The sequence below is a fragment of the Gymnogyps californianus genome, chromosome 3, assembly GCF_018139145.2.
Source record: "Gymnogyps californianus isolate 813 chromosome 3, ASM1813914v2, whole genome shotgun sequence".
NCBI classification, from domain to species: domain Eukaryota; kingdom Metazoa; phylum Chordata; class Aves; order Accipitriformes; family Cathartidae; genus Gymnogyps; species Gymnogyps californianus.
This window is the reverse complement of record NC_059473.1, coordinates 108,009,240-108,297,597: the sequence shown is the minus strand read 5'-3', so window position 1 is coordinate 108,297,597 and position 288,358 is coordinate 108,009,240. Positions and strand designations below refer to the sequence as shown.

Below are 288,358 nucleotides of genomic sequence, written 5' to 3'. Positions count from 1 at the left end.
TCCTGTTTACCTGTTTTAAATCACCTTGTTTCTGCCTTATTTCTCTGGACAAAGTAGATATCCTAGGACTTGCTTGTCACACAAGGTATTCTGAGCAGAAATATGTTAAAGATGAGGGCCATTTCACTACTTCAATATTATATAGTTTTTAGTTACACAGTTACATTATTATTTCTGAAGTTAGTATTTTTATATAAACTTTCTCACGTATAAAAAACCCCAAACTATAGGAGTCATACTTCATGTCACAATTTATGTTGACATATACGTGCATAGAACAAATCAAACTAGGTAAAAGAACAGTATTATTCAGGATTCATTTTTAAATGTATATAATGGCCAATTCTTCAGTGACAGTTATTTTTTTAAAAATCTCCACGTAACAGACAATTCACAATACACCTTCAGTGGTGACAGTCTTCATAGCCTAGTGCTATTTAAAATGCAAGTTTGGAAAACACAATGTTGTATGTTATGTTGCATTTCACAGCAAAGTAAATAAGCACCATTTTTAAGAGATGCTGGTTCAAAATAGTGTAAACACAATAAAGAACTTGCATGCATAGTTATTACAAGACTAAGAAGTGACACTGCATCACATCTGAATGGTCAAAACAGAAAATTACATAGTAACATTTCATATGAAGGTCTGTCTGAGGTATTACCTCTTTTGGGAAAAAAAAAAATATTTATCTTAGCTAATTCTTTTAAAGCAGTTTAGTTCTTTGTTTTTATCTTTGCTGACAAATCCAGTTCCCTTCTCCAGGCACAAAAGACTCCTTGGCAGTGAAGCCAGAGTAGATCTGCCAGGTAAGAGGAAGATCTCAGAGGGAGATGTGGAAAAAAGTGTTGAAGGAAAACCACAGTGACACATGACACCTACATGGCAAGGACTTTGTTCAAGCTGTTAGCATCTCAGCTATCAGAAAAGGGGTGGAGGCAGATATAAGCAGATTTGCCCTACACTAATTCCCCAGTCTTCTTCTGAGGGTGATACTTCATTTGTTCTTATGGAAGCAGCTCAGGAATCCTGTAAGGAAAATGGTTCTCTGGATGGTTGCTGGTTGCTGGCCTTGTATCCTATATGAAGGATTTTTCTTCATGTAGCCAAAAGATATGACCCTCTTTAAAACACTTATTCATGTCAAACCCTGCATAAAAGATTCATATATGTGGTAAAAAGCAATGAAATCAACAGCTGTTTCTTCCCTCACTCATTCCCACTGCCATCTTGTCCTTGATACAATGTAGCTTTTGCAACAATACTGTTTTCCAAACGTCATGTTTTAAGGAATTCCTTATGCCAATTATGAACTCTGAAATCCACTTCCTCCTAAAATAACATACCTGTAGCCTTAACTACACAATGTAATGATCCAATAGCTCTTTCTCTATGAGATCTAGGAACTTTTCAGAAATTAGTCTTTTACCTTGTTTCAAAATCAGTCTTTTGTGTTGCTTCAAACCTACTGCTTGAATTGATATATGAGGAACACAGTTTCCAGCAAAGAAAGGTTTACCTCACATCAACAGATAATGCCAGGTGCTCACAGCTGCGTAATGAACCGATCATGCCTGTTGAATAAAAAGACATATGGAGAACATAACTTTTCTTTTGTTTGTAACAAAGATAAAGAGATATGCACAATCTGTAAACTTCAAAAGCAAATACTATTTTTAGCACATGAAAATGTGGCAATGTTGAGAGCTATGTACAAATGCAGGTTCTGAAATAAAAATCAATCTATGACTGCAAAGCAATCAAAAAACACGTAATACATCCCAATTCATTTTCAAAGAATTCACATGCAATCAAAACTTGGTGAAAGTATTTATATTAGATTTACTTGGTGTTTAGGGGTAGCATTCACTTACCAATTTCACTTCCAGAAAACCACTAGACTAGGGAAGGGGGGAGAGGAAGAATTTTCCCCACCTCTAGATGTGAAAGGAAAAGTTTAATTGAAAAAGTCTTGAGAAAAAGTGTATGACTAGCTTAAAACGTAGGTATGTATGGCTTAAAACATAGCTAAGTATTCACAGTAAGCATAAAAAAATGAGAAATGTGTTCATTGGGATCCTGAGCTGTGAAGGAAAGACTTTAAAGATTTGGTTGGTTTTATCTGGACTTTTGGCCCAGTCCATTTTATTAAAAGGACCATTTTGACCATTCATATCAAAATCTAAATTTGGCTAATAAAATCATTCAGTTGCAGAACTTCAGTCTGGATGCATCTGTATTTTGAGACAACCTCTGTCAAGTTCAGGAACATTTTCAGAATTAATATATTTCCATGCAAAGCAGGAAAAAATGAATATTTCCTGGCTACAAGGGCCATTGTAGAATAGACTTGTGGCACCACAAAAAGTACTCAGATATGCATGAAGCTCTTCACAGCCCAGCACAGATTAATTTTACCTACTGGTTAAACAGGAGAGCTGTATGAAAGCTGAAGCTCTGCATTCTCAGTGGATGAAAAAGAATCATTAGTTTCAGGGGTGCTTCATACTATAAAGTAGTTATTTCACGCATAAGGCAAATTATTACAATCATCACCTAAGAACTGGAAAGTACCACAATAAAATTACCCAATTTCATTGCTTCTTTCCATCTCTTTTGAGCATCATTTAAAGACTGCTGTTATTTATAATCTGAATGGCATTCAGTGTATTACCTGAAATCCTTTTCCTTGTCTCCTATCTGTTTTCCATAGTGAGCAAACCGATCTGGTTTAAATTCTGGACTGTGCTTCTCTGTTCTGCTCTCAGTTAAATGCACGCAGCTATTTATACTGTAATAAACAGAACAATTTTTTTCCCCAACATTTAATGTCATAGCTAAATTTTAAGTTGCATCAAGCAAAGGATTTGTGTTGGTCTACATTAAAAGAAGCTGAAGATGTTAGTTTCAATATATTAAACTTTGCTTTCAATTCCATGTTATACATTCACCATAACCATGCGGACTTCAGTGAGAATTTTATATATCTAGATGTTATAGGGATAGTTTACTTAAATAATGAAGCCTATCAGAGGTAAGGTGAAATTTTCAATTGCTTCTTAAAGAGAGGCCATCAGAAGGAGGTGTCCAAAGGAGGTTTTGCACCATTATTCACCCTGCGATGAAAGAAAATGGTAATTGAGGGACAAAATGTCTTTTGATTCACAGAAATAATTTTCAACCATATTGTTATGCCTGAGTTCTGATTACAGATTAATACCTTTCAGAAGTTGTTATTATGGCAGTAATGAGCCAGCAATTGAATTAAATCTGTAATCAAAAATCAGAAAGTTGTGTAATCATAATCAAGCTTGTACAAATTCTTTCTCCACTGGAAGAACAGTCACAGGCCAGAGGAAATGTGTCTTAGAAGGTATCTGAGCATTTTCACTAATGTGTTCACTGTAAAACCTACTTTACAGTCACTTTCACAAGTGTAAATGAGAGAAAAGACATAGCAAAATAACATCCTTTGTTTTCAAACCTATATTACATGCTACTGCACTTGGTGTAATGTGAAGCCTACATATCTCATTTCTTCATCACGTAAAAAACAAAAACACAAATGCAAAGATTTTTACTTGTTTTTTAGATTTGGAGCTTATCAGAAATTTCCCCAGCAGCAGTCAGAAAATAATGGATTTGATAGGATCAAAGCATTCTACAGGGATATGCCAATTATGTTGCAACCTTTGAGGAAAATCTGCTCATTTTTGGCCACTCTTCCCCTCTCCCCCACCTCCTGGGTGCTTGGCTGCTAAAGCCCTTTATCTAGCCAACTCCTGCGTTGCTTAATCTCTTGAGCTCTTTGGGGTTTTTATAAGCAGTCTGGTTGGCAGAGTTCGCAGCCACCATCCAAGCTCGTAAAGGAACTGGTAAGGCTTACCAGTTCCCTGGGCAGCTGGAAATCAAGATAGCACAACAACAAAGATGAACTCTCTAGAGCTACTGCCTCCTTCTGCAGCCAGCTGGCTCCAGCATGCCACAGACACCACCAAACATGCTGCCTCAACAGTCTCCCAAGCTGTCTGAGCTACCTCGGTAACCCGTTCCTTAACAACTCAGCCCTCTGCGCATTCCCAGTAGCTTCCTTTCTCAGCTCTTCATCTTCCTGGCAACACTGCTTCCCAGAAGCTGTTTTAACAGGGCGCTGGTAAAGCCAGGGGGTCATGAGATGGACAAAAATTCAAAAAATGCATTTTAATTTTACCTTTTTTCCCTCCCAGAAATTCTGCCTCATACTAATTGTTGTGCTTCTGAAATTTTGCCCCAGTGTTGGATTTGCTTTTTAAATGCAAAAAAGTTCATTGCAAGGTCTTTCCACTCCTCTGGCCAACTGGATGTTGGCTTTGATCTTGATAATTGTCAAATTTCATTGTTTCTCTCATTTTCACCTCACAATTCTCAAAGGATGTGCCTTTACTCCAAAATATATTCAGATGTTTTCCTTGTCCAAAGAATAAGAATCTTGCTGAAACATTGTCATTATTAAAAACAAAGGGGGATGTAGGAACAAGAGTACAAATATGGCTTAAATAATTAGCCCATCCTCTACTGAAGTTTGCTCCCCCGTGTCTGCTTAGCTTGACAGTTGAAGTGAGCAGTGAAGGAATAGAGGTCAAATGCTCAGAAACTTTCACACCATCTACCATTTCAAAGAGTTGACTGTCACATTGGTCATTTCTTTATCTTACTGGTCCACCCTCTAGAGCCATGCATTCTTCCTTCATGTACTTAATGGTTGGATTTTTCTTGGGGAACTTTTGTTTCTTGCCATATTGGATGACAACTAGACGTTCCAAGCTGGCAGTGGAGCTCCAGGATTACACATCATCTTTGGGAGAGGGAGACAGCTTATTATACCTCTGTTTATAGAGAATATGCAAAGTTCAACGCATCTCATCTGGAGAGTTGAGATCCAAGAATAACAATCATGAGAGGTAAAGGAACATGAGTAAAAAATCCTAAAATTTATTGTAGAGTTGTGGCAGGTGCACCCGCCCCGATAAAGGCTGAAACTTCTTGACCGCTGGAAGGAAAGAGTCAAACCAGCAGCCGCGGTTTGGTGGTCGAGCCGGCCAGCCGCGCGTGACTGGAGTCCCGTACACGGAGCGCCCCACAGCACGCACCCCAGCCGCCTGAGCCCGCCAAAACCACCTCAGCCAGTCAAACCCCTCGGTTCAGAGAAGTTTCCAGACCGCTGACCATATATGACCACGAGCCCCGATCCGACCTAGGGTATAAATGGAGCCCCGCCGGAGGGCACATTGAGCCAGTCCTCCTCGGAGCTGCGGGTCTGCGGTCGGGGACCCTCTCTGTGGGTCGGGACGCCGCCCATGGAAACTGCTGCAGGGTGGTGCCTCGCCTTATCGGTGAGTGATGGTGCGTTGTGAGTCACCATTCTTAGATTTGGTTACAGTTCCTGTAGTGATAGTTCCCAACCGACATCCTGAACCTGTAAATAAGTTGTGTTTCTCGCAGTGTTTATGATGTAATATTCCTGTATGATCCGGCTGTTGTTATCTCAGTATAACATAACATTCCTGTTCAATTTGACCGTTACATTCTGATACCATTAAAGAAGACTGACTATTCAAATACATCGCTATCTGTCTAGTGCTTCTGTGACAGTAATTGGCGTAGTTGGTGGGATGTCGATCGAGCAGCTATGACGGCGGCACGGCTGTGCGCCTTCTCCCCCGGGACTCGCCTGGGCGAAGGGGAAGCGGTCCGACCCAGCAGCGGTCGTGGAGAGAACAGAACAATGCCGCCGTAAGCGTCGGGATGGCAAGGGGAGAGGAACTGTGTGTGCTGTCCTCGGCGCCTGCCTAACGCGGGCGCAAGACCATTACCAATATTTCGAAAAATTACAAGGAAAAAATCTACAACAACAGCTAGCGGTAGGCTGTCTAAACCGAAAACAACAGCTAGAGGTAGACTGTCTAAAAAATAGAGAAGAGGAGCGTGCGCAACCCCCGCACCACCGTTCCCGCGACCCCCTGGACGGGACCCGAGCTTCGTGAAGTCCAAGCCAGGTTTTCGCGCAAGCCGGACGAAACCGAAACGGAGTGCGTGTGGAGAGTGTCTTTGACGGGGGGAGATGGGGTACTGGTAAGGGATGACGAGGCGAGTGGGTATTGGGGACCGGGAGTGTTTCTGAGTGACGGGCCGGCGGGTGACCGGGCGATAACGTCTCGAGTAGCGTACTGGGCTGGGGTTGTGGACCCCAAGGAGCGAGGAGAGCCTGTCGTTCATTCGGGTAAAAGGATTGTCGGAGTTAGCAAAGGCAGGTGTGCAAAAAGCCGCGTGTGTTCAGGCGATGTGTGAAAAGGGGCAGCGAGGGATACCGGTGGCTGCACCGGTAGACCCTAACTACCTTAAACCCCTCATTAGAGGATTGCCGGGTGCCTTAAAAATACACGTCCAGTCCCTCAGAGGAAGGGTTCGGAGGGCCATCGGGCGCAGTCGGCAACACCCGCAGAACCCGCCCGCGCACGTGTTGACTTGGGCGGCGACGCCACACAATATAGCTGCTGACGGGCGCGAGATAGGATGGGCGGAGCCGAGCGGTGGCGTGGATGGTAACAGGAAGGTCCGGCGAGCCCCCCGACGGCCCCAACCCCGAGCGGCCTCCCCTCCGGGAGCCTGAATCCCCTCGGGGTAAATGGGGTCGACCTCACCATCCAGGAGGGAATGATCTGTGGCGAAAGGCGGTAGCGTTGGGAGCACCGCGGGCGATGCTGCGTGGGCAGTTCACCGACCGTACCCGAAACGGGTGGGATTGCTAAAGGGGAAAACGAGGAGCCGGGGGAAACGCAGGCGACCGCCCTCCCCCACAGTAGCACAGACACAATTAACTCTTTTGCGCCTCTGCAAGGGGAACTACAAAACATAAAAAACTAGAGGTTGCGGTTTGGGATTTGGGCCGCCCAATCCGCATGGTAAATTCCTGCCAATGGTCTGCTGACAAGGAACCTTACATACATATCCCCGTGGCCCCAAGGCGAATAAGTTCAGAATTCTTAATTGATACAGGAGCCCAAATTAGCGTTCTAAACAGGCAACAAGCTGATGAGTTAGGAATCAAACCGTCAAGAGAGACTATAAACATAATAGGTGTGACGGGTGCAACAGAAGAATGTCCCATAGCTCAAACTCAACTCCAGCTACCTGGGGAAAAGAGAACGACAGCTGTGGAAGTGGCTTTTGAGTCCTTATAAGGGAAATATATTGGGATTCGGTATGCTGGCGGGCAGACGATAGCACATACCTCATTTTTGTCCTACGGGACCATTAACAGGCAACACTCCCAAACCGGACAATCGAAAGAGCCAGCTCCCATTGAGAACATACATGGGCCAACCCGTCATGGTAAAACAGCCCTCTGTCGGCATTGTACCCATGACCCTGGCAAAAAACAGAGGCTTATATGTGTTGTAGAAGGTGGCAAAGCTGAGCTACATCAGCAGTGGCTTCTCCCTTAACATATGCCTGGGACGCCCTAGACAGGAGCAGAAAAAAACCACCATATTAGTGTCCAGTGAATAATTCTCAACTTTTAACCCCAAGACCCGGTTTCAAAGGACCAAGGCCCAGCTTTGTGTTCTCTTGCAGGACCATGGAGCACCAAACTATTTGGATACTCCTGCTGATAGCAGTGACAGCAGCAGGCATGGACAACAAGAATCTGGACAGCAACGTGGTAGCTCAACTGATAGTGGGATTTGCACGTATGGTAAAAGTGACTTCGATAACAGCCTGTCTGCCCATGCCTAAGTCAGTTGAGGACCCCCTACCAATCTTTGTGCAAAATATTAATATATCACTAACCCTTGAACTTGCATGGCAACAGCACAATAATCCCAGCTGGGCCTGGGGAACAGATGGAAAGGATGGAGGTCACACATACCGTCTATAGTTGGTCACCTCGTGCAATAAATGCCAATTCAATATGGAAGGCAAAATGTAATTACCTCTTCCTACCTCCTGATAAAGCCATGGGGTGGAGTTTTAACAGTACAATGCCATGCTTTAATGTTCCCTGGGGAATTACTGAATCTAACGACCAATGGAAAACAGACGACCATTCCCTGCAATATACTGAACCATTAAACGCCACCTGGTATATTAAACACCCCAAGAATAATGGTAGTGATTGCCCCAACACTTGCCAAGAACCAGGGTTCAAGGGAGCCTGGGAAAAATGTCCCCTCAATTGCACATGGGGACCTGACTGGATTGGGCAAAGAAATGGGGCACCACCAGTAAAAAAATCCCCACTTTGGGATTGCCAAACAGAAATTCAGTGCAAGAACATAGATAAAATGCCATTATTGTGGTTATACCCCCCCGTTCGGGAAGCTTTGGTACCGGGCTGTCTGTGTAGCAATACGAGCTGTGCACGGCCCACTGCCTTAGGATGTAACACTTACGGGGACTGTCCTCCTCATATACCCACACAGGGCATATGCCAAACATCTTATGTGCCTGCCCCTCCCAATCTAGTGTGGGCGTGTTCTGATGGCCATCTGTATTCTTGGCTACGCCCAACTGTTCCCGGGATGGCTTGCACATTAGCTGTGCCTTCCCTTTGTCCCATTTACCGAGAATGGCCTATACCCAATAAATGGTGGGATTCCAGCCCCTGGGAGACAAAACCGCTACAGCAGGGAACATGGCAGAGAGCAAAAACACAACTGGGATGGTGGCTGGAGGCCATGTTCGGAATGGGGACTGCCTCCATCAAAAACCGACAAGCCATTCGTGACCTAACCATGCAAGTGTCTATTTTAGCCAATTCTACCTCTGACAGCTTAGAACTCTTGAATGAGCAATTACCACACACCAGCAAAATGACTGCCCAACACTGAGCGGTATTAGACCTGATGCTGCTAAAGGAACAAGGCGTGTGTGGAATGCTGAATTTATCAGTAGACGACTGCTGCGTTTATATCCCAAATGTATCCATACCCCTCCGAACCCAAATTGGCAAAATGAGGAAAATAGCAAAGGACTCAAAGGCAATTGCTGCCGCATCAAACATCAGCTGGTTGGGAAAGATTTTCAGCGCATTTGGGTTTTCCCTGTCGGGATGGTTAACCAGTCTTTTACAATCCCTGATAATGGTTGTAGTCATAATTATTGCCATTTGTACTGTAATAAGTTGTGTTAAGCGTATGTTAACACGGTCCATCTCCATTGTTAAATATGCTCCTTTAGAACTAACCCAAATAGTAGATGTTCCAATAGACATTCCGTTACAGTTGTAAAATAGCCAACGCAATGATGATTCATAATGAGCATCAATCCTCACCAAAACTGCGCTCCCTTTTAATTTTGGAGGTAAGAGGTGACTGCACCACCACTCAAAGAAACCAGTCACATCGTGACTGTGGTCACGGGGTGGAGTGTGGCAGGTGCACCTGCCCCGATAAAGGCTGAAACTTCTTGACTGCTGGAAGGAAAGAGTTAAACTAGAAGCCGCAGTTCGGGGGGGTCGAGCCGGCCAGCCACACGATGACATACACAGACTGCCCCGCAGCACGCACCCCAGCTACCCGAGCCCGCCAAAACCACCTCAACCAGTGAAATCCCTCAGTTCAGAGAAGTTTCCAGACTGCTGACCATATATAACCATGAGCCCCGATCCGACCTAGGGTATAAATGGAGCCCCGCCGGAGGGCACATTGAGCCAGTCCTCCTCGGAGCTGTGGGTCTGCGGTTGGGGACCCTCTCTGTGGGTCGGGACGCCGCCCACGGAAATTCCTGCAGGGTGGTGCCTTGCCTTATCGGTGAGTGATTGCACATTTTGAGTCACCATTCTAAGCTCAGATTTGGTTAGAGTTCGTGTAGTGATAGTTCCCAACTGACATCCTGAACCTGTAAATAAGTTGTGTTTGTCGCAGTGTTTATGACGTAATATTCTTGTATAATCTGGCTGTTGTATCTCAGTACAACATAACATTCCTGTTCGATTTGACCGTTATGTTTTCACATTGTTAAAGAAAATTCACTTTTCAAATACATTGCTATCTGTCTAGTGTTTCTGCGACAATTGCGAACTTCTGTGTAATACCAACATGAAACTAGACACATGAACTACCTATTTGTTTATGCATGTCATGATTACTTTTCCTCTCCCCCACCCCACTGGATTTACTTGGTTTTTATAACATGAAAATTGCAGTCTTGGGCAAGCTGAGCATCAGCCTACTGTACCTTTAATAGATTTTCTGATGGAGCAAAAAGCTCACCTGCTGTAAACAATGTCTATTAAAAAGAAGAAACCAGAAATTTAATACTTTGTGAAAACTTGTATGTCAAAAAAAAAATGCACCTACACATGAGCTTCCATTTACAGTGAAGCACTTTTTCCTTTAAAAAAAAGCACCTTTTTGTGCCCTGTGTTCTTGAACTATAAAAGTGAACTACTCCTGAAGAGCATGTGAAAAAGAAAAGCTCCATGAAATCAGTTTACAGAGGAAATGTTAATGTCTGCCAGTGCACGTGCGTAGCCATGTGTGAAGTTAGCCTTGCTTTGAGCAGGGGCTCGGACTGGGTGACCTCCAAAGGTCAGTCCAACCTCCTCTGCAAGTCTCCATCTTGCTGCCAAGGGCACGCAGCGCATAGCGTAGCGTGTCTGCCATTGCAAAAACAGCCTGCCTGATAGCTTGTGTAATGGGGCCATTGCAGGAACAGGGTGAAACAGCCTCTGATCTCCAGACTGATTGATGGGCTGGTAAGAACATTACCAGTCAGGCTCTTCCCCTCATTTCTCTGACAGAAACTGCTGTCATTATCCCAGCAGCGAGAGCCGCATGCATGTCCACACTTCAGTCACCCCATTTCAGTATATTAACCCCATCCACTGTGAAGGGAGAACTGTGTTAATATGCAAGGTGTGACCAGGAGTGGGTGAAGTGCAGCAACCTGTCTCATTTTGCCTCTTCTGCTAAGTGGTGGCAACCTCTGTCAGAAAAGTAGGGCAGGCAGGAGAAGTAACATTTGAAATTGCTACAGCTAAATCTGTCAGAGCCTTTTCACAGTTTTTTGAATATAGAGAGGAAGGGTAATTTCTAGCCTGCGGTCCCAAAGCTGCATGCATGTTTTCTCATGGTCATCAACTTCTGTATGTGTAGTTCCTACTTCTAATATTTTCAGTTATTTCACATGACATTTGCAAGCAGTTCAGTTCCAAGATGCACATCTGCCTGTAACAGCGGCCACCTGCCCTTTCTCTGGCAGATACTGGCTAGTTTGAGTTGTCCCCCTTTTGATTTATAGCTGATTCAGTAATGCACCATAAACCCAATCTTTTAATTACAACTGATTTTAAAGAATATAGTCTCTCTTCTTTCGTGCAAATGGATGTAAGCGTGAGGTTTCATAACACAGAGCAATTCAGCAGGATATTTTTTCATCTTCATTAATAATCTCTCACTTATAGTACATAACTCCATTTACTCCAAAGGCACCCAAAAAACAGATTATGCTACTGGCCTATAGTTAATGGTGAAGCATAGGGAGGAAAGGAGAGGGTTTTGCCAAACAAAAAGTAACTTCCTTTTTATGAGCTCTGCTGTAGACTGTCCGTGCCCACCCTCAGAAGACAAGAACCTAATTTCCAGGCTTTCAAAAGATGCAATATATATTTCAATGAGTCAGTAGAATTTCAACCTGTACTTATACTAAAACTGAGAACCTCTACTTTTAGGAGAGAACTTTAATTAAAGCAGAAGACTGTGCTGAAGAGTTTCAGGTTTTATTCTGATCTTTATCACAGGCTTGCAATGATATGGTTCATAAATCTGATAATTTTTTTGTGCCTTAGTTTCTCCCACATGTAAAATTAGATCATTACCTAATGCGCAGGGGTGTTGAGAACCTTAATTTTTACAGTCTGTAAAACACTTTTTGATCTTCACCTAGAAACAGAAGTTTACTTTTTTTCCCTGTATCTTCACATGCTAAGCCATTCAGATACAGAAAGTCAGATAGATACTGTGTTTTTTCTGCTTTGAGACAGGCAGCATTTGTTTAGCATGTCCACGATTTTTTCTCTGCCCTTTTCAGCAGCCAAGAAAACTAATATGCCTGGAATTAGTTTCAAAAAGAAAGAACACATCTACTCAGGATACTCTCTTACTATCTACGTGTTTTACAACAGGCACATACTGAAAAATGTAAAAGGCATATATTAGGTGACACAGAATTGTAGAATTTAAGTTCTAAAAGTGATATTTCCCTAAAAGATGTAAGGCTGATGACACATACTTACTTTTTTATTGCTGAATCATATTATCAAAAGATAGACTTACCACAATCATAATTTTTACTAGTAAGGCTGGTTCCCAGAGGCCTTGACCAGATAGGAAGCACTGTTCTAGGGCTGCAGGGCTTGATCCATGTCCTGCATAGCTTAGACTTTAAGATGGTACAGGTTTACTCTAGAAAATGTTTTTGTGCTGGTGTAGGACATTGTCTACATCAGAGATACAAGCAATAGATACAGGGAATTGCTGTGATCTTTCTTCTGTCAGAGATGTAGTAATTTACTTCCAGGGTTTTGAGCATCAGTTGTCGCAACACTATTTTGGAGGACAAAATTAAAGCGATGAGCATGGGGAGGTCCATGTGGAGGTTGTGGAGCCCACCGAAGCCTTCTAAGAAAAAAGCATCCTGTCTTACCTCTGCCTTTTCTCTTGGTTGAGTCCAACAGTTGATGCCATCCATCACTTACTTTCTAAGCAGGAGGACATACGGTAGTGTGGGAAAAGGAGTAGGGCAGCGGCAGAGGAAGACAAAATGATAGGGTCATACTCGCAGTCCTGAAACAGGGGAGCAACATCTGAATAGACTATGAAGATGGATGAGTAACAGTAGAGGTCTGTGGATTTGTGAGGAGCATGCACAGTGTAGAAAAGAATGACAATTCATGGTCTCTTCCCATAAAAGTACCAACAGCTATCAGATAAAGCTAGTTGGAGTCATGCTCAATACAAGCAAATGTTGTGAAACACTACTTGAAACATTTACAAGATTTCATTGAAATCATTTTAGAAAACAAATATTTAAGTTGGAACAATTAATTCTAGTGGAAATACCCTTGTATTTTTGTGAAATGTAATTTAGCCTCTCAAAAACATTACTTAGAAACCTTAAAAAAAAAAAAAATTATAGAATCATGGAATCATAGAATGGTTTGGGTTGGAAGGGACCTTAAAGATCATTTAGTTCCAACCCCCCTGCCATGGGCAGGGACGCCTTCCACTAGAGCAGGCTGCTCAAAGCTCCATCCAGCCTGGCCTTGAACGCTGCCAGGGATGGGGCATCTACAACCTCTCTGGGCAACCTGTTCCAGTGCCTCACCACCCTCACAGTAAAGAATTTCTTCCTTATATCTAATCTATATCTACCCTCTTTCAGTTTAAAGCCATTACCCCTTGTCCTGTCACTACATGCCCTTGTAAAAAGTCCCTCTCCAGCTTTCTTGTAGGCCCCCTTTAGGTACTGGAAGGCTGCTGTAAGGTCTCCCTGGAGCTTTCTCTTCTCCAGGCTGTTCTTATGCCTGTTTCTATTCCAGTATCCGCTAGAGACAGTCTGTTAAGAGATCAAAGTCGAGAAGATACTATGGAGATCCCAAAGCAAAGTTATACATCAGAGCAGCAAGCAATCACTGGACTTAATATTGATTCTAAGAGGCCAAACATTAACAGTTTATGTTGCCTTATTTTGGGGTGATATTGTATGTGTATGGGTGTAATTCTTTTTGCAGTGTAAACACATATGGCTATTTATATCTTAATATTGCAGAAGTTAGCCTAACATGCTCACAGCAAGATTTCATTCGGGGCACATTTTCCTGGCTGCCTTTGGCCTGTTAAACATGGTGCTGTGTTGCACCGTGCCAGGAGCACAGCACAGCACTAGCGCTTGCATGACTAGCCATGGGAGACTCACTGTGGTGTTACTCGATTTGCCCTTGGTGCTGAGCCAGCCCAAAGGTGCCTGAGCTACAAACAAGAGCTGCAAGGGATTTGGATAGGAAAATCATCAAATTCCTCGCAGCTACTGGAAGTCAGCGTAATTGTGCATCCTTGATGCTGGGCCCACATAGGTAGGTGGCCAGATCAGCATACAGGTGACTGAGAAGACTCAAAGTCCTGTTTGCACAGTTCTGCCTTGCCGTCATTATCAAGCACTGTCTATGTCACGCTGCACCCTGCCAGGAAGAGAAGTCATAGCATCATGGCAGCACAGAAATAAAGGCCTGGAAGGGACCAGAAGAAACTATATAGCCCAGTGGCTTCCAAGGGGCGAGGTATGCCCGTCACGACAATCTCTTACGGGCCTTTTGTGTTCCCAGCCACCGCTGCTGGAAGTGTGAATTAAGAGGCAAGCAGAAGACAGCAGCAGTGTAGGCTGGTGTGGGGAGGGCAGGACGGCAACAAAAAGGAAAGAGCAGGGGCTGGGAGGCCGGCAGGGGAGTAGCAGGAGTCAGAAGCGGTAGGGCACAGAAGAGGCAAAGGCAGCAGCAGGGAGGTTTAGCTACAGCAGTATTAGGAATCACTAGTTTAGTTCATCCCTCTGCACAGGGGCCGAATCCAGTTTATCTTGCTTTTAAAACAAGCCCAAAAGAATTTTTTGCATTTAATGTGGAAATATTTCCAGTGAAGAACATGGAAATACTTCAATAATAATAATAATAATAATAAAGATACCACTGCTTCACTAGAAAACCTGTTTTAGAGCTTAACTGTCCCTTTTGTTAGATTTTTCCTGGTATCCAAACCAAACCTTGTTGGCTTCACGTTTAGCCTATTTTTTAATGCCATGTCATCAGTGGGCATTGGAAATGATCAGTTATCATCTCCTTTATAAGGGGCCTTTACATCTTGCATCATACACTTCCTTACTTAACTCTTTTCTGGATTAAATGGAACTCTTAGTCTTACTTCACAGGTCACATTTTCCAACTGTTGATCAGTTTTGTTGCTTCACCTTTGGATTCCCAACATTTTGTCCATATCCACTGCTCAGAAGTGAGCCCAGTATTCCAGCTGAGAGCCCACCTACAGAAGGGAAAAGAAAATAACTCCCTTCCATGTCTATATATATGAGTACATCCCAGAATGAAATGACTTGATAAACCATCAAATCTTGAAATCTTTTGCAGTTTAGGACTGACATTAACCCTGAAACCTCCCAGTCTTTTCCGCCTTTCACATATTTTGGGGCATTTGGTCATTTTTTCTTATGTACAATACTTTCCCTTTCTGTTACTGTATTTCATTGGTTGATATCAGGCATTTTTCCACTGAGTAAAAATCAATTTTAAACATGATTCTGTCTCCCACAGTTCTTGAAATTCTCCTTAATCTTTCATTACATCTTTCAAAACATCAGTATAAATACTGAGTAGAATTGTGTTCAGGATACACCTCACAGAACTCTGACTTGAAATGCCCTCTCATTTTTACCCCAACACACTGATAATGTTTCTTTGACAGCAGTTTTTTAAGCAGTTTCTGGGAACTAAAAGCTGTTCCCCATTTGGCATGTGAGCGTCAAGAAATACCACATCTTACTGGTTTTCTACATCTACCAGATCAGCAAAGAAGTCAAAAATAAAAAGGTGGATTTGACATGATTTGTTGTTGACAAATCCATAGTGACTGTCTCCATCACTTTGTTATCTACTTGGTGCCTTTACTTAATTGTTTAACCATTTGCTCTGGTATCCCAGTTAAGCTGCCCGATGTGTTACTTTTCTTTTTCTTTAAATACAGGTACTATGTGAAAGCTTCTCTAGGGCTCTGAGGCCTCTTGATCCTCCATAAGCATCTGAAGACAATCACTAATAGTTCAGCAATTGCTTTGGCAACTTTCTTAAGTATTCTGTACCAAATTTCACCTGACCCTGCTGACTAGAACATTTCTAACTCATCTAAATATTCTTTAACCTGCCCTTTCTCTCTTCTGGCCTGTGATTCTCTTCCCCTGTTAAAATTAATTGCACCAAAGATCTGATTGCAATTAACCTTGAGGCAGTAAATCTTTCAGCCTTTCCTATTTCATCACAGCGGACAAAAGCTTTTCCCATCAAATCAAAAAGAAATATGTTGTCTATATAGTACCAGCACCTCAGTAAAGCATTTTCATGATGCACCACCAGGCATTTGTCCTCTGGGTAGTCCAAATGCATCCTTTCCAATGATGCTGCTGGATTTGCAGGCCTGACCCCTCTCTCTGCTCATTAGCACTGACTGTCGTGCCAGGACCACGCGATGCCTCCACACCCCTCCTCAGTGGCATTTTTCCCCACCAGACACTTAAAAGGGCAGAGGTACCACACACAGCATGTTGTAGGAGATTCTTTGCAGCATATGCCTCCCCTGGCAGCCTAAACCCTTTCAGAAAGGCCACCAAACCCAGATTTTGTATAACAAAAAAAAGACAGGATTTTTTATCTCCTTTGTATTAAAAAGTTGTTTGTTATAAACACATTTATGCCCTGAACATACCTTTCACTAAGGAAAGGCTCCTTGGGGTCTTCCTGTCCGAAAGAGAAACAGCACTATGCTTGCAAGACCTTGTGCCATGAGCACACCATAACTCTTCCAGAGACCTTTTGGGCAGTGTTCTCATTTTCTTTTCACCCCCATCAGCCATCTTGTCCTGAGAGCTTCAGGCTTGCCCTCAGATCTTCCCATCTCCCCATCTGAGTTCTTGTACTCTCCATGCAAAAGGAACCTTTTTCCTTTTCCTCTGTCTCCTAGCTCACAGATTTAGATGAAGGGTTGAGGACCAGCTTATAAAAACCCCGTACAGTCCTAGCTAGAGCTGGATTACTGGAAGAAGTTTGATTTTACATTTACAAGCAGGAAGTCTGTAACCTTTTTAACACATTCAATATGGTATGTTCCCATTTGGGTTACGGAGCACACCCACAGTGCTTCTCTGTCGAGCTTTTTCTGCTGAAACTAGTCAAGCAGGACACTCTGTGCATGGAAGTCACTGAAATGGTCTCTGCCATGGCTGTGCTTGTGGTTTCTTCTTTCTGCTGCCCATTGTCTCTCCTGTACTTGCTATTTATCGCTTTGCAGCACAGACTAGGAAAGGCACACATCACAGGTGGCAGGGAAGGAAGAAACAATGCCAGGCGACCATTATTCTCTCTCTCTCATGCAAGAAAGAGAGGTAAGAAGAAATTCAGCTTGCCCCTGACATAGTGATCATAACTGCCAGTTTGGGAAGGGGAGAAAGGAGAGTTATTTTCTGCAGGCAGAGCACTGATATTTTTCCTGAGTGTGGCTCATGAGTCAGTACCACACTGGGCTGTGTGATAGAAGGGACATCTGGATCCACCACGTGACAAAAAGTCACCCGTGGCAGGTCATGCTATTCTAGTGGAGGTCACACCTCCCTCACAACCTCTTATAGCCTCTCTTCATAACCTTACATGACAAGCACAGCTGGTCAGCAAGGGAAACATCTGAGTGGCAGCTCTATATAACGGGGATTTTGGGGTGGAAGCTCCTGAGATTTGATGGGTGGGATTCATCTGATCAGACAGAAATGTCTGCATTTTAGCTTGTCACCTTGGTCTCACCTTAGGACAATGGAAAGAAATGAGGAGTCAGAACAAGGAACATTCCCATCCCAATTTAGACATCTAAAATAAGACAGATGAATCATACCCTGAATGCACTTATTTCTCCCCACAGACTATAAAGAGAGACGGTGTGACTAGCTCAGATGCAGATATCTACAGTGTTGTTGTTTAAAACCAGAGGAGACAACTCCCATCCAGCAAACCTGAGCCAAGGGTTCTGGCAAACCAGGAGCAGTCAGGGGAGCAAGGAGATCTGGACACCTCCATTTGAAAGTCTCCATTTAGGTGTTGGCCTATGTGCATGGAGCGTAAGCTCTCACAGCCAGCAGAAATCTCCTGTCAAAGCTGTCAGTGGTAACTAGCAGGAGGCTAAACTGATCATCATGGTGGGCTCAATTCAGCTGCCTCACACAGAGGCACCTAGTGCCCCTTGAGGCACCCCAAGACATCCAAGACATTCAGCAAATTTATCCACTGTCCTCTGTTCAAGGGATGCAAAAATTTGACCTTAGCTAGGCAAAACATCTACCAGGCTAGGCTGTCTCCTGTAGTGGTGCTCCTAGTACAGTAAACCCTACACACTGTCACTTACAGCAGGTGAACCATCCTCTATTAGGAGATTGGCAATGAAGTCAGGGATTGAGAACATGCAAAGCAACTTGTGAGAATAAGCTAAAAAACAGTACCTAATTTGAAGAAACCTTTTTAAAAAATCAGTAATTAAGGGTAAAATAGGCTCACCAAAAGCCACAAAAGTCAGGAACTGCCCAGTTAATTATGCCCCATGATTGCTTTCTTTCAATCCTTTTTACATGAAATATTACTTTCTTCTTTTCTAGACTAATTTCATACATAATACCTTAGTTAATATTGATTTCCACTGTGTGTTTGTCTTTTATTTCTTTCCATTTTCATTACATACCTAGCAATAAACCTAGTCTGCAGAATCATTATCATATTCCTTAAGTTCTTTAAAAATTTCATAATAGGTTTAAATATTCCTCTCTGTAATCTTATGACAAATGATTTTTCCCTGTCTGCTCACTATTAAAATGGATTTCTGTTAAGGCACTTACCTGTAACCTCCAATCACACATATACATTACTTGTTTGAACAGCAGAGAAGGCCATTTTTTTTGCTTATATCCCATCTCAGCATAAACAAGGTAAAGAGTAAGGGAAGCAAAATACGGCCAGTGGGAAAAAGCATAAAACATTGTATAAAAGCAAACATAAAGCATGCAGCATGCATCCAGCAGAAACGGTGGGATGCACAGGACTCTATTGCTTGGCTCTGTCGATGCCCATTCTTGCTCCCAGGAGAGCCAGGACAATGCTGAGCGGTTTTGAAAGCTCTGTCTTCATCCCTTGTTAGTGATCTCAACAAGGGGGGAAAAAGGCGTGGGATTAGTGTGGGATTAAGTAAAAAAAAGATGAAATGTCATTTACACTCAAATCACAGTGAAGCTGATTCAAAGAGACATGTATGGAAAATGTTCTCTTCTGGCATAAGAGGTGATCTAATAGTCCCTTTTCACTGCAGCCAGCATACCGTCAACTGGACATCATAGAACAGATGAGTTATTCTGTGGGCAATCGGACTGAGAAAGGCTGGTTTCCTATAGTATCCACCAGTATTATCTCAAGTCTTCAGTGCCTAAAAAGGTCAATTTCTAATCAAATCTTTTCCTGTGGTTAGGATTTTGTATAGTCTGTCTCCAAGATGACTCTTTGGTGTTTAACAACAGATGAGTTCACACTGCAGCCATTTCCTGAGGAGGGACTGAGGGAAATCTTTGTTCATTACCCACTTACGTCTTTACAAAAAATGTTTAAAAACTTCAGATCCCTGAGACCTTCTGTCACACCTGGCTGAAAATGGCTAAAAGGTTCAAAAGTTATTAGAAGGAAATACGGCATGCAATCGCATTAGCCTTGTTCTTCAAAAACCGGGCTAACACTGATGATAGAAGGAGCAGCCAACACCTGAGGCAGGCACTGCTAGATAATGATCTGCAAGTGGCACCAGAAACAGAGATTTGGGCCCGTGTAAAACTGGCCAAATGTAAGGCCCACAAAGCACCAGAGCAGGTATCCCTGGTGTCAGCTAATGGTGGACATGCCACAGTACAGCCTGGTGTCAGCAGACTCGGGCCCTGCTTTATCTGAACTATAAGGTCAATGGACACTGACTTCTCATCTGTTAGCAACCAGCCCATTTTGGTTTAATTTAAAATCATGAAGCGGATTTGTCTCATGGGTTAGATTTGTTGATCTTCTATTTACTGTAAAGAAAAACTGTCTAGACTTAAAGGAGATTTGTCTTAGTTAATAGTATAAGCCATATTTTCAAAGAATCCATTTTAAATTGCTTATGATTCAAAACAACTGCACAGGCAAATCAATTTCCAAGATAATACAGTATGGAATATGCAATAAAAGTATGTAATTAACTCCCCGTGTGGGTCTGACAAGATGCAAAAGGAAAAGAAACTTTAAGAAGAAAACTGAGGACACTGTGGAGACCAGGACAGTAGTCTCAAAGAGTATTTTTTAAAAAAAGATGTTATCAGTAAGTGTTAGGCATGGTGCCAACACATCAGCTGTAATGCATTTATGCTTTTGCAGTGCAAGGATCCAGAATTTGTCTTCCACTTTCAGAAGCTTCTGAATGGTAAGACGTAGCCAAAAATCAGCACAAAAAAGCAATTGCCTACATCAAGGTCAACTATAAAGTTTTCTGCTAATCCAGCTGGGGATATTTAGAAGAGATATTGAACTTCACCTAAATAAGTCACAAGTTATTATATTAGATTTTTTTATCTGGAGGAGAAGGGAAGTGATGCTGGGGAGGAAGTAGGGAATAGAATTAAATAAAACAAGCTGATATGTATATGTACAGGGCACTTTGTAATAAGGAACTTAGTATTTTGCATTTTTATACCTTCTTTTATTTCAGTGTGTGCTACAAACACAGTGAACTGAACATATTGCTCAATTTCCCTCTTGCAGAATGTTTGTCTGTCCTTATCATTCCAATCGTACTAAAGAATGAAGCAGGAACAAAGTTGGATTTGTGGCTCTTTAGATATGCAACAAATCTTTTCTTCACTAGATGGCACCCGTCTACTCCTATGAATCAATGTTGAGTATGGCAAAAAGCAAAGGTTTAATTTTCATAGAAGAATATAAAATGATAGAGGACTTATTCTTTATGTTGAATGCTTTTACTGCTTCGTTGTGTTCTGCATCATACCCCTTGTGTACTTTCACGGGTAAAGTTTCACAGCACACATCTACTTCAACTATTTTATGTTCAATATTTGTGTCACAACTGATTATAGCCCAGAAATTTGCATGAGAGGTGTATCCGTTACAATGGCTCAGACTTTGAATAACAGTGGTTAGAATAAATTATAAAAATCAAAATACCTCTCTCTTTCTGAAATAAGCATAAATCTAGAATTTATGAAGACACTGTGCCAAATCCTCAGCAGGTATAAATCAATTTGGCTTCACTGAAGTTGATTGATGCCAGGTGAAGATCTGCACCTGCAATTTAGATGCTGGCCTGCAGAGCACAGCTTGACTTGTTTTCTTTTTCTTAACTCCAAGGCATGATAATTGAACTCATTTGGGCACACTTCTGACTTCTTAGTCAATACTCCCACCTGGGCATTGGACTTAAAATCAGTGCACGTCTCTTTGTTATAAATCAAAATAATCTTTTCACAAAGAAGAGAAGAAAGCTGACTAAAGACTTCAGAGCTGGGAAATCAGTTGTTCAATACCACATCAGTGGTTGCACTCAATAACATGGTAACTCTGATGCAAGCAGAAGCAAACTACTGCTCAGCTCCTTCATTTTGCCTCGTACTGCCACTAGATGATAGTATGGTAACGCACGTATCGTTCAGCTGCACACCAGACCTTCCATTGCTGAATTCTTGGCAGTATTCACACTTTTGTATGTAAAGAATGTACAGAAACTCATCAATACTACATAGCTAGCCTTTGAATAGCACTGCTTAATTATATCCCCAGTGATTTCATACATTAATATACCCAAAGAGTAGTGGATGCTATTATTTGGCCATAGACCCAAACTGGGCTTTATTTAGATACAGACATTATGCTAAATTGGTCTCCTCCCTCTATTTTTGTAGCTACCCACCCAGAGCTATAGTGAGATGTTTTGACGGAAAGGGCAAGATAATTACATCTCCCTAGCAGGAAGCAGGAGAATGGCTGGAGGTAACATTTACATTCCACCTCATGGGCATCCCACTCACTGCTGGTTCTGCACATCCACTTGCCGCTTCTCCCACCTTTTCCGTTTCATGCTCTGCCTCTTGAGAGGACTCCCCTCCTCATCCAATTGAAAAGCTCCCGGCTAGGAGGAGACACGCATCCAGAAAAACACCTTGAGCACACAGCTATCATCCTCTCCACAAATCCTTTCTCTCCCAATTCACATAGTTTGTACTCTCCTAACACAGCAAAATTAAAAACAAACGCTTCTTTCTCTCAGCTACTCTGTAAAGTAAATAGTCAAAACCCTCCACGGCACGTTTTTTTCCCTAAGTAAATCTTAAGACTCTGGTTTCTTTTTACCCACAATAACAAAGTCAGTTCTCCTCTCAGTAGGCTAGACTGCCTCTCCCCAACCAGGAATATGCAGCCCAGGGAATGGGTGAGTGGCCATCTCCAGGCCTGCACAACACCTCTCACATCACAGGCGGTTTCACGGACACACTTTCATTTCACGGAGCATTTCCAGCTCCCCCCGGTGGACAAAAACCCCATCTCTTGCTGCGTGATCTGTGGCAGACAGGTTGAGTGACACGGACCTGTTGGCACCACAGGGCAAGCCAAAAATGGAAAACCAGAATCTCCAGTGAAAAGAGATTGACCCTTGGGACAAACGCATGCACACATTTATATACAGAGCTAAGCGAGCAGGATGCTTAAAAATAAAGGCTAAGGGGAAGCAGTCCAGAAAATGCAAGGAGTGGAGTCGTATATAATCAGTGTTTGCATTGTAGGCTAATTTTCTACTCTAGGATTTGATTCAGCCACCAGCATCACAAGTCACTGAGTTTCCCATAAAAACTAGATCTGGATATAGACCTAGGGGAAACCTTGAATTTCCACTGTACTGAAAATTTGGTTACTTTGACAGCTTTTTCTTTTAATTCAGGATGAAAGTAGATTTGTAATATTTTCATATTTAAAAATGCTTGTATTTGATCTTTTTTAATGATTGGACATTTGTAATAGTGCATAAACTGCTAGTTGTATGGTGTAATACTTAAATGAATCATTTTCATAATCAGTAAGAATATCTTCTACTTAATGTTCGTTGAACTATCTATTGCTTTGTATTCATAGGGTTTACAGTGTCATAGCAGTTCCAGAAAGAGAAACCGATTCAAGTGTCAAACTCTTTCAGTATAGCAAACAACAGAACTCTCAAAAAGATAACTTGTTCCCATAGGAAATTTAAGACATAAAGAATAAAGTCAAATATTTCAAGCACTATACTGAACACTGTTACTGACATGGCGTAAAACATATTAACAATATAAAAATCAAATCCCTTTATGGGTCAAAATGAAGCTTCGGAACTCAGAAATGAAATTCTGAAAAATTCCAAAAGGAAACATCTTGAAAAACGTCTGCTTCAAAACTTCTTTGTCCATTCTGAACCTTCATCATATTTTACAATAAAAATTGTTTTAATTTCATCTTATTTCACTTTTCATCAAAAATTGTAACAAAAAAAGTCCAACCAGCTGCTATTTTGTAATGCATATTTGAACTGGCATTTCCTGAGCTTATGAAAAACGAAGCACTCCATTTTACTTATATGAATAAGGATGCTCTATATCTCATGTATAAATATTAATTTTTTACAGTTCTTCTCTGTGACATAAGACAGTTTAAAACTCACAGCCAGGGAGAAGTTCTGCTGCTAACCTGCAACCTGTCACAAAACCATATTTTCAGGGATAATCATGTCAGCTGTCAGGGCACAGCGAGGACCAGCTGGTCCACGAGGGATGGCAAACCAGGAGCCGAGCAGGATAACAAGGCAGGTGGGAACAGCACCTTCCACCAAGGAGCCAGGATGCGGAGTGGCAAATCTGGGTGGCAGTCAGGGTCAGACATCGTCCAGTGCTCTCCCGGGACGTCCACAGCGACGCAGGGCTCTCACCGGCAACGGAGCTCCTCTTGGACTTGGCCAGCTAAATGCTTTACCTTTGCCAAGTCATACCCTAGAAGGGGGATGCACGTCTGGCCGTGACATCAGTAGTACAACAACACAGCCTTAGCAACTAAAGGTGCAGAATAGAGTTGAATGAAATACGCATTTTATGTGAAGAAGTCATTCAAGAGCATGAATGGGTGACTATATAAAAAAAAAACCCTGTTATTGTTGCCTTGTAAAATGCACCAACATGCCCCTTAATTAAGAATAAAATAAATAAGGGCTATGGGGAAATATTCATGAGAGAAAAGTCATCCGTCAAAAGTAAAGCATATAAGAACAGTCTGGGAAACCTCAGTGCATGCTTGCCAGACAGACGTGTTCCAAAGGCTTCCACAGAGCCACACAAAATGAGTAATGATACTACAGCAGGTTTTAATGCACATGGAAAATACCCCAAATAAAACTAGCTTATCATTTGATTTTTTCCTAAAACAATAACTCCGAATTCCACTGAGAGTAATGGAAATGGAAATCTTACCATGCACGTCAGCAGGCTTCGTGCAGGCTGAGCGCTACATGCAACATTGATTTCTGTCTCCAGCAAGGGTCCACCTATCGGGGTCAGCAACTGGAGGGTGAAAGAAATGATGAAGGGCTCATTCATTTCCAATCCCTCCATCATTTCTTGCCCAGTTCCTCGCAGGGGTAAATACCAGATGTGCAGTCTTTGTTGGACAAAGCAGGACAGCTAGAGACCTTACACACTAGCCTTGTTCCCCTTGCCCAAATGGTGAAATAAAGACAGTTGCAGCCAACGTGCAGGGCTCTGACAATACAACTAATTTCCTTGCTATCTCAAATATCAAGAGATGCTAAAATACATCCTGAAGAACATGAAAACTGGGGGAAATAAATGTTTTTTTCATTGCCTTTATTTTTCTTAAATTTTAATAGAAATTAAGACTGCTTAAATGCTCTACACATGAAGGCAATCTTTATAAACGTGGTGTGACTTCCAGCTAAAATAGGAGCATTTGGCATCTGAAAAAGCTTGCCACCTCCTGAAAAGGCCTCTTTTCATGTTTCTGAGGAAATCAAACATTACAACAGAGACTTTCAAAACCTGGCTGAAAAATAAACAGCAGCTTCAGCACATAGATAATGAGGGAGCTCCAGATATCTGTAACTCAGGTTTGGACTGTTTTAATATAGCTACAATGATTCAACAAAAGTATGTTGGAGATTTAAACGGTTTCTGAGGATTTCTATAGCAGGCAGGAAACAATCATGATATTCAAAAGGCACTATTTAAACAAACGAATTGCTCCACTGGAATTGTTAGGTCCCTGCAAATTCTGTAAAGAGTCTTTGAATATTAGTGTAGAAGCATATTCACATTATTTAATAGATTGCAATACACAGTTGGAAGAATGCCTAACATATAGGAATCGTACCTACCTTTATTAGAAAGAAAGTAAAGCAATCAAAGGACCGTTCATTTCTTAGAGTGATCGCTCTGGAGCTGGGCTGATATTCAAATACTATAGGAATTTGCTACTGATCTTCAAAATTAATAGCAAACATATATATATATAAAAAATAGATTCAAATTCACAGAGTAAATATAGCAAGCAAAATGGTTTGTTTTCTTAGGTATATAATAATAGCATCGCATCAAATAATGTCAGACTCTGTGGATATGAACAGAATTGTATGGTCATTGATTGTTTATATACCATGGCACTGTAGAGTTGATATGAGTTGGTCTTGCCTTGCTGTAGGGAAATCTCTGGGACCACATGCCACATCCACTGTGGATATCCTGTAGACCAATCTCCCACAATGATCAGATACATATTTTGATTACTATGTTATACAAAGGATCATTTGTCCTTAAAAATAATTTTAAAACACTGTGCAAGGTATTCCTGAAAAAAACACAGAAATTTTGCAGTCATCTTTCTGTGCCTAACAGCAAGATAACATGTCATGCAGCTGGCTCCTAGGAAGATCCAAAGTAATTCATAATTTTCTTTGTGAAATTATGTTGTTGTTTTTTTTAAATATACATCACATTTTCCAACACATGCAATTGTAAATTGGGTACATAAATTTTTTGTGCAAAATTACTTATTACTGCTATATACATAATCAGGAAAATTTTGGAAACTTTTGCTGCTTTTCAGGGGGTCATCCTTACAACCTGAGTACACAGGTAAGCTGTTTTCCTACCAAAAGGAACTACTAGCAAAACCATTTTTATGAGATTCATTGTCTATTTATGAAGTCTGCCTTAAATTGTGGAGGGCTGGTATTTTGTTTTGTAGAAGATGCACCAAGATCATCTTACACAAATGTGAAACACGTTTACTTTAAGAAATTCTCTGGGGCCTGAAATAGTTCATGCACTGAATCATTCTCAACTAAAGAATGCAGAAAACCAAAATCTTACTTTTACCTTTAGCCAACCCTAAAGCACCCATCTGGCTAGGATCCCTCTTTCAGTAGTAAATTATAAGAACTTTGTCCTCCCTCAGCACTAAAATTCAGCTTACTTAAGTGCCTCCTTGTCATACATCTGTGAACAGTTTAACAAAGAAACATTACAAAATTGGTAGGACTCCTGATTTGTTGGTTTGCTTTGGCTGTTTTTCAAAAAAAAGTTGTAACATCTTCACATCCAAAAAACTTACAGTAATATCTGTACTTGTTAACTGGAGTATACAAAATATTTGCCTTGTTGCTGAAATAACCCTGTAGCACTACAAGCAATTAACATTTATAACTACAAATTTTGCTAAGATAAAAGAATATCAGGAATCTACTTCTTCAGAAATAATCATTCTAACAGCTAGAGGCCAAACTCTGCCTTCCCTTACAGTCAAGCAGTTGCATTTGTTAACTGTTGTGAGGGCAGAAGTTAGCCCCAAACCACATCTTTATCTAAATACATATATTTTCCTACAGAAAAAACAAGCTATGTCTTATCACTGCTCTTCCCTTCTGAAGGGTAAATACTGATATTTGAAATACCTAAATTGTATTTACAGCTGTACAACACTGATGCCACATACTTGCAAAATACCACTTGTACTCTATAAACATGGGGTAACTTGTACAATCGGCTTAAAAACTTTTCTTAAAATCAAGAGTGAGCAGACAAGCTTAGACATTTTCTTTGTCAAATTCACACACAAAATACATGGTAATATGACACGCAACATCATTCCACCCTCCAGATGCCACCATCTCCACACAGTCCTCCTCGTCATAAGCGTTGTTGGGCTCCCCACTGCGCCATTTGTTGAAGGTCTGCATGGGCGATCGGTCAGAATAGACAAAATTTCCCTCTTTCTCTAGGTCGTTAATCCCTATGAAAACTCTGGTGAGCCCGGCTTGGTTGATGTACGAGGCGATCAGATTGTTGGCAGTCTCATCCTTGGGCATGCTCAGCGTCCCTCCTCTTCCGTGGCAGTAGAGCTGGGCTTCCTTGTATCTCTTCTCTTCCTTCACCAGCAGATATATCTTATTATCTGTCTCACGCACACCAGCAACAGCTGCGGGGGAGGGCAGTGCTGAAAAGTGAGCACTCGCATTTCTATAAACCAAGTTACTGTACACCCCAAAATAGCTTCACAAATCAGATGTGGAACGGTGACGCTCTCTACGAGCAATTAGACCAGTAAAATGAGGCAACAAGAAAGGAAAATATTTATATAAAATTAACCTACCATTTTTTATGAATTTTAGTTCCGTTGTCAGCTGGGCCACTTGGATATCCATTTCACCAATAGCCTTCCTTAACTGGCTGCACTCACAGGGGATGCCTGTGAAATGATACAGATACATCAAAATCAAAAAGCTGTCTAATTTCAATAATTATCTAAACAATTTTATGAAAAGGCCCAGCCTGGCAGCCCTGCAGAGGGCTGTCTTGCAAATAACAGACAGAAACCTAGAGCCTTCACTACCCTGTAACATCATATGGTTCTCACGGGTGTCTGGGCCTATCCAGAACAGCTCAATTGACTTCACATGAAGCTTCAGCCCTGCATGATTAGTGCTAACCTAAACACAAATATTCCCTGCAAAAAAAATACAGATTTTTTTTTTTAACTAAAAACATTTATCAAAATTTCCCATTTTGAGTAGAATTGTTCTCTTCAGTCTTCTCCAAAGAGCGCTTTTTCCACAGCAAAAATCTGCACAGCGCATTGTTCGCCTGTTCCTCACGAGGAACATAACACAGCAGATCCAACAGGCTGATGTTCCAACCATGTAATGCACATAATTACCTGCAAAATGTAGTTCTATACTTTCGAAAGTACAGAATTTACAGTACTTCCAATAAAATAAGATGATAGAAAACCATCTATTAACCCAAACTGATATTGGTTTGACAAAGATAACCTGAATGAGAATACTAAAAGGATAATTGCTGCATCTATGAGCTCAAATCTCAAAACGAGGATCAATTACAGTTTCCAGTTCTGTGTGTAATTATTCAAATCTGCATTTGACTACCCAATTACTCAGCTTAGGTGTCTAAGTCAGTCTAAGCACAGGGTACTTACACTGCAAAACCGTGCTTGATGAGTAGGTATATGGTACTCTGGCTCAAGAATTAGAGTGACAAATTATGTTCTCATGAGAAAACTAATTGGTGCCCCTGTAGTGCACCCTGCCAGGAAGGGACAAATTGGGTAAAATCTGAATCTGCCACTTTTGTAAGGCTTACACTTCTTATGCCAGGCTTTCACGTTTTTCTCTGGATGATCTGTATTCCTGGCAATCTCCTGCTCCTGTAACAACAATCCATCGAGGAGCAGGCGCTTCCAACCTGCTCCTTTGTGTTGGCTGGAAGCCAGAGTGGGATATGCAGAGATGTCCCTTTGCACTGGCGATGAATGATACGGACAGTTGCACTTCAGTTCCCACTAGTCTTCTGGAGTGATCACACCTCTGAAGAGCTCTGAGACATTGTTTCGACAAATACACTACAAGTCCAGCAACCACTGCAGCCTCAATAATTTTAAGTAACTTGAAAATATTACAGTGAAATATTACAGTGCCTACGCAAATATTTAATTTTTCATTATTTCCCCTAGTATGTAAACAGACATGTTTTTTTGGTGATGATGCATGCATCTTGTAAAATCCTTCACATACACAAGGTGTGTCATGGATTACCTGGGTCACCATTAGGACCTGGTAGTCCTATGTCACCATTATCTCCTTTTTCACCTAAAGACATCAAAAAGAATATAAATTTAAGGCAGCTTTTTTGGTCAACAGTTCATTTAGCACTTGTTTATTTTTTCTCTAGTAACATTCAAATGTGGAAAGTAGAAATATGCCCAAGCAAAAATAAAGATTTTTCTGTCCTAGTTGTTCCACAACAAAGGCCAGCCAAAGCTATGAAACTTGAACACAAAGAATATGTACCAATATCCATTTTTTGACATTCATGAACTTCACAGAACCAGTAAGTTCAGAAGCTGTAGAGGGAAAAGGACTGGAAATGCTACGCTGGTGCCTAAATCTAGATTCATAACCTAGATGCTTAAGTAAACATTGGTCCAAATGACTTAACCAAATAACTTCCACATAGGAAGCCTATGGGGTAGGCAAGATTAGAATTCAAGTCTTCTGGCTCTTAAAAGTCTGCCAAAATACAGTGCATCTTCCCATCTGCTTCTCTTAACTGTCCACACTTGTGTGATGGTGCACTAAGTTCTTTATTTAGCCTTAAACCAGGATTCTCACCCTGCTTTAAGGCTAAATATACTTCTGTCAGAGCAAAAGGTAACTGGCTGAGAGATCTCAGTCATCTGGCTGACGACAGTGTGAGAAATTCCCTATTATGGTAAACTCTGAGACTTGTTAATCATTTTTCAAGCCACTGAACTTTTCTCAAACATAAATGATCACAGATTTTTAATCTGAAACACGAATGGAGAAACAATTGAGCTAAGCATACCTTTTGAACCAATAGGACCAATTTTTCCATGCCGTCCCATGCTGCCTTTCTGTCCTTTGTCCCCCATTTCTCCTATACGTAACAGAAAGAGGAAAGACACAAGGTAGCCATGTAGTCTGATTCATTCAGATTCTAGCATGCTTGCAATATCAGTTTTTACAATGAGCAAAAACACGCTATATCCCGAGTATTCATTCAACTCCAGAGGTTCAGCTCACTCCTTGTGACGAATTTACGTATAACAACCTAGACAGTGATTTAATCTTTGCAAAGCAATTGACATTAACGAGGCGTACAGGTGTACGTGAAAACAGATCTTGTCTGAGAGCCCCTGGAAAAGCTTTCGCAAACTTCTCTCAGATGATCATGCCAGAATTATGTTGAAAATGAGGGGGGATTGCATTCAAACATGGATCAGTGGATTAAAACTATCATGGAGTTGAGAAGACCTGAAGGATCCAAGCACAACTGTCGGTTTCATCTAATACAGTAGCTCCACTGTAACTGAGGGCTGAATTTGGGCTTAATGGCGTATTTATACAATATAAAAATGTGGAAGCAGTCACATCTTCATTGTTTGCTCTTGCATTTGAAGATTACATTAATGAAAAATGAAAATTAATGGAAATCTTACATAGACATATATATATACAGACACGTGCACGTGTTCATACAAAGTCTGACTCAAACCAGCAATGTTGAATGTTACTAATTTTAAAGACAGTTCTACAGAATACTTCAAAGTGCAGTTGTAGCAAAGGAGCTGCTAAAAATCATTTTTGTCAGCTGTGTTTTTACAAATAAAAGGCAACTATCCACCTCTTAAAGTCAATTGAAATTGTCAACAAATCTGCATGAACCAGCCACTGTCACCTATCTGTGTCCATGAGGCATACCCAGAAATCTAATGTAAGACAGCTTGATTCACTTACTTTGTCTGACTTTGACCTCTTTTCTATTAGTTGTACTTTCCTGTGTGATATAAAGTGAATATTAGAATGGCTTCAGGGGAAACAGAATTTGCACTGGAACAGGCAGTTTCTTTGCCATCACTGTCTTCACAAACCAAGCTGAAACACTGTTACTAATAAAACGTGTGCCACAGTCCAAGTATTGATGTCATTGATCTGAGCTCCTCCAGAGCTCAAATAATAAAACAGATAAAACATGTCTGTGACGTCATATGATTCTTCTGGATGGCATTTCTCAAACATTATGAAAAATAATTATCTTAATGGTGTGAATCTGAGAGAAGAACTTCAGCCTGTAATAGCAAAGCCTTATTCAACCCCATGTCTACAGAGCTCATTTACAAGTTTAGGGGATCAGCAGTTGAAATTAATAAGCACTAGTCACCTAATAGAGTAAATACAGCAGGCTTACACAACTGAAGGTTTTGGCTTAAACCAAGCCATTTATAGTCAATAAACTACATATTCTAAGCTTGTCAGGTTATTATTTCGAAATGATACTTTGGTTCTGGCATAGGTTTAGAGAGGATTCCCTGATTTGTTTTAGGTAGACTTTCCGAGACCTATGAAATGAGACCTGTCATTTTGTTACACTCACTATGCAGTGAATGGGGCAGAGTTTGCCTGATACTGCAGTTCCTATGGCCCGAGGAGCCTCAGGAAATACTACTGCATCTCAGTGTACGTTGGTGATACCCTTTCCTGGGTGCAACACTTGAGCGAATCAATGCTCTGCCATCAGATTTAGGCCTCTCTCTATCATGATTTCAAGGAGAAACGTGGTCTGGAGGCAGCACAGCTATGTCATCTGAGATAGGTTTCCCACTGTACCACACAGTATTAATGGAGACTTCTGAGACTCCCATTCTGCAGAAACCCAAGACCGAGACTGCTTTAGGAAATACTGATGCGTTTTTTTCAATGATTGTTGAAAAGACTGTTTCTTTGCTCAAAGCAACATCTGTTGTGTACTGTTTGGCTACACAGAAGCCAGCAATCAATGAGACAAGTTAGGAGGAAAATCTACCATAGGGATCCAGCAACTGAACTTGTGTAAATTGTCACAGCTCAGCCTCAGTTGTGGATCTATGACAACTGAAGATCTGTTGCCGTCTGTTGCTACTGCAACTGGACAGACAGTCACATATTTCCTCTATATATTTTTAAAAGCTGGATAATTTTATGACCCGTTTCATCATTACCTTTAACTTAAAAGTGTAATCAGTACCAAGTTTCAGAATATAAACTGAGAGATGTCCTCTGTATTGCTCCATGAAGTCTCAAGCAACTGTCACTTGATGGCATGAGTCAGGAAGAAATAATTTCCTCTGAACTGAGAGAAGCTGAATGTGGATGGCTTGCTGGTCTAACTAATTACTGGCAAGTCCTACAATCAAAGATTTTCCTTTGTTTCCAACAAGGATCAAATTCAATCACGACTGGACATGGACTCAATTAGGAAATTCTACCAGAAACCAAAAATATTTTTCCTCTTATGCTATATATTCCTACTGGAAGAATGGAAGTAATCCACTCAGCCAGCTGAAGGTCTACTTTCTGGAATGTAGCTTCATTTTCAGAACAGATTCATGGCTTGCCTTAAAGATGCAATCCATTGGCTGCGCAGGTTATAAAGGTACTGATGCTACCATTGGATATTTATCCAATATAGATAGTATATTGAGAGAGTATTTCCTTGAAAATCTATAAAGTATCAGCATGTAATGAGTTTATCAAGTTGCTCTGAAAGTGACCTTTCTTGCTTTGGATATTTAAGAGTTGGGATTACTGTAACAGATTGTCAGATGTTTGAATGCTTTCTCTTTTCAGGCTGCTACACCTGAAATTAAATAAACACATAGATCTAATGCATAAATAAAATATAATACATAAAATGACTTCACTTTCTTTCTCATAAATACTGCCCAGAAAATGAACCACTTCTCAGTAGTAGCCAGTAGAAGCTACGTGATCTGCTCAGAAGTTTAAGTGTGTTATCTCAAACAATGAAGACATACATTAAGTCTCCTGTGCTCATTAAAAGAACTGTTTGGATTTGGTTTTCTCGTACAGTGACTAACCCCTGCTTCTACTCCAGGGGCTTGCTTATTCTGCTTCTTCTGCAGAATAAATCACAAGGTTTCAAGAGAGACCCATATGCCTTGAGGGTTTCAAAAGTTTTAATACCTTTTGTAAAGTCCTTTTTAGTGGCCCTATGATTGCCAAAAATGCAGTCTAAAGAGTCTTAATGAAATCAGGAAGTGAGAGCTGGAAAGAAATGAGGACAATGAAAGAAATTAAGTCTCCATAGACCAAAAGTAGGAAATCTAACAGAAAGTTTGAATGGAGAATATGAAGCAAGTCATCTGTCATCTCTCAGATGAAGGTGGTATACACTGGAACCAATTATAGAAGACTTAAAGGATTTTGGAAGGAACTGAAGAGAAGGAAACTAAATCATCTTCTTGGTGGCCTTTTCAGGCCCACAAACAAGGGAAGAAATAAAATACCAGAGATGAATGGTGGGCTGCACAACCAGTGAAAAAATGAGAGCTTTGGCTCTGTGCAACACTATAAATGGGGGTCTTCATACAGTATGGCCAATCTCTTCAGACAGGATTAATTGGAACAGACAAGAAGGTATAAAACTACTTAAAAAAAGAAAAAGGTGTCAAAAAGACAAATCCAGCAGAAACACAAATTCACCATGTCACAGACAAATTGGTAGTTTACTTCCCAAACTTAAGGATTTGAAGACAAATCAGATAGATAGAAATTCTTCATGATTTGACATAGCGGACATCACGGACACCTACCTAACAATGAAAGTAGAAGTATACCAAAACAGACCAAAGGCCTCTTGACTCTAGTGCCATCTTTGACAGCAATCTGCAGAGGATACTTAGAAAAAGAATGTAAGATATAGACCAAGATTACAATGTCTTTCGCCCAGTGTTCCTCCTTAGTCTTGCAGCAGTCAGTATCCCAGTGCAAATATTTAGCCTGACTTGGATGAGAACAGTATTTTTAAAGGATATAATGATGTTGTGGTATGGTAGTAACCTACATTCAGGACACTTAACTTTTTAAAACTATTGGCAACTGGAAATCAGAAAATTCTGAATACACCAATGGACTACGGTACTGCTTTACGCTAAATAATCTGAATTATCCACACCACTGAAGGTTGGTGACTGGCTAGCGAACAGTGGTTACAACACAGTTACATCTCATATGAACAAACAGTGGATAATCCCAGGTGGCATTTTATGTAGCTGGGGCAAATTAATTTCACCCAGCATTAGCCACCTGAAAGTTAGGGTTTTAGTCTAAACTGTTTATCTAAGCTCCCTTGGTAGGCAATGGAGAAATAAACACTTCTCAGTAGTGATCCATCCCGCTCATGTTAGACAGGTATCTTAATGACAAAGTGAAACTTTAAAAGCTTTGCATAACAAACAGGAAAAGAAAAAGAGGAAACTATTATCAATCCATACTGACTAGAAATCAGAAAGGCTAGAAAATTTGCAAAGGAAACTAAAGAGAGTAAGAAAAAATCCAACCTAGGAAGGCAGCAGAAAAGTTTAAAGGATTTTAAAGTACATTCAAAACAAAAGAAATGGAAATGGTATGGTCCATTTCTGAATGGGGGAGTTTATATTCAGATGCACACAAAACACAAATAACTGCCCTTATGAAACACATATCTTGCCAGAATTATGTTAACAACATAATACCAAGCTTGTTCAGATCAGTGGTCCTTCTAGCCCAAGACTTTGACTCCCACAGTGGCAGCAGAAGGTGCAATACAGGGAGATCACGCAAGCCCAGCCACTATCTGCAGTCCATTGCAGATGGAGTTGCTGAATCAGTCCCCCAGCAGTTTCAGCGAGTGCCTCCTCGTTCAGGTATGATGGGATCTGGTGATTCTGTAACCTCGATCATACCCTCCTCAGACTACTCTGTACAGATGCAAGAGTCTCAACCTGTCCAGTTTCTCCTTACGAGGCAGCTGCTCCAGCTTCTTCACATTTCTGGTGCCCCTCTCTAACCTCTCATGTCCTTCTTGAGAGACAGAGGCCAGAACCACACTCATTACTTGAGACAGTGCATGTCAGGCTTTTATACAGAGCAAAATCAGCCGCAAAAATGAGCCTCCTGTTTTGTCCTTGGTATCTTTTCTGATGATGGGCAGCGTTTTGTTGGCTTTGGGGGTGCTGCTAATGACTTCAGAGCAGTTCTTGAGTTTTAAGTGATAGTTCTGGTTTTTGGCATCGTGTAAGTATGGATTAAATTATGCATCCCTAATGTCCCTAGGCAATATATTTATTTACACTGAAGCCCATCTGCCATTTTTTTGTCCACTCAGTTTAGCACGGATTTTCTCAAAATCCTGTTGAGTTCAGGTGGAACTGAAAGACAGTTTTGAACCAGATACCCACTTTGTGAATCCACAACTGTCAATGTCAGGACTTTTATATGGAATCCTGCCTGCAGCACTCCTTAGCGAGCAATAAATTCATGTAAAAGTTGACTCAGAAATGTAAAGGATTGATTGATTACATATTAATGAGCAATCAGTAATACTAAAATATAAATTAAGATATTATTACCTCTATTTAGAATTTGATTATACAAATGACTGAGCACTCTGGCTCCAATCCAATTAAATTAATGAGTCTTCTCTCCTACTTAAGAGGCTATGCCTGTACTCGTAAACTAAATGCCTGGGACTGTTCCCTGGCAGTGGGAACCAGGTGGCCGAGAATGGTACGCTCCACGATATTAAATTGTCTTACTCTTCAAGACAGGATAATCACTTTCAAGCTGCTCATTGTGTTAGCTCCCAAAATGTGCCCAAGAATTGCCTGGGAAAGTGTTAGCTGGCAAAAGCCAAAATCATTGTGCTAACACTGCAAAGGTAGAGACAGTTGAGTTCCAAGCCTAAGAATAGTATGTGAGTCTACTTCACATACCATTATAATTAAGTATAAATGAAGTACGATGTATAAAGGCTGAAATTAAAATACTAAAATAATATATTTTCAAATGGTTATGGGTCTAAGAAAATTAAAATGTCTTGAAAAACACATTTTTAATGTGCTGTTCCTTTGATTATGCATTCCAACAGTAAATTCACCCTCTCCTCCTTATTTTGATTGCCATAAGCAGAATCCATGCTGCTCTGGGAATATTCACAGTATTGTATTGTTATTGAAATATCTGTGTGGAATTTGTATACATGGAAGTTATGGCCTCACAGATTGGATCATGACTCAGTTAAATAATTGAGTTCACTCCCAACATGGGAGTGTGCAGTACAACAATCAGTGCAAGTGGGGAAAGTTCTATTAACTTCACACCCCAAAACTTGCACTGCAGTGCGCGCTACTTTCATCTGAATCAGCCACTGTACTTGATCCAGTGCTTTATGCTTTACATAAGGCCAACACAGTTTTATGTTCTACTGACACGCTATGCATCATAATTGACCTATACAATTAATTAAAAGCAATGAGGAAAGTAAGTGGAATTTAACCTTAATCAGTGCCCAAAGACATCAGGATGTCTGATGTCACCCTGAAAGATGAGGACACTCAGAACCAGATTTATTTCAGGTAAGCACCAGAAAGTTTTAATGTTTATCAGTTTCTGAACTACCAAAATCTGAAAATATCATGAGGAAAGGATATGATAAAAACATTTGCAGCTCTTTCTAATCTTGAAGTGTTCATTTCAGGTCAAATATACCATAAGAAAACCATTTCTTTTGTAAGTAAGTTATTTATTCACTGATTATTATATACCTAAGGAGTTCAAAGAAACTAAGCACATTTTCTTTGGATGAACTTGCTTGAGAAATGAGACAAAGAAAGGGAAAAGAAAAAAAAAGATTACTGTGATTCTGATAATGTAAATTAATACCAAGAGTAGAAAACTCTACAAATGTTGCAGAAGAATTACAGTTTCTCCCTCACGTAAACCATCACTTACTCGAATAGCAGAAAAATACAATGAAATTAAGCAGTTTCCATCAACAGAAGGAGCCAAATATTAGCCCAACAAGACAACAATCAGGCTTCAATAGAAATACAGGGGGTCAAACACATGTTAACACAGTGACTGCAGTTTAATCAGCTACTGCACAGAAAGAGGGCTGCTGTGATCATCCATGTGTGCTCTTAGAAAGGGGCAAATGCAAAGTGAGGCAACAATTTTATCCATCTTTCATTATTCACTAAGCTATGTGTTAAGTACCTGCATCATGGCCAAACAGCCAAGAACTCCCCCACCAGCACACACAGAAGGGAGGGGGGCCAATAGTGCAGAAGAATGGAAGCTTGTAACAGCAAGGACCTGCAGGAGGAAGAGACTTCCCCCGGAGCCTGAGGTGCCCTTGCAGAACCGCTTCACAGCTCTGCAGACTGAAGAGGAAAGACCCATCACATCAGGAGAGACGCTGGAGCTGAGTAAGGCACAGCCTGATCTGCTCCCTGTATAACAACCAGCACAACTAAGAAAAGGCGACGGGTGATAGTAGCAGGCGACTCTCTTCTGAGAAGTATGGAGGCACCCACTGCTGACCTGACGCACTCTCTAGAGAGCTGTGCTGCTTACCGGGGGCTCGCATCAGGGATGTCACCGAGAGACTGCCAAGCCTCATGCAGTCCACTGACTATTATCTGCTGCTGTTGTTTCACTTGGACCCCAGTGATGCAGCCAGGAGCAGTCTGAGGAGTATCAAGAAGGACTACAGAGCCCTGGGAGCGGCAGTAAGGGACTCTGGAGCGCAGGTAGTTTTTTCATCAATCCTCCTGGTCAAAAGGAAGGGGTCTGAAAGGGCCAGTCAAATCTGGCGAATCAACAAATGGTTACGGGACTGGTGCCACAGCCAGGGGCTGGGCTACTTAGACCATGGGACTCGCTTTGAGAAACCTGGTCTGCTGGGGGCTGATGGGGTCCATCTGTCAGAGAAGGGGAAGAGCATCTTCAGGCATAGGCTTGCCAAGCTGGTGAAGAGGGCTTTAAACTAAAGTTGCCGGAGGAGGGGAACCTCAATCTATCCCACTCCTACCAGTTTGATGCCAGTGCCAGCAACAGATGCCCGGAGCCTGGAGAGGGATCACAGGTCAGCAGGAGAGCACCTGAACAGCAGCACAAAGGAACTCGAGCCCCTGCAGCCGGTAAGTCAGCTTCATCGGGGGCCCAACTTAAATGCCTCTATGCAAACACATGTATCATGGGGAATAAACAAGAGGAGGTAGAGGTGTGCACACGCCTGCAGGGCTATGATCTTATTGGCATCGTGGAGATACAGTGGGATGGCTCCTGTGACTAGAGTGTTGGAATGGAAGGACACAGGCTCTTTAGGAAGGACAGGCAGAGGAGACGAGGAGGGGGTGTAGCCCTCTATATGTCAATAGCCAGCTGGAGTGCATGGAGCTCTGCCTGGGGATGGAAGAGGAGCTGACTGTGAGCCTATGGGTCAGGATTAAAGGGAGGGCAGGGACAGGTGACACATTATAGTGGGGGTCTGCTACTAGCCACCCGACCAGGAAGACCGAGTGGATGAGGCCCCCTCTAGACAGATAGGAACAGCCTCTCCTTCACAAGCCCTTGTCCTCATGGGGGGACTTACCACCCCAGTATCTGTTGGAGGGACAGCACAGCAGGGCATAAGCAATCCAGGAGGTTCCTGGAATGCATTGATGACAACTTCCTTCTCCAAGTGATAGAGGAGACAACGAGGAGAGGTGCTATGCTGGACCTTGTTCTCACCAACAAGGAGGGGCTGGTGGGGAATGTGAAGCTCAAGGGCAGCCTTGGCTGCAGTGACCATGAAATGGTGGAGTTCAAGATCCTTAGGGCAGCGAGGAGGGCGCACAGCAAGCTCACTACCCTGGACTTCAGGAGAGCAGACTTTGGCCTCTTCAGGGATCTGCTTGGTGGAGCACCGTGGGATCAAGCCCTGGAGGGAAGAGGAGCCCAAGAAAGCTGGCTAATATTCAGGGATCACCTCCTCCAAGCTCAGGAGTGATGCATCCCAACAAAGAGGAAGTCAGGCAAAAATGCCAGGAGGCCTGCGTGGATGAACAAGGAGCTCCTGGACAAACTCAAATGAAAAGGAAGCCTACAGAGGGTGGAAGCAAGGACAGGTAGCCTGGGAGGAATACAGAGAAACTGTCCGAGCAGCCAGGGATCAGGTTAGGAAAGCTAAAGCCCTGATAGAATTAAATCTGGTCAGGGATGTCAAGGGCAACAAGAAAAGCTTCTATAGGTAAGTCAGTGATAAAAGGAAGACTAGGGAAAATGTGGGCCCTCTCTGGAAGGAAATGGGAGACCTGGTTACCTGGGAGATGGAGAAGGCTGAGGTACTCAATGACTTTTTTGCCTCAGTCTTCACCAGCAAGTGCTCCAGCCACACCGCCCAAGTCACAGAAGGCAAAGGCAGGGACTGGGAGAATGAAGAACCGCCCACAGTAGGAGAAGATCATGTTTGAGACCATCTAAGGAACCTGAAGGTGCACAGGTCTGGCAATGTGTGCTTGCAGCCCAGAAAGCCAACCATATCCTGGGCTGCATCAAAAGAAGCATGACCAGTAGGTCGAGGGAGGTGATTCTCCCCCTCTACTCCACTCTCGTGAGACCCCACCTGGAGTACTGCATTCAGCTCTGGGGCCCCCAACATAAGAAAGACATGGACCTGTTGGAGTGAGTACAGAGGAGGGCCACGAAGATGATCACAGGGCTGGAGCCCCTCTCCTATGAAGACAGGCTGAGAGAGCTGGGGTTGTTCAGCCTGGAGAAGAGAAAGCTCCAGGGAGACCTTATAGCAGCCTTCCAGTACCTAAAGGGGGCCTACAAGAAAGCCAGAGAGGGACTTTTTACAAGGGCATGCAGTGACAGGACAAGGGGTAACGGTTTTAAACTGAAAGAGGGTAGATTTAGTTTAGATGTAAGGAAGAAATTCTTCACTGCGAGGCTGGTGAGGCACTGGAACAGGTTGCCCAGAGAGGTTGTAGATGCCCCATCCCTGGCAGTGTTCAAGGCCAGGTTGGATGGAGCTTTGAGCAAGCTGGTCTAGTGGAAGGTGTCCCTGCTCATAGCTGGGGGGTTGGAACTAGATGATCTTTAAGGTCCCTTCCAACCCAAACCATTCTATGATTCTATGATTCTATGATCACAGGTCTAGGCTTTACACCAACTGAGATTTTAAAATCTTCGCCAGCACTACAAAGGACATCAGTGATGTGTGCCCATCAATAGATCAAAAACAGAGCAAAAAAGCGAAGCCAATAGCAGGTCATGATTGGATATTAGGTAATGTGTCCAGGAAAAAGGTGATGAACTGGTTATTTCTGAGAAGAACATCGTGAACAAATTATCAACCTCCAAATGATGCTCACTTCTTACTCCTCCATAAATAAGATGAACAACCAAATATGAAAAAGATGTCAGTGTGTTGGGATATTTCAGTGTTAGCGGCTCACATGATTTTTCCGAAAAATATTGTTATATTTTATTTTTGCCTCAAAGTTCCAGCTTCTATATAACAAACGGGAAAACCCTTGGACTGCTGGAAGAGAATATACAGTTGAGTCACTCTCATTCAGCTTGAGAGTCTAGAAAAGTATTTATGCATGAGCTTAACTTCAGGTCTGGGCACTACACACTGTTTGTGGAGGTTAACCAGAGACTGAAAGGTCAGGAGACTGAAAGGTTTTTCTAGGTCAAGGCTGGATATCCTTCTGTGTCCTTTCCATATGGTAGAAGTTACATCTGTGAAGTCTGTTTGCTTATCCAGTCAACACTGTGACACTCAGATAATACATTGGATATAGTACCATGATGAAATCTGGCACCATATAGTTCAAATTGTTTGTAAAGTAACAATTTATTTTTCTTTAAAGAAGCATTTGTGGAAAGAAGTTGATGAAGACAAATATCTACAAAATGTACAGCATTAACGAAAAGATTAGCTAATTAGAATCCGTTTTAAACAGGAGCTTGTTTGTAGAAATTTCTTACTATGCTAAATATACCAAATATTCCAAGAACATACATGTGTCAAGTCAAATCTGGATGCACAAAGGAAAGCGGAAAAAATATGTTGCTACAGAAGCAGTACGAAATTTTGCCTGTGTTTAACGTGAAAGCACTGCCTGGAAAAATACTGATATAGTATGCATTAATATTCAATTTTCTTTCATCTCTTTTCTGTTTCAAGTATGTTTTGTTGCAGTGAATTTTCACTTCAGTGTTTATTCTTTCAGTTTCATCAGAATTTTGGATTTTTGGAGGTACGGAAAACTGGAAAATTATCATTATTATTAGAGTTAATCAAGCATTCCTTGTGAGAATGATTTTCCAAATAAATGCAATTTTGCAGTATAAAATATGTAAATGAAATGTTACATCATGGATTGGCATGACTGAAAAAGAGTACTTCCACTTCTCAGATGGTCCAAAACATTTTGAATTGATTTGACAAAATGCCAAGCTAGAGAAATATGCAAGACAGCATGATGGGAGAGGCTCTCAAGCTCCCCATGAGAAAGCAGTATGACCAGGTGCCCGTCTCAAACACTTGTACAAAAATGATCACAGCCTGAGAAACAAACAGGAGGAACTGAGAGTCCATTTAGTGACATCAGTCACCCAGCTATGATGGGACAGCCAGAACAACAGGAGTGCTGCAGTGGATGGATATTGGCTCTTTAGCAAGGACAGGCAGGGAAGACAAGGCAAGGGTTATGCTCTGCACAGTGGGCACCTTGAATGCATGGAGCGACTGGTCTGTTGAAAGCATGTAAGTCAGATTTAGAGGGGAGGCCAGCAAGGGGAACGTCATGGTGGGCATTCATTACAGACTGTCTTGTCAAGAAGTGGGACTGGATGTGAAGAGTTCTTTTAACAACTGTAAGAAGCTCCATAATTGGAGACTAGCTACTTCAGCATCTTCTGGAGCAGCACCATAAGGACCTAGGTCTCCTAGACCTGTTATTCACATACCCTCTGGTTGTGGATATGATAGTCAACAGCAGCCTTGGCTGCAGTGACCATGACTGCATGAGATGACAGCTTTCAAGATTCTGAGGCAAGTGAGGAAGGCAAGCAGCAGGATAAAAGCCCTGAACTTCTGGACTTTGGCTTGTTCTGTGAACTTGTAGGCAGGATCCTACTGGAGGCTGCTATGAAGTGCAAAGGGGCCCAGAAAGAGCTTCTCAGTCTTAAGGAATAATTTCCTTAAAGCATAAGAACTATCCATTGCAATGTGCAGGAAAATGAGCAGATATGGCAGAAGGCCAGCTTGGCTGAACAGGGAACTGCTGACTGAGACCAAATGCAGAAAGGAAGCATGCAGGAGGTGGGACACCAGGACAGGCTACCGAAGGGTAATATAGAAGTACTCTCTGGGCATGCAGAGATGAAGTGAGGAAGGCCAAAGTTCAGCTGGAGTTGAACTCAGCTGGGTGTATGAAGCACAACATGAAAGCCAGTACAGGCAAGGCAGCAGTAAAAAAGAGACCAAGGATAACATGGGTGCTCTGCTCAGGAGGAAGGCAACCTAGTGACAAAGGACACAGGAAAGGCTAAGGTACTTAGTGCTTTCTTTGCCTTGGTCTGTACTGGCAAGGTCTGCTCTCTGGCCTCCCAGTTCTTCATGTCTGGTAGCAAAGATTTGGGGAGGACATGCAACTCATGGTAGAGGACAACTGAGTTAGCAACTACTTCACCTGGATGTACACAGGTCCATGGCACTGGCCAGAAGGCATTCAAGGGTGCTGAGAGGGCTAGCTGATGCTGTTGCAAGGCTGCCAAAGTCTAATCAGCAGCTGATAATGAGTGCCATTCCTCAAGAACCAGTCCTTCATCAGTGACAGGGAGGAAGAAGTGGAAGGATCCTCTGTGAGTCTGCAAGAAACCCCATATTGGCAGGAGTGCTTGGTGTGCTGGAGGGCAGCGCTGCCAGTCAGGAGGAGCTCAACAAGCTGACAAAGAATATCATGAGTTCAGCCAGATGCTAAGTTCTTCACCTGTGATGCATTGATGAAGGCTGGCCAATGGCTGGCTAAAAAACTCCTTTGCATAAAGGGACCCAGAGTTTTTTGGGCCCTCATGCAAGAGAAGCAAACTGGAGTCCAGCAGAGGAAGACAGTTTTATTTAGCTTGGAGTACAGAAAGGTAAGGGGGGACCTAATTGCAGTCTTCCACTACCTACAAGTGGTTTGTAGAGAAGGTGCAGCCTTCTCTTCTCAAAGACACACAGCGAAAGGACAAGGAGCAATGATCACAAGTTACAACAAGAAAAATTTCAGTTGACCCTAAGGAAAAGGTCTTTCACAATGACACCAGTGAACAGACAGATCAAAAAGGATGTGGAATCTCCATCCTTGGAGTTTTTCAGAAGTCTACTGGACAAGACCCTGAGCAACCTGATCTAAAATTGAAGTCTGCCCTGTTTTAAGCAGGAGATTGGACTAGATGAGCTCTTTATGACCTTTTAACCTAAATTATTCTGTGGTACTTTAACTTACCTTGCAAGAGTTGAAATTTTAGTTTCCAATATTTTTTATAAGAGTTGTCCTTGAAGGGTACATCTCCATAAGGGAAATACACTGACTGAACACACACACCCCTCATGGGAGTTATAAATTTTTCAGTGCATTGTAGGGGGAAGAGCTCTAGCTATGGATTTTGGTCCCAGGGAAAACCGCAGGTATCAGACTCCCGTAATTGCCCAAAAGAACTACATAATGGATCATGCATCATCATAAGGAAGTATAAATTACCACCACGATTGCTTTGAAAGGAAGCTTGTAAATTCAGTTCAGTAAAAACTAACTAACTCCATCATTCTGATGACAGGAATGTCAAATGTTTAATTTCAATATTGAAATAAAAGGTTTTGACTACTCCTAGTGTGAATTTTTCAGAATGTGCATCTCCTGGAAAACTTATGAAGGTCAAATTTCCTCCTTGCTTGAGGAGAAAAACAAATGTGAAAAGACAGAATTTCCTGCAAGACAGAAATGCCATGTTTCTTTCAGCTGTATAACTGAATACTATTGAGCACCATTCCTCTCAAGGGCTCCAGATATTTTTGAACTACAATGCAAACAGCGTTACCACCATCTTTCCATAAATATTACTGAACTGTGATCCAAAAAATGTGAAATCACTCATGCCCATCTCTGCCTGTTATGACTTACTGCCTTCCCTCAATGGTTTTAATTAAGGTATTGTGAGTGTTCACATTTACAAACAAAAGGAAACAAGAAAATTGAGCCTCATGATTTTTTCCCTCTGATCTAATATGAGGTTTTCATTTGCAGAAGGCAAATTATGAAGAAGACATTATGATGCCTTTCTTCACAGAGACCTTTCTAAAAAATCAAGATTTTTTTTTTTCCAAAATGAATCTTTTTGACCAGAAAGCAATAGTTAGTCTACAAATGAGTGAATACAGTTGTACTGGTTTTGGCTACGATAGAGTTAATTTTCTTCATAGTAGCTGGCAGGGTGCTATATTTTGGATTTGTGACCAAAACAATGTTGATAACACGGAGATGTTTTAGTTACTGCTGAGCAGCGCTTACACACAGTCAAGGCCTTTTCTGCTTCTCACACCACCCCACCAGTGAGTAGGCTGGGGGTGCACAAGGAGCTGGGAGGGGACACAGCCAGGACAGCTGACCCCAACTGACCAAAGGGGTATTCCATACCATATGATGTCATGCTCAGCAATAAAAGCTTGAGAAAGGAGGAGGAAGGGAGGATGTTCAGAGTGATGGCGTTTGTCTTCCCAAGTAACCGTTACGCATGATGGAGCCCTGCTTTCCTGGAGATGGCTGAACACCTGCCTGCCGATGGGAAGCAGTGAATGAATTCCTTGTTTTGCTTTGCTTGCGTGCGCAGCTTTTGCTTTACCCATTAAACTGTCTTTGTCTCAACCCACAAGTTTTCTCACTTCTACCTTTCCGATTCTCTCCCCTATCCCACCGGGGGAGTGAGCGAGTGGCTGGGTGGGGTTGAGCTGCCTACCAGGGTTAAAACACAACAACAGTACACAAAAATGCCCAAGGATAATTTAGTCATTCAGCAAAGGGAGAGAGGATCCCCATCATCATCACCTCACAAGAAAAGGCAGCATTTGGTCACGAATGACTTTCAAAACATCTTCTTTAACAAAGTTACCTTTTTCTCCTGGAGGCCCAACTCTGCCTGGACGACCTGGGGCACCTTTCTCCCCCTTTTCTCCAGCCTCCCCTGTTGATACAAAAGGAAACAGAAAGAAGAATCATATTAAACCAGGACTATTTTCTGTTGGTGGCAGTGACAAGAATGCCATTCTCCCCAGTGAAAATAAAAACCTACTATAACAAGAGGGGAAAAAAATAAAAGCAGATGCGATCTGACTTAACAGCTTTACTGGAAGCATGGAGAACAGAGTTTCCTGCAATTGGTGTAGATAGTGACAAAACCGAAGTCAATACATTAATGAAGTCTCATACAATGGGTCTAGTTTTGTGGATGTTACTCATATCATCAACCTCCAAAAAGCCCAACATCACAATTCACTGAAGTAGAAGCGTCAGAATTAGGCCCCAATTTCGCACATAAACTTCTGGATCTGTGTTCACCAAACACTTCCTGAGTATCTGCTAAGGACATGCTTAAGTTTCAAGTGAAAATGGCTTAACTATAACCTCAAATTAAAAAAAAAAAGAAAAAAGTTTATGCCATTTATGGAGGCCTATAGGAAGGCATTGCTACATCCGTCATTTAAAGGATCATTTTTAAGCATGAAAGAGTAACTCCTAATCCATATTCTCAGTTTTGTACTGTGCCTTTTAATCTCTGTGGTACGAACCACTGCGCATTGTACTTACATGCACATGGCTCATGGCGCATTATTATATTCAGCATATTTAAACATCAGTTTCTGTAAATGTTTGCCTCCCTGGAGCCTTTCACTGGAAATTTAGGGATGCTTAGCTTGTTTTGCCCCCTACTATTGTACTACTATTGTAGCTTGCCATTGACATAAAATTAAAATCTCTTAAACAAATAGAAGTTTAAAGAATGATTTACATAGCCACCTTTACAAAAAAGATTTATATGAAGGAGAAGAAAGTTCTATGGCTTCGACAGAAAAGAAAATGCCAGGATCTAAAAGGTAGAGCTAGCACAGCACACCTGATGCCCCAACGCTGTATTTCTACAGAGGAGAGCAAGCATTAGCTGCTCTCCAGGAAGCTGAAGGGAGCACCACAGCAGGGAAGTCAATGGTTATCACGCACCCCTCAAGCTCTGCTCTCTGGCATAGCTGGCAGCTATGGTTCAGAGAGGGACCACAGAGATGACATGTAAAAGCAAGCCACAACACGGCACGTTTCAATTATGCAGCCTCCAGCTCTCTCTCTCTCTCCCCTTATTGTAGAGATAGGTGGCTGTGAGCTGAACGCTGCCCTCCATCTGTTATATTCTCCTTCTTCAGGCTGCCAGCAGGCTCCAGACCATCTTCTCTGCCTTCAGACATGCAAAAATAGGCCATTCTCTGACCTTAATGAGGACAAACTTCACATAATCCCCAGTGAATAATATTGTTAGTATGAAACAGGCTATTATTTGGCACATTTGGGAACGTCACTTTTTTTATTATCAGGTAACCAATAGGCTTTGTATGATTGCCTTTCCCCCCTCAGGGCTGGTTATGAGTTCTTTGCTTCCCAAAGATAAATCCTGACAATGACTTTTCCCTGCTCTCTGGAGGCTGAGAGCAGGCTATTACAGCCTATTGCTTTACACGTTCTTCAGAGTGAAAGCTGTGCATTAGGGATCAATAAAATAGATCACTCTTGCTTCAGGCCATTACACTTGCCTGCATTTATTTCTATAATAAGATGACACTGCATTACTTAGTGTGGGTGTTTAAGAAACTTTCCCTGGGAGGAGATTACCCCATTACAGGCCCAGCTACAGACCACTCCGCATTTTTTGTTATCAGCTGTTTTAAGCAGCAAGACCTTGGCCAAGAGGGACTGATCAGTGGTCCAGTTCAGCTTTGATGTGTTTAAGTCCCCATTTTTGCTGTATGTACCCTGAGCACTGTGCAAGCTGAGGAAACAAAGCCTGTGCAAGCGCCGTGGGCAACAAAACAGTTTTCTGTCAAGGAATTTCAATTAATTTAATTTATCACCAATTAACACTAACTTTTGTCTTTTGATTCCTGAATTAGGAAAAAACCAAACAAATGAACTTAGAGCAAGACACCTCTGCACCCCCCTTCTGGTCTCCAGCCCCTGTGCTGCACATTACACCCAGTCACTTCGGAGTGGGAGGTTGGGATCAGTGCATTGTGGTCCCTACCCAGTTGCTCCGGCGTGGCCTCCTCTGCCGGCCACAGTCCCTTTGCAGTCGTACCTCCTGCTCAGTTTCCTCTCCATCTCTTCCCGATGGCTCTTCGTCCAGCTCTACTGCTTGAAAGAGTACCTTCTTCCTCAGTACAATGCAGCTCTTGCCCACGCAGCTGAGACAGGGCAAGATGTGCCCAGCAGTGCTCCACAGTGTTGTGATGCCCCACACCCCCAAAAGAAATTTAGCCCTCAGACCAAACTGAGCTGCAGCAGGATCGCAGGTATCAGGCACAATCCTGACACTACTACAAGCTTCTTCCCCCATCATCTCTGAGAGAGATCCTTCATAATTCAGATGATATATCTTACCATTGCTGTCGATTTGCCTCCTTTTGTGAATTCTTTGGGACAGGATTTGTCTCTCATTATGTTTGCATCCTGCCTACCTTGAGCTGTACCATCTACTGTAATGAAAATAGCATGCCAAATATTAACTATGATGTGAGCTATTAAGCATTCCTTGGCTGGTGATAACTTTCTTCCATTACTCATATTCCCTGTGTGAGTAGATGCATCAAGTGTGGGCGTAAAAAAATTAGTTTTATTTTATTTATGTAGCATCAACTTTTGTATGTATTGTATGCTATTGACACTATTAAGACAATTCCTGCTTTAGATTCTAGAAGGGAGACAAAACAAGGTGGCAAACTGAGAATTTAAGCTTTGAAGGATTGTTCCATGTTATTTTTTTCTCTACAATAGTAGTAACTTCAATCTCATGGGCCTATCAAAAGGAACCAGACTTTAGGAAGAATAGGAGTGAGCAACGTAGTAAGGCTTCATCATCCATCCCTTCTTCACACAACACACTTTTCCCATTATTAATATTGTCGTCTTTCTAAAACACGGATCAGTCTGCTGTCTGGATTCTCAGAGCCACGGTATTTTTCCCTCCCACATTTCATCTTACTCCTTTATACTATTGAGGTTACAAAAAAAAAAAAAAAAAAAAAAATCAGTCCCTAAGACCTAAGCTGTTGACCTTAAACTCATTTGTGCCTTTTTCTATTCTTGGTGTCTTTACTGGCTTTCTTCATCTTCCATTTCCACCTTCATTCTCATCTCATCCCCCTTCCGATTCCCCCTTTTATTCTGTGGGGTCCTAATTGGCTTTGTGTCTTTTTTTTTTTTTTTTTTTTTTTTTTAGTTTCCAGTCTCTCCACTCAGTCTCATTCTTTGTGCCCTTCTTTTCTCTTTTTCCTTTATCCCTTCCTGTTCTTCTAAAATTTCTCCATTACGCTCCCCCACTTTTGGGTAACTTTTCCCTGGTGTCTTTCTCCTTCACCACCCCATTTGGGCTCCACTTTCTGCACCACCTCTTAGGCTTAACCCTCTCCTCCTATTTTGTCCCTTTCAGACATCCCATGGTCTCCCTCATTTCTTCCACTTCTTCCCTGCATCTATTTTTCCCAAATCCCGACAGGCTTGTACCCAGCAGCGGTGTGAGGCTCTGTTCCTCCATCGTTGGAGATGTTGCTGGCAGCCCAGCAGAGGAGATGGGGCAGATCTAAAAGCCGCAGTGAGCAAATCCCACTGCGTGGGAGCCGAAATTTAGGCACGCAGCCACATATATGCTCAGTTTGAAGGAAGCCTTGGCCACCGAAATGGGTTGGAATTGTGCCAGTGGGGGACAGCAGTATCTCATTACCAATTCTCTGAGCCAGTCCCCCTGACAGCGTAGCTGGAGCATTGATAGCTTTTTAGGGATTTCACATTAACTAGGGCTGTATCAGGCCATTTTGTGCTTCACTGAATTTGTACATCAATCTTTCTCACTTTTGCAAGGCTTACATCTCATGAAGCGGAATGAAATCATTAACACATGATGGTTTTCAGGCCTCTCTGTTGTTTCCTGGCTCAGGATTGCCTTCTGACAAAGGGCCAGGGTCCTGCACTGTTTATAACTTTTAAAAAACTCTGCTGCATATAATAATAATAATAACAACGGTCCTTACAAAAACGGTAATCACAGATGTTAATTTTGACTGATTACACAAATCAGGAAACTAAGGCAAAGAAGTTAGAAAACTTGTCAAAGCCTGTCAACTTCTTTGAAATGAAAAATCATTTCAAAGCTTCAGTCCCCAGTGCTGTGGAGTCTGACCCTTTGACTGATCTTCCATGTAACTTTAGACAACATATATTTAACTTGATTGTGTTCTTCTCTGTGAGTCACATCAACAGCACTATCTTATGCCTATTTCACAGCAAATATATCAAACAAATGAAACAACTTTACTCAAGGCTTAGTCAAACCTCAGAAGACCTGGATATAGTGTTGTTCTTTCTAACTGGAACATCTGCAGAAGGTGTAAATATTATTAAGACTTCAAAGGCCACTTCCTGAAGTAAAATAAAAATATATATAGATTTTGGTTCAATTCAGGCATCCAAAGCTGCATCTATAATAATAATAAACAAAACAGGAGAGCTTATTTGGTCCTGAAGCCAATTGGCCAAGCACAACCCACATCCCTACAGCCCAATTCTCTTGCTTCCAGCACAGGGCAGCCACATCCAAACTGGGCAATGTCTGGAGAGGGCAGTTTACACCACAGCCAAACCTCTGGCCAGGCTGTGCTCACAATGGAACTGTATGAACAATTGCAGGACAGAACTGAGCCTTGCCCTCACCAATCAATTAACCAGCACAGACAGCGCCTGCAGTCCATACTGTGGTCCTCAGGCAACGGGGTAAAGCCCAGGTTTGTACTAGATAACATTAGCGGCATCAATAGTGTTAGGTGAGTTTTGTGATACTACAATGCATAACTACCAGAAAACCTGGAAGGTTAGTTGTGCAGTTCTTAAACAATGCATTTCTTTTTTTTTATTGTTAATGGTAAACTGGTGGTTTTCATGGGGTTTTTTTGTCCTTAGTTAACAGGTATTTCCCCATGCTCACAGGTGTTACACTCCAGTAGAAATACCATAGCCTCCATAATGGGAATTACTGTTATTGACTAAACAGGGCTGGGATTTCACACCATAATGCATGCTGTTGCTTTAAAATACTAATTCTTCCCAGTTGTTGATTTCCTATCTAAGGTACACTGTTTGCTATAAAAAGAGCAATAATTTATTATGCCTTCTTTTTTGGGCAATAGTTTGGGGGCATACTTTGTAAAAGTGTTGCTTTTGTCCACAGAAACTATAGAAATGCCAAAAACCTAACTAATTTTTTATTTCTTCTAAAAGGCACTAGAACATTTAAAAATCAAGGGAAGACAAACATAAGACTAGAACATACAAAATACTTCCCATTACATTGCAAAATAGCAATGAAAACCTCTCCAGGTATAAAGTAGGGCCTGATTTTACAGTCTTCGGGTATGCGTACCACTCTCAAGCATAAACACAGAGAAAGCAACCAGGCAGTGTATCAGAGTAACAAGCACTACTGATCAGGAGCAAGTCTGGGAAACTTTGGCATGCATTCTCTGAACCGGGTTTATTTTAACAGACTTACTTAAGTTAATCTTACGGACCTTAAAACTCCATTTTTAAGGAGGCTACAAATGGGACAAATAAGAGGACAACTGAAAGGCACCTTCTTTGTCTCTATTAGAAACTGTCAGTGGTGCAAATGAGCCTGTTAGAAAGAAAGGATTAGTATTTGAATGATGGAGTAGGCTTCCACATTACCTTTGAGGCCTGGAACAAGAATTTGAACAGAGCAGGACTCCTCTGCAATATGTTGAGGATAACCAGACCTTAGCAGTGACAGGAAGGCAAGGCTAATTAGAGTCACCAAGAAAACCAGATCTCTCTTCATAATGAGCACTTACAGGTCACTGACTCCTAAACAAAAGAATGAATAAACAGTTATAAGAATTCCAAAGACTTTCAACAGTTTCTGAACATATGCAGCATCCTACTACAAATACAATGTACTTTTGCATGCCATAACCCACACAGCATGAGAAGAACGTGTGCAGGTCTTCCGAGCAGGTTGTATGTTCCACAGACGTACATGAAACATGCAGCAGCACATTCAGCAGCTTGTTTTGGTGTTAGACTGGGTAAGATAAAGCTCAGAAGAAATTCAGTTAAGAAGTAGGAGATTAAGCAATGCTAATAATAGGCAATTCTGTGTTCAAGATTCGTCATTGGAGGCAGGGAGCTGGAAAGGTCAAAGGAGAAAATATAGTACACGGGCTTGCACTGAAAGATGTTAGTACTAAGTTGCCACTTAGAAAGAGTGCATACTGCTCTAAAGAGGCAATTCAGTAGACGATGAGACCAACCTAAAGGCCTGAAATTTCACTTCCCATCTACCCGAGCACTGAAATTGTGCCCAGCAAATTGTCTGATACAATAGTCCTCACGTAACTCATTGAGGGTGGAAGGCACGTAATATTTCACTATATCATGCAATGAAGTTACATCACAGTCTTCAATAAATCCTAAAAAAATTCACCTCTGAAACATACCCTTGTTTAAGCCTACGAGTGAAATGGCTTGCCTGATATTAGGCTGTGAAGAGATCTCTCAGAAAACAGCAGTACAGAAATGGAGTTCGTGTGAAAGGACCATCAAAAGCCGATATTTAGGGGGTCTGTAGAAATACCCTTTGACAAAGGCGTTATTTATGTTCTTCTGATATGTTTTTCCAGTCCTTCTTTCACCAAGGCTCTGTACTACACAAACAAGCTGAAAGTCATATCTGGGTTTCAAGAGAAAGTACCTGTATATCATCTTTTATAGCCACAATACAGACGTGTGCATTTTATATCTAGAGCAAGAAGATTGGGCTATATTACTCTCCACTCCCTGATTCCCTTCAAAAATAAGCCAGGTAGGATTAGGCACAGGTGTGGGGCCAGTACGTGGGTCTGTGTGTCTCAACATGCTGGGGGTCTACAAGGGTGGATCTGTTATTTTGGGGATGGCCTGAAGGCATATCTGCCCTTCAGCAGGGACAGGATAATAAGGAGTTTCAGGGTGAGAATGAGCTGGTTAAACAGATACCAAAACTTAAGGGATGGAGCAAAAGGAAGGCAGACTGCCCTCCACATGCAGCAAAGTTCAGTTTTACCTATACTATTAAAAAGCCTTGCTCTAATTTTAAATTCCACCATCAACTCTGATATCTTTAATAAATATCTTAGCAGCAAGACTAAGTAGATGACTTTGGAGTTGGGGGAATAAATTATCACTCTGAATTGCTGTCCAGTTTGTGCTTCCATCATTCTCTAGGAGATAAAATGAGTAGACTGCAGCAGGGGGGTCAGATGGGAGCAGATTTTGTCTCCCTCCTCATGTGGGGAGGGCACGGCATGAGTTACAGGAGAGGTTGCTCTGCCTCACAACGCCCTTGCTACACCATCTGATGCTACGTCCACACTGCAGGGCAGGAGTGCTCCACAATACACCCCCCAGTTCTCACTGATCATCCAGATTTGGGGCACAGACTGGTGTATGCTGTGAGCCCCTTTTGACCCAAATCTCTTCCCCAGCTTTCCTTCCAAAGGAGAGCAAGGTACAGCAGGAGGACCATCCCTGAAAAAGGTGGGGTCTATGTTTGGACCTGGGAAGAGCTCCTGGGTCAAGGGATCTCAATACAGTCATAGTCTAATGGGCTACACTGGGGCAGGAAACCGTAGGTAAAAAGTCACTGGTGCTGGGTAATCCTCCCATGGAACAAGGGAGGAACAGGGACTATCTGGAGATTTTCACAGCCCCAACACGCCATGCTCTTGTAACAGGACAGGCATGAACTACTTCATAGACAACCTTTGCCAACCAGAAAGAAGACCCAGGAGAGTGTGGACCAAAAAAAAAGGAAGTATCCACTAAGCTGTAATGTACCAATTTTATTTTCAAGGCCTCTGTTTCAATTTCCTATTATCTTTTAGTCCAGCAGATGACAATATAGACAATCTTACTAGAGATGCATTTTGTACCCTCACCAACACTCCTGTCAGACTACTAAGTACTAATGTCATTTACAAAGTCTCCTCTCATAGCTTCGGGTGCAGGTTCTGGAGGAACAACACTCACTCATATACAGATGCTTACAGTATTTTTTTTTCCCCTTTCAAGAGTGCTCAGTTCCCAAAATTTTGCTTATGCTACCAGAACTAAGATGACTGCGGCTCATATACATGTCTGAATCAGCTTTAAAATATCTAGCTCAGGTATTGCTAGGAGCACAGAAACCCACATAAGTACAAACCTTGGCTGCTCAAAATTTAGGCCACATTAAGTTTTGTCACAATTGCAGCAACATCATTCAAGGGTTCTCAAGAGTGCAGGCAAAATTGAATTTTGCCACCCAAGGATGAGGAACCAGAGCTTGAGGAGAAGGCACATCATAAAGGTGGACACAGAGAACAGCAATAGTTGCGGGGGGAAAGGGAAGAGTAATGGAAATTTGGATGTAAAGCTTCTACTGCCATGGAGAAGCAGCAACCAGCCCAGCTCCCCAGGGCTCTAACAGACAAAACCAGCAGGAAAACATTTGCTGTGTTGCTGTCCTCTCCTGTCTTGGGCTACTGCCTCTTTTGCCTATGCACAGAGCCAGCCCAAACCACTAGAAACCAGGTCAGGCCACTCGCCACTTTACAACTATTTTCTAAGGTTATAAAAACTATTTGACCACAGTCTTGATATAGTTTTGAACTATCAGATCTCTGTGATAGCACTCTTCTCCCAAATATCCTCATGTGTGTACCAAACAAATTACTTTGCATACATTAAGCTTGAATCTGGCCACACCTCCCCAAAAGGAGATTCCTAACGCCACGGTACAAGGCACTGCGTCTTGGTGTACTTTGTGGCCTAGAGGAGCTCACAGTATCCACAGTGGACGGTCCTGCCTCTTTTTGCCAAGTCCGTGATTCACAACAGTCAGCAAGCAAAAGAGGGAGCAACAAAAACTAGCCAAGAGAAAAGGCTGAGGAGAAGGGTGTTTCTCCAGATCTTCCCTCCAAAGGCTTCTAGGGCCAGTCTTGGCACTTGAATAGTCAGTGCTGGTAGACTGGAAAGTGAGGGGGTCCATGGCAAGACAGGCTTTGCAATGCCAAGTTAGGGACCAACGCTCCCTACGTGGGAAAGCAGTGAGTTGTCGTTGCCTCAGCCAGCCAGGAGGATGTGGCAGAGACTCGTGCCTGGAAGTCTCTTCCTGACACCTGAATGTAGGTGTTTAATCCTCAGCATCGACAACCTTTGAGGGACAGGGAGTGGGACCATCCTGGACAACAGCCACATTGATGCTCTGTGGGCTGAGCAAAGAGAGGACATGGGTCCTGCCTGCCTTAGCCTGCAGCTCCCACCCCATAGCCCAGGAGAGCACCTGGCCACCAGCCTACAGGACATCCTAGGCAGGGCCTCCCACCTTTTCTTTGTAGGAGGGGCACTTCAGGGTCCAGAAGAAGATCAAACAAAGAGGCTTTCGAGCAAGTGGTTCAGATACACAGCTGAAAGCCTGGAAATTGGGCAGTTTCAGCATGAGCACCCAGCAGGTGCTAAGGATTGGTGATAAGGATTCTCGACAGACAAGTCGGAGAAGGGAATGAAACGGCCTGAGACAGAAGAAGGAATTGAAATCAGGAGGGTGCTCCAGTCTCTGCATTAGTGAATAAAAAGGCAGCACCACCTCCTCTGGTTGCATTTTATGAGGTTTTAGATGTATCCAGACCACAACTGAAAGATCAAAGCCTCCAGGTACATTAAATATTAATCTGCCTTTGCAAACTCCTACACAGCTCAGAGATAAGACAGGCATCGAGCAGCAGAGAACTGTCAAGGCTGCTTGGTGGCTCTGCTCAGCAGCCAGATACAAAGGATTTTCTGGGGAAAACAAAACCTCCAATGAAGCTTCATTACAGTCCCCACTGCCTCCTGCTGCTGCTGCAGGGCTTACAAGCCTCAGAGACACAGGGGATACACCTCACCCTACCTCGTGACAGCTCGACTCGCACAGAAAATGGACTCATTCTAGAAAACAGAGCTTCTTAGATTCAGTCAGGTCACAACACCCGGACCCGTATGAATACTCAGGAAATTACTTTGGTCTGAGAAGAGCCACTAACAGAGGAAACCTCTGAAGAGGTTGCAGATTAAATACTTTATAGAGTCTGCAGCTGCAGTAAAGGGACACATTAGTAGTAGAAATCAAACCAAAAGCACTTTGGATATCACTTTCTCCACCTTTTCCTGCTTTAAAAAGAAACCTTCTCTTCTGCAGCTAAAATTGCCTTATATGATTGAGATAAGAGTTTGATCTCTGGGTATGTGCTATAGCAGTACCTTTCATTTTAAAAGCCTGGAAAATTCCTTGCCTTTCTGACCTACCTTCAAGTCTTTTCAGACCCAGATTCATAAAGGCATTTAGAAAACTAAATCCCACTGAAATTGGTCTTCAGAAAAAGGTGCCAGCCTGTTTTTTCAAACACTATCTTAGTCCTGGTATTTGGAATATCTTCAGCGCTGGTAAAACCAATGCCAGAGAGAAACCTAGAGATGTTCAGCACTTGTAAGAGTATGAATGTTTTCTCACTGTCTACGCAGGGGTCAGGAGTCCAATTTGCAGCACTTATAATGGTGGCCATTAAATCAGTGTAAGCTGAAAGCTTTGAAAAAAATGAGAGGAGGAAAAGGCAGCATTTACACGGCCTTTCCTTTAAAAAAAAAAATTTAGCAAATGCCTCTATTCCCATTAGGAATGGAAACATACCAATGCAACCAGCACAATAATTTGAAAACGACTTTTGAGACCTGTCAGCTTTAGAGAATCTGCCTCAGTTGCCAAGAGAGAAGAGGTTTATTAAGCCAGGCTTCAAGTGACAAGTCCTTGAGAGGTCATCGGAGAATCCCTGAGGCACCACAGGCTCACTCAAAACCGCTGCGGGACTGGCCAGGCCAGCTCACACCCAGCACTCCTTGAGCTCCCCCGCTTCCCCCTCAGCTGTGGATGGAAAGCTTGGAGATCACTTCAGCCAGCAAATGCCTCCTGCATGAAGACCCTGTATCTGCCAGCGGCTACTCCACAAGTGAGTAGGGCCGGTGGCTTATTGCATGCCGTTATTTTGGCCCTAGAAGCAACAACATAGATGATCTGCCTAGTTGAATCCAAATGGCTGAGAAATGCAGAAGCAAAGTGATGCTCGCTGGCATTAACGCTCAGCCAGCCAACAGCGACGGAGTGGCTGTAATCCTCTGTATAATCCTATGGGACTCCTCTTTGAGCTGTTCTTATTTCACTATTACTGAGTTGTTCTCACTCTTATTATGATTTTTTTATTATTATTTTTAAAACTATACTTCATTCTCAGGGATCTGAGCTGAATTATCAGTATTCTGAATTGAGTATGTTCCTGGTACAGACAGGCACGCAAATCTGCAGAGCCACAGCCACATTTGGTGAGTGATTTTTCCAAGTAGGTTTGAGTCAGCACTACAGACACATCAACAGCTTTCAACAGTTTTCACTCCCCTGACTTTTCAAGTCCTCGTCATCGACATCCCAACACCTCCCAGAACTATCTGGCAGCCTGTGTATCCTCAGATGCCCCAGCAGGCCCTGAGCCGCATCCTAACGGATGCAACACATGCCCACAAAATCATGCCAGTGAAATGCCAGGCTGTCAGGCTGTGACACAGACCTCACTATTTCAAACATTTTGAACAGATAAAAGCCAAAACAAAAAAAAAAAAGTAATTAAGTCCCAGGGCTACAAGGGTAACACCAGGGCCCAGCACAGATCAGGGATACATTTCTGGGGGAAGCGGGGAGAGGCAGAAGGGACAAGCCTCCAGCGCTGTGCATGCAAGCTGCTTTTCACCCCTTGGCCCAAGGGCTGCGGATCATTCCCTGGAGAAGATGTCTTTCACACTGGAGATGAAACCTGTGTCACTGACCTCTTCTTTCTCCATTACAGCCTTGCTGATCATCCTAACCTACGGATGTTTTGTGTAGCTATGCTTTTACTTTATCTAAGCGTTTTCTCATTTGTCCTCCCAGCTCCCTCGTGCATTACCTTAGGTAATCAAGAGTTCACCATTTAGCTGGAATATAAAAATCAGAATCAATGATAAAGCTGCTTAAACAATGGGTGATCATTTTCATAACATTGCAACACTCTGAAGCTAAACTCTATGTGTTGATTTAAAGGTTAAAGCAACCGGCTTGAAAGACTAAAAAAAATCCCTAAATGTTAATACCGTAGAATTGCAAAAATAAGGACCATAACTGCCATGACTATGAAGTCTCTGTGAAATCTATGGAGCATGGAGTAGCATAAAGCAGAGACATAACACATTCCAGGTTCTGATGATGCTGGAGAACAGCGAGGTTTGCTGCAGAGGACAAAAGAGTGAGTCTAAGCTGATGGGAAGCTAACATTACCTAAAAGCCTAACTGATAGGAAGTCATTGGTTACTCCCCAAAGTACACTTAATTCTGGCTCAGTAGAGCTATTTCCTCAGCCGATGTTTGTGAGGTGTAAGGGACTATTAGTTCTGATTGTACAATGTAGGTGCCCTTGTCATACGTAGGAACAGTAGCCTCACTTCTCATTGAGAAGAATGTTTCTAAAAATTGAGACAAATTTCTTCCTGATGTAGTTCTGCTGAAGTCAATGAGTTTATGTCGGAATTATCCTACTGTCATCTGTGCTGAAAATACAAAATCAGAGCTTCAGCAAGGGTGAGATGACAATAGTGCCAGAAGGGGGTAGGTATGTTTTCAAAACCTGTAACTAGAGGGAGATGGGACCCACATGATTTCTTGCCCTGAGTGCCAAATCTCTCACAATAGCTCTGTATGGTTTTTTAGATGGTAGAGAGTAACACTCAAGTAGAATTTTATCTTCGTCTGTGTATCTGTCGGAGATAACTAGAAATGCTAAACAAAATTTCTCCTGCAATGTTTTAATCAAAGTCCCTTAGGTGACAAGATCTCTGCTCTAGCCTCATTTGGAGCTATAATTTACAGAAATAGTTTGTGATTTTGGGTACCATCCTTGATATATGTCAGACCAAATTTTCAGTATTCTTAACCACCCCAAAATAAAAAAAAAATACAGGTTTCAAATATAGGGGTCAATTCTTCTAAAACCTGTGTCTGAGTTGTCAGCCCCATTGTCTCAGTTCAGCCCCATTCCTATAAAGCATCCACATGAGAACCTGATGCTATCCCCACACACCTATCTGTCGGAACTAAAACACCAAAGATTCACCAAGAATCAGTGAATGATGTGGAGAATGCTGCAGGGTACATTTATTTACATATATAAATACATATTATTTACATATGCATTTGTCATCTTATTTCTGAAGCTTTAAGGCATTGCTTTTCAGCCCTCCACATCCACAGAGGCTTAGGACTGGCTGCAGAAGTTGGGATATTTGTGCAATATTTCAGTGCTTAATGCCCATTCAACCAACTTATGCTTTCCAACATGTTCTCACCCTTCAGGTACTTAGAAGTTTTCCAGGTGGGCCTGACAGTTGTCTTCTTGAGGGCACTGGACAGGCTCAAAAGGCAAACTTAACCTGAGGGAGGGTGGTCCCAGTGCCGCAGCTACATTCTTGGAGATGCTGAGAAGAGGCAGAAAGGTCTATCAAGGCCCCATCCAACCACCCCAGATATGTCAGCAGTGGTGCATGCCTTTTGCACAACAGAAATGCCACTCAAGTATTGATCCGAAAGGTGAGAAGTAGCAGCTATGGAACATCGTGAACTTAAAAGGATTTCAACCCACAGCTCCAGTTCCCCAGGAGAGTAATTGCTCCCATTGGATGGACGCAGTAGGTGATATTATACTACACTTGGGCATGCCACATTAAAGGATGGAAAGCAAGCAGGGAAGAAGCCTGGTAAAGAAGCCAGCTCAAGCCTAGTGGTGGGACACTAGACTAAAAAGGGGCAAAACAAATGTTCTTCCCTTCCCTGCTTTCTGTTTTTATGTCCCACAATTGACTCACATATAAACACATGGACAGGTCAGGAATGCCCAGACAGAAGACAAAAATCAAAGCAAAGCAGTTTATGAAGCTAGAGGAAGAGTAAAGACAAGAGAAGAGACATAGGAGGTAGACTACTAGTGGGAGAAAACAAAGCAAACGTGAAAAACCAGAGAGGCCTGACCAGGGGAGAGTGGCAGAGAAAGGACAGAGGGAGAGAAGGCACCATCCCAGAGTGCAAGTGGATGGGAGGAAGGTTTGCTTTTGATTGCCCCAGCATCCTACTCCTCACTGAGGAGAACAAACACAACAGAGCAGAAACAGCTTTTGCCCCCATTTTCTCACACATTAGATATGCGACAGCTACATTTAAAGGAGGTTCTAAGAATAAAGGGAAGCCACTTGGCTACTGTCCAGTCCTTCCCAATGCTGCAAGTATGACACCTCAAAAAGTGAGCCACAAGACAGAGCACAGCTGGCATTAGGAGATGCCTATTTATCAGGACAACTTTGCTTAGGTCCAGATCTCGAGCTAGCAGAAGTTATAAGCAGACCTTTGGGTGGGATTTAACCATTCTGGCTTAGGTGCTCAGTCTGAGAAAATTGCCCTGAGCTCCCTGTATAATCAAGTCAGAGAAAGGCACCTTGGCGTGGGAATTCATTTCATCCTAAAACAAGACAGATAATTGACTCTGGAGGTACCTATTCATTGCCCAGTATGACTAGCTCGGCCTTGTAGGTATGTAAAGTTAGGTGCGGGGAGTCCCACCATCGCTAATTAGCTAAGTCAATCTCTGGGCGGGCTCGCAGCAGCCTGGCTCCCCTGCTGCAGTCACACGTTACCCTCCCCTTCTCTGTACTGTCACCAACCACCAGCTGATCCCATCATGAGCTCGCACAGGCTGCTACGCCAGCAGAAAGCTATTCTTCTTTTTGTAATGTTATTTTTCAGTTGATTTAGTTCCTTGGTTCCTGGTGAGGGTAAAATGGCCATCATTCCTGTGAAAAATGTTGCCAGCCAGGGAAATAAATGCCCTTGGCAGCAGCTGAGATGGCCTTCAGTGCGTTACAAAACTGTGCCCTCACATGCCAGCAGCATACAGAAAACAGAAAGATGCATAAGTGAAAGAATTAAAGGGACTAAATTCACCAAAAAAAAAACCAACCCCAAAACCAGCACATAATTAGAGTGGGAACATTTTAAAAGGAGGAAAGATATAGTAAAATACCATGCTGCAGTGGAAAATAACATCCAGCAAAAGATACAGAGCGTAAGAGATACAACAACATGAGGCATTTTGCAAGAGCATGCAAGCCACCAAGAGTCATGGAAATGATCCAAGAGTGTTATCCTCAAATGACAAGGACATTCTTCTCGAAATGATATCCTCAACATAACAAAACACCCTGGTACATAAGCATGTATGATCAAAATCTTGCATTTGAACAGGGGCAGTGTCAATGCAATTTCAACAAAAAGTTATTTTTATTCTCAGGCTGGGGATCTGCAGAGACCAAATAACACTCTACCTGTGATCCTATGCTGAACCTTTCATATCAGCTCCCATGAGCCTGGGAAAAGGAGGGAAATAAGTTATACTGGTGATACAAAGACCAACAATACCTTCAGTAAAATGGCCAAGCCTCAAAGCAAGAGAAAAATTAAGAGCATCAGAGCAAAAAGCAAGCGTCACAGGAAATACAGCCACATATCTTCACTGGACAAGTGAAGGGTGAACTTGATAGCAAGAGTACTATTCAATGTCCTTTCACTCTTAGAGCCCTGAAACACCTTTCCAAGTGCAGATAAGGGAAAGAAGACGAAAGGAAGGGGAACCTACCAAAGCAGCTCCCCAGATTAAGAAAAAATATATGGTTGGTACATAGAAATGGTTGTAGAAGCAAAACACAGTGGAAAAAAAACCCAGGTTTCTATGGGTCTGATGTGACTTAGTAAAAGCACACACAAAGATACGCGATTCCTGCAGATGACTAGACATGAACGAAGTTCTTAGAAGTCAAAGTATTCTTACACTACACTACTATGCTACAGCAGACTTTCATTAATCAGTCTATATCGTTGGTCATAGTCATGATCCTACTTATAAGGTATGCCAAATGGAAGCCAGCTGAAAGAATACCTTTCAGTGGCAAAACATTTCCCAGAGCAGCTCTTATATATACCACAACACGTGCATTTGAGATCTTTTGCCACATACAACGTACTGGTCTACAAATATTTTAAAAAATTGAGAGAGTACAAGTGATTGCATGCAGGTTTGAGATGCTTTTGACAATCTCATATCATTTGGAAAAAGCAATGTGACTTCAGAAAGAAACAGATAGAATGTGTAGAACACAGTTTGCAAACAAGGGTGTTTATCTGAATTCATATAAACTGAAGGTGTTGCTTCCCTTATCTGTATACCACGATGCTTCTTCTACCAAAAGATTCCTGAGGATGACAACTCCCTTAAGGAATTTTTCATTAAAGTCCTTCCATCTCGCCAACTGCCCTGAGAGATTTCATTATTTTAATAATGTACATTTCTAGGGAATAATATAACAAGCTATGTTAAGTAAGTGATAAGTACTGGCATCTCCACCTGCTTTGGTACTCAGCAAATTCTCTAACAATGGCAGCAGATCCATCTTTCACACAGCTAGAACATGACTGGAGGCCAGTCGTACACAAATTAAGAAGCTGCACATCAGCTAAGCAGTGATCACTTGAACCTCGGCGTGTATCTGTTCCGCATTTATAGGGCACTTACAGGAACAAAACCTAATGCTACTGCTCTGATTATGCAGCTACCAGTAAAAGAAAAGGCTTCAGAGATGTTAAAGACTACACTGATCTTGCCCTGGCTGAAATCCCAGCATCTGCCAGTTGACTTAAGCAAAGGAAGAACGAACGACAACAAAAATGAGACTTGCCACAGTTACTCAGTGCTGCCAAAAAGGTACGAAGGAATCAACTCTAAACATATCAGAAACTCCATGTATCCAACACTGTAGTTGCAACATTTAACATCATCTTCCCTAAAATCAAGGAACAATGTAAATGCAATCACATGCAAACTAAGTCTAAATGGGTAAATGCATGTTTAAATACAGAGTTGCTTAGAAGACAGAGTAAAAACTATTATGACCAAGACCATTAACAAAGCACCTGACAGACCCTGGCATCAAGTGCCAACAGATTTGTTTTACATGAAAGGACGCACACACGTTGTTGTAGCTGATACAACAACTTCCCTGGGTGTATCAAGTTGGCGTTGCTTACACAAGCTTGACACACACCATCCAGCAACTGAACTCAGGATTTGCAAGACATCGGATGCCCAACTGGTCTCTTTTCAGATGGGAGGGTTTCAAGTTGACAGTAAAACTGCCCCAGCATCTAGAGAGAGCACTCTTTTTCAACAGTGTACTAAGTTCCCATCATACCCATAGCACTGCAGAAGCACATGTAGCAGCGGGCACCATCTGCGTAAAAATCAGTGGTCATTTAAAGCACTTCTGGTATATAACCTATTTACCTATCTCCACAAAACTTGCGAAGGTAATACAGTTGCCTCCACATATGACAGTTTAAACTTAAGTAGTCCAACCTGAATGATTCTGGAGACATGATACTCAAGACATGAAGATACTTGGAAACTGGTAGAAATTCTCACATTCTACCGAAGAATGTCACAAGGACTTCTTTAGACAAATTAGGTTCCTCTTCGCTATTTCCTCAACACAACAAGCAAAGATTATCTGTGAATGCTCTGTGAAGAAATATGCCTTGTCCTTTCAAGGACTGCCCTTGAAAATTCAAAAGAAAGATGGTACTGAAAAATCTGTAATTCTCCCTTGAAGATTTAAGATTTAGGATTATGTTCAGAATTATTTAAATGGAGCAGACATAAGGAAATAGCTGTGTATGTTGCCGAGTGATTGTAAACTAATTTTGAACTATTTAATTATAAATTATAAGTTGTATGTTCATGCATTCATGAAAGTTTTATATAACATTCATAAAAACGAAAGGAAATTAGAGAGTGACTATAGAGTTTTTGGCACTCCATAATTACATGAAAGGCAATTCTGACAAAGGTAGAAAACCTCCAATAAAGAGGTTTTTCAGCTGCAGCTCATAACATAGCTCTCGTTATGTCATCTCACCTCATCTCTGCATTGGCCTTAAACTGCAAGTTCATTGCACAACTAGAAACATTGCAAATGCATCTGTGGATGCTGCTTACAGATCCACCACCCTGGAGTCTCCGCAGCACGCACGAGCGGCACGTCTCTTGCTCTGCCACTTTCTCAGTATCCGTTTCCTTAACATTTCTCATACGTAACTCCACTAACCAGTCAGCCATCAGAGACCTGTTTTCTCATTAACACCATTCTGAGGAGAGAGCTCACAGAGACATTTTTTGCTGCTTCCTGTGCTAGGCCTTCATTACGTTCTTGTCTGATGTTTTTATTTTGACTGGCCATAATTACCATGCCATCTAACATTGCCAGATCCTTCACATTTTAATTTTTTTTTAAAGCTCTTTGTTTTAATTCCCCAAAATTAGATGATCTCTTATAAATCCTTCTCTGATGATAATAATAAAATCCTACTTATATTAAATAATGTCCTTACAAAAACTTCCATGCTTTCTCGTCTCCCCTTAATTCAGATATAATCAACAGCCTTTGGTGTACAAGGTTCATTTAAAGAAAGACGTGCTTGTGAAGCCTTTTAAAATGGATGCGAGTTATTTTGGTGCCTTCTTTAGCGAAGGTGAATGATTTATGAACCCTTCAGTCTCTGCACAGTGCATTCTTTAGCCAGCCAAGCACTACTTCATGTAAGCTTCGTTGTCCAGCCTTCGCAGCACAGAAACCAGCAACTGCTGCCAGCATTCAGACCAGATGGAGATCAAATAAACCCCTCATCCGTAGTCTCTTGGAGGCCCACAGACTATTTCTAAGGAGTCCACTAAAGATGAATAAATGCATGCTTATTAACAGCAAGGTTCAATATGTGCTAAAATCATCAGCACCATCACAGGAGAATTTGGAGCGATCCACAACTAAGCCTGAAAATCACTCAAATTAAACTGAAAAATCTTAGAGTGCTATCTGTAGGATTTCTTGTTTTTATTATTTATGCTTATTCCACAGTTAGTGAATCATACTAACAGGACCAAAAAAAAAAAAAAAAAAAAAAAAAAAAATCACAGAGTGAGCCATGCTTAAGACCAGACAAAGACAGGCACCAGGAACCTGAGCACAGCTACGGACACAGCTTCATTCTTCAAGGTCCCCACTCAAAAACCAGCCAGAGTTGAAGCAGTTTCTCTTTCCACTCTCCATCCTTTGCCCCCATTCTTCACCCTTAAACCTCCAGATAGGAGCTGCTTAAGTCAACACTGGCAACACTACCACTGAATCTGTAGCCTCTTCTCAAGTCCAAACAAAGCATCCAAAACCACCTCCTAACAATTCAGCCACCTTAAGAGGCCGGAGGTGCCTGTGGTTTTGTCGGAAAACTTACTTGGGTGCCTAAGCTTTTCTTACTGCACAGACCAGAGATGGCCAACATCTTGCCTGAAGAGAGTAACAAGACACTATTCTCCCACCTAGCCCATTTATGCCAATCAAGGAAACGCATCCAAACTCCTTCCGTCTCCTCTAAGCACACTGTAAGCAGGAAGGTTAACAGAAAACACTGCCATTCCCTTCCAAAACATGGTGGGGAGATGCCTCTCTCTTGCAGACTAGCTTCTTACGGGAGTGCTTATGCCAAAGGAATAGACTTCCCTGGACTGTTTAGGCTTTCTTTTTTTTCTTTTCTAAAATCAAAGCAATATCAACATCAGAAACTGTCTTGGGAGCGGTGGACACAATCTTGGATGTTCAGTGGTCCCACTTCCAAATTACTGTGTCAGTTAGTGACAAGGGCACCTTTCCAGCAGATGGGAGGTGGGGCTTTGAAGCAGTGCAATGACCTGCATGCAGATCTCCTGCTTCCCAGGTAAGTGCTCCTGGCCAGTAGATTATTAGATGACAGCTGGGTAGCAGCAGTCCATTTTTCAAAGAGAACTGTAGAAACCTGCTTTTTTCAGAGCCAGTTTTCAAAGTTTCCATGCCTGAAGGACAACTGGGCACGCACATTCAAGGCGAGGTTCCAGCTTCTGGAACTGAAGATCCTGCATGCACTTGGCACTAAAGGTGGTGAATTTATCCACTCCCACATCCAGCAGAGGGAATCCCGGAGCATCTCGTTCACAAGCATTTTCCAGACAGCTGCTGTGGCCATCACACACTTTGCTGGCTGTGGTGAGTCACTTTCTTCAGCACTCAGCTCTCCTCCACTCGCTCCATATAGCACGTAAACATTGTGGATTCTTGGTCTGGATCCAGGTATCTAACTTGCAGCACTGTGAAACTGTTTATTCACGTCTATGTTTCATTCACGTGCTTTATTGTTGGACTAGATGATCTTTAAAGGTCCCTTCCAACCCAAACCATTCTATGATTCAGTGTAGAAGGAAACCAGTGTAAACCCTAAAACTCTTCATCATCTGTCTTATTGCTCTGTTCTGGCCTCCAGGACACGCTATGGACCTCCTAATCAATCTTCTGATACAGTTTTGAGGAAGCAGCATCCAAACAGTCACAGCAGCTAAGGATCCTTGGATCCTAATAAACAAGTAAGAGACTGGTCCAGTGATGAAGAACTCAAGCAGACCAACTTGCATTCTCTTCTTGCCTACAGACATCTTATACAACTATAGACAAATCATCCAGGATTAGATTTTTCTGAAGAGGCACTTAGATGGGTGAGATGAGACCTTGTTGGATTTTCAAAACCACCTCTTTCTAAAGCATCAGGCTCCTAGTAGGTTGCTTTCCTCTTGACTTAAGAGTTTACCTAGCTCTTAAAATCCAGCCGTACTCCCTTGCCGCTTTCAGTTCCAAATATATAAAATGGAGCACTTTCAGGGCAAAAGTTGGCAGAAGCACTAACAAAGCCTTAGAAACATTTTTAGATGTTCTTTCCCTTGTACAGGTGTTTGCGGGGCTAAAAACATCAAAAGGCTTTAAGCCTTCTACTGACATATCAAACCCTCTTGAAGGGTCCTACTCTCGTGGCCCACAAACAGGATGGTCTGTGGCTCATATGCAAACCAGAAGGAAGTGCTCAAATTTTAAGAAGCTGCCAGCTAGTTATCAACCAGTAATCCGAGGGGCTTTGCCTACAGTTGATGCCTTACAAGCCCAGTCTGTGCCTCTTTCACTAGACTACCTTTCCCAAAATATATCCTAATGTTCCTCTCATCAAGGGAAACGAAAATAGCGAGACCCTGACCACACGGCCTTACGGGAAACGTGGTTCAGCTGTGAAGTCCAGCCAGTAGTGAAATGCAACGCAAAGCACAAACTACACTTCCCAGGAGACACCATGAGAATATTTTTGGCTAAACTCTTCTGGTTTTCAGCCAAAATACTTTGACAAAAGAACTAAACTACCCCGGAAAACTGACACTTTTCTTTAAAAAGCTACTTTGCCAAAAGCCTTCCTACTTCAAAAGGATTCTGGCTCAAGAGTTTTTGGACAGCCCTAAAGATGACTAAATAAGAACTTTAGAAACAGTGTAAAATCACTCAAAAGTAATCAGAAGAAATAGCCTTCAACATAATGTACAATTTATGAATTACACAGATTTCTGCTGCTTTCACAGTGCAATTCTCTGCTGGCTTTAGGACTACGCCATGTTTAAAATGCCATTTTGACTATGAATTTAAGTTACATATTCTCTTTCATGATTTAATTAAAACAATAATTTCATTTTAACAGACACATCTAAGAATTTTCTGAAAGACAGTCCAAACATTTTTAAAAGGAATACTCAACTTGGAAGTATTACTTCTTGTCTACAACATCTGCATACCTTATTTATGCTGCATCAGTAGCATAATAAAATTTTAGGGATATGTGTAATGAGTTGTCACAGATTAAAAGATCCTAATATCATTGTTACAAGTGAGACCTTTAAATCAGTGTTTGTTTTATATTCTCTGATCACTATAATGCCTTAAACGTTCATGATCATGTAAACATTTGCTACATTTTTAAAATCTTTCAATACCCAAGGATCAAAGTTGTAGTACTTCCAGTCCAGAGGCTCTTTGTGTTTCACTGTACAGCAAGTGGAGTATTTTAGTTCTCCACAGTGATTTGATTTTGCTAGAAGACAATACCCCTCCTAAATTTCACTGCCTATATTGAGCACATATGTATGTATGCACAGAGGTCAGCATGGAAACTCACAAGTCCCTTTATGAATCCTGTTTTTCATACCTGATGACTGAAAAGCAGGCATGTGGCCTTCTGGTTACTGAAGTGGGGCTTACTCTCATATGCCAGCTCATTTAGACCAAGATTTTATATCTTCACACATGCTTAAATTTCATTAAGCATTCCTGTATACTACTACTTCCAACTTGATTTGGTTTTCACCGAGTTTCCTCTTAACAATCCAGTGGTGTAATTCCAGCCCTTACTGGATCTTCTGTCATCTGCTTCACTTCTGCAATGTCAGTCTTCATTCCCTGTTTTGCAGCTGTATTAAAAGCTCACTTTTTAAAGTAGAAAACAGCCAGCCACTTAGGAATAAAAGTAGAAGGATTGATAAAAGCTCTTAGCATTTCCAGAATTAAACTGATATTATCTGTTACCAGGAATTACAACCCGTTAATGAACTGCAGTAAGTTTCAATTGTAGGAAAAGTTAAAATTCATATACTGTTTTGTCCTTCCCTGCTCAAAGGAAAGCGAGCTCTTCCAATGGCATTTGTACATTTTAAATACAAACCCCCCACTAAACAGGAATTCAGTGATCTAACCCACATGGGTGCTTCTCAACAGAAAGGTCCAACGTTATCTGATCGAATCGAGCGAGCTCTTATTTCCCTTACCTTCCCCTACTATTTGGGGATCATCAGTCATATTCTGCCACTTACAAGGCAGCCCCCTAACAAACATCCAGGCTTTTTTCTCTACGTGCTTCTAAAGAGTGAAAGTATAGAAGTCTCTTACCTTATGGTTGCTGAGAAAATGGGAACTGCAGAACGCTCTGTGCCTGCAGGGACACTGCACAGATGAACCTCATTGCTGCTGTTTACAGAAGTCTGACAGTTTTTAATTTGAAAAGAGGTTGTCTTTTGCTTTTCGACAGTTCAACAAATCAGACAAAACAGTTGCAAGTGTTATCTGTAAACAGCTTCCTGTTTGAAATAGATCAGCTGTCCTGCAGGACAATAATTAGGAAAGAAGTGTGGGAAAGCTGAAGAGGTCCATGATGTAAGCTTCTTATTTTGGGAATGTACTTTTTTGGGAATGCACTCTTACTCTCCCCTCCTCCTCTCCAGCAGAGAACCCCTTTTTAACCATTTACATCTATTCAGCTCTAAGCCATGCATGCACACTGCCCCAGCATAGCACTTTCTTGCTTTGCTTCAGCGGACATGAAAACACATGAAATGCAGCACCAAATGTGAGCATCTTAGCTGGATAATTAACACACTCTCCCCTTACAGAAATTCTCTCCATTCTTGCAATTGGCTGTAGCATTCTTGAGTAAAACATGCAACTATGTCAGAGCTGAGTCTTAACACTCCACAATAATGTAAATGCTAAATTATCCACATGGCAGGCTTCTTCACAAAACTTTGGGGTTTGGTTTATTCAATTTTGGTCTGTTTTTTTAAAAACACCTTTTGATATCACTTTCTGTGTCAATGGGAAGGGAAAAAAGGAGACAGAAATCCTTCACTATAGCTTCCAAATAGTTGTACAATTCTGGTTTTCATCTTAAACAGCTGGACTAGTTTGAGCCCTGGGTAAACCGCAGTACTGCACATACATTTGGGCAGGAAAAAAATGGGGCCAGCTGATTGTGGGAAGTGGGATTTTGAGAACACCTCCCTCTGTTACAGCAGTTTATACTTCAACAGATATTACTGGCTTCACTCTCAACTTCCAAGGCAAATAGAGAGTACCGCTTATGACTATACCAATTAATACCTCTAATGAATAGCTGCTATATTTGTAAGGCTGTAGCTCTTGATAAGCTTCTTCAACTAAAAAGGCTTGCGAACCATCTGCCCCCACCCCTGCTCATGCCACTGTTCCCCCCTCCCAGCTTCTCCAGCTAGGGTTTGAGGGGTCATGCTGTAAGCAAGCACCCAGCAGGACAGGCACCGTGGTAACTCCCAGTATGCAACCTCTTACTGGAAGACCAGGATGGCAGCTAGGGCAGTAGCAGGAGGTTCCTTTCCATCTTCCACAGTCCCAAGACCAGAAAAGCCTCAGAACACCAAAAAGGTTTTAGACTGAGGGACTAGAGAAAGCTGTAATAGGATCACGTATGTGTGTGTTCACTTCTTTACCACCCTTCTGATCCACTCTCGCAGGAGGTGTAAGTCCACTCCGCTGAGGATTTCATGCTGTGGTGGGGACTGCAATACAAGTTGATGACACACGGTACTGATGCACTCTTTTCCTGCTTTGCTCACGACATATCATTTCCTATCTCCCAGCAAACCCCTCCCCAGCCCTGGGGCGTGCAACCTCCTTCCCCACTACAGCTCCCGCTTCGCCAGCCCACATGCTGAGCAGCTTTGGTGGCGAAGACGACAAAAACAGGTACTGCAGGTATCACAGCACTGCAGATACACTGGTGCCTCCTACTCAGGACTCACTGTGGGCTACCTTCATAAAGGCAGACCTCTCCTACACCACTCTGTTTCCATGTTGGGCTGGAACCTAGCTACCCTCTTGCATTACTATAAACTCCTGTATTTTAACACACACCAAATGGTCATGAAAAGTTAAGAACTGGCGATCATTTCCAGATTACATCAGTAAAAAAAGGGCAAAATGGTAGAACATGAACATAACTGTGTAAGGACCACACAACTCTAATTTGAAAGTTCAGTTTTATGCATACAAGCCCCGTTAGTTCAGTGGGAGCAGAAAGCAATTAGCAGGATTGGGCCCTTGCAGCACCCTGTTGGCAGCGAATTGCCAAGAGAAATGTTTGATGTAAAGAATGCAGCAAAGTGACTGCAGTCCAAGCCTTTGAAGATCATATTACAATGGCAAAGGCAACCATTTACATACATATCTACTCTCCCTGTAAACACAGGCAAGTAACTTTGAGGCCAGAAAGAGAATTCAAGTGAGAAATAGAGTCATTTCAGGGAAAGTTAGTAGAAAAGGTAGGATTAAACACTGGGGAAACAGAAGTGTTATATAAATAAACATAAATGACTAGAGTTCAAAAGGAAAGGGCAAACACTATAAATGCAGTGAAAGTTTTTTCTCTAGGAAAGGGGAAAATGAGCAAGTACATGGTTTTCTTCCACCTAAGAGAGAGAAAAGGGTGCAGTCCCCTTACAGAAAGGCATAAGCATCCTTCGCCCACCCAGAAAGCCAACTAGAAGCTGTGTAGCCACATTGGTGCATCATCTACATCGGGCTACTACGTGCAAACTGGGGTACTGATGCATGGACTACACGGGAGCAGCTTAAGCCATCACCAGGTCACAATAGCTGTTGGCTATTAAGCTAAAGATTGTCATTATGTTAATATGCCTGACAAACTGTAGCACTTCAAGAGCCGATTCACAAGTCTTTTAGCCACCCTTACCAGATGGAGAGGGACAGCCTTCAGAGGCTAGGGTATACAGCAAGGCACACCAGCTAGACCAGGTACCTTGGCCTGACCCACAACCCAACATTCACCCAGCCTTTAAGCTGAGGTTAAACACCATGTCTACACAACTATAGGTAGAAGTCTTGGATTGAAACCAACCAAAACCACGTAGACAAAAGCAAATTGGTTGTAAAATGGCAAGAACAAGTCTTCTGTTAGAAAACAGGAAAGAATATGTTTATAAATTTTAGGAGCCTTCAGGCAAATTTTTCTACTCTGGTAAAAACCGGTCTGTAGAGCTGCCCCCTTGAAGACACCCATCTGAACCTCATTCCCTTGGCGCAGCCCCAGAGGGCAGACAGCACCACTGCACCTCTGCGGGCAAGGAGACACCAGAAGCTATCCTTACCACCTCTTCTGTGCAATACACAAGCTGTACGGTGGGAAAGGTCAGTGCAGAAACAGCAACACGGGTTTTGTTTGCAGCTGTGTAAAATCTGGCCTTCAACTTCATTAGTGGTGGTGCACTAACGTTTTTTGCAGAAAATTTCTGAGCAGCATTCACTGCAGCAGTAGTGCTTTTTCTGTTACTCCTCATCTCTAAAATTGGAATAATCTCTTCAGTGTCTGGCTTTAATTCTATCTTTGCTGCTCCAGGGGCAATCAAAACTGAGCCAGGCATGTCAGCACAATATCCAATAATGAAAAACATTAGCTATTAATCATTTAGCAACACCTAGCAGCAACTGCTTGTCGCTAAGCTTAAGAATGATTTTCCTGAAAAAAGAGTAACTGCAGGGTAGAGGAGGGGATACCTGAACTTGCAGACTGTAACAAATCCAACAAACTTTCTCTTCTTGATCACAAGACATAAATAAGATCCTTTACATGTAGCTCTCTGTAGGGAACAGAGCAGTAGTACAAAGAGATGTTCATGTCACTTTCTCTTGCTCTCAGCAGAACGCAGGTTTTTCACACGAGCACTCTTAAGGCAGGCAGTAAGATGCACAGGAAAGCCACTTCGTTACAAAGGGGTCAACCATTCGCACTGATCAATACCGCAGTCAGGCCTGTATGGAGGACAGGAAAACTCACACTCCCTCAGCCTAACCTCAAGACTTTTTATGAGACTTCATGACTTTCTGTAATCAATATCTTTTTTTCTGTCATTCTGATACACTTCTAGAGACCTAGAAAGCACATCCCACAAGGAGGAAAAGGTCTAGCTTTTTGGCATTGCTCTGGCTTTTAGACAGAGAATCAAACTCGGGCCTCCCACTTAGAAAATTCAGGAAAAATTAGGAAAAACAAAGGCATAGGAAAGATTATTTCAGTCCACTATGCAGAAGTGATAGGATTTCCTTTTAACACTGCTTGGTGTGAGGATCACATTAAACCTGCCAGATGCTCCCACTTACACTCAAGAGGGGCTAATGAGGCATGGTGTTATCATGCATCAAATTATCATATTAATAAAAGACAGGTCAAGCACCACCCAAAACTTCAAGCAAGTTCTGCCACACTAGAGTTGTGACACATCTGCACACCTTTTCAAAGGGAAATCAACAGGGAGCAGCCTTCCTCACAAACAAAAATATTTGAAGACATTTGGAATAAACAATGAAAGCTCTAATATCAGGTGCAAGTCTCAAGAGCACCTAACAGATGTAAAGCCCTTGCTTCTCATTTTGGGCTACTACAGGAAAGAATCGGTCTTTTTATACTCTTCAGTACGTGACTGTCTCTTCACATTGACACTACCCATGTACTGCTGCTGCACAGGGTCTTGGTACAGAATGCCCCATCGCTTTTTCACACAGACCAGCTGATAAACTCCTGAGGAATCGCGCGTTCAGAGTTCAACTGCGCCAGCACATGAAAGGTATAGGAAAAGTCTAGCATCATCTCATATGGAATCTGTTTAGGTTAAGGTAACATTTGACACCAGTATTCCAGCAGCCTCATTAGCACTTGACCAGATGGCATCAACTGACTTTCCAGATTGCAGGCATTCACTTGATATGCTTGTCAAGGGACAGAGGGAGTTGTCTGACTGTATCACTGACACTTACACACAAGGGAGTCCGTGAATAAAGGTAAACTAGGACTAAAGTCTTTTGCAAAGCACACAGCCTGGTATTTTTATGCCACAAAAATCCACCTTTACTTGCAGCTTAGTTGATGTAAGAATCATAAAAGGGTTTGACAGCGTTATCCTTTCACTCAAAGAATTTGCTTATGGGGCCATCACGGGCCTTTGCATTTCATATAGTTCAAAGGGCTTGCAACAAGAGCCAAGAAAAATCTATAGCCAGCTGGCAATGCCTGGGAACATTTGCAATCTTTACATTCAGTTTACTAGAGTCCTCCTCCCCCGCTTACCCCCTCCCAGTGCTTCAAAACTAGAAATGCTACTGACATTTTTATTACTATGAAGAGATCAAACCTGAGTTACATTTCACCGTGAAACAGGAAACGCTGTCTCCTGAAGCCTGCTGTCTGAGCATCACCTCTTGCAGATGTTACACAGCCCCAGCAGACTCACCAACCTCTAACTAAAGGTAGTTAACATCTGGTAAGTCTCCAAATACTCCCCAGACTGCTTCTTCCAACCCACACCAGCAAATAGCTGTTTGCACAGGCTACCATCTGTGATTGTTGTAGCAGGAAGCTTAGTAACATGTCTGACTCGAGACTAGAATTATTTTGGGGGTACTGGGGGGGTGGTGTTTCCAACCTGAGCAGTACCCATTTTAACAATGAAAACTTGAATTCTAAAGTTCTGGCACTCCTGCTATAAGATCTTTTGTGACTACTCTCCACGCAAGCAGCCAGGATTCAGGGTTATTATATACCTACAGCTCCCCTCATCTAATTCTAAGGGAAGTTGATGGATGATTCAGCAGAAGTGAATTCAAGATGAACAATAAATAGTCAAGGAATAAATAAGGAATGAAGTTATACTCCAGAGACAGAAGTTGGAAAAGGAGAGAGAAACAGGCCTTAAGGTAAGCCAGCTTCTTCAAAGATACAGCCTGCTTTTTTGTGCAAACATTCAAGCCTTGTCAGTAAGTAGCAGGAAATTAACTACTAATTGCAACAGGGCACATGTTTTCCTTGTTCTCTTTGCACTGTCTGCATCAAAAGTTACAGCCTATGGCTATCTGTCCTGCCCTACTAAACAGAAGTTATGGCATGACTTGAAAACCTTCACTTTTTCAATGCAAAAACAACACAGAACTTGTTTTTAGTTCTTCACAATTGAAGAGAGGTATCAAATGGGAAGCAACCAAAACCACAGTAAATGGGAAAAGGAAGTAAAGGTACAAAGACCCTCAGTAAGTGGCACTTGTCCTCCATCTACTCTCAGGTAGGAAGATGCAAGTTATTAAGAGCTCCTGCTACACAGGCTGTTACCTACTTAACTCTCCACCTAATAGGTTGTCTCCATAATGAGGTGTGTTTTACTGTATTAAGCACTTACTCCTAACAGGATAGCCTGTTCAGTACAGCGAAGTACTAAATTCATATAAATTGCTCAGAACATTTACATGCCCAACTCCACGCTCCCCCCTGAGCTGGAAAAAATGTTACTTGCTGAAAGTGTTTCTAAACATAGATACCCAAGTCAAAAATGTAGTGTTTTCAGGACACTATCATGCAGCCTTTGGCTGCTGTGACACAGCTAGTCCTTCCCCACCTCTCCCCGCATTGCCAAGCATGTACTGAACTATGTTAAAACACCATCCAAAAAACCCCCAAACATTCCAGCAGTCATTGCTTCACCCTGGCATATCTATCCCTGCCTTCAAGTTATTAGCCATGAGAAAGGTTACCTCAACACTGATACACAGCCATACATACTGCTAATATATGGAGATACAAAAATCCATGATTTCTGAAAGCAAGATCAACACCTAAAAAGCTGTAGGTTTTGTCCAGCAAGGTAGTCACACACTCAGAAGTGAATATGTCTCCCCATTTCATTCTGATAAAGGTGAGAGGCTGCAGGACCTGCTTTTAGGTAGGAACTGGTATGTAATTTTGCCACTTAAAGAGCAAGAAAGTTACCTCAAATTCAAACTGTACCCCCGCAACATATTTCCCAAAAATTCAAATCCCTTTTTCAGATGTCATTGCTCCATGTTTCAGAGGTCACACCACCTGCTATGCAGACTTATTCCAGTGTCAGGAACATGTAGGTCTTCAGCTGGTATTCTTGTGTGCAAAACTCGGGAGTTCCACTGCTCTACAGTAATTCTCCCCAAAAGGTAAGTCTCAACATACTCAGCTTATTTTTCAATGCCAATTCTTTTTGCAGACCCTGGACTCTTTTGTCCAGAGCTGTGTTGTGACAGTGCCAAGAACAACCTAAGAGGGCTACTGTTAAAACGCTGGTGACTTAACACTTTGATACACAAGTGTCACTCATCCGGACAGTAGAGAAGTCCCATGAACCAGTTAATCCCCATCTATGTTTATGGAATTCAAATTTTAAATGAGATTACTCTGTTATATGAACAGTTGTTTATTCAGCCATTTTTTGCACTTTACAGCTGGAATTCTGGAAATTCAAACACCACATCTTTGCCTGTGAGCTTCTTGTAGACACCAGAAAATGTTTCCACCTGTGAAGACAAACAATCTTGTTTATACATGCTGTGTAAGGAAGTAAAATCTATGTTAACACACTTTAGGTACTACACTATTTCCCACTGCATCTTCACTCTGAGTCCGATTTTCTTCTTCTAGATTAAGGTAGCCGAGCATTTACACAAAAGACATGTTTTCTGGAGAATGTCTGGAACCTCTTTCATTTGCAACCATAGGAGACCCAGAGAGCTGAGTGGGCCTAAACATGTCCCCACAGAAAAAAACAAAGCAAAGTGATGGGGGACTTCAAGCTGTACCAAGTACATCTGTTTAAGGTCAAAACTAAGTGTTTCACTTCAAACAAAAACAAAAAAAACACACTAAGACAAACAAAAACCCAATCCCCAAAACAAACAAAAAACCCCAACAAAACACTGCCTGTTCCCATGAGGGAACCCATATAGCTACTTTACAATCCAGGGGTTTTGGCAAGTTGAACTAGTGCTTTAGTTCAAAACTGTCTTGCCTCATCTTCAGTATCTTACTCCAAATACAAACAGAAGCATCTCCTTTGCCACAAGCCAAAAGGCAGTCTTTTGCTATATCACATAAGCAGCCTCCTAGGTATGTCAGAATGCCACCCCATCCTGCACAAGAAAGTAAAGTTTTTTCATTTACCTTGTGTTCAACATTGTTCTGTTGTGCTTTATCCAAATGGACTTTTATGAGCCTGCTGCCGTCCAGTTTTACGCGGATTCTCTTGCCCACGATTTCACTTGGGAAGACCAGGTCTTCAAGAATGGCATCGTGCACTGCAGTAAGTGTACGGCTGAAATGCCACATTTGTATCATTAAAACACGTCCTCTTGTCAAATTTTCCAGTTTGCCAAGCATGCTTTAGCTCAAAACTCAGTGGTGTTTCGGTTTGGTTTTTTTTTTAACACTGCAGTGTGACAATACCACACTTTTTCACAGGTCATGCAAAAATAAAAGCTAAATTCTACACTAAGTGCAGAAACTTAATGACTGCATGAGGGGAAAAAGCCAGTAACCAGATTTCTGACCTTTTAGATCACATGTTGCTTTGCAGCAACACCCCTGAAACGTTCTTTTATTTCTACACATTTAAGGAAGATTTTATTTAAATCAGAACCAAGTTGTCCCATCTGCAATTTTGCCAGAGACTGTCTGGAAGTGAGCCAAAATGAGAAAAATTAATCCAGGTTGTGTATGAGTCTAGACGACTAGTAAGATTTCCAGCTTCCCTATCTGCAGTTTCAAGGCAGTATCACTAGTAACTAAGACCTGTGTCTACAGCAGCATTTCAAACTTGCAAAGATTTGGATAGCTAAGGGAGACAATCAATCGCATTTCTGTGCTTCGCAATATACATATCAGTTTTACACCACCACTAGCCTGATCTAGTCTCAGGCTGAGAAAGGGACAGTCCTGAGCACTCCCCTTCCCTCATGCTAAAAGTGGCAGCATGCTAATCACAGACACAGATGCCAACTTCTCTAGCCACTGTGCAATACCAGTTTTAATACAACACAGACAGAGTCCTCCAAAGGCAGGACTGCAGCTAGATGAGTACTACAAAACTGCACTTTTAAAATCCATGCCTGAAGATTTCAAAACACAGTAATAGATATGACACTGGTATAATACTGGGGCTGGGAGAAGTTACAGGAACATGCCACATGTCATAAAGAGGACAAACTTTGAAGACATGGACTACATAATGATAGTAAGATAGAGAACAGTATAGAAGTATAGAAGAGGCACTGACATCCACCTAGACATAGCAGTGTTCCATGTCTTGCAATAAAGAGACTAGATGAGAGCAGGGAGGCCGTGCAACACAAATGACTATACTACTGCTGTTAAATTCATATCCAGAGGGACTACTCATACCTACACCCCTCCTCAGCCACTCTCTCCCTCATTGCACCCCTTCAGCGTGCCACCCCTGCCTTCTGTACAGTCTGACATGTGATGTGGATATGGCTCTTCCTACAGCTTAAAAAAAAATAATTCTTGTCAGCATGCTGTGGTAACAGAGACAGCAGATTGGGGTTTCTTAAGCCAGTATTGCTGGCTAAAAATTGGCTACAGCTGTAGCTGGAAATACAGATGGAGTTCTAAGAAATGCAACACAGTGCCCAAAGACAAGCTTTTTACTGCACCCTTTAGAAGTCAAATGGCAGATACTATTTCAAGCAGTAACAGAAAGGACAAGACCACCCAATCACTTGAATGACTTCTCAAAAACTCAACGAAACATTACTCGACTAAACTACCAAGTTACAAAAGAAGGCTGTCATATTGAATCAATATTATTTACTTACCTCCTGGGACGCTTTTGCTTGTTTTTTGTGCGGCTTTTTCTTGTTGGCTTGGGCAGAATCCTTCTCTGTTAAGGCCAAAAAAAAAAAAAAAAAAAAAAAAAAAAAAAGGCATTTCTCAGTATCTAGTGTTTACAATCAACTCAAAAAAAAAAAAACCAACCCCAAAACAACACATGCTTTTTTTTTTCCCCCACTAGAAACAAATGCATGAAACGCCGAACAGGGAAACTTAAGTATGCCCAAAGCTACACCAGCATTAGAACCTGTGTGCTGGTTTTGGCTGGGATAGAGTTAATTTTCTTCATAGTAGCTAGTATGGGGCCGTGTTTTGGATTTGTGCTGGAAACAGTGTTGATAACACAGGGATGTTTTAGTTACTGCTGAGCAGTGCTTACACACAGTCAAGGCCTTTTCTGATTCTCACACCACCCCACCAGCGAGTAGGCACAAGAAGCTGGGAGGGGACACAGCCGGGACAGCTGACCCCAACTGACCAAAGGGATATTCCATACCATATGATGTCATGCTCAGCATATAAAGCTGGGGGAAGAAGGAGGAAGGGGGGGACATTTGGAGTGATGGTGTTTGTCTTCCCAAGTAACCATTACACGTGATGGAGCCCTGTCTTCCTGGAGATTGCTGAACATCTGCCTGCCAATGGGAAGTAGTGAATGAATTCCTTGTTTTGCTTTGCTTGCGTGCACGGCTTTTGCTTTGTCTATTAAACTGTCTTTATCTCAACCCACGAGTTTTCTCACTTCTACCTTTCTGATTCTCTCCCCTACCCCACCAGAGGGGGAGTGAGCGAGCAGCTGTGTGGGGCTCAGTTGCTGGCTGGGGTTAAATCACAACAACCTGATATTACTTGCAGAAGCTGAAGTACTGGTATTGCTTTATTTCTTATCTACTGATCCTGTATTCAGTGCACTGAAATAAAAGGTTTGTATTTCATGCCATGCCATGCCATGAATACAACCAAGGCAGTTTACCATGTCATATTAGCAATATGAACACACTTCTTTGTGAACAGAAATCTCAAAGAATTTTACAATTTGTGATAGACTGAGCCTCTGGTGCAAAGCAAAGTAGTAAGCCATCTCAGTCCCACAGACAGCTAAGGTGACATCTGAGATTGAAACGCTAGTTTGAATAATGAGATGTATTACACAATCCAGATCAAACCCTGGCTTAAATGTAATCTGTTCCAAAAGCAGCATTTAAAGGTATATATACCAGCTTGGATCAGTAAATTTATTTTCTACTTCCCTATCTGCAAGGATAGATGTTTTAAAACATGGAGTTTTAGATGTAGTTGTAGCCACCTGCAGTATTTTCTACCAACACATCACAGCTTCTCCATGACTGTACTCATGATGGAGTTACTGTAATCCAAACTGGGTCATGTCATATTCAAAAGCAACAACATTTCACCTACAGCAGAAGAACTGCACACATTTCCTTCTAAAATACGGATTACTAAACTGACAGGGAACTCTCAAGCACTTAAGTGAGCCAGAATCACTTCATTAAAAGAAGTCTTCTTGGCCACATAAAGATTCAGGGTAAGGTGCTCTGGCTCTTAAAATTATGTTAAAAAGAATTTTCTCTAAGAGCTTCGGTCTAACAACTAACTGTCTACTCTGCAGACAGATCTCCAGAGTTTGTCCATCCCTTAGTACTGCCCAGAGAGCCCTCTATCACCTTTTCATGGCTTAGCCCCTTCCATAAATTCCGAACTTGAGTCAGGTTTTTTCTTCCTCTCCTACTAACTTTAATTTTAAGTGCTTAGATTATGTAAGTGTAGTGTAGTAAAGCTCCTATTAATATTTGCTCCTTTTGACTTTCAAGCTTTGCTTCTCAAACTTCTGAAGGAGTAAGAGAGGCCAGAACAAGAAAGTTATATCCTCCTCCAAAAAGCTTCACATCTCACCAAGTTTGCATAGCCTTGGCTGCTAGCTGAAATCCTTTTAGCTTACATCCACAGAAGGACATTCATTACATTTCCTGCTGGTACAAACATATGCATTATATCACTGTTACCTTGAATGGACAAGACAAGAAGGGTAGTGCAGCACTGGAACAGGTTATCCAGAGAGGCTGTGGAATCTCCATCCTTGGATGTTTTCAAGACTCAGCTAGACAAAACCATGGCTGACCTGATCTAATGTTGGCAATAGTCCCGCTTCATGTGTGAGGCTGGACTAGATGACCTCCAGGGATCCCTTCAAATCAACATTTTTATGATTCTCAGTGTTTTACCTGAGCAATGAACACCACATGCTTTCCACTGAATTTCTTCTCCAGCTCACGAACTAGCCGCACCTGAATCTTCTGGAAGGATTTCAGCTGAGGAACTGGTACGAAGATAATGATGGCTTTTCTGCCACCACCCACTTCAATTTCCTGAAACAGAAGTAGAAAGTAAACATTACCTAGAGATCGAGACGCAATGTTTGATTTGATTGTGAATCCTCTGAACACAGATATTCCATAGTCTTGCTTACAACTTTGGGGGCGGGGGGGGAGAGCATCAGACACCAGTACCTGTTTTAATGCATTTAAGAGCAAGCATTAAACAGAAACACCTCTTTCAGAGCACTTGTTTTGCTGTAAAGGAGCGATTGACCAATAAATCCCACCACTCCTTTCAGAGTCACATCCTCTGAATCGCAAAGCTCATTCTTTCTGCAAGATGGGACTCAGATGCTAGAATCCCAACTATACTGAATGCTTATCATCACACCTGCAGTGGTACTTCCATGCTGATACAAAGTTTCAAAAATTATTTGCCTCTAATGCAGACTCTAGACAAAGTGTACAGTAATAAATCTCTTATTTTTGTGCCACTACATGGAAATCATCTTCCGTCCACCACTTGCCCAAGGCCTGCGTCACTACTCAAACAGAACTCTTCCTTCCCCTCCAAATGCCAGCAGGTTTACATCACATCAACATGGATTACTTTTCCCCTGGTTTGTTTCTCCAACAGTTCATCAAAACCGAAGAAGTTTGTATGGGCTTACAAGGCGCTTCTCCCAAGAACCTAACTGCAGAGACATCCTTGTTCTCCAATGAAGTGGAAAGCTGAATTGTTTTTCACCAGCTACGCTCCCACATGAGCTAACTCAGATGCCCACAGGAGATTTCTCACAAATAAAACCAAGTAGCTAAGTAAACAACAAAGACATTTTTAAAAACTCCTCATTGAAGACAGTACACACTGCTGTACTTCAGCAGCGAAGCAGTTCTTCTGAAGGCCCCTGAACTCATATACCAAGCTGACTTCTGCATTTCCAGATTCTTTAACTTAACTCTAAGCAGCCATGCATCCATGTCTGCATTGGTGGGCCTGGACAAGAACCAAAAAGCAAGCCACTTAAGTTTTTGGTTGCAGCAACCAGCTTCAGAAGTTCCATCCAGTCTCCAAGGCTGACAAATTCTAACACTAATTCTCTCGCTCCTTTTCTCCCTTAAGGTTTCAGTTGCCTTTATAAACTAAAACTAAAATTTACAAACAGGCTAACCTACATGATCAAGCCAGTTTATTACCTCGATCCACCTCCTACCTATTACTTGGTACATAAAAGAGGATTTACAACAATCTGATTTTACAAACAGTATTACAGTTTACGTTCCTGACAAAGATTCTGCAATGCCTACGTTGCCAGAACAATATCCACACACAAAAAGTCAGTTTCAGACCTCAAGCCCAGTTTGCAGACACAGAAAGTAGAACTACCATTTTTAAACACGTTTATTTAAACCACTAAACTGCTATTTGAGTTTTTACAATGACTTTTAAGACCAGTTCTTAAAAAAATAACTATTACAAAATCCTATGTGTTAACAGCAACCACCAGAAGATAAACCACAACAGCATATAGTAAAACAATCACAGGCCACAAGAAACAGCTAAAGACACCACTCACCCAGTACTTTAACACTCACAAAAATTAAACACACACAGAGGAAGTCACCAAGCAATTCTTTGTGGAGAAGGTCTAGCCTACCTTAGCTGCTGTGATGTTCAACTCCCGCAGCTGAGCCTTTAAGTCAGAGTTCATTTCCAACTCCAGCAGAGCCTAGAAAAGTGAAGTTGCAGAATAATCCATTACATACAGTTCAATTCCTAAGAACCCTTGAGACCAAAGTCTGTCCGCAGTGCCAGAGAGCAGCTATATACTGTTTACCACAATCTATATCAAAGATTTAACTTCCTGTAAGTCACACTGACATGCAACAAGTTCAGCTGGAGGGAACACAGGCTGACTGCCCCAGTTCCTAACTAAAACTAAAAGTACACATTTAGACAGCATCACCCTCGACGTTTAAGCTCTACGCAACTGTCACAACACTGTCTCCGTAACTTGCAGTCAGTTACCAAACAGCAGAATGAAGAGACACGTACCTGGGATATACCAGACTCGAACTCATCTGGCTTCTCGCCATTAGGCTTCACAATCTTTGCACTAGAGCTGAACATGGCCTTTCTGCAACGCAAAAGAACATCTCAGTTGTCACCAGGAACGCGTCTTCTGCTACAAACACAGCAAGACTCTGCTATCCAGCTACTCAGCCACATGCTTCAAAGCGAAGCCAGAGCAAGGCCCAGCACGTCGCTCCCGGGGACGCCGACCACAGCACGGGAAAACCCTCCTGGGGAACGAGGGGCCGGCCCACCTCGACGCCCCGCGTGTGCGCTAAGGCGCCGGCAGCTGCGAGGCCCCAGGAGCACCGGGGAGGCCGCCCGGCCGCTCACGGAGCCCCACGTGCCGCCGGGCGGGCGGGCAGCCCTTCCCAGCTCCGCGCCGGGCGCCGACCCCCTCCTCCCGCCCGGCCGCCTGCTGCCCCGCCGCGGCGGCCTCCCTCGGGGCGCCGCCGGGGGAGGGCGGAGGAAAACCCCGCCGGCTCCCCTCCCCCAGCACCGGGCGCCCCGGCGACCATCGGGCCTCGGGCAGGCGGTAATCGGGGGCATCTCCACCCCGGGGCTGCCGCGGGGAGGGCCGCTCGGCGCCCGGCTGCGTATTGCGGCGGCGGCGGGGGAAAAGACGGCGCCGCCACCGAGGCCCACGCAGGGCCCGGGCACCCACCTCTCTCAGCGCCGGCCTAGGAAAAGGGAGAGCTCTCGCGAGCGCGGCTCAGATCGCGGCCCGGGAAGGCGCTCGCCCCGCCCACGCAGGGGTGAAGCCGGACCAGGAAGAAGGGCAGAACGGATACCCGCCTGCGCCGCCAGCCGACGGCAGCTTCCGCCAGAGCGAAGCCCGAGCGGACGCCGGAAGTCCTGGCGCGGCGCCCGTGGATGAAGTCATCACCAGCTGCTGGGCGCCGCGCCGCGGTGTAGCACATGCGCAGTACCGGTGGCAGCGGGTGAGGGCAGCTCTCGCCCGCCCCGCTGCCTGCGGGACGTGGGATTCCTTCCCGCCTCTCTCCCTCTCCCAAGGGCGCTCGCCCTGCGACAGTGAGGGAAGAAGGAGAAAGAAAAGCCTGCTCCGCTCTGTCCCTCGCTGTTATGCCAAGCTTTCGCCGCCACTTGCTTCTCCGTGGGGCTCTTCATCAAATTGTCTAAGTCTTTTGGTAACAGGCCCGGGTGGCGTGAGGCGGCCCCCGCCACCCGACTCGCCTCAGGAGCTCCCGACTGCTCCCCTCACAGACTGAAGTTCTTTGGCTCTGGTGTCGAAATGCTTCTTCCGTAAATAGTCACCAGGATCTCAGGCTTGGCAGTGTGGTGCGGCTCCGTTTGCTCCAGCAATGGCACGGCCCTTAGACAAAGCATGTGTCCACCTCTTTTTCTGGCGGAGCTCCCTCACCCACGTCAAGTGCTGTGCAAAACAGCAGCAGCCACCAGCTTTAAAAGCAATAGGACAGTGGATGGTCTTTTTCCTCCCCTCTCTGTTTCATCTCTCCATGTCAATTTAGTGGGCCAAGCGTTGACCCATGCTATTCAGCCCTTTCAAGGAAGAAGAGACCTGCTGGAGCAGTCTTGGCACACAGTCACCCCTGACCTGCGGCAAGGCATCGTGCCAGAGAGACAAGGCCAAACCACGCCAGGGACCGTGCTGACAACCAGAGAAGACGGGCAATCGCGCACCAACTCAGATCCGTGCCTGGGCTTTGTTTTGTGTACCTCTATAAACATGACCTCTCAGTTGCTTCTGCTGAGACAATGTCACAGCGATCAGAGTTACTAAACGGTCATTAGACTAGAAATAACACACGAGTCTTCAGCTGTGTTCAGGTACTAACTCAAGATATGAGAGTCCTGGGCTCCACGTATTCTCTCATCACTGGAAGCACTTTTTATTATATATTGTGTTATTATCTAACAAAGAAGGCACTATTAACACTTCAGTTGCACGCTGATAAAAGAACAAGCTGTACGCTAGTTTTGAAAGAAGTGACTTGCATGTTGATTCAGGTGAAAGTGCCTGGCTGTGCGTCTAAAGTGGAGCTAAAACCTTGCCTTGACAAAAAATCCCCGCCTTGACATTTCCCTGTTGGCTAATTTAGACGGGTCCCCTGCTCAAGGGAAAGTCCCACTCAGAGGCAGGTGTGCAGCTCTTGGCACACACTGTCCAGAGAGGTTAGACACAGGAATGCGGTTCAGAGCACTGGTTCTGTGCTTAGATTCCCTGAAAAACCCTAAGAGCAGCCAACTTTAGCTTGTAATACCACATTCACTATTACTATGTAATAGTGTGTGTAAAGTCTGTTGCTTAAAAAAAATCCAATAGTGGAGTAATAAGCTCCTGTTGTCAACAAAAAACTGACAAGGACACCACCACCCCCAACCTAAACAACCTTAGCATCTGCAGAAGGCAGCCCATCATGTTTTCTAACATTTGTGGGCTTTTTGCTAAATTTATGATAGTCAGAAAAGCAGATGGTTCAGTTCCCATTTTTCTCCCAAGTCACTCTTCTTTCCTTGCATGAATTCAACGAATGGGAAAAACTGCCCAGCTCATACTGATGGCCAGGATTAGTATTTATAGATATTTCAAATTATCTAAACAACAGTGATGAGGATCTGATTGAAGGGTAAAAAAAAAGAAATATAACAAGCAGTCATCTCAGCAGTCCAGTAGTCCGCATTCAGTTTATACTGTGAAGTCCTTTACGAGAGGGAGAAAGAATAGGTGGTGTGCAGATGCATCAAAATGCGACTGTTCAGTGCGCTAATGAAGAAATAAAGATGCGATGTGACTATCTACAGCTTCCCATCTCCATGCTATTAGTGCTACTGAATAGACCAGGATGCTACGTAAGAGCAAGGAGAGAAGAAGGTGTCGAGAGATGTTTCCTTTCTGACACCAACTGTGCATTAGGGGAAGGATGCAGAGTGTCGAGATCTATGTGCGCTTTACCCAGTCGATAACGCCTGGTATCCAAAGCAGCTGACAGGTTTTCAAGAATCACTGTGGACGTGTGACCTTTAAACGAAGTTATGTCATTACAAAGTAATATAATTAATAACGTTCTTATGCCATGCAGACTCAGAATGGGCAGGTTGAAGAAGTGGAAGGAATAAATTAGTCAGGTGTGTTACAAAAGTATCTGAACAGCAATAGGACAAGGTCTCATGATGCTATGAATAACATGATTTAATGTAAGTGGAAGAAACAGACAGAGGGCAAGACTTGTCAGGGTCATAGCTAACTCTCAAATTGGAAGCAAAACTGAGTCTATTACTAGTTCACTTCTCTGAAAGAGGCTTGTATAACCACACCAAAGTTTCAAAGCTCATGGGTAGGCTGTTCCTCTAAGGGTTGACTGGAGATTGTGATGATGCTAGGGGATTACGACTTTGCAGCTTCACTGACACATAGTTTTACACTGAAGTACGGGCAAGTTTTTTGTTCTGCAAGATCTCACTTCTGAGAAGGAAGATAAAACACCTTCTTTTCCTGTCTTATATTTTTAATCAAGGTAATGAGATGGCAATATAACTTACACTTGCAGGGTGTGCTAGATAAAGTGACTACCTAGACACCTACCTACCTAAAAGCTCAGTTTTAAATAGGAAACACTTGATTCAAGTCACATCAAATTTTGCTTTAAAAGCTTATGTGGGGAACCACATGTGGGGGGTTGACCCTGGCTGAACACCAGGTGCCCACCAAAACCGCTCTATCACTCCTCTTCTCAACTGGACAGGGGAGAAAAAATATAATGAAAGGCTCATGGGTCGAGATAAGGACAGGGAGATCATTCACCAATTACCGTCACGGGCAAAACAGACTCGACTTGGGGAAATTAGTTTAATTTATTACCAATCAAATCAGAGTAGGATAATGAGAAATAAAACAAATCTTAAAAACACCTTCCCCCCACCCCTCCCTTCTTCCCAGGCTTAACTTCACTCTCAATTTTCTCTACCTCCTCCCCTGAGCGGCACAGGGGGACAGGGAATGGGCGTTGCGGTCATTTCATCACATGTTGTCTCTGCCGCTCCTTCCTCCTCAGGGGGAGGACTTCTCACACTCTTCCCCTGCTCCAGCGTGGGGTCCCTCCCACAGGAGACAGTCCTCCATGAACTTCTCCAACATGAGTCCTTCCCATGGGCTGCAGGTCTTCACGAACTGCTCCAGCATGGGTCCTTTCCACAGGGTGCAGTCCTTCAGGAACAGACTGCTCCAGCGTGGGTCCCCCATGGGGTCACAAGTCCTGCCAGCAAACCTGCTCCAGCATGGGCTCCTCTCTCTCCACGGGGCCACAGGTCCTGCCAGGAGCCTGCTCCAGCACGGGCTTCCCACGGGGTCACAGCCTCCTTCGGGCATCCACCTGCTCCGGCGTGGGGTCCTCCACGGGCTGCAGGTGGATATCTGCTCCGCCATTCACCTCCATGGGCTGCAGGGGGACAGCCTGCCTCCCATGGTCTTCCCCACGGGCTGCAGGGGAATCTCTGCTCCGGCACCTGGAGCACCTCCTCCCCCTCCTTCTTCCCTGACCTTGGTGTCTGCAGAGTTGTTCCTCTCACATCTTCTCACTCCTCTCTCTGTGGCTGCTGCTGGTGTTGCGCAGGTTTTTCCCCTTTCTTAAATATGTTATCCCAGAGGCACTACCACCATCGCTGATGGGCTCGGCCTTTGCCAGCGGCGGGTCCATCTTGGAGCCGGCTGGCACTGGCTCTGTCAGACATAGGGGAAGCTTCTAGCAGCTTCTCACAGAAACCACCTCTGTAGCCCTGCCCCCCGCTACCAAAACCTTGCTATGCAAACCCAATGCAGCGCATTATGGTTAAACATGTTTCAAGCTAAAATATTTATCAAGAAGATTAAAATGCTTAGCTAATGTGTACATTACATGCATTAATGTGGGACAAAGTAATCAGCTAACATTTACAGTGAGTTTAAGTAAAAATGTCCTACAGACACATGCCCTTACTTAAGTGATAAGTGTATTTTTTGTGTACATATATTAAGTCCTGTGTTTTTCTGCAGACTGTCTGTTATAAATACAGAAATGGCTGCCAAGGAAATATGTTAATAAATTCATAAACAAGTTTTGGTTCTAGTGGGAGGGGGAAACACAGGATCCCTTATAAGCTGAGTAAGGGGGGCAGTAAAACACAGCCGAATTTATAGTGCAATGTGTTGAGAGGAGCGCTCACTATCAGGCCATGGCTCAGTGACCACTCTCATTCAACACAGTGCCACCGTGTTTCCACCAAAACAGGGAGACTTACTCTTTTCCCTTGGCCACTCATTGCCAGTACCTCAGCTGCAGTAGCACAAGTGCTCGTGCAAGCTTTGATTTGGCAAAAATTGGCTAGATTTGTATACCGGATCAGCTTATTCTACGGTGGCTACACAGGGTTACCGTGTGTAACGGTGGCATCGATTACAAGTGCTAAATCATTTATGAAACCCACTTAAAGGCCTATCCACGTATATATTTACATTCTTCTGTATTCAGATGAGGAGAGCTTTTGTGACTGGACCCTTCAGCTTTGCAGGTGGGGACTAAATGGTTCACTTCTTGGTGAGTCTTTGCACTCACTTCACAAAACTGTGAGTTACAGAGCCTGAAACATCCTCTCTGCCCTGGGCTGACTGAAAAACCCCACAAATCCACTAGTGCTACAGCAACCAGAGAGCAAGTACCATGACGCAAGCACAGGTATCGCTTAGCCTAGTGGTGCTAAATGCCACAGTAGTAAAAATGCCAGCTGTCACATGAGGAAAGGGATCCATCTCTCCTGCCACTGCAGCACAACAGCAAGGAAAAATCAGCAACAGAGATGCAGCGGTAAAGGTAGGGCTGGCTGATCATATGCAGCCTCAGTTTTACCAACCGGGAGAAAAAGCAATGAAAGTAATGTGTATGGTACTCAGTGGACTTCAAAAATCTTTTTTTTTTTTTTTTTTTTTTGTTTGAATCTGAGCTCTGCATGTTGGTCATGACAGCAGGAGAGTTACTGTTCAGTCTTTGCATGTAAATTGGATGTATGAATCTGTTCAACCAGAGAATTAATGAGTGTAACAGAAGGTCTTTTCTTTCCCCATCACTTACTGCTCGTTGCTCCTTTAGTATGTGTTGCCCAAAGAAGACTACAAGTAATATAAATGTGTAAACCTGTAAGGAATAAGAAATCCATCTGCTATAGAAAACCATAATTAAAAGAAAAGCTAACCAAGAGCAATAAAATAAAAATATCACAGGCAGGAAGTAGTGAAAAGCCCAAGAGTCTCAGTGGAAACCTTTACAGAGATAATTAATGTAAATAATCTTGATCTGAGAAAATCAGACTTAAGGATTTTGTAAGTAAGAGTAATATGAAGTCTCATTAATATCTTGGAAGAAGCAAGAAAAATGCAGTAATTATATTCTGATACAACCCTGACCAAATTGTTTCTGTATTCCACCAAGGCCTGTCAAATGCATAAGCTCCGTGTCTTTTTTTTTTTTAAGAGAGGTGTCATCCAGCTGATATTCACAGTAATGTTGAACCCATTTGCTGCAAAATTAGCATCGGTGTTTCACATTCTTGGCATTTTACTAGGCCACCCTTGTAAATCTGAATACAACGCTCTACGGCTCCGGCATCTTGAGGTTGGCTTTGTCGCAATACATCCATATTAGAGCTACAAGGGAAATCCAGCAGCTGAAAACGCCGCAGCATATATACGTTGGGCTGTTTCTGGAGTCAGTCATACCTGTCCCCCCATCTTCTGTAATTTGATCTGATGAGAAGCTCAGCTGAGGCACTGAATTCGGCGCATCCCCAGGCCTCCTGGCTTTGGTCTCCAAGTACATGACGCTCCAGATACAAGGATATGTGACAGCAGGTTGCAGCTGGCAGCAGTGTGAACTTCAGCCTGCCTGGACAAGGTGGTTTTCATTACTTCAGAGGCCATCACGGTACGGGGCTCAGCTGGAACATGCTAACCAGGAGCTCTTGACTTAAATAGCAGGATGAGAACCAGTCTAATGACCTTCTTCAGCTCTAGACTTTTGGACGTAGTAAATGTGTTGACGCTTGTACCATCTCTCAGTGACAATCCTTCCTCGGGTGCTTGTCAAGCCGAGAAGGGCAAGTGGGGACTATGCAGCAGGTTGTGGGGTACGTTCACCCCCGGCTGGTGCGCCATCCATTTTAATGACTCGTTAGGGACCAAGAGGCCGCCGGAGCTGATCGCAGGACCGGGCCGTTATTTGGGCTGGCAGGGGAGAACTTCAGCTGAGGGCACCTGTGAGATGTCATTCGTCTTTTAATAACTGGGGCTTTCAGAACAAGGAGTTTGTGTAAACTGCTGTGATCTCATACATCTCGTGCCCCCCCAAAACAAAAGCTGATTTAGATGGCTTTTAAAATATAATTATTATGGGGCGGGGGGGACCTAAACAAACAAAAACCCCCTGAAACCCCAAACCCTGGGCTTTTCCAGTAATTGTGGCCTCTCTCGCGGCTCGTAGGGAAGCCCTCAGCGCGCCCTCTCTTCCGTTACCTCGCTGGCCGCCACGCATGCGCAGGAAGGGGCCGCGGCGGGGGGGGGGCGGGGCGCATGAGCGGCGGCGAGCGGCTGCGGCGGCGGCGGCGGGGTGTGGTGGCCGGGGGTGGGCCGCGGGGCGGGGGCGCGGATGGCGGCGGGGCTGCGCCATGTTGCGGTGGCTCGTCGCGGTGCTCAGTCACTCCTGTTTTGTCTCCAAGGGCGACAGCATGTTCTACGCGGTGCGCAAGGGCCGGCGGACGGGCGTCTACCGCACCTGGTAAGGGCCGCGGCCGGGGCAGCGCGGGGAGCCGCCGCCGGGCCGCTCCGGGCCCGCCTCACCCCCGCCCCCTGTGTTGCAGGGCGGAGTGTCAGGAGCAGGTCAACAAGTTCCCCTCCGCCAGCTTCAAGAAGTTCGCCACCGAGAAAGACGCCTGGGCCTTCGTGCGCGCCGGCCTTCCGGGGCAGCAGCAGCCCGAGCCGGCAGGTAGCTCATCCTCCCCTCGCCTCCCGCCTCACCTCCGCCCGCCCGGGCGGGAGAGGAGGGCGGCCCGCCGGGAAGGGAGGGGAGGGAGGCGAGGCAGCGCTGCGCTGCACTGCACTGCGCACTGGCACAGCCCGCCTGGCTGCTGCGTGGCGTCTGTGTGAACTGTGCGGCTTCTGGCTAAACGTGGGTAGCAGCTTCTGTTTGTGCTCCGGTGGACGCCTTGTAACTGGCGGAATGCCGTGGTGGTAAGTGCAGCGGTGGCCCTGCCCTCCGGACACAGCGATGGATGTGTCTGTGCAATGAAAGTACTTCTGTAGGTGCTTGGAGAGCGTTGCTTGTACTGTGTCTGTTTTAAGGGCTGTTATGTGTGTGTTTCCTCTTCAGTTTGATCTAGGATCAAGAACGACTGGTGTATACTATGGTATTTTCTGCATAATAGCTTGGGGTGGTGTCAGTTAACAGACTAGCATTGCTAATAGGTGATAACAACTGTTGTCTTTAGAAGCAGTCATTTCAAATAAAATTTGATCTTGTATAGAGTTGAACTTTTTCGGGTTTTTTTTTCTGTTGTTTTTTTTTTTTTGAAGGGACACACAGTCCTCCAGCTGTAACACAGGAAAATGGTAGCCGAAGAGAGGAACCAGAAATAAATGTCTTGTGTTGCAATACATGCAAAAGGCCGTATGAACAGTCTACAAATGAAGAACACATTGCAAAGCGTGTAAAACATGATGAAGTATACTCAGCGCCAACAGTCAGTGAAGATAAATTTTCATATATGGGTGAGGTCTTTCATTATTCCTGTAATTCTTTTCAGTTCTCTGCACTCTTTCATAAGTAACAAGTGTAATTATTAGAAAGCACTTAGGGAGGTTTGTGTATGGCAGCATCAAGCCCAGCGTAACAGTGTTTCTTTTTAAAATGGAAATGTGAACCATGATATATTTGTTCACATTGTCTTTCAGTGTAATTTTGATTGACTTTAACTGGTATCAACATATAGCTTAATCTGATCGTTATAGGTGTGATTTTATGTGTGTCTGGATTATATTTAAATATACAGATGTAGCTGGCAAGTTTTAAAGTTGACTGAAGAAGACAGGAACTGTAGTGAGAATACGGAACTTGGGGCAGAGGTGCTTCTTGAGGCTGACTAATTTGACACCAGTGGGGGTGTAAAGCTGCAGTGTGACTTCTGGTGTTCTGCATTACTAATTTTCACAGCTTCTGTAGTTAACTTTTTGAAGGGCTCTCTGGGGAGGGAAGTTTTGGGGATTAATCTGCTGGCAGACACTTCTTTTTGCTTAGAGTCTACATCCTTGGAGGAGCGCTTGAACTTCTGTGTTTGGTAATTCTTTTGTAGGTGACTTTGCAGTTGTTTATACAGATGGTTGTTGCTCGGGTAATGGACGTAATAGGGCACGTGCTGGAATAGGTGTCTACTGGGGACCAGGCCACCCTTTGTAAGTAGCTGGATGAATTTTTTTTTTTTTTTAATATGGTACTGTTTGTTTTGTGTGTGATAATACCATTCTCCTTTTGAATATAAAACCCTGCTGTTGAGACTCATAATGGCAGTGCTATGAGACTAGTGAGTTACTGAGGGGAAAAAAGAAATCAGCTTGTCTGGGAGGTAAGAATGTGGAGAAAATCAACTGGAAATAATATTTTTAGGGGCTGAAGCAGTTCTGCATCATTCAAGTGATGCAGAAAGTTTTAAAATAGGTGTAGGTGTGCACAGAAGATAACAAATGTAATTACATATTGATGGCAGGTCCAAATATGCAGGTTGCACTATGCAGGTGGAAGTTAGAGCTAGAATATATATTCATCCTCCTTTATAAAAAGAAAAGAAGCTCTCTTGTATTTATTTTTCTAATGTGTAGCCGTTATGCACTATTCTGAATATTTGGGGTAACTAATCTACTATTCATTCCTTGGACACAGAAATACCAGCGAAAGACTTCCTGGACGGCAGACCAATCAAAGAGCAGAAATACATGTAAGTAGTAAATGTCCTAAAATGCTTCTGCATGTTAGACTGCAGTAGCACACTCATGACTATTTCAGCTCTGGCCTTCAGAAACCGGTTGTGGAGCTGTGAGGGAAGTACACAAAATATTAGGAGTTATGACTTGGATCATATCATTCTCTTTAAGTTTTATTGATCTTTATTGGTTTTGAACAAGGTAATTCACCTTGAGAATTCCCAAATATCATCAGGCCAAGCACAGCTATTTAAAACAGCCTTGCATTAGGAAAGCCTGCTTCTCAAATCTGTATAGTATCCTTTGCATTTTTAATGTGTATCTCTCAGACCTTGGAGTGCGGGCTGCTGAGTAGCAGTTAAGAGGAGAATCGGCTTCTTATTTTGATAGGATCAGAGTATCATATTCATTAGATAAATAAACAATTCTAGGCTCTCAGGAGTAACTTCTGTTACTTCTGAAGTAAACTTCTGTTGGCAACAGTAAGTTTAATCTTCACTTCTCACCTCATCTTAATTCTTGAACTGCTGCTGTCCTGCAGTGTGTGTTGGAGATGAACTGAAATGAGGAACTGATCTGCTTAAAAACTACAGGAAGTTCATTTTAGTGAGGGACAAGCAGAGGTGATGGTGGTGTGCCAGGGGTCAAACTTGTCACTAAAGAGCTTTTCAGCTCTACATCCAGACCCAGCCACTTCTCCCTCATTATATTTCATAGCACCAAAGAAATGCAACAAAAAAAACCCTTTTAGGGGTTCCAGACTGTTGGAACTGGTATGAATCCTTCCTCCTCAAAGTTATGAAGAAAATGCTTAAAACTTGGTGTGCAGTTGATTGAGGCTTTGATAGTTAGAAAATTGGGCAGAGAGCTACTCCTTCGGTACAGAGCTGAACGTCAGAATGTTTTTGGTGGTTTTTGCCAGTGAAACTTAAGTGGCTCCCTGTTTGCCTGATTCATTAAGTGGTCGTCTGCATGCATAATTTTGGAAACCTCTGCTCTAAAGCATGTTGATACTCACTGATGGGGAGATTACAGTAATATTCTTTGTAGTTCAGTGTTAGCATCAGGTACTTCGCTGGTATTTTAATTGCATGTGTTCAAAATCCTGTTCTGAACTGTGATTGTATTGAAATGTTCTTAAGGCAGCCTGCAAAGCAATAGAGCAAGCAAAGAGTCAAAACATCAAGAAACTTATTATCTACACTGATAGCAAGTTCACTATTAATGGTAAGTTAACTATTTTAGTTTTCCTGATTCTTAAAGCCACACTGCATGCTATTTCATTACATAAGGCCGACAGAACATACTGAGTCCTGGGGAGAGGGATATAAGGAAGAGAATACATAACTTACTTCAGTGCTCATGACTGCTTGGGGAAAAACTTCACAATGTTACAGGGATCACCTGCTAACTGCATGAAATACAAGTAGAGACAAAGTGCCTGTAACAGTAAAGGTTGACAGACGTAACTACAGGATTTTTGTCTTAAGGCATTCAGTGTGACACACAGTCTAGAAAAAATGTTGTTCGCGTATACTCTGTTAAGGATGTACTCAGGAAAGTACTCTGACTTTGGTGTAGTAAACCTGTAGGTGTTTTGTTTTGCTTGGATTGGAGAGGCTGTCTTAACACACATGTGAAGTACATTCAAGTTTCCTTGCTGTTTACATGTAGACTACACTTCCAAGCTTTCAGGCTACACTAGAAGACTAGCCAGAGATGATATGTGCTCAGAGTACGTATTCAAAGTTTCACCTTCATCCAAAGATTTGGAAAATTTAATTTTATTCCCTATAAATACCATATGAAGCAGCCAGTAAGATTTAATTTCTGAATAAAACTTTTTCCTCTTTCCCTGAGATCTTCAGATTTTACTCTCATGATATTTTGGACCTGTATAAGTATTTTTTCTTTGTATTTCACATTTTTACAAAGAGGGTACATGTGTTTGCTGTTTCCAGATCACTTTGGAGGTTGGTTTGTTTTTGTTTTTTTTTTTTTTTAAATAACATTAATCAAAAACTTACTGCAACTTTTGATTGAAAATTAAATGTTGGGCTTTCACACTTTAGTTTTTTGGGAAGGGAGGGGATGGGGGCAATGTGAGTATCTTGTTCTTACCATAACTTCCTATATTTGAGCACTAACACTGCAAGTAATTATCTGTTTCATTGCTTGTTATTAACAAAGCAAATAAATGGTTTGTATGTTAAAAATCTGTATATCTTTTCCTCCAAGTAAGTCATTCTGCTTTCCAGAAGCCCCCCCTGATTTCTGGAAGTGGAGGAGTATGAAAGAAGAGCATCATTTTTTTCCTTTTTCAGGTGGCTCATGTTTAGAAGTAAAGCAAAATTTACCTTGAAAAACTCTGTCACCTTGAGTAGCGATACCCTAGAAAGGACAGAAGGCTACTGAGTAGGAACAAGTGACTGCTAGTAAAGGAAGGAGTTGCTGGAGCTGTCACTTGCTGCTTGTTTCAAATTCTGTTAGCTTGCATGTACGTGAAAGAGGTTCTGTCCAGAAGTGAAAAGTGTCAAGGACTTGTGCTCTGTCCTCCTGATTCTAGTTCATAAGTTGAGGAAGGGACAGTAAATGCTAAGAAACAACTTAAAGGAATTTTCCATTGCTTCTCCCTAAGGATCATCTCTTAAATCTGTCATTTGAGTAGCTTATTTTCCCTAAAAGATTTAGGTGTAGCATTTCCTATAGGAGCAGAATGTGTGTGGTGGGTTTGGGGGGTTTTTGTTTGTTTTTTTTTTTCTTGTTGGTGAGGTTTTTTTTAGTCTCTGCTAGAAACATTCTGAAAAAGGGAAGAGTAAAAGGAAGAGTCTCTACCCTTCAGGACTGGGTGTTACATGCTTATCAATAGAATCCAAGTGCATAATTTGTTGCAAGAAGCAAGTTATTCAAAGCATTAAGCAGTAAGAAACATCTTTGCAATTTTTTGTTTTGTGGGAGAAAAGTCTACGCTATCTTCTCTGTGAAACTGGTGTTATGAAGGAGGAAAAGTTGCTGTGTCAGATAAAATTCCTGTTAAATTTAGGTCTGAGACTTAAGTATGAGGGAGGAAAAGAAGAATTTTTAGGTGTGATGTCTTAGTCTCTGGTTTTGCTTGCAGTTTGCTCTTGCATTTTGGGTCACTGAGGTGCAGGTTCCGCTCTTGTTTAATCAAAGTTATTTTGTAAATGTGTCTAGGAGTTATTTTTTAAAATACCAGAGAACGAAGCTTGCGGTTAAGTACAAATGGATGTGGTGTGGTTTGGTTTTTAGGAAGTTTTGTGTGCAAGATTGGTGATTCTCTGTCTGGTTCAGGTCTGTTTGTCATGAAGGCAGTAAGGATGTCTCACATTGTCGAGACCAGCAAAGATATTTAAAAAAAAAAAAAAAAAAAGATTCTTATTTAAGGAGTAATACAGTAAATTTTCTGGCCAGCAAGGGATGGCCAGAATGTTAAATTTTATTCTGTAGAAATCTGCTTATGTGGTCCTTCTCTGGAGGATTCTGTGTAGTGTGCAGAAGCCGTAAGACAGGTGGCTGTCTGTTTTTCCTCTATGCATGTGTGTCTCCTCAATTTTCCAAAACAAATAAAGATGTAGATTTGTTCTAGCTTACTGTACCATCAAGCAAATCCTTAGCTTCAGTTTATTGAAGTTCATGTCATAATTTTGTGTGTAGTGCGTATATAAGATTGTAGTCTTTAAATTAAATACCTGTTTGGGGAAAAAATGGCTGGGTAATTCAACTAATAATGGAAAAATACAATCCTGAAAGACAGTAGTAGAGAACCAAACAATATCTTCTATCTCCAGTGTCTTTGCCTGAGACTTTGTATGGAGTTAATGTCTTGTTAAAAGGCTGTTTGCTCCATCTTATCCTTGCTGGCTTCTTTAATACCATTTTTATGGTAATGCTCCCTTTGCATAGGTATTACGAGCTGGGTTGACAACTGGAAAACAAATGGCTGGAGAACAAGTTCAGGAGGAAGTGTAATAAATAAAGAGGATTTTGAAAGACTTGATAATCTATCAAAAGGCATAGAAATTCAGTGGGTAAGCACCTCATTTTTTAATGACATCTTAAACATGCTTCTTGTAAAAACTTACAAGTATGACCATAACTAAGAATTTCATAGAGCATAATATTGTACATCCATAAGTAAAACCATAAATACAGAGAAGCTGCTTGTTTTATTTAAAGCAAATAAGCAACATAACCTAGGCTCTTGGAACCAGTGTTTCATTTATTAGAATGCATGTTTATATTTGTTTTCTGTCTCTTGTTACTACTTAGAAAATGCCTGCAATAATTATTTTTAGTTTGTTAGTACTGTTAGTAGATGAAATTTTTGTTCCTGGAAATCTAAGCTTAAAACACAACTGTGTCTTTTTGAGTCATAGCTGAATTTCTGGATTTGCTTTTCAGATGCTGGTTCATTGGTGTAACTCAATCACATGACTGTCTTTAAACTGGGAAAACTAAGAGAGTATAACCCCAAATAAACTAACTCTAGTTTTCTGTACCTTAACTGTGTTTTTTTCCAAGAAAACTGGGCACAGAAAGGTGTTTAAAATACCCATTTTTAAGTTTTAAATTGTTTTGCTCTCCAGTAAAGAAGTAAGACAACTTCTATGCAGGTATTCCTGGTAAAAGGTATTTTTTGTGTAACCTCTAACATCAGTGCTAAACATTGTAGGGGATATCTTCCCTCCCCTCCTTCTAAATTTTACTCTAATTGTGGTATAAGACTACTGATTCTAGAAATAAATCTCTGTACCATTGACTTCGTGGCTGCTAATGGCATATTTATTGGGCTTCTGTCTTTACTCTGTAGAAAACGGGATGACGTAGATCTTTAATGTGCGCTTTTCCTATGGGAAATCTATTATTGCAGATATTCTTCCATGCATGTTGTTCTGTGTTCCAGAGTTGGTGACTCCAATTTAAAGGCTGACTAGATTTTATATAACTACTCCTATTGTCTGTTGAGGAGAAGAAAGTGTAAAAATTTAAAACTAAGACCAAAGTTCAGCTGTCCTTAGAGTATTTTACATAATTAAAAAAAAATACTGTTGCTTTATGCACACTTCTTACACCTGAATCTCTTAAACTTGGCAAGATTTTTATTTCAGGAGGAGCACTGTATGTATACACTTTATTACGGTAATCCGCCTGCTCCGGCGTGGGGTCCTCCATGGTCTGCAGGTGGATATCTGCTCCACTGTGGACCTCCATGGGCTGCAGGGGGACAGCCTGCCTCACCATGGTCTTCACCACGGGCTGCAGGGGAATCTCTGCTCCGGCGCCTGGAGCACCTCCTCCCCCTCCTTCTTCCCTGACCTTGGTGTCTGCGGAGTTGTTCCTCTCACATGTTCTCACTCCTCTCTCTGGCTGCTGCGCAGCATTTTTATCCTGTCTTAAATATGTTATCACAGAGGAGCCACCAGCTTTGCTGATGGGCTCAGCTGTGTTCTGCAGTCGGTCCATTTTGGAGCTGGCTGGAACTAGCTCTCTCCGATGTGGGGGCAGCCCCTGGTGTCTTCTCACAGAGGCCACCCCTGCAGCCCCCCACCTGGTAGCAAAATCTTACCATGTAAACTTAATACCATCTCGCACACACATCTTGCTTGTCCCCTCTCAGATCTTGTCAAATAGCAAGCTTGATTTTCTTCCTCTCCTTCCTCCCCCACACTCCTCCACCCTTACTTCTGACAAGGATGGGCTTAGGGTTAAAAGTGTTTTCAGTTCCTAATTGAAGGATGGACAGTTAAGACATCTGAAAATGAGAGATTCTTTTCATACCCTGTTTCTGTATCCTAAGTGAGTACTATGACCACCAAGGCTGTTAGTGGCATAGAGGTCTGTGGCTTTCTGGGAAAAGGTTAACTTGGTTTAAGCACTGAATGCAGATAGGTTTTCCTCTCTTTGAAAGTGGGAATTTTGAGTTGGAGGTGTTGTCTGCATTTCTTAAAGGCTAGGTTAGGTGGTCCTTATCCAGTTCACTACTTCCCATAAAGATGTTTTTCACAATTTGGCAAGACTTTCCTAGAGGAAGGGAGACTGACTATTCCTGGGAAGAACACTTAATAAATGTGAGGAGGGGGCCTCCAAAGAGGTGCTGGTGTACTATGAATGAAAGGGTGTTGTGCGATCAAATTTCATGTATGTACTTTTCTCTTGATTTCTTGCATATCTAATGCTCCTATACTTTTGTCCTAACAGATGCATGTTCCCGGTCATGCTGGCTTCCAAGGAAATGAAGAAGCTGATAGACTAGCAAGAGAAGGAGCTAGTAAACAAAAGTCCTGACGTACTGGGACTAGAGACTATTGCAGTGAGAGGAAAAGGACTGATACCATGGTGACAACTTGAACTGCTATAAATGTTTCAGAGTTGAACTTTGAAATGTACTTCTTTCTGGCCTGAAGTGTTAAACATATACCAACTTCTGGGGAGAAAAAACTTACGTTTTCTTCTATAGCATTTGTTTTACAAGCAAGTCTATTTAGTTGATGATATAGAGTGTTTGCTTTTTCTCCATCTTACTGAGGGGCCGCGGTCAGTGTTTTTTAGCTGTCTTGTAGACTTCTGAATTCACCGTAAAGACAGACTTCTGAAGAAGTAATATTAAATCTTTATTCTAAGTGTTCTGTATTTTCCTCTTAGTGAAATAAATTAATTTTTTGTATAGAGGTATATATTAACAGCCCAAAATAGTTAGAGGCAGAGGGACTTTGGGGTTGGTTGGTTGGTTTGGTAAGAGGTCAGTGACCTAACACGGAGATGTCCATTAATATACTTTGCCTTCTGGTACTAGCAATAACTGCTCTCCACATAGGCACAGGTGAGTGTTACAAGCCCCACAGTATCATTAGTTCCAGCATCTGTAGATTTCTTATAATGTTGCTCACTTTGCAAGGTAGCATGAACAAACTGAAGAGCCAAGTCACAAGAAAACTTGAACGATGAATTTTTACTGTTCTCTTGTCTCTGGCTGCAAATGTCCAAGCTCTTTGTTTCTGGCTTCTTGTTTCCATTAAGTAATTTTTTATTATAATTTTTTTATGCATACTGGTTCTCATTAGCATTGTTAGTTCCTCTTCAGTGTTGTTCCAAAGGTAATAATTGGCCATTTTATCTGAAATGGAACTAGAAGATGATCAGCTTCTCCAGATCTTCCGGATGTCAAGTGTTTGACTTCATTTTTTCCAGTCAATGATGAGATTAACGGAATGGCTAATGTGCACTTGAATTAGGGAGTAATTACCAGTAATCAACATAGTTTTATTTTCTATGCATGTATACGGGAAGAGCAAACAGGTTTGGTATGTTACCTTTGTCAACTTCTTTGTAAGGAACCTTCTTACCATTGAATAGTAGGCTTAAGCTAGAAGTCACTGAATTTTTTTTTTATTTAATTGCTATACAGAATGGTAGAGCTGCTGAAGCTTGACTTCTTAATAGTTCTCATGCATTATAATATCTTTACTGAGGCAAAGTATGAGCTCTTAACGTATTTAGTGTCATGTGAATTGTGATAGAATGAGGAAACTGGCTAGCTAGTAGTTAATAGATGAGTGAGGTTTTTTTGGTTTCTCTCATCCAAAACTGCATGAGTAAAGCTCATCTAGGGGTAAGGTAGGGCACTGATTAGATTTGCCCCTCTGCTTCTTTTCTATATATGCACACAATTATCCATCTGTTTATTTTAGATGTTTGGCTTGATGGAAAACACCCCATCATCCCACATCACATCTCTAGTTGAGGCAGAACAGTGTGACAAACAACGTACTGAAGAGGTAGCATCTAATAATCTGCTTACTGTACATCTCCAGTTAAACACGTAGATCCTATTTACCGTATGGAAATCTGTATTTTTGAAGCAACAGCTTTGGAAAAAAGTGTAGATAATGGTGTGTAAATCATAAATTCAGCATTACACTGATGTTAAGCAGCTTCACTGCCTGCATCTAATAGGTAGATTATAAGACGAAATCCAATAGGAAAGAGTTTCATGTTAATTGGGTACCAATGTTTATCATTCTTACTCTGCAAATTCAGGACAAAAGAAAGCTGAGAGGAAAGTTACAAGATTAAGGCTGATTAAAGGATGGAAAGCAAATAGTACTTCTTAACAGGGGCTCGAGGACCCACAGATGTTGACTGTTCGAGTCATTCTTTTCAGGGAACTGAAACTTCAGGAGGGTATTGGCATTTAGCAGCCATGACGTTCAGTGGATAGGCATTGAACTTCTGGCAGGATTTGTATGTGGTTCTAAAAACGTGGACAATACCAGCATTAGACCAGCTTACCTGTGATGTTATGGGATTTGCAATTAAATTTTATCCAGAATCGATAACCAGTAGTGCTTATACATTGAATACTATACATTAAAGGAACTGGTAACATTTCTAAGAATCTGAGAAATGGTGATTAAGACAAGACACTTTGGTAAGTATAAAACTCTCTTTTTAGGAAGAAAAATGTTTAAGGAGGGATTGTTTTTTTTCAGTTTTCTCCATCCTGACATTGTGTTTAGCTGGCTGTTGGTTTATCTACTGTATAGAATCATAGAACCGTATAGAATTGCAGAACCATGGAGGCTGGAGGGGACCACGGAGTGCGAATTGCCCACCCCAGCTGAAGCAGTTCACCTGGAGCAGGTCGCTCAGGATGCGAGTATCTCCATGGATGGGGACAAGACAAGCTTTCTGGGCAGCAGGTCTTACCACTCTGCTTTCCTTTTGTTTTCCTAACTTATTTTTTATTTCTCCATATTGTGGGGTTGCAATGCAGGTCTTTTGAGGCTGAGACTTATCGGTAAATTCAGTCGGAGCATTGCTGCCAGGGCAGACTAGATGTAAACACAATTTCTGTTGAAGTTAGGCATGCTGTAACCAGCACGTTACCCAAGAGGGCTTGTGCAGGTGAGAAGCCCCTTACCCTAGCAGATCTCTTTGAGGGCGACTGCTCTTCCCTGTGCCGTTGAGCCTAAAGCTATGCACTGAAATGAAAGCTGTCTCTGCTACACAATACACCCCGTTCAGCATATTTTGAGTTGCAAATCGTGCCCTTTTAAGGCTCTCCCCATAGGCTGGCAGTGCGGAGCCGAGCCCGGTCCCTGCCGCGGCCCTTTCAGCCCCGCCGGGGCGGGCCGCTCCCGCCCAGCCCGGCCCAGCGGAGCGCCCGGCGGCGGGATGGTGGAGGCCTGGTACATGGACGAGTCCGAGGAGGACCAGCGGGCGCCCCACCGCCTGCGGCCCAACCGCGCCGTCAGCCTGGAGCAGCTCCGCCGCCTCGGCGTCGCCTACCGCAAAGTAAGTGCGGGGGGGGGAGAGCCGCCACGGGCGGCCCGGCGCTGCGGCAGGCCTCGCCGCTCGGCAGGGCCCGGCGCTGACGGGGGCCGTGCGGGGCCTGGAGGCGGTGGCGGCGCCTCAGGCCTGCCCCGACACCCGCCGGGACGGCGAGAGGCCTGCGGGGGCGGTGGGCAGACCCGGAGCGGTGCTCGGCCACGGAGCGTGGCAGCCGGTAGCGGCCATGTCCGGGCCTGCCGGCGCTGCCGAGCCCAGGAAAGGCGGAGGCAGCAGGAGGGGTCCCAGGCGGTGCCTGTGCGGGGGTGGGGTGGGTGCAGGTAAATATACCGAAGCTGGCACACCTTGTGTACCTGTGGCAGCTAACTTGGCTACCCCTGGAGCGACCTGCCCCTCCACTACTGATGCTCTTGACAACTCAAGTTTTTCCACGTTAGCGCCCTGAATTGCGTCTTAAGCAATTGTGTCTGAATGCTTTTTTTTCCCCCTGCCTATTTTTTAGCTGGATGCTGATAACTATGAGACCGATCCGTGTCTGAAAGAGATTCGGAGAGCAGAAAATTATTCTTGGATGGATATAATAACCATACATAAAGACAAGCTTCCAAATTATGAGGAAAAGGTATGCGAGTTTGCTTTCAGTGAAGATGAGTGCGCTGAAGTCTACCGCTAGAGTGTGCAGCCGGCTTCTTAACACCTGGACACCCTGAGCCCGGGTGCAGAGATGAGATTTCCAGGTGTAAAATACATCCTGTACTGAAGTCCTTAACATTAAAAAGAGCAGTTTTGATATTACTTTAAAAATAGCAGAGGCCTCTTGCTTCTGTAGATTTCCTTCAAAGGTTTTAAGGATAGTTTCCATCACCGTGTCATTTCTAAACTAAGATTCCTACCAGCGGAGCCCTGCCAATGCTGACCTGTCCTCAGAGAGCCTCCCTGGGATGAAGGGAGGTTGTTGCCAGCTGGGCATGGGCTTTGAAGGCTGAAACATCCTAATGGCTGCTTGCAAAATATGTCTTTTCAAAGTGAATGTTAACCTCATGGAATTGGAGGGATACATTCCCTGTACAAGATGATTTCCCCCTCCCTGCCCTCCCCCCCCCCCCCCCCCCCCCCCCCCCCCCCCCCCCCCGAGAATCTGGTACCTTGGCTATTTCGTTAACAGCTGAATGTGAATGGTGCCAGGCTCTCAGATGAGCCTCCTAGAAGGAGCTTTCTCCTCCCGGCTTCCAGGTGCTGGCGTGCTGCTCTGACGTGAGGACAGCAACGCAGTGGCACTTCCATATTTTCAGTAAACTTCCATTTACCAGTTGTGGTGGGTTGACCCTGGCTGGACACCAGGTGCCCACCAGAACTGCTCTGTCACTCCCCTCCTCAGCTGGACAGGGGAGAGAAAATATAACGAAAGGCTCGTGGGTTGAGATAAGGACAGGGAGATCACTCAGCAGTTACCGTCACGGGCAAAACAGACTCGACTTGGGGAAATTAGTTTAATTTATTATCAATCAAATCAGAGTAGGATAATGAGAAAATAAAAACTAAATCTTAAAACACCTTCCCCCCACCCCTCCCTTCTTCCTGGGCTCAACTTTACTCCTGAATTCTCTACCTCCTCCCCCTGCAGCAGCACAGGGGGCTGGGGAATGGGGGTTGCGGTCAGTTCATCACACGTTGTCTCTGCTGCTCCTTCCTGCTCAGGGGGAGGACTCCTCACACTCTTCCCCTGCTCCAGCGTGGGGTGCCTCCCACGGGAGACAGTCCTCCATGAACTTCTCCAACGTGAGTCCTTCCCGTGGGCTGCAGTGTGGGTCCTTTCCACAGGGTGCAGTCCTTCAGGAACAGACTGCTCCAGCGTGGGTCCCCCACGGGGTCACAAGTCCTGCCAGCAAACCTGCTCCAGCGCGGGCTTTGCATGGGGTCATAGCCTCTTGGGCCTCCACCTGCTCCAGCGTGGGGTCCTCCACGGGCTGCAGGTGGATATCTGCTCCACCATTCACCTCCATGGGCTGCAGGGGGACAGCCTGCCTCACCATGGTCTTCACCACAGGCTGCAGGGGAATCTCTGCTCTGGCGCCTGGAGTACCTCCTCCCCCTCCTTCTTCCCTGACCTTGGTGTCTGCAGAGTTGTTCCTCTCACATCTTCTCACTCCTCTCTCTGGCTGCAATTGCTGCTGTGCAGTAACTTTTCCCCCTTAAATATTTTATCGCAGAGGTACTACCACCGTCGCTGATGGGCTCGGCCTTGGCCAGCGGCGGGTCCGTCTTGGAGCTGGCTGGCATTGGCTATATCGGACAAAGGGGAATCTTCTAGCAGCTTCTCACAGAAGCCACCCCTGTAGCCCCCCTGCTACCAAAACCTTGCTGCGCAGACCCAATACACCAGTTTGTTTTAAGCCTATTGTGTTATACTGGTTTTAAATTGATGAGAAGGTGAATTAGGTAGTAACTCAGGTTGCCTGGGTGGCCTCTACCTGACACAATGATGGGCCGTTAATGACAGGGCATATGGACTTCTGCTTGTCTTGCCATGCTGGATCAGTACTGGCTCAGGGACACCTGCAGTAGTGTGGCTAAAAGCATCCAGACCTGAGCCGGTGATGGTACCTGGCATTGCACTGCTCTCTGTGCACTAACCTGCTCAGATCTCTGTTAATTGAACCTTTAAAGCCTGTTTTGTTCTGTGCTGTGAAATGTACAAAGAATTCACCATTCTGGAAAAAATGAGAATGTTGCTGCTGGTGCCTGGGAGGAGAGGGCCTGGAGCTGGGGCTCACTGTGTGGGGGCAGGCATGACATGCTGTTTACATCAGATTGCCGTAGATGGGCCATGTTTGGCAATAACTGCATTTTCACATACAGTTGTAGTAGTCTGTGTGGCTAATTCAGCCCTACACCAGTGTAAAAGAGTAGGGATAAACTGTAGCTCCTTTATTTTTGCATGCCAGGGAAAAAAAGGCACAACATGATCAAACTGAACAACTGCGAGGACTAAATCCTGCGGTTTTAAATCCTGCCTCTCTTTCAAACGGGTGTAAGCATTACTGTTATTCAGAGACTGATTATGTGCAGCTATAACTGCTGTTTCGTGCCACAGAAATTCCTGTTTTCCAAAGGAAATGTAGCAGCCTGCTTAGAAGTGTCCTGAGACAGGGTCTGCCTGGCTGGATTGGCCATTTTAACCATGTTGGTCTCATCTGTTAGTTAAACCACTGCGCAATTACCGTTTGAAAGCCTTTTTCTGCTTTGCCACATGTTTCTACCAGATTTCTTTGCAGTTTTTCTGTGTTCAGTAGTTTTAAGAGATACTTGCTATTCCTAGATAAAAACATTTTATGAAGAACATTTGCACCTAGATGATGAGATTCGCTACATCTTAGATGGATCTGGCTATTTTGATGTTCGAGACAAGGATGACAAATGGATCCGGATTTCCATGGAAAAAGGAGACATGATAACCCTCCCTGCCGGCATATATCACCGATTTACACTGGATGAGAATGTAAGTTGTTATAGATTACTGTAAATTTTGATGACAAATCCATGTGAGTATATATCCCATTAGTAACTACATGCCCTGAGACTTGCAGTTCATTAGCAAAACATATTAAATATGAAGTAGGAATATGAAAAATACTAAATAATTCACAGCATCTGAACCTTTCATCTCCAGGTCACAAATCCAGCTTCCTCTCGTCAGCTGTAACTGCAAGTCATTGCCACATGATATCCGTAGCATATCTTATGTGAAGCGGTGTGAGAGCCAAGCCCTGCGGCTGTCCCTCCCGCAATTGCCCGTGCTGTCGGTTGAGGTGGAGATCATGTAGACGGATCCTTTGTGTTGCCTTGTTGTATATCTTCGTGGGGATAGACAGAGCATATCTGTGTCCAGCAGTGGCATTTTTCATGAGTGTTAAATTCACCTTCAGGGAAAGAAGGATTTTAAAGCTCCAGAGCCACTACTTGCAGCTAGCGTGTGCTAGACTGGATGCTGGCTTCACAGGAGGTGACCTGCTTTCAGAGGGTATTTTTGGCTATGAGGCTGTGAGATTGGCACATGTAGTCCTGATCTATGTGTCTGTCCTTGTGGGCTTTTATAAATATGTTTGTAACCTCAGCATTACTCCTGGAAAACGGGGAAATGCGTGCTGTCTCCTGTGTGGCAAAATCCCATCTCTGGTATAGTCTTGAGAATGGTATAATTTTGAATCAGCTGTCCAGTTAGCGGTTATCATATATGTAAAAAAGGGAGATGCTGCTGTGGTGAAAAACCCGACTTTTCACATCTTTGCATTTTCATCCACAGTGAATCAGCTACAATTGCTAGTTTAAGGCTTTTTCTTTACATAGACAAAACGTCAGGGGTTATGGGTTGAATCCAGAAGAAGTCTTAAATGTTTGTCTACTTCAGGAACTTTAGTCCAGAAGTGCCATCTTCAAAGTAAATTCTTTAGGTGCTTCTAGACCCTTGCATTTTGCAGCTAAGTTCTTTAGGGATCTAATTTTATTCTTGACAGTGCTGAGCACCTGGGTGCAAGATAAGCACTTAGCAGTGTTTACAAAATAGGTAGGGTCTAAATCGGTAGCGTAGTGGACAGAAGAGGAGAGTTCCCCATAAGTCAGTGGTTGGAGCACTTCTGCAGGACGTAAAATCCCATGTTCTGCTGCCACCGCTGTACCTCGCACCTGGCGTACTTTTGGTTAGCTGGTGGCAGGGGCTGTTGCTTTTCCTGTTGGAATCTGGAGACTTTTCACTTCCCATAGCATTATTTTTTGGCTAGCTTATGCACTTCCCATTCAGCTTTTATGTAGCCATCTTGGGTATTCTGATTGCTGTTATTTAACTAAGCAAGTAGGATTTAGATGCTGCATTGCTCAGTATTGTGGATCCAGTGCAAAAGGTTTGCATAAGACAGGATTCTTTTGGTTTCTTTGATACAGGGAGAAGTACTGTCTTTGCCTGACGCGAGGCACTGGTGGTGACACAGTATACCACTGCATAGGTGCAAAATCTCCCACTGCAGTAGCTGGGAGCAGGAACAGCAGCGTAGTGGTGTAATTTTCTGGAACACGTGAAGCTTTCAGTGCATCTTGAAATGGTTTCAAAAATTTCTGCAGAAGTGCGAATGAAACATTAACTTCAGAATGAAGATCCCATGGAAAGGAGCTCTTAAATTACTTGTCACTTCTTGTTCTTTGACAGAATTATGTGAAGGCAATGAGGCTATTCGTTGGCGAACCCGTCTGGACAGCATATAACAGGCCGGCTGATGATTTTCCTGCTCGGAAACAGTATATGAAGTTTTTGGCTGAAGAAGCACAGTAATGGTGTCTGAGACCTGACAGGTGGAACAGCCTGAAGCCCTGTCAGAATAAATGCGGCTGGTGGCTTTTCACTGATTAGACTTCTTCTATTTGCATATACAGTTGGAGTCGCAGAATCGTAGAAAAATTTAGGTTGAAAGGTCATTTGGAGGTCATCTAGTCCAACCCCCCGCGAAGCACCAGGCCAACTTTAAAGCTAGACCAAGTTGCTCAAGACCTTGAGGTTTGGAAACCTCCAGTGGTGGAGGTTCCACAGCCTGTCTGGGCGCCCATTCCAGCACTTAGCTGCTCTCGTGGGCAAGCATTTGTTCTTCGTGGCCAACTCCCTGGTCGCAGCTTGCAATTGTTGTCTCTTGCCCTTTCATTGAATGCCTGAGAAGAGTCTGGCTCTGTCTTCTCTGTAGTCCCTTCTCTAGTGGGAAACTGTAGTTAGGTCTCCTCTCAGCCTTCTCTTCTCCAGGCTAGACAAACCAGTGTCCTTAGCTGGCACTCTTCTGTTAAGGAAGATGTTCAACACATGTTGCCCTAGTTTTGACTACTGAGGAATGTCACTTGTAACCACCTGACAGTTAGACTTGAACCACTGACTGTTTTGAGCCCGATGGTCCTGAAGTTTTTCACCCACCTTGTAGTTCATCTCCTCAGTCTGGCTACAAGGCTACTGTGGGGCACGCTGCTGAAAGCCTCGCTGTGGTCAAGACGAATGACATCTGCTGTTTCCCCTCCACCACAGAGCCAGTCATTGCCTCTTGGATGGCAGTCAGGATGGGCAGGCAGAATGCGCCCTTGGTAAATAATTGGTGTTGACTGGTTGCTCCCCATCACCTGGTATTTCATGTGCCTGGAACGGCTTCTGTAACGGCTTATTCTGTAATTTTCCCGGGGACTGAAGTAAGGCTGACCAGCCTGTAGTTCCCCAGATCTTCTTTCTCACCTTTTTGAAGGTGGCAGTATCATTTGCCTTTTTCCAGTCAAAAAGGTTTTCCTGATCTCTGTGACCTTTCAAAGATGCCAGCAGCCTTGCAGTGACGTTAGCTAGTTGCATTTACAGTTGCTCAGGAATCCATTTTCTAACCTCTTTTTCCTTGATATTTCTGGCAGGTAGAATTGGGAAAGGTGGGCTACATTAATATTCATTCTGCTCTGAATCCATGCTAATGAACTACGTAGGATTCTGGTTTTAATTAAAGAAAATAAACCCTGCTTCATTCTTGTCTAAAAATGTTCCTAAGATAAATTTGCATAATCGGCATTTTAGTATGCAGCTTCCCAGGTTCTGCCCTGGTACATAAAGCTGTGGTTTTCTCTCGGTAAAATGTAGCCATTTGCTCTTGGGAGTTATTAATAAAATTACTTTGACTTGGGTATGGGTGTTTTTGCTTTTTTTTTTTTTTTTCTTGTGCTGACATTAAGGACACATTGAACAACAGTGTTACTGTAATTGTTAATCAGCTTTTACTCCTTGTGCTGCTACTGACTTGTTCTGTAACATGGGACAAATCATTAACTGTGTGCCTCAGTTTCTTTAGCTGTGAGATGGAGAAGAGTAGACTTAGACACGCTGGTCCAGTTTTCAGTAAATGCCTTGCGGTTACGCAGGACACGTAGCTCCTCAGCAATGGGCACTGAAGCATTTTGGTATGAATTTGCTCTTTACAATGACGAATTATGTCAGCTGGGCAGATGTACTGCTTGCTCCAGCTCTCAATGGATGATGAGCGGGGGCTGTGCGCTGGCTGCAGCCTGTGTGCCGATTTCAGGCAGATGCAATACAAGCTCCTGCCTTACAGTTTCCCGAATAAACGTGAGAAGTTGAAACCTGGGCTTACCTGAATTTCCCAAATGTAGCAGAAGTAGATAATTGAACTTTCCCGCTGTTCTTCCCTATGGGTGTGCACACAGCCCTTCTTCAGCAGGCAACAATGTGTTACTCACTTTGTAGCAGCATTACTTTTAACCATTTCTCGGTGCTTTATTTAAGTGTTTTGAAAACGAAGTTGCAATTTTGAAGTGAAATTGTATTAGCTTTTATCTTAAATGTTGGAAAGGGTGACTAAAAAAGGCATGTGTTTCCTGCCTTAGGGTCTTGGGTTGCAAGCTAGATGAGATGCAGGGACACAGCTGACCCTTCGTTCTGCCAGTGGGGGCTCGATTTGTGGGAGGGGGTGCAGGCATGACCCATGCTTGCAAAATGCAAGCCCACCCAGTGCTCCGTTCAGCCTGTACTGGCTTTTGTGCAGTGGTTCATAAGCCTGGCTGAAAAATCAGTGTTAGTAGCAAATACGAAGTTTAACTATAGTCAGGCGCACATCGGGTAGGCTTGCACAGGCGCTGTGCTGTGTCATGTGCCTCGTCAGCTCAAGGATTTGTGTGCCACTTGTATGGAAGGAGCACTTGAGAGTCCTCTTGTACAGCACACTTGGGGCATCCTGGTCCCAGAATAAACTTTGGGGATTTTTTCAAGGTACAGCTACAGGAATAAATGACAGTGACTGCCGGCGGCAAGTTTTACTACTTTGACTTCTATGCCACAGAAAATTGTGTTTCCAAATGTAAAGTAAAATGACTCGTGGTGCTGGTATTGGTTCCTGGTATCCAATCATCTAATTCACCCTCTTTCTGCCTTTGTTTTCTGTTTTTTTAACAGAAGTTGTCATGAGACTGTTCATTCCTCCTATGGGCCTTTCTGTTTTGATCTGTCTGCAAAAGGAGAAGTGGAGGCAGCAGCATGGGCTCTCAGGACCCCCCGTTTACAGCACAGCCATCCCATAACAGACTGGGGGAGCGACTGGGAAGAGAGAGCGGGTAATGCAGTCTCCTCGGGAGAGATTTACAGTTTGGAGGCAGTGATGAGGGATGGACAGCAAAGCGGCTGCCTGCAGCAATTGCTTTCAACAGCTCGCTGATGTAGGATGTGACCTGGGAAGCAGGACTGAACCACCTTGTTTTGTTGCCTCTCTGGAGCAATGTATACACCTGGTACAGCTCCCATCTCCCGGCTGTCAAGAATAACACACGATCACCCTGCTGAAGAACGTTCATCATTTTCATAGCACAATGCATTCTGCTGCTGAGAGGTGGCGGGGGCTGTGGGGGTCTTACTGTCAACGCTTTTGAGTCCATGCCCTTTAGTGCTATAGGTGTCTTTGAAAGGGTGAAAGCTTTGCTCTCTGAAAGTGTTGTCAGCCAGGAAAAAAGCAATTTGGGGCTGGTATAAAGATTCCACACCTGTGAAGAGATTACATGGGAGATTACACTAGGAGGAAACAGCTGGGCAGAAAAAAATGTTAATATTAATAGAAAACACTCCAGAGAGTGCAGAGGACGGAGGGAGAACATACTGTTCCTTCAGATGAAAAATGCAGTTTATTTTCATGGCCATTTTTTGTGTTTGGTTGTTTTCTTCTTTTTTTTTTTTTCTCCACGTACAACATATCTAAAGGTGCAAAGTGAAATTGATTTTTGGTCCAAAAACATGAGTCTGTTTTACTGCAGCTAGTGGAAAATCTTGGTGCATTGATGTAGTATGAAAATTTATATAAGTGGTTCCAGCAACATCACGTTGGCAGCATTAACTCAGGCAAGGGGAATATTTCAACTCCTCCAGGATTAGAGTTTAAAAAAAAAAAAAGGTAGGAGAAATGGTACTGAATTGAGGCGTTTGAAGATAGCTTTTTTGGTACCTATGTATTATTTTCCACTTTAATCCAAACTTTTCCAAAGTACAGTTGACCTCAGTTTCTCATGACCAGCTTAAGAGAGCAGTGGTCTCGTTTTCTGCGAGTGGACTCAGAGCAAGTTGTTGATGGTCAGTGGGCTTTTTAATACATTAGGTGGGCAACCATATGGCTCCAAAATCTGTGATGCTGCCCTCCCTTGTTATGTGTCCTGGGGCAAGTGTCTTTGGCTGGATATCTTAATGCAAAGACATTTCACAGCCAGTTAGTAGTTAACTAGTAACATCCACACCAGGCACTTAGGGGTGCCTACAAATGGGTGAAGGGCAATGCTGATGGCGAGGGGTGTCTTCCTGGCAGCTGCAGGAGCCAGTAGCTGCCTGTCCTGGTTGCTGAACTTGACAAGTATAAAATCTTCTTGCACTCAGGATCGGGCCCTACTGGCAGAAGAGGCACTGTCCTGCCTGGTTTCTGACTCCAGGATTTAGCTTGAACTAGGAACTTAGAGAAGGGACGGTCTCCTGACAAAGGCAATCATTTAATATCAGCCGGCAGACACCGCTGCACATAAAGACTGAGGTGGCAGCTGAGCACTGCTTTGAAGAATATCCCTAGTAGCCAAATAATGGATTTAGATGTTTGGCCAGGCAGAGGCTCTGGACCTGACCTGTGCTGTGCTCAAAAATTACATCATCTGTTTGGGAGTCTTCCTTGTGAAAATGATAGAAATTCTCAGATTCCCTCCTCTCTCCCCAAAATAGGGTCACTGCCAGTTGTCTTCTATTTCCTGGAGCCAAATAAACTTACCAACTCATTGGGGGATGAATTAGTGTTACAACTTAAATATTCCTGGCTCAAAGATCCAGATTTGATCTGATTTGCTGCACTCATTGTGATTTTACAGCTTGATTCCCAAAACATTTTGTGTGTTTGCAAAAAGGTACTCTGCTATACCTGCAATTTGAAAAACCTATTTTTTTAATGTGACTGAGTCACTAGCTCTCATTTTTATTAACTGTATAAATACCCAGATAAGACAAAGAAGCAAAATTTTGAAAACCAAAATGCTTGGGGAAAGATTCAGCAGTTAAAGGGCTGTGGATCTCTTTCAATGCTGGCTTCCCCCGCTGCAGTTCTCTCCGGCATACCTGCACTAATTTTGAAAAGTGCCCCTCCATTTCATTGCCTTCTATGCTGCTTCTCAGGGTACTGATTAGTAACTGTTGTGCCTGTCAATGAGCCACACTGGCTGGTAGAAAATTGGGCTGGGTATGCCCTGTGCCTCCGTGGTGCTCCGGGATTGCCTTTGTTCATTGGCACGGCCCTGAGCAGCAAAGCCAAGCTCTGGGCTCTGGTTTCCCCTGTGATCACAGGCATTTGAGCCAGGAGAAGTTGATTCGGGTCCACCTTCAGGCTTATTGATTTTTCCAAATAATTCAGGCAACTTAAAGCTGACCCACTGTTCGTGGGAAAGAGGGAAGCTGTTCCTGGTGATGCTGTAGCAAGGGGACACAAAGTGGCGTCTGGGTTACGCCCAGCCTGCTACCCCAGCCCCGGGCTGGGCTGGGGCTCAATCCTGCTGCCTGCCACTGGCGTGGGTGCCAGCATCTGAAGTACTTGCTCACACCCTGTGCTGCAAATAGTGGATTTTTTTTTTTTTATAAACAGCTCTAGTAATTCTATTCTGCAGCTTTTTACTTCAGTATTTTCAGTTTAGCACTGACAGTTTTGACAATTTTTCAAAGCCAGAGAGGAACCTTCTCCCTCCTTCCTTCCCTGCCTCAAGCAAGTCACATCCCATTTTCTCCCTCTTTGTGGGCAAATTACAAGCCATTGTTGCTGGCTTTCAGATGGATTCATTTTAATGACTCTCATACATAATAAACATCTGCAGATGACTGCCCAAAGCTAGGACAGGATGAGGTGTTGATCCAGAACAGCTTGGATAAGGCGGCACCTGGCTCCTCCTCCCCACCCGCACCTTTCTGTTCCTCCCTAACACTGGGATTGTGACCATCTCACGCACCTCTTGGAGATGAGAATCTCTAAATTTGTAATTCCCAAGCTGACTAGGAGAACTAAGCAGGAAAGCAGCTTTCCACTGTCATTGCCTGAAAGTTAGTGCTGGAGCTTGTTTGCATTCAGTGCTACTGAGCTGCTGTTCAAATGCTAAAAACTCTGTGCAGGTTCCTACAACGTAAAGTACCTCACTGGTAAAATACATTTTTTCCCCAATGTTTTATTAAGTGGGTAGAAAGCATGGTGGAAGGGGTGTATGGCATCTTCCTTTGAGCTCATGTTATAGGTATGAGCTAACGGACAAAATCCACCTTGTTCTAACATCTTTAGCTTCCCTGGCCTTGGCTCAGGATAGCAGCAATCTAGGTTGCTACCTGAGCAACCTCAGAGAGGTTGACTCTGGCTGCTGTGGTTCTACCTATTTGGAATAAATTTAAATCTGTATTTGATGCTTCAGTCCTATTTTCACACATTTCTTGATTGCAACTTGAAGCGGAGAGGGAATGTATGTTTCTCACTACGGCTAAATACGACTGGAGATGGGGGTACCACACATCTTGCAATCTTTTGTTGGACGGCTCCAATGCATGTGGTTGATTAAGGGCATCAGCTGATGATACACAAATAGGACAGACACAACTTAGCTATGCATGCAGACTGTACCCCGCTTATTCCCCTCTCCAATTTGATCTACAAGACACCTGCAGCAAAGGCTTCAGAAAAGGATTGTCTGTCTACCGCTTCTTAGGCCGCTGTAGTGCAGAAAACCTGGCAGCCTGCCCAGGCGGGGTGGTAATTCCCAGCACATCCTTGTGTTGAAAGCCTCGGGATGAAGATGAATCTGAAGAGGGTGTTTGCTGGCTTGGTGAGTTTTTCCGCCGGGTCAGTGAGCTCATCCAGCTTGTTCACGGCTGCACAAGTGCTCTTGCTGACATGAAGGATGAGGTCGGTGGAGGAACGATGATCCTTTCCGGTACACTGGCTGAAGTCCATTGTGCAGTCTCAGGCACGTCTGCACATGCCTTTTGGGGAACATTTAACGGGTCCAGTCCAAAAACTAAGGCACCAGGAAAATGTAAATGACCAGCTGGTTAGGGGCTGCCATTATCACCTGAACTGCAGCTAGGTACTAGAATGGCAGATAGATGCTTAAGTCCTTCTGAGGATCAGGGTCTCTGTGCATAATGTAATTATCTGCATGTCTGAAGTACAGCTTCTTTGCTCTTCTTTTAATAAAAGAGGAAATTTAAATGCAAAACTTCTGTTAAGGCACATTAAGCTTTAAGACTTGAATACAACAATCAGCTCATTCAGGCTGTACTTTCCACAGCTTTTCTCACTTAGCCAGATGACACATGCATGCTGTGTTTTAGGACCGAGCTCTGCCCTCATTTACACCAGGAACCCTCATTAAATTCAGCTGAATTAATTGAATTTAACAGGATTGCCTGGTGTAATTAATGTTTTGAGGACAAATTTTGTCCTTAGCTTTAATACTTTAACACCATATACAGCATTCAGATGTGTAACTGGCTGAATAAAAGAAATTCAAACACTTAACTTGTATATATGTTAAATCCAAACCATAAAGTGACATTGACATTCTTTCTTGCATTTTATAAAGTTAACAATTTGCATACATCCAGCAGTGATAATATGCCTTTGCATTTAAATTTTAATTATTCTGCAAGTCTACCACGATGTCACTTGTTTAATGGCTCACTGAGCTTAGAGGTCACCCAGTCCAAGTCTCTCTGCTGGTGTTTTTATCCGAGTAAAAGCTTCTACTAATAAGAACACAGCAAACATACTGAAGTGAGACCTCTGTAGTAATACATATGAATTAGAATTTAGAGAAACTTGGAGAACAGGGGATTATGTTTTCAGGGTGTTTCTTTTTTAATGGTTATTTGACTCTGACTAGGATCATAAATTTTTATTCTCTGCCGATCAGCACACAGGCTGTCATTTACACGTGCAGTGAGTATAAGGCGCTACGGAATCAAAAAAGGAAGCATGTTACTCCTCGATTGTAAAGAGGCAAGTGGCTTCAGCATGCTGGGTGACGGTGGATCATGCTACTTTCCCTTAGAACTGGAAAGGACAAATCAAGCTTCCTGAAAGCGTAGATGACAGTATAACAATACAACGTGACACCTGGCCTTCAGCTAAATGCATGGGAATCTCTGTTATAGGATATTAATTTACATACAATTGTAAAATTTTTTAACTGGAATCATAGAATGGTTTGGGTTGGAAGGGACCTTTGAAGATCATCTAGTCCACCTGCCCTGCCACAGGCAGGGACACCTTCCACTACATCAGGTTGCTCAAAGCCCCATCCAACCTGGCCTTGAACACTTCCAGTGATGGGGCATCCACAACTTCTCTGGGCAACCTGTTCCAATGTCTACCACCCGTACCGTAAATAACTTCTTCCTTATGTCCAATCTAAATCTACCCTCTTTCAGTTTAAAACCGTTGCCCCTTGTCCTGTCACCACATGCCCTGGTAAATTGTTCAGTAATCTCGAAGTCTTTGAGCACAATGGTGGTTACGTACCAGGATTTCTGTCTGTCTCCTAAGAAACCCCAAGCCCAAGAAAAGTGACCTGTGCTGGAGAAAACATACTACTAAAATTACTTATAATGAGTACAGGGAGTAACATACCAGATCAGATTAATAGTTGTGACAAACTGAAAACTACACAGATTTCAACTCAAGTTATGACAAAGTAAACTGAGAATCTGTCCAATTACTGTTACATCTTGTCTAAAATCATAGCAATATTTAAAACAAATGCAAAACCTCATAAAGAGTAATGCAAAAGTAACTACTTTTATTTTGCTGTATTTTAATACTCACTAAAGATGTGTAAATGGTGTTTAAACCCAACTGAAGCAGGTGCTGCTGCATCTTTCATTTTTGAGTTTAGTAGTGGTACCTTAGGACAAGTCTACCCAGGTGCTGCCCAAGTTTAATTCAGATCCAGCCGTGGAACCTAGAGGCCAAGCCAGAAACAGAAATACCCACTGATTTGATTTTTTTCAGTTGATTGGTACGTAACTAGCCATTGCTTCAGTATGCAAGTATGACCCGTATAACATAGGTATTCTGTAAAAATGGAACAAATACTGTCTCTGTATAAGCTGTAGGCTTACGTCTTTTGAGGTGACTGGTGATTTTTAGGCATCCTCATTTTTTGGCATGTCCAGCTTGCAGCAGTTTTCACACCACCTGATTTTTGAGGACAACTGTTTGGCCCCAGTACAGTATGTCCAGTTGGAGAAGCATAAAAATGAGTTATTAGTTACTTAAAAATACAGGTGGGGGTATTTAAAGACGGTGAGAATTAATTGATGGATGTGGTATAAAAAATGTAACAAATACAGTTACAGAATTGTCCCATGGCAGTGATTTATGACAAAAAGCTACTCCATTTGTGAAACATTAAATCTCAAAACAATAAAAAAACCAATGAACAGCTGTATATATTGCATTATGTACCAGGAATGGGAGTATCTGGGTTGAATCTTTACAATACAGATGAAGGGAGAAATGTGGGCAGAGATGTGAAATACACCGATACCACAGTGGTACTGCGATTCCAAAAATCTTGTGTTCCAAGGGATGCCAAAATCACCGTATGCTGGTACTGCCGCACCAGTGATGGCTGCCTTGTGTCCTGTGCTGCATCACCCCATTTGCTTCCACTCTGTGTGGCCTAACCCTTAGATACCTCTGCCTCAGTCGCTCCATCCTTTTCCCTGGGAAATACTTTCTGCACGGCGTTTTCACTTGGTAACAGGAAAGGAGAGGAACTGAGCTGAAATGGGTCGCCTTTCCGCTCTGCCTAACTGGCAGCGCTCCTTTCTCCACCCAGCAGAATGCCAGAGTGGAGCAGCTATACCAGTTTACACTGAGAGGAATCCACAGGCTCTAGGGTAGGCATGAGGAAGACAGCTGTAGTGTAATAAGAGCTGAAATACACATGCACAAGTTAAGGGGTTCCTAGAACAACCTTGTGGCATCTGCTGGTGGCATCCAAGTACAGATGTTGGCCAGAGAGTGGGAGAGAGGAAAAAAGTATTGAAGCAAGCATTAGTTTGGGAATAGAGAAATCCCCGACTCCCACCCACAGCTTCCCAGAATCCAAATGCTTTAATCTGAAAGATTTAATGGTATCACAAACCCAAGAAAGTATAGGGAGACCACTTAGTGTCATTCCGATGATACAGTCCCTCATACTGTGGGAAATTCGTACTGCGGGGGACTGTATGATCCCTCACGTGCCGTCCGGACATGGTCCTGGGCAACCTGCTTTAGGTGGCCCTGCCTGACTTGGGGGCTTGGACCGGATGACCTCCAGCGGTCCCTTCCAACCTCAACCATGCTGTGATTCTGTGTGGTGGTTATCAAGCAACCTCCTCTGAGAGCAGTGGACATACAAAGGTATAATACTCAATAGTTTGATGTATGGCAATAGTATGATGTAGGGCAAAATGAGACACAGCAGAAGCAAGTGAAGAGAAGTGCATGTAGAATTTCATTTCTATAATATGCATACTGATATTCTGTCAATACCTCTTGCCTGATGAAATTAGCTCATGTGATTTGCTCACTAATTACTGAAAAACTGTAACAATCATCAAGACAATATAAGGTCAAGTTCAGTTTTTCTTATAAAAAGAATCTGAGTAGTTGACTGTATAGATATACAGTACACTGTAATGAAGAATAACTAAACAGTTATAGACTTGTAGGGATGAAGCTGGCTCTAGGTCAGCACAAAGTCTTCACAATGATAGGACTGTTAGAGACAACAGATTCTGTAGCAATGCCACTGAACGTTCACAATTGAATATATTTTATTTCACATTTACACATTAGCAAGAGTATATACAATTTAAAAAATCAACCCTGCTGGAAAAAATTAGTTGGAAATGATTTATCCTAACTTGAGACACTGAGTATTAAAGCTATCGCCCTCTTTGATAGCTACAGCCTCCAAAAGTGCCTGCTTCTTCTGCATGCTGCGAGATGACTCCAGTTCATACATAGTTGTCAAGTTGAAGAGAACACTCTCATGCAGGTAGTGTTTAGGGTCCTGCTGAACCATTCCTTCCAATTGCCGGAGGGAATCCTTCAGTTTTCCCAGATAAAGAAGACAAACAGCAGCATTGTTATTAGCCTAGAGAAAAATATATTGTAAATAAATAAGTGTATATATATGTACGTAAGTATTTACAAGTGATGAGAGAGAAGGAAAAAAAGTCCAACATCTGGAGTTACAACAGATGTACTATGTGCTAAGCATTACTATTTTTTGTGTGTGCGTGCGCGTGCAAGTAACTAAAATATATTATCAATCATACAATCCAATCCTTTTCTTCTTGTTATTCTCAAGATTTATCCTGTGCCAGTAGGACCTGCTGACTTCCAAGAGCTGAAACTCTAAAAGACAGAGTCTAAACCGAAATATAAATAGTATAGGACATTAGTCAGTTAATTTTGAAAGTCAATTGAAACAGATTTCAGAAACTACATGAGCCTCTGCATGCTGTCAGTTTCATAGGGTTTTCTTTTAATGACTTCACTATATCTTCAGAAGTGTTTTTCTCTCTGGCTTACATATAGAAGATCCACACAGGCAACAGGAAGAAATTATCACAAAGGCATCTACAACTGACTTCAAGTAAATTCAGCAGATAGGGCAGTCTAAATACATCATAAATGATCAAGTCAGGTTCCATTTTCTTTTCCACACAAAACAGGTTTTATGAGTTACCAAAAGATTCCAACAGTACAAAGTCATATAACATGTTCAGCAGCAGAAATTTTCACACTTTCTGAAAGCTGCAGATAAAGGAAGAACATAGCCTTTTTTAAAAAATTCTTTTTCTCTCTCTTCAGGAAACCTTACTGATCTCGTGCGATTTATATTATTTACTATTTTACAGCCTGCAAAATGATGCAATTCATGTGCTGCTTAAACTCAGTCCCCTCAGTCTTTAAACGGCCTTGGATCAGGCTAGTGGGGGTAAGCTGTCTCAGTTCTTAGGAACACTCTTACGTGATCATGCACTGAAAGCTGCCAAATGTAGAAAACCCAAAAGTAAATAAACAGCTCTTCTTTGATCTCCTCTTGTGGTGGGAATCCAAGGCTCTGATATGCAACGTGTTAAAAATGTCATGTTTAAAATTACAATATCCCTTCAATGTTGTGTGAAATCAAGTTAATCTTATATACGTTGGCAGGTGCCACTTCTTTTTCTGACATGCATGTCTACGCTAAAAAAAGTGCATGCAAAAAAAAAGTGCTTTTGCAAAGATCTCGTAAAACATAATGTCTCAGAATTTCTACATGCATGCCTAAGTATTCATGCCCTTCATATAGACTGGTTCTTCATTTCCCATCCCATTTTGCACCTTATCCTTATGTATACTAAAAACCCTTTGGCACACATGCCACATCCAATTTTTCTATAAAGCTCTGAGCATACTCTGGGTACTAATTAAATCCACGCATGAAGCATTACGAGAATAATTTAGGTGTTCATTATAAATGTAGCAATTTGGAGATTTACCACAGCATTTGATGAGTCGATCCTTAAAATTTCTGTGAAAAATCGATGAGCTTCTGCAAAATTATTCTGACCAAGGTGGAGAAATGCTCTAGAAAGTAAGTGACATATGAATGAGTTCTCCTCAAAAACCCAAGGTGATAATATATTTTAAAAAGAATGGACACCATTTTTTATTTTTCCTGTTATAGATGTGAGAGTTTCTGACATTTGCTCTTCACGCTGTAATTACAACCAGCAAGAAGACACTGATTTACAGACAAATGGAATGACAACTTGGATCATTTGGCTATTATATATTCTGCCTACCACAGCAACAGTCTTCATTGTGTTTTTATTAATTTAAATGCAGATACTCTCTTCCTGGAATTATTTCTCTTTATGAAATTAGCCATGCTATATAATTTTCAGAGCACTTTTGAATAGTATTTTCTAAATATATTAAGCCAATGTGCTAACCATTACAAACTGAGTCCCCCATCATGCAGCTCGATTTACTACAATGTATTCCAGCATTCTTTGAAACTACCAGGCGGTAACCTTACTAGCAGATCTGATTGTAGGATAAGGGCCCCAAATAGCTTCTCCTCTCCTAAGAGTTATTTATGCAAATGTATATTGAAAAAGCAGAGTGAAAATATGCAATGCCTGGAAGAATGAGAAAAAGCTTTGTAAAATCAACTGAAGGATCACAATTTCAATCCAGGATAATATGACTGTACCGAGTAATACAGATCTCCTGGGTCTATATGCCATTCAGTCTCACTTATGACAGATGTAGTTACAAAAAAGAAAGAAAGAGAACGGGATTGTCTCAAGGGTAGTTTAATGCTCACAATGCATACTTTGCAAAACTGTATTTTAAAGTTTCATTTAGCTATTAAATTATCTACCTGTTCATTAAAACCATAATTTGGCTCTGTAGTCCATCCAATTTGTGAGTCACTTTCTCAACGTCTTGAAAATATTTTTCTGCAGTTTTTATGTCTCCAATCTAGACAGTAAAATCGTAAGAAAGTTACCACAATAAGAAGAAAAGACATCCAGCCTGATTATATCTTTTACAAAGGATAAGAACATGAGAACATATCGAAGTCCATTATCTAATTGTTTGGCACCATGCTGACTGGGTAACATCTGTTACCAAACAAGGTATTTGAAGAGCCACATTAAGGTCATGAAAAGAACACCAAAAGCACGTGCAGTTTTATCTAAGGCAGTGTTTCTCAGCTGTGGGTTGTGGAGCATTCACGGACCGTGTGGCAGGGGTGCCCCACCTCCTCATTTGGCTCTTTTGTTGTAACTAACTCCAGAGTTTGTAAAATTAGCTGAAAATGAGAAAAGGTCAGAATTACTTCCAGTGAGACCGGGCGTTCCTCTGCAGGAAGTGAAGACAGACACTGCCCACAGGCAGGAGCTGTCAGCAAGGCAAGAGAACTGGAATACAGTAGCCTGGTAGCTAGCGTAGGACCCATACTCGGTTTACCCACAGCTTATGGGCCGTAGCCAGGGACCACAGGATGACTTCAGTGCCTGAGACCGAAACGTGTCAGAAAACAACTCCAAGGCAATGGGCCACTGAGGGTGTCGGGGAGACAGTCCATTTGCAGATTAAAAAATACCGGTGAGTGGATCGTGCAGGCTGAAGGAATGAGGGATTTGAAAGCTGGCATAAAGAGGAACAGATTTTATGGGAGGGGGGATGGGGAAGGGGATTCCTGGAAAGGAAGGGGTATTTCACCTAAGGTTATGTCACATACATTGCTGTTTGAGATGGAAAAAGAAAAATATTTGAAGAAGGCCCCTTTGGTAAGTAAGTTAGCAATGTACGTTTCATAGAACGATACACTCATACTTTTGGTAAGGTTTCACACTACAGTGTCTAATTTTGGGCTGGAGAGATGGAAGGAGAAGAAAACTTAGTACTGGGTAAAATAAATCTATCAAAAGGAGTAAAACTGAACTAGTTCAGAAGCATAAAGCCATGGAAACCAGGCAGCCCTCAGGTAGGGAGACTCAAGGGGCCCTCCAGGGATCACCTGTTTGTTCCAGAACAGGACATTACCAAAAATGTTTGCGGCAATTGTGTTGAAGTCTCCTTAAAGCTCTCAGATGGTGAATACTACACAGCCTCCCTAGGAAACTTATTCCAGAATCCTTAAATAGCCTTAGTATTAGAAAATACTATACTACTAAAACCCTCTAAGTCTATCTTGCTGCACTTTTTACCTCAACTTTTTATCCTGTCCATAGTGGTCAGGGAGAATAGTACAAATCCTCTTTTTTAACAGCCTTTTACATACTTGAAAATTTTTATTGCACTTTCTTCTATGATTCTTCTTCTAGTAAGAGAATCAATTTTCAAGCAAATCAGTGTTCACCCCCTTCTCATAGATAGTGCTTTCTGGATTCTCTGATCATTCTTGCTGTTCTTCTCTGAACTCTCTCCTGTTACTTCACATCCTCCCCGAGTGCCTGTGTAAGAGGTCACAACACTCCAACTGATCTCTCACCAGCAGTGAGAATGGAAGAATTACTTTATGTTTCACATGTGAATATGAAGTTTCCTTTTATGCCACAGTATTTTGGAAGTCCAATTTGTTTACCCATGTGTAGTTTGCTTACCCTTAGCCTAATTCCCTTCTACAGAACAGTGCCTTCTTGTTGTTTCCCATTTTGTATTTGTGTATTACTCCCAGTCGTCGTTAGTATTTTGCCTTTGCTGTTTGAATCACAGCCAATTTAACATTTCAGTTTCTCAACTTGTCAAGATTATTTTGCATTCTGATCCTGCCCTTCACAGTGTCTGTACCACTCCCAGATTGGTATCATCTGTATGTTTTACAAGCATGCTTCTAATTTCATCATACAAGCACCTAACCAAAAAATACAAACACTGCAAACCCTAAAGAGATCCTTGTGGAAAAGATCATCTAGCAAGTCCTTCTAGTCTACCAGTGAACGACTTTCCAAGTACACTTTTCAGACACAGCAAACATCCATCTTAAGGTTTCACCTAGATTTCTTCCCAATTCGCTTATGGGAATATCATAGTGGCAGTATCCAAAGCCCTACTAACATCACTAATATAACAGATACTGCTTCACCTCTAACCGCAAGACTTCTCCCTTGGCAACATAAAGAAATTATTATTCTTTACATTTAGGGGATGATCCAATTGAACATTGCACTCAAAGATGCAACTGTCCATCTACCAGAGCATTTATGGAATACCCATTAATAGTCTATCTAATGAAACAGATGCATTTCTCCCAGATGTTACATAACTGGACTCAAACAACCCAAATATTATTCATGCTAAAAACTTTTACATTCAGTTATAATGACAAAGGATACAATTTCTCTCTATAAATACCACTAAAGGTGTAAACCACCAAGAAAATAATTACATTTAAGTAAAGCTGGCACAAGTGTAGATGAATCCATCCTTGAATGTTTTTAGCCTGGACATTAGAAGGAAGCCCCTAACCATGGGAGTAATCAATTTCTACAGCAAGCTACCAGTTTGCTCGACTGGGAGCTTGATGAGTCCAAATCTAATATGCTTTGAGACTAATCACACCTTATTTGTGATCATGAAGAGTTCTCACTTCTTAGCAGCATCTTGTATCTTCTCAGCAAACATAGCAAACTTTTAATTCTCATTTTTCCCACTGAGGGGAAACAGTTTGCTTTTTTTTTTTTTGGCAGAACATTTAAAAGAAAGATTTAATTTTAATTATTCATTAAAATGTTAAAGTTTAAAGTGGTCTTCATCACTTAATTTTATTTAACTTAGTTCAGAAAATGTGACTTCAGTATCTAATAATAATTAGGACTTCGAATAAAAACAAAAATTCCTCTGCTAACCTCAAATAATCACATCCTCTAACAAGGAGCCTCCAATATACTATGCGCTTAAGTTTGTTGTTTGTCTGGAAACCACGATTATTTTTCTTAAGTACTCCTAGGATTTATTGGTTGCTTTTAACTCTGTTTTGCAGCAATCTATTGCAGAGGGTAAGGTCAGGCAGTGTTCCACTTTCTAAATTCTTTAATGTAGTTATTTAAATGGAAATTTTGGATAGGTCAGCAGCAAGCAGAGCCTATTAGCAACACACAATATAATCCTAGAGACTAAAATGTATTCACTGTTTCCCCATTTCATGTGAATTTCTGTTTTACAGGTCAGGTGATTGCTGACAGAATTACAGTGCTTCTGAAAATTTCTCTGCGATAGCCTCTGTCTTTTCCTGCATTCTCCACTTCTCTCATCTTCATTTCCCACTTACGTTAAGGCAACAGCTAAAGGCCGTACATCAGATCTAGGCCTCTTTATGTCCCACTACATATGAATATAAAGAAGGCACGGTGCCTTAAACTAGTAAGCTCAATTTAATTAAGAAAAAAAAAAATCACACACAAAGGAAGGTTTTATATATTGAAAAAAGGTTACCTTTTTTTTCTGTTTAACTCCTGACTTACGCTTCAGTCTACATTATTGCTTTGTTTCACATGTGTGATGTCTATTGTCAAACAGTATCTGTGACTGATAAGCAACTAAAATCTGGCTCCCTTGTGCCTTTCTTGGATAATGTTCAAAGTTAACAGAACAGTCTGAGGTTATTTGGGAATCACTACCTGTTTTTGAGAAGCTGTGACATTTGAACATGAGAAAATTGCTTTCCTATTTTACCTGCAAGACATTTTATTTTTTTTCACATTTTTTTCACAGAGTGCCTTGTCAACGGTGCACACATACCGCACAGTGATCTTACCAAAATGATGGTGTCCAGGCCTGCAACACATTTATCTTTCTTTAATTTGAACTTCTTGGTTTTGTTTACCTGCATACTGCTTATTTCTCTTAATACATCAAAATCTTGCATCTGTTGCAACAGTACCCTCCAGACAGAGCCGAAGATTTTGTCACAAAAAAAGACAATGTGCCAAACAATAAAAATTTATCTCCTTAAGGTGCTAGAAGAAAGGAAAACATTTGAATTTAGAAGTGATGCTTTTTATTAACTACCATCTAGGATCACATGAAAATATCAAGGGCTCCTCATACTTCCTCTTGCTATGTCCAGTTCTGACAGTAAAACCACTAAATACTAAAGGCCTGTTGTCACAGCTAACATCACGGAGGTCAATGACTTCAAATGACTCTGTACGGAGCCTGCAAACATCACTTTTGAAATTGGACGGACTAATTCTTTCCAAAGTTAGGAGATGCTTTCCTCCTAAGAGGGAAAATTTTTCTACGGCAAACCAAGCTACTAACAGACTGGAGAGCGTGACACTAGGGCAGACACTCTTGTCAGCAAGGCAGTACCAGTAACATACCCAGTCGTTTTCCCAGTAAGACCAGAACTATTAATAACTTGTGTTTCCAATAGTGTGATGCATATTTACAGTACCATTCTTTGATATGCATAATTACTAGGTTGACTATTTAGGTAATAATTAATGCACACAGCCAACATCATAAAATTGTTCTATAGTGATGGAGATCCACTTTAAACCAGAGACTTTTAAAGACAAACATGTCTACCACACTGTGAAAACATGTTTCTGCTGAGAACCGAAAATCCATAACTGAGTTTGAATGACAATGTATGATTTCAAGCAAACAATATTAATGATTTAATTATCTATCAAGAGTAAATTATTCCATTTCAATATAATTTTATAACATGAATGCCACAAATAAGATTGTTTGTAAATATGCGACAACTCAAAATTAGATTTATAATCAATAATAAAAGGAAGCAGATAAAAAAGGAAAAGTTTGAAATATCAGTATCAGAAATATGAAAGAACTGCAAAGAACTTGTAAGATACTAAAAATTAAAACAATCAGATACTAATTATTTAGATGCATCATTTTCTGATAAACAAAAAAGTACTACTGTAGTTACATCTTTTTTTACTTATTATGGTAAGTACATAGCTACATGGAAATTTATTATACTTGTGCAGTCCTGTTTTTTCTTTTAATGTGCCCTCCCCTGTCTTCTCAGGGACATAACCTGGACAAAAGAAGGAAACGCTCAAATTTTTTCTAGATGAAGATGGCAGTTATACAGTGTGACTGAGAGCTGCATGCAGTCTGAGGCAGTGAGAAATTAGATTTTTAGTGAAATTCTGGCTCACTGAAGTCAATGGGAGCTTTACCATTAGTTTTAGGGGAAGCAGAATGTTGCTCTGATTAAACTATTAGCATAGTTTTCTACAGCATTGCCTTTGTTCGCTAATGTACCTGCATGTACTTTTAATATTATAGGTGCTTTATAATTCCTAACTCTATCTAGTATCACATGGTAGAAGTTTTTTTTGTTCTGACCACTGCCTCTACAATTTGATACATGCCCTATAAAAATAGCTATAGTTTTAAATGCAACAATTATTCACTACATAGCTGTCAACAGCAGTATTACCTAGCAGACTTAGAATAAAACGCATACCTGAAGGAAAATCCTTCCAATTCCACTCAACAGCTGAGGCTCTTGCTGTGGGTAATATTTGATGACGGTGTGATAAGCATCTACAGCAAGCACGTAGTCCTAAGGGGTGAAAAGCACACAACCAGATATTTAAGCTCAGCATTCATCAGCCTTTATGTCGCCTTCTTTTTAAAGACATATTCAAACAGAATGAAAGTAATTGCAACTTGTCAGTGGGACAGAATTTCCACCTGTCACTGCAGGCACTAGTAGTTGACTATATTGGTCTTTTCTCAGTTATACTGGAACTGCATACATAGGGGATCTTCCTTTTTTTTTCCCCTCAACTGGATCATATTCTGTTTGTAGCTAAATGCCAAGAACAAAAAATCTGAACATTTACTCTTCAGCTTAGATTATAATTTAGGATGAAAGTCAAAAGCCTTCTGTGTGACTGGGGTATACATATTTGAGAAGTGTCTCACGTTTCAAATATATTGTGTAATTTACATGGTTTAACAAACTATGTTCTGAAGCTTTGGGAACTGCTTGTGCACATGCTCTTAACTTGTGAAAAATATAATGTGACAGAAGCTGCAATTCATGCACATTTTCAGGTGACAAACTAGCACTACAGCCAAGGGAAACAAGACCTTCTCTATCCCTCCACCCAAACCCTTGTTCCCTTCTACCATACCGTGTAAAAGGAAAATGAGCAGGTAATCTAAATAGAAAACTGATTTGGGCTAAAGCTAAGTGAGGGGTGGGCTGGTTCTGAACTCCAGAGAGCTTTGCAAGTGCCGCCCCCCCCGGTGCCTGCACAAAGACCGTGCTGGCAAGTGGCAGCTCTGAGATCTGCCTCCTCAAGATACAGTGCAACTGCACCCTCCAGATAATGACCAGTGACAGAAGATTAAACAAAATCATGGTCCCATTTCCCACAGGAAAGAAATGCCCATGTGACTGGTTACTGCAGTCCAGCTGTTTCATGGTTAAACCACAGTAATTCAATCACCTGGGCAGTAAATGACTTTTAGAGCCTGGCTACACGGTCTTTGGCAGGCATACATGAGAAACTCTGCGTGTGCTCTATGCTGACTGGAAGACACGTAGGAGGTACATTCACGGGGCACAGGGTTGCACTAGCCTCAGCTATAGTTTCTTGGAGAAATCCTGAGCAGAGGCAGAGAAAGCCTGCCTTTGCTTACAAAAGCCAGGCATATGCAAAGACAGAAGACTCTGTGCTGTACTAATTTCGTGCTTCCTGACAGTCCTGCCCTTCAACTTAATACAAGAATTTGTGGTGGGTGTTACGAAGCAAAAGACATCAAAGAATAATCTTTCAAAACTGCACAGACATCTTGGGATACTCTCTACCCTACCATTTTTCTTGGTCAAATTACAGTACTCATTTAACTTGTCCCTAATGTGATCACAGCTACTGTTAAAGGTACTTTTTCTTCATCTCCTGCTTAGTCTGAGGAGGCAATGTGCCCCAGGTGTAATGAATTTCTTTTCCCGAGGTCGTACTTAAAAAGGATTGAACCCTGCATCCAGCTCTGGAGTTCTCAGCACAGGAAAGACATGGGCCTGTTGGAGCAGGTCCAGTGGAGGGCCACGAAGATGATCAGAAGGATGGAACACCTCTCCTATGAAGAAAGGCTGAGAGAGTTGGGGTTGTTCAGTCTGGAGAAGAGAAGGCTCTGGGGACACCTTTTTGCGGCCTTTCAGTACTTAAAGGGGGGTATAAGAAAGATAGGGACAAACTTTTTAGCAGGCCTGTTGCGATAGGACAAAGGGTAATGGTTTTCAACTAAAAGAGGGGAGATTCAGACTAGATATAAGGAAGAAATTTTTTACAATGAGGGTGGTGAAACACTAGAACAGGTTGCCCAGAGAGGTGGTAGATGCCCCATCCCTGGAAACGTTCAAGGTCAGGTTGGACAGGGCTCTGAGCAACCTGATCTAGTTGAAGATGTCCCTGCTCATTGCAGGGGGGTTGGACTAGATGACCTTTAAAGGTCCCTTCCAACCCAAACTATTCTATGATTCTACTTGACCTGTGCACCAGGTCACCATTTGGAACATACTACTTGTTTCATACACACAAAAAATCAGGAGAAGTCTTTGGAGTCTGATCTGTATATGAGAGAAATTACATGTCCTATAATAGTAGAGGCTGACTTAAACAGCCCAGGAGGCACTCTGCAGGACCTTTCTTTTGCAAACAACTTCTATATTGTGGGTATAATGATTAATTCTGAACAGCTAATTATTAACATTTAGAGTTTATTTCAATTCTAGTGTGCCATGCCATGTTCATGCTTATTATTGGTAATGGAAAGAGTTCAGAGAAAAGACAACTGGCCATATACACAAAAATGTATTTATTCAAATTCTGATTTATTTAGCATTCAGAACTCAAACGTGATGAAATTTATGCTACCAACATTTTTCATAAATCTATGACTTCGGAAAAACTCAGTTTTCACTGTAACAGCTCTCACTAAAGGACTTCATTGATCATGGAGTCCCACTGTTTAGGTAGGCATAAAGAACTTGGAATAGGGACCCTCTGAACTGGCTCCTTAGAGGAACCCCAGCCACGCTTGTATTAGCTATTAATACCTGCAAGAGCATCATTTATAAAATCTGAAGGATTGTCTATGACTGTGAATTTTATCCCTTCAAGCATAAAATGTGCTCACTGGAGAAATAATTTTATTATATCTAATTCTAGCTTTTGTGCTCAATGTCTTCCATTCTGTGTGGTCTAAAGCTGCCCCTTACCCAGCACTCAGTCTGATACTCTAAGGCTTAGGCTACACAACAAAGATGCATAGCACAACCATGAGGGATGGGGGCTTTACAGTCACATCCCCAAACTGATGTAGAAACAACTCCCAGGAGATCATGCAGTTAAGCTGACAGAAAAGTGCTGCAGTACAACTGACTGCAGAAAAAGTCCTGGCCAGAAGCAGCTGCGCGAGGGGGCACTGTCTGCACAATTATAGCACCACAGGCTCCCTAGCGTAGGTAGTAGCCAGCCTTGGTAGGATCAAGCAGCCAAGTAATATCTTGGAGGCCCACGCTGCGGAGGCTTCATGGACTTGGCCTAGTCAGGCAAAGAAACCCTCTTCCCCTTTTGCATTCCCTATCAAGTGACTGTACATCACCATATATATTATAACTAGGAGTACATAAACATTCACACCTCCTAAAATGTGAGAGTGGAGGTGAAGCATTAAGAGTCTATGCACTGTATTCGTGGATATGGCACCCTGTTTCCATATGACAGCACAGCACATAGCATCTGCGTCTATGTACGCCATGCCCTGCAGTACCTATCACAGGAATGGGACCCATTTCTTCCAGGAGATGGCAAGAGACTCAGTTATATATGTCCAAAGCCACCCCTAAGCATAGGCAAGGATGGCCCCAGGATGAAACTGTAAAACATTATCACAATATCGAGGCTCACTTCTAAATACAACCTCATTTTGTAGTTACTCCAGGATCCCACAGCGAGTTTTATATGCATTTACTCTTCCCCCAACACTACCATGGAAGCAGTAGTAGATTTCTAGAGTATCCTACATGTGATACAGAATGATACTATTCCATGGTAAGTTATACAAGCATCTTATCTGACAGTTCCTGCTGAAGGAGCATATTGTAAACGAGATGAGATTTGGTCTCATTTACTAAAGACTTTGTTTTCATTCCCAGCTTTGCTAACGTGACACGGTACAAGAAAAATTGTCTGAGAGAATGATAAATAGGCATCCTCTCAGAGGAGCGAAGTCTTGGTTGATACAAGTTGTGGTTGTGAGGAGTAAGACATATTAAGTACTGCCAGTAAAAAACCCAGTGACTACAGCTTGTGATCTTAAGACTTAAAGATGGGGCTGATGTATTGTCATGGTCTTTAATTTCTAAAGACTATGAGCCTTCAGATTTTCCACACCTTCATAAAAAAATCCCCAAAGAAGGACTGAAGTTACACAATTCAGGATATGAATGAGAGTTGGCCTATTGTTTTATAATTCAATATCTCTTTAATGATGAAAATTTCGAGCTAGCATTAAATATACTCATTCAAAATAGTTCTAGTAAGCCATTGGATCTACTTGCACAAAAATGGCAAGTGGGGTTTGTTTTTCCTTTAATGCACTGCAGTATAACTGTACTTCCCCTTCATGGTCACTGCATTATACATTTTCATGTTTCCCTCACCACCACCTTAAGTACTTAAAATATTAATTATGATATATTTAGAAATAAGCATAAATGACCCTGATGTGTAGAATGCTGAGAGTAGGTTCAATAAACCCTAGACTAAAAATCAGCTTTAGTTATACAAAGTGTATAGTTCATAAATACCATATTTTGGGAAGAGAGGACAGGGATAACTTATCCTTCCTCTCTATCTAGTGCACTTGTGGAGGGGTTATGAAAGCAGAGATTCACAGTGTTATGAATCCAAAGAGCAGTACTGCAGCACAGTTAGGCAAAAGACATGATGATTCATGCAGTCTTTCTCCTTTAAATCACAGAGGAACCAAACTCCTTAGGCATCAGTCCCTTGCGTCACTAGTACAAGCTGTTACCTCCTTCTTTGTACAGTTTTAATTGTATTAGACCCAAATTAAAATCAATTCTAATGCTTTTGTTTTTACGAAGGGCAAGTCCTACAAAAGCTAAGACAACACTGAAAAAAATCTAAAAAGTGCAAAATGTGCCTTTAATTAGAGTGCACTTACAATATATATGGAAAGTACTTAAGTGTTTATTCCTCAGAGAGGTAAAAGTCTGGTAAGATAATGTCAAAAGCGATTTTAGCTCAGATGAAAAGAACTTAAAAGTTTTCAAGACACTTCCATGGTGATTTAGTAAAGTGACAGACGTTTTGCAATTAGATTGTTGAAATGAAGCAATGCACATCATCAGTTGCATTTTAAATGAATATTCCCTCATGTTGCTATATTCAGGGTATGTTTTCATAGTGACTTAAGCCCACAGTTCTTGTAAATGAAGTCTACAGTGACATGTTACGTGGTCTCCCCTTCCCTTCCTGCTGTGTATCCACCTCCTCCCTTAAGCTGCCCCTTGTTCACATGAAACGGTAAAAGCCGATTCAGTTGATATGACTGAGATCCACCATTTCTTTGCTTTTGTCACTTGTTTAAGTCCAAGAGTGGTGCATGGAAGGAAGCTAGAATACATTTAAGAAAGGTTGTACAAAGAAAAGGGGATGAACTGGAAAAAAACGTATAGTAAGACTGCCTTAAACTGCTACTGAACTGTATCATTGGTCACACAGATAAAGGGACACAGCAGGCAGAGTTCAGTACCTAGGAAAGATGGTCCCAGGGTAAAGAAGATGTGTGATTAATTTCCTGTTCCACTATAGGCTTCCTGCACAAGTCTGGGTGAATCACTTCTTTGCACCTCACTCAGTACCTCCACAACAATATAACCCTCCATCTCAATAATTTAATGAGATATTTAGCTATGAAACTAATGAGGCCATATTTAAAAAAGACAAAAATCATTGTGCTACATAAACAGAATTCCTTGAGTCAGTTAAGTAATGTAGAAGAGAGATGACAGGAAATAAACCTAATTAGAGTTGAGGATAACTGAAACAGATTTAAATAGTTATAGGCTCAACATTTAATCAAAGTCTTTTTTTTATTTTCAAGAGTCAATCCTGACAAGATTGTTCCCTATTAAATACTACTGAAGTTTTCTGGCCATAGAGAGAGGCTACTAAAAATACGATAATCAATTTTTCTTTTTTTATACTGATGTCACATAATTTTACTTTAATAAATGATTATTATTAATCTACTAATAGCATAAGACATTCCATTCACCTAATAGGACTTGGGGATCAAATATAACCATATTGCAATATTGTAAATGTTCACTAGATGGCAATAGATGGCACTGACTTGGAGAATGAAATCAGGTTTGTTTTTTTTTTTAAATTACATACACTTGAAATACTTGAATAAAAACAAATGCAGTTTTTAAAGTGTATTACACAACAGCAAAGAAATTATAAATATGTGGAACTCTGTTCAATTAATATAATTGTTCATGGGAGAATTAACAAAAGTATGTTTAAAAATGATTTGAGAAAGTTTCATACTGAATACTCTAGAAGGTGGAAAAAACGATTGTAGCATTCCTGCATGTTAGAATTGTCTTAAAAATTATTACATTTATAAATAACCGAAATAATTATCTGACAGAGGATCTGTCACATAAGCGGAAAAACTAACTTCATGTACTACTCTGATTTTAACTGCAACATGGCTATGTTTGAAAAATCTTTCTTAAAAACTCTCTACTACTCCATACAGGGATATTTCTGAAAACTGAGAGACTCACAACTACTCCATAGCCAATGCACTGAAATGCAAATTTCAGATGGAAGTAATTATGCATTAACATGCAGTTGTGGGTAATCTGGAAGTTACTGTGGAACCACAAATGTCTAACTTAACAGCTGTGAGATAGGCCCTAAATACAATTGGTCTGAAGAAGTATCTGAGCTGCAGTATTTTTGAAATACCATTTCCAAAAAGGTGATAATCGGTATTCACAAATATATTTCTATTACTGGAAGAAAATAGCACTAACAGGACCAAACCAGAAGAAAGGCATGAACCGGGCATGCACGTGGATTTGTGTGTACATGAGCAAAAACACTGAAAGTGTTAAAAACAATTCACAGTCAAAAGTAATGTGAACTTCTTGAAAAAATACATTACCAGCATTTTCTTATTCATATATTCTACTTTGTTTGGGATGGCAACTCATGCTTTTCTCCACTTGCTTTTTGAAAAAGTAAGTTCCTTAAAAACTGAGCCTATGTCAAGTACCTACTTCAAAACACAAATGCTTACTAATTCTTAAAAATACCTCATGGTTTAATAGACAATTATTTCTATTCAAGACAGAAATGTTCTGATCACAATATCATTATGAATACAAATTTTTGTTTTCCCTAATTCTCATAAAAAGGACATTCCATTTCATGTAAAGCAGCATTTGGATAACTGGATCGTATCTAAAAAATGCATGCTTTTTGAGGAATTGTAATATTAAGAATGGAGCCCCATTTGGGAATTAGCTTAGTAAACATCAGAGGGTCAGGTTTGTCATGACCTTGGGCAATCAAAGAGCAGGGAGCAAGGAGTGCAAATCTTGGCCTCTGAAGATCATACTGCTGACAGCTCGCTCTGAGGCTGCTCCTGCTAATTGATTTGTGAAGTACAGTTAAGCTAAGGATAACAGCAGTTTGCTGCAAGCTCAGAATGGTGATATGCCTGTTTCCCTGACCATGAGGTGAACAGCAGAAGTTTTATTTCTACTTCCTGAACACAGGGAGAAGCTAAGAGTGTTCCACCAAATGGAATAGGATTGCTTAAAAAAGTAAGGAGGAATCAAGGGAAAAAAAACCCAACAGTGGAAGCTAGTTACTTTTGCTTTTATTCCTTTCTCTTCCACCCCTACACACTAGTGAGGATTTAAACTTGAAAGAAGATACCTTACAGTTGAGATAGGTTGACAAGGGAGGATGTATTTAGATGTTCTGGATCTTCATCATATACAAAGGCTACAGTATTATTAATCCTCACAAACAGAGCAACATTCCTAGTGCACAGTTAGAAAAAGACACAGCACATAATTGCTTTTAATTACAGCATTTAGTTAAGTGTTTGAAAAATTCAATTTAAAAATGCAAATTCTGTATTGTTATTGCATGTTCTCCAGGATGATTTGGGGAGAAATAAGTACAGATATGTTCCCAAAGAACATTACTGCAAATGGTAATCTATTAAATAAGACATTATTAAGTCTAATTAATTCTTCACTAAGCAAAAGCTCCATGTACAGTCAGGTAGTCTTCCCTTATCTATGCACCAGTAATTCTCTTGCACTTTCTCTGACGTGCTATTCTGGAATATACGGTACCTCTGCAGTTGCTGCCACCCACGTACCTTCATCATTAGCAGACAGTTTGCCATGGAGTACATCACCCGGCCCAGACGTGACCTCCACAGCTGAACAGAGGCTGCAAAATAAGAGCAGCTTGTGAATTTGCACAAATAAATTAGAGGTTCTTTCTTGCCATCAATTATTGGTCCTATGAATTACGATTTTGAAAGATCCCCCTCGTTAACACCACTGGGTTTTAGCCTAGAATTTTTAATTCTCAGTCATCCTGCACCATCAGTCAGAAAATTCTGCATCTCTCGGAGGGAATTGCTCAAGCGGCTCTGGGGACGATACACAATGCAACAACGCAGAGCAAACAGACAGCCGCTCAGCTTTGAGCTCAGGCCAAATATTAAACACCAAAAGAAACCACACATTTTCCAATATCGGAACAAAAGGTGCATAAAAAGATTCAAGTGATAATGTGCATCAGTTTAAAAACACGTAATCTACAGCATTAAATGTGAAAAATTCAAAAATCAAACAGCTAAAATGTCATTTCAGAGCCAAAACATGCAGGGTGAGAACTGTCTGAGTCTGGGACTCTTTGTGCTTGCCTCTGGCTTAGAGATATGCTGGAAAAAATCTGCCAAGCCTGTCTGCTTTCCCCATGCTCCTGGAGCTTGCAGGCATTAAAAGCTGCAGCAGCAGATTTCTCTCTCTTGCTTTGCAGACAGACTCCTGATGTTGTAAGAGAATGGTTCACATAGATCCTTATTTTCTCTTGTGTTACAGCACCATAGATCAATGCTAGAAATACTCCTCTAATCCTCAAAAATAAACATTAGGAGTATTAATTTAGTACATTTGGAAAATAAATGTATCTCAGTCAATCAGCTGTCAAGGTCACCGTAATGATTTGAGAAGGGGGGGAGGAAAGGGAGAAGAGGCTATTTCAATGAGATTGTGATAACTGAGACCACTCATTTGTATCAATAATATAGTCTCTGATGAAAGCATGGCAGGTCACATAGATAATTCTTTCAGCACGCATAAATGCCATTACAAATAAGAAGAGAGCTTGGTGAAATGTCTACTCCCCTTCCTAAAACCAAAAACTCCTTCAATCCTCTCCAACAACAAAACAAAAAAAACAATCCACGATTATTCCCAAATTATCTTTGTCAAAAGAGGGGCATAATGTGGGGCCCAAGACTGAATCCAGTATTTCATCCACCGTACCTTAAAATCATTCATTACTCCTAGCTTTTCTTTTAGAAATTCCTCTTGACTGCACATCCCTACTGGAGAGGATGATATAAATAATGAGCAAATATTTTATGATACATTTCTGTTTTTCTTTCCTTGTGGGTGTCTGTAAAACCTGGACATAATTAAATAACTCTCCTTTATTATTTCACTTATGTTAATCTCTCCTTTTCACATGTCCTCACAGTTTGGTAACCACGTTCAGCTTTTTAGGACTTAGGTGACAACAAATTAGACGTTGATTCCTGCAGTGGAGACACCTAGGTTTCCTGTTAACAATCCGATAGCACCAGCTATGGTTCTCAAAAAGGACTGCAAAGCAGACAGACCAGATTGTCTTCAATCTGTGCTATAAACTGAACAGGAACCTGATCTGGAAATTGCATAGCCCTATGGGATGAAGCTTCTTAGCACTGGCAGAAAGGGGTTAAAGAAAACCTGCAAAGCAGTAAACAAAATGGAAAACCCAACAGCCGATCATTGTATATTACTGAAACGCCTGAAACCCGCTCTGCAGGTCCATGCAGCCATGCTTCCACTCTAAGCATTTGTTTTTCCTTATTATTTATCAAGGACTCCATATTCCACACTGCTATTCATTTCAACAGGAGCTCTGTGCACTGTGAAGTTGCAAAATTGGCATCTTATAGAATGCGTTACCAGGCAAGTGGTGCAATGCTAAATCTCTCTGCCTGTTGAAAAACAGGCAAATGAGGTGCTCTGTTCCAGACTAGAGATGTACATGATAACTCAATCAGTGTGGCACCTTCTTACACCAGCAATGAGGAAATTACATGCTAAGCATAATCCCCATAATGAATTAAGACTGTCTTCACATAAAGTTAATAAGGTTTGCTTCAGCTAGTCTCACACGAAAAAAACCAAACCCATTATCAGCCTCCTGGAGCTCCAAATGCAGCAAAGAACCAGGCAGGGAGCAGACCTGGCTGACCTCCACAGACAATAGCAGTCAACAGTCTCTGCAAAGGTCCCATGGGCTTTTTGGCAGTCTTAAACCTACACGTAGCTGCACAGTAGACATATGAAGATCTCTCCAAGTTTTCAGCAGCCTTGTCCCTTGGTAACTACTAGCTGCTGCTTTTCTAACTATGCCTCCTCCTGAGCTCATCTCAGCTCTAAGGCAGCAGCAGAGAGGAAAAGCAAGGAGCCAGAAACTCACGAGTGAGGCAGACTGCAGGACACAGGATTATGACACAGCTAGGAAAAAGTCCTTGTACCTTAAAGGGGGATCAGTGTCTTCGTTTTAAAGGGGTAAAAAGGAAAAGAATGTGGGGATAATAAAGACAAAAATGACGGTAGAAAGGGGATAACAGGGAAAAGTAAGTAGGAGAACAGAAGCAAGACGAACAGTAGATACAAGGAGAGAAGAACAGAAACTCCTGGAGCGCTGTGGATAAATCTTCAATATCAGATTATTTCTCTTTTTCCTAACCCTTTTGAGAAGCATGGTAAATGTATTCATTTGACTATATTTGCAAATGCCTTTATGATATATGCTGCTCACATGTGCGTTCACTTTTTTAGGACATATCTAGATGGTGTACTAAGTCAAGTACAGTAACACCTTAAAGCTGCTTTACATCCAGTCAATTTGAAGACCAGGCAGAAGAGTTCAAACAGGTCTGCACCCTTCTATATAGACACTGTTTTAGGGAATTGTTTATAATAATTTTTTAACTCTGCTAACAACACTACTTGGCCTCTTCCTATCTCAGAGGCAGACTGGTACTTTCCACAGGCTCTAGGTGAATGTTATCCTAGAAAGAAGTTGCTAAGATTCCTTAGACTGTTAGCTGAAGCTGAAAGGTTTTTGTTTTCTTGGTATGATGTTTTTAACTTGCTAGGCACCATGAGTGGTTCATATAATCCATAACAATGCCTAAAATGTTACCTCTTGTCCAATTCTTAAGTGTACTCAAATGACCTCATTAGTATAAATTCCATAAAAAAAAAAAAAAGATGCTTGGACAATTAATTTGTCCTGATGACCCTTCTTTATGCAGTAATGTATCCTATACTATTCAAGTTAAACAACTAAGAAGGAACAGGAAAAAAAACATAATTGCATATAAAATCATGAAAATTATAATGTAGATCAATATAATCTAAACCTTATTCTAAAAAGTGACTTAGGTGCTTCAGGAGTCTAAGTACCATGCAGCTACAGTGAGACTCAGCCACCTATGTAGCAGCATCCTAGGCCAGTGCAGCCCTTGTATGATGGCAGTTTGATCTAAAAAAATGTAGTGGATTTCAGACATGACGACCGAGAGGAGCCAGTCAGCCAAAGCTTAAAATGAAACATCCATCTAGCTGCGACAGCAATACACTTATATATTCATCACTAAAGGATAGCAGCCATGTTCTTTGTTTCTTCTAAGTAGAAAAAAAATCGATTTAGTGCATCAGTTTGATGAAGGGCAAAACTGTGAAATTAATTCCAACAAATAAAAGTACAAGGTATATCATTTCAGAGGCTGAGTAGGCTATGAGATTACAAAAATACTGTTTTAACAACTCTGGGGCAGTCTTGTGAAAACTTTTGGCATACTTAGGCAAGCGATAAAAACACACTGCCTGTGAAAAAAATGTTTAAAGTATACCTACCTTGTCTGTTCTCCTGTGTAATGTTAGTCATACTTCCATCTTCAGTTAAGCCTTGTTCCAAATTTTCTAATATCTGTAGTAAATTTTTTAAAGTAACCAACATGAGTTTAAACAGCACTATATATTTAATGCAAATTATCTACAACTGACAGTCTATATGTAAACCAATTCAGGCAGGAATGCTTCACCTAGGTACAGTTCAAAATTACTGATTATTACCATAGCTAGATCAATTGCACAAAGAAAGCCATTGTACAGTAGAAGGATGTCAGAGTTCAAGTTTATGATACTTACAGAACATTAAATGTCAGCACATTCTAGGGACATACGCATTTTGTTAAGCAAAACATGTATGCTTCACCAGAGAATGAATGTTAATGACCACAAAGAAAGTCAAACTGATTTTTCATAGAAAACCACTGCCTCTTGGCTCCCCCACCCTAAATATGGGCTCTGGTTTCATCCTTCTGTCCTTAATGAAGTACTCCTCTTAGTTCTTACTGCAATTTCCTTCTCAAAGTTTGGGTTTTATTGCTTCTTTTTATTTATTATAGATTTTAAATCATGTAAATTGAATGAAACGTTGTTTTATTGGAAGAATGAAAATGTACACTTAATGAAGCTTGTGCCTTAAGCACTTTTAAAATACGTACGCAAGGTTCCATTTGAAATGCAAGTCAACTTTCCTTTTTCTAATCCCATTACAGTTTCTCCAAATTCGTTTTCTGATTCTCGCAGATCACCCCATTTTTCCTGTTACAGATTTATAACTTTGGTGGTAGAACAATGCTTGAGATTTCCTTCAAAAAAACCATTAAGGCCACTTGCTCTTTAATCAGCCGCTGTGGTTAGCCGATTAGGGAAATACAAGGCGCTGCCTCTTCCAAGGACTGAGTGCACTTCCGAACACAATGCTCTCAGTTTCTGTCAGTAATTGTTTTTTCCTACACCAGCAAAGCATTCCAATTGTGCTCAGTGCTTTGTAAGCAAACACTTAAAAACAACACAGGAAATCCTCCAAAGCAAAGACAGGTAGAATTAATCTGGCCTCAGACAGCATGTTTGTGCCTTCTACAGCCAATGAAGAGCAACTGGTACCTCCAGGAAGCCAGTTCATGCCACCTATTTTAGACATCTCAAGGTGGAAGGAATTGCCCCATGAGATACCAAGCTCTTTTCACAGACTAGAGTGAAAGCTTGAAGTTAGGTGTCATAAATTTAGCTGCAAGGAACTTAAGAGCAAGGAGAGACATATGATGAAATGACAGCAGTTACCACGTGCCAGCTGAGCCAGGGTAATTTTCCCAGTAAGAACTGTTAGCCCATGATAAATACAAGGTAATATGATTTAGTGTAAACCTCATACACAGAAGGTTAGGCTAAGTTGCCTTACCTCAGATTTTGAGAGCCTATAAGCATACACCAGTAGATAATACAGCTTAGTTGATAGGTGGCAATTTATGAGATTGCAGTGGCATGCCTGCAAGACCGAATCTCAGTCCCACTTTCAAAAGCAGTGTAGCCACTTAGAAATCACTTAGAAACCAAAGTACCACATTTCAGTGTTAAAAGCCTAGTGTATAATGAGGCACCTTGTCAGAGAAAAAAAACATTCTTCCCTCCCACAAACCAAAACCACCTTATTGTTTATTTTCTGTCCAGTCTAAAAAACCATGATCTTTCTCTTCCCCTGGAAAACATCTAGTGACCACTACTCATTCTCAATAAGGCTTGAAGTTCTTACTCTTGAAATGGTCTAAACGTAACAAGGTGCCTTCATCAATGAGACATGTTGTCTTGTTTAAAAAGACAAGGGTTTTCTCTGAAAACGTGCTTACTAACATAATCAAAAAATAATTAGATATTAGCATACAATTAGAGTATTATATTAACCATTCTGTGACATTACTTGGGGATATCTAGCTGTCACCTCAAGCTCAACGTAATTAAAAACAGAACTTGGTGCTGATTTGAGGCTAATTGTTCTATTCCCTAGGTTTATCTCCTTTTGCCCTTCTTAAGTATAGGAACATCATCTGCAGTTTTTCAGTATTTGGGCACTTCCGCAGTTTTCCAAGAATTGTTTAATAATAACATTAATGATTCAGGTAGTTCCTCAGTGTAAGCTATCTGAGTTAGTTGACATCAAATGTTTAATTTTAGCAAATCCCCTCATCCCACTTTTCTACAGATGGTAAACTGATTATTCTAGCAATATCACATGGGATAGCTCTAAACATCCTTGTTTCTATTATAAAGAGAAATATTATTGAACACTTCTACCATTTACTTTAAACATCAGTTTTACGTATGACCTACGCATTTTCTTGTTTTGAGTATTTATAAATGCACACTCATTAGTTTCACTGGCTAGTACTACTGAGTCTTCTGTTTTGCTCCTTATCAATCACCTGTATACTGTAATTACTAACCTTTGCACACCATCATTTGCATTCCTAGTTTCCTATCCTTACGTATCTCTTTTTAATACTTTATTCCCTCTTCCACTACTTTTCACCAGCATTAGCTTCTTACTCAAAATAACCTTTTTTGGTGCTTCTGGAATTGTGGCTTTTTGGGTACTCAGCCTGGTGCAGGATCATCATCATTTCCACAAACTCATCAAACAAGGCATCAAGACAAATACCCCCTGGACTGAAGTAATGTATGAGAAACAGAGTACTTATGTGACCTTAGTAACTGAGCCAGAACTGGAAGTTGAATGAAAATAAAAACCAAAAACAATCAGTAGCTAAGAGACTGAAAAGTTCATGAATTTGGAAGTAAAACAGAAGACCAGAAGATACAAAGAGTGTGTATGGAAGGGCCAGGGAGGAATGTAACTACTCATGAAGGAGAGTGGTGGAACTACAGAGGGAGTGGCTGATGGACAAATGGCACAAAGTATTTTTGAAAAGTTTTGCAGAGGTAACACTTGCAGAGGCTTTTTTAGGAAGCAAGACTGCTAACCCACTTGCCACTGCTCCACCCACCTGGTAGAAGAGCCCAGTACAGCTCTGCCACTCGAAGGATTAGGGTTAAAAAGTGAAACAGATGCACTATGACATGTGTGCACACTTCCAGAAGCTCTCCCTCAATCAGCTAGGAAGCTTAGGCACAAACAAGGGAGGAGTTTAGATTAAGCCTGACTATTGTTCTTTTCACATTTTGGTCTCCAGGTAAGCATTTATTAGCATGTCCTCAGCATTATTAGCACTAAAGTGATCACGCCTATGTTTTTAAATGACTACTTGAAAAGAACAAACCCTTTTGTGATTTAAATTACTATTGTTACTCTTACTGCTTGGCTGTTTGGAGACCATTTATTTCAAGGCAAGGGCAACAACTCATTGAGGCAATTCACATTGGGAAGACCAGCAGTAACACAGAGACAGTAACAATTTCACTGGATTCCTCCCCCAAGCTATAATACGCATTTGCCACTACAGATTATTTCTTTACCAAATGTTGTACCTGTAGACAGAGATGTAAAATATCCAACCAGATCTTGATTACAAATTTGCAGGAATACTGGAAAAGGTAAAACCATTATTGCCTATACAGGGAAAATGAAAATTATGTTTTTTGCACTCAACCTCCAATCCTGCTTCAGGTACCAGAAATATGTAAGCAGATGGGGGCTGAAGAGACCGAGTTACCAAAATAATAACAAAGTAAATATGGTTAGATCTTTAAGTCGAATAGCTAATCCAAAGTTGGCAAGTGTCTGTAGAATGTGTACAACAAAAAGCAAGGGGGAATTTAGCCGGTTAAAGGAAGTATCAGATAGGAAAAAAACCCACAATTACATTAAGGAAGAGAAACAAAATAGAAATACAAATTTTCTTATGATAAGAATGCATTAGCATTAGCCTGGAATAGCCTCCCAGGGGATGTGGCCTCAGCTCCATAGGCTGGCTCATTAAAAACTAGAGAACAACCTTGTGTTGCACAGAGACAGACTAGGTGAGCTAATAGGTCTTTTCTCTCTTCTAGCTTTTATGACTCCAAGATCATCTCATTTACATAATGACTATTCGTATGCCCTTCTGTAAATACGGATGACCAAAGATTATTTTTCCACTTTTTAAAATAGAGAAGTAAAACACTAGAGGCTTTTGGTTGAAAGCTCCCCAATTAATTCTGTTATAACCCAAATGGTTCCGAAGTGTCATATACAAATATTAAGACTAATGAGTGTACATCTTTTATGTTATTTTCTTGGTTATGCCATGGGTTTTCATAAGTATTACGAACTTTATTCTTGAACATTCCAGGTGAGATTGAGATTATTAGACCAATAGCATTCTATACAAAAATCAAAACATATATCTAAACAATGTTTTCTGTCAGCCAACCCTGACTTCAAATGGTTAAATTATCACCAATTCACAACTGTCTTTTAAAAACATACTTTACAATATTTATCTTTACAAGCTGTCCTTTTTCACACTCTTGTTTCTACAGTTGTCTTTGAATCGCTCCAAAAAACAAGGTATTTAATTGAATGCAAACAAATGAAGTAATCTGCAATGAAGTGTCTAGAATAACTGATCAGAAGTATTCCCTTGAGAAGGATGGTATGTTTTACTTGTTCATTTGTAGTTTTCTGTGTACTGTATTTTAAAAAGGAGCATCCATCAGCACAGACAATGGCTTGTCCTGGCTACTGTATCCTGGCTCTAGTGGAAGCTGTCAGAAGCAAAGGGAGATTGTTCTCTTTCTGACCACAATTGAACACACTAACCCGGGAGAAATTTTGCAAACTCAGACACAGGAAGGCAGAGAGAAAGAGATGGCAATCTGTGAACCAACAGCAAGTGCAGAGAACAGGGGACTCCTCAGAAGAGCTAGTAGAAGACATACAGCCAGCCTCAAAGAAGCTTGCCCCAAGGGCACAAGGGATCACACAGAATTTGTAGTGACCTAGGCCACTAGCAGTTGATGGAGTGAGAACATGAGTAAATAGACCTGTTCTTCAAGAACTTAGTGGGCAGGGAAATGTGTGTATATTAATTTGTAAATCTCCTTTATTTCTATTTCATCTTCTCCAGCACATCCAGTTTCCCTTATTTAAACAAATAATCAGCCTAGTTCATGTTCAAACAAAATCTTGTATTACAGTTTAAAAGCTTCCTTGGTATACTGGGTATGCTCTAAGGATATGTGCTTCAAGGAAAAGAGCACAGGCAGAGCCACCTCAAGGTTGTAGATGACTTACAGGTCTCGTAAAGAAAGGGAGGGAGTTAATTTCCTTTTCTTTCATTCCTCTATTGACCGATAATCTCTAATCTGTGGAGAATCATGGCTGATCACACTGTAACTGAAATATGGCAATTTCAATAAAGTTAGCCAGATGGCTGATGAACACCCTGCTCAGCAGTCACTTCCTCATTCACATTCATACAATCTTCTCTCTCCGTTACAAGATAAAGGAACTTAGAAACCAGTTAAGTTTTTGGAATCTAGTGGCACCTTCATGACTGAGGGGAGACAATGCAGCACTTAATACCAGATCGCATAAAACCAAGATATGAAACAGCTGATCTGTTGCATACTGTGGTAGGCAAATGTCAGTAGAAGCACTGTGAACTCCTGCAACAGAGGAGTATGGCATTTCCTAGAACAAAAAAATTAATTCAAATTGAGGAGGACTGTTTATGAAGGAAAAGGCTGGAGAGAACAGCCTGCCAGTAATATTATTAGATGAGATGGTCATGAACAGGTAACAGCATTCGTGAAGTGCTAAAAACTAGCACTTCTTGGCCAAATTAGATATATCTCTCAACTGTTTCCAAATTAATTCTTTCCAACTCTGTAACAAATGCCACATTCATCTCTCATGACCTAAACCTTTCATCTTTTTCCCTCATAATACAAAGAACTGGGTTTTTTACTGTAAACATTTGGTTATCCTAGTCACTACTGTGCTAGAAGCAAGTTGATTTTATATACGTAAGGCCATTATAGCCATACAATTGGCAATTATCAAATCCCTTCTGTTATTCAAGTTATTTTCAGGAGTAAATATAGGAAACTTTCAAGGAATACTGAAAATACAAATTAATCACATGTACTTATCTTAGATACAGTTTTGAAATTTCAAGTGTCACATAAAACAAACAATAATGCTGCATTTCTTCTAGAGTTTACCACATCGTAACATTCATAGTCACTGTTGCATTAGACTACTTGGGAAAGATTTCTGCAAAAAACATTTAAGGATGAATGCTTAACAGTCTGGGTGTTGGGTTTAGTGGATAAGGTTAGTGCTCATAACACCATCACTCCAATTTCAGCGCCGACAAATCCCATGGCCCAATTTAGGCCATGATTTTGTACTATAGCACTTGACAAAACAAAACAAAAACCCCAAAACAAACTCAGCAGGTTGCATGTATATTCCCAAATGACTGTTGTTTCCAAAACCAGCTATTCAGACTACTTCTGAAGGATCAAGATCATTAACAACTGTGTTTTGAGCTAGCTGGACACAGCTGAGGGGAAGAAAGCTCTCCTACTTGCCCTTAAACACATCTGCTTACTGTCCTCCGTGTCTTGTCTGGCAAAAGCATGAAAGCAAGAGAACTATGTCCACTGTTCTACTCATTTTAGTCAGCGCTACCACAGAGAAGGATGTATCCTAAAATGGAAGAGGCACTTAATTACTTCTATTAGTGAGTTCCTTATTTGTATCAAGATGGAGTAAAAAATGTCATCGTTGAAATGTAATGTTCTTTATAAGGACAATAAAATATATTTCTTAAACATTAAGAAATGTTAGTGCATAGAGAAGCTGTTACCTTGGCGCAGATTATCTTCATACTATGCAGTCTGTCAAGTGATTCCTGAGGATTACCTAGGTACTGAGGAAGTTCGGCATGTAAAATCCGCATGGAGAAAGGAACCATGGAACCTAGAAACATAATTAATTTTATTAAATGTGTTTGCTATAATGACCAGTTTGTGATTTGCCTACATTACACAGGGTATTTCTCACTAGTGTATATGACACAAAGTCCATTTTACCTTCATATCTTTTTCTTCTCCTGATGAAAGATGTGAAAGATGAGAAAATAGCAAACAACTTCTCAGCTATAACATGTGATGTATTGTAAAATGTTTTAAATAGGTAAACACATATGTAACCATAATCAAGAAGGGAATAAAAAGGTGCACCTAGTTCAAATTTTCAAAAACAAGTTGTGCATGGAAGTACAATGTTTCACTAAAGATTTTTATAAACTAATTAAAATGAAGGATTAAAAAAATGGAAGTTTACTTAAGTCGCAGCTACAACATTACTCCTAACATTTAACAATTATGCATATTTTACAATCAATGCAGAAGAAATAAGATTAAATTATTGGCCTTAAAAGCATGCTTGTGAAAAGTTATATAACCAGGGCATTCAAAATGACTTCTATGTAATCCTTTTCCAAATAAAGCTGATATGAAGGGCCCCTATATTACAGACAAAAAATAGGAACACAAAATCAACATGAGTCAAAAGAAATAAAAAATAAAAATGGTATAACGAAGAACAAAAATAATAATACTATAATAGACACATTAAATCTAAAAATATATCAAGTCCTCTGGGAAATTAAAATATATTACAAAATATTTTGTTTCTTTTTTCTGTTAATATCCATAGGTTTGTGTAAAGGTCTGAGTTCATTATGCTGAGCAGAGACCATTCCGTTGCCCTAAAGATGATTTTTAGTCTGAGTTTTACTTCATTAATGTTAGCTCTTCCACAAAGAGTTACTAAATGACTCTATACTGTGAGACGGACTCTTCATAAAGATGGTGTATTTTCTGTATTTTCTGGTTTATTGAAAAAATCAAAGAATAGGGAAAGAATTTTAAGCAATATTTGGGGAGAAAAAGAAATTTCTTCCTTTTCACATTAGTTTACTTTTATCTTTATTATTATTATAATATTTACCAAAGACCCAATCCTCTAAGTTTATGAGCATCCTGGCTGACTTCAAGGGCAGTTTCAGGAGCTTTAGGGAATTCTAGTGTGTGCAACATCTTGCTTTCAGATAACTGCATATCCTGATACACAGACAATAATACTGAACATAAACTAAATGCTACTATTAAAAACAAATCAGAGCTAGCATAATGGGGAAATAGGCCTTGCAAAATACCGTGCTACAGTTCTAATATTTTAATATAACATATTTGCTTACTTTAGACATATTCTAAGGCGATTTCCCTCTCAAGTCACCTCTTGCCTCATCTTTTCTCAAAAATAGGACTCAGGAGCTTTTTAGAAAGATTTCTGCACCTGTTCTTAACATGCTTGTATGTCAAAGAGGTAAATGCTATATACAATGAGTCAGTGCCTCTAGACATTTTTTTAAAAGGTTGACAAAATTTTAATCACAAAACTCACTAATTATGACCTTCAGAGTAAGCCACTTACATCTACATAAATTCTCTTTTGTCAGTGCTAACTATTCCCCATGGCTTCCGTGACTGCTGTGTTCCCATAACGGATGTACACACGAGTTTCATGCATCATCATATGTGGAATAGAGATTAAGAAAACAATACTGCCTTTGAAATTCTATTAAGAGAAGTGTAAAAGGTTATTCAACCAGTAACAAAAGATGTGAAATATTTTATATATGTATCCTGACTAGTACCTAGCATGACCCAAGTGAAGATACGCAGTCAGAGTGTGGGGGGTTAACAACAATGAAAAGGAAAGCAAAAATAATTTAAGAGTAAATTCCGTGCCAGAACACCATAGAAAAATTGCTTTGTAGACCCGTTGAGAACTTAAGAACCTGCACTGCAAACCTATGGAAGCAAACGTGACCTGCAGCTGGTTCCATCTCTACCACCCCTCTGGTGACCAAGTCCTAACTCCACCATCCAGTGGTAATCCTGCCAAAAAAAGCAGTGCCTAAAACCAGCTAGTTTTGTACTGTTCTTTTGGAGAAAGTAGTCTTAATTTACTGCTAATACAGGAACCATGCACTTACTGTTGCACTGAACAGGATTTCTGAGGCAAAGGTAAAAAAACAAATGAATGTGACTCCAGGCCAATGAGACTCCATAACAATCTGATTTATTTCCTATCACAACTAAGACCTCAGTTGTAACAGGCATTCAGAACTATATTACTTTGAAATGTACTTTATTAATGTATTATTTCTCAACCACTTAATATTTCCTCCATAGCACGTGAACAAAAAGCATTCCAGTACGATCCTCAGTAGGTACATCAAGTGTGATTACAGATATCTCAAACAAAACCAGAAGGAAGCTGGCCCATAGTGTAAGGGTTGTCAGTGTAACGACTTTTCAAACCAGAACTGATATTACTATTTCACACAGGAGGATCTAAAACTCTAGCATCTGTTTCCTCTCTTTCTTTTTGAAACTCATGACATAACTAGTATCCTGCAAGAAATTTTACTGTAAGCATCCAGCAAATCCATCTAGTGAATTTCTGTTACTGCTTATTAAACAGGCTGCTAACTTTAAAATCTCAAACACCAACCATTTCTGCCCTCTTCCTCAGTTTCCTTGTAATCCTTCCGAATAGCAGAACATTTTTTTTTTTTTTTTGAAGAAAGCACAAAACTGTATGTGTGCTCTCACACAAATGTGATAACTGGGGAAAACAGAAGAGAGAAGAAATGAGCTTTTACCACTGGTAAGGCTGTCTTACCACTCCATGTAAACAGTATTTTGTAACTTCAAGTCAAATCAGATGAGCAAATTGCTCATAAAAAACATGCAGCACTTATCCAAGCCACTCATCCAAACATATTCCTTAAATACTCTGTTTATAAAAAAGAAACTCTGAGATTTTTGGTTAAGTACATTTTCCCAGATATGTTCCTGTCTCCAAGTAAGCTGCTTTTTAGTTAAATGATGTGAGGTATGGACAATATATCTAATTCAGTTCCTACATTAATAAACTGATTTTCTGGTTAATAAAAAAAACGACCATAAATTTACTTTAGATGTGGTAAGGCTTTCGATGAGTGCTACTTATATAAAGTGCTAATACAATTTACATACACTTCTCAGGAAGAAATACATGGCAGTAATAGAAAATGCATGTGAAGAGATCTGTTCACCGAAATAATTCTGTAACTCCTCGTTAATAGTTGTGTAAAAACAGACAACACCCCCACCCCCCCTCAAGTTCTCTATTACTGTATTGTCTCCAGCATCCAAAGTCTGAATCTATAATTTTCTCAATTGTCTCCAGCATCCAAAGTCTGAATCTATAATTTTCTCAATCTAAGAAAATGGAACAATCATCTTTGAACCTCTCTGAAACAAAAATGTCAAGAGCGAGCCTGAGAGAAGCAACAGCAAGTTACTAAAAATCTTTTCACAGGGTGGATGGTTATGAACCCTTATTCTTACAGGACTCAGCAAGGTGACCTGTGTGCGTACCATGGTGGAAGAGAACATTGTGAGCATAATGGGTTTGAAATGGAGCCCAGCAGAGCTTCATGGGGTGAATGGGAGATGAAAAAGGCAAAGGCAAACCGTAGTATGACTCTTGTGAATCTTCATTAAAGCCACATCAGTTCACTGATAAAAAGGTCAAAAGCAAAAAATAAGAGCATCACAGAAAGTGCTGACTTGGAACAGTTAACTCTGAGCTCACTGAGAAGTTTGGTCCAAACAACAGGACATGGATTTGTTGTTCTGTGATGTCACCATATCATGTTGCATCAAAGGCTCGTCATTCAGCCTTTTTCTGCTGAAAGACCAACTGTGTGGAGGAGCCCATCCCTGTTGTTAAAAAAATATATGACAGAAAAAGAAACTGCACACAAATCTACAAAAACACAGCTTCCACTCTGTCTCAGAAGACACAGAAGTTTAGCCTTCTGATAAGTATTCCATAACATTTTAATATGAAGATGGTGACAAATGAAAAAGAGTTGAGACCTAAAAAAGGCATGTCTGAGATTTAAGAAAACACTGTAATTTTCATTTTACATTGTCTAGGTTAAAAAGAAAACGATTGGGAAGAGGTAAATAGGATTTGTTGATGACTCTATTAGATCAATAATAATAGTGTTATGAAGGTCTGAAAGGCAGGTTGTAGAATTCAGAGTACAAAATTTAATTAAAAAGCTGATTAACAGCAGGGAAAAAAACCCAAACTATACTTGCCTCCGTAAACACAGTTACATTGGGGAAAAAACAAAACAAGAAAGTAAGATTGGCTACATTAACACTAAGCTCTAACAGAAATACATGTGCTTGTTAGATTAAGAATGACATTATATTGTCTGAAAGGTTTCAGCTACTTGCTTACTGTTAGGCCACATATTTAAGGCACACAGTGTAACACATTTCTTTGTAACAGGTTCCTATACAAGTGGGCATATATATTCCTGTGATATCCCACTAGGGATAAGAGAATTTTATATAAACACTGGATTTTGGCATGTGCTGCCTTTTGCAAAACTATTTGGAATCAAACCCATATCCTCTATTATATTTCACTCAGTACTGAATTTAACAAGGCAACATGTGATTTAAAATAAAGCAGCATATCTTGTAATTAAAATGTTTACTTAAGAGCACAGGACAATGGATTTTGCTCTCTACTTCATGCTTCGGATTTCTAAAGAAGTAATGCCCTCTTACAAAGCAAAACCACATCAACTAAGCTTGGATGATTTCAACAAAAGGCAATACCCTACAATTACTGCTATGTATTGAAAATTTATTTTTAAGTTAAATAAGTCTTACTCTAGCTTGATGTTTTACAGTTGACCTCTGTTGCTCCTCTGTAAGGGTTTCTTAATAATTTTATCTATAAAAAATTCATAACGGAAAAATGGTTTAATTTTAAGACAATTCTTTTCTTAGCTATCACTTTTAAATACAGTGGAGAATTTTTTTCAAATAATATGATTTTTATTGTCACTTTGGCATGAATAAATCTCATTCATATATATATTATCAGCATACAAAAGGTAAAACTAAAAAGTGCAAAAAGGTCTGCTGAAAGGAAAATGGATACTCCAAAAGCATGTGAACAGATGGAATAAATAGTAAGATCAGGTAGAATTTTCTAAGACCACAGATTTCAATTTCTATTTCTTTATGAACAGCTGCACATTTTCATAACTGTCATAACATAAACATCACCTCATGTCAATCAAATTCAAACTGCAGCCCTCATCTGCAGCCCTTTTAGAGCAGAAAAAAGAGGATTCCAATGGCTAGCCATTTTATCTTCGTATTTTCTTGTTGCAAAATCAGTAATCAGAAATGCTTTCTGATGTGCCTTCTACAGCTTATTCAACAAATCTTAAATACCAAAAAGCAGCAGTAGGGCAAATTATCATTTACTGAAAGTATAAAGTGGGATTTTATGACAGTTTTAAAAAAAAAAAAAAAAAAGGAAACAAACCCTTCCTTCACTGGGTAAAAGAGAAATACAGAAAATTGAGTTTCAGAAAGATTCTGCTTTATACATACGTATACACACAGAGATGTATATCCTTGCATTTATATGCACACACACACTTTTACATACTTCTACAACAGCATATTTGTAAAATTTATAAGGAGATTTTTAAGAGCGATGATGTAGTAACTTTGAATCCTAGTCTCACTGACTGTCAATTAAAAGTATACTTAAAAATCTAGATTCAACAGACTAGTTTCCAAGCTTTTGTTTATTACTTTCATTCCAGATGGACTGAGGAAGAGATAGGAGCCTAAATGTTTGTAACCATTGAAAGAAAACGTTTTGAAAATTTTATCTGAAATTGCATGTTTCCCATATACTTCACAATTTAATTGCACGTGACCTAAGAACACACATATTCTGAATTAAGATCTCGTTTTGAAAGGTTTCAAGAATACTTTTTCAGTAATCTGGAGTTATTTGCACTGAAGCAAGGAAAACATAAGAGAAAGAATGCAGAAAAACCCTGCAATTGCCCTACCACAAAGAGATCACCATAAATCTTACCTACTGATAACTGTAGTAAGGCAGAATTTAGAAATTAGTTACTTGCCCACTTCTAAGAAATACCATATAAAGCTGGTACTGTCCACAATGAGACTATGTAGCCTTGGGAAAAAAAGCACAATTAAATATTTTAGCAGCACTCTACCCTCTTAAAATTACAGATACATTTCTTAACTAAAACATCTATATTATTTCAGAAAAATTTGTATTTGCAAGTCTGACTACTCTGAATAGCCAACTGGAACCACAACACTTGAGTGGTATTTATTCAAGTCATATTAGCTGATTTCATAGGCAGAAGGTAGCTCTGAAGCAACAGAACAGACAGCGAATTTAATGAGACAATAGAGATGTACACAGTACTGTAAATAAAATAATTGGCAAACCAGTTCCTCTAGAGGCTTTAATATGTTTTTTACTGTCAACATAAGCTTGAATGAAGAACTCTTCCGAGCAACTGCCAAGACTGAAGCAGTCTAACATGGGAGTGTAAGTTCAGGCACAGCAGTATTTGTGGTAACATATGACAAAACCAATACCACATATAACAATGATTGGAGTCTTTTTTTTCTTCTGTTTTCCTGCAAAATTTATTAACAGATAGGAGCACTCTATATGCTACAATTTCTTTAGTCTGTGCATTTCTTCTCTTATCTCTGTTTTTACCTTGATTACTCCCTTTTGCCTCCCTACCCACCACAATTATTTTTCTTTTTTCCCCACACCACTTCCCATTCTGCTACTGTTCTCCCACTAATCAAAAGTTGATGAGGATGAAAAAAACAAGGGCATTTCATTTATAGCATCATCCAAAACCATGCTGAGAAAAAAGGAGAGGAAGCTTCAGCAAGGCTGCCTCCTACTAGCACAGACAAGTAGGAGAGAAGAGAAGAAGAAAGGAAGACAGGAAACTCAAAATGGCCAAATGTCACTGTAGAGGCATCACTACGTTTATTGTGAAAGCATATAGGAGATAATTTCCCCAATCCATGCTTGTCCTTCCTTATGGCATAGGCTGACATTCAGAAGCAGGACCAAGCTTCAGAGAGCAGGTAGACCTTGAGGCTGTACACAGTCCTCTGCACTACACACGGTCCAGATGTCTGTAAAATGCCTTCTGCGGGTATTAGAGACAAATTCTAGATGAGTGTTTTCACAGTAAGCGCAGTGTCTCTGCATCAACAGACATATGACAAGTTTCCTCTTACATCTTTTGCTATTTTATAAGATTATTAAATGTAATAATAATAACAATTTATTACATTTCACCTTAGACATCAGCACTGAAAACTTGTTTACAACATGGGTTTGAATGACAGTTCTAGACCACGTATGATAGGACTCCTTTAGGGGGATCTGAGTTTCAAAACTGAATATACGAAACAAATTAAGAGCACTACTTAAGTAAATAAGTACACATAAAAAATGAAATCTCACACAGCCAACTATTTTTTGTATCAATTTTTTCATGTATTTCTGCTAAAACTAACTACAGTGGACATTAGTAAAGTCATAAAAGTAATAGAGACCTAGTGAAATATGCTAAAGCAATAGTTGTGATGTCTAGACTCACACTACTTTGAGAGAAATATATATATATATGAGATATATTTTTTTTTTTTTTTTAACTGTCACTATGCATCTGAAAGTGTCAGCCTATTGCAGCACACACTAGAGTATCCCTATGGTTGCAACACAGCCACACTTTAAAAAAACCTTGTGCTGGAATTAGTAGCAGAGTTCACGGGAAGGTGTACAGTATGAAATCAGTTTCTAGAGCACATACAACTAAATGTTTAACAATATGTTCCTTATTTAGGCACTTTCCACCAGACAACAGAAGACTGATTTCATGTTAAAGCAATACAGATGATGCTGTACCATCACAAGGAGAATGAAGAGTGGAAAGGAAAAAAAACACCCCTATACATAAAAACCTCTGGTCAGGGGAATAAAAGTCCTATTTTTACTTGTGTACAGGGTTTTTTTTTCCTTCGTAATTCAAAATAAATTATTCTCAGTTATTGTAGCTTTAGAACACTGATTTTGGTAGCATTAACTTTTTTGTAACTTACTGGTCTATTAACCAGAAACAAGACCAAATTATCTCATAAAAGAATGAAATAGCATTTTAATGTTCCATTTTAATTGTTGGCTCTCACTTTTTCAGAAACACATAGGGATTACCAATGGAAAGGATATCTCAGGTTAGCCCATCTATCATACGAAAGAGTTTATGATGTATCATGAGGAACACGGAAACAAACAACATGAACAGAAGTGGGTCAGACTGTGTAAATATAAAGACAAAACCCTAAAAAAAAAAAAAAATCCTGAAATCCATTAGTCATGAGAATGATGACAAAAATTCAGCCTTATATACCCCCCAGAGTACAATGGAGATGTGCATGAAACAACCTGGAACAGAGTTCCTGACCTAAGTACCTACCTATTACAAAACAAAAAAATTATATATAAAATCGGACTTTTTGGCTTCTCTCCACAGATTAATTTAGAAGAAACAAATCTATAACTGAATAATTTTAGGGGTTTACTAGAAAACGAGAATGGTTTGCTCTCTGCCCCGTATCAAACAGGAATGATCAAAGAGTGACTTAATAAATTTCACTGGCTGATACAAGGATCCCAGCAGATTCCACCCCCCCAGATGGTGCACACCTACAGGCAAGGGAGATGACCGAAGAAAGAGACCGTAGAAACCAGGAAAGGAAGATTTCAGAAAGATTAGATCTTACAGCCATGATGAAGACAACAGTAATGGGATCCATGCACAGCATGGCTGCAAATGCCATACAAAATCTCAGGACAAAACAGGGATTAGTAGCGTTGCCAAAAGGGAAAGAGCCTTGGGAGAGCTTCAGAGGAAAATTAAGAGGACCTTGTTGGCCATGTTAAGTTAAATTAATGGAAAAACCATCTTCCACTCCTCATACATTTGCTTGGAATTTAAATTCTTTGAGGTATATTTCTCAGAGATTAATGGATTAGGGACTATTCTCACTGCTGTAAGAAGCTCAGGTATATAAACTTTCCTTACTTCAAGCACAGAAAACACAGAAAACTTTCTAATTTATTACATTTCTTATTATGAATATCTTGAATACAAAGAAATTATGCAAAATATTATATGTATTACAATTAATGTGTACATTATTTATATCTATACTCTGATTTCTTAAATTGATTTTTAAGTGATTACTCCATTTATATACCATGAATCAAAATTAAAATGTTGAAACAAAACTCTTCCTTTTATGCTTGTTACACCACAAAATGATATGTATAATTATCCAACAGCAGTAGATTGTGGATTCATACGTTTCAACCAAAATATATGAATGATTATTTAAATTTTATTATTTAAATTAGCTGGTTAATGATGCACGTATACTAAATTTCTTTATCCATAATCCAGCACTGCGTAGTTTAATGCTAGCCAGAAGAGAATTGCTTCTTCTCTCCTACATCCCTGCAAATAGCATCTCTCTCTCTCCTCAAAACTACATAAGGAAGGTTTGATAGCTGTTCCCACATCTTAATCACTTTGTATTTATATGAGATATCTACAACCAGCAGGTCAGCTCCATCCAACCTTGATCTTATTTTCTTTACAGATGATCAGATTATGGTCCCGGTTGGTATGTTCAACTGTTAAAAATGAACTGAGGCATATAATCATGAAATAGAATATTTTCCTTATGCTCACCTTCTTACCACACATACCCTCATAATTTGTACAAAATAGTTGCAGTGGTTGAGTGGTTGCTGCAAAGACAGTTTGGATCCAAAGTTCCGGCACATTATGGGTGCCTGCCAACAGCTGGCCAGACTGTCCAGAACTGTTGCTACCTGTATGCTCTGTGGCATGAGGACTGAAATGCCTCAAATATTGACAGGACCTGCAAGGATTCTTTTCTTCAGCAAAATAACTTATTTTTAATACTGAAAAAGATGTGGAAACATACATACTGCCTGGGGAAGACTACTTCTCCTGTGCAGCACTGCATCATGTGCAACGCTGCCAAAATATAACCAGATCCAAAGAGCTGTCCAACCTGATGACCAAAACCTCTCTCACTCGTAAAAATAACACAGTTCCTTCTCAGTGGATTGAATATATTCAAGGAAAAACAGGAAATTTTTGCCTGTGATTCCCTGAAAGATGATGAGCAAGGTCAGAGGGACTTTTTCTAGGCAGTCCACATTGGCCTTGCTGGGCTACAACTGATCCTTTGCATCACTAAACAGATGAAACAATCTCCTGCAAAAGATCCTTAACTTTCTTGACACCAACTTCCCTTCCTCAGCAACCTCAAAATCTCAGTATCTTTCTTGGTTACCCCATTGAGACTACCAGCATCTTATGTAAAATGGCCTATATTTTTTCAGAGTGCCGCTGCCTATTACAACTGTTACTTACACACATTTTATTATACATTGTGGTTCAAATATGAAAGCCAAAGAACAGTAAGATCACTCAGTGTACTTGCATCAGAGAGTTATTTATTTCTAAATAACAGATTTAGAAAAAATAAAATTTCAAAATAGCCTGAACAGGAGTGAAGTTGCTCTTAAAAATAGCAATTTTTCAAATCCAGACTCCTGGAGGACTAGAATACCCTGGGTAGCGGAACTATTTGGTCAACCTATGGGCTATTGGGAGCAGTGGGAAGTAGTGCATTTACAACTTGAGATAAACCGCTTATAAAGAATTGAGGCTGGTGGTGTCTTTTTTCCTCTTCAATAATGGGATACATAGTAAATTATTGATCTTTATTTTGTTTCAATTACTAAGCAAATAATATTACATTTAATCAGTATTTTTTTAATTAAGGAAAATTATCAAATTAGCTCTAAATTTAATTTAAAAAAAAAAAATCCTAGAAACCAGGAAACCTAAGAAAATAACACCTTCATTAGCAAGTGTGCATGGACATGCGAGTGTTAAAAATAGCATATTGATAGTACCTGGACGAATTTAAGAGGAAAAGCTTATAGATTCTGTTTCCACAAACTCTCTCATCACCTTTCACAGCCTGTTTCTAGCTAAAATGAACTATTAAAGTTTGGGTTTTTTAATTTCAATACCCTAGAACTATACTACTTTATTATATTTATTTGTTAAAAACATTCCTCTTTCAAATCAATGCTGTATCAGCATCATGAAATACATTGCCCACCTACACTGTGATGGAATAGTTTTACCCCTTATTGTTACTCCTTACCACTACCTCCATAACGCAAACAAGACTTTAACATAGCAGCTAATCAGGTTTTTCTAGGGGAAAAAAAAAAAGAAATAATCCAAAGTTCACCAATGCTTTAGAATAAAAAAAACCTGAATCCATTATTTTATAATCACTGGTAAAAATGGCAAAAATAAAAAGCATTTTGTAAATCCAGTATCTTACCTTTTCGTCCGGGGTATACATGAGGGTAATATTCATAATAAAGATCAGGCTGGTCTAAATTTCCAAATGGTTCAAATTCCACTTCTGCATTTTGGAATAGATTCAGTTTTACCAGCAATGCTAGTCTCACAAACCACAGCTAAAAATTAATACATATTAAAAAAAAGGAAAAGACAAGGTCTGTTACAAGCTTCAATCACAAGCCACATCCAAATATAATTTCAGCTTTCTAAGTTTTTCTGATAAAGTTGAGTAAAGAGTTTCTATGTTACTTACTGATAAGAATGAGGATTTACATTTACATGCTCTTTCACAGAATACTTTTCATAAGAGCATTAAGACAAAACACAGAGGACTGATGTTTTAATTGTAAAGGTATTGAGATTTTGAAGATGAAGTTTAAAAACTAACCTGCTTCAAAATTAGAACATCTCTCTTTAAATTGAGTTAGCATGTAAGAATTATCAATCTGATTTTTAATCGTTTTTCCAATTTTATGCAATTCTTAGAATCTGTTATGATTTTGGTGAAACTCCATGAGCTTTATAGTTACTAGGGCCAGAACCATGTGTTGTCATCTGGTCACATTCTGTTCAGTAAAACACTTGTAATGTTTCATGAATTAATCTGGGTTCTTATTTTCTTATCATCATGAATTAATCTGGGTTCTTATTTTCTTATCATCATGAAACATACTTCTAACATTTGAAATCTTACTACAAAGTTCACAGTCCAGATAGTGTCCGTGAACCTTAGCACAGTGAGTCCTCCAAGACAGCAAAACATATTCCTTTTTATTAGTGTGATTACCTTTAAAAACATACAATCGAGATAGAATTTTACTTAAAAAAAACTACTTTGTTTTAAATGAAGACCTACTTTACATAAGCAAACAGAAAAAGTGACTTGCTACAATGCTTTAATAAGCTCAGTTTTCAGGTAACAATTAGGAAAAGAAGTTTGATCATGTTAAAAAAAATGCCACTGTTTCCAAAATGTTGGAAAAAAGTGACAAGAGTGTATCTTTAAAAACACACCTGTAAAGAATCTGTTGTATGGTTAGTAGGTAGTCCACTTTTTTTATAGCCTTGACCATGTGCAGTTAGAAGCCGCCCACACAAGTCAACTGCTGCCCTCCAGTTTTTACTGCTCTGGGAAGAAGAAAAGAGTAAGTAGCAAAATCATAAAGTCCCTAAAATGCACAACTGCTTATTTGGCTGAAGGAGCTACATGTACTCATCAGTAATAAAGACAAGGTCAGGAGAGCTGGCCGGTGAACAGCAGAATGTCATTTGTCAAAGCTGCACGTCTAATTAGGCAAAAAGTGAAATCAAGCATTAATATTATCAGATCACTAAAATGAAAGAATATACAACACCATATGGGATTCTAAACTTAAAGCTATATCATGTTTGCTAATATGCTTGAATATACTATAATATTCACAATTTTGTTTTCTCCTCAAAAGGAGAAAAAAAATTGCCAGACATATTTCAATAATGACATCCAAGTTACTCTACTGTTATAAAGTATTTAACAACTATTCCTATCTCACTAACTTCAGTATTTCAGATTATAACCCCTAGGGCAGTTCATTTAATGAAAACAGACTTTCCTAACATTGCCCAGAACACAGAATTCCTATCAATTAAGAACAAAGGACAAGAAATATTACAATGCATAAAATCATAAATTCAGAACAGTAACAATTGTTTCACCTATAAAATGTACACATCCGAATTTCCATTGCATGGCTAACTTCAAAATATTCTTAAATATATTTTTTTATTCATAAACCAAAATCATTCCTAGTTAGATAGGTCAAACTGTCTTGTCACACTGTCATCCTATTAATACTTCTGCCTTGTATATGCTAATGTAGCCATGTAAATAGTTAACACTACCAAAAACTTAAAACACAGACTAATGCTTCACAGGTTTTAAGCTTTCATACTTTTCTATCACACAGAAGAGTTTTTCAAGAGACATGTATCCAGCAGGTCATTATAAAACAAATACATCTTGTTCCTGAAAATAATATTTTTTCAAATACTTTCTTAAATACATAAAAAAATAATTATAAATGTAATAGAAAACTGTCATGTTGTCTGATGAAACGTAAAGGAATAGAATATATTTATATTGGTGCTTGCAAAGTTCAGGTACTGACCTTGAATTGGTATTTTATTAAATTCTCTCCAATGTTTAGAGTTTAGAAAACATTTCAATACAAAAAACAATTACATAGAAAAACTAGTAGTAACAGCTGAAGAGTTTTCATACTCTCTGGCCCCCATTTTGCAGCCATATAGTTCAAAGGGCCACTACAGAGATCACCATGTCCTGACCACCTCATCTCTCTCCCTTGCATTGTCAAATCCCAGATAAAAATTTGAGTTCCACTGGAAATGCAGAAGTCGGCTGACAGCAAGACCATGAAGCAGCATAACGGCTTCTGAGACATCTACGCTCTTATGGAAGAGCAGGAATTGATAATGCATTTATAACATCCTTCAACATATATCTGTATCAACTTAGAAAAGCAGAAAGACACTGACATGGATTACCTGAAATTTATTCCTCTTCTGCAGAGACAAATTAATTTCTTATTATCCTTAGAATAGAAGCAGACACAGACTCTAAAACCGCTCAACTTTTCTTCCCAAGTGAGAGTTAGGATCCAAAAATAATAATGGAACATTTATGACAAACTTAGGTGCTGCAATTTTAAAAATTCTGTTTCAGGCATGCACAAAAAACACTTTCTCTTTATAGAACAAGACAGCCAGGAGAAGCAAGTCTGACAACCATCGTAAAAACAGCCTTTGCTGGAAAATGAAACATAATATTCATTATGATTTCAAAATTAGAGCTGCCTGCTGGTCATGGAGCATAATTCTCTGTGGAAGCTTAATAGAAGGCTGCTGGTGGTATAACTTAATTTGAAATTAGCAGGACACATTATTGTCTCCGGCGAATTGTACCAGACTTACAATTGCCAGAGTTGCCAGTCCACCAGAAACCTTTATGCAGTTATTTCAAACACCCCACAAAACCTTGCAGGTCAGTTACTTTCACATTTCCTGTGGTCTACAGCCACAGAGTCCTAACAACCTGGGTCTCTTGTTCCTGAAAGTCATAGAGATGAATTTTGTTTGTAAGTCATAAACAGAGGCTCAAAGCAAATATGGATACTACAGCTTCAGATATAGCATCAAAAATACTGAAGAATATTCTCAAACAATAAAATAATTATTCTAGGACGATCAGGACATGGTCGTCCAGCAGCAATTGTGTGAAAACATTATCTTCTCCTAGAGAAAATACTGTCAACCAAATATTATTGCCAAATAGTTCACTAACACAGTACCAGCCTGGCAGAAGAGAACTTCTCTCCACACATGACATTAGCAAATCTTTTTTTTCACAAAAACTATGGAACTGTTCTTTTAATGAAAGCCACCATCTTGTATGATTTCTGTGCTTTTTACACACTACTAGTCCAGTTGTTTAACTTGTGAAGGGATTTTTTTGGTCCATGTGACATAACCAAAAATTAAAAAAAGAAAAACAAAACAAAACATTTTAGTACTGACTGCTGTACGCACACCAAAGCTAGGACAAGCAGATTAGTCACCCAATAGACAATGCGATTGCATTGTTCCTTGCAGAACTTCTCTGTTCTTCACAAAATCAGAAGAGGTCCTGGGGGAGGTTTACATACAGATGGGGAAACTGCATAGCAAAACACGTTTCAAATAAAAAGGATTTATATTTAAGAAAGACAGAACCAGCCCAATATTTTTTTATCTTTTCATTGAACTTCTTAAGCTCTCTGAGATTTGAATATGATGACTTTAGGTATAAACCAAAAAAGTAGACAGTAGTGCCAGGATTTTGTCAGGCTATTACCTCGTAGAGGTAGGAACTAAAAGTTCCTAAGTAGCCTGAGGTGATAGACTTTCGTGTTACAGAGCTCCACCCCCCCATCCCCCCCCCTTTTTTTTCCCCTCTCTTCAGTGAGAGCTTACCCTGCACACAAATCTGACATGCCTTTTCTGGAACAAATACAGTATGTTTATTATCTTACTGCTTCTTTTGACCATACCTCTAACCTAATCAAATACTGTATGTGCAGCTTTAAGAGATAAAAATTACAGTGTGAGGTGATCAACTCTCAACTTCTCATTTTACTGACTCACATTTCACCATTTTCAAAATAAGAACCCAAATAAGGCTATTATGATCCCCTTTTATTAAATGCAATAAAAGGAAACAGCCTAAAAACCATCTGAAATGGAGTCAACAATATGAGTTATACATTCTGATAAATCCACATCTAAAGATCTGGTAATACTTCTAGTCCATTTGGTCAAAGTTAAAAGTAACTGAGATATTCTGTACATCCCAATGCCTTCAATAAGCCTCTTTTCTACAAAGACGGATGAAGGAATGGGTAGGAGTAGGGTAGAAGTAGGGTAGAAAAGAATTCCAGTGACTAAAACTAGAATGTTATTAGTTCAAATACAAGAATAGCACTTAAGATGTTACATTTTTTAGATTCAGAAATGAAGAAAACTTCCAATTGAGTAAAACGACCCAATACAAGCCAAAATTGTAGTCTGTCTGGAAAAACATTTTTTACATTTCTTCCTTTTCTAATGAAGTGTCATAAGAACTTTAATTATCAGAGTTTTCACTACATCTGAAAGACTGTGTTTTCATTCTATTGTGAAGATATTCACTGATTTGGACTGAAAAATATACCACCGACTAGCTGAATACCACTGTCTCACATACAGAACTGTTACTTGGAAGTCTCCTCATGCAGGTCAATTTTGCTTGATTTTTTTAGTTACGGCTGAACAAAGATCTTAGACATATGATTGCAGAAGTATTCATATTTCTCCTTTGTATACAATACCGTCTATTGTTTTCCTGAATGAAAGCAGTGAAGCTCAGGTGATGTAACAAATACAGCTAATATCCAGGTGGAATTCTTCTGTCAAGCAAAGAGAGTCATGCAGACTGGACATCTACAGAAAACATGTTCAATGAAAAGGGAACTCACCTGATACATGAAGATAATTTATAACATTATTCAGTCTCTCAGGAAAACAATTTTGACTCAGAGGTAAGCCACTGAAATTTTATCCAATAAATTGATGCTTTTTAGTGTAGAAATGCAACCTCTGTTGTACTTGTCTCCTGTCCACAAGTACTGTTTGTGCTACTTGTGTCTCCCATCTTCTCTCAAATCAGCTACAAAAATGTTGGAAATTGCTCACTGATTTAGAAATAAAGGACCTCCCCCCATATTTTTAAGGATCATTTCTAACTTATTAAAGTGAATATGTATGCCATGCCACTGTATCCAAGTTTGTTATATTTGAAAATATATGTAAGAGCACAACATTAATCACGTGCAAAAGTAACAGTATATGATTTTTTTTTTTAAATAGACTCAAAGGGAGTCATTAACTCTACATGTAACACCATTAAAGTGATTAAAATGTCCTCCTCCACTAGCTATGACATTCTTCTCCCCTGTAAATTACATTGGTAGAGCACTTTCACATCAGTTAAGAAAATGTAGTTAGTAACCCTTTCCTGGTCTAGTGGGTTGAAGAAATGATTGCATACTTAGAGCAAACATTGCATATTTATAGTGGCAACATACAGTAGTCTTTTTTTAGGTATGATAACTATCAAAGGCATAATTTCCCTATGGCTGCAAACATCTTACAACTCAAAATATCAGAAAGGTCTCTAGTAAGAAATACTGTGCTATTTGTTCAAATGAGGGTAAACAATCTACAGTATGGAATAACAGGAACTAACATAATTGCAGCTTGCACCTTGTATGTGTAATTTTTATTTGCTGCTGTAAAACAAAGCAACACTATGAAGACAAGCTCTTGCTTACGTTATTTGCTCTAGAGGTAAATGCATGTTCCTATGCCAGATTAATAAAACTTTTCAGAAACTGAAAACTCTGATTTTCTGTTTTCAGTTGAAAAATATAAACACTTAGCCTCTACAGATGTGTAACTCTATTTACACGTTATCACCTCAATGATAAGCACATAATTGCTGAACTGCTGCAGCACTGCTGTATCTCCTACAAGCCTCAAAGTTGTAAAACTAGTTCAACTGCACAATCTCTGTACCGTTACCCTACCAGTAAAGCATTTCCAATTCACTGTTACCCATTCCATAGCAGAAATTTAAAATGTGAAAGTACAGTTGTTCAATAAACCAACTATCCATCTTTGGGTTACTGGTACAAATCTCACTCAAATCAACTAGAGACCAAATTCATGCTGAACAAACAATTTTGTTAGCTGAGTTTAACAATCTGAGCTCAGTTCCTGGTGAACAACTATTTGCCTTAGAAATGATGCGGCTATTGGTGGTCTCATCAGAAAAGGTGCACCTTTGGAAGTTCAGCTTACTACCTTCTTGATAACATCTGTTTTCTGACAACTAATTGTACTTGAGGAAACTTTTGCAGACTGTTTGCACTATGATCCCCCAAAAAGGACTTCAGTCTCCAACATTCTTTGCTGTGAGCACTAACTTCATCTTACCCACAGAATTGTTTTTTAACTTGTACAAGTAAATGTTTTTTACTGGAACTTTTATAAGGAAGGTGAGAAGTTACTACTCGAGGATGTACACTGGAATCAACCCAATTTAAGATATTCTTTTGTGACCCTGGTGAACAGAGCTGGTATCTGCATTTGCAGATGTAATCTAGGAAGCATTGTCAATATATGTAAGGACCACACCATTAAACAAAGATCAAATCATTTACAATATCAGAATAATAGAAAATGTAAAACACAATCATTAACATGGAAAGTCACATAACTTACAATATAATGTGTTGAGTTCTGGACAGTGATAATAAAAAGATGTTAGCTTCAATTGGAAGAGATTCTGAGAAGAGCTCCTAGGATGATTATGAAGACATCCATGATGAGATGACTAGAGAAGAGTTATTTTTGCCTTTAAAAAGAAAATCTGAGAAGTGGAAATGTCACTGCTGTCTACCCATACAAAGTAGCAGGGGAGAGGAAGCAAATATTGAGAAGAGAAAATGACTTAAAAAGCAACATGAGATCAAAACACTTAAATTGTTGTAAATAACTTTATCTTTGATTAGAAAAAAGATTTTGAGAGAGGATTGATTAGAATTCCTTTGATTAACCACCAAAGGAACGAAGTTCTGGAATAGCCTTTGAAAGTAATAGCAATGTATCTGTATTTGTTAAAACAGCCAAATAAAAGAACAGAAGCAATTGTATGGTAGAATAGAGGAGCTGTAGCTGAAGACCTGTGGTATGAAGATTTGGGATACTGATGAGCCATTTAGTGTGCTTTTCCTATCCACACAGGATTAAAACAGTAACCAGATACAAATGAAGCATTTTCCTCTGGAGCAGACAGCCTTGGAATACTGCTTTTGTTTATTTATTTTTTCTTTTCTTTCCTTCCCATTTTAAGATGGACTTCACCCAAGATCATCTGACAATTTTAACCTAACAAATTTCTTCATAACAAGACTTAACATTCACTGTTGGTTTCAGCTGCCACTGGTGTCTTCCTACAGCATGTGACGGTTCTTGACACTTTTAGATGGGATCCCAAGTTTACAAATCTAAATTTAGATGCGATCAGTAACTGTACTGATTAGATCTCTTTTGACTTAAGAGTTCAGACATCAGCTCACATGTAAACACCTAAATAACAGGTATCAGTCTGAAGCTGAAGTCTATCCTAATTCTATGCATTTCTCTTCTGTACTGTGGAGCCCTTTGAAATAGACTCTTTTAAGTTGCTGTCCATTGCTGCAAGGGATTGAATTGGGTGACTGAAACGATCTCATTAATTCTCATGTTCATGTGTAGTTCAGATGGATACCAAACAAACAGCTAAGGAAAAAAGTCTTAACTTTATGGAAACTGCATAGCAACATTCCCAACTTTCACCAGTTTTTATCCAGATGTTAGTGAAAATATTCCCTGTAAGTGGTCCTTTGCATGAAAAGATATATTAATTGAACATATTTGGTCAGGAATTCACACATAAAGAAAGTAAAATTGGTGGTTGGTAACAGAGCACTTCTTATGTGTCATTCTGGCCTATTGTGTATGTAAAAAGCATACATCTATTTAATTAATACCATCTAGCATGGGATTTTAATGTTTCTAAGTCTGAAATACCTTTTACCTTTAAGACTGTTGCCAATTAGAAATAAATATTCCACATTAAGAATTTCAGAAAAAACAGCAATGTTTGCAAGGAAAAAAAAAATAATAAAACTAATTCTTATAATAAAAAGAAACAGTTCTGCAAACAAAACTGACAAATAGTTATATGGCATACTCAAGAACAACCAACAGCTAACGACTGGAAGCCTTGAAAACTGAAGAACATCCTGACTTCTAGCTGAATGGCTGCAATTTTATCAAAAAAACCCTTCTAATAAGACAAGTTTTAAAAAAAAACTGCTACAGGTAGCAAAAAATCTGACAGCTGCAGATTGCCTCCCATCTTCTCTGCTTTGATCCTAAAAGCCTTAACACTGCTCTTCTGGAGCTTAAGAGCACACTCAAAGCTAAAACAGTATCAGTGGCAGCACTGTATTTAAGGTACAAGATGGTCTGCAGCATAGAAGAACATTTTGCATGGACACAGCTACCAGGTCAAACAGAAAAACATTTCCCATACATCAAAACTCCTCTTTTGGAAGAGGGAAAGGAAGTGTGGAAAAAGGCTTTTCCTACTTAGACACTGATGGGGACTAGATTTCTTAGTAAGATTTTTTTTCCCCTCCAAACTCTCAAGTTAAGCAAAACATTGAGACAAACAGACCTATCTCCAGGATGGAGATCACAATTTGGTTTTTCAGGTTTAGTTTCCAAAACTACCTCTGAATTCCTTTAACAACACTTGCAGAGACCACCTAGAGTTTTCCTAACGTGACAAAAAAGTCTCTTTTGGAGCTTTACATGTAACTTAACACAACTAAATTAAAAAATGTTAAATACTAAATACAGACTGTCCTAACACTTATAATTCCTCACTGTTTTTCCTCAATAATTTTTTACCCATTTTTTCAAAAATAAAATAAGCCTAAAATATTTTGACATTTCAACAGATTAAGTAAGGCTCAGTCATGTAATAGTAACGAGCTTCATACAGGAACACAATGGCTGAAAGAACAAGGCAAGGTTCACAAGGCTGCTAGATGCAACTATTTCCAGGTCCAAAATATTTACATTAGGGAAAGGATGTTAACTTACAGAAAATTAAGCTTTCATTTGGAAGTAATTTAGTTTAGTTTTCCTGCACTGAAATAAAAAATTAAAGCAGCTGAAATTATCACATCAGCTTTGCTTACCATTTACAACAACTGGTGTATATTACCTTTTGCAAAACACTAAGGTGAAAACCTAAATAATATATATGCAGATATATAAAAAAGCAATTAAAATCTGTTTTGCAACCTTCACATTACATAAAAATTAACAGCTGATAAAATTCACAGCAACTTAAAATTACCTTTTTTCTAACTTTTGCATATAAAAAAAAAAGTTTACCACGTTGTTTAAAACCAAATACTTAAACCCCAGCGTGATTCCCACTAAAAACTACTGTACTTTGGCAGGATCCTGAATAGACTGATACATAGATTTTTTTTTCAGTTTCTCCTCAAAGTCAGTAGCTCCCAATTATCTTGAGGGAAGCACAGTATTTAATATATATTGAATTACGAAGATTGTTACTTACAATTAGCTGTTTCAAGCCTACAAATGACTGTTCTACAGAGTTGGCGTTTAAAACTTGTCTCTTCACTGCAGCCTGCTCCCCCAAGAAGCGAAGCATTAAGTCTTTTACTGCATCTCCCTTGGCGTTCATGGAACAGAAAAAGAAGAAACGTAACAAGACACTTTTAAACATTATTTTAGCAAAATACAATATTGAATTAAAGCTGAGCAACATAGTTTTTTCCCCTTGAAAAATGCTTATTTTCCACTACTTTTTGTGCGAAATGAATATAAATGCATATATATTTACAGCATGTTAATGAAAACTTCTAGATTTACTCCACATTATTTGCTATACTCTTTTTTTTCAATGTTTAGGTTTCAGTTAGCATAGAAACATTCAGGCTTATTTGCTTATTATTGTCCTTCGAAAATACTCCTCAAAGATCTTACAAAACACAGTAAGTTTTACAGGTTTTCATAATGGATATTAATGTTGAAAGGTGCAATCTACTGACTGAAGATAAACGTGCCCATGATCAGCTAGCCTTAAGTATCCACAGAAAATAAACTTTGAGAGCTCATAAAACCAAGTAAACAGCAACCCTTCAACAAGTATTCTTAATTTCAAAAGAATTAACTGCAGGAATCAGTCAGACAAATTGGGTTATCTGAGCTCAGTAATTTGAAGACTTGAGACTAGCTGAGACATAGATATTTGAAACAGATTTCTAAAGTTAGACAAGATTAATTCTACATTTTTCAACATGGAGCAGCTAAGAGGAAGAGTGTCCAAATCCAGGTTCTATTTCCAACTTTGATAGCAATTAACTGAATAACTCTGTATATGGCACCCTCTGTGCCTCCATTTCCCCTTCTAATCTTTGTTCAACTATCGAATTCTGTGCCTTCCCATCTGTTGGCTGACATCCTTGTGGCTCTGTGTACTAGAGATTTTCAACAGGTAATCAAGAAATTCAAGCTTAACGTCAAGCAGCTATTGAAAAACTGTGGACCACACACTGGCAGATGTTGAAAACCGTGCTACTACTGTCTGCAAACTCTTCAGGTACCATGTCTGCCAATATAGACTGTAGGACAGGGTGCGGGGCAGGTCCTAGTCTTGCTGGGACCGTACACATTACTGTATTTAAGAGAATCCCCTATGGTGTCAGAAGTCACCACGTGCCAAAAGCAGGTAACAGAAATTACTTCTGTAAGATTTTTGCCAATCTTATGTTTTTATGCATTTTTAATCTAGAAAAGCAAACATCTGAAAATAAGGAAAATTATCAGCAATATATTAACAATATACTTATATTTATGTTTTTAAACAGAAAGCAATTTATAACCCACATTCAGCCACAGTAAAGACGTGTCTGGTTCACCATCCCATCAGTGAATAGCAGTTGTTCACAGAAACTGTGTAAGAAACAGGGTAAGCTCATACTGGTCTTTCCTAACTTAAAGCAGCCAGAACTTTATGGTCCACCTGTGCCAGGGGACATATTTGCCTACCATTTTTAAAGACTCACTGATAGACATACCTCCCATGACATTTGTCTTGCTCATTTTTCAGTCTGGTTTTTTCTGAACAAAAGTACGTTTGAGGGCAATGAACTCTACAACTTAAAAACAGTTACCATCCGAGGGCAATGAATTCTACAACTTAAAAAGTTACATGGGCTGCAGAACAGTAACTCTTTCTGTTATGCTTATTACTGAACAGTTCCTTTGCCATAAAAACTAGCAAATCATAATCCTCTATTTACCTTAATTCTTTTATGAATTTTAGATCATTATTGCTCTTGTAAACCAAAAGGTCCTCTTCCCTTTAGCTACCACTCACAAGAGAGAACCTCTGCACTCCTCACCATCCCTCCTCTCTCTGCAATTTGTTTCAATTCCATTATATCTTTTCAGATCTGTGGTAACTAGAACGGCTTCCAATATTTAAGATGGTAAAGCAGAAAGTGACTATGTAAAAAGGTAAGCATACAAAGGAATATTTGCAAAAATCCCTCTAAAGGAACATGAAAACATTTACTTGAAGAACTGAGGTTGGAAGCTGTTAGCACAGAGAGCAGGAACCAAGCCACAAAGCCTTTTGCCTAAAAAAGGTGAGCTGCACAAAATACAGTAAAGCTTAGCTATAATAAAGATAATTGATATTAAATGTTTGCACTTTCCCCATGGACAGTGATGGGAAATATGTTTGTGTTTTCTGTCTAGTTTCTTGAGGAATGAGACTGCAACTACTGTTTCACTACATGGAAAATTTTTACCTCTAATGCTGTCACTTATCCTATGAATAAACAAGATTTCCATCTTTTGGACAGAAGAGTCTGAAGGATTAAGAAATGACAATGTGTGCAAGATGACATAAATACAAAACAATTTTTAATCCCCCCCAACTGTACTTTGGAGGAGGAAACATTACAAATGAATGTAATGAAACAAAGGACATAATGACAACAGATGGTAACTGGTGAAGAAAGGCATAATGGAAAGAGCATAAAAAGCAGTACTCCAACTTGTTCCCACACTCAGAGAGCACAGGTACAGATAATCTGTATCATACCCAATCCAAGATAGTTTAAAAAATAATGCTTCTTGAATGATCAGCAAAAAGTATCACGCAGCTGAAATCAAGAACATTCAGTATTTTACTTGGTGTGATTTATCAACTTAACTTTTAAGACAACACACTTGTCATAAGAACAAACACTTCCTCAGTGAGCAGGGAAAAAAAAGTACCGAGCTCTTCAATACACGTCATACAAAATTTCAGCCCTTCCCTGAAGCACACTTACAGTTCATTGTAAATGCACTTTTCAACTAACTTCTTTGTCAGCTGCATGCAGCCTGGTTTAACATCTTGCATTAACATTTAGCATTAGCAAACTATTCATACCAAAGCTTTAATGACCATTGTTGGAAGCTGATTTAACATTGAAAACATGCCTCCCACAATGTTTCAGTCGACATTTCAAGTACTCTACAATTATAGTTTCAGTTAAATACACAATTTGCAGTACTAGAAGCGTATGGAACAATGATACCAAACTAGGGGATGTCAGGTCAGTCAAGGCATGCACTCAGGCCACTGAAAAGCAGTAACTGGAAGTGAGGGAAGTTGTATAAACATAAAGCACTTCAAAACTTGTCCCTGCTGACATGCCTGTGTGACTGCTTATAAATTATAATCCATGAAGAAAGCAGCAGGAATGCCCTTTAATTCCATTGATGATTTCACATCAGGTCTTACTGTAGAAATACATCACATGGACATTGCCATAACGTCTTCTTTTCAATTATGTACTAAACGGTAGATCTGCATATATGCACGTGCCCAGATTCAGGGAATCATCAGCACAAACAAGCCTTTAATCCTTGACTGGACTGAGGAAGGTGAGAGAACTATTTTAAAAAAGGAGGCCTGCAATAAGGAGGCCCTCATCCTTGGGGCCTGTGGAAGGGATCATTCCTTCTGTCCATCCCATTACCTGTCAGGAGAGAAATACTACACACTCTTGAATTACTCATCAAGGTCTAAGGGATTTTTTGGGGAAGGTGGGAAGGACCCTTCCATTTTTTTTGGAAGGAGTGGAAAAGAAGTAGCTTCCTATTACAGTGTTTTCTTTCATGCTAATTATTGGGCTTTGTGACAACAAACAAATGTTTTAAGATAAAGCTAACCCAAGAAGTAGCAGCAGGATGGCATATGCCTAAAGCTGGTATCATTTGTTGCTTGTGACAGAAAACTAAGATTTGTCAGATAATTCAACTACAAATCTGGACCTGATTCACTCCAGAAACTTTTTGGATAGTTACTGTGGATTGGGAAGTTACTGCAGACTGCTCTCTGCTTGTATTTGACTATTGACTGATAAGCTTTGTTATGCTACAATTAAGGATTAAAGTATCCAAACCCTCAACACCGTCTCTCTAGACAACAATTCCATTATCCAGAGACCCAGATATGAAAGAGTAGGATTAGCCTATTTCAAGAAAAAAATTCCATTACGATAGTTAGCCTTGGCTGAGCAGCCAGGATAAAATTGCTTCATGAGAAATACAGAATAGATCCGAGTGAAATTTCTCATATTCTGAAAAAATAGAAGGCTTTATGCCTTCTCACCAGTTGGGAACTCTGACAGAAGAGAAAGAAATGAGTTTCCACTACTATGTTTTTTCCTTCATGATCTCATCTGGAGTTTTTCCTTTCATTTTGGGGTTATCCCTTCCCAGTAGCTTGCTCTGGCACTCAATCCTTCTTACAGGTTATACCTTTCCACTGCTTAGGGAAGATACAAATGACGTGATTTCAGTCAGTGTTAACATTATTGGGAGCACTGTGAACATCAGTGAAAAATGTTATTTTCCACTTGGTTGCAACAGCGAATTCCACAAGCAAAGCAAGCTGTCTGCTTTCAGACCTCGTAGTACAGCATACTGATTTTGTACATATTCCAAATGCGAGCATTATCTCACTAACTAGGAGGACCAGAAACAAACTACTTAAAAATACAACCAGCTTTGGATTCTATGGAAACCGTCAACACTGGTTTTGAACGTACCCAACAAATTTCACTATGAATAAATCAGATCTGGTTTTAGCCCCTTCATGTATGACTAGGCAGCAACATTAAGTTTTCTAATAAGGACTGAAGTAATACACACAAGGTGACCATCAGCAACAATATGAAGCACTATGATATACAGATTATTGGACCGCTCTTATACAATATTTCTAAAATATAATCATACACTAAGATACAATAACAGACTCTTACCTGGATATTATCAAATTTTAATCCAGGCATGGTGAGATTCTCTTTATCTATGAACACAGTGCTGTATTGCTGTGTGGCAACTGAAATTAGAACATTTCTGGTTTCTTCACTAGGCAGCCAAGCATCATTTCTTCTATCTAGCTCACTCATATTTAAGGCTGTGGCAAACGGGTCATCGCTCCCAGCAAAAACAGCTTGGATTTGTGAGAATGGCTTGGGGGATTGAGTTATTTCGAGAGATGATGGAGGACCACCTGCTTCAGGTCCCCCATTTTGCACAGAGAAAGTAGGGTTAGATGAAGCACAAGAACTGTCTCCGCCATTAGGAAGAGAGGACATTTGTTCTGGAACTGAAGAGCTTGCATTGGGATTACTAACAGAAATAAAATTGGATGTTGTAAATGAATCAAAAAAATCAGAAGCTAAAGTATTAGTGTTAACGGTATCGCCAAAGAACTTGCTGAGACTAGGACTTGGTTGAACCACCTGTGGATTAGACTTCACTGGAGTCTCAATTATGCTACTAAAACTGGGAGATTTTACCATCTGAGGCTCAAAACCATCAGGTAGGAACAACTGTGGCTGGGTATTAACATTGTTTGCTTGGCTGAAGATGGTACACACAGGAATAGGGTCAGCCTCAGAAGATGGTTTGCTAGTACTGGGTGACGATATCTGGTCCTCAGGTTTGCTTTCATCAATACTATTTGGTTTTGTTTCAACAGGAATGTTGTTTCCCATCTTTGGTTCCTCCCTCACTGCTTCCTGAATTGATTCTTCTTTTAATGATGCCTGATCATCTGTTCCAATTTCAGAAATGTCTTTGGGTGTTTCTTCATGTTCAGTTTCACTCTCATTACTTAAAAACTCTTCTTTATCCACTTCTGCTTGTATTTTTTTATTATCTTTAGCTTCCATTTGTTCTACAATCTCCTGGAGACAACCAAGTTCACCTGTGTCATCTTCACTGTTGTTTGGAGAATCTGAAATAATGACACTCTCCATCATTTGTTCATTAAGTTTATCTACAAAATTATTTGAATCTTCTGATACAGTTTCATTCCCTTCAGACTCAAATTCATCTCCACCAAGATCAATGGTTTCCTCATGAAAGAGAATTTCTTCCTGAGTTTTCTGTTGAACTATGTCTCCGCTGTCATCTTCATCCGAGGTGCTCTTCGCATCCTTAGCATTACTTTCATTATTCTCCATGGTAGCTGAAGAGGGAAAAATCCCCACCAAAACAAGTATTAGTTTTGTTACTCTGGTATTGCTCAGGTGCTACCCTGAGACTCCCAAGTATCATACAAATACTGAAACTCTTGCTTTAAAAATATAGTAATTTCACTATTTGACATCTTTCATTTAACACCTACCCACAGAATAAATTAATTCTGAAAAAGGTTCTCTCTTTATCGTTTTTGCAAGTTGCAAAAATGTTGGAATTGAAGAGCAAATGCCTCCCACTCAACACCAACAAAACGATACCTGCTTTTCTGCTCGCAAAGACTAGCTCGATCTCCATTTACGAAAAGGAAAGGGTGGGTTCACGGCTGTCACCAGTGCAGGCTGCCGAGCCCGGGGCCGGCCGCGCAGGGTGCGGAGCGGCAGCGCTGCTTCCGTTCCCGCCGCGGCCCCAGCCGCCGCCCGCCCCGCAGCCGCGGCCCCGGGCACCCGGGGATCGGCCCTGCCTCCAGCGCCGCCGCGGGGTCCCCCCCGGCCCTGACCGCCCCACGGCGGGGGTGGGCGCGGCCTCCCCCACAGCCTCCGCCTGGCACAGCCCAGGGGGGCCCCGCCGCCCTCCCTCAGGGCCGGGGCCCCAAGGCCGCCTCAGCACTCACCCACCCACCCGGGCGCCCCTCAGCCAGCACACGAGCCGCGCAGGCCGCCGCCGCCGCCTCCCCTCCCCTCACCTCCGCTCCGCGGCGGTGACACCCCCGCTCCGCCACCCCGCCGAGGGCCGCTCCCCACCGCGCCTGCGCCGCGGGCCGGGGCGGGCGGGAGTGGGCATGCGCGAACGCACCTCCCGGAAGCAACGAGCAACGGGCAGCGCTAAGGGCCAGAAAGGCTGGGGGGTAGCGGGGTGTGCCGTGCTGCGAGGCCGCGATGGAGGACGATGCGCCGGTGATTTACGGGCTGGAGTTCCAGGTGGGCGCGGGGGGAGGCTGAAGGAGGGCTGGCAGGTGTCGGTCCTGCCTCCGGGAAGGCGGTGGCTGCGGGACTGGGTGTGCGTAGTGGGGCAGGGGAGTGCCGGGGCGGGCTGTGGGGCCCGCTCAAGGGGAGACCGGTGTCCCCTCGCCCCCCTGAGCCGGTAGCAGCGGCAGCACTGGCTTTTGGTGGTTCTTGGCAGCTGCCCGTCGCGTTGGGGTTTTTAAAGGCGGCTGAGCAGGGGGCAGGAGTTGGTCCCTGCTCCAGAACTTGCTATTTCCAGGGCAGGTGCGCCAGTGTGGGTGCAGGGGCCGAGGGCAGGGGTTGGTTCCCTCATGGTCCTGCACAGCCTGGCTGGTAGGGCTCCTGCTCTGGCACCAGTCCCTGGTCCACCTCTGGGGAAGTCTTTGTCTGGCTCTGGGGTGGTAGGAAAATACCGGTAGCCTTAAAGAGATTCTTGTAGTTTTGTCTTCTTTTTCAGAAATTGAAAAAGAATAAAAATGCTTTTGTGAGGAGAGGATACAAAACTGTTTCTGCTAAGTTGCAAATTTTAGTTGGTTATACCCAACTGTAAAGCTACTTGATGTTGTGGGATCTCTTGCTGTGGGTTCCATGTCTGTGCCTTTGTCCCATAGGACAAATCTGTCCATCATATTAGTGTTTATGTCTATAAGGAAATGGGACTGTCTAACTTAGGAACTTATTGTTCATTTTCATAGAGGAATACTGGTCTCATGTTTAATAAAGTTTCTACAAGTTCTGGGAAAATAAACAGGTAGGGAGCTGGATGGCTGAGAGGGACCCTAATTTATGATTCTTTTCCACATTAAGAATTTTACTCAGCTGTTAGGTGTTCTCTTTGACAACAGCTGGCTTATCATTGTTGCCATTATAGCGGTAATAGGAGACTCTGTGTTTCTTCTGCAGCTCACAGAACAATGTTTTCCATCTACAGTAGATGTAGTAATATAAGTATGTACACATGCACCTTTTTTTTTTAGGCACCTTTACCAAAGTGCTTGTGGAGAGTAATATATGAAGGTTCTTTGTAACAGGTTTGGGTGTCCTGGCCACTGAGTTATGTGTTCTGTAATCCTGACTATACCAATAGATCTCCTTAACAAATTGTATTTTTGTTTGGTTTTCCTCTTGTATAGGAGCTAGTGTGTAATACTAACCTGTACTAAATGTTGAATCTACTGAAGTCTGATAATATGCTATCATTTTGTGATTGGCTAGTGATGGCTGTGACTCGTACTTCAAAATTAATAAAACTTATACTTAAATCTGTTTTTCAGAATAAAATATATATCCTGTCCATAATAAAATTCATAGCTTCTTTCTAGGAAGTCATATATAATAAGTCTTCCAGAAATTTTGAACAGCTAGCCTGTGTGTTGTCTGGGACCTCCATGGAGCTGTGCCCCCCACCGCCCCAAATTACACATCTCCTACAGACCTCTTCTGTTCTTTTGCAAAGTATGTAACATGGTTGTCTGGCAGGAGGATAAAGCAAAAGGACTAAGAAAGTGGCTGTAATCAAAGGGAATTACAGTTAATACAGATCATTTAGAAAGAAGGTGGGGAAAGGAAAGATGGCTTATGGCTAAGTCGGAAAAGGAGCGTAGAGATGAAGGTTCCATTTCTGATCTCCATTAACTGCCAGTGTGGCTTTAAAACAAATTGCATCTCTGTGCTTTCTGAAAAAGGCTCTGATGGAGAGACTTAAACCTAAAGCTGGTCTGGTTTTTCCAACGTGCATCTCCAGTTCTAATAAGAAAGATTATTATTCTTTTTAAGGCTGGTTTCTTCTGTGTTGCTAGACAATAATGGCTAGGTACATCATCACAACTACTGCTTCTTTCCAGTGTGTGTCAGAAGCACTGTGACTGAAAACATTTCTTCAGCTGAAATTTTCAGCCCGGTTTGAAGAATTTTGTTGTTGTTTCTTATGTTTCTGTTTTTTTGTTTTTGGTTATTTCCAATCTTTACTTCAGCTCTATGACAAGCTTATTCAAAGTTGAGATTTGAAATTACAAAGTGTTTAAAAAGAGGGAGGGATCTTCTTACTCTTGTTACGAATAAAAATTGTATGTCACAAACCATGACATCTAGAAGCTACATGAGGGATTGCAGACTAAGAAGCTACACATGGCTCCAGCAGTCAATAAGAATCTGTCTTTGACCACTGTGGGAGAAAATGTAGTTGTGCAGATATGCCCTTCATCTGATCCAATGTGGCCAGGTTTATAAGAACATAAAGCTGATTCCTCCTAGGGTGCTATCCACCAACTAACTTAAAATTATTTCTGCACAATTTCTGTTCATTTTTATGTGCAAAATATGTTTTGATGTATCGGCATAACTAAGGTAACTTAGAATAATGAACAAATACATATTTCTCTTTTTTGAATCCAGTTTTCATCAAAAAAAGGCTTAGTGGAACAGGGAAGTCTTACTTAGAAGAACCACATCACTCACAGTTCTGACACACGAGAATGGAAATTAAAGATACAAATCCTGAGCCCTTATACAACTGTGTATAATTACTTAGCATGTGTAACTACTGTGCAAAAAGTTTTACCAAGTAACAGTGAGAAACAGTTTTGTTTTGGGTTGTTTTTTTTTTTTCTGGGGTGGAGGGGGAAAGCTAAACATCTAACAGCAAAACAAGATTAAAACTAGTGATGAATTCAGTTTTCTGCATGATTAGTTAAATTTTTCACCTGATCAGTTCCCCCTGTTTTACTAGACAGCTACAACTCTTTCTTTTTGTGCTGTTTATAATGTTCATATAACCCCAAAAATACAGTTTCCCGGAGTGGGTTTTTTGTCTCTTCAGTGTGTCTGTGAGCTATATGAATATTGTACAGACATACAAAATATGTGTGAATTTTAGAGTGTGTGATTCTTTTTGTGACTTTTTTAAAGACAATATCCCACCATAGTTGCTCTGATCATCCAACTGTAGTGAAAACGAGAAAATTACTGAGTGAGTAGTGAGAGATGCTTCTTGAATTGAGGACTGAGTGATGTGACTGTGGCTCATGATGATGAATATGGGGCAACAGCAGTAGTTGCAGAACACTTCAATACTGAAAGGTTGTTCTTCTAAGAGGAACCTTGATAGACTTCACCAATATCCTGAATTATAAGAATGTGGTAAATGGGGTCCCAGGGTATCACTAAGTGCTATTTTTTTGTCAGTGAAATTATGTGCTTCTTTCTTGTCCAGTGTAGAGTTGACCTATGTTTACTATCTAACTTGGAGTACCCAGTATGTTTACCCTGTGTTGAACAGCTTTTGTTTTCAGGGATTCACAATTTTTCCCATCCTATTCTTTGAGTGTTGAAACAGTGATGTTTTGAGTAGATGTATAAGTACTACTGAATGTCTCGAAATACTGTATTGGCCTTAGTTTAAGGTTGACTGGATGATGCTTATACCCCTGGAAATGAGCTGTGTAGAGGGCTGCTTTCCAGTATAGGTATTTGGCTCAGTTGCAGTGCCAACTGTGATTCTTGTGGGGACAGCCTACATCTTGCTTGTTTAAAAGTGTGCAGAAGCTAGCCAGCATCACGAGGGGAGGGAGGAGGAACATTGCTTGTGCCAGTGTGATAATTATGGAGCATGTGTTTGGCACTTTTAATGGATTTTGGGAATACCACAATACTGAGCTGAATTTCAGCATGCCAGATCCTCCTACTGCATGTTACATGTCAAAAGTACATAGGCTTGCAAGGGAGAAGCATAATGAGCAGGAGGGAAGGACAGTAGAAAGCCTGCTGGCTGACCGCAGGGCCGTACTACACAAGGGCAACTCCAGCTGCACCCTGAGATGGGGTCTGGCTGAAGCAGGCTTAAAAAAACTGCACTAATACTTTGTCAGAGTTTGTGTACTGCATTGTATTGTGGTCCTGTTGTGCTTCTTGAATAAGCAATACTTGGCCTGTGTTGTATTGTCAGTTAGTTGTTAACAGGTTTTATGAATCTGAACAGAGACTATTGATTTTTAGGACTTTCCTGCCTGTTTGCAAGAGTAAGGTGAAACTTAATTTCCCTAAAGCCAAATGTGACTTCTTAGAATAAGAATCTTAAAGCAATGAAAAATACCAACTGAAATAGATTGGTCACAGGTCTCGTACAATGTGTGTATAAGTATAATATCAGTATGTATTGAGAATACCTCAATTGACCTACCTTTGATGGAGTAGAAGGCAGGTGTAGATTTATTAGAAGGAGAGGGGAAAAGGGACTTTTTAGGAAGATGTGTGTCACTTGTGCAGTACCCAGGGAAACCTGTGCTGCCTTTCAGGCTCAACTGTGTTCCCAGTATGGGAGTGGAGCAGATGGGGAGCCTATAGCTCCTATTGGCAGTGGTGGTCTCTTCCCTGGGAGGGCTTTTGTGGTCTCTTGTGGGATGAGAGAGAATGGCCTAAACAGAATGTAAACAATGATTTTGATACAGCTTTAGAGATGTCTTTGGAGGATTTATTTTGAAAATTGAATCAGTTCAAGAAACTGCATGATAATGTGAAATTCCTAGGTTTTGTCTCAGTCCTCTTTCTTTTCTAAGATTACTTGCCTCATGAGTGCCAATCCTGTATATTTTAATCCAGGCTCAGTGTCTGTTCTCTTACTTGTTTTCCTATCTGCCTCTCTCTTCAGGACCCTTCTTGAGGGCAGCATTTCAGCTGGGAGGACTTCTCGTGGAACTTCAATCTAACATACTGTTAGGTTTAAATTTTACTAGGGGAAAAAAAGTAGATAAGTGGCAAAACTCTCTTAACTAATCCCCCAAAGATCTTCGTAATGCATGAAGTGGATCAGGTGGAAACTATTTCTGTCACAGATGGAGTGACGCACTTGACTCGTAAGAGAGAAGCAGCAATATGTTTATTGATCTAAAATGGTGATTTGACAAAGTTTGATAGTAAATGCAACAGTGGTTTAACAAGATTCGATGGCAAGGTACTCTTGATTATTTACTGCATAGAGGACAAAACTGTCAGGGAGACCCTCCTGTTGAGTCATGAGGTTTAGAACGGACCCCCTTGTCTTCTAAACCCCTTCTCAGAGGGGAGTTTAGGTGCAGCAGCACATAGACTTAGACCCAGACTTGGTCAACAGTTTATGTCTACAGGATTATGTGTGCACACTCCATCCTTTATATCACTTAGCTAAGATTTGAAAGTTTCAGCGTGCTTATTCCCAATTCACTTACCGAGTGTCTGACATAATAAGGATTCTCTCAACCTCAAGGAGTAACCTTGAGAGGCATCCCTACTCAAGGGGAGATCCTGGCATGCAGCCTGCTGCTGTGCAGGAGAGCTCAACGGGCCATGGGCTGTCCACTATTTATGGAGTAAGATAATTGACTTATAGTCATATTTACATACTGACTACAGATTTTAGTTTCTTCCAAATTTGGCTTGAGTCGGACATTGACCAGCACTGTGGTAAGGTGGGTGCATTGCTTAAATTAGCCCTTGGCTATTGTATTGTTATCTGTCTCCCCCAAATCCGTGTGACCAGAAGCATCCATTATGACCGCCACTGGTGGTTATCACTTGAGCAGGGTTAGGGGAAATACAGGTCAGGTTGGGCCGGGGGAGCACAGTGCCACAATTTCTTTTGGGACGCTCAAGCAATTAGCAGGATCTTGCTAATATTAGGTATGGTACAGACTAATGACAGTATGAAGATACAGTTATGTGAACTTGAAGGAACTATTAAAAGAAGATTGTTACCATTGTGGTTCATGATAAATGAACAGGATTTCTAAGGATGATTGTGCTATGCAAGACTGTGTGAGGGTTGCTTTTGTTGCTGTGAGGGTTTACAGAATCTGTCAGTCTTTGGAATAGGGACAGTGCAATAAATACGTCAGTGGTGGGAATTCTTGTGCTGTGAAAGACTTGGAGAAAGCAGCTGTCTGAGAGCACTGGAGGTCACCTGGGCATGTACGCTGCCAGCCTCTTCATTGATAGAGTCACTGCAGCTTATTACAGGCAATGATAGAGGGACTCCTACTGTGGTGGGAGAAACAAGGCAGTCCTACCTAAGTAAAAATCAAAGTGTACTTACTTGAAAATTGAAATTATGCCAGAAGGCAAAAATAATATTCATGACATTAGCAGCCTAGGGCTTCTCTGAGGGGGGTGGGGAACTTGTATTTTGCCTCCAGAATGAGGCATCAGCAAAGCCAGTTCTTTCCCCCTTCCCTCCTCCCCCCCCAGTAGCAGTGTACTATTTCTGGTTTTCAGCAATAAGCAGATGGTCAAATAACTTTAAATTCAGATTTGGGGACTGCAAGCCAAATACTGTCCCCTTTACATTTTGTATTGCAAGTTCACTGCTTGTTAGTACAGATTGATTGTATGAATTTCAAATGATACATGGGTTGCAGAAATTCTTTTGATTGTATTAAATGTAATACAAATATTCAAATGTTGGGGTCAGTGTCTGTTTTCCTGTTTGCTGATACCAAACCAGTGCAATGCATCAGCAAGACAAAATATGTATTGAAGAGGTACTGATCCTTTTTTCTTCGCCTATTAATGCCCTAAATAGTAACAGTCTAATTAAAAAAGTAACTTTGTATATTTGGCTGGTATTTCAAAAGACGTGGAGAAGGGAAAGTTTCAGGAGAACTTACGAACAAAGTGTAGAGATTCAGTGCATTACAGTTCCATAATGCACTTTGGTTTAAACCAACCTTTTTTATCTTTTTGAGGTTTGTCATTGTGTTCCTCTGGATCATCTCTTGCTGTTGTCAAGGTCCCTTCTCTCTGCAGGCTCTGTTCTATTTCTTTCTCTCAGAGGTTTTTATTATTCTGCAGGTATCTAAATTGTCAGGGTAGGGCAGAAGGTGATCTTTGCCCAACTTCGCACTGAGCTTGGTCTAGGCATGGACATGATGCCCGGTCTCCAGTTAGTCTTTCCTGCTTTCTGGCACAATGATTGCTGTTTCTTCTGCTTTACCTTTGTACTGCTGTTTGTCACACTTATATTCTAGGTTTTTGTGTGCCCTTTGCATTGCATAAATAAATGTCTGTTTTTGCAGTGAATTTGCACTTAAGTCTTTGTTGTCCTTTTCCTTTACATGTGATGCATTTCAGGACCTGTTTCTAAGACAAGGGAGCAACTAGCTTATGTGGTGTCAAAGCTGCGTCTTAGTTCAGCGTGAGCCTGTTACTCTTTTGACCATAATTACTATGTACGCAGTAGGATCTGTTAAGCACGTGTGCCTGACAGGAATAACTTTTGAGGGACTGGGTTTCTCCTGATGAGTACATTGGGTTTTTTTGGAGTAGGAGTTTGATCAAGTCTGCTCAAGTTTGCCCTTGTTTTCTTACAGTTTGTGGCAGGTTTTTTTTCTCGAGTTGACTTGTCCCTGCCGTGTAGCTGCACCTGTTTCCTCATCACCATCACTGGGTAAAAAAGTTTGGTCATGTTCCTTGTTATTTTTCTTTCTTGTCTCGTGGAAACCAGACTACATCATTGGTTACCTAACCTGTGAACTTCTGGGAACATCGTACTAGCTTCCTGTGAGTCAGGATTTGTTTGATAGTTCTTTGTGGGTTTGGTTTTTTTTTTTTTTCCTCTTTGCCTACCCTTTGAGGATAATATGTGATGTTAAAGTAGAATTTAAACTATTTTTCCCACAGTTTAGGGCAACTTTTTTTTCTCATTTGCCTTATTCTCTTCCTTAGATTGATCTTAAATGTTCTTGTTGGGTTTGGATCTTCCTAGCTGTAGGCTGAATGGCTTTCTTTGGAAGTTCAAGCTTGCTCTAGGAAACAGTTGGAATTTCTTTCCATTAATATGTCTCAGCTTTTTGATTTCCCTCTCAAGCATGTTTTGCTATATCTTCATCAGGCAATTTGGCAGCCTCCTGCATATTAACAAGATCTCTGTCCTTTGCCCACAGTGTGCTCAACAAAATATGGTTCACAAAGGTGCATGACTGGTTACAAACTTTCAGTCCTTTCTTCTGTGAATCATTTTCACAGGTGTTCTTACAAACTGGTAGCCAGTTCATGATAGGTGATACGCTATTCCTTTCGTTTTCATTTGCCCACAAATAAGCAATATTAATCTGGTCTTATTTCAGATGGAGGTAGCAAGACTTTCTTGATATTGTTATGAATTTGGTCTTCTAAAAATATATTGGAATAAGTTTCTGGAGCCTTTATGTGAACTCTTTCAAACTCTTCAATAATTCTTTATTGATATCAATATTCAACCCTTTTAAAATTTTTTAACCCATTTTATATTCCTTTTTCTCTTCCCAGATGAGTATCCTTTCTATGTCTTGTCAGGGAGATGTATCTACACCTTTGTCTTTGATAAGGGCAATGCAGTCTAGCATGAGTCTGTTAATTGCCAATTTTATTTGTAGACTTACTAGATATCAATCTGTGGCAGTTCTGGGATCTGATACTCTTTTTTTCTGTTGTGGGTAAGCAAATTACTCCATTCTGTGGCACAGATTCAACTAAGAGCATAAAGGGATGTTAAGCTTTCAACAGTGGAGTCACCTCTGTGAAGTAAGCAACATTAAGGATACGTCAGCTCTATGTTTCTGCTCAAACCACTGTATTCAAACAAGCGCACTGTAGAAGTAAGGTGTACTCATCTAGTGGGTGCATAACTGACTGTGTTGGAGATAAGGACGGAAATCTGTTATGTCAGCTCCCATCAAAAGGAGCTGTCACGACAGTCTGTACAGCTCTGCTGATGATAATAATCATACAAATTGCGTGACCAGCTCAGTTTACTTTGCAAGAGTTTCATAGGATCACAACCTAAGTTTGAAGGGACCTCTGGAGATCATGTATTCCAACACCCTTCTCAAAGTAGATTCAATAGATGAGGTTGTTTAGGGGTCTTGTCCAACTGAGTTTTGAGTATTTCCATGGTTGATGAATTCCACAACATACGTGAGCATCCTACTCCAGTGTTTGACTACCCTCACTGTGAATTTTTTTCCGAATATCTACTCTGAATTTTCCCATGTTGCAACATATGTTCACTGCCTCTCATCATGTTGCTGTGCACCTCAAAGAAGAGTCTGTCTTTTCTATACCCTCCCTTTAAATAGTTTAAACTAATCCACTGATTTTTTTGTTTGTTTGTTCTTGTTGTTTCTTTTTTCAAGTGAAACAAAGGAGTCCTCCATGTTTCACTTTAATGGTAGAGTTAGAATGATAACTAGTTGGGAAAGGGTCTGACTGCAAAGATCCAACTTGGAGGCAAAAATAAATATGCTTACATTTCAGGTCAGTGAAGGAAATTTAAGCCCAGAATGTCTAACCAAAGTGATGCAGTCTAAGAATTAGTGTGCACACCTGTGCAGCAGTGCACAGTCATGTTTCCATGTCTCTAATCCCTCAATGCACACAGTAAAGAAAGGACTGGTCTTCTGGTAATGGAGTAGGTGATGTTTGCTTTCTAGTTACATGTGCACTAGCTACAGTTTCCATGGTGGGAATAGTAGCAGGATAAAAAGTTTTCTGTATCCTTCATTACTTACATATTTGCATATGGAGGGGTGGTATGAAATCTTAAATCTGAGATGTTTCATCTCCAGTGGGAAATGTTAACATAGGATTTCGATCATGTATAAAACTAATAAATAACTTTTGTTTTCTTTTCTAGTAAAAATTCCTACACTCAGCTTTAGATGACTCATTACCACCTCCACCCCTCTCTTTTTGATCTCTGTTCCTGCAAGGTGGTGGTGGTCTTCGCTATGGGTTTAGTTTTACTTCCTTTCTGCTGTGGTAGAAGTATAGCATGTTCAAAGTTCATGCAGAATTTGTGGTTCTGCTACTAAAAGCATGGCAGCTGTACTATCTTAGGAGCAGATGATGCATTGTGAATGCTTTTTTAATTTTTATTTTTGCATGCATATGGTTATTCTTCTCTAAGTAGGTAATTTGTGGCTCTATAAAGTACTTCAGGATGCAGTAAATGAAAATGCCAGTTTGTTATGTTTGCTTGACTAGATTCTGTCTCCCTGACCCATACTGAACTTCAGTCTGACCATTGTTATAGGCTGTTCAGTTTTGTATTTCTGTTTAAGTATGAATTCACACCTTGTTTTAGAAAGTTTAAAAAAAAGAGTATTTGAGTTTTAACTGTAGTATAGCAGGCCACAGTGCTCTTTTTAAAAAAGTCTTTCTTGAATATGGCATGTGGAACCTAGTATTTCTCATTAACACATTAAATGTATTTAAGTATTTGAGTACACACAATATTCCTTACACTGGAGTCCTAAGATATTTTTTTTCCTCTCCTTTCTACCTCAGCCTTAACTTTTCTCCAAATTGATTTTGTCACCTTGAAAGATTCAGTGTGGGTAAGAGTGTCTAGTGGGTAAGAGTGTCTAGCCCTATGATGTACAGAGTACTAGTCAGGAATGCATTTGGAGCATGGTGATGCTATTTCCAGCATCTCTGCAACAGTTGCTCAGCATCTGTTGTCATCCATAGAGATATTTTTCTTTCCTGAAAACGGAGATGAATTGACAATTGTTGCGTTCCTTTGGTTTTCTGTTTTGTGATTGTGTGCAACCCCTAATTTAGTGGAATAAATGAGAACTGCAGAAGCTACAGACTAACATGCAGAATATATACATAGACTTTGAAAAGCCTCTAAGGAGGGGTGGTTTGTTCAGATTCCTTGGCAGACTTGTATGGCATTGAGAAGTCTTTGGTGTTTGCTTTCCAAAGGCAGGATTTCCTTTGTGTTAGCTGAGTGGAATTTTGACTGCGTATTTATAAACTTCCTTCTAGACTGTTAAAATAAAATATTTGGTTAGAGCATCAATCACAGTCAAGTTGCTGCTGTATCACCCCTCTTTTGTAAAACTACCTACTTTAAACCATGCACATTTCCTCATAGAGCTGTTGGTGATTATGAAATTTGGACATGTGACCAAAAGGTTCTTTGTGGTTCATGATGTTTTAATCTTTGCTTGCTAATAATTTTTTCCTAGTCTTCGACCTTCTTAAAAAATGAAATGATCTAATTATATATGTTGTTGCATTGTCTAGAAGCATCAGTTAAGTGGGGCTTTGCTGTGACTGTGTGTGTAAGGACGACTTGTTTTCTCACTGTTCACATCTTTCAGATGTGTGTTCTGGGTATTTTCTATGCATCTCGGCAATTTTCTTAGTAAATAATACTTTAATATCTTAGCCCCAAAAAGAGTTTACTACCTATATGCAGTTTAGTGTTCCATGGATGCTGACTTTTTCTAAAAATAATAAGCTCTATTGGTTTAGATTAATCAATATTCATTATACTATGCTTTTTGTTTATTTTCTATCTAGTAGCTGCAGTCATGAGGCAGGATGCTTTTGTGAAAGATGTTATTTGCAACCTGCTCTGACAGGTTGCAGTACAAGATGACAAACTTAAGGCACTCTTCTTGATCTTGACAGCACTCCAAATTCAGTTATGTTGTTAATCACAAGGGTTTCTTAGTGTCTTCATCATCTGTTGAAATAACTTCTAAAAGTAACTCAAAGTAGACAAAATTTTTGCAGACATATCTTTGTGCAGGAGACAACTGAAAGTCCATTGTACTGTTATTTCTATTATGAATCAGATCTTCCTGATTTATGAACACTTGATGAGTTTGAACCTTGTATTCTATGGATGTTGTAGTCTTTTATGGCAGAATAAACAGTGGTGTGTTTCTTGTTGTGAAATGTGTTTAAATATTTTTCTCAGGCCTTTGATTCCCCCCCCCCCCCCCCCCCCCCCCCCCGCAAAATGGGAAATAATTTAAAAATACTTTAAACAAGAGATGGAGAAGATAATGACATACAGGTTACCATGTATTGACATAATTTTATTTTGGGCACTTTGTGTCTAACCTGATGCATTTTTGAAAGAAGCATGATAAGACCTACTCGAAAGGCTTTAAAAGGGGTGAAAACGCCCTTTATTTCTTTATTTTATTGAAGATCCTCGAGGTTTCTTCTTCTATTTGACTTATAGAAACAACAGAAGCTTGCTTGATTGAAAGAGATGCATAGCTGTTGGCTTACTTCTAGTGTTTTCTTCAAAATAATTGAAAGCAGATCTGAAATGAAAAGGAGCTCTTGCCAAAGATCTGCAAATGTAAATTTTGTTCAAGACAAAATAAAAGCTTTTCTGCAATCTTCTTGGTGAACTTTAGTTGTTTCTGTCAATCAGAAACACTATCTAGGCTTGTTGTAGGTAAGTGCTGCATAAATAGGAGAGTACAAACAAATCGGTACGGATTCACACTGATCTCTGATCTGCATTTAAGTATGTTTTGAATGCAAGCTACTCACTGAATCATGTTCTCTAGTGCTTTTTTCTATATAAATGTTACGCTACTAGCCTATACTTACTAAGCTCATTGCATTTTTTAACTTTTTATGCTCAATTTTAAGCAAAATATTGCATTGTCTAAGTCACACATTTCAGATGCAAGATAAGAAGTATCTGCTCTGTAGGAGTTCAGAGGTTATTCTGAAAAATGAGTTGGTTCTTATTGTTACTGCCAGACAAGGGCTTGGATCGCTTTGTCTTATTTAAGAAAAATCAAATCTCTTCAAGTTGCTATTCTAGAATTAAATTGTTCTAAATTTATGTATTGTGATATAATGTATTTCAAATATTCCCTTCCAAGCATCTTTCTGATATTAATTTAAAAGTAAGTTTCAAACAGGACTATATTGTAGCTAAATGTTCCTGAATCTAGAATGTAATCATTAACTAGCTGCACAACGGCATGGCATTAAGAAGGGCCATTCAACAGTTAGCTGAATCCTTCTGAAGTATTTGCTTGCAATACAGGCTTTAGTGTCTGAACAGATCTGAACTATTTCATGCCAAATAGGATGTGAACTGCAAAGGTTTGTTTTTCTGTTTTGACAAAAAATTATATTGAACAATATTATTAGGGTATCTTTTGCGTAGGGAAGTAGTGGATATTCCTCACAGTCTACTTACGGTTGCTAAAAGTGCCTTTGTGTGTTAGTTTACCTCCCATTTACTCAAAATAGCGAAGAAAGTCGCTACTAATGACTAGTGCAAACTAGCAATTGTGGGTTTAGTTCAAGCTATACTTTTTTTCTCAGTGTCTCTCATGGCCCTTAACTGTTTTGTTTTGCTTCTTCCAAGACTGTGGTTGGTGCAAGTTGAAGAAACAAGGCAGAGAGTCTAGCATTCTCATTAACAATAATACAACAAAATAATAAGATTATGACAAAATTTTGATAGGTAAATAACAAATTATTTCTCCTATCGTTCAGACAATTCTTTAGTGGCCTGGAGTGGAAAAGAAGGGGTTTGGTTTTTAACTTTCTTCTAAAGTTGGTGGTTAATGGTGAGAAAAAGAATTCATTTTTATGCAGGCATCTTCAGTCTGAGTGGTTTGAAAACTTCTGCAAGAACAGCCTCTTTCTTGGATATTGTAGCTAACTTATTTAAAAATTGTCCACTGTTCTCTGGAGTTTTTTCAGTTGATAAAGGAGAATTAGCTTAGAAGAACTGCTATAATATTGAATATTGTCACTGTTATGATGAAGGCCAGATAATGTATTTAGCGCCTGTATGTTCCACGCACCTCACAAATGTGAGAAACTGCACAAAAATGTATTAACTAAAATAGACATAAAGGGCAGCAAAGTCTGCAGATTGTAAGAACGTAATGCTTAAAATGATAATTGATACTTAAGCTTCAAGATTTTTGCTGAAATGAAATGGATTGTATTAATTGGACTTTTCTAATGGCTTTCTTCTTCCATAGGCACGAGCTTTAACACCTCAGACAGCAGAAACAGATGCAATAAGATTTTTGGTTGGAACACAGTCTCTTAGATATGACAATCAGGTAATTTTTCTGTCAAATATCCGTTGTAATTTTTTCCTCTTTTTTTTTTTTTTTAACTTTGTTCCAATATCATTCCGCCTCCTCCCCCTTGTTGAATTTGAACGTTAAGTGATAGTCAAGTTGAAGACTTCTGTGAGTAGAATGTAAAGATATTGGTAAGAAATGTAGGTGAAAGAGAGCTGTATGTATTTTCTGAATATTAAATTACTCTTCTAAATAGTGTGACTAAATCAGATTGGTTTAGTAAAGGAACTGCCATATGTTTGTTAATTTAAATCTATATATTCTCTGGAGCTATCTTTAAACCGCAGAAGAGATGCAAAGTAAAACAAAAGTCTTTAAGCTTTGATTGGCTCTAATGGTACTCCTGGTACATGCACAATTCTGTGTGTGTGAAGCTTCATAAAATGGATTTTTCATTATTAATTATTGGCAATCAGCTATGTCCTTTCTGATCATAAGTTTAACAACAATTTAAACTAAAATTTGAGTGACTTTCGTGGCTCAATTTCTATTGAGCTGTTTCTTCTGTGGTTAAGAGTACAATACTTCTAATTGTACAGCAATTTTAATTTTCGTGACTAAATTTCAGTAAATGCCTTCATATGGAAAGAAGATCTTGAGGCCAGAAGAATTAGAAGGCTGTACTGAGTGCAGGTGGCAAGGCTTTGGTAGCAGGGGGGCTGTTGTGGTGGCCTCTGTGAGAAAAGGCCAGGGGTTGCCCATGCCAGACATGGCTGGTTCCAGTGAACTCGCTACAGGACACAGCTGAAACAGTCAGCCTGGTGGCACCTCTGTGAAGACATTTAAGAAAGGGGAGAAAATGCTGGATGGAAAGAGGAGGAGGGAACAAAGACTGAGAAACAGCGGAGGAAACAACAGAGATAAGACCAAGGTCAAGAGGAACAGAAGGTGCTCCATGGTGGAGCAGGTTATCCACTGCAGCCTGTGGAGCACCTGTGCCAGAGCAGGTGGATGTTCCTGAAGGAACCGTGGCCCGTGAAGACCCCACGCTGGAGCAGAGGAAAAGAGTGAGATGGAGAGAGCGTCAGAGAGAAAATGCTATGTACTGACCATACATACCATACCACTGCCCTACACCCCCCTGCACCACTTGGAGGGGGTTAGAGGAGTCTGGAGTGAAGTTAAGCCTGGGAAAGGGGGGAGAAAAGTTGCTGGTTTAAGGTTTGTCTTTTTCTTTCCCACTACCCAAATTAGTAATTACATTTTTATTTTAATTGGCAATATATTAATTAATTTACCCAAGTCAAGTCTGTTTTGCCCGCAACAGTAATTGGTAAGCGATCTCCCTGTCTTTAGCTTGGCCCATGAGCTTTCTCATTCCTATTCTTCCTATTTTCTCCACCTGTCCTGCTTGGGGGGAGCAAGTGTCTGGGTGGGAGTCTGGCTGTTAGCTAAGGCTAACAACCACCACAGAAGGCCCTAGAATGGATGCAGTCACCAACTCTTCTGAAACTGGTCTGTAATGGACTGCACAAAATGAACTCGGAACCATAGCTCTGGGAGATGTGAGCTGTAAATTCCCAGTGAGATTTTGAGTTTGTTACTCAATGATAATACTGAATGAGGCTCGAGGGGGAAAAAAAAAATATTCAAAGGCATAAGGGGGTTGGAGTATTCAGTTTCTTTACATTTCAGGTAATACTTGTGAGACCAGTAACAAAAGAAGTGGCAGACAAACTTAGTTAAAAATAAATACACACAATTATATTTTTGATTGTGCTGTCTCAGATGTTCTTCAGACATTTAGTTATAATGTGGTTTTCTACTATGATTTCTATGTGGTTTTTTACTTCTTGCTTCAACTAATTAAATCCTGATACAAAATTGTAGTTGGAGAACCATTCTCACTTATCAGTTGATATCCAGCAGATGTTAAATAATTTAAATATTCTGATTTAGGTAAGTTGATTGGGCATATACTACATATTTGAGAAATATTTACACATATTTCAACTTTATTGAGTATACTTTTCTTTTTCCAATGAATAACATTAATAATAGAAATGCAGGACACTTCCTAGGGTATTAACAAATGTTTGGGGGTTATTGGCCTTTAGCTGTGCCTCAGGCCATCGGCTCCTCTCAGCTAGTTGCTAATCCCCAAGAAGTGCCCTAGGCCTCAAGTCATTATTGCTTAATTCAGCACTAGGTTCTCTAGATTTGCTTAAAAACTTTTTTTAGTTACCTAACCTAACTCAGGAGCTGGCTTGCAGCCTCTAGTGCTTCACCAAGTACTGCACAGTGAGAGGTTTCTTATGCAGTGCCATCACGTGTAGAATATTTCTTCCGTTCTGGTCATGGACAGGTGTAGTGCAAATGAAAGAGCGGTAGTTGTACAGCTGGCATGGTAACTTGTGCCTCATTGAGGTTTACTGCTGTATGAAGCCATTTAGGCATTCATAGGAGATCTGGTGAAAATATTTTCCTATTAACACTGGTATTTCAAAACAAAGGAAAATGTTTGTAAGATTTTATATTCTGTCAATATTTGAGATATTAACAGTGTGTAGTACTTGGCATTTGGTCCTCATAACTTGCTGGAAATTAAGTAGTTTCTCTTTGATGCATTGTGTTCTACACAGTGTAGTTTTGGAGCTTTTATCCTCAATACTTTCATTGTTGCTAAACTGTGGCTTTTTATACTGTTCTTAGTTTGATGCATTTACTGTATGCTTTGGAAACATGTGAAGGAAGTATACGTTACTTATTTTTTTCTCATCTCTCTCATTCTTGGAACTCTCCAAGTTATTTTCAGTCTTGTGTTTTAGAACCCAAAATGCTTATTTTCGTGGTTTACCTTAGTGCATAACATTATATAGGCACAAAGCAGGGCATTGGCCGAACTAAAACAATTCTCCAGTCTCTGCTGCCCATGAGTGCCTGATGAAAGAAAATCAATGATGGAGACTGCATAACTGAAGAAAAAGAGATACTTTGTGTTGAAATTGGTTAGTTTTAGTTTCCTTTCCTTAGTAATTTCCTTAGCAATCAGTAATTCCTCCAGACTTTGAGGAGGACTAAATAGTTATTTGTTCTCATTCAAATCTCACTACTTTTTCCTCAATACTTAGACTTGTGTTCAGTGGGAATTTTTCCCAGTGTAGTTAGAGCATATTAGTATCTCATTGGTTTAGTTATTGGTAATAAAACTAGTCACTTCTAAGAGGTGTTTTCCACAAGGATTGTGTTCCACTAGAGTTATGATTACACGTATCATTAACCATTACACTACAGTCACGTTGAGAAAGTTCTCTGTGTGGACTTAGAAAACAGTAAGCCTAAGTAAGCTATATCCTCATCTGTAGTGTCCGTATGCTGCACTGACTAATCCATGGTAAAGCTCATTTCTACACTCCATCAGGAAAAGTTAGAAAGATCATGATTCAAGAACTGACAGATAACACCCTGCAGAACTGAAGTTTGTCCAGTTCTGTCAGACAGTTATTACAGGTGAATATTTCTTTCTGCAAATATTTGTCTTCATGGCATCACACTGGTACGGTATTTGGTACTAGTATATTTTCTATGAAAATTCTTTTGTCCTTAGTATCTAGTGAAGTCACTATTCCATATGGTAAATACAATTTATCCTGTATTCAAATCAACGTGATTAAGAAGATTGTTAGCAGAAAAACATTGGGGGAACTTTTGCAGTTCTTTCTGTTAAGCTGATCAACTTTTTCTGGTAGACTGTGTTGTTTGGCATAGCTGTGAAAGATGTCATTTTTCAACTTAAAAGGGTATGAACAATACCCTTGCATAAGAATTAAACTTCATATTTCCTAAAAGTCTCAGTCTGGACCTTTAATTGGTTAACTGTGTGTTCCAGCAGTTTCCAGCTATCCATGATCTCAGCTGAAGCAGAAACATAACAGCAGAGGAGAAATAGGTTATCTGTGCCTTCAAAGGGCTTCAGGTGGGGTAGAGAGCGCTCCCTTAGCTTATGTGCTGAGTGACCCTCTTAACCTGGTTAGAGTGGGTAGAGGATGTGTGTGACTGTAGTAAATGGGATTTAGATTTGTGGTTCACCTTCAGGGACTTGAGTTAAGCTGCCAAAGGAGACTCCAGTGACTCCAATGGAAGGTTGCCTTCCCCCACTTTTCCTTTTTTTGAGATAGCTGAGAACAAACACATTTAGCAGACCTGATTGTGCCTTACATGGGAAACTAAAAAAACTTTTAATTTTTTTAAACTATGACAGACCTTCACATATTTCACACTGTTTCTCTGTTAAATACCCGACTCAGCAAATTGAGAGATCCCCTTCTCTCTGTTATGCTAAAGCCAATTATCAATATTTTGCTGTGTGAAAATAACAACAGGAGTTACTCTTCTTGCCATGAGTCTGTTGAAAATGTTTTACCTTAGAGTTATGAATATGTTGCTATTCTGTACCTTCCAGTTCTGTGCTTGTAAAGTAGCTGTCTGACTTGTCAACAGTTTGAGTTGTAAGTTTAGTCAGAACATCAAAATGTATCTGATAAGAGCAGCATAGAAGGCTGAATAGATGATGTCTTTCAATTTTTATTTAAGAAAAACCCCCAGAAAACAAGGGATGAGGTTAAACTGATCTTTAATGATGAAATGAACAAGAGCTTTCTGTATAGACAGAAGCTCTTGAATTGGTATCCAGGGAATAGAACAGAGAGGGGATGTACAGAAAGCCAAAATAAAGTGAAATGATAGATAAGTCTAAGCGATGTTACTCTGGAGAGTTTTGAAAGGCAGGAGGGTCACTCTAAGTTGGACAGGAAGATGGATATGCAGTTGTTGGGGTAGATGGATAGTGTCCTGATTCCTGGGTAGATTTCTAGGTTCAGGGCAACAAATGAAGTCTGAAAAGACAACTTTAGCTAATCAACTGCAGAGGTGCTTATATGCCTTGGATGACAGAATGGAAGAACAATACAGGTGATGAGGGTCCAGCATTATATTTGAAGGAGGAGTTGCACATGACAGTGTTTGGACAAGAAGGAAAAAAGTAACATGTAAACTCAGCCCTTTAAAAAAAAAAAATAGTGTGTAATATTACCAATTCAGACTAAGTTGAGACCCATTTAGCAGCTTCTGTGTTTTAAGAAAATTTTCTGTAATACTCTGTAGCTACGATTTTTGCGGTGATTCAGTAGTTAATTTGGTAGACTTAATTCGGTCATTATGATAGGATGTCTCTTGGGTTTTTTCTCTTCATTGTTCACCCAACTTTGCTAATGAATTTTTAATGAGGATACAGTTCTCTAAAAATTGTGAGTCTTCTAGAATTTATTTGTTCACTGTTGAGCTTAGTGGAATTAGTCCCATGAGTAAAGTTACTTGTGTATGTTGTGCCAGGCTAGAATCTTTCTCAATTTCTTCTATTTCTGAGGCAACTATAGAAAAACGGCTAACTACAAATAGGGAGGAAAAATGAGAGTAACGTAGACCTATTAAAAAAAAAAAAAAAAAAAACAAAACACCACAAACAAAAAACCCACAATAAACAAAATCACAAAAAGCAAACCTAGCTTGTATGCCTTTTAAAAATCTTATCTATATATTTAAACATTATTGTTTTTCTTCATCTTTCAGCTCAAAGTTTTATTTTTCCATATAGTATAGAAAGTATTACAGGTTTATATATTGGTACAGATATGTGACTGCTGAAGTGAACTCTCAAAAAGTTTCTTAGTGAGTTTACAGTATTTGTTTCAAATGAGAGTCCTTTCCTTCTCTCCCCTTCTTTCTTCGCAGGATGTTTAAATTCAATGATTTGGATACAGAATTGGTGCAGACATTTAGACTAAGGATTGTAATGTTGTTATATCTATTTATTGCTGTAAGAAGTGTTGAATTGCAATACGAGTGGCTTATTTACTATTAGCCATAAAATGAAAAATCACCTTCAAGCTTTAAGTTGCAAAATTGAGAAGAACAAACATGGTATTTCCTCAAAACAGGGAAATTGCTTGTGTTTTTCTAGAAAAGTATATCCTGCATGAAATCAATGATATACTAAATTGTTAGTATAACAATTAATTAAAGTAGATATCTGTTGTAAAATTCTCATTAAATTGTTCTGTGCAGTCATCGTGTATAATTAAGACCCACAGGAAAACATTTGAAACACTAATGTTCTCTTTTATTGTATTTGCAGATTCACATCATAGATTTTGATGATGAAAATAATATTATAAACAAAAACGTTCTCCTTCATCAAGTGGGTGAAATTTGGCACATTAGTACCAGTCCTGCAGATAAAGGTGTACTAGCCACCTGCTACAATAAAAGTAAGTCCTTTCTGACCATGTTAAACTTGTTTAAGTGTTTTGATATTTTTGAATGTGCAAAGATTTAATATCTAGCTATGTGTAAACACTTTAAATTGGAATTATCAACACAGGCATTTTTTCAAAAAATCTGCTGTACCTTTACCTATACCTCATTTGTCTCATATCCTTAGGTCATCTTGGTTAGAAGTCTACTTTTGCATTCATGTCAAGGAAAGCAGCAAAATAAGTGTTACTTGCCTGATTAATGCAAAGCATGGCAAACAAAATATATTCCTGTTATTTTAGGTGTCATTCTTTTTATATGTTTGCTTTCAAAAGTGGAAGTAAATGTCTTTCAAAACAGCATCATGCCAGCATCAAGCTCTATTTAAAATTGCAGTTGAAGTTTGTATCTAATGTTATTTATCATGTTAAATGCAGATATGCCCATAGAGAACTATAAATTCTTATCTAAATATCTCATCAGAAACAGTAGGAATGCTCCTTGTGTAACCTAACACTAAGTGCACAGCTGTTGAGTTTAAGGATCTCTGTGCGTTTCCTAGGTGAGGCAGGTGTGAAGATTTTCTGTCATGAGGCTTGAAAAATCCGCTTGCATCTCTTGGGGAAGGGAGTACTTTTTCTCTCTGACAAGCAAGAAATCTGTGCTGTCAATTGAAATAAATATTATTTCTTCTAGTAAATATTAGTCCATTCTTTCATGGAAATACAGTCCAACAATATAAGAACAAGGTAGTGAGTTTCAGGCTTCCTGCATCTGTGGACAGCTGTAGATGTGAATTCCTGCTGCTCAACCTTGTGGCTATGTTAGAGAGAAGGTTCCAGGATTGCTTGGTTCTCCTAGTTCTTTTGGATTGAAACAAAAGTGCTAAAATTTGAATTTCTTTCACAAATCCTATGTGAATCTTTTAAAGACAATTATAGAAGATAAGTAGAGTAGTAGAGAGCTTTTTCTGTTTTCTAAACTGAAAATTATTATGGGCATTTTGACTAAGAGAGCGCACTGAAATGGTATTGGCCTGTGTTTTGTTTACCTTTTACTCTCTGGTTGACTTACTGGACATAACTTTCTCACCTTGCCAGTGATCCATGGAGAAAATGAGAAAGCAGTAATCGGGCCTGAAATTCTGAAGTTGTCATAGTAATTTTCTGGCTAGTTTCAGAGGCGAATCTGAGAAAGTTGTCTGAAGTCTCCTTTAAAGAAAACCAAAACAAGTTTCCAAGTTTTTCTCAAGCCTTTCAGAGTTGATTGCATTTTTTTTTTTTCTTGAAGAATATTGTGCTGCATGGAATAGTGTGAAACATTTTAAAGAATTTATGTACTTCTTTTTCCCTACATAACTGAACAGCAATATGATACAAGATAGCTTATCAAGTCCAGTATTTCATGTATGCCATGTACCATTTAATGTTAACCAGTCTTAATTTATTCAATTTGTATCTATTTTTGAGCTCAAGTATTGTTCTAGAAAGTATGGTGAAAACAAAACTTAAATATAGGCCTTCTTGAGAAAAGAGTATAAAATTATTTATGTTCTTTATAGCATGTTATAGTAATTCCTTATAGTAATATGCATATTAATTGAAAATCCTCTTTGGGAAAGAGCTTACTGAGATTGCTAGAATTGAGCTTCTATCCAAACACTCTAAATTTCTGTTAAATTTCTGATTTCCATTATTGGACCTATTAATTAATATGTGTGTTTTCTAGTCTAGCTTCTTTGTGTTCTAGGTATAGTTTACCTAGTTTCTGAACATTAAGCTTTTTTGTTTATACTTCATGCATCTTCATTTAGAATGATCAGCCATAAACTTTCTGCAGAAAACAAGATCTGATTCTTAAATGATTATTGATGACTCTAAATAGCAACATATAGAACAGAAAGCACACAGCTTGGGGTTCTCATAATAAGGAATACTGAGTTTAGCAGACAACTTATTTCAAGTAGTAATGTGACCAAATTAAGCAATCGAAACCTTTAAAACGCTCTTATATATTGCATTTGTTTTGTTATTTTAAAAAGACTCTTAACTATTTTCCTTATTGAAGTACCAGTCAAATGAGATGATGCTGTCAGGAACAGTCATAGGTAGTGTGACCATCTCTTGTGTCTGAGCCCAGTACTTCTGGCAAATCTTGACTGTTGTTGAAACTGGGAGATTGAAGAAATGTGATGTGTGTCCATTATTAATAGCTATTATTTGAAGTTGCTTAAATAAGTGGTGAAATGTGGCATTGAAGAAAAGTGGAATCATGTATATTTTGCATTTCATAGCTCATTGAAGTAAGCTAATGGAATAGGGTGAAGCACTCATGAAAAAACTTTGAAATTTCCTCTTTTATATTGGGAGAGATATTGAGTTTTCTTTTACTTTCTCACACTTACAGATACTTAGCATAACCAAGGTATGAATAAGATCTTGTGTTACTTCATGAAAAAAAATGTAGTAGGTGCAAACAGAAGAGCACTTTTTTCACAGCTCTCCTACTCTTTGTTTTTTGTCTAAAAGGAGAAGTATGCCTTTTGTATAGGAAGTTTGGGGAATATAATAATGGTTGAACTGAAAGAGTAATACTGTGTATCTACTTTTGAGGAGAGATTTTGAGTCTTGATTAATTTTTAAAAAGCATTTTGCAGCTAGTGATACAGAAAAATACTGATTCCTGAATAATTTGTTTGTTTTAGTGTTCAGTCATCTGGACTTGCTATTCTTTAGGCTGCAGATTAATTCTTTTTCTAGAGCTGACTTATGCAAGATAAAAGATTTAATTTTAAACATACTTTCCTCAGATTTTAGCTACTCTTCCTTTTTTTAATCATACCATATTTTTAAAATGCAGTGAAAAATCTTTCCACAGTATCCAGTTGTTATCATCGCCTGTAATGTTATTGAGACATTCAAACTTTTTTTACTTAATTAACTACTTGACAGTTAATACTACTGCCTCAAAGTCAAAGATGACACTAGCAGTCTTGCTGTATGTTTTGAAATACAAGGGATCTGATGTTATTTGCTTCTCTTCTCTCTTGTAGGCATAAAACTTAACAAAAAGCTTTGCGTATTACATTATTTTGCTAAGTTCTGCTGAGTGCTAATGCATGAGGGAAACCAATACTTGTATTCAGCTGGTAACGGAAGGTTATTTGTGGAGTCAGGAATCAAATGGAAAGTTGTAAGCCCTCTGCATGTGTTTGAGAAGGATGCTGATGATATAATGTTCAGAAGTTTTTTACTGTTCTGGTTGAGAGAGGCCTTGAATTGATGTAACAGGGCTCTTAAAAGTTGAAATATCCTCTTGGATGGGGAAGTTCCTATGTTTGTTTTTTGGGTTTTTTTGTTTGTTTGTTTGTTTTTTTCTTCAAAGAAGGCATTTTAGCTACTTCTAAGCATGATGGTGTGGGATTTTACCTATCTAAAACGGGTTTTTTTTGTGTGTGTGTATATGTATATATGTATGGGTTTTTTCCCCCGATGTATATACAGCATCTGCTTCCAAAGTCATAGTTATGAGGCTTTTTTTTCTCCTGAATCATACAGGTAGGAAACCTCCTTCAAAAGGAGTGATGCTAGTGTAGAAACAATCTGCCACTGTCACTCTCTGCGGGATTTACAATTCCCTCCCTCCCCCCCCCACTTCATGGATAAGTAAAATCTTGTTACTTGTCCTTGACACATATAAGTAAAAGAGGCATAAGGAGGTAGAACTTCAAATGTAGATTATTGTTATTATTATTGGTACACCTGCTGAAGAGCAAAGTCATGTGCTCATGAGTCGTAATAGCTAGCCTTCCATGTCAGTGAAAATTGATTTCCTTGTTGTCCACTAGATTTTTTTTAAGTGCTGACTTCTGATAAATTCAGGGGTTTTTTTCCCATAAATGGCTAAACTTGCAAGTGACCACAATTCAGTCATCATTTTGAGATGAGCTTTTATTTTTGAGAAAGTCTAGGCAAGATCTGTCAAAAGTCAAATACAGCATATTTCAACAATTGGAGGCAGATTCTCCGCTCTTATTTTTGGCAGACAGGTCAAATAAGAGTTACTGCCCTTTTATGTAAAGTCTGTTGGAATATTTACTATTTACTGGAAAACTCCTTTTCCTTGTTAGCATCAGTATTTCCTACTTTGATTTCTAATTTTGACATTATAGCAAATGTCAATGTTGTTCCAAATAGCATTGGAACAAGTACATCTTTGGATATTAACCAGAAATACCATTTTCTAGGCCATTTTGTCTTAATATAAAGACAAAATTGTGCAACTATCTCTCCACCCCTCCCCATGCGCACACATTAAAAATACCAATTTAGAAAAATCGTATATATATGAAGGGAAAACTTATTCTACTCAGTTCCTGTCTCAATTATAGTGGTCCCCCCTCCTACCAATGATGGATATATCACTTAGGGAATTTTATACTATTACTGATGTTATAGGAAGATGATTTTATTATCAAGTGATAGACTTTACTAGTTATGTGTAATCTTGCCTAACTTTCAGCAAAGATCAGAAATTTGCTCTGCTGGAGGCATATTACTTGCCTATACTACACATTTCTAACGTACTCAGCAATATTGTATGCTAGAAATGTATTAAGACCATTCCTGTGTAACTTGTGTTGCTAATAGACAAGATGTGTAGTTGGTAGATCTAGGAATTGATCAGGGGTGATGTTGTTTTTCTGCTTTTTGTCATTTGCCCCCTTTGCCATTAAAAATAGCTTGTCTCATATTCAAATGGTAGTCCAGATGTAGCCAAAGCATGATAAAACATAATAAGTTTTTTGATAAAACATTAAAACCAATTTAGTAACAGGTAAAGTTTTGTAAGATTAATTTTGCGTCTCTATTTTAATAAATAAATATGATTTCCTAGGGTTTTTAAACAAACTTTGTGGTGGTGGAGGGGGACATACCAGCATAGCAAGCTGTGAACGTAGTGGCTTTCCTATGTTTTAGAAACATAATTGGATCCTTCAGATCCACGGTTTAAAATAAATAAAAATCCCTGACACATGAGCTACCTATTTCAGCCAGTCATTACACTAAGAAGTAATTTTTTTTTTTTTTGCAAATGTGTTTGGCAGCTGTTTGGTATTGTGAGCATTGCAAGAATTAGGAATGCTGTATTTTGTCCCAGATTCCCTAACTGAAGGGAGAAAAGTGCATAAATATGTGAAAGAAGAGAGAAAATAAGGATTAAAATCTGAATATCTTGGAGACGGGGGAAGAAGACTTTGTTAAATTAATGCTTGAGATACCTAGATGAACTTATGCACTGTTAGTCAGTTTTGTGACATATTGATGCATCATTTTTCCCCTCTACTGTGGCAAGTCAACTGAATTAAAATAGAGGGTGGGTTTTTTTTTCTTGAACAGGATAAGATTGCTACTGACAGCTTTAAAGTAGGTAAAAATTAAGGGGGGAAAAAAGTTTGATAGTCTTCCAGCTTTAGAAGTTAAATTAGATTGTTAAAGTTCAGTATGATACAGATTAGGTTTAAAAAAAAAAGCTAAAAGGATGGATTGTTGAGAGAAGGATACAATATACAGAGGGGGGTGATGATAAAAGTGGCAATAAGCTGGAGTGCTGCAGTTGCATTTTAATTGGTTAATGCTTAATCTCTTATTTGCCTCTGCTTTATTAATATCTTAAAGTTATGTTCAACAAAGCAGAAATCAAATCATTTGCTTCACAGTGGCCCAGAATTAAAATGGAGGATGCTGTGTTTAGTGGAAAATCCCTGTCAGAACAATTCTAGGAACTTTACACCTTCCTTCTTTTTTGCTATTCTGACTGGCTGAAGTGAGTTGACTATTCTTTTTTTTTTACTTTCTTTAAATTAAAATGTGACAGGAGTGACACTTTTAAAAAAGTGAGTAAGAAAGGTGACAAAGTAATTAAGGAGATTATAGCATCTTAGTAGAAATGCACTTTTAAATATCAGAAAAGAATAATGATGAGGTGGGATGAGGGTCAAGAATGTAACCTCCAAATAATGATATAAACCAATGAGAATAATGGTAGACTAAATATAATAGTAAGTTTAAAAATGAAGATAAATTAGTCTTCAAATGTGCAAGAAGTTGGTAGCCATCCAAGGGCTCTATTCACCCGTTAAGGGGAAAATCATTTCACACGTGTATTACTACTTAAAGTTCGACAGAAGCCTTGCTTCACTATTCAAAAGAGCATCCTAGCCTACGCTAGGATAAATTTTTCTTTGTGATGAGGTGAAATGCCACAACCCTGTAGATCACGCTAGAGCGGAGTCACTTGGCAACTAGAACAATGAAAACCTGACAAAGCCCTAGACCTCCTTGGCATACGATCCATATACGGTCTCGGTATTGCTGAAGTTTCAGGCTACAGGAGGGGAAATAGGAAAGCAATTTGAATGGACTTTTAATAGAGTTCTGAGGCAGGGAGAAATACCAGCAGACAACAGACTAGAGTGTGTCTAATATCATTTTTATATGTAAAGTAGGTGATGGAAGCCTCAGCTCTAGGGTTGGCTGAAAAAAGTGGGATCCCTGGGTTAAGATGAAGTTGGGGAATACTTGGAAATACGTCGATCTCTGAATGATGCCTTCTTTGTCAGTCCAGTTTATAGTACACTGTAAATGTGTGTTTGAAAAATTTGCCAGTTAGGTGGATGCGCAGTGGTAGGTACAGGTTGTACGTGGTTTTTGTGAGTGTGTTTTGCATATGCTTTGTTTCATATAGAACTTCATTTTAATCTGCTCTCCTGTTTATACATCCCTCCCCTTCTCTCACCTGCCATTTTAGGATACTGTTGAAATGGAGGTGGACTATTTCCTAAGGACTTAGTAAATTTCAGCTGCATCATTAAAGGAATAGGGAATGCAGAGGGATTTTTCTGTAGGCCATTTGAAGAGTTTTTGCAGCCATGCCAGTTTGCCAGCAATGGATGGCTTCTTCCTGAATGACTTGGGTCTGGTCTCTGCATAGCAGAATATTCGGGAAAGAGGGTGAATGCTCATGATGATGTGTTTGGGGAAAACTATCATTCTAAAATATTTTTTTAAAAATATAAAGGGAACTCTTAATCCAGTAGTTTCTACTTTATTCTTTGCACAACCTGAATATAGCTTTCATTATATCCTATATGCTAGAATAAAAACTCAGATTTATGCATTGCTCTGAGATACTGATGAATCTATTTAGAATGTCAGCGAGAAACTAGTGGTTTGTTTAAATTTCGATACTATGTAATGGCTAGCTACTTGGGTAGTTACTGCATTCTGGTAGATGTTCTACGGACGCTTAGAAGAGATGGTAAAATTGTTTGAGAAGTCAAGGGGTAAGGCAAACTGGTGGGTTTACATGAAGTGATGGGAAGATACAGGGAAGGAAATAGAGAAATGATCCAGACTAAAAGTTCTGCATTGGTGGAAAATACAGTTTGCCTGCTGAACCTCTAATTCGATCTAGGTAGCTATCTCCATTACTGTAAAGGTGAGTTTTCAGGAAACGATTGTACGCAGCTACTTCAGCGTATCTCTTGTGTGCAGGTGAAGGGCATGCTTGGGGGGGCAAAAGTAAATCATAGAATCATAGAATGGTTTGGGTTGGAAGGGACCTTAAAGATCATCTAGTTCCAACCCCCCTGCTATGAGCAGGGACACCTTCCACTAGAGCAGGTCGCTCAAAGCCCCATCCAACCTGGCCTTGAACACTGCCAGGGATGGGGCATCCACAACCTCCCTGGGCAACCTGTTCCAGTGCGTGAGCACCCCCACAGTGAAGAAGTTGTTCCTTACATCTAATCTGAATCTACCCTCTTTCAGTTCAAAGCCATTACCCCTTGTCCTGTCACTACATGCCCTTGTAAAAAGTCCCTCTCCAGCTTTCTTGTAGGCCCCCTTTAGGTACTGGAAGGCTGCTATAAGGATGGCTGCTAAAATGACCGTATTTCTAGAGTATAATCGTAGGCAATGCCAATGTACTGTTGACTCTCACAGATCTGAAAGACAAAGTGAAGAAATGAAGGAAATAGTATAATTGGAGAAATAAGGAGATCCTGAAGGAAGGAGATCTCAAAAACAAATAAGGGATATGTCGGTTAAAGGACAAGCATATGGCTGCAACCACTTGTGAGAAAGCAAGAAGGTACGAGGTGGTATGTAGCCTTTGGGCAATCAGTTCTGTGGAAGACTGTAGAAATGTTAAAGTGGTAAGGTATGGCCCTTAGCTGTTAGCATTTTGTAGGTGTTTTCTGTACCATTTAGTGTCTGTCAGTAGGAAAATCTATTATTGTGACTAAATGTCTGCCTGTTCTGTTTTTTGATTAGTGGTTTCTCTTTTGCATTTTGTTTCTTCTTTATCTGTGGCAACTCCCCCTACTTTCCTGGGACCTTATGTTCTTCCTTTCCGTGCCATTTACTGAAATGATCAGTGAAATAATTTGTTGATGCTTAAACTGTTAAGTCTAACTTTTAGTTTTGATGCTGCTGTAAGATGAACAGTGGTCTGGAGACTTCAACTTCTCTTTTTACTGTTTCAAACTGTGCTGGCAAACTAAACAAAATGTTTATGCTGATTGTTTATGCAATTGTGAACTGGGTTGCAAGGGTATTTTCACAGCCACAAGAGTACCTTTATGTAATTGAAAACTTGAAAATTAGAATGTGACATATTGGGCCAGAAAAAATAACAGCATTGAAGTCTGATGTTTGGAATGATTTACTTTAATGATGTCAAGGAGGGTGGGAGCAGGTGTGGAAAGTGTGTGTGTGGGGGGGCGGAGCTATATCAACACTGAAAATGATTTAAGAAGAAAACAACCCTTATCTGATAGCTTGTGAGGGATAAAACCTGCTGACTGTAAAAATCTTAACATTGAATAATCAGGTTTTGGTATCAGACAGCTGGCTGCTCTTGGTTTTTTTTAGTATTGCTATAATGATAATTTTTCTGGAAACTGTAACCCATAGAGTAAAATAAATAGTCTCATTATATTAGACTAATATTTTAAGGTTATATATGTATTCCAGTAACCTGAACAGGGCCAGGGCATTGACCTAGGGACTGACTTGCGGTAGTGCCTACTGTTAAACTGTTAGGATGCTCCCTGAGCAGTTTTGGTGTGGGCCGTCTAGCACTTTCAGGCAATGATACCCAGAGGTAGTCCAAGAACATCATAAGTAGTTGAAGTGTAGCCTCTTTCTTTCAGCTTACCCTGTAAAAAATTTGAGCTTAAATGTGCTAGCTTGGCCTCAGGGCTGGAGAACTGTATCTGACTTTATTTTAAGCTAATTGCCAACAAATAAAATACCTGTCATGATTCTCCATTGCAGATTGTTATAAAATACACAGATTGTTTGTTTTGGAGAATGTATTGCAGGGAAACATGCAAGTACTTCAGAAATTAGACAAAAGACATGATAAAGATATATATGAAATAAATTAAGGTATGAAGATGTGGTCAAGAATTTCTGTTCTGCTGATCTCAATGGTCCGATGGTTCTGTTGTGCAGCTTATTCCACAAAATTGAGAGAAATAATTTTAGAGATAATTTGGTCCTTCTAGAGAAGGGGATATTTTGGAACAGTTATCCTTTTTGTATAGCATTTATACAGTGTCTAGTGCTATGGGGTTGTGATTAGGATTGCTAGGTATTGTGCAGGTATGTCTTAATGCTGATGAATTAAAGAGAAAGCTTCACACTTCTCAATTTGAAGTGAATGTTTAATTACTGGATATTAGGTGCACACATTCATTGAGGCAAAATATGTGTCTAACAATGATAATTGTCTAATCCTAGCTCTTGCTTCTGAAGAGGGTACTTTTTTTTTCTAGCTAAATTCTGAATTAGATCGTGGACCAGAGCTCTTTGCCAGCATGGTAATTTCTGCGTTTATAGAAAGGTTCCGAGTAATCTGAGGTTTAACAAATGTTCATGCCTTGACTAATTAAAAGGGAATAATTCAAACTCTTAAATAATGTCAATAAATTATATAGAATACACTGAAGAATTGTTTTAGGAGTTGCTTGTGATTCTTTCACCTGTACTTTTCATCACTGAAAGACCTTCAGCAGAACTTCAAGAGAAATTGGGTTGGTTTTTTTTTTGTTTTTGTGTTTGTTTTTTTTGAAACAGCTGACATCTCCTCTTGTTCTTGATAACATTGAGACCATAGGCAGTCCTGAGCAAAGATGCTGGTGTCACATGCTGTCTGGTACTTCTGTCATCCTTGAAATGTGTGAATTCAGTCTCATCAAGTACAATTAAAAAATGACAGCTATTTTGAAGGAAGGCAGTTTTTCACAGAATGCTTTATCCTGTGCTGCTTGGAGAAGAATGCTCATCGGTTATTTCTCTTAGGGTTTTCTTCTTAAAAATTCCTGTGGGAACAGGGGATGAAAGACGTTATGTACAACTACACATGGAAATGCAAGGCCGAAAGGGAAGATGTGAATGTGTGTTCTCGATAGATTTATTTTTCTATTTTATTTAAGCTGACAGTCACAGATCTTAAAAACATTGTCACCTTGTTCTTTGGGTGTGTTGTGTAGTAGTTCATGAAGGAAATACTTAAACAATGTATAAAGAAAAGTATTAGCAGGAAAATCAGCCCTAAGATGTTTAAATGCCCATTGATATCTAATTACTCTTAACTGCTGCCGGAAATGCACCATCAGGTGAAGGCAAAATGAACGTTTAAATAGTTGTACGCTTGTATGCTTTACCTGAAACTACACTTATTGCTGTACTAACATAACCGTCTGGTGGCAGTGTACAGACATATCTCACCAAGCATTTGACTCAGGACTTTTATTCCTAGCTTTCCCCACCTTGCATTTGTAATATGTGTTCTAGCTGTATTTGTTACAATTTACTGATAAAATGTAATACCTTTGAAACATTTTTATTTCTGGATTTGCATAAGTTTATTCCTGTGGAGCTCTAGAAATGTATTAAAAATTGTATTTGTTAAACTTTTACTACCAATTTTAGCAGTTTAAACAAGCAGAAAGCATTAGTGATTTTAAATTCCATTTTCTGACTTGTGAAATAAAATTGCTTACAACTAAGAAAATGTCTCTCCAAGAAGGCATAAGCTCTGATGCTCTAAGGCCTGGGGTTTTGATAAATTCAACACTGTGAAGAAGAGTTCCTTCAGACTTGGTGGATCTTTGTTATATCCCAGTTTCACAGATATGAAACAAATCACTTTAGCTATTTTGAAGTTTTTAAAAAATAGTAAGTAGGCAAGCCATATGATAATTTTTAATTCATTTGTACTTTGAGCAGTATACTTGCATGCTTATGGAAATGAAATTAAATTTATTACATACCATTGCAGATTCTTAGGCAGACTTGTTACGTTAATTAAGCATCTATTGTGCTGATGGCATCAGTATATGCCATTGTATCTGTTCTGATTTGTATTTGTTGCTAATGAAACTAGAGATTTCTTTCAAAGGAGGGAAATGTGATTGCAGTCTATCAATTGCAGAGCTGTTTAAAATCTAAAACAGCTATCAGTGAAGGTCTCGTATATTTATAAATGCAAAAAAATTTTAAAATCAGTTGTGAAAGGAAAAACAGGGTGGTCATTTTTTTTCTTCCATTCCCTTCATAAAAGCAAGCAAACCAAATCCTATTTTTTGCTCATCTCCTTTCAACATTTTTCCCCTTCAAATCAGATCTTCATGTCCTGATAACCAGTGAAACTGGCATCCCAGGATGTGTGTGCCGATGAAGGAAGGGCTATTGATCAGTCTGTTTTCAGACTTTCATTTTATTGAGCAGCTACTTAGCTTCAATGGCTAAGAAAAACTTGGAGGAATTTTAAATACAGTACCCTTTTCCATAAAAATTTGCAGTTTACAGTCCCCAGTCTATATTCTCCATCTCAAGGTCCTCCATAAGAACAGGATTATTTGCAGTTCACCTGAATGTACTAATAAGATTACTTGAACTGTTGGGAAAAGTAAGAATGTCTTCAGTGCTGCAAAGTAATCCATGTGTGTTTCATTCCCTGTCTGTGCCTTCCATTTGTTTTGACATATGGCTTGTTTAAGAATTGGTTATCACAAAGCCTAGTACAACTTCCTGTCCATTTCTGCTTTGGGGGTTGAGAGGAACAGAGCAAGAGCTGCTGAGAGATCATTCCTCTTTATCTCCAAAACAGATCAGGAGGAAAGGGAACCTAGTTATCCTGATCGATTATCAGGGTAACCTTTGCTTGTATAGAATTAAAAATTTTCTTGGACATAACTATCAGCTCTAGTGGAAAACCTACAGCGGTGGGGGGAAAAAAAGGAATGACACAACGATCTCGTTTGTTAGCGTGAACTATTTTTGATATGGGGTGGATGGGTGAGATATGCAGCAAGGCATTTTACCTTCACGCTGCTGCTTCTGTGAGAGTTAACCTTAAGTATGTAAGAACTACCTTTACCTTTCTCTTCCAAATGGAGTAGTGCCAACCTGTTGATCAGACCAATGATTGGTTCATCTGTACCAGTATCATGACTCCTACAGCAGCAACAGGAGATGCTATGTAGAACAGCGTAGCCAGGTTTATAGACAGGTCTCTAATCCCTTTTTGAACGGGTTGAGACTGCTTTCTGCCACAAACTTTTGTAACATCAATTTTCAGTCTGCTACTCACTGGCCAAACTCCCCACCCTTTCTTTTTAAACTTACCTTGTACTACTTCAGTGAGTGCCACTTAGTTCTAAGATTGCAAGATTTGACCTGTAATAGCAATTCTTTCACCTTGCCACTGCTTTTCTGTTTCTGTAAACTTAGGTCATGTTCTTCCCAAGGTGTTTTCCTTCCAAATGAAATAGCCTAACCTGTTGAACATCTAATAAGACAGTTGTTCTATCATCTTCATTTATGTTGCCCTTCTCTAACTCTGTTATGCCTTTCTTTAGATGCAAACACTAGAATTGCACTCCCCATTTGAGATACGGGCATATCAAGTTTTTATGGGGCTGTGAAACAATCCTTTCTGTTATATTCTCAGTGCCCTTTGTAAGGATGCCCAGTGTTTTGCTGGCTTCCATAGCTACTGCTGAACATTAGGTTCAGAGAACTGTCAGTCTTGACACGAAGAGCTTTTTTCTGAGTTGTAAATACTAGTTCTGAGTGCAGCATCATGTTGGGATGGCTTAAATTATTTTTCTCTACATGCATTAACTAACTTTTGTATACAGAGAAGCTCATCTGTTGCTTTTTTGACCACTAAGTTTTCTGGAGTCCTTCAGTTGTTCTCACCCATGGCCTGAAAGTGTCAACTCCTGTAAGACTAGGAATTGACACTGTGACACTAATAACGCTATTTGGGGAGCTCACAGTGGAATGCTTCTTCTGTTTTTAACTTTAGCCTTTCAGATAAATCCTTGTTTTAAATCCATGGGATAAAGCTAGATGAATTCCTCTCACTAGGAAGAGGAAAAATGAAATTTAAAAGCAAAATCTCTATCAGGCCTAACAATATTGAAATTTTTGAAGTCAGGTTGTTACCACTGCAACAAAACCAGATTCTGTCTGTAAAGTGAGTGACTAATGAAAGCAGCACTCTTAAAGTTTGTTAAAAACCTTTTCCAGACCATTTTGAAATTTAATACTTGAAAAATAATTTTCTGTGTTGCTGTTGTCTTCTGTGTTTGTGCTTGCCCCTCTTAAGAATTCAATTTCTTATTCAAATCCATTGAAATACATGTGGAAACCAATTTATTTTCCCAGTGCAAATGTGTTTTTCAACTCGTACAAAAATAGGTTCTGCCCTTCCGTTACATGTAGGGACATACAGAGCCACCAGAGGGCAAAAGAAAGTGCGAATGGAGAAGGCTGTTATCTGCAGCTTTATACATGCAAGCAGGCACGTGTGCAGACACGTCTTGTTTTTCTGTTTTCTTTTTCCAAACAAGATAGGTGCCACTGTGCGGCGATTATGAAGACTTAATATAAATAGCTTGAGTTTGTAGATCCAGGACATAGAGACATACAAACACAAAACTGCTGTTTAATTTTGATGAAAAGGAAAATAAAATTTGCATTTAAAATCCATTAATTTAAAACATTAAATCTGCTATGAGTTGTGGCTGGCTGGTGCGTTGCACTTACCACACAGTAAACTTGTGTATTAAAAAAACTTCCTGCAGAGAAAATTCATTGGTAAGGGTATTGGAAATAATGCTGCTGGTGATGCTTTCAACCGCATAGTATTGAAGACAGCAGGTGACACTGACTTCACTGGTTTCACTTTCCTTTGCTGTAGTGAAAACACTCCATGTATGGAAGTCATTGGTACAGCCATGTGATATGCCACAGTCATTAAAATGGGGAGGGAAGTGGAATGCATCTCTCTAAATATTCCCCAGTGCTCTTCTCAACAGTGGTGGCAGGATATACAGAAAAAAGTTTATTCGCGTAGTTTGAGGGAAGAAATAAATGTGCTTGGTGTTCTCCTAATGTTCTTTGTAGCTTGTACCTGTTGTTTTTCTAGGAATACTAGCTGTTATATGTAATTTGTAGTGTTCCTTTACAAGTACTCTTGAATAAGTCAATCATTTCACTTAAAACCTACCTGATCCATATGATTGAAAACCACTACAGAAGTGGTGAATGGCTTGAGAAATATTTCCATGTTAATTGCTCTTCAAGTTTGAAGGCCTCTGTGCATAGATGTATATTGAGTTCAGCTTTGTTACCTGTCATTTGGACTGTATTATCTTAGTTTGTGCTATAATCTTACTCATATGTAAGACTGCTGTAGGAGTCAAGCTCAGTAGTGTCTCAGCCAGTGTGTAAGAGCAGATACATAGGGAAAAGTGTAAGAACTGGGGGAGCGTATATAATATAATTAACTTGAAGCACAGATGCTTGTTATCCCTTGATTTAGGATTTAATCTTTATCTTTATCTGACAACCATTATCAGGATAATTGTAATGTTTGTGCTATGAAGCAAAATAGAACTAATGTCAGAAAGAAGAGGGAGGAGAGAAAATGACTGAAATTGAAGTATTACAGGATGGTCATGATATTGGAAGGAGTGCTTCTAAAATACAGAAAGTGGATAAAATGCTTCTGAATTAGAACTGTCACTGGGAGAGAATCTGTTGAATTATCAGGCTGCTCTATCCTTCAGCATTAGAAGGTTTCATTCTCCTCCCCCCTTTTTTTTTGAGCTTAGAACCAGAAAAATGGTTTTCCTTCTCCAATTTCAAATAGCTTTTTTAACTCAAAATTTTCAAATGTTGAACTGAACTAGTATAATAAACTGCAAGAAAATGTATTCTTTCTCCATCTCCAGTCAATGCTATTGTTGCAGTAAATAACATTTCGCAGATACACATATGGTCTTATAGTATGTGTTTAGGCATTCTTGTCCAACTAGCTTGTTAAATAAGTGAAACTTAGAAGCTTACTTTTCTCTGGTTTATGTTAGACTTCAGAGTTATTCCCGAATCATGCAAGTGAAACCAAGTATACTGTGCAAGTTCCTTCCAGTAAACGTTAAGACATTTTGCAATTTCACCTTTTTTGCATTCCATTTTCTGTGGCCTTCTTTCTACCATGGAAAGATAGCCTGCTGTAGCTTCCCCATATCCCGTCTTTCTTGGAAAGCTGGAGAGGCTGAAGGAGAGTCAGTTGCTTGATAGGCTCTTAAAAGAACGCCAAAGATTTTTTTCTTTTTTTTTTCTTTTTTCTTCTCCTGCTGACTTATATCAACACCACAATTCAAGTCCTAGCCATATCTTAAATATTTAGCTAACTGATAATTTTTTGATAAAGTAGCAAATCTAGAGTTCGATCTAGTCATCTGATAGCACTAAATCTGTAGTGTATTCTATTCTCTACAGTGCTTATGTGAAAATGTGTTAAAATGTTTTGAAGACTATTATAATTCAAGGGGTTTTTCCTAGTTTTTAGGTGACAGTTTGCAAACTTAATTCTCTTAACTTATGTGGGTGTTTTTTTAAAAGGAAACTGTGATGATACTGAATTCATGTGTCATCAAACAAGCATCAACATTTTTGACCATTAGACATAAAACTTAAGAACATTGCAGACGTTTCTGCTACTGTAGCTACTGGAGTGACAGATAGCTACAGGCAGTATGAGAATTTGAGGTTAATGTTTATGTGCCTTTTCTGGCATTGTGAAGACTATTTTGCAGCTCAGCATAGCTTTATGATGTCCATTGTGGGTACATGTGCCATCTAGTAGACTAACAGCACTTCTCTACTGTTTAAGAATCATGGGATATAATTCAGGTTGTAAGGAATGTCAGAGGGTTTTAAGGGATGTTGAACTAGAGTTCAACCTCCTACCTGAAGCAGAATAAGCAATGATATCAGACCAGGTTTTTCAGGGCCTAATATGTTTTTTTCTTATGCTTAAGTGGAATTTTCCTTTATTTCAATTTGTGCCTATTGCCTCTTACCGTGTCACTGGGTGCTACTGAGAGTTTGACTCAGTCTTCTTTAGTTCCTAACATTATTATTTATTCACGTTAATAAGACTCACCCTGTGCCTTCTCTCTTTGAGTCTCCAATCCCATCATCATCTCTGTGGCCCTTACCTGCACTTGCTCCAGTATGTCCTTTTTTCTTTTGAACTGGATGCAGTACTCCATATGTGGTCTGCCCAGGACCGAGTAGAGGGGAAGGATCACACCCCTTGACCTGCTGGTGATGATCTGTCTAATGCAGCCCAGGAGGCTGTTGGCTTTCTTTGCCACAAGTGCGCGGCTGGCTCATATTCAAATTGTTGCCACCAGGACCTTTTCTGTAGAGCTGTTCTCCAGCTGGTCAGCCCCCAGTGTGTACTGGAGCATGGGGTTATTCCTCCCCAGGTGCAAGGCCTTATGTTTCACTTTGTTGAACTTCATGAGGTTCCTGTTGGTCCATTTCTCTGGCCTGTTGTGGTCCCTCTGAGATTCCCAGAGGTCATTAATGAAGATGCCAGACAGTATTGGCCCCACTGTCAGCCCCTGGGATACACCAGTAGCGACTGGCCTCCAGATGAATCATGCCATTGATCACAACCCTTTGAGAATGACAGTTCAGCCACTTTTTGACCCACCACATTGTCCACCTGTACTTCATCAGTTTGTCTGTGAGGATGTTATGGCAGACTGTACCAAAGGCTTGTTAAAGTAAAGATAAACAACATCAACTACTCTCCCCATGTTTACCGAGCCTGTATTTTCAATTTAATTTTCATTGCAGAATGCAATGTTCATCAGGCATGATGTCCCCGTCATAAATCTGTGCTGAGTACTCCCAGTCACCTTATGTTTGGAAATGTTTTCCAGGTTCGCTTAATCTATCGCCTTCCTAGGGACTGAGGGGAGGCTCATTAGCATGTAGATCCTCCTTCTTGCCCATCTTAAAGATAGGAATGACATTTACTTTCTTAAAGTCCTCAGGAACCTCTCCCCATCACCATGACCTTTCAAAGATAATTGAAAGTGGCCTCATAATTACATTGGCCAGCTTCCTCAGCTCTTGTGGATGCATCTACTCAGGTCCCATTTGTTTAAATTCCCTAACTTGATGCTCCTCTATGGAGGGTGAGTCTTTATTGCTCCAGACTTTCCCACTGGTCTTGGGGGCCTGGGATCCCTGAATCCTGAGGGTAGTAAAAACCAGGGTGAAGAAAACATTCAGTACTTTTGACTTTTCTGTGTTCTCTGTCATCAGGTCCCCTGCCCCATTCAGCAGTGGGCCCACATTTTCTCAAGTCTTCCCTTTGCTGCTGATATATCTGTAGAAGCCCTTCTTGTTGACTTTTGTCTCTTGCCAGATCCAACTCCAGATGAGCTTTGGCTTCTTCACCACATTCTTGTGTGGTGAGATACTGTTTCTATAGTCCTCTCAAGTCACCTGTCCCTTCTTCCACCTCTTGTACGTTTTCTTTTTATGTTTGAATTTAGTCAGGAACTCCTTGTTCACCTATGTAGCCTCCTGCCACTTCTGTTTCACTTCCTACTCATCTGGATGGACCGTTCTTGAGCTTGGAGAAGGTAAACCTTTAAAATCAACCTGCTCTCGTGGATCCCTTTTCTCTCCAGGGCTGTCTTCCATGGGATTCTTTGAAGCTGATCCCTGACCAGGCCAAAGTCTGCTCTCCTGAAGCCCAGGGTGATGTGTGATTCTGCTGTCTGCCTTGTTCCTTCATGTCAGGGAACAAGATGAACTCCTCCATCTCATGATCTTTGTAGCCCAGGCTTCCCCCAACCTTCACGTCTGTGACCAGTTCTTTGATATTTGTAGCTGTGGGGTCCAGCAGAACACCTCCGCATTGTCTCATTGATCGCTGGTGTTAGTTATCATCAATGTACTGCAGAAACATCCTGCATCCTGCTACATTTCCTTTCCAGCAGACACTGAGGTGGTTAAAGTCCCACATGAGGACCAGGACCTATGAATATGAAGCTCCTTCTTGTTGTCTGAAGGTTGTGTTGTCCTTTGCTTCATCCTTCCTGTAGCAGACACAAACTGCAATGTTGCCACATCGGTCTACCTTCTAATCCTAAACCATAAGCTCTCAGCTGGCCCTCATCCCTCCACAGAGCTCCACGTGCTCTAGTTGCTGTTGTTCATAAAGGGCAATTCTCCCTTCTCACCTTCCTGATCTGTCCCTCCTAAAGAGCCATGCCTCTTTGATCCCAGTGAGATTGTACACCCCAATACGATTCTGCAATTGTAATAAACCTAAGGTGTAGTTGGTCAGTACTGACAAAGAAATTGTATCCCATCTTTGAGCTGAAGATTTGACTGTGGGATGGCTTAGGGCTTAAAAAAAACCCACCAAGGCTTTTTTGGGGGTTGTTTTTATTTGGTTATATTTTCATGTTTTTTCTTCTTAGATTATAAGCTTTTTAGGGAAGGGCTGTATGTCTTTCTCCACTTGAGTTCAATAAAAAACCTATGGTGGGGTTTCTCTCCTATGAGTACTTCTGAGCTGTAAACAAATGAGGAGAATTGCATAGTTGTTAGCAGCCGACCAACAACAACATGTATTGTTTGAATGCCCCAAGTTAAGAAAGCTGCTGACGAGCATAGGGCAGTATTTATTCTTTTTCTTTCTCTGGACTTTCTGGATGTGCTAGCTGTTGATATCGTGAGACATCAGGTAAGTGGAATTCAACTAAAAAAAGCCAAACATGAGTAACTTATTTTTCTTGTATTACTAAAACTAGCTTTCTTATTGAAGCATTTGTAACTGACTTCATGAACAGAAAATCAAATGATACTGTACCTAGCTACGAATGGTTTATAATTATTTTCTTCCATGAATTACTTGTGCTTGATGTGTGAGCACATCTGAAAGTTAGCTACCCAAATTAGCCAGATAATGTAAAGATATAAGCAGTTTATGGCTCTGAGATCTAAGCTCTGAATCACAAGTTATTGTTGGAAGAAAGTTTGTGTGTGTCAATAGTGGCCACACATCTGGGTTTCTACTGAGGGAATGTACAAAATGGAGACTGCGAAAGGCTGGTTAAGGGGTAGTGAACCTACCTTTTCAAATCAAGCTAGTGGTAAGAACTTGGTCCAGCAAGCTTGAGGCAGCCACATAAACTGCTCATGTTGGATATAGTGACATTTGTCCTGTTTGAAGTAGGTTTCCATGAACTGTCAAGTCATTATATTTGTCTTTGGAACTCCTGTGGAGTAGAATGGAAACGCTAAAGGTTATTTAGATAGACCATTGAATATGCAACTGTCTAGTAAGGTGCCTGATTCTATGCGGGGATAAGTGGTTTGCAGTTCCCATTAACTTGTTAAGGAGTATGGTGTTTTAATACCTCATGAAACATCAAGTGGGAACCTTAGTGCATTGCTGTCATCTAACCCTACTTAACTGACAGCTGCTGTGGCTTTGTTGGTGATGAAAGTGAGTGCCTCCATGAGACTCTTGCTTTCTCTTTGCCCTTTTTTGTGTGTGCAGAAGTATTAACATTGATATTGGTGTTCAGCTTCACTAGCCTTAGTGATGATGGAAGCCAACATGTAAATATGGTTCATTAACTTTTATTGGTGTATTGTGCAGCTCTCCTCAGCACAGGGTTAAATCTCACAATGCTTTTTGTATGGCCAGCTGATACCTTGCTTCTTGTATGGCTCCCACTGTTGCAGTTACGGTGTGCTGGTGGTAACAATAGCAGGAAGATTATCGCAAACAAACAAAAGCATGTAGTTAGTGCTAGTTTCTCCATTCTTTTCTGCTCTGTTAAAATACCTAGAGAGATATATCTGAGGTATCAAACAAGCCATAAGTCGTCGTTGTGACTTATGAGATCTGGTCATGTGAAGTGTCAGAAAGAAAGCATGCCTATTTGTGCTGCTAAGCAGCTTTTACAGTGTTGCAGCCAAATTCTGCCTGAAGAGCAAAGTTCAGCTCATCAATATAGCGATGGTTGCAGTTCTTCACTTGGGCTGTCCCCATATGGCAGAGTTCCAGAAATGCAGTCAGTAAATTTTGAGCTCCCTCAAATAGATGTATATCTGCAGAGCATATCCCCCCAAAAAGGTATGTGCTGGAACATTGTCTCAAATCACCTCTGGATAGCATAAGAAACATCAGACTATAAAAAAGTGCAATTTATGCTTTCTCCAGTTTTTCAGCCTGCTGACTGCCTGCTTTCTGTAGGTTCTGTCTCCCGTTTCCATACAACATGATGGCTTTACCCGTCTCTCCATGACAATACCCCACGCCTTCGCACACTCTTAGATCATTCTCTCTGTGTTACTGTCCAGCATGTGAGGTTTTTAAAACCTCCTTAGACATCTGTATATACAATGCAAACATGGGAGCATGTTGTCTAGAGACCTAAGCCGTATCTGTGTTGTATTGGTGTGCAGTAAATGTGAATTTATGGTCACCTGTGATCTGCATGCTAACAAGAAGGCTGCTGTTTATGCAGTGCTTTCCACAGGTTGGAGTAATGAGACAACAGCTAAGTATGGAAGATGTCCTGTGTATGAATATGTCTGGACTGTTGCATGTTACTGTTTTTCTACTAATTATTTCTACTTTTGGCTCCACTTGAAAACATACTTCTATTAGGATACAGTGAGCTGCTGTGTTATGTTTCTGCCCTGTTTCTATGTTTATATTTTTCAAAAATCAAAGGCTGTCTTTTTGTAGCTAAAAAGTGCATCTAAGTGATGCAAAGAAAAAAATTAAACTGCCTACAACTCTATTCCTGCATATATCTCACCCCATGTATTTCAGAAAAATGTAAAATTAAAGACTACGCAGGCTTTTAGCACAAAAGATGAAATTCCTAACCCAGAAAAAGAATGGTGTATTGTTTTTCCCCCTCTTCTTTTGCCTGTGAAGGGCGTGTTGTCGACTAAATGGAATATGGTTTATCTTTTTATGAATTGACTAAAAAGGCTACAAGGTTGTTTTTTTAAAAAAAGAGATGTACTTGAATCATTTGGGTTTTATTTCTTCATTTTATTAAACTAGGAGAAGGATGTTTACATTGATTAATAAGGAAGAGTGATAACTCTGTTTGTCAATGGAAAGAAGGAGGCTTCTGAACACTAGCTGCTTGTTCCTGTCATACCGAGAGCATTAATGGGCACCAGCTGGGCTGTAGCTATAGCAGCTTCACTGCTTCAGCCTTGCACAGCAAGAGCTGCTGTGGCAATGCTGCAGAAGGGCCTCCTGTGCAGATTTAGGAAGTATACACTTCAGTTGTTGTTCCCTGGGCAACAGGATAACTGCAGCCAGCTGGCTTTGCACCACCTGAGCTGATCAAAGAGCAAACCTTGTCCGGCACTGATACTTCAGCTCCTCCAGCTTCAGTGTGAATGTCTGCAGGCAGTGATGTAGGAAGCATTGTCATTCGGGTTTCAAGGTTAAACACAGGGGAATGAAGTAGAATGACAGCAGAAAGTAAAATTAAAACATTGTTCCTGTAGATACTACCATCTGATGTGTATAGCAATTGATTATAGAAAATTAATTTTAAAATATTGAATTACTAATGTACATGTAAAATGTGTTTTGAAATTATTCAAAAAGAGGACAGGAGACTAGCAATAACGGACTTGAATTTTGGGAGAAGGAAAAACAATCAAGGGGGATTTATCATATGTGTTTAGTTAAGAAAGACCATAAAGAATGATTGAACGCAAATATTAAAATGCTTTGTAAAATGATATAATTAGGGAGGACTGAGCAGAGCTGGACCTGGTCTGCTTTGGGTGACTGCTGTAAGCTTCTGACAGGTCAAGACTGCAGTTGTTACATATGTCAGAGCATACTTCAGTAGCATGGTAGGTTTTATTCAGCAAGTGGCACCAGAAGAATGAAAGGTAGATGATTGCACAGCAGTAAACTGTAATGTTGGCTGATGTGGACCTGTATAATTGGGATCAAAATCGACTTGAGTCTGTTGGATGGGGGGTGGTGGGGTGGGAGGGGCAAGAGGTAGTATTTCTTTTATGTCTGTTTAACTCTACTCTTACACTTTTCCCTTTATGTTATGACAACACGTACTTAACACTTTGCCTAAGAGGGGAGTTAACTTCTTAAAATCCTGTTTTAAATGTTGTTATCAAATAATAAAAATTGATACTGTTTTTAATCACTCCTCTTAAAGTAAGTTTCTGCTTTATTTTTTCTAATGTCTCTATTTACTGCCTGTAAAAGATACTAACTTCACCTTTGGAGAAGTGACTCCAGTGGGTGAACTGGTGGCAGGCAGAACATGGATAAGCGATAGTACTTACTGACTTTTATCAAGTTCTAGGTGTGCCTCAGTCCACACCTGAAAGAGGAAGGCAAACGGAGCTGGTGGGTTTCTGTGTGTACTCAGACCTCTTCTTTGCTGAAACTGCAGATATTGATTAGCATCCACAGTTCTGATGAGGATTTGTTTTTTATATTCCATATATTCTTTTTGGTTTTCTATTTCATGTTTGTTTTAGTAATACTGGACTGATGGAAGTGTCTCCAAAGTAGTTTCAGATGGGGGTTTTTTGCCTTTTTTTTTTGTTGTTAAAACTGAAACAATCAAGCTTTTAAGTAGAATAGTTTCTTTCTCTAGCTTCCTTACAAAAAACGTATTTGAGGAGGGAGAATTTCAGTAAAAGGATTCAGTGTGAGAAAACAATGGAATTACTGGGTTGTTTTCAATTGGAAAATCACTTACAGCTCCAACATAACAAGTATGGCTTTTTTTTCTCAATAACATAAAACCAAATAGAGGTCTAAGTGAGAACACTTACTCTCTACAGTGACAAACTAGACTGCGTCTTTCTTGGGCATCTATTCTGATTTATTGCATCCGTTGTCCAGGTATCAATTAGTTTCTTAGTATGTTTACTGGGGTTGCACATTATGTCCTTTTAAAAGCTGTTATTTATTAAAGGGAATAAACTATATCTTTCAAGAATTCTGTATAAACAGATTTTTGTGACACCTGATGTTGAGTTGAATTCTTTGTAGTTTTGCAGTCTGTGGCAACTTCTGAAGGAATCTTTATAATAATTCTGAAAGACTTAAAATTTTAGGTTCTTCTCTCTAAATCTGGAGACGTGACAGAACTCACTTCTTTCGTTATGTAAGTCTTTAACTGTAGGAATTGCTGAAGCAAAATCAAGTGTTGTGTGAAGTGCATAGACAATCCCTTCTCACTTCAAAATCTGCAAATTCATAAAAAAATCGTAATTTTCCACAAGGGCAGGAATGACTTTCAGTGTCCTGAGCAAACATATTGCATCTGGAATCAGCAGTCTATGTTCTTATATCCACATTTTTCTTTTTGCATCTAGTCCTGAAATGATTGTATAGTTGTTAAGAAATGTCTGCTGGCTACTGTGTTCCAGCAGCAGCAGTACAGTGAATTGATCTGTTGTGTGTGACATAACTCTATAAAGGAGTAACAAGTACTTGTAGTTAACGTTACATATGTGTTTCTTTTCAAACTCTCATTAATAACTTCCTGTTATGTTTACCTTTCAGGCAGATTTTTTTTTTTTTTCCCAGGCTTATTTCTTTCTCAAAGGCTATTACTTTAAGTTGGAGCAACTCTCCAAGGGGAACAGTGTTTGGAGGAGGATAAATGGGATGCTTCACCCCTCTACAACTTTTACTTTTTTTCTGTGTTGGAACAGCTGGTAGTGGAAAGCTGAAAATTGTCATGGAAATAGCCCTCATTGAGAAGTCCTTTTGAGTGCTGCAGTGAAAATTGGTATCGATTTGACCAAGTTGTGACCCTTTGCAAATTGCACGCTCTGCATGCAGAGAGTTTTCTCACTTTTTCAACTTGTAAAGTAGGCATCTATAGACGGCCTCGTGCTCTGTAGCCGTGGTTATCTCTCGTAGGCTTCGGCTGAACTCACCAAAGTTTGTTTCCTGTGGTTGGTTACTGCACCCTCATTGCTGCCAGCATCATGTGTAGTTGCTTCCTAATTCAGTGCTGTGAAAATGTGGGATTATTTGCTTATTCCTTGAATTCTGGTTTGCTTGTTTGTAAGCCTGGATCGTTTCAACGGAACCAGGTAGATGAAACTGTGTACAGTCACGCTAGCAGATGGTATCCTCTGCCCAGGAGATAGTATTGATGAACCTGGGGAAACTGCTTAACAGGGGGTTGTTGCAGTTGGAACAGTACATCTAGCTCCATCCTTAGCTGTACCTAGCAAAATGTATACTGAAGCTGCACGATGAATTAGACAAGGGATATCTCTTGAATGAGGAGGAACAAATGTGACAAAGATTGAACAGTTCATTGTCTCATTCCTGGATCATTTTATCTGAACAATGCTTTAGGAATACAGTAGGACTCCCTTCTGCAAACCTTTCACTTGTTCTCTATGAAAGTATAACCTCCATGTTCTCAAGACAGGTTCAATAGTGTTTAGTTAAACCCAATAACGTTTTTCTTAATACGCCCAGTGATAAGAGTACAACAGAAACTAGCTTAACGTTATCCATTCTCTTCTGCATTGGTGCTGTGACATAAATAAAATTCTGGTTTCAAGATGAGGTAGGGGTGGAAAAGTGGTTTCCAACTATATAAATAGCTTTAAGGAAGGCATAGAAGCATGACTTAAATAGACACTATGTGTTTTGCTTGTTTTTCTTTCTTTTACAGAATAACTGGCATTGTCATTTAAATATTACTTTCATATTGGTCTCTTAACATTTTTAAGAAATAGTATGAGAGGTGGTATATAAAAACATTGTCATTTTGTATGTATATGTGCAGTAGGGTGATCTGAAGATAGTAAAAAAAGGGAAAATCTGGAGTTTCTCTTTGCCTGTAGGTATTCTAGGTGAGCAATGGCACTACAGAGGTGGTAGTGAAATTACTTAGTAATACTGGATTTTTAAATTTTAATATGATCGCTTGGGAAATAAGGCTATATGAGTAATTCCACAAATACTGTGTACTGCTAGTGAGCTTATCATACAGCCATGAGAAGCTTGCTGTGGGACTTGGATTTCTATGCAATGAGAGTTATCTTGTGTCCATGGATTCCTGTAGGTTTGTTGCTAGTGGTTATTTGATTAAGAGGAATCATGACCCACAAAAAAGCTCCACTTCATCTGTCTTAATGGACTGACACTTTCACTAAGTACTAGCGTTTGCGCTCTCTTTTACCAGGGAGAAAATGGTATCTTTTTAAAAGTTCCTTATATAAAGGGGAATTAAGCTTTCCTTAAGGCCAGCCATATCTAAAATTACTTCTATGGGAGGCTGTAGCAATTCCGTTTTGGTTTCACATATCTGGGAATTAATAAAGTGTTAGAACTGTAGATAATTAGAAATAGATAAGGAGAAATTAATAGTGCTCTGAATCAAGTCTCTGCTCTACAGATTTCAGTCATGTATCTAATTCCAGAATTTGTCCAAAGTTTAAAATCAGAATCTGAAGGTTTGTGATGCACATACAATTGTTCATGATGGATGGTCATTCAACAGCTGGAAGGCCGTCTGTCATTTTCCATGAGCGTCTTCAAACTCAGGTGAAAGCAGAGGATAATGTCTGTGCTGAGTGTCGAGGAGTTTTGTGCATGTTGGCTTTTAGTGTTGTCCCTTTCTGACGCACAATTAATTTTATCCTTCACTGCTAGTCCCGATGAAGTGAAACAGGCATGGAATGGCACAAAATGCTGCATGTGAAATTCTGCGCCAACCCGTACTTCAGACCCTTTTACTGTTACCAGTTGTTTACAGGAATGTTGTGGTTTAACCCCATCCGGCAACTAAGCACCACACAGCCACTCACTCACTCCCCCCACCCCAGTGGAATAAAAAAGTAATAAAACTCAAGGGTTGAGATAAGAACAGTTTAATAATTGAAATAAAAATAAAAAATTAAGAAATTGTAATAAAAAGGACAATAACAAAAAGAGGGAGAAATAAAACCCAAGAAGAACAAGTGATGCAAATGGAAAACAATTGCTCACCCCCAACTGACTGATGCCCAGCCCGTTCCCAAGCAGTGGCACCCTGGCCAGCTTTCCCCTTAGTTTATTTGCTGAGCATGATGTCATATGGTACGGAATATCCCTTTGGCCAGTTTGGGTCAGCTGTCCTGGCTGTGTCCCCTCCCAGTTTCTTGTGCACCCCCAGCCTTCTCGCTGGCAGGGCAGCATGAGAAGCTGAAAAGTCCTTGACTTAGTGTAAGCACTATTTAGCAACAACTAAAACATCAGTGTGTTATCAACATTATTCTCATCCTAAATCCAAAAGACAGTACTATACCAGCTACTAGGAAGAAAATTAACTCTATCCCAGCCAAAAGCAGGACAAGTAATATCTATGTTGTAAGAGGAAGTGAACGTAATAAGCTTATTTTATACATGTACGATGGTAACGTGAGCAGAAACTTTTAGTGAATACCAAAATGTAATTAATGTAGTCATGAGAAGGAAGTAAAATTTTTCTATTTATAGTGAAAAGAAGTGACAGCTACCTCACTGAGCCTTTCTTAATGTTAATTAAAAATAGATAAATATTTTTTTTATTTCTGTTTCTGTAAACATGGACAGAAGAAAATAACAACTAATTCCACTATTTGAGAAAGAATGAATGACTACTGTGCTGTTGGGATCCCTGGTAAGTTCGACAGGTATCCTTAGTTTTAGAATGATACTTTAAAGATATGTGCTAATATACAAGACTTAGAGCAATTTTTTTATGATAAAAATTTAATATGAAAAAAATAGTTGCCTAACGTACTACATAATAACAGCCATTAATACAGAAATCTACTGTGGTCAAATTACATTTTGAAACGATAAGCTTCTCTTGAGTTCTGGAAGAGCAAATAGCATCTGATACACGTCATATCATCAGAGCAGCTGAACAGCTTTCCAGAGAGGACACTATATGCTGGGGTCCAAGGAATGACATAGATAGGTCTGCAAAATGTGGAAATCTCATAAAGTTGTTTTCACTACTCAAGCAAATCTCTTCTGCCTGGAGTATCAAGGTACATTTCAATCTTGCTCCTTAGCATCTGTAGTAATAATTTGAAAACAAATATAAAATCTATGTAGAATTGCCGCACACATTAAAAATTCAAGCAGATTCATTTAATGGGTGGCTTTTGACAATTTTGAAAACACCAAAGTGTTATAGGAGCCTGGGTCACATCAAGTTTCATAGGGATTTCTAATTTTTTTTTTTTTTTTTTTTTTTTCCTTCAGCCTCCCTCACTCTTCAAACCAATGCTTGTTTAGTTGTTTTAGGTTTTTCAATCTGGAAATCTGATTGTGCAAGAAACTAAACCTTTTTAAAAAATTTATTCATGGGAACACACCATCAGAATTTCAAAAAGTTCCAGTTTTAAGAAGTTAAAATGACATTTCAAGGCTGTCTTAAGATTTGTGGTGCTGTGCTGAGAGGAAAGATGGCTTGAGAAACATGTAGTTTGTTTTCCATGATTTGCTTTTGTGGTTCTCTGCATAGATCTTGATGATAGTGGAAAAGCTAATGCTTTATATGCACGGTACAGACCTTTCAGTAATTATAATCTACCAGAGACTTCTCCGTAGTTGTCTTTAATATTCTGGCACATATTGAGTATTGAGGCGAAACATTCAATAAATCTCACCTTCTTGAACTATATTGCACTTTCAGTTTAGGTTGTTTATTATTTGTATGGCGTACAATGCACGCTGTGCGTTGATTTGCCCTTTGCTAAAGAAAGGTAGCCATCTGCTGCTGCTTCCTCCTCTTTGTTCAGTGACACATGAATTTAGAGTAAAGGATTTGCCTCAAATGATTTGGAAATAGCTGTTTAGTTAGCATGCACTACAATTAGTAAAAGTTCAATTAAGTGTTAATAAATAAGTGATTATCCATCATCTTTAGATGTATGGTCTCCTGATAGTGTATTCAACTTATATATGCCAAATCACTGTAGAACAGTTATGTGCATCATACATATATTTTACATTTAGTACCATCTATCAAATACCCAGTGCTTGTGTGTTCTGAATTCTGTGCTTGAATTTAAAGTTCTCCTACCCCTGTTTCCATCTCACAGAAATGCCCTTTTTCTCTTAATGGTTTGACCCTACCTACCTATGGTTTTTATTTCATGTGGCTACTTTTTAAACACTTCTGCATTCGTGCATTTTGGGCTTATTTACTATGTATCAATTGCTTTTTGTCCTATTCTCTGTTGTTTGGGTGCCTTTTTTGCATATAGAGTATCCAGATTGGTGACCTTTATAATAGAGAGGTTTTCGCCCCTGTTTATGTCATTTTAGCCTAAGAAGGCCTTTTTCAGAGTTACCGTCCTTCTTGAAAACACTCTCATTACAATTGTTCCTGTTTTCCTTTCCACTGATGTAAGTTGGTCATGTCTGCTCATGGCTCTGTAATCGGGCACTCTGCACTAAAATCAGCTAAAATGTACTTGGAGATAGAACTGTGAGAAAGAGGCATGTGAAATGACCTCAGAACAGAAAACATGTCGTTCATTGCTGCTTATCCTCTGGACTTCTCGTTTAACACATCCTCTAGCAGGTAGTTGCTCCCCCTGCTTTTGCTTAACATAGCTGCGGCTGGTTTCTTTGTTCCCAGTGTAGTGGATAATACTGACCTATTCATCTTCTGTGAACCCTGGACCAGCGGCTGGAACATGAACATATGCAGTGCTGCTCTGGTCTCCTCCCATTCTGCACTGCTACAAATTGCTGTATTGGGCGATGGGCAATGCCATATGTGCATAGACCATATGGTATTTTCTCCTCAATCTACAGTTGGCTTGTTCATCATACATTGTGATATTTTGCTATATGCGTGTAAGTTCAGTTTGTCTTTTGAAAGCTGTTTATATTTGCTAGAATTAGAGAAGTTTACTTACACGGAAAACTTAATTTTGCAATAAACAGTTATCGGTAGTAAAGGATATGACATAATGCTATGGATTCAACTGAAGATAGCCCTTAAAAGGAAAATGTTAAAATGATGTCTAAATCCTTATTGTTAAGGAATCAAGCAATGTAACTCATAGGTCATTTTCATTAACATCAATATGGGGAATGAAGCTTGGAAAACTTGCCTCCCAAAGAGTTATGTTTTCACAAGCACTGAATTTTGCCTTTAAACAGGGAGAAACATATTAAATGCGTGCTAATTATGAGTTTTCCAGCAACTTGACTGCTAACTTGAGGTCTGCGTCTGTATCCACATTCTGCATTCTTTGAATTCATCTTGGTATAATACTTTTAAATAGTTTAAACAGCAGATGTGCATTGCTTATAGGTTTGTGTAAATGTTGATGCACTGTATACAAAATACATCTCCCATACAATGATCTGTTGACATTATTCTCTGTTGCTTAGCTTCAGACAGTAAAGTCATGACATGTGCTGCTGTTTGGAGGATGCCGAAGGAATTGGAATCAGGCAGTCATGAATCCCCTGATGATTCATCAAGCAACACTCAAACCCTGGAGCTACTCTGTCACCTTGACAACACAGCCCATGGCAATATGGCCTGGTAGGATTCTGCATATTTTATACTCCTAGAAAAAGCCTAAAGGATAGACCTGTGCTGTTACTTTTGTGCAGATTTATAATATAGAAGCTATGCTATACACTTTAAAACTATTCCATCTTTAAAAAAAAAAAAAGGTACAAATTGGATTTTTAGTCCCAGATGTTTCATAGATTAAAAACATTTATTATAGTCCTGCAAACACATATGGAGTAACAGCCTGTGTAGTGTTTTAATGTGTTTCTCCCCCCCTGCCCCCATCTAAAACCTTTGTTGCGCAAAGGTATAATACTTAGCATTTCAATCTTTTTATGGAATATAAATTTGATGTTACACTTCAGTCTTTGTTTTTCAGTCTTCACTGAACTGATTTGGCGTAAGTGCAAGTAATTTATTGTTTGTTAAGGATAAGAATTCATTATATTATATGGTGCCTGTTTAACTGCTCTTTTCTGTTGCCTAAGAAAAGACAAGGAGAGCTGCAATACAGTGGAGAGTGTTACAGAGGTTTGTTTCTCTTTCCTTTCTGTTATTTAAAAGAAAGTTAAATTTGTCCATTGTGTATTTGCAAGTTCTTTGCTTTATGGGTATGTATATGACATATTCCCACTGATTCCTGAACAGATGCAGGGCAAAGAAATGTTAATACACTCAGTCAACATTGTAGTTTACCAACTACAGTGTTGTTTGACATAATTTTGGGACCACTTGACCATCTTCCACTGGCAGGAAAAGTTGAAACCATAAGAATATGGTCTGCTGTAGTCCTAGGAATGTCTGTCTGTTGGAAAGAATATGGAGGAGGAGGTGATCATGCAAGTTGTACAGTCTTTTTCACAATTATCAGAGAATTTCAAGAAAAAAATGTGGAATAACACGGCAGATTTTTGTAAATGAAATGTGACAACTCTGAACTGAAACCGAACAAGGATAATGCAACATCAGTATCGGATATTGCTGTGTCTTACATGAGAGTGGAAAGGGCCTCTTTGCTTTCTGTATTCAGACACCTGCTGTGTAAGATATCTATCATAGTCTCATTATACTTAAATATATTCTAGTAGGGGTAATTTAAAATTATATCAAAAGGGAACAATACTTAAAATCAGTCTCAGTTCCTTTTCAAAATCTGGATGCATAAAAATTTCTATTCATTAGCTAGCTAGTAAAAAAAAAAAGTAGACTTTAGAAGTGATAGTTAATTCAGTTGACTTTTAATTATGTCATACATTGTACCGTAAGTTTTAAGCATCTATTTCTAGCCACTGATTTCTAGTTTGAGCCTTGTAGATTAAATTCAACTAAAAAAAAAAAAAAAAAGAGTAACTAGAAGGTGATATTTATTAGGTGGCTCCTGGACAAGATTGGACATATCAGTGTATTCAGAAGTGTGTTGTGTAGGCTACTTTTTTCTAAAATCTTGGCTTCCTGAATGTTAAATTTCTTCATGGTAGTATCTTTTAACTCTTTGCTACTCATTCTCATATGAATACTTCTCTTTATAATTCTTTGATTATATTAAACAATTCCCTTTTTATTGTTGAAACCCTTTGATAATGAGTTTCATAGAATCATACAGTGGTTTGCGTTGGAAGGGACCTTAAAGATCATCTAGTTCCAACCCCCCTGCTATGAGCAGGGACACCTTCCACTAGACCAGGTCGCTCAAAGCCCCATCCAACCTGGCCTTGAACACTGCCAGGGATGGGGCATCCACAACTTCTCTGGGCAATCTGTTCCAGTGCCTCACCATTCTCACAGTGAAGAACTTGTTCCTTACATCTAGTCTAAATCTACCCTCCTTCAGTTCAAAGCCGTTACCCCTTGTCCTGTCACTACATGCCCTTGTAAAAAGTCCCTCTCTGGCTTTCTTGTAGGCCCCTTTAGGTACTGGAAGGCTGCTATAAGGTGTCCCCAGAGCCTTCTCTTCTCCAGGCTGAACAAGCCCAACTCTATCAGCCTGACTTCATAGGAGAGGTGCTCCAGCCCCCTGATCGTCTTTGTGGCCCTCCTCTGAACTCGCTCCAGCAGGTCCATGTCTTTCTTATGTTGGGGGCCCCAGAGCTGACTGCAGTACTCCAGGTGGGGTCTCACGAGAGCAGAGTAGAGGAGGAGAATCACTTCAGTCGACCCTGCTGGTCATGCTTCTTTTGATGCAGCCCAGGATGCGGTTGGCTTTCTGGGCTGTAAATGCACATTGCCAGGTCATGTTGAGCTTCTCATCAACCAACCAGTTTTGTGTGGGAGGGCGCCTCTTCGAAGGACAGACATTCCACTGGCCAAGTGGAGAGAAGTGAAGTACACATAACCCAGCACCCGGACACCATTCTCTGACCATCTGCATAGGCCAAGGGCACTCATCCTACGTGATCCTCAAGGCAGAATGGTGGGCACTCGTTGGAGAGCAAAGGCTGCAGCTCTGGCTGGGGGGTCTGCACCATCTACCCCAGCGGTGGCCGATGCCTCCACCCAGACGGAGCGGCTGAAGGGAGAGGCTGCAGTGCAGACCTCAGACTGCAGAAAGTGCCTAGACCTTTCTCCTGGGGCAGGGACAGGCAGCAGACCTGCCTGCAAAAGGTGTGCCCAGGTGGAGGACCTCCTGCAGCAGGTGGCTGAGCTGGAGGAGGCGGTGAGAAGGCTGCGTAACATCAGGGAGGCTGAGAAGGAGTTAGATAGCTGGTTCCAAGCGCAGTCCGCAGTGGACCCACAGCCCACGGCCAAACAGCCAAAAACTCCCCCACCAGCACACACAGAAGGGAGGGGGGCCAATAGTGCAGAAGAATGGAAGCTTGTAACAGCAAGGACCTGCAGGAGGAAGAGCCTTCCCCCGGAGCCTGAGGTGCCCTTGCAGAACCGCTTCACAGCTCTGCAGACTGAAGAGGAAAGACCCATCACATCAGGAGAGACGCTGGAGCTGAGTAAGGCACAGCCTGATCTGCTCCCTGTATAACAACCAGCGCAACTAAGAAAGGGCGACGGGTGACAGTAGCAGGCGACTCTCTTCTGAGAAGTATGGAGGCACCCACTGCTGACCTGACGCACTCTCTAGAGAGCTGTGCTGCTTACCGGGGGCTCGCATCAGGGATGTCACCGAGAGACTGCCAAGCCTCATGCAGTCCACTGACTATTATCTGCTGCTGTTGTTTCACGTGGACCCCAGTGATGCAGCCAGGAGCAGTCTGAGGAGTATCAAGAAGGACTACAGAGCCCTGGGAGCGGCCGTAAGGGACTCTGGAGCGCAGGCAGTTTTTTCATCAATCCTCCCGGTCAAAGGGAAGGGGTTTGAAAGGGCCAGTTGAATCTGGCGAATCAACAAATGGTTACGGGACTGGTGCCACAGCCAGGGGCTGGGCTACTTAGACCATGGGACTCGCTTTGAGAAACCTGGTCTGCTGGGGGCTGATGGGGTCCATCTGTCAGAGAAGGGGAAGAGCATCTTCAGGCATAGGCTTGCCAAACTGGTGAAGAGGGCTTTAAACTAAAGTTGCCAGAGGAGGGGAACCTCAATCTATCCCACTCCTACCAGTTTGATGCCAGTGCCAGCAACAGATGCCCGGAGCCTGGAGAGGGATCACAGGTCAGCAGGAGAGCACCTGAACAGCAGCACAAAGGAACTCGAGCCCCTGCAGCCGGTAAGTCAGCTTCATCGGGGGCCCAACTTAAATGCCTCTATGCAAACACATGTATCATGGGGAATAAACAAGAGGAGGTAGAGGTGTGCACACGCCTGCAGGGCTGTGATCTTATTGGCATCGTGGAGATACAGTGGGATGGCTCCTGTGACTAGAGTGTTGGAATGGAAGGATACAGGCTCTTTAGGAAGGACAGGCAGGGGAGATGAGGAGGGGGTGTAGCCCTCTATATGTCAATAACTGGCTGGAGTGCATGGAGCTCTGCCTGGGGATGGAAGAGGAGCTGACTGAGAGCCTATGGGTCAGGATTAAAGGGAGGGCAGGGACAGGTGACACATTATAGTGGGGGTCTGCTACAGGCCACCCGACCAGGAAGACCGAGTGGATGAGGCCCTCTATAGACAGATAGGAGCAGCCTCACATTCACAAGCCCTGGTCCTCATGGGGGACTTCAACCACCCCAATGTCTGTTGGAGGGACAGCACAGCAGGGCATAAGCAATCCAGGAGGTTCCTGGAATGCATTGATGACAACTTCCTTCTCCAAGTGAGAGAGGAGCCAACAAGGAGAGGTGCTATGCTGGACCTTGTTCTCACCAACAAGGAGGAGCTGGTGGGGAATGTGAAGCTCAAGGGCAGCCTTGGCTGCAGTGACCATGAAATGGTGGAGTTCAAGATCTTTAGGGCAGCGAGGAGGGCGCACAGCAAGCTCACTACCCCGGACTTCAGGAGAGCAGACTTTGGCCTCTTCAGGGATCTGCTTGGTAGAGTACGATGAGATAAAGCCCTGGAGGGAAGAGGGGCCCAAGAAAGCTGGCTAATATTCAGGGATCACCTCCTCCAAGCTCAGGAGTGATGCATCCCAACAAAGAGGAAGTCAGGCAAAAACGCCAGGAGGCCTGCATGGATGAAGAAGGAGCTCCTGGACAAACTCAAACACAAAAAGGAAGCCTACAGAGGGTGGAAGCAAGGACAGCTAGCCTGGGAGGAACACAGAGAAACTGTCCGAGCAGCCAGGGATCAGGTTAGGAAAGCTAAAGCCCTGATAGAATTAAATCTGGCCAGGGATGTCAAGGGCAACAAGAAAAGCTTCTATAGGTATGTTGGTGATAAAAAGAAGACTAGGGAAAATGTGGGCCCTCTCTGGAAGGAAATGGGAGACCTGGTTACCTGGGAGATGGAGAAGGCTGAGGTACTCAATGACTTTTTTGCCTCAGTCTTCACCAGCAAGTGCTCCAGCCACACCGCCCAAGTCACAGAAGGCAAAGGCAGGGACTGGGAGAATGAAGAACCGCCCACAGTAGGAGAAGATCATGTTCGAGACCATCTAAGGAACCTGAAGGTGCACAAGTCCATGGGACCTGATGAGATGCATCCGCGGGTCCTGAGGAAACACGCGGATGAAGTGGCTAAGCCACTATCCATCCTATTTGAGAAAGCGTGGCAGTCCGGGGAAGTTCCCACTGACTGGAAAAGGGGAAACATAACCTCCATTTTTAAAAAGGGAAAAAAGGAAGACCCAGGGAACTACAGGCCAGTCAGTCTCACCTCTGTGCCCGGCAAGATCATGGAGCAGATGCTCCTGGAAACCATGTTAAGGCACATGGAAAATAAGGAGGTGACTGGTGACAGCCAGCATGGCTTCACTAAGGGCAAATTGTGCCTGACAAATTTGGTGGCCTTCCACGACAGCGTTACAGCATTGGTGGATAAGGGAAGAACAATGGACGTCATCTACCTGGGCTTGTGCAAAGCATTGGACACTGTCCCACACAACATCCTTGTCTCTAAATTGGAGAGACATGGATTTGACGGATGGACCACTCGGTGGATAAGGAAATGGCTGCATGGTCGCACTCAAAGAGTGGTGGTCAACAACTTGATGTCCAAGTGGAGAGCAGTGACGAGTGGCGTTCCTCAGGGGACGGTATTGGGACCGGTGCTGTTTGTTTAACATCTTTGTCAGTGACATGGACAGTGGGATTGAGTGCACACTCAGCAGGTTTACCAACGACACCAAGCTGTGTGGTGTGGTCGACATGCTGGAGGGAAGGGATGCCATCCAGAGGGACCTTGACAGGCTTGAGAGATGGGCCTGTGCGAACCTCATGAAGTTCAACAAGGCCAAGTGCAAGGTCCTGCACATGGGTTGGGGCAATCCGAAGCACACGTACAGGCTGGGTGGAGAATGAATTGAGAGCAGCCCTGAGTTTCCAGTATAGTTGGGAATATTATTTTTTGTTTGTTTTAATCTTCACCTTTTACTGCTTAAGATTTGTGCTTTTTGTCTTTTAATTGTCCATAATCTGTTTCTGTCTGATGCTGGGATGCCAGAACTCTGTGTGGTAGCCTGATCACCAGAGGAGGAATAGGGGGCATATCACTGCTTTATATCAGGATGTGAATTTATGTGAATGCAAAAAATCAGTTTTTTTCCTCTAATATAGCTTGTAGCAAGTTCATGTGCAATTTTCTGTCTCCTGTCATCTGACTTTGTTCAGTACTAGTGCTCACAAATATCTGTTACCACTTAATACCCATTATCTATGTATGTGTGTGTATACATAGGCGTAAAGATTTGAAAATGTCCTGTGTTAGAGAGATAAAAAGTATAAACGGAATAGTTGGCATTAGTACCCCTCACATCATCTGAAGCAAGCACAGGTGAGTTAGAGGATCTTGTTCTAGAGCAGGCTTTTCTATTCCTGCCACAATCGTAGTGGAAACAGCTCACATAAATGAATAAAATAAATGTTTTGTGCCAAATGTGTGTGACTTAACAGGCCATGTCCCACTGAGTGGTGTGTTGACTACAAATAGCAACTCAAATATTTTTTTCTATTACACATTTCAGACGTTTAGAAAAATATGAAACTACTTTAGACACTTACGGTACAATTGTTGTTAGAACCAACCATGAATCAGAAAAGCAATTTTCCTCAATGCAAAGTGTAAATACTTTTCAAACTTCAATGTAAGACCAACATTCTGGTGTACACAATTGCTCTGTATGAGATCAGCGGTGGTCTGGCATCGTACCCGTGCAGTAAGAAGGGCAACTCTTATTCTGGCTCTGTCATTTGCCTTGCCATTAGAGCATGCTCTTGTACATTTTACTCACAAAACACAGGCTGAGCGCTGAACCCAGGGGTTCAGTGTGACCATGTGCACTTTAAGGAGGTTGTTTAATCCACAGAGCTCAGTAGAGCAATGTACCACAGCCGCTACCCTTGTTAAGGGTGGAAAAGTTTTTAAGTCATGATAGCTTTTGAAATGATGCATTTTAGATTTGATTACTTAGTTTTTTAAAGTTAATTTTGAAAATGATTAGTCAGAATGCATGCTTAAAAAAAAAAAAGAGTAAAAACATAAACTGGACTTTTATCACACCTTCATATGCTGGGCAGGGAAGAGTGCCGTAGTTGACAGTACAGTTTAGAGATGCAGCGTGTAATGTTGATCTCCGCCTTTGTGGCACCTAGTGTGAACTTCTGTGATTCCAGTTAGTAGCTCATGGGAAGGTATTTTGTGTGTCTTGGCATCCATAGCACAGATGCTTCATGATATTCATGGATCTGGGTTGCAGATCATAAGTAATTGAGATTTGACTGTAATTAAAAGGAAAAAACCAAAACTATGTTGACAATGCAACTGGTTATGTACTGTGGCATCCACTGCCTGTTTCAGGGCTTTATTTGCTTGTACTTTTGTTCATGTTTTCCCTGCCCTGCTTTCTTAACTTCTTTTCTTTAAGGTTTATCTTCTTGCATTGTTTTTCTCTTCCACTAAGAAAACCTGATAGTTGAAAAATTACCTCACAGATTTTTCTGGTTTTAGTGTCATGTACTAGGGAATGCAAAGGGGGATTTTTTTTCCAGGTCTGGTGTGTCAGGTATTGGTTTTGCTCAGTTGTTTACTGGCGTTAAGAAGAACTGATCCTGTGTTTCCTTACCTTTATCTCATCTCCTTTATGGAATGCTGTGCTCAAATGTTTCTGAAATTTCTTATTAAAAACTACCAGGGTCATATTTAATACCAGTTCTCTTCTGTGAACCAAGACCAAAAGATCGTTTCCAATTGATTGTGACTAAAATCCTAAACTTTTCTCGCCTATGTCTGAACACTATGCCCCTCGTGCTCAAGATCTTTTGAAATAATTCTCTAGTCTTAACAAAACCTTTGACAGAAATCTGATCTCGAAGACATTACAGGCAAGTGAAAAAAAAATGCACTTTTCTACAGTTCTATCTGGATTGCATGAGTTACTGTGTTTAAAAATTAAGCATAAGTATTCACTTTCAGTTACTGAGATTGTTTACTGCTTCTAAGCTTTGAATCTGGGACCCGTCAGAATTTTTACTCAAACTCTTGTATGGCATAAAGGGAGTTCAGAAAATTAAGCAGATCCTTAAATTAGGCAAACAAATAGGCCTATTAGTTGCGCTGTTTGGTTCAAGCCTAAGACTTTTTTTCATCCTCTACCTACTGTTCCTCATGTAAGCCAAAATGCAAGGATTTCGAGTGCAAAATTCCTGAGTGAATTACTTCCAGAGTGGAAAAACCTCAGAGATACATGGGGATTTGTGTGTTTATTAAAAAAAAAAAAAGTACCTTTTCTGTAAATTCATTTTGTAGATAAATGTATGTATTCACACAGTGTTACACATATATATCCATAGGTATGTTGCTCTATGCAATGTTTTAAGATTCAGTAATTAAAGGAACTTGCCATTGGGTCCAAAGTGCAGTCTGGATAGGAGAGGCCAAGGAAACAGGACAGCAATTAATGAGATTTTGATTACTCGTCTGAGTGCAGCTTGGAGGAATCTCTAAAACTGTGTCTCTTAAAATCCTGAAGACTTATGTTTTAGCGGTAACCTACTGTTCTACTTCTTCCTCAGTTTTCCTACAGACTTTTTTGATAGTAGACTTGACAGGATAGCCTTCAGAGAAGGAGGATACTACAGGCCGTGAGAGAAAGTGTAATCTGTGAGATCTTGAATTTGGAACTCAGCAAGGACTTTTTCTTTTGTCAGAAGTAAAGGTGCAAAGCCAGAGTTTCTCCTCTGGCATCTGCTGGAAGCAGGCTTGCCTATATCTGCTTAACACCCTAGTTTTTGCTTTCCAAATTTGGCAGATATAAAATAGGGTAGATGCTGCTTAGTAGCAAGGCATGCGCTTCAAAAGAGAGCGGGAACAAGTGAACTAAGTTGGATGGTGATCCATGGAGTAAATTTGGAATAAAATAAAAGCAAAATAAATAAGGGGAAAGTGTTAGATGGACAATGTAGGTACAACTGTAAAGGTAAAATGAATGGAGATTACAGAGACAAGAAAAGGGGGAGCTCAATTGTGGGAGGCCTGAAAGGTGAGGAATGAAGAATTAATGTTTTATATAGAAAACAATAGTCAGCTGCTAAAAAAAGTTGGAAAGGGATGAATATGTTAGGAATAATGATAGATTACTTCATTAAGCTTCTCTACTTGCTGAAGTTGAATTTTTTTACTGTATCCCACTCAATCAATCCTAAATATGGACTTGCAAATATTACCACATCTAAGAGAAATTAGAGAGGAAGACAAATTATAATTTTTTTTAAAAAGTCACGGGTGTTTCAAGTTTCAAGAACTCCGGGGTGTTTATCACTAAAATATTAAACTAGAATTTTGAATTCACAAAGGAGAAGGTTACTATGACTGATCCATTCCCACAGACTTTTTAAATACTTACATTTTTATTTGGTATTTCATCTAAGGTCTCCAAATAGAGTACGGAGAAGTACTATCTCTTCCTTGGCTGTGTGATTGCACAGTGTGGAGCAACCTCATTAAGGTCGGCTTTCTACAAAAGTACAAATTTGGTGTAACAGTCCTTTTAACTTGAACGGAAGTTTATTTAAGATACATAAGATACTATACATAACGTATTATTGCTTCAATTTCATCGTGTTCATTCCATTAATGAACACAGTCACCTGATGGAAGTTGAGTACATTTGTAATTGATGCCCTGAAGACAGGTAAGTGCATTCCAGAAGTGAGGTCCAGAAGTGTTTTACTTACTCTTTTTGCCCTTTAAAATAGTATTATAAAAACAAAAAAAACAAACCCCACCCCAAAACATTGTCTCAAGTAAAAAAGCCAAGAAGTAAGAGAATCTGAAACTCAAAAGAAAAGTGAAAATGGTGGTTTTAATAGCTCTGACACTTTCACATTGCATTCAGGTAACACTTTTGTTTCCTGCCATGATGTTGGTAATGTTAATTGTTCTATAGTGCCCCTCCGTTAGGCATCAGGATATATATGTTAAAATTCTGCCCTCATGTTTCATTCAAAAAAAAAAAAAAATCCAAAACAATTTAATGGTCTATATCTAATGAATTTAAACCTGAAAGTAAGACTTCTTTTAGGAGGATCATATGGTCTTGAATATATGGTATATTAACTGTTATATATGCTTTATAGCAAAGGAATGTAATAAATACAATCATAACTTTTTTGGTGTGAAAGCTTTATCTTATTTTAACACTTCATATGTCCCAGTACCAGAAATATAATTGTGAGGAAGGAGTTCGCTCTGATATTTGAGAGCGTCAGGAGTGCCAATTGCATGGGCTGGGGTATAAACTGAACTCCGGGGGTTTTTAGGTTTTTTGTAACAGCTGCCCAGCTGATACTAATTGTGTTATAGGCCTTTCCATTTCTTCACATAATGCACAAAATTTCAGAGCTATCAGGAGAAACATATCGGGGAAGCTGATTAATTACAGACAGATTAAAAAAATTATCAGCATTTCAGAATAATTCTTCCACACTTGGTTCATTCCACGCATTTACATTCTCCATCAGCCACCTCTGATACTACAAAGTTGAAGTATAGAGAAAAGTTTTTTTGGAAAAACTTACTATATGACAAGTGTTTTCACTGGGAATGTAACTTACAGCTGCTTATTAGTACTGTCACTTTCCCCTTTATCGTCTGATCCTTTCTAAAATGGTAAAAATTTTAACTGTATCTTATGTTCTACTTCTCTCTGCTCTCCCTTCTTAATTCTGCATGGTATCCTGAATTCTTTACAGGATTTTGCTCTCTGGAATTTTTGATTATCCTTTATTGTGAATAAGTCCATGTATTATATATAAATCCAAATGTTCAACCATTTGTTGTCTCTTTCTCACATTTTCTGTCTCATTTTCCCCTTTTATCATCCTCTAAATTGTCTGGAACCAGTAGAGTAATTTATAACACTCATGTCTCTTTTCATTCCCTTGAATGTTTTTGGTAATTTTGAGAGGTTAGTATTGTGCAGGTTTAAAACTTCAACCTATTCAGTGTAATCGCCTATACTAGGGAATAATTGTGATTCATTAATTGGATAGTGAAATAATAAAACATTGTGTTATATGCCCAGTTTATTATGTTAAATTTTGATCAGAATTTATTTGACTCTAGTCTTGTAAAGCTGAGGGAAACTTAGTGAAAGTAAAATCTGACATTGAAGCATTCTATTCTATTCTTCTACATGTGCTGTTCATTGTATATAGCAGTTAACTCTGGGTGTCAGTAATATATCATCAGTGTCTGTTTATGTGAAATGTGTTACTCCTTACTTTGAAGCTTTTTTCCTGTTGGTCTTAAAGAAGGTGAAAACAACTTTTAATACTCATGTAGATCTTTAAACTGTACATACTTTTCTAAACAGTTCTTATTTGACTCTTTGGCCATGTTTCTTGTCCAAAGCATGTTGTCAGTTGATTCTGTTTCATATTAATAAATAGGTTTCAGCTCCTCAGTGAGTTGTTCCTAAAACTGTTAAAAAGATTTGTCTGTGTAATAGTACCCGCAAATCCTCCAAGCAGATACACAGCTTTATGCTTAAAGTGCTTTTTTTGGCATGGGATATAGAGTTCAACAGGTATCATAAACTATGCTGCCAAAACACTGCATTCCTACAGTAATTTAACTGCATATACTCTAGACCTTTTGTTGTTGTAGATATGTCACCAAAAAAACCCTACAGCTATAATGCGTTCTGCTGTCTCAGCACACGTATCTCACATGGACTTGTTCTAAAACACTGGTGAAAAGAAAAAAGAACTTCCAAAATGTTTTGAAATAGGCATTGAGTCCTCAGATATTTCAGCCATCAGTAATAGTAGGATAATTAAAATATTACTGTAAAATGTTCGTTGTGGTAATGTGACAGAGACTTAACAAAACTTTTGCAAGAGCTGTCCTATATGTAGACATGTATTTAACACTTGAGCAATATGGGAAGGCATGGATGAACATAATGAAGTGAAAAGTTTTGCATGTTTGCCTTAGAGTATTATTTGCGAGTGTTTCTGCCATAATATTTAAGTTTTCGTTGTTGTAAATAATCCAATATTCATTACTTTGAGGAAATACTAACTTTCTTAATCTATTGTATTCTTTAGACTGTATTTGATGTTTCACAGGTCAGAAACAATGCATAATCTTTTTAATTAACACACACCCCCCACAGCTCCCCCAAAGCTCTTCATTCTCCTCCAAAAGAGAATAAAGGAGAATAAAACAACCCCTCAGGTTTCATTTAAAAAAAAAAAAAAATGCCCAGAAACAAACAAACAAAAATACTGGGAGATCTGTTGGTAAGCTATGTTTTATATAGTAGAGATGTTATGAAAATATCCTGTGACAGTGCATTTTTGATCATAATTGAAGACACATTAGTCTTTAACAGTACTACTCCGGTCAAACCAAACCAGTGCTATAACTTCCAGCCTAATGGAAATCACCAGAACAGGGGAAGGCAGGGGTTATAGTCTCTTCTTGTACCCTGATATTGTTATAACTGTATTTAACAGCACTTAAAAGACTAGGAAATGTGTTGTCTGTATGTGATAATTCATTTGTCAGTTACTCAGGTTGGATAGACAAAACAGCTGCAGACAAAACTGAGAAGAGTACTGAAGCTTCTTAGGAAGGACAGGCAGGGATGATGATGAGGAGGAGGAGGAGAGTTGTCCTTTCTGTGAGAGAGCTGCTGCAGTTCATGAAGCTCTGATGCATCCATCTCATCATGGATGATGAGCCAAATGAGAGCTTGTGAGTAAGGATTAAAGAGCAGATGACTACAGGTGACACCGTAATGGGTGTCTGCTGTAGGCTACCTCATCAGGAGGAACAATTAGATGAGGCCTTCTACAGACAGCTAGAAGTAGCGTTATGTTTGCAGGACCTGGTCCTCACGGGGGACTTTACCCCAGTATCTGCTGGAGGGACAACACAGCAGGGCATAAGCAATCCAAGGAGTTCCTGGAGAGCATCGATAACTTCCTGACCTGAGTGACAGAGGAGCCAATGAGGAGAGATACTCTGCTGGACCTCATACTTATAAAGAAGGAAGAGCTGGTCATGGATGGGAAGGTCAAAGGCAGCCTTGGCTGCAATGACCATGAGATGATGGAGTTCAGGATCCTGCAAGGAGGGAGCAAGGCAAAAATCAAGCTTACAACCCTTGACTTCAGGAGAGCAGACTTTGGCCTCTTCAGGGATCTGCTCGAATAAGTCCCATGTGATAGGGCCCTAGAGGGAAGAGGGGTCCAAGAAAGCTGTTTGATATTCAAGGCTCACCTCCTCCAAGCTCAAGAACAGTTTATCCCAACAAGCATGAAGTTGAGCAGAAATCCAGGATGTCTAGTAATATGCTGGATATGCTAGTAAGAGGCAGACCTTAGAGGAGAAGTCAGTGTCCTAAAAAATCTATCTTTTATATCTTTGAGAACAGAACTTTTTCTGGAAAGGTTAATTAATATTCCTCATTGTCCTGGTTTTGGCTGGCTGGGGTTAAACCAGGACCCTCATCTGTCTGTAATAAATACATGTGACAACAAACAGGCAAAATTAGCCTCATAATATTGTTAATCAACTGTAAGGACTTGTCTGCAATACCAAATGAACATGGAGAACCCCCACAACCTTGATAAGACCGTACTATAAAACTACTTTGTAGTATGAATTCCAATTAGTGCTACCCATGGGTTTCTTACTCTGTGGGATTTTCATATGGACTATCTCTCTGAACACAGAAGAAAGAATCGGCTTCACCCACAAGTCGATGGGAAGGAATTTAGGATTTCTTAGGTTACTGCAATGTGAAGAACTGTAGGTTACACTTGTAAGAACTCTCACCACACGCTCTACAAGAACTGTCCATGTATAGAACTTGTGTATTTTATTGCTTCAAAAATAAACAGAGTAGAGCATGGTTGACTGATGTCTTAAGTCTGAAAATGGTTAGTCACGGCTTCCTTTCTATAAAGTAGGTCTTGCTATTTACTGTTCCACCCATTTGGTTGCATAGCTTGTTCGTGCTTTGCATCCACCAGTAATTACTCTTATTGTGCTGCAAGTATATACAGAATGTGGGTAAGTTGGTTAAACTACAGACTAGAGATGTTAATTCCCATCTATAATGTTTCATGACTCGAAATGTTACCAGTGACAGCTTTTGTCAGTTTAGTTCATATGTAGAGTCTGTATAATCAATTTGCATGATTTTGCTTTGCTGTTTTACACATTATTAATATGTAAACCTATGGCCAACCAGACAGAAGTCTGAGATTGTTAATGAACTATGGAGGTGTTCACCTGTGGGTCTCACTTTAAATCATGAATAGCTCAACAAGAATGTAATAGTTGTTTCTACAAAACGGATATTTAGGAGCTCCTACTTAAAACCAGTGAGTCTCATATCTTGCTTTCTTGTAACAAATTCACTACTACGCTTTGTGTTAGATTGTGAACTCCTAGGATTCAGGCTGTCTTTATTATGTTTACATGTATGTAAATACCTTTTCAAGGATGAAATTAATTGGTCCCGTAAAGCAAGAATCATAATTCTTTTTCTCACTATAAACGTGTTTAATCGCAGCTGCAGTAGACAAAGGAGATGCAGTGAAGCAAATACAAATATCGAGGATGACCCCTTATTATTTTGCATTCTGCTTTATTTTTTCAGAAAGACTTTATGGGTTTGCCAACACTGTAGTATGATAATTTAAGGAAAAAAAATTAAAAACATTTTAGAGGCAAGTGCTTTTTCTGTCTCATCTCCTTGTCGGAATACTCTCGTATTCATTTGTATGGCAGTTTTATTTTTCTGAATGTAAAAATAATTTAAGAGCCAGAATAAAGCCCAGCTGTCTTTGGGGTTCTTGTCCAAAATAATCTTTAACTTCATTTCTTGTTCTTCTCAGCAGCCTCTTAGCTAAAAAGGCACCTAAAATAAATTCACCTTATCTTTCAGGTTTTGTAGGAAGCTATGGTTCTTGTTTTACTGTGTCTTGAGGAGTTGGAGACCAAAATATATCTCAGTGGCTGAGAATTTTGAGACAAAGCATAACTTACGTGTGCTTCCTGTAGCATGGATTTCAATACACTACAAAATAGCCAGAACTGGTTTTGTTCTGAAATGTGGCCACTCTGTAGAGTACTTTGATAAGGAGTAAGAATTGTGGGTTCCAGGTTGTTCTCAGTCTAATCTCCTTCATCTTAGAATAATGTCCTAATCACCTGATTAGCAGAGTCGCCTTCAAATTTGAATCATTGTACTGCAAAGAAAGCAGGATATTTGCATCCATAACACATGAATTTTTCTGATGGGCTACATTGAGGCTGCAGGATGTTCTGCAGTTACCAAATGTTTGGGTGTATTTTCCATTTTGCAGTGCATGAAAATTTTCAGTCTAGCAAAATTTTTCCACTTATAGAAATAAATGGTTGTCACTTCTGTAATTATGGTTAAGGAGTAGTTAATGCTTGCTTTGTCCAACACATTGTGGCTGACTGCAGTTCACATCTATAAGCGTTTGTGTGTTGCTTTAGTCTATAATGGGGAACTTTGAATTGTTCATTTGTAAAAGCTCAGTACGTTAATAAATGATGGTGTTAACTGTCTTTTCAGCATAAAACACAGATAATAGAGTCCTTTCATGTGTGCATTTGAGTGAATATTTTAAATTCTCTTTTTTCTTTACTAGGAAAACGTTCTCGGTAGGATTTAATTTTTTTACCAAAACCTACTAGCTAGAAGCTAATTTGAAGCATCAGGAGTCAGATGATAACAAAATAGGGTAAAAGGCAACAAATATAATTGCTTGTCTGCTGTTTATAGATTATCTAAAGAGCAGCCGTGAAGTTGACACTCAGTTTCTGAGTGGCAGCTGTGAATTTGACAATTATCTTGTTCATTTCCGAAAACTGTAAGCATCAGCAACTGTTGGTACACTCAGGAAAATGGTATTGCCTGGTTTATCTGTTTTCCTTTTTTAAGATTATCACCACCTCTGCTGTGTCTGAAAATTGTTCGAAATGAAAACTTCAATTATTTTAAAATTTGTATCTTGCTTCGAAAGCCAGTTTTTTTCACTCACTAGTATTTTTTTTTTTTTTTCCCCCTTCTCCACGGTATTTCATGCTTAACATTGTCGTGACTACAGAATACAGCTGAACGTGTTACAAAGAGCGATTTGAGTAACCTTCGCTTAGATTATAAAATCTGAATAATCACTACAACCACACCCATAAAACAGTGAACTTTCACAAAAGACAAATTAAATAGAAGTAAAATGGGCATCTCACAAGGACAGAGTGAGTGTGGAGAGACCTTTTCATTCCAGGGTATGTCAGCTGGGTTATAATTGGCTCTAATTAGCACAATGTATTCAGCTATAAAAATTCTTTACCTTGAAGCTCACTGACACTCAAAGATGTGAAATTTCTTCCTACCTTTGAAAACATCAAAGAAAGTGCTTCCAAGCTAGCTTTTACAACTGAAAGTTCAGTGATCAGTGCAGGAAAGGTGCAAATACATCAACAGGCATAAAGAATATTGATCTCTGGCTGGAAGAACTCTTAAAGAGTTCATTGGTCAAACCAGATTTCATTGTCTATAATTAAAAATATATCTACATATATCAACCCCAAATGCCACTTATACTTTCAGCAATATGTAAGAAAAATGATGGACTTAAAATAAACAAATGTGATCAGAATCAACTTGAAGATTTGTTAGTTACCCATTCAGTTGTGTGATGATCCTGATGTATTTTGATTTCACTTTGGAAAACTGGATTGTGGAAGGTTAGCTGTGATTACATGCAGGTTATAGTGCATTAATTTTTTTATTCTGTTACATGTGTTCATAAAATGTTTTCATCTCTTTGAAGGATCTAATTGATATATCTGTGCAGTAGAACTATATGAAATTCTGAAATACCCATGCCAGTGCCAGTTGGTTACTTCTCATTATTATGGGCAAAATGATGGTTGAACTTGTAATTGAAACTGCTTCATCATTTTTATTATCAACACTCATTTTCTGTTGCTTATAAGTTTTTCCAAGTTGTACCATACAACTTTAACAAGAAACACTTTTGAAAATAAGATTGGCAATATTACAGACAAAACAGCCTAATTTAAAGCAAATCATAGAATCATTATAGTTCCATGTCCTTGTTAAAACACATTTAAAAACATGATGGTAGCTTAATGTGCTAAATGAAGTGATTTTGTCCTAATACAAGAGAGCTCATTACAAGTGAACTTTTATAAGTAGTTAATTTCCATGGATTGATAACATAATAAGGATGCAGGTCATGGTTTCAGCAGAAGATAGATGCAGAAGCTAGTCCTTTCTTTCATCTGCTCTGTTACCTTAGGGAAAAGTTCAGCAGGTGAGGAGTCAGCCAACACACCTTTTTAGTTATAGTTCCCGCTTTTTAATCTACTTAGTGTTAATTTTCTTTTTTGGCGTAGTTCTATTTTCTCTGCATAGTCTGGCTTCTCCATAACAGCAAACAGGTGCAGTCATCTGCCTGTATACCTAATGCTTCTTTTACTAAAAGTGCGGAGTAAAATGTAGTGAAACTTCACGGAAGAGGCAAGAGGATTTTGAGAGGAAGATATCAGCTGAGAATAACTGAGGTTGTGTTTCACTTATGGTGTGAAAAAATGACACTGTGTCACTTCTTTCTGTTACCTGCAACTTCCTATTGTTTGTTTTTTTTTTTTTTTTCCCTTGTGTTTTATACCATAAGATTAGATGGAGTTCCATGGCTTAGATCTGGGGCCAGCGAGGTCATACCCACTGTCTTAGGAAGGTAGGAGTAATGCAAAATTGGGGATAAAATAGGAGCATGCATAGTGTGCAGCACTGAGTTAGGAAGGTAGCTAGTGGTTGCCTAATGTGGGGCTCACTTGCCCAAGGCTGCATCTACTCATGCAACTTTCTTTCATCTCTTCAACCTAGATACTGAATTGATTCATGCAAAAAGCTAAACAGAGTAGAAAACTTGTGTCTAGTGATGGACTCTTGACAAACCTCAAGAGGTACTTCTTCATATATGCACTGAGGATGAGAACAGCATATCAAATGCCTTTGAGTAACTTAAGTTTTTGTCTAGAGATGGAAAGAAGTTTCTCCATGTAGCTATTGATACCAAAGTTGTGATCTCTGCCTTCAGCTATATTGTGTCACTATAAGATGATTGGGAGGTTGCACAACTGTCTTTTAAAAGTGCTGGGTATGGAAGCCTAGTCTCATCAAATGACAAGTATTATTCTTTTAACCTTACTGTTATCTCCAGCAAATTTATTAGAGTTATAGTGCATATAGTTAGCTGTGCTGCCCATACTGAGTGGCTTGAATATGCTGCTTCTCATAGGCAGAACTAGAGATGAGGACTGATTTCTTGCATTCCTTCATGTATAGCACGGAACTGGTGAATCACAGGTAAAAAGTATATGTTGATTGACTCATGATGACAGCTGCTGAACTAGAAGAGGTTTGCATCAAAGCTCTGAGGCTTGTGATTTTTGGTGCGTCTTCAAAAAGGATGCACAACATTACACATGAAGAACTTTGAGGTTTCAAGCTAACGCACTCGAAAGTGAGTGTACATCAAGATCTCTTTTTTTCTGTGTGTGTATACAGAATGACTGCTACAATGACATAATCACTGTTTTGCATGATCGCTGTATGATTCAATATGCAGAATGGATGACAAGTGGAATAAGGATTTCGGGAAGCTCTTTTTACAGTTAGGCTAGCATTTAGGGAAGCTGGATGGCATTCCTTTTTCTGACAGATTTGGATGGGATGTCAAAGGGCGTTCAAAAGAAAAAGAAAATGATGTGTACATTAGCACTGACTAAAGGATTCCATAAGCAAGCCTAAGTTTGGTATCACATAGCTTTTAAGTAATTTATGCTGCAATAATGTTCATCTAGTATGTGTAAAAATTGCTAGATTGCTAGTTAATGGCAGATTTTGCACTTAAAATACGGGATGGATTTCAGCTGACGGAAACTATAAGGAATATGGTTTAATATGTTTTGGAATAGATTAGATCCACAGAGTTAAAATGGCTTTCTGGTGCAAATTCTGATTGGTTTTAATAGTAGGTTGTTTTTTTTCCGTTTCTGTTTTACAGTGTTATGTGGGAACCAATGGGAGACGGTAAAAAGATTATTTCGCTGGCTGATAATAACATATTATTGTGGGATTTGCAGGAAAGTTCAGCCAAAGCTGTGGTAAGAAATTTTTTTTAACAAATCATGATATACTTGAATATAGTACAAACAACAACATTCACTAGGCTAGAATTTGCTAATCTTAACTACTCTGTCAGAAATATCTTTTTGCCTTTAACATGGGTGGGGGAAATGAATACCCTTATCAGTTATCTTGAATATGAGTATTTAAAAGTAGTACTTTGTACCTGTTGCTGGTGGTTAAATATTTTCCTTTTTCTAGAGTTCCCCTTACTTTCTTACTGGTTTTATAGTGAATATCAAATTAGCATTGCTTTATTTTAGATTAAATGTGTGCGAGGGAAAGATTGGTGATAGGTAAAGCCAAAGGTTATTGAATTCAGATAATAGTATATTAACTCATGTTGGTTAATACCGTGCAGCCCTCTGTTTAATTTACAACCCTTGTTGTCTGTGTAAGCATAATAGAAATTTCTCTATTTACTATACACTGCTTTGAGTTCTCAGTATTAATTTAATTTAGTACTATACTGTCTATTCAGGTTATTTCACTCATTGTTAAAAGTTTCTTATTCAGGAACATATATAACAAGGTGTCATTGGCATAGATTTCTGTCTGATTATGCCGCTTCTTATAGATAAACAAAAAAGTTTGCTTATTTCTGTATAATTACATAGATTGTATGTAGAAAACTTTGAATGTTTCTCTATAGAGTCATTTAGGTCAGTGTCTGTCCTTAAAAATGGAAACTGATTATGTCAAGGACATTATTATTCAGTTGATCTGTTGTCACTTCTTGAATTAACTCCTCAGTTTGACTTGTTCAGGGTTAGTTTCTTTTCTTGGATGCTGCAGAATCAGATTTTTCAACTGACAGTTGCTTAAAGAGTTAAGACATTGTGTCCATAAACTCTTCCCTGTTGTACCATCTGACTGTGTGCAAATAGATGAAGTCTTGAGTTGTTATTATTTTGCTAGATTTTGCATAGTAACAATGTAATGTAATAGAGTTTAATCCTTTATGTTCATAATTAAGCCCTTTGGGTTCCTTCACTGGATGAGGAAACTTCAGCTTTTTTTTCATCTGGAACTTCAATCAGTGTTGTGTTACCTTCCAAGGCTTCTTCAAAGTAGTGTTTGTTTTTATCAAATTGATGTTGAGAGTTTCTGAAGGCTAGCCTCCAGGAGCTTGTCTGTGGCATTGCATCCGCTGGATTTGCATTGCTCCTACATTAGTCAGTGTTTTCTTTTCTAATGCCTGCATAACACACAGACTTTTTGGAATGCCTTCTTTAAACCTGTTGAAAATTACTTTTGGGGGTGGTGCTGCTTCCATGCTATAGCTCGTCATATCTCTTTGAAGTGCTGGGACTGCTAGACTACTTAGCATTTTCCCTTTCTCCTCCTTTCTTTCTTTGGGCAGCTCTGTCCTCTTGCTAAAGTTCTTTTGAATGTTAATTAGTTTTTTCACTGTCCCAACCACTTTCTCATAACTGTCTCAAATTTCTTCCTAATCTGTCTGACATATGATGTCCTTTGGGATGCTGACTAGTGTGTTACTAGTCTCTCTATTAGTATGTGCGGGAGTCTTGTAATGAATGCCAAATTTTTTTTTTTCTTTTCCCCCACGTTTTATTTTACTTGGGATTTATTTACTAAATTTTTCATGTTGTGTCTTCCTTTTACTATTTCTTTCCTCAAAACTAACCTCTTCACTCCATCACACAAATATTTGTGAATGTAACTATGATTTCCATTTTCTTTTCCTTCCATTGCTAGAATTGGGATCTGCATGATTTTGGAGAGGACTAGACTCTTCACCAAACTATGTAATTTCAGCATGATTTTGGAAATCATGTCCTCAAAAGAATTATTCAGCTTGCTGATCCCTTCAATATTTCAATTAGTGTTCCTTACCTAGAATATCTTTTATTCTATTATTTTTAAAATATGCCTGTACTGCGTCAAATATTGATGGCAAAATAAGGACTCCAGAAGGCAAAGTAAGTGATAAAGGAGCTAAGGGGATTTAACCCGTGACATTTGTTATATGCTTATATTTGATAAAAGGAAACAAGAAAAACAAAAAGTGAAATTCTACATCAAAAAACCTGCTTCATCTAATGAAGCTAAGACTATGAAAGTAGATATATCAACCCTTGACTGACATCTTCAGATAGGAGCATTTTGAAATATTTGTTAAAAACCTTAGTTTGCAGAAGTTAGGAGTGTCATTTAGATTTTACAGTCAGGCTCTCAGGAGACCTGATATAGACAATCAGTCAAATTCTATATTTCAGTCTAAAATAATCTAGTATCTCGTGTGAGTGCACTGTAAATTAGAATTGCTTGTGATTAAAATTTTACCTGGAAATAACTGTTTACCATTATCAGTCTTCTGCTCCAGCAATTTTGAGTTACTCTTAGATGATATTTGCATCATCACTAAGTCAGTGACCGCTTTTAAAGTGAAGTTTAATAGTGAAAGTCCACGGAAACTTGACTCTCAGAAAACATATCTCCAGGCATCTAAAGCTTAAGCCAGGTGAATCTCTTCTAAGATGACTGGTATTGTTGCATTCCTGTTGAAATTTTGTCTGCAACAAATTTGTCTCAAACATGTCTGTAGGTTCCTGAGTTAACCAGAGTCCAGCTGAACAAGACTCTGAGGAAAGCATGAGCATCTCTTTAAAATACCTACTGTAGACTTTTTAGTAATTAAAATGATGATAACCTAAAGTCCAGTATCATAGGCTTTTTCAGGCCTAGAATCAACTGCTGTGTATTTCTGAAATCTTTGAAGATTACCTCCTTCCTAAGAGATTAACTCCCTGTTAGAATCTGTAGAAGGCTGAAAAACAATAACTGTTATTCTGTAGCAATTTTATATTTATGAAAAATTATGTAGGACTGACCGTTACAGGGTGCAATGAGGAAAAATAAGAAATGTTTCACTACTGAGATGGCGTTCTGTTTAAAAAAAACAAGCAAAAACAAACAAAAAAAATTAACACTCTACCCCATCTTTTGCTGCTATAGTATTTAGAGTGTGAGAGAGAAATCTGAGAACAGGTTGGTTAGAAGACAGATAGCATTGGTAGGGGTAAGCAATAAATATATTTTCCATTTAGTTATCACCATGTACAAGGAGTGTTTGTAGGCCAATAAGCTGTTGGTGAAATAGTGACTTCTTTCTGTGTGTCTCCTGTTTATAAGGGATTGTTGAATGCAAAATATGTCATAATCCTAAAAGCATATGATTTGTATTTTAATGCTTTTTGGTCAGAGAGTAAAAACACACTTTTCTGGGATATTAATAAAAAGAGCTTTTTTTGGCCTTGAAAACAGGTATAGAACAGCCTACAGCAAAAAAATCAACTCTCACCAGCATTAAAAAGAGGACATGTATTTAAAAAAAAAAACCAAAAACAAAAACCAAGAAAGCAAGGTTTTCTCAAGAGAGACCATGGAAACCATTCACAGACCTTTGGAGGTTATAGCTGATTATACAAGGTGTCAACTGGTGCCATGTAGAAAACTCTTGCCAGGAAGTCCACATTTGCTTTATATGCAGATATACAGGGCAATCATTTAAATTATAAGAAACATTGTGTTTATTGTTCATTAGGATAAAAAGTTGTCCATTTTTGGCATGTCTTAGCCACCTGATGTCTTATCACCTAACATGCTGTTTGGTTCTAGCAGACGGTGACAAAGCAGTAAGTAGCTAGTAAACATATATTCTGTAGGGACTGTTTAGGGGAAAAAGTCTTTACAAAATATTCCCATTGCTGTAGACTTATAAGTGAAATAACCATGTACCTCTGTGTGTGTATATGTTATTTCAACTGAATAAATCAATAGCCTAGGATTAAGATAATAAAAATGTCAGTGTCTGTGAATTTTTTCCCTTTTTGTCAAAAACATGATGATGTTCAAGTTAAATGACATCATCATCATTAACTAAAAGTAGGATCTGGTCCACTGTATCTGTATCAGGTAATAGAAGTAAGGAGGTATTCACTACACTGGTGCAGCACTGGTCTTCCTGTTTTAAGAACACATTTCAGTTGCTTCCTTTTTGGATAGGTATGCATTATAGGCAATATTAATTTTAATGGCAAGAGGTAAACCCAGTGCTACTCTTTATGGACTTTTCATGTTTGTGAAAAAGTTCATCTAAAACTCAGGTGTAGTATTGGTGAAAAACTGAAAATATATGTGTCTTCAAAATTTTGCATAGGCCAAAATTTCTGCTTGCCTACACTAATCAAAACTTTAGAGTCTTTTATTGGGTGCATCTCCTCTATCTGCCTAGGAGTTAACAAGTTGCGTTGTTTAATTAGAATTAACCTGAAGATTTTAGGGTTCCTGATATTTTCAGAGCTTCTTTGTAATAGAATTACTGTTTTGTTCATTCTCTCAGTTATCTGGTCAACCTGTCATAGGAAGCATTTACTAACCATAACTTACTATACAGTTCTGTGGGTTTGCCTTTTTTCTTTTTTCCTTTTCAACATTCTTTGCTAACTTGTTTCTTCATTGCAGTATTTAATACAGGAATATTTGCCTGTATTTGCATTAAGACAAGCTTCTCCTTTTGATCACTCGCTTTATTATTGTTTTGAGGACATTACCTTCTGGGGTGAAACTAGTCTTATGCTCACTGCATCATTACCTTTTGCAATTAAATTAGCTATTCTTTGCCATTTATAATCATTAGCTGAACCAAGAAAAGCCCAACCAATCCACAAGGTCTGGGTAGATTCTGCTGAAAAGGTGACAGTTAATATTTCTGTCTACAGACTTTAGGTCAGATGTCACCAAGTCACTAGAACTCTTTCTTGGGTAAATGCAGTATGTTTGGAGTGGCAGATGAGTGCAACAGAATGGAATGGAGATGTTAAAATACAGATATTTTTCTGTTTGCCTTATGTTTTCGCAAAGGGGAGGAGTAGAGGTGTGGTTTTGATCATTTTTATCCAAATGATTAATTAGATTCCTTTTAGATCTCTTGTCCCTTCTGGATTCTTTAATAGCATTTAACGTATAGGTGATCATAATTCAGAGCAACAGAAAAGATCTGGCAGTGGCATTCCAGGCAAGGCGAAAGATTTTGTGAGGAATATTTCACAGTCTTTCTGGATAAAAGTGATGTATCCAAATATAGGAGGATGTTAGGAATGAGCATGAGATGCTTTCTTGGCAAGATGGCTGCTGTTCCTCAAGGCAGGAAATACATTGTGGACTTTAGTGGAGAACTTTGTAGAGTGCCCTATAATTACTGCAACTAGAATAAATATAGATTAATTAAAGGAGGGCAAAAAACTATCTGAAGAAAAATGAAATTACTAGATCAGAAAGAGGATGGAAGACCAGTTCTTAAAGAGTTGGTGTTGGGATCAATTTTGTTTAACGGTCTCCTTAACGATAGCATAGAAGCAGGAGTAAAATGATGAAAATTGTTGATGACAGAAACTTGGAACGCATCATCAGTATATAGGAGTAACAATATATTTCAGAGGATGAACTTGAGGTTTAGTTTAGTTTTTGTGGTATAAAGCAGAAAACTTGTGTTTAAGGAATAAAAATATTTTCTTGCTCTGACGTCGAAACTCAGCACTTAAAAATAAGTAGATTCTGTTACTTAGCTATTCTGAGAATGACTCTGACTCTGAGCTGCCAGTATGATGAGGCTATTTGAAAAGGCAAATGATTGTAAGATGGTTCAGGAGACAAGAACAGTTATGAAAGGACTATGTGGCGTGGTTGCCTGCAATGGGAGGAATTGAATTCAATGAGTTTAAAGTCCTCATTAATACTTCTGTTTCTGTCAATAACAAGCCAGAACAACACTCTTCCCTTCTTAATGTGGATCTCAAAATAGTCTTTCAATGGCTTTGTTACTGTGGTTATTACAAGGACATCTCCTTGAGGCTGTCTTGAGATCTCCACACAACCTCCAGCATGAACAGAATTGTGGTCCATTTCCAGTTGATGAGGGTATGGTTAAAAAACAAAAAAATAATGTTACGTGTGATTTATCTCAAAGAGTTTAATAATCACTACCATGACTTAACTTCTTCCAGTTGATATTCTTTAGAAATTCTAAATATTTATGGACTTAATTGTTTAAGATGTCTTCGCTACCCTGTCTTCACTGAGGAGGCAGTCAAGATTAAATAAGCATGTGCAGCGTAAGCCTATGAATATTTCATAAATGGAATAATGACTTAGTGGTCTTATCTAGAATGCACTTGAACATCCATCGGATTTTTAGTGTTACGACCTCTTGGGTAAGATGTGAGAGTTCCTTAGTGTTCACTTTTTTCTGGTTTGTTTTTTGGTTTTTTTATTCTGTTTAAAACGTAGCTGCTGCTGTAGGGGTAAGAAAACTAAAGTTATTAAACAGACATTTATTTTTAAAAAGGCGTTCAGAAGTCAAAAGGCATGTTTTCTGATTTATCAAGTAAAAGATTTCTGGTTTTTTATCTTTCAAATAATTTCTAAGTGTTTAAAAAATCCCAACAGTATATTTTACATACTTCAAATTTTAACGGCCATTTTTATCAAGAAAGGAAAACAAAGTCATTTCCTTAAAGAAAATGCAGGATATCAATGTATTGATAAATATTTAGTAGATTGCTGCAGTTGTTAAACCTTTACATAGAAATTTGCATCTTTTGCTCTCCCTATATAATGACTGATAATGCCGTTTTTTCAAATGAGAAAATTCTGAAACTAAGTTACTAATCTCTATGCTATTATTACACACTCTACCAAGTGGATTGATTTTAATTAACAGAAAAGAAAACTTCATATTTTTAGCATTTTTATGCTAGCCTTTAGTTTCTTATAAGAACATTGCTTGAGTGTCGCTGGTAACCATTTATATGTACTAAGAAATGTAGCATTTACTTTAATTTGGTACTGTTTTTGTTATCCAGAAAGATGTTATATGAATTTCTAAATTAATCAAATTAGAGCATTAGAACATTCTCTATTTTCTAAATATTTTGTTCTTGGGAGATGTTTTCTAATGGTTTGTGTCAAAGTCTGTTTGAGGGAAACTGACCTTCCAAATGCATGACGTAATTATTTAATTTTTAGTCATTCTACCTTAGAATTAGTTAATACATTAAGAAAAGAAACCCCAAACCCAAGTAGTGCATATAAAAACTTATTTATTAGATGAAGATAGGGTAGTGAGGGAACAGAACTACATGTTTTCAGTTACCATTTCATCCAGAAGTTTATAGAACTTTAGAACTGATCCTCTAGCATTGTTTGTCATATGTTGTGAGAGAAGAAAAGTACAGTCCCTTCAGCCACTCTCAGAAGAAAAGTTGATAAATTCTGCCATTTGTCTGCTTTGTGCTGCTCAGTCCTAAGAATCGTTACGCTGGTCCATACCTGAGTCTATCCAGCTCCAGTATTCTGCTTGAAATAGCCATAGCAGACTCCAAGGAAAAGTTCAGTGGAGCAAATGTATTGGATACTTTGCCCTTAACACTCAGTTTTCTACTCCCTTCAGTCCGAGGATTTTTCTGAGCCTGGTTGGGTTTGTCTACTTAGTGTAACCCTCAATAGGTCTTCCTTCCAAGTACTTTCCTATTCTGTTCTTAAACATAAGTAAGCTTTATGCATTCAAGTGTCTTTTGTGAAGGAGTCCATTGGGTTGAGAACCACTTTCTTTTGTTTACTGTTGAATCTGACTTCTACAAGCTTCATTCGTGTCCTGGTTTCGGCTGGGATAGAGTTATGGCCCATAGCTCTTTTTTTAGAAGAGAGCATGATCAATTGGTTCACTGTCTCCATGCTGCTTGTGGTTTTTCTAGATAATTTCTGTATCCTCTAGAGGTTAATATATGTTGGGTTTTGGGTTTTTTTAAGGATACTGCCTATCCTTTCCTCTTTCCAAATCAGTCCTTATAAGATCAAAATTTGAAGCAGAAAAAGAGGCGTCTCGGGCCTTACTGATGTTTTGATAAAAATAAGTTGGAGCAATTGATGTTTTCATTTGAATACACAGAAATCGGTCCTTCAAAGCTAGGACAGACTTTTTCATATTCAGATACTTTGCTTTTGTAAAACCCCTTCCTTCATTGAGGATAGCATATATAGTTCTATTCCAATCATATTACATTGCTTAATATTTTTCAGAACCTTTTATTTCAAATTATTGCTCTTATGCAATTGTAGTATAATATCATACGGCCCTTTTATTATTGTTCTTATGTCACCAGCTTTAGGCACCGATCTACTTAAGCACTTATGAACAGTGTTAAATCCATCCATATTCTTATAACCATTTTATACTGTTCAAGGTTTCATTCTGTCGAGACTTTTTTGTAAAGTCAATGTGTGATCCTTGCACAATGCAAGAACAATAGCTAATTCTGTTGTCTAAAAGTAGGCATTGGATCTTACTCACTTCCCTTCCGTCCCTCTCCCCCCCCCCCCCCCCCCCCTTACTGTAAGTCACATTTTGTGTTTATAAAATACTACCATGAATTGTTTTCCTTCAATATCCAGTAAGGCCCTCAGAGCTGCATGTCTTCATCTTCTGGGCAGCACAAATCCAAATCCTCGTGTGAGATTAATGTCTAAAATACGTCTTTGTCATGTTTTCCTTTGCTTCTGTAGTCAACTTTTCTGCCTTTAAAGAAATGGAGGAAAGAGTTCAAGATAAAAAGAAAGCTTGCTTACCTGTCCATATATTTAGGTATGAATTAAAACTAAAGCTAAGGTTTTTTTGAACCTGCATTTGTGATTCCGAACTACCAGCTTTGTTTCCTTTAAGCTCATTTCTTGGATTTCCAGGAAGGAAATAAGTTACATAAGGATTCCTTCTTATGTATGAAAATTTCACTCCCTTGCCTCTTAGCTGTCCCTTAAATCCATGCTGTTCCTTTCAGGCTCATAGAAGACATGCAAAAGAACATTGAACAAAAACTTATTCAGTAACTTCTGGGATTTCATTTTATTAACAGAAGTCTACCATGAGTTGATTGGGAACTTGGCTGTATACGTAGTTGGACTTCCATACGAGGAAAGATGTAATTTAATTCCTGCAAGTACTTAAGGATTGCTTGGGAAGGCGAGGATGACTTGGCCAATCCAACATGTATGTGATTTTTTCATATGTGTTGTTAAGAAATAGCGCAGGATGCGTGTTCTGGCCTCACCCCTAAACTTTTGGCTGAAAAGAAAAAATTTTGATCTTTTTATAATAGTTTACATGATAAAAGTTGAAATGAAGACTTAAAAAAAATAAAATATGGCTGGAATGCTGGAGAAAGTATTATCTACTGCTGACAAAGACCTTCTGTCCTGAGTCATATTTTGGATATGTGATGCTTTCTGTCTCAAGAACAGATTTTGGAAATACTTGATAAGAGATACTCTTTTTGTTGGTACTATCTTACTGTCAGCGTTAACGTTTGCTTCCCTCCTCTCCCCCCAGTCTGAGTTTTGTATGGCCAAGACTGCTTACTAAAGAAACTTAGTTTAATTTTTTAAATGACCCACTCAAGCTCTGCATATTCTCTTGTGTCTGGAATCTAGTATGTGTCAAAAAATAACCAGTGCGGTTTATTTTATTATCTTGCATCCAGTGTCCTGTGCAGTATTTTTCTTTATATAAATAACCTGCAAGTTGTAGAAAGGCTTTCAGACAGTATTGGTACTTGAGGAGGAATGGTGCTAGAGGAGTAGGTTTGGCCACAGTGTTATATCACTCATTAACACATGAGCAATATATTATCTTGCATGCTGGAAATTCTACATTCTTTAAAAAAAAAAAAAAAATCTGAAAAATTTTTGGAAGAAACACATCTTGCGTAACATAGACTTCAGTGATAGAAGAGTTGTAATTTCTTGATTGTTAATCTGAATGCTAAATAAATATGATATTCTTGGTGGAACTGTAATAGTAAAAAGTTAGCAAAATACAGAAATGGACATTGGTACAATATACAAACAGATTTAAGCCGTCTTGTATCGACCGCATATTTTTCTGTTGATGTCAAAGTTTATGCAAGCAGTATGTATGTCTTAGTCTTTTTCATCCATCAAAGTGTAATATTTCTGCTAAGAAATCTTCTATTTAGTAGAATATTTATGATGTGTTAGGATTTAGGTAAAGGAGAAGAGTGATCCAACGAGATCCAGCGCAGTAATCTGCTTTTGTGAAATACCTCTTAATGAAACATTTTGAAATATGAACATCGTGTAAAAGATGACCAAATAAGTCTGCTGTCTGCCTAGCCGCTGGAATTTGTATCAATTTTATATCTGATTAAAATGCAAGTATTTTGGTTTTCCTCCCCTACCTTTAGATATTAAACAATCAGTTTCAGTAAGTGATTAGAAGTAAAAGTAATTTGCAGTGTCTGCAGCTTTTTTTTTCCCCATGTTCACGTGGAATTGGAGGATAACTTGCTGTACAACTTCAAAGAGAAAGTTGATTACTTTGTACCCTTTTTTCATTAACTGTGGAGATGCAGAGCTGTCTGCTCAGTAACGTGCAAGCCTGGTTTTGGAACTGAAACCTTTAATTCTCACAGATTGTAGATTTGTGATCTAGTACCTGCTGTTATTTTAATAGGTATGTGTGTGATGACGTGAGCACCTGGGCCTTGAGTTTTTTTTATTTTTAAAAGCTGCTATACATTTATCGAAGAGTTTTTGACACTATAATTCTGTTCCTACAGACAAAATTTGACATTTTGACATGGAAACACTCTTGTAAGACTGTTCATGAAACTAAATGCGTGTGTTTATTTGTCTAAGGCAGCTACAAATTTGTGCAGTGTGCCCATATTGTCTATCTACTTTTTCAACAACTGATCTGAAACTGTTTAGTTTATAAAGTAGTACAGTACTTCTAATATTTCTGAATACATTACACTGCATAAGCCTTTGCAAAAATTAGTTTGTGAGATACAGAATCAGCTCTAGCTCTTAATTTTTTTGTTTTTTTATCCTAGGATTTTGGTAGTCTGTTACTTGGAACAATAGGCTATTGTGCAGTTTTTGTCTTCAGTGGAACTAATTTCATTTTAGTGTTACATTTAGAAACACTACAAGCTTTGTTTCATTATTTTAGCTCTCTAGTTCTGCAGCCTTGGAAGGGAAAGGACAATTAAAATTTACTTCTGGAAGATGGAGTCCACACCACAATTGTACACAGATTGCAACAGCCAATGACACCACTGTTCGAGGATGGGATACGCGAAGCATGAGGTAATGAGAAATTGCAGTCTTGTTCTCTAAAAAAGACAATCTCCTTTGGAGATAGATTTTTCATTGCTCCTAATGTAATTTTTTTTTTTTTTTTTTTTAAAGATTAGAAATGTGGCAAAGCTATCACTTATAAAAGGAATGGCTGGGCTTGCATAGCTGATACATTTACAGTTTAGTAAAAGGTTTTCTCTGTTTTTTTCCCCCCTCAGCTTCAATTCTAACTTGTATATTGAGTTTTACTGAACTATGTACTAGTCTCAAGATGATTTGTTCAATACATAGGCATTACCTGAACGAAGCTGTTCTGTAATTCAACCTGAAAATGCTTTAACAACAGTCCTGACTATGCAATGAAGTGTCTTCATAGCATACTATTTAAAGGTAACTTTAATCTCTGAAGGTAATTCACAGGTTAAGTTCACTCTTCACTTTTCAGATTTTAACAAATAGCATACTGTACTATATTAAAGATTGTAGCATGCTAGTGGTATGAAACTACTGAATCTATCAAAATCATAACCAAATCAATTAAAGCTTTGAATATACCTAATAAGGTGTTTTCCCCCCTGCTCAGTTGTGATTTTGATAAGCGAAGGAGTGATGTTGTGCACATCTGTTGCCATGACTACTAAAGCCTGTGCAAGCTTTTTTAAGATACGCTTTATCCCCTTAGCACATAGTAATTTATCACTAAACCGAGAAGACTGATGTCTTGTAATAACTTTTGTTGCCTTAAAGGGGGATGACTTTAAATTTAGTTCTATGGTTCCTGCCAGCTCAGAGGTGTAGCAATAAATCCCCATGTTCACCAGCCTTGTGTGTTTTTGCCAAAAAGGTTTATTTAATTTAAGAAACAAAACCTAAAAATACAAATATAATAATTAAAAGTCACTTCCTGTACGCTTGTCATCAGGTTTGAAAGTCCTGTTCTTTGCCTTGTGAAAGAATATATAAAAATCTAACTTCATATATATGTGTATACTTTCATTTATGAAGACTCTTAAATGAAGCGTACAAGAGAGGAAAGAAAGGTCAAAGGAGAAAAGGGTTTTTTAAAGTTGCTTTTTTGTGATGTTTTTGTAATCATCCTATTTTTAACATATAGCATGCATACCTTAAGATTAAAGCCTGTGTTTCTAAGCAGATGATGTTAAATATTATGAAGTCTGGTTCATGCTCTGTCTCATTAGAAGAAGCATCTCTATCTTGCATTAAATGAATACTTTGAGTAACTTTTATGAAAGATAGATAGTCCAGATATTACCAAGATCCTCAATGAAAAGGTAGCTTGGTTGACAAAAGCAAACCCCGCAATTCTAATTACTTTAAGTGAAGCTCAGGTTAGATAGTCCTTGAACCAATTTACGAGTACTAGGCTATGCCAAAGAGCTGTTTGCAATGTACTTGAAAAATATGTGCAAGAATAAGTCTCATCTGCAATTACACTGTAATATGTCTAGAATGATATGAATATTTGATAATGACTAGTTAAGCTAGAAGTAGGAGTTTAAAGTCAGGGCAGTACAAACTGGCAGTATGAGAAGCAAAAAATGAGGGAGGGGGAGAATCAAAGACAGAAAACTGCTATACCAGCAAAGAATAAGAGAGGAGAGATACTAAAGTAGCAGCTAGAAATAGCTACTTCTGCGGTGTGCAATTATGATAGCTGTAAGATAGAGGGAGTAAATGATTTTGGACATAGCAAACAAAGAAGGGGAGGAAAAAAAGAGGTTGGTGGGAAGACTCCTAGACTAGACTAGGAAACAATCTTAATCAGAGAAGAGCTTGTGAAGCAGAGGAGACAGACACTAGGCTGAATGGATTTAGAGAGAGGAAAATTCAGACTCCAAGAATAAATTCTAAAATATATGGAAGAAGAAGAATATGAGAAGGTGAAGCCAGTAGCTGGAGAAAATGTTCATGTGGTCTGGCCTTAATCTTATGATGTAAGTGGGAAATTCAATGTAGGTATTACTGCTGTAGGTAGGATGATAGAGTGAAAGAAAAGAATGTTCATATTTGGGAAGGAAAGGGATCAAGTGGTCAGAATAATAGTTAAGTTGGGATAAAGGCTTTTATGGTAAGCACTACTGAATATACAGTGGACAGTGGCATTTCTTTTTAAGCCCTTACATACATCTCCATGAGCAATGCAAGAAGTGCAAGAAAGAAGTGAATGTTGCAATACAGGAGGAAAGAAGTGTTTTATTGCTGCAAGCATGCTTGAGATTTAAAAATTATCCCATAAAGATCTTTCAAGAAATTAAGAGGAAATGTTTAATTCACCTCCCAGAATACCTGGTAGAAAGGCATACCTGGGTGATATCCTTAATCTCTCAAACTCTGAGAAGAGTGTTGACGTTGGATATCTAAGTAATATCCTCGATCCCGAGTGACTGCCATAGCTGTCAGGATAGGGCTTAGTATAGGCCTGGTATAGTTTGGATCTCTCCTAATGGAGCTACTTTGCTATGTGTTAGTAGTTAGGTATTAACAGCAAGAGACTCCTCTATCTGATCTTGACAGGAGACCATATGTACAACGCAAGAAATACAAAGTTTTGGTCAGTCTATGTTTTCTGAAGAGAAACATTTTTCATTTAAAAAACCAAAAAAGCTCACAAAGTGTTGACAAGTTCTAGTGAAGATTGTAGGAGACTGTCAAATCTAAGCAGAACTTTGGTAGATGGTGGCTTTGAGAAAACTGGTAATGCAATACTGGAAACAAAAAAAAAAACCAAACAAGCAAACCCCAAGTTTAAGAGGCGAGGTGGGGAGACAAACTGATGGAACATGATGTTTTGAATAAGGATGCTGGGTTGTTAGCAGTACTACAAGTGTTTTCTGAAGTGGTCCAGATGGATGAGTATGCGCATGGCTGAGTAGTTTTAAGGGCCACAGGTAAATTAATGGTAAATGCTGGAACTCAAGAAGGTAAGTTCAAAATAGAGCAATAATAAAAAGCTGTTGTTCATATCTGTTTCATCCCTTGCATCTCAGCTTTTCATACAGGGAGAACTAGATGTCATAAACACAGAATTAGTATGACTGCTTAGAGGTGGAGAAGCTCTTATCTGAAAATATTGTGGTTTAGTAGCAGACATTTCATAACAGTTGTTAGAGAGCTGTGCTAGAATCATCTGGAACAACTGTTTTCTTTTAGCTCCAGATGATCCTAATGCAAACAAGGAAAAAGCAAAGCTTCAAAGCAAGCTGAGAAATCTATACAAGTCACTGTTGTTAACAGCTGGGATTTCCCTAAACTATGCACTAGCAATGGGAACTCTAGGTCTGCGGGTGCTAAGGGGATTATGCAAGTTTCCAGGGAAACAGATTCCTGTCGGTGGAGTGCAGTTAGCTTTTTATAGACCGTTTTATTTTTTTAATGTGTTTTACAGACAGATATATTGCATAGAAAATGCACATGGACAGCTGGTACGAGACCTAGACTTTAATCCCAATAAACAGTACTACCTGGCTAGCTGTGGAGATGACTGCAAGGTGAAATTCTGGGACACAAGAAATGTCACTGAACCAGTGAAGACACTAGAGGAGCATTCCCACTGGTAGAACAAATTATCTCTGTGCTGTTTTGCGGGTGGATGGCTTATGTAATTTATTCAGCTAATTATTTTACTGTTTAGGAACAATGCAAACTAACTATGTTTGTGCTATTGTGAATAATCATTTTTCTGCACAGAGGTTTCAGCATGTGAATGTTGCTTGTGTGATCGTAAATTAAGAATTTAGACAATGTTAGTCTAATTGGCAAGAAACTGCTGTTAACATTGTTGGGAGAGAGGGTACACCTTTGAGAAGCACAGCACAGAACTTGGCTTGTAGGGGCCAGCTGGGACACAGGTATGCCTTTCCAAATTCAGCCTGATCTGCTGCACCTGATGTGCAGAAAAGCAGCTGCCATCTATCCTTCTGTTGTCGAATGGTTGAAATGCTTAATAATTCAGCCCCACTTTTTCATGTTCTTCACAGCCCTTAAACCAGAATATGCAAGTGAGTCATTTTGTTCTCTGAGATAGTATTCAGAGCCTGTATCTACTGCTCTGGCCTGTGGCTGGAGCAAGGAGAGAATCTTGTCTGATGTTTGCAGACTTCAGTGGTTAAGAAAAGATGAGTGGTTCATATTTTGTAAAATTTGGGTTGGAGTAATTCTCGCAAAATAAATCTGGACCCTGAAGCTACTTTGAGGGGAATGAAGATGTGAATTAACAGAAGCAGCATTTATACTTTTTTCCAGAAGATTAAAAGAAAAAGAATAAAACAAGAACCATAAGACATTTAGTATTAACTTGATATGTAAAATGTAAAAATTGAAGAGAAATATAATCCTACTTTTGTTTTAGGGTCTGTTTTAAACTTTACTGTAAGAATGTTGTGAGATTTTTTCTTTAACAGGTTATTTCTAATCTGTATTTTGCTTTGGGGAAATTTTTATATTTAGAACTTAAATATTTATCTGACTTACTAAACAATGAATTGGCATGTACCCTCAAGGAATGATACCACTGCATCGTGTGTTTTGTTCTTTGGATTTTTTTTTTTTCCAAAACTTATTTGTTGAATTTTAAAGACACCGCATAGAAAACAGATGATGTGGAAGCTTAAAAGCCAAATGAAGATGGCAAAAAACAGTCTTCGGAATGAGGCACATCACTTCTATGTGTACTTAAAACATTTAAGTCAAAGATCAATTTTTAGTGCTGTTTTTAAAAAAATCATTTAACATTGATGCACTACTTGCCAAGCATAGCCTCTTGTTCTTTCTGATTTCATTTTTTTAGGGTCTGGAATGTCAGATACAATCATTCTCATGATCAGCTGATCCTTACAGGAAGCAGTGATAGCAGAGTTATCCTGTCTAATATGGTATCAATTTCTTCAGAACCTTTTGGGCATATGGTAGATGATGATGAACTAAGTGACCAAGAGGACCAGCATCAAGAAGAGAAGTATGAAGTTTCCTGAGTTTTATGCAGATGCTTATAGTTTGTCTTTTCATTGTAATGGTTAACATGCTACTTTTTTGCTGACTAGGGTTTTTGTATACAGGCCTTTCAGGTAAGTAGTTCTAATTCCTACTTCATTCTTCTTTGCTCAGAGTCTCGGGTGGAATACACTCTTTAAATCTGATTGGCACAGTCACTGTATGTTCACTGGTAGGGAGGGGATGGTGATGCTGCGGACCAGTCCTAAAGTCCACTGGATCAGTGAAAAGATTCACTTTAAAGGGGGTTCTGGATCAAGTCAAGCACATACAGTAATCTGGGTTAAGTGGGAGTTGAAAATCTGCTTTTTGCATTTTCTGTGTGCGTGTTCTAACCTTTAGGAAATGTTACCAGTCTAACGGTGAGCTTCTGTGCAGACAGAAGAAAGGAAGTATAAAGTACATTAATTTTTGTAAATTTCGCTCTTAATATTGCTGACTGCTCTAGAAACCAATAACTCATCAGACCTACTTCAAGCAAAACAGAAGTTTGTTTTTGACACTTTTGGTAGAGAATAATGCATGTTATTGCAAGCATTTGTAAACATCATCTACTTGGGTGTGTGAGGAATCACGTATTTTGCAGGTGAATTTTGGAGGGATGGTGCTTTTAGTAAAGAGTTAACTGAAATGCCGAAATAATAATTTTTCATCCTCCATTTTTGTCTGCTTTCAACTTTTTCGTTGTACAACATATGATGCTTGTTTTCCTCTCTGTACTTCTGTATGAATATATATGGGTAGAAGGAGTTCTGTAAATCTAGTGTGGGCTGAGGCTTTCTAATTTTGCGACTAGCTTACATGGTGATCTTCAGCAAACTCTTCCTTTGCAAAGTGAAGATAATGATAGTGAAACTCATGTAAAATATTTTGAGACCAACAGGCTTTAGTCTACATTTTTCTGGTCTTTGCAACTGTGAATATCCATGTTCTACTGAGCAGTTGTTTTGTTACTTCTGTTAATTTATTTTAACGCAAAGCTGTCTGCAATGAAATAGGCAGATTACCTCTTGAACTATCTTTTTAAATGAAGAATAGTCAGATGGCATGAGGAACAAGGAAATTACAAAAAAGATCCTGCAGTTACTCAGCTGTGCTTGCTAGATGTTTCAGTGAAAATTCTAAATAAAGTTTAGGTTACTTCTCTAGTTGCATTTTTAAGGTTACTCTTGCACCTTTATTAATAAAATAAAGACGCAGTTTTGCTCCAAATAGTTTTGACATTTTGGCTTCACATAAAGGACTTCGAAACCTTTTTTTTTTATATTAAATAAGGAAGCTATCCCATATATAGAAATGATTAATTTTAAATGTACAAGATGTCTCTAGAAGCAATAGGTGATGTAAGTGCCTGGAAAATCAAGGTGTATCAAATTAAGTGCCTAGAAAGTTGCTCACATCAACAGTACATACTTACTTTCTGGAATGTAACTAAACTACAGCATTTTAAATACGATGTACCTTTTGGTTCCTTAACTTTGGCTGAGGATTGCCATTTATTCTGTTCTGGATGGACGATATATAGCATTAATGGAAGTGAGAAAGAGACTAAATTCTTTATGTGGTGGGAATGTATTAATATAAATAATATCACAAGTAAATAGTATTCTGACAGATGTTGTATAGCAGGCTATCTGAAGTTCTGAATTTCTGTTGATTGTAGACTGTGTAGATTGCCTTATTAAAACACAAGTGATTGTTTCTAGAATAGGAGATTTTTGAAACCAAGAATATGCAAAGCAATACAACAAATATAGCACATCTTTTCCTTTGCCTATGGGATGGATGTAAACCACATCATGAATGACTTGTATAGTAATGATGTAGAGCCCTTGCCTGTTCCCAGAGGCTACAAGAGTATCAGTACTTCATTTGCTTTTTAAATATGTGCTTTTCAGCTGCTAATCTGTTCTCTATAAAATCTGAGAAAGCACGTTAGCTTTTGTAACATTTACTTGGTACTGTGAGAGTCTTGTTTTGGTTCCCCCCCACCCCCGCCGCCTTATTATGAGTTGAGCTGGAAGGATGTTTGCAAGGTGCTCACCAGCCTTGAACTGTTGCCAGATGAATGTCTGTTTAGTTCTGAGCGCACTAATGAAGCAGGACATAACAGCTGTTGGGAATACTTCTTGTTAGTCAACCACTAGTGCCAAATATTTAGGCTTTAGTACCCGTTTCCCTCCAGGAGGCCTCTTCGAAGAGTCTGTTGCACCATTCCATGGGTACTGTCTCTTCTGTAAAAGACAGGGGTTTATTGGATGGTTTGGTGGGGGGTGTGTATGTGTTTGTTTCTTTGCTTGGGTATGTTCTAGACTTTCAAGAAAGTGCTGTATTCTCATGGGGTTCATTTTTATCCTGTTTTGGAGGACATCTGGTTTGCTATTAAGCAGCACACAAATCTCGAAAAAGAAAATGTCTTTTTCAGGGGTGTCTTGAAATACACCAGGAAGAGCAGGTGTCTGTACAACTAGTATCTATCTCCAGCCAGTCACCTTCAGACTGACCAAATCTCTCTCAAAAGAAGGTCAGAATATCAAGTGGAAAGAAGGAAAAAAGCTTTTTCCTCATGGGCTGCCTGTTTTTCATGTTCTGAATAAAATAACTTGTAAAAATACTCCTTGGATTAAATGTAAAAATGAAGAGGATGTACTAGTTGTATCTTCAAAGGTGTTTTTTTTTCCTCCTACTTAACAAAAATCCCCCTATTTTAAAAATGTTGACTTGTACACAGCTAAGACTTCTGAGATCTTTAAGACTGATGTTAATTTTTAATATATTTTGGAGTAAACTTCCTAATTTTTATTGTGTTGCTTGGCTGGAGACAATAGCAAGTAATATGTCAGTTTAACACTTCATTGTTCAACCATGTAGAACTATGCATGAGTCTACCCACTCATTTATTCTTGCCAGATTTTCTGTAGTAACTGTCTACTTTTTAAGGTTCACAACTGAAAAATAATTATTTGGAGATAACTTTTTTTTTAAGGAAAAGAATACAGGTTCACTGAGTAATGAATAGGCAACAACCCAAAAGTTGCTGTATTCTGTTCTTACTAAGGAATTATTCTGTAAGGTTTCTCCTTTGGGTGTTTGTCCATGTATGTGTTGACATCTTGGGACTTTATATGCTCCCATCTTGGAGACCAGAACATGCTTGCATAAGCAATATAACTAGGACTATTGCATGAGGATCTGTCTCTTGTCGCAATCAAGTGACCTTCAGTTCCTCCAACTGCTGATTCAGATCAGAGCAACTAGTTTGCTGTCTCTTCCCTACTTTTTAACTGCTATTGTTGTTGTTTCTCTCATCAATCATAAAAATGTAAGAGCAGCCTCCCTGTATCATATCAAAGGTCTCCCTAGCCTGTATGTTGTCTCTGATAGTGGCCAAGAGGAAAGATTATAAAAACAGGAAAAGGAGATGATACTTCCCCTGGGTATGCTTCTAGGCCCTGACTATTTACAGCTCAGGGACCTTTACTGCCTTCTGAATCATCTTTGGAGACTTCTGATTCTTCCCTTTAGGGTTTTCTTTTGCCATAAGCCACATTCTTGAGTTTTATCTCTTCTCAGTAACTGTGTTTTTTGTTTGTTCCAAAACATGCTAGCTGTGCATGCACTGCCTTTGTGAAATGTGTCTAGGAGAAATACGCCAACTGCGTTTGTTTTCTTGCACTGAATGAGGAAAGCCTTCAGCACTTTCTGTCCGGGAAGCCCAAAGCCTCTGTTGAAAGTAGGTAGTCTAAAAAGAGGATCGAGCTGTCCACAGAGAGGAGGTATAGGCCTGTGGCCAGAGGAGAGCTATGGTGTATTCTGGTCAAGTCCCTAGTCTGGATAATTTAATGCACAATTCAAATATGGAAAAAAATTAGCTGAGAAATGAGGAATGAAATGATGTACTTCTAGCTTAATTTCTAGCACCTTGATCCAGAGGTAGAAAAAAGTGTACAAAACAAATGAAAATAGAACAGATGAGGTGAGTATTTGTGGTGCATTTAGCTTTCATCCCCAAAACAAAGCTGGTGTGCCTGGATAAGAACCTAGGGAGTGCTTTTTGATGCCTCAGTTTGAACAAAATGTTTAAAACATGGGGTCATTCCACATCTATGGATGCAACCAATTAAGGCAGGCTTCTCCTTGGCCTCTCTTTCTTTAACGGCTTTGCACTCCGGTATTGCAAGGACTTCCTCCCTGCAACACTGAACTTGCCTTAATTCCAAAGCTCCTGAAGGTGTCTGTCAGTTCCCTTTTAGACATCTGCAGAGCACTGAGAACTGTCTTCCTCCGAAGGGAGGCGGTGACTGTCTTACATGCTTTCTTCATTCTTCGGTCATCCAAAATACTTACGTTAGTGAGTGAGGCTATATTTGGTTGTATTAAACTAGTCTGACAGTCATTTTAATTCTACATTGCTATTTCTAAAAATAAACAAAAACTACTACGTTCTTGCAGTTTAGTGTGACCTTTTTTACTCACCAATCAGGATTCCTTTTCTTTAGTTATTGCAGTATATTTATTTGCCTTATAAGTTTGAATTTTAAACTCTGTCGGTCTCTGTTTGGTATGCTGATGATAGCAAATGATCTTCCCATGCTGCCTACCTTAGGAGCTACCTACCAACAGCAAGGTACACGCTGCATCTACAGCAGTGTTTTCATTCTTCATGACTTCTGCAGCCAGAACTTCGTGACAAGGGTCAATTGATAATGGAGGACTTGCTTTTTAAGAGAAAAAGCCTTTTTTGTATCCATACCAATGAAGTTTTATATGGTCAATAACACTTTGAGCTTATGCATCAGTCCTGAAAAGGAAGTCATCCTTAAACTTTAATTTTGTAGAATGAGCTACCAGCTCCCTTAGCTCTCTTTGGGGTTTACAGGCTTAAGATGTCTGCCGTGTTTTCATTGGCAGGACTGATTACTAAGGTCAGTATGCTGCCTTTCCCTTATTCTACATTTTTTGACAATATATTGTAAGCTTATCCTTATCTTTGTTATCTATTGAAGATCGTACCAGAAATTCACATAAGGAAATACATTTTTTTAGTGTTTTTCCTGAAGTCTTATGTTTCCATCTTTTTCACCATAGATGTTAGCCACACTGGCCTTTGATAAAAACAGAACAAGATCTAACACAGGCCCTTCTCACCATTTTGCATTTAAAGCTGAGAGATGTAAAGGATTGGTCCTTCCAGTACAGAGTATCTCATTGAGATAGTGAAGTTTTTAATGAGATTTTAAGTGTAGGAACATCTTCAGCAATTGGAATGGACCAGAGAGAAAATGGTGGCTGGCCTCTCTGTAGAAAGATATTTCCTTCAAAATTCCACCTAAAGGAGGTGGTGGTTTCTACTTTTGTGATAGAAATGTGGTTTGGAGCCTTTTGAATAGTAAATCATGTGGTTTCATGATAATACATACGAACTGTGTGATCTAACATAACACCTTTGTATACACATCTGTGACTTCAGGAGAGTGAATAGTCAGCATTGATATTTTGAAAAGTGTTTGCCAAACATTCATGATAAGGCAGGCTTTCAGGGTATTTTCACACAGCTGCCAATAGTGTTAATTTTTATGATATTTTGCTTGTAGTATTTATGTCTCAGAGAAATCTAGAAATCATGGGATTATACTATGGAATCAACCAAAAGACTTAATTAAACAGCTTAAATAGTTTCTGTTTTGGGGAATGCCAGTATTCAGGACTTGGTTGGATGTGTAGGCAGCTGGGCCAAATCTAGTGCAGCAGCACTTTCCAATTCCTAGACTATTGCGCTTTAAAAATGTGTGGTTTTTCCGTACTGTTTCTTTCTTTAACCCTCATCAGCAGATATACCCTCCTTAATTTATTTTGCGTATTAGGACAACTATGAAACCTGTTATATTAAAATATACGTTTCCTGTTTTTAAAGATGGCATTTTCCTGTAGAAGCAGTTCAGAAGGCTGTTTTTTGAGTAAAAAAAAAAAAAAAAAAGCTTACAATAGTATGAATGGCCAATTATAATATATAAAAATTGTGTTCCAGTATAAACGTCCTTGAATTCTGTTTTCCTTGAGAGCGAAAAAGGAAATAGTGTGTTGTCTAAGCTTACCAGAAACAAAACCTTACACTTGCTAAGTTTTCTCCTGCAGTTAAAGGGAAAGGGCGTCCACGGGGCTTATTCTGGAATCCAATGGCATGCTTTTCAGGATTCGTTTTGGACGCTGCAGTACATGTTGCTGCTCTATTGAATCACATCTATTTTATAGTAATTTTTAGATTAAAGAGGATTTAATTTTGACTGTGATAAGGAATTAATGATTTTTGGTGACTCTGAAAAACATATTTTATTGAACATTGTGGTGACAAAACAGAATCGCAAGCACTGCGAACTTAAGTGGTTGTTAGCATGAGAAGTAATTGGAAATAACAGCTCTCTACATGAAAACAATTATCCAAGGCTTAACAGGCTTCTCTCTCAAGTCTGTAACACAATTAACCTCAAAGTTATCTAGTAAAATGAAAGCTCTTCTCCTTTCTTAGGAGAAGCTGGTAGGGGTTGCACTATGTGAATAAGACTACAAAGAGAAAGCAGTCCAGTTTCAGCTCTGTGTGGCACAGGTCTTAAATTTATGCAGGATGTAGGTAGAGATTACACATTTCTTATTATGAGTTCTTGATGACATAAGAGTTTGATGCCTTGTCAGTTGACGCAATGCAAGAACATATATAAGGAGAGAAAAAGGTATTTTAGGCTGGCCAGAAAAAGTCTGTAAAATAGCACCGGAAAATGAGAAACTAAAGGAATTTTTTAAGGAGCAAGGAGATTTAGGACAAGGAAGAAAATAGCTTACTAAGCTTGCTAGGCATAACAAGTGATTACCAAGTATGCTTATCAAATATAGTCTAGTCAGACTGCTCTATCAAGGGATCAATAGGCCAAGCACCTACACCTGTGGCACACTAAACTAGCTATAGCATAGCAACTACATTTTTACACCCATCACCTGCAGCTTTTATGTAAAAACAGAAATCTCTGTGTTTTGGCAACAACCTGAATTATGCATATTAAAGTAGCATAGAAGAAAGTTTACTTCAGATCCACCTCTGTACAGGTACTCTTCCTGTTTCTGAACTTCTCTAACTGGGAAGAAATTTAAGGTCCTGAACTCTCCTCCCTGTTCCAAAACCTGCCAAAGATCTGCTGACTATCCCAGTATCCAGTCCACTTTGAATGCTTTTCTCTTTTGTGTCTGGTGTTATGCATCTAACCTAAGAAGGCAAATAACCTGGGCATTGTCATCAGGAGTCGGTAACTATGAAATGGAAAGTTTCTGAGATAAGAATAATGCATATGAAAGTATAGCAGTATTCTTTTAATCATTGCTCCATTATGAATAGAGTATTAGAAAAAATACACTCGTCAGTGCTATGACATGTTGGGCTCTGAAATTACCTACTGTATGTTAAGGAGAAATAAAATTGTAGCAACTAATAAAAACAGAAGGATAATTAAAATATCTAAATAGACAAAAACATCTTAATAGAAATACAAGTTGTATTGTATGTGTTCCACTAGTATGTGCTGTGACCAAAATCATCTTTTTTCATAGACTCTGTTTATATATATATTTGAAAGGTATTTGTTACCTTGCTTAAATAAATGTCAGTTTCATAGCTGTTAAGTATGTAACTTCTTGCATTAGCCAAATTATATATAATATCTGGGGAGTTGGGAGAGTCTGAGCTGATTCTTTAATAAATAAAACTGTGTTGAAGCTGTGTAAAATTTCATTGAGAGTAAATAGTTTGCTGTGGGACTCAGAAACTGGACAATTCTAAGTATCCTAGATTCATATAGATTCAAAAATAGTATCCTCAGCCTATTCTTGGATTATGAAAAAAAGCACACACATAGCCAAAATGCAGACAAATCTGAGGTGTTTTCTTGGAAGTCTCTTAGCATGGGGTGAGGTGGTCTGTCTCCAAGAGATTCCTGTTGTGAGGGAAAAAACCCACCACAACCAACCTTGCTCCTTCTGTTTTTTTAATTATTTTGAACGGTCTTTCACATACATGAAATAAATTCTGCTCTTTATTCCACTAGCAGAATCCTTCTGGACTCATTACCCATTACATGATTTAAAGGCTAATCTGTTTTCATTCATAGTGTTTGTAAAGGATGCTCATGGACAGTTTCTTTTGGATCTTCTGTATTGTACCTGAGACACAAGTCATTCTGAGATGATTTTTTTCCATCCTGATTATCTTGTATAGTATCTAGCTCTTTTACACCAAGTTATCACTTCCATAAGGATTTTCTCAGATCCTCAATAACTGTCTCAAGGCTATGCCATTCTTATGCACAAGTAGTCTATACATAATATTATCATAGATCTATGCTATTTAAAACAAACAAACAAAAAAAACCCACCAAAAACTGAACTCATGTGGCCTGAAGAACCACATGGAATAGCATGCTTTCTTTTTCTGGGAAGGCACAAAATTACTTTCATACCCAAAAAGAAATTCAGCGTATAGACAATAATAAAAGACAGTTAAAAATTGTAGTTATAAATGGAAATGCCAAACAGAAGTTCATCTACAGGCTTCTTTCCTGAACACTCATTCCCCTATGACTTCTCTAAATTAAATTAGATGAACTGTGTTATTTAAATGAAACACTGAAACAACTCTGAGCATACAGAAAATAGTATAATCTAGAAGCTTATTTGTTCTTGTTTATCCAACCTTTGGTTAACTGAGACTCCTGCTTAACTGAAAGTCGGTCGTGTCCCCTGACAGCCATGTGCACCGTGCATTACTCCCCTGCTTATCCGGAGAGACATCTGAAACCTTCAGAATAATGGAGTTGTGGGTAAGTGGGTGAGCACCGCGTGAAGCACATTGCTGTCTGGGGACATGACCAACTTTCACTTAACCAGGCATGTCAGTTAACGGGAAGTTAGAAAAACACATTGTTGAAGATGAAGTGTCTGTGTGTGTGTGTGTGTGTGTGTGTTTATTAGCTCTCGGCTGTTAGATGGTTTGTATCAAAGTACATATTCAGGAGAACTGCAAAGCAAGCCTGCTCTTTGCAATTAACGAGGGGCTGCGTGTTGTTTGTGCTATGACCTTTTTTTGTTAGTTGACCTTAAACGTAGCATAAGTAAATGATAAAAGTCCTTGAAACTAAGTATCTGAAGCTATTCTGCGGTATCAGACTGCTTTTGGTTTATTCATTAAATTCAATTGAATTTTAATTGCGATGTTAGATTCACAGCTGGTTAGGCTGGCTAGGTGGAGCAGCGATATCCTGCAAGCAATTCAAATATGATACCGTATACGCTTTGTGATCGTAGAGACGCGTGCTTTCAGAGAGCAGCGGTAAAGGGCAAAGATGGCCAATAACAACACTTCATTTCTGTAGTAGCAGCATCTGTTTAAATGATTGAGTGGCATTCACAAGGCTCTTTGGCTTTGCTTTCTGTTAGGAGGATTGCAGCTGTAATACAAGGCTGTTTCTGGGAGGCAGGGGGATGCTTCTGAAAGGCTGACTGATTCCTGTCAGACAGAGGTGATCCTCTGTGGATGAAGGAGCTCGAAGGTCATCCTCTGAAAACTCACCTACCCTGTAGCTACAGAATAATGTGCTGTGGTGTTGCACTGAGAGGAGGGACTGGCTCTGTGAGTGGAAGGAAGAAGGGCTATTCTCAGCAAGCGTAACACAATCAATGACTCTTGGGTCATTTGGACTTCAGGGAACTGCCTGAATTTGTTCTCAGATATTTGCAATGCAAAAGAGAATTTGTCTGTGTCTCATGATGCAGGTGACCGGGAGCTTGGGTGTTGCAGTGAGAGGTGAGGTATACAATAATAGATGAGAATCCAGTGCTATAGTTCTAGGAATGGGAGATAAAAATTAAAGTGTTCAGAGTGGTGCCTCCACCTCCCTTCCATTACTCTGGAGAGAATGGGTCCAGGATGGCAGCACAGGAGAGACTGTGATGTTAAGGACTGCAACTTCTTACCTATCTACACATGTCTAATAAGATTATATATTATTTTAAGAATTCAGTTAACAACAAAGGGGGAAAGGAAGGGATGGAGCATGGTGAGAGAAAAGATGTTGATAAAAATGTGTGTATAAGTGCATTTAGATCATACCCTGTAGTTTAACTTGCTTTAGAGAGAGAGATGTTTAGTGTAGGTTCTAAGAGACTTGGAAATGCACTGAAGTTGAGAATAAGAGATACTTTGCCCCTATAAATGGGGTCTTTAACATTGACTTGACTCTGCTGTGTTATCTAAAACATGTATATGCAGACATCTAGTATAGAATATTTCCTTAGAGCCTACTACTGCATTCTTATACTTTAAATGGGAGGTTGCATATCTAGATGTTAATGACACTTAATATTGCCTTTTAAATCAAGTGTGTTCACAGATCCTTACTATTTTCTTTTTGTCCTTTTTTTTTTAATTTTAGGATCAAAGAGCCCCTTCAGGACAGTGTAATAGCTACCTATGAAGAACATGAAGATAGCGTATATGCAGTTGAATGGTCCTCAGCAGACCCGTGGCTATTTGCCTCTTTAAGTTATGATGGGAGACTTGTTATTAATAGGGTTCCCAGAGCTCTTAAATATCACATACTGTTATAATTTGTTTGAATTATGGTGGAGTTGTTATCTTGATGTACACAATTGGTAGGTATTGTTTAGGGTTTTTTTTTCCCGGATCTATTTTTATTAAGTACAAATGTTAAAATTTTGTTAAGAATATCTGTACTAATATAGACACTTTTAATTTGTCTTTTGTATTTGCCTTGGAAAACGATGATGCATTTTCTGAAGGCTGTGCTAGTTAGATGATTTTTTTTTTTTTTTTTGAGGGGTTAATCACTTTGTAAATTACAGAATTTCTGGAGATACTGGATACTTCCCATACTATTGTTTTATTACTTCAGCTTTATGCAAATATAGTGGATTACAGAGGTATTATTATGCTGATATAAAACTGGGACAATGTAGGGTACATGTAGCAGAAGTGATCTCGTTTACAAGAATAATATTTTCTCTTTCTGATATGAGCAGCTTTCTGCTCTTAGGTAGGGCCATATTCCGCTAACTATTTTGGTCATTCTTCAATGTTTATAAATGCAGTTGGGAATGGCCTTAAAAGGCTTTCTTAATTCAGTCTAATATTTTAAACACTTTTTCTCCCATTTTGCATATCCTAAGAAGAAATGTTAGTTGTGAAGGTGAAACTTTCAAAATATATTTTTCAGTTAAGCCTTATGGTAGTATCAACAAAGTACCATCCTGTAATTTGCAAACTAAATGCAATTTTGAGCTATGTGCTGTTATTGGAAACAACATTAGTCTTTACCGAAATCTCTTATATACTCATGTAATGTATTATCCCATGTTTATAGAACTTAGTTGTGCTGTAGTATATTTTGAGGGACTCTGGAGATACGCCATTGTTAACCTGAAAAATCTCTTTAATATTTGTAAGTAGTCTCTCTTTCTTATCCTTTTGGCTCTGTGCCATTCTGCAGCATGCTGACATGATGTAGAAGGCTTTCAACTAAGCACAAAATATCCTTTGCTATATCCTGCTCTTTGCAATACCCAACCTAGGCATTGATGACTGTCTTGTTACAAATGCTGAGAACAGGCAGATGCTGCCCAGTAGGAGAATGCACAGAAAACTTGAAACATAGATGGAAGGCATGGTGAAACATGCCTGTACGTACTGACATCCCCCCCTTCCCCTTGCATGGTCTGCTGCTTGTTCTTTGCCTACTCAGACTAACCGCAGCAGTAATTATTCCCTGTTGCCTTTTCATCCCTATTATTTCCCATTAACTTCAGAACCTGGGTATGTGCGACGGTGTTGGTTGTGGTAGCATTGTGTAAGACCACTCTGAAGAAATGGCAATGAACACGGGATGGGAAGACCAACACCAGCCTCTTCTGTGATTCCTCCCGTTGCTATGGCAACTGTTGGTGTTAGTGTTGAGGGACAGCCTGCTGCTCACCTCTGCTTGTCCTTACATACTCTTGGATCGAAACATGTCCAAATGTGATTTGTTGTGTATACACAGCTGCTTCTGTGAGAACACGCTTTGAGAGCATGACTGACTGCTATAGGCCAAAACATCCAGAAAAGATGAAAGTTGAATTCTATTTCTGGCTTTCTTAAAGAGCTTGTTTGGAAGAATTCATAGGAGTGAAGTAATCCAATTAAATCATCTGTACTCATGTTTATATTTGTGTTAAGATGCTGCCTGTCTGCTCCAGAATGAATGCTTCACTGGAAATTCTGATGGTCTGATTTTCTGTGTTAAGATTTTAAACTTGTGCTATTTCAAATTGTCTCAGTCTGTAATTAGGCATGAGCTATTCACCTGTATACTGTAAGAAAAATTACATTTCCAAATCAGTAGTGCTTCAGCTGTCTGAATATCAAAATCCTTGGTGGGGCTGTAGCTTTATATGTGGAGCTTTCAATCTTCAGACACAAAACCTTGTTGGGTTCCCCCTCCCCCCCAAAAAAATCACAACCATGACCCTGCAGTATATCTTTAGTATGCAGCAGAACTCTTTAAAACTTTCTTCACATTAGTAATGAAGGTCTGATGAAACTTTATTGTCTGTTAATGTATATGGCTTGCAGTGTGAAGGTGCCAGGAAGTTACATAACAATATGTGGGATTTGATTTGATTTTTAACATGTAATAAATGTGGGACAGATTTCAGACTAATTGTTATGTGGCTGTATTTCCCTTAATATTGTAAGCTTATAGAAGCTGGAAAGCTCTGTAAACAAAGAATACCAAGAAATGTTTTCTTTTGTTTTAGTTTTGTTAAATGTGTATATCACTCAATAGGGAAAAAGAGAGGGGATGAACACTGGGAAGGGTGGGAGTAACAGGTCGAATTTGAATGAAACGCATTACAATAGAATCAAGAGAGCAGGAAGGGTCAAGTTTTAATCATTTTCAGCTGTCTGTAAAGCAGGATCTGAGCTACATGTGCAGCACTGGCAGCAATATGGAAATGACCTTCAGAAAGGGAAGGCTTTTGACAAGGTTTCATCCCAGGCTGTTAGAGAAAGCAAGCTGCTGTGGGATAAGAGAAAGGGTTCAAAGATGGTTAAATAACTGATTAAAAGATAGGAAATAGGAAGCAGGAATAAATCATCACATTTCACGGCAAAAAGAAATTACCAATGAAGTCTGCAAGGATCTGTGCCTAGGCCTGTGCTTCACAGTATACTCATGACCTTTTTGGAAAAAGGGCTGCATAGAAATATAGCAGTTTGCAGATACTGTTCAGAGTAGTAAAGATGACTGAAGAATTATGGAAGGGCCTTGCCTCACGGAGTGGCTGGATGATAAAGTGGTAGATGAAATTCAGTGCAGGAAATGTGAAGTAACGGATATGGGAGAAAACAGTCATTTTACGTAACTATTGGGGACCACCAATGTATGGCTACTACTTGGAAGTAAGATCTTGGGGTTTTCATAGATCTTTAAAAGCGTCAGCTTAATAGAGGTTAAAATTTTAATTAAAATGTTGGGAATTACTAGAAAGCAAATAGAAAAGAAAATAAAGCATTGTTATCCATTAAATAATACATATTTATAAATCTATGGTGTATGTTCATCTTGAATAGTGTGTGTAGTTCTGGTTTCTTCCATCTCAAACCCAATGTAGTAAAACTGGGGAAGATCTTTGAGGAGGGTGACAGGAATGATGAATAGCATGCAACACCTGTATGAGGATAACTAAACAGACTGAAAGGCAGATGGTTGAGAGGGAATGATGAAAGTCCATAAAATCACAAGTGGCAGAGGGAGAGGATGAATAGGGAGTGATTGTTCACTGTCTCTCCTGATACCAGAACTAGAGGTTATTAAATAGAATCTGCATGTGGTGGCTCAAAGCATACAAAATGAGGTAGTCTCCACAGGCTTGAAGGTGAGCTATGGCACTCCTCTTTAACAATCCCTTCCCCCTGCAAAAAAAAAAAAAAACCACCCATAGAAACAAAAATCATCTCATTAATGTTAACGTTTACATGACTTGAAAGTAACTGAACCAGTACTTGAAAAGATGAATCTGTTAAAGGCTGCTAAATATAAAGGCAGCATCTCTGGCTTAGAAAATCCTTTTGAACCATGAATCGCTGGACGCTACAAAAAGTACTGGCAGAGAATCCCTGTGTGCTTGTCCAGTCTTTACTTACCTCCCTGGATATGTGCTATTTGCCAATAAAGGTAGAAAATAGAAGTTAAAAATAATAACTTATTCTCTAAAGCTTTGTCTCTAGTGCTGAGATAGCAAATTGCTCCTGCGTGTTTCTCTCTCACAACTGTTTACTTTGGTCATAAGTTGTGTTTTAGGGGATTTCAGAAAACACTCATGTCTCAGATGAATTTCTTGCAGAATCCCAGTGTTATGTCTGGCAACTATCTTGTTGCAAAACATCCTTGGCAGTAAGGCTGTGGAGGCAAGCAGATTTCTGTACAGCAAGGAGTCCATCGCTGCTTTGGAAATTCAGATCATGGTCTAACTGATCTCACAGCACTGGGTTGTTTCAATGTCTCATAGAGAATGCTGTTTATACGGTCACATATCAGCATTGGTAAGCACATAATTGTTGCGTTTTCAAACAAACACCTCTTAAATGATTTTTGTTTCTTTGCAGACTGTGTCCAGGTAAGAAGCTTTAATAGGTCTTGGTTTTGAAAAAGTGAGTTATGGTATTCCTTAAAAATGTCAGATTGCCAATGTTGCCATCTAAAAACTTGTTTTATTCCAGATTTGGTGCTGAAAATCTTTTCTTCGTCACCTATTTAATATGTGTCTGGTATGGAATTACAAAAATGCTTGAGATGTGGTATTTTTATTCCACAGAAAGAGAATTATTGAAGGAGGAAGGAATTTATACTATTTTTAAAAAGGTTTTGAGCATGATCTAAATGAAACTGACCAAAGTCAATACAAGTCTTGGCCATTTAATGAGACACTTGAAATAACAATCTGTTTCACTTGAACTAAAAATGGTGCTAACTTCAAATTAAAAAAAAAAACCCACAAACCACCACCAACACCAAAAAGCAAAACTTCTCAGTACTGACCTGGATTTTGCCTGTGATGTCAGTGCTAAAATTAGCCTGACCTGTACTGAAGCCCATGAAGTTAATGAACTGCTTGTCAACATTAGAATTAATGAAGAACATGTATTGGATGGCATGGGTAGACTTGACATTTGCTCTAGACCAATTCTCCTTACCTCGTACCTTTTCATTTCACAAAGGTGAGTGGAAATAAGAAGCCATATGATCTGGATTACGCTCAACACTAAAATTAGTTGAAAACAGCGCTTTGTAAAGAGTTAAGCTGCCTGACCATTGTATTTTCCAACTGACAATGGAAAGCATTAGTTCTGTATTTGCCTCTTCATTCGGAATTCCCAAATCTTGCAGCCTGGTACCTCTTGCAGTATTTGAGAGTGAAATTCTGCAGCTTGTTTAGGATGGCCTTCAACAGTATCATCTGACTATAGTCTGACATGGTAAGACACCATGAGGTAGATAGTAACTGAAGCAGTGAAAAGTAGGTAATGATAATTGTTAAGATCAGTATTTGGATACAAGTTCATGGTGCTATAGAGCAACAATTTGGCTTCACAGAGGACGTCGAGAGTTTTTGCTTTTTCTAAGGGGATATGAAGAAAGAGCTCAAAACTTTGTTGTGGTGCCTGTGGTGTGAATGCCATTCTGAGGCTGCAGAAAGCCTATGATTTCTGGAATAGCAAGTGAAGTGACTGAGAGAAAAGTGCAAATCGGTTTTTAGAGGAGCCTGGCCTTCCCATAAAGGGAGGTGCTGGGTGTGAGGCCATGGATACTCTCCAGAACAATTTGCACATTGCTCCTGCTCATTCCACCTGCCACTTTGGTCAGTGAGGAGCTAGTGAAGTGAGAACAAAATGACACTCAGAGATTTGGAGAAAAAGACGAAGGAGAAGAAAAAGTAAAAGGAGGACTGACAAATACAGAGTGAAAAGTGAATTGAAAAAGACAAGATCAGGGAAAGATCAGTTTGGAAAACAAAAATAGGAAAGACGGAAGAAATTGGCAGTAAATGAAGTAAAGAAAAAGATACAGGGGTAAGGAGGAAAAAAAAAAAAAGGCTATTTGTTTGCCTGTTTTGGCTACGATATTAAAGGTCCTTAAAATTCTTCCATGTTAATCTCCCTATGTTAGCTGATTTAAGTGCTAGAGAATTGCCATTTTATGTTGCAGCATTTTAGTTCTGATATTAGAGATGGCTTATGCAGGATAGTTGCTGTCAAGTTCTTGTTGATCCATAAGGTATTAGTCCAAACTTGTAGGTTTTAAGGGGTTAGGCTTTTTAGCTGGTCATTATTCTTTTCAGAGATCAGGTTGCAACTGCACGTGTGAGCAGTTGTAGTCTGTTTCAGTGCAAAGTTATCAGATTGGGTAATCAGCCCGAGGGAGCCGTGTCCTGAGAGGCAGGAAGCAAATTTCAAGTGGGCTGTTTCTTGGGTCACACTAGTTAGATCTGCAAACGCATCTGTTAATGACAGACACTGTTTATCCCCCTGTTTATGACTTCAGGGGAGGGTCCTAGTGAGAACAACTCAAGATATTAGATGTGATTAATAAAGTATGTGAGGCACATCCTCCCTTCCACACTGACTTACCTTGCAGGAAAAGAATTTTGAGCTGTTCTTGAGAAAATCCCCCCTGTTTTGATGCTACAGCTTTTGGTGTTACAGCAGCCCCAACTTCATAAAGGGGTTTTAGCGCTCCAGCACAGAAGATAGCTTTGGGGAGAAAGAGATGAATGAGTTTTACTAAATCCAGAAGCCAAGCTCCCATTGTGGAGATGCATGGCAAATATGTGGGTTGCTGTTGCCCTGGAGCTATAGCAACAGCTGCCAAGCAGCTGGGCTGAGCAGGGAAGACCTCTAATGTACCTTCTCAGCAAATTGTCCATTTATTCTGATGCTGCCCCGAGTTCAGAATTTTGGCAGGAGGAACTATGGAAAAGCTTTTAAACAGAATGAATTTAGAAGAGTATGGGAAACCTTGGAAAACCCAAAGATACCACATAGTAATCGGCAAGTCTAGATGAGCTGAATCCTGGGGCGGTAATAGACTTGGCAGACAAATTCTCTGAACCACTGCCAGTTTCTGAAAATTTGCAGAGGACTGAGAAGACAAGAAAGACTGGAAAATAGCAGAAATGGTATTGATACTTGGAGCTATGTGGAACAGCAGTGCACAGAGTTGGATAAGGAAATGTTTTTCAGAGTGAGGAAATTTTAGCCAAATTATAAATGTTTTATTTGGGTTTTTTACTTACGTTTTTTTTTTTTATGAACACCAGTCAAAATACTAGCAAATATCAGAAATGATGTGATCGCATCCATGCAACAAAGTGTGGATTATCCATTGCTTTACACAGAATAGCCAGAATTATAATCTGAATGTTTGTATGATTTCCCTTACACCTCCCTGTTTTCCAAAGAGGATGAGCGGAACACAGTATATAATGGCAAATTTAACTTGTCTTCAAACACACATGAAGAAAAAAAACCCCACGTATTCTCTTAGTTTTTTATCATGGGAAGGAGTTTCTGCTAAAGAAAGTAATGAACCGTGTTTTGACTCTATGCCTGGAAAGTAGGGGGTGGGGAGAATACCTGGAACTTGACTTTGCAGAGATTGTGAACAAGAATGATTTGTTTTCCAGCATGCAGTTTGTGGGGTAAAACACTCACTTGAGTACTTTCAGCCGTGTCTCAGTATACACATATCAATATTTTGAGCAGAAGTTACCTATCTAAAACTGCTTCCAAAAAAAGATTATGCTACTCAGGGTAATGATATAGCAGCACAAACAGGAAAACATCTTCTTAAAATTAAGAATGTTTCCTTATTGTCAGGAGAGCGGCTGTGTAACACATTTATTCGCAACTACAAAAGAGTTAGGCTTGGGTGCATACATGTCTGCTAATAGCAGCTGGTAGGTAGTGGAGCCATAGATACTTAGATGCTGTTGCTTTTTTTCTATAAGTCAGTCTAGGTAAAATGGGACCAACCTGGTAGATATATTATTATTGGAAAGTCTGTTAGGAAAAGCACAAATGAAAGCTTCATCACAATGAGGGCTGTTTAATCTTTCGCAAAGCAAATACCAGAGAGCTTCAACAACTGTTCTGACCATCCTGTCAGTTGTGAGTGACAGTTACTTGGATTCCCTTTCCTAGATAGATGCATATTTCTGGTCTGTGTTTTAATCATCTATTTTCAGTGTTAATACTATTTGAATATCTTCAATCTACTGTCTGAATGACTTGGATAAATGCTGTACAATTTTCTATTGCAGGTCACAGGCACTTCTTGTAAGACAGAAGGAAAAGCTGCTTTTGCTTTTAAAGCCTTCATGCTGCTGTATCGGGAGGTATTCTGGTTTCTGTTCCTGTGTCCTATACCTCAAGGCTCAAATCACAATTTAAATTCCACAGGTTTTGGACTGGTCGTTGCTGAGGGCTGAGAAGAACTACGGATGAAGGCTGAGCATGACTGACGTGTTCATATTCATCATAAAACGGAGTCAGCTGGAGAGAATGAGGGAGTAATTGTTGCAGTGCTCCTTCCCTCACTGCTTGCGCAGAAAGACATAGGCTGCAGGGAGGAAGCTACCTGAGGTTATTAAGATTAATACTGCTAGAAATTCCAATCAGCTCGCACAAGGCTGCTCCTCAAGGCTGTCAGATGCCTACTGCCTTCTCTGATTCAGGCGGGGCCACATCAATTTCGAATTTCCCAGCAGAGATTGCTCTGATTTATGAGTTTAGAGGCAGATAAATGTGGTTAGTTGAAGTGTTCATGAAATAATTGAATCAGAATAATTTCAGTCAGCTGTGCTCAATTTATTTTCTCCAATAACCACAGGAGGGTGCAATTTTGGATTGGGAGCTTCATCTCAAGGATTCCTATCACAGAAAAGATATTGTGGAACCTGGAATAAGAGCAACTTAATTTTGCTGCCAGGCCTGTGTGACAGCCTTATGAGCTGCCTAAAGACCCATCAGAACTGGAGAGTAAGTACCTTGAGCTCTTCTGGTATTGCCCATGACAGAGGCTGAGTCAGTTGTGGTTTATGCGTTGTGGGATAATGTCTGCTGGGAAGGATAATGAGAGTTTTACTATTTAGTGTTTGAAAACGACTTTACTGTTCAGTTGGGAGGGCGTTGTTCTTTACACTTGTTTTTAGCAAATTATTTTCAGATGACAAGTTTTATGAGTATTTCAGTTGTGGGCTTTGTGAATTTTTCTGGAGTGGCGATCAGCATCAGTTCTGTCCTTACAGCAAAGGGAGCACCCATGCATCCCTGAAGAGTGTTATATGAAACTTTTAAAAATAAATTTGTCCCTACGAGTTTATCATTTGTCTGCTGTAACTTTCCCACATAGCCGAAAAAGAATGACATTTTGGGTGGATTGTGCTAGAAAGAGTACTGAATGTAAAGGGCGCTGTAAAACAGGAAGGTGAGCAGGTTACAGTGTTGTGATGACTGGCTGAGGTCGGTAGAGAATGGGAAAGCCTAGCAAGCAGAGCTAGGGAGCAAGCGCGTTGCAGACAAATATCTTCCTGTTGTCATGAACAAGATATTTATAATAATCTGAGAGCTGCAAGCAGGGGAGGGTATGTGGGAAAAGGCAGCGGCTTGTGTCTGTCCCTGTGTTAGTCAGTTCAGGTATCTTTTGAAATGTGCAAAGAGACTGCAAGCAGGATACAGGCAAAAATTTAACAGGCTACTGGGTCTAGCACTAGTGTATTCCCCATGTCTGGTAAGACACCTGAAGTGAATTTTGCTGCCCAGGAAGGTGTCAGTAGACTGGGGAAGGGTTGTCCTCTGTGCTGCTTGGAATAGAGTTGTAGAGTTGCCATCTTCCAGCTCCACTTATCCCATTAGGATTTTATACCTTTGCATTTTGGTGTCTTTTCCCTATTGAATCCTTGAGCTGCTAATGTTTCCCACCGCAACAGTATTACCTCTGTCTGCAATTTTATGTTTATCGTGTGTGGCTTTTCCTCATAGACTTTCATATAGCCTTTTCTCACAACTCATCAGCTTTCTCAGAAGTCATAACCATAGCTGGGCAGCATGCCATAGATGACAAAGGGTTGCTGAGAGAGCAGCTTTCCCAAGAGTCCTAATCTGTGTAAGGTAAAAATGGGCAGGTTTATTCTATGGTGAGCCAGGAATGTATGCTGCTGCTAGAGATATACGTTACCCCAGACGGTTTGTATCAGCATGGATATACTGACGATCATATGACATAACCTGGCCTGCATATGAACTATTCTCTAGTCACCCATGGCTGAAGAGCTATAGGGTAGGTCCTTTCACCATGGGTTGAAGAACAGCCCTACACTTGAACAGGAAGAAATATATCTCTCTGAGCTGTTATTCTCAAAGTTCCCTTGCCTTGGAACTCAAACATTTTAGGATTTTTCATAAATTTAACTTTTGTTTTCATTTTTTTTTTTTGTTCTGTCCATGATCTTCAGTTTGGGGGAGGGGGCATCAGAATATGGGGGAACCAGTAGGATTTGGCGGTGAGGTATTCTGACTGCATAGAAAGATTTGTGACCCTAATGTAAAGTGGTACATGCTTTAGAGCCCATTATGACAATCTGTGTGGTGGAGTAGATCAGACTTAGGTGTTTCAGACACATGGAGCAGCTGTATTAAAGAAGAAGCTAGTGCACTCAGTTTGTATTGGAAAATAAGTGATGTTCTGAATAACAAAGTCCTGCTAAAACTCAGCTACCCAAGTTTGGTGACTTTTCTGTGAGTACATGTTAATTCCTGGAATTAATTCATGGTGGTTCTTTTGTCTCTAATGGTGGTTCCTTTTGTCTCCGGCTAATTTGGTACCATCCCCACCTGCTGTAACTTATTTTTGTAGATTGTGTAAATGCCTGTTTTGTATAGTTTAAAGAATGTCCTATGGAGTGCAGGATCTCTTAGTGACATGTGCTCAGTATTGTGGCAGCACTATCCTATCCAGGAGTACCGTAGAAGTAAGTTAACTTAAGAGAAAAACGTTTGCTAAGGTTTTACCTACTTCCCTTTTTCACTGCTCAGCAGTTAGGAAGATGCTTCAATGAGTAACTTACTGAATTTCCTTGCTGAGGTCTCCGTGCCGTGAAGTGCAATGCTGTGTCGGAGAAGGGTGGGGAGGACATTGTGAAAAATCTGCTGCTTAGTCGGGATGTGGATCTAAACCACAGAACGTTTTCCAAATCAAATTTGGATTTGAGGCTTAGCATAAAATCAGGGCACAAAATAACTACACTCTGTGCAGAAAATGTTAATAGAAAAAGTGAGGATTACAGTAATGCATTCTGTGTGTTCTTTGGTGAGTAGAGAACAGCAGAAGGGCATGTGGCAGGACTGTCTCACTTGCGTTTTTGCTTCTACTGCTGCAAACAGCGTTTTCAATACTTGCATAATTTAGAGCATGACATTATGATTTTTCAAAGCTTCAAATTGGAGTAAAGCATTTACATAATCTAATTAAATCATGTAAATGTTTTATGATAATATTCAAGTAAGTGCAAAACTTGTTCTGCAGATGCATCCCATTTTTAGGCCATTGGGGAAACCAAATTTACGCATGCAGATGTATGTTTCTAGCCCTGCATGCTCTGGGAGGTCAACAGGGTACTTACTGAATGCTCTGTTCTTAGTATAACCTCCAAAGCTTGCTTCGCAGAGCATCATCTTTCCAAGAAGCTTGAAGGTAAGCTGGTACCAGAGGGAAAGGCAAAGCAGATTTAAAAGGCTACTTGCAACCTCTTATAATTTGAATGAAAGTGATGCTACTACAGTACGTAATAAATTGCTTCCATTTCAGTGAACACTGAAATAATCCCATGGTGTCCCTCTTAGCAGCAGCCCTGCCACATGTTGTATCAGATCTCACAAAGCATGCATCGTACTTGGATGGGAAGCTACCAGGGGAAGCCCCACAAATCCTCCTGGTGACTGTTGGGTTTGTTTTTGCCTCTGGCTGCACTAACTCACAAAATATTGGAAGCACTTGGCCAGCATCCATGATGAGACATGCTGTCTTGTAGTGAGATTATTTAAATAATATTTTTTATCAGCACATTCTCACTAAGCTGTCTTCAACAGTAGTTCTTAGTGAATCCTGTCTTTGCTAGGCCATACTACTGCAATAAGCAAGTGAATTGAATTCTGATTTTCCAAATGTAGCCAAGCTAATGCTAAGCTAGTACTAACGAGATTCCTTTAGAAAGTACAGCACTGCTTTGCTAAAATGAATTCATGTAATTGGCAGAGGTAGGTTCTTCAAGACCAGGTCCCTGTCTGTTTTAAATAAGCTTGTTGCTATTGACTTTTATCAGTGCCATACTGATTTACTCTAACTGATGACAGAAATGTGTGTGTGTACACTGCCAGGTGTTCTGTGCTTTCACAGTAATTATAATGGTTAGGAAGCACTTGGACGCTATCTGTGCCAGGCTGTTGATGAAGCCCGTGTGCTGTTAAAACATAGGACTGACTGCATACACACTGCTGACCTGGTTTGTGCTTACACCATGACTGTGGTGAGCCCAGGAGCTCTGATTTTTATCTGAAAATGTGGATATTTTAAGGGAAGCCTGGATCTAACATACCTCTAAAGCTGGGGATTCTATTATTTACTGTCACAGTACATAATAATATCCAAAGTTTGTAAATTAGTTTGGAGATCAGTGGTATGGAAAGCTCTAATATGTGAAAGTCATTGCTAAAGTAGCTCACAGAAAGGTGAAATATATCAGTAGTGAATTAAGTCTTCGCTAATTAGACATAGAAATCTAATTACTTTGCAAATTTTTCATCTAATTTTTAAGGGAGTGAAGCTAGTGTAAATTTAAAATGGAAGCTGAGATGTTCAGCACGTAGTGTTAACTGCCAAGGAGAACAACACGGTGACCTTATTTGCAGCTGCACATGCATCATGTGTAGGAATGCCTGTCATAGCCATAATGATTTAACATCAGGGCAGGCCAATATTTCTTGGTTCTTCCTCCGCAGTGTAGGCAGTTTCCTTTATAGGTGGAATGGGAACCTGTAGGTGTTTCTGGTGAAAAATGGTAATGCTAGAGAGGTGCCCTTTACTACAAATCCAGCACCGTTCGCTTTAGTTCACCTCCTGAAAGAGAACTTGCAAAGTCACAGCCTGGGGAATGAAGTCACAGGTGGGTGAAGTTTAAGTTTTGGCATGGTTGGATTCTGCTCTTTTGGATTACTCAGCTGTTGATTATACAATGTTTAAGCATAGTAGGTGACATTGGGGAAGTTTAAAGCTGCTGATTTTTTTTTTTTTTTTTAAGGTGCCAAGACTACTTCATTGCAGAAAAGAATGCTTTTAGTTTAAAACCTGCAATATTTTAGTCATAGTAGATACTTTACATTTAGACATGAAAGCTCGTAGAGCTAAGTTTAACTCCAAACACTAAGACATTTACCTTAGTGCAGCTATTCATACTTAAGGCATTTTGTAAGAGTACAAGTATTAACTGCCACTAAATATCCTGTGGGAATTGCTGTTAATAGTTCCATAATAAAATCCCTTTCAATTACCTTTTGATACTATATCAACTTTGAGCCTGATATATCACCTATTTAAATTCTACTAAAGGATCTCAGGTGGCAATCTTTAAACATATGTGGGCACTTACCCATCAGGCTTTGTAAGCACCTGATCTGCAAGCATCCATGTCACTGGATCACTTCTGAAGTCCACAGCTGCTCTGTTAAACTCTTCATGGTTTATATTCCTATCACTGCTCACCTGAGGCATTCACACTTTAACAGGAGGCAGGGCATTTAAGTCACCTTCTTTCAATTGCTAAAAATTGGAATTTAGGTTGCAGATTGGTTATATTTGTAAATTCGTGTTCCAAAATTATTGTAATTTTTGAGAAGAATTTGATCTGAAAAGTTTGAGAGAAGGTAGAACAAATGGAAGAACAGCTAAGACAAACTTTAATCCTCTCTACACACATACAGAAAACTTTTTCAACCTTAGCAATATCCCCAGATGTATATTAACTATCTCTGCAACTATGAGATGCAGCTCATAAAATAGAATTATTTTAAGAGAAATAAATGCTGAGGAGTAAAATGAACAGTGAGGAGTCTCTGTTTCTCACAGTGCGTCCAGTGAAAATACAAGGTAGCAAGTTTAAAACAAAAAATACTTTTTCTCATAGCGGATAATTTTCATGGTGGAATTCACCGCTGATGGAGTGAAAACCAAAGGAAGAAAGGAATTAAAAAGGCTTAGGCATGTTCATGGGCAATAGTTTCAAGGGTGGCTATCATAGCAACTAGTCCCCACACAACTTTTGCCTCCAAAGTCTTTACTCTGGATTGCTGGGAATGGAACAGGTGATACTGCTGAACTGGCCATGTTCTTTCATACTCTTGAGGCATTTCTACTGGCCTGTCATGGAGGTAGGGTACGGGTTAGATGTCTGATATGACGTAGTGCAGTGATTCTCTGTCTTCCCTAGGAGTGCAATCTGACCTCCATAAATAACCGTTTCCTTACTTAGAGCTATGCTCTTCTCCACATTTTAAATAATAATTTTTGAGAGACTTATTAAATGTGTGTGCATGGGTGTATTTGGATGATGAAACTATATAACCCTGTCTGGGGCATGTATGAAAACTACCGTCACCATATAAGTACAGCCAGGGGAAGGTGAGCCTGATACAAAGCTCATTGATGATGGCAAAACCTTTGCTGTGGCTGCACTAGTTGTTAGGTTAGTTTCAATATTTGTAAAATAGTTACGTCTCTTCTACCAAGGTGTACGAGCTCAGGTTTGCACTTGTAGAGTCAATGAACCCAGGAAGCTAGGTAGATTTGTGTTTAAGTCTTTGGAGAATCATCATTAACATTGTCTGTTTAACTAGAAAAGAATAGCTAACCAAATATTAATAGCAAGAGAGAGAGTACTTAATTTTTTCTTGTATTTCTGCATGTTTCGTAACAAAAACCTTAATGTTGTGTCTTGCCAAAATTTAGAAAATGATTCTTAAATATCCTATACACCAAAAGGCAATCTTTCTCAGTATTCAATTTCTTTATTGACTTCAGTTTAAAAAAAAAAAAAACTGAACTTGGTTTAAGATTTTTTTTTTTTAATTACTTTTAATTTTTTTTTTTGTATAAAGCAAAAACTTCTACAGCATGGGGGACAGAAACTCTCCGTTTGGTGCAGAGCTGTGAGATTCCATTACTCTGAATTGAAAACCAGCTCAACCAAGGTTGTTCACACTTGAGGTGGGAGTGGGGGAAGAGGGAAGAAGCTTTTTTACTAAGCAGCAACAGCATTATTAGTGTTACTTTTTTCTCGTCTAAAGTGGGAGAAACTTTTATTACCACATTATATTATATTATGGATCCTGGTTTTTTTTCTAGATTGTGTGGGCTATGGTTGAAGCTTTTGGGCATTGAACACTTTCTGTGTTCAAACAGGAAGGACTCTGACAGTCAAGTATAAAATATGAAAGGTCTGACAGTTTTCAGATCAACTTTAAAAGGATAATAAATTCATTTTAAGAAAATACATGCTAACCCAGACTCATGGCCCCGTCTGATGTAAATCTAAATAGATTCAACGACTTTGAACGAGTTGCCCTCTTTCTTTTAATTTTCTTTTGCTTTCCCCTCCATCTGCTCCAGTCCACCACTGCAGATAACATGTTTACTTCTCAAAAGAATATGGCCCCTGTTGCAAGGGAACAAATTTGGGGTTTAATTTAATTTCCTAGTCTTTGTCTTTAATTTTTTATGCATAATCTTGCAAATGAGGCCAACATTTCCATAGGGCAAGAAGAATCAGTTGAGTCTTACCCAAAAAATGATAGTGAACCCAGCTCTAGTGTCTCTGGCTGTGTACCTGCAACTGCTTAAGAGAGTGGAGAAGCCGTATGGAAGTATTGCAAGACAGTTGAATATGATAGCAGTACTTGACAACTCTCAAAAATTTGTGGAGGAGAGCATAAATTGATTTGTACTAAAAAGTTCCTGTGATTCTTCAGCTCTGGTTTGTTGCCACACATCATTTCTAACCATGACAATTCCAAAATGTAAGAAGAACTAATTCGATCACGTTATTTGTATTTGCCTTTGTACATTGTTCCCAGCGTAAGAGAGCCTGGTTACAAAGGAGGAAGTAGTTCTGCCTTGCTAGAGACTAGCATAGGATAATTCAGAATTTTTTCTGAAGTTTTTGATACATTTGTTAATGCAACCTTAGCGTGTTCACTACAGCTCTTTAGCCTGTTCACTACTTTTCCTTTTGGTGCTGTCTTTTAAGATGGTTTTACAAATGCCATAGTTAGTGTCACTGACAGCACACTTAACATGAATACAACAAGAGGGCAGGGTCTAATTTTCAATAAACCCTGAGTCTAACATGACTCCTCTCTTGTCCTTGATCAAACTGATTGGCATGTTATTCTAGTTGGCTGCAGCTTAAAATGATAACTGTATATTTTTCTTGTATCTTGGGAATGCTCTGGGTCCTGTTAATCTTGGTATTCTGAATATAGAATCCATTTTGTCCTCTACAACTACAGTGTCTGTACACATAACACAATTAATTTTGTTTGCATAATATCCAACTGTAACAGAAAGAAGGTTCCCCATTGTAATAACAGGAAACAAAGGCACAAGGTGGTTGAAGTGATTTACTCAGGCAAATTGAACAGATGATGTCTGTGGATGTGCCTAAAAATATACCCCAGGGTCTTGAGATTCTGTCCAGAAACTTAGTTTTTAGGTCATCCTTTTTAGCGTTATAGAAACATTACATTCTGTTGATATTTATTAATGGCATCATGATTCAGGGAAACACCTGTTGGTACAGTTTTATGTTAGATAAATGTATAATTGGAAGAGAGTAGTTAGATGGTTAGTGCCCAGATGTTCCTGTTAAATATCTGAGTTAGTTCAGCAGCTGAGATCATGTCCGCAAGAATATCTTTACCAAAGCACAGTGTCTATTTAGAGACGAAAACAAGCTGTCTCGTGTGCTCCATAGCTGGTTGTAGGTCATGGAGCTGTCTGTCATGCTCTACGATCACAGTCCCATCAGTTTTTCTTTCACCCTTGGAGAACACAAAGATCAGCTGAAATGAACAGGAGAACAGCAATGCATTGTAAGAATAAAACCTCTGCACTGTAATTCAGAATTAAATAGTCTTTTATGGTCTACTCTTGGAAAGTATGGTCAGTTACTGCTCTGCTATGGTGGTATGTGATCTTAAGTGTTGGGAAGGGAGTTTAATTAAAAAAAAAAAGACTTCAGTGCATCTGGCAATGGAAAAAAATTAATTTTGTTTAATTTTTAATCAGACAGCCTGAGACAACCACTGAGCACTACTTGACAATTAGAATACTAATGAACTGCACACTGGGTTAGCCTGTTTTTAAAAGACAGCAAACAATGCACTCAGAGTTGAGAGATTCTATTTTGTTCCAGTCAAGTCTTCACATATTTACCTTCTCACTTTGTAAGAATTCAGGAAATGTTTGCCTTGTTGTCTTCTCTAAAAATCCCACCCCATGGTTAATTATTTTTCAAATGCAAAAAGCACAGAAAGTGGTAAGTGGCTTTCTTGAAAGCATGCTTGAAAAATATATAAACAATGTAAAACATTAATCTTCACTGTTTGGGGCACCTTCAGTGCCTTAAGTGTTTTCTTTTTGTTTACTTGTTTGTTTTCATTCTTCCTCTAACGTATTTCCAACTCTCTACCATTCTGCAACAGTTTGAAGTCTTTGCTTTTCATGCTTTCTATAAATTAGATATTGTAGTTATTGCTCTATAGCATGCAATTTCACAAAAGATAGTCAGGTTGAAGGAAGAAATAAATTGCCCATGCCTAAAGTGTTTATTTCTTATAACCTTTATAAGCAGCTGTCTATAGCAAGGCTGAATATAGTAGGAAATGCTTAATGAATTCAGATGAGTTCTGAAACATAAATTAAGTAGCCTAACCATCCGTAGTAGCCATGTCATACCGGCCTCACTGTGAAATGGATATTTTATTGCCCCCTCTATGTCACATTGTCAAGCAGAATGATATAATTATACCCTAGCTGGGATGAAGGATTCACACTAGCTCACATTGGATTCTCTCTTCCAGTTCCAGCTTTAAAAGTTTGTGGAGGCTGTAGCTGACTGTTCTGGGATGTAATCCTTTTGGATGTAATCCTTTCGGATGTAATCATTTCATTTGCTCTTCCAGCATGCGGCTGCTGAAATCTGAACTCTGGCGCTTCCCTGAGGCCCTGACCCAAGGCTTGTCTCTAGGCACATTAGGTGTTGAGGCAATGGCTGGGGCAGATGTTTGCTGAGGGTGGCAAAACAGCTTAGGGGGGCTGACAGCTTTGTGTAGTCCAGGGCCCCAGAAAGCCAGGCTTGCTGCATCTCCTCTCAGTAGCAGAAGCTGAGTTCAGGCAAGGCCGTTACCACTAAGAGAAGGGAGGCTAATGTTACCCAAAGTAGAGTCATTGACCTGCACCCCTCGTGCTTCCAGGAGGAAGCAGAGCAACCAGGCTGACTCTTCAGGGCTTTTGGTCCTCTTTTCAATTAGCTCTTCATTCTCCTGTCCTTCCTTCCTCACAGCAGGAGCCGTCAGTAACCAGCACCTCAGGCTTTGGAGGCAAAACTCGGTTCACTGCTGAGTTCTGCAGATTCCTGGTTTACCCTGATCCATGTACTCACTGCCCTGCATTTGCATTATCAGTTTGGTCCCATTGTAGCCTATTCTACTCCAGCTCTGAAGGTGTTGCTGTGGGAGGCAGAGCCAAGTCCACAGCAGGGTTCAAAAGGACACTAACTGGTTCAAAAGGACACCAACTAGGGATGAAAATGCATCTAAGGTGGGGCATGTCAGCTTGTTTTGTAAGTTATACTCTATCTGTTGAGAAAGAGGCATGCCTGAACTTCTGATGATGTGAGTAAACTTTTGTTCCAATACCTACCAAACAAGCTGAAGTCCAAATCATCCAGGTCAAACTGGGATATACCAAGCCAACAGCTGTTGGTCTTAAAGGAGAGGTTTGCTCACCAGTTGTGAATCTGCTTATGAGACAATGCATAGAGAAGTTTTTGGTTTAAAAGGGCTGCTTAAATTTGATTTCTTTGTAAGATTGTTTCAATCTTGCCTCTACTTTGCAAAAAGAGCATGTGGTAAAATTCTGATCCATATCATTATTCTGATATTTTTTCCATAATACTGTGCTGAACTAAAAAATTTTAGTAAATGAAAGCAAGAGTTTTGATTTTTTTCAGGTTTTCTGTAAAACCTAAAATTTAGAACTTTCAAAATTGAATGAAAGAGTTGAAATCATACCTCAAAATTAGATTTGTTAAAACAACACATGTCAATTTCTATCACGCCAGTATGTCAAAACAGTCTGGCTGTGGTGGCTTGACCCTGGCTGGATGCCAGGTGCCCACCAAAGCCACTCTATCACTCCCCCTCCTCAGTTGGCCAGGAGAGAGAAAATATAATGAAAGTCTTGTGGGTTGAGATAAGGACAGTTTAATAAAACAAAAGCAAAGGTTGCACGTGAAAGGAAAGGAAAATGAACGATTTTATTCTCTGCTCCCCATCAGCAGGCGATGTCCGGCCACTTCCCGGGAAGCAGGGCTTCAGTACGCGTAGCGGTTTCTCCGGAAGACAAACGTAAATAACGAATGCCCCCCCTTCCTTCTCCTTCTCCTAGCTTTTATTGCTGAGCAGAGGTCATATGGCATGGCATATCCCTTTGGTCAGTTTGGGTCAGCTGTCCTGGCTCTGTCCCCTCCCAAGATCTTGCCCACCCCCAGCCTACTGGTGATGGGAGGAATGCTGGAGAGACAGCCTTGATGCTGTGGGAGCACTGCTCAGCAGTAGCCAAAACACTGGTGTGTTATCAACGCCTTTCTAGCTCCCAATACAGAGCACAGCACTATGAGGGCTGCTATGGGGAAAATTAACTCCATCTCAGCCAGACCCAATACACTGGCTTATATTTTTTGGCATGTTGTACCTCCATTAAAAAAATATAACCTTCATTTAAGAGCTTACGATGTCTTATATATGCATTCCTCATGTCAAGGTGTTGAATTTCTGTTAAGATT

At 39.9% G+C, this 288,358-nt stretch overlaps 6 protein-coding genes across 15 annotated transcripts; 3 read left to right on the top strand and 3 right to left on the bottom strand.

Annotated features, from left to right (window-relative positions):
• Nucleotides 1-26,709: 26,709 nt before the first annotated feature.
• COLEC11 (collectin subfamily member 11) lies at nt 26,710-50,995 on the bottom strand. 4 transcript variants are annotated; one of them, XM_050893883.1, is made up of 6 exons: nt 50,847-50,995; nt 44,980-45,051; nt 29,810-29,881; nt 29,020-29,073; nt 27,561-27,656; nt 26,710-27,386 (listed from the first exon to the last, which is right to left on the bottom strand). In XM_050893883.1, exons 1-6 carry the CDS (start codon nt 50,974-50,976, stop codon nt 26,995-26,997), a joined length of 816 nt encoding a protein of 271 aa, XP_050749840.1. In that variant the 5' UTR covers nt 50,977-50,995; the 3' UTR covers nt 26,710-26,994. The 4 variants fall into 4 exon arrangements, with proteins under 4 accessions (XP_050749840.1, XP_050749843.1, XP_050749841.1 ...); XM_050893886.1 differs by lacking the exon at nt 29,810-29,881; XM_050893884.1 differs by lacking the exon at nt 44,980-45,051.
• Nucleotides 50,996-75,331: 24,336 nt separating this feature from the next.
• RPS7 (ribosomal protein S7) lies at nt 75,332-82,252 on the bottom strand. Its single transcript, XM_050894901.1, has 6 exons — nt 82,171-82,252; nt 81,773-81,844; nt 80,022-80,165; nt 77,763-77,827; nt 76,093-76,243; nt 75,332-75,449 (listed from the first exon to the last, which is right to left on the bottom strand). The coding sequence occupies exons 1-6, from the start codon at nt 82,243-82,245 to the stop codon at nt 75,372-75,374; spliced, it is 585 nt and encodes a 194-aa protein (XP_050750858.1). The 5' UTR covers nt 82,246-82,252; the 3' UTR covers nt 75,332-75,371.
• A 7,617-nt stretch (nt 82,253-89,869) lies between these two features.
• On the top strand, nt 89,870-98,849 carry RNASEH1 (ribonuclease H1). Its single transcript, XM_050893894.1, has 8 exons — nt 89,870-89,969; nt 90,052-90,176; nt 90,764-90,958; nt 91,540-91,639; nt 92,124-92,178; nt 93,307-93,391; nt 96,089-96,213; nt 98,384-98,849. Exons 1-8 carry the CDS (start codon nt 89,920-89,922, stop codon nt 98,468-98,470), a joined length of 822 nt encoding a protein of 273 aa, XP_050749851.1. The 5' UTR covers nt 89,870-89,919; the 3' UTR covers nt 98,471-98,849.
• Nucleotides 98,850-101,359: 2,510 nt separating this feature from the next.
• ADI1 (acireductone dioxygenase 1) lies at nt 101,360-108,160 on the top strand. Of its 2 annotated transcripts, none has more exons than XM_050894759.1 (4): nt 101,360-101,479; nt 101,976-102,095; nt 104,793-104,972; nt 106,674-108,160. In XM_050894759.1, the coding sequence occupies exons 1-4, from the start codon at nt 101,360-101,362 to the stop codon at nt 106,794-106,796; spliced, it is 543 nt and encodes a 180-aa protein (XP_050750716.1). In that variant the 3' UTR covers nt 106,797-108,160. The 2 variants fall into 2 exon arrangements, with proteins under 2 accessions (XP_050750716.1, XP_050750717.1); XM_050894760.1 differs by lacking the exon at nt 106,674-108,160 and adding an exon at nt 106,412-106,633 and having other exon boundaries at nt 101,365-101,479.
• A 9,184-nt stretch (nt 108,161-117,344) lies between these two features.
• TRAPPC12 (trafficking protein particle complex subunit 12) lies at nt 117,345-172,287 on the bottom strand. 3 transcript variants are annotated; one of them, XM_050894436.1, is made up of 12 exons: nt 172,274-172,287; nt 170,361-171,577; nt 165,587-165,703; nt 156,826-156,939; nt 155,789-155,927; nt 144,175-144,287; nt 137,372-137,444; nt 133,537-133,610; nt 125,543-125,641; nt 119,969-120,069; nt 119,079-119,166; nt 117,345-117,682 (listed from the first exon to the last, which is right to left on the bottom strand). In XM_050894436.1, the coding sequence occupies exons 2-12, from the start codon at nt 171,570-171,572 to the stop codon at nt 117,440-117,442; spliced, it is 2,373 nt and encodes a 790-aa protein (XP_050750393.1). In that variant the 5' UTR covers nt 171,573-171,577; nt 172,274-172,287; the 3' UTR covers nt 117,345-117,439. The 3 variants fall into 3 exon arrangements, with proteins under 3 accessions (XP_050750393.1, XP_050750394.1, XP_050750395.1); XM_050894437.1 differs by lacking the exons at nt 119,079-119,166; nt 119,969-120,069; XM_050894438.1 differs by lacking the exons at nt 117,345-117,682; nt 119,969-120,069 and having other exon boundaries at nt 119,084-119,166.
• Nucleotides 172,288-172,466: 179 nt separating this feature from the next.
• On the top strand, nt 172,467-268,928 carry EIPR1 (EARP complex and GARP complex interacting protein 1). Of its 4 annotated transcripts, none has more exons than XM_050894476.1 (10): nt 172,467-172,508; nt 186,308-186,391; nt 192,549-192,681; nt 222,515-222,671; nt 241,779-241,878; nt 252,951-253,087; nt 256,485-256,652; nt 257,886-258,053; nt 258,139-258,162; nt 268,561-268,928. In XM_050894476.1, the coding sequence occupies exons 1-10, from the start codon at nt 172,467-172,469 to the stop codon at nt 268,733-268,735; spliced, it is 1,188 nt and encodes a 395-aa protein (XP_050750433.1). In that variant the 3' UTR covers nt 268,736-268,928. The 4 variants fall into 4 exon arrangements, with proteins under 4 accessions (XP_050750433.1, XP_050750435.1, XP_050750434.1 ...); XM_050894478.1 differs by lacking the exon at nt 268,561-268,928 and adding an exon at nt 260,514-260,572; XM_050894479.1 differs by lacking the exon at nt 172,467-172,508 and adding an exon at nt 172,765-172,796.
• Nucleotides 268,929-288,358: the final 19,430 nt, after the last annotated feature.

Bases quoted from the DNA above. Each gene is read 5' to 3' on its own strand.
- COLEC11 (XM_050893883.1), bottom strand. From the start codon at position 50,976: ATGAAGAGAGATCTGGTTTTCTTGGTGACTCTAATTAGCCTTGCCTTC. The intron at 45,052-50,846 runs GTAATGTGGAAG...TTGTATCAACAG, and splicing joins TCTTGTTCCAGGCCTCAAAG to GGGAGGCTGGAGAAAAGGGG. The intron at 29,074-29,809 runs GTATGCTTAGCT...TGATGTCTTTAG, and splicing joins TGGTCCTATTGGTTCAAAAG to GTGAAAAAGGAGATAATGGT.
- RPS7 (XM_050894901.1), bottom strand. From the start codon at position 82,245: ATGTTCAGCTCTAGTGCAAAGATTGTGAAGCCTAATGGCGAGAAGCCA. The intron at 81,845-82,170 runs GTACGTGTCTCT...TCACTTTTCTAG, and splicing joins TCGAGTCTGGTATATCCCAG to GCTCTGCTGGAGTTGGAAAT. The intron at 75,450-76,092 runs GTAAATGAAAAA...TTGTCTTCACAG, and splicing joins AGAACAATGTTGAACACAAG to GTGGAAACATTTTCTGGTGT.
- RNASEH1 (XM_050893894.1), top strand. From the start codon at position 89,920: ATGTTCTACGCGGTGCGCAAGGGCCGGCGGACGGGCGTCTACCGCACC. The intron at 90,177-90,763 runs GTAGCTCATCCT...TTTTTTTTGAAG, and splicing joins GCAGCAGCCCGAGCCGGCAG to GGACACACAGTCCTCCAGCT. The intron at 96,214-98,383 runs GTAAGCACCTCA...TTGTCCTAACAG, and splicing joins AAGGCATAGAAATTCAGTGG to ATGCATGTTCCCGGTCATGC.
- ADI1 (XM_050894759.1), top strand. From the start codon at position 101,360: ATGGTGGAGGCCTGGTACATGGACGAGTCCGAGGAGGACCAGCGGGCG. The intron at 101,480-101,975 runs GTAAGTGCGGGG...CCTATTTTTTAG, and splicing joins TCGGCGTCGCCTACCGCAAA to CTGGATGCTGATAACTATGA. The intron at 102,096-104,792 runs GTATGCGAGTTT...TGCTATTCCTAG, and splicing joins TTCCAAATTATGAGGAAAAG to ATAAAAACATTTTATGAAGA.
- TRAPPC12 (XM_050894436.1), bottom strand. From the start codon at position 171,572: ATGGAGAATAATGAAAGTAATGCTAAGGATGCGAAGAGCACCTCGGAT. The intron at 144,288-155,788 runs GTAAGATACTGG...TTATGTTTCTAG, and splicing joins TGTATACCCCGGACGAAAAG to GTTCCATGGTTCCTTTCTCC. The intron at 117,683-119,078 runs GTAAATCTCCAA...ATTTTTCTCTAG, and splicing joins TCGACTCATCAAATGCTGTG to GCTAATAACAATGCTGCTGT.
- EIPR1 (XM_050894476.1), top strand. From the start codon at position 172,467: ATGGAGGACGATGCGCCGGTGATTTACGGGCTGGAGTTCCAG. The intron at 172,509-186,307 runs GTGGGCGCGGGG...CTTCTTCCATAG, and splicing joins TTTACGGGCTGGAGTTCCAG to GCACGAGCTTTAACACCTCA. The intron at 258,054-258,138 runs GTATGAAGTTTC...TTTGCTGACTAG, and splicing joins GACCAGCATCAAGAAGAGAA to GGTTTTTGTATACAGGCCTT.